This window comes from Parasteatoda tepidariorum, chromosome 4 (assembly GCF_982258835.1).
Source record: "Parasteatoda tepidariorum strain Cologne lab strain chromosome 4, Ptep-v5.0, whole genome shotgun sequence".
Taxonomy (NCBI): domain Eukaryota; kingdom Metazoa; phylum Arthropoda; class Arachnida; order Araneae; family Theridiidae; genus Parasteatoda; species Parasteatoda tepidariorum.
In genome coordinates this window covers 59908047-60196404 of record NC_141758.1, presented here as the reverse complement: position 1 = coordinate 60196404, position 288358 = coordinate 59908047, and the positions used below count along the sequence as shown (strand labels likewise).

Sequence of the window (288358 nt, the reverse complement as noted above, 5' to 3'; positions counted from 1 at the left end):
AACTGAACATTAATAACATTACAATATGTTCATTATCGCAATGAATTATTTTTTTAACCATTAATTTTTTTATCATCCTTGACCGACAATTTGTCATCTTAGTGGATGTTGTGAAATACTTTTCTTATATTTTTAACTTTTAACACGACCCAGATATCAAAGTACCTTGTTATTGAAATAGAGGAGTAAAATCGTACTTTGAAAAACTTTTTGAATGAAAATAATTAGAATTTCCATTACACACAAATGAAAACCAAGAAAACGCTTTACTAGCAAACTAATTGTACGCTAACAGGCTAGCTTGGAATGTTTACTAAAATGTTCTTTATTTTATTTATTTATTTATTTTTTGTAAGTACATAAATTGTGTGTTTTATTTTATTTCAAATATTAGAATTTCAGAATGATATAAAGAATTAAATTTAAAAAACATATTAGTTTTTTTTTTTTTTTTTTTAATTTTACGAATTATAAATCTTTAAAAAAATTTGGAAAAAAAATGTGTCATAAAATTTGCGAATTTCAGATTTTTCTAGCAAAGAGACTGAATGTTATAAATTATTATTAATCATTACAACTTATAAAAATCAAATAAAAAAAAGAACAAATTATGTACAACTGCAATAAACAAGCACCGCAGTTCACTAGAGGGCGTGGATATAGAGTACAAACTAGTTACTAGACCAGTGATGTCAACGTTCACCGTGACGTCCGTATGGTTGCCACTATTTAATTTACAACCCTCGTATAATATGCGTCTCAAAGTCGCGTGGTTCCCTTACTCTCAACACTTACCCCTTTCTGTTATAAAACCATGATTATATTCTGTTCGATGATTATTGGTAGCCTGATTATATTCTGTTCGATGATTGTTGATACCATAATAATTTATTATTCTGTTACAATCCCATGAAACCATGTTATATACAGGGTGTCTCAGTTAAACGTTTCAGAACTCCTAAGAGGGGTAGGGTGTATCCTGACGACTCAAAATCATAAAGCAATGTGGGGTCGGAAATGCTTTCCTGAAGCGGTAATGTGCACAGAAGCACCATAAAGAAAAGAGACCGTAAGTGAAAAATCGTTTTAATAATACATTGAAAAAAGCATAAGGTGCTTGGGTTCAAGTAAGTGTTCGAAGTTTCGCCACCGGCTACAATGCACACCTCCGGCGCATGGACATCCGAACATTCTGCAATACTCCAGGCTTATCTCGAATTTCTCCGGTAGCTACTGCGATTCTTGCAACCAGCTCCTCAGCATTGTCAACAGGGGTGTCATAAACCAGTGTTTTCAGATGACTCCAGAAATAAAAATCAAGACATGATAGGTCGGGTGACCGAGGAGGCCAACGCACCGGAAAGCTCGGAACTTTCGTACAACGCCATCTACCGCGTCTAGAAAGCATTTCCGACCCCGCATTGCTATATGAATCCGAGTCGTCAGGATGCACTCTAACTCTCTTAGGAGTTCTGAAACGTTTAACTGAGGCACCCTGTATATACCATGATTTCTACAAATCTTGTTTTTTTCCAAATTCGTTTTGCAACTTATGGTCGTGTGGAAAAGAAAAATTCGGTTGAAATCGTGGTAACGGAGAGAAGAAAAGTGTAGAGAGTGTGAAAATCACGTTACCTTTTAAGACGCCTCTTCCATTTACAAAGAGCATAGAGGGCTGTAATTTCAACTGCATTTTTATGTCTAACAGAAATTTAGTACAAAAGCGATGCGCCCTAGAGTTTTCATTTTAGTTTGATAAAATTTCATTCTTTTTTACCCTACTTAAAAAAACGTAGTTTTCACAACTCTTATTTCATTTTATTAATTGAAAATCAGAATTTGTAATCACCTTTTTTGGAGCAGCTTTAGTAAACATAAATCCTAGTTATTTAATCTAAGGGTTGTAATCCTCCACTTTTGACTTTAATTCTGATTAGAGTAAAAAGAAATTGAAAATATTCCCATTTAACTGCGTAGGCAGAGAGAAATGTGAAAACTGATACAATAAGACAGATGAATGAACATTTTATTTTCGCTCTTCGAAGAGAATAAAAATAAAGTGGTGAATTTTATCTTCAGAAATTGGTTGGCCACCCTCCTCTGAGGTTGGCTCCCATTTCCGAATGAATAATTCATATTTCCGGCTCTTCATTTTCTTTTATCCACCATTTTGATAACAGCCGCACATCAAGAAAGCGAAGAACTACCTGTTAGATAAGTTTCAAGTTCAGTAAAGGACAAAAGCTGCATCGAACTTATTGGGATTCTGGGGAACTCAAAAATTCGTGAGGATGGAAAAGTGCTTGATTTGTAGAAGAGTTTAATAATATTTAATATCAATAAGAGTTAAGAATAAAATATGAGATGAATATTCATTTTTCTTATTTTAAAAGAATAAACGTCGAGTTTGATTCGTGAAAAAAATCAAGATTGTTTTCAACATAGCTCGTTTGGCATAGAAAATAATGGTCAGCAAAAGTAACAAAATGAAATAAAATATCTGTGCAATTCCAAAGAAAGATAAAATAAGTAAATTGTATTTAGTCCTATGGTGGCTTAAAATGTTACCAAATAGTGAAACATAATGGCTTGTTGGTGGCCGTAATCTGGGAAATATGGTCCCAATAATTTTCAGGAGAGTGGTCCAAAGTTTGGATTACTTGGTGATAATTTTACTTTCTGCGTATTTAAGAGAATTAAAAATATTTGTGCATTATTATAAAATTCGTTTATCCATGATATTATCATGCACAATGGATAATTCCATGATAATTCCTTTTAGTAAATATATATTATTTTTTATTATTTTATTTAACAATAGTAGAAAATTTAGGAATTGTAAAGTGTACAAATTTCGACATCTTTTAAGAATATGGAAAAAAGCAAAATTGGAAAGAATCGATCGTTCTTGAGAAATTAAATTTTAAATATAAATTTAATCATTCTTCTTCTTTAACAGCACTACAGCCCAGTACAGGCCAAGGCTTACTCAGCCTGCCTGTTCCAGACAGTTCAACTAGTAGCTAGATTTCTCCGTCTATTCATTCCCAATACTTTCGGGTACTTCTCCAATCGCAGCCCAATCACCTCGTTACCGGTTTTCCTCTCTATCTTGTACCCTATTCTTTTAAAATGTTAGTTTTTTAGATGGATCAGAGTCTTCACAACGAGAAACATGTCCCAGCCATCTGATCCAGTATGACTTAATGACTCTTACAATGTTTGGTTGTCTATATTTATTATACATTTCATGGTTAGATAAACTTCATTATGCATTATTTTCTTTCATTGCTCCAAAAATTGACTGAAGAATTTTCTTTCAAAAGTGATCTATTTTCTCCTGCTTTAAATCCGATCATTAAATCAGGTTAATCAGGGGAACCCTTTTTTTTTGCGAACTGTACACACCAATGGAACATAATAGGGGAGAGGGGGGCACATGTGAACAAATTTTTTTATTTCTTCATTTTTCAAAAAATATCATCAATTTTTCATAGTAAAGAAGTCCATATGTTTAAATAGTCTTTTCTTTGTCTTATGGAATTTTTTGAGATTTTTCAATAAAATATTTCTTTACTTTATAATATTTTAGAAAAATGACTTCAATTTTTCACATGTGCCCCCATTGGGGGCACATGTGAACATGCCTGGGGCACATATGAACAAGATTAAAAACACAAAGCAATCATCATACTTCAAAGAAAAAAAATCATTATTATTACAGATATAGATACGCATTATACAGAAGGGGTTGTAGCTTACTATGTGAATTTAAATTGTACAACAGTACTGTCAATAAGAAAATAATTTTTCAGCTGTACAATAATTTTTCCGTTATTGGGTTTTTCGCACCTTCATGTTCAAAGGGAGTTGTAATGGGCCTTTTTCTTTCTTCTCTAATACTCTTTCATGCTTTTTTTTTCATTTTTTCTATCTTTTCATTTGTAGCTTTAGCAATTCTATTTTCTCCGGTGTATCAGTTAATATGCGTGATGCGCGATCAACCATTTAATAAAAAAAAAATTTTTTAAAGGAAAAATTAATAAATTAATTATGGAAAATTAAATAATAATAATTTTAAATGCATACATGTTTTTTAAACTTATAATATCATGAGGATAATAATCTTAATACTGTGTAGGGGCACTTGTGAACTGTTCACATCTGCCCCAGATCTTTTGTTCACAAGTGCCCCATCATCCTTCTTAAACCTAACTTGAAAAATAAAGAATTTTTAATTGAGTAAAAAAAAAAAGAAGAATTGTCATAAACTTACCTGAATGTTCATATAATGGTCTGCAATAGTTAATTTCAGTTTATTAGTTGATTTATATTATGCTTTCACTTGAAGAAGTGAGTGATTATAATATATACAACACCAGCTGATACAAAGAAATTGTCAGAATAGAACAACAAAATGTTTCATTGTTCTGAAAGTTTTTCAGAGAGGTAGGACTAGTACTGACATCAATTGAAAATTTTTCGAGATTTTTTATTTCAATTCATATTGGTAAAACATACCATGTTCACATGTGCCCCCTGTTCACATGTGCCCCCCTCTCCCCTACTTTGTTTCTGTTTTCAAATTAATTACATAATAGAGAACAATATATTCTGGGCTGTATAAGGCATAATTGTTAAAGGGAATTCTTTCAAATTTTATCAATTTTATATTATTTTATCAATTTTATATTATTTCAAATTTTATAATTTTATATCAAATTTTATATGCATAATAACCTGAGAAGCATTCTAACGAAAAATACAATCATTTATTTAAATATAAAATTCCAAACTTTTTGATTTATAATCTAATGGTATTTCAAAACTGTAGTGTCTCAATATATCGTACATTCGCCAATATCGAATATACGATAATAATAGACAACGATAGTATCGAAATTATTCTAGAGAACGATAAACATTGAATGGGATAACGATAAATGTACTATTGATTACTATGATGTTGTGAAGATTAATGGAAATTTTAAATATAGAAAACGATAATATCGCGAGTTTTGGTTATAGAGGTAATTATCAAATACATTATAATAGTGAGCTTTGATAATACAGATCAATGTAAAAATAATGAAAATAGATAAATTGAAAAATATCGTGATGTATCGCAAAATTTTGATATATCCTGACGATAAATCGCAATGTTAAAATTTCAATAACATATCAAATATATATGTGTTTCTATTTTTCTTTTCGGCAGTTGTTTTCATGGAAAGCTTGTAATCTTTTTTAATAGACATTTTTTTAATTGTAAATCTGTACATTAAATGACCTGGGAAATACATAAATCAATTATATATCTTTCAAAACTCAGACAGCAAAAAAAAAAAAAAAGAAACACAATAAGTTCCAAGACTTAGTATCACATGCCTTGCATACACATTTAAAAAAGGTTAATTTATAAATATCACACACTATTTTTAGTTAAAGCATTAGTTATAAAAGAAATACGTGATGGAATTTTTAAAAGCAATAAACATTCAAATCGTAAGATTCTGGCCTTTTAGAACCTGTTTCTTTTATGCAATAGTGAATGAAATAGTACATAAAAAATTACCAGACTTATATTTCAAATAGATGATAAATAGCGCCACCGCTGGTTACTGACATGTGGTTACTTTTTTTCTCACCCTTATATAAGAGATCGAATTTTTCACGTTAGTTTGGCTGTGGCATGACATGGCCTCTATTTGAAAGAAGCTTAAAAAGCTTTTATAATAGGAATTTTCTGGAATCGTAGTCTAGGAGTGGTCGTAATAATACTAAATACACCTTAAGAATCATTTTATTTTTTATCAATTTTTTTACTTAGGTAGCAATTCATTTTTTTCAGAAATAAATGTGTCATTTAAGGCTGCGTTCACCTTGATAATTTTATACTATTCTTCAATTCTTACTAAGCAATTCTTTAAATCTTTCGCCCAAACAGTCAACTCTTTTTATGGCAGAACTTTTTGAGAGGGGAAAAAATTTCTGGTTATTTATAAAAAATAACAGTCATTTTTTTTAGCCAAGATAATTCTTTAGGTAGCATGAATTCGTCTGGTAGAACTGAAATAAACCTTTCTTTTCAGACTGAGCTTTAAACTTAAATATATTTTCTAAGTATTTTCTGTCATTCTTCAAATCATTCATCAAAATTTCTGTCCCGCAAACAGTTAATTCTCTATCTATTCCTTTATCTATCTATTCCTTTTCACCTTAGATTTCATTCTTATTTTAGTTCATATTCTAACACATTTTCGGAGAATTTATGACATCTTTCAAATCTTTCATCAGAGCTTATTTCTGTCCCGCAAACAGTTAATCCTTTCACAAAATTGAACTTTTTTGCGAGAGAAAAAAATCTTAGGTTTAGGGGAAAGTAGCAGGCGTTATATATATAACCTTTTTTCTACTTTTTCGAAATTTCTAATTTTTTTCACGCTACATTTCTTTTTTAAATTCATTCGTATTAAATTTTTCAGCCAAGGCATTGATTTACGTTGTATATAACTCAAATAAACCATTCTTTTCAGACTGTGCCTTAAACTTGAACATATTTTCGGAGTATTCGCTGCCATCTTCAAAACTTTAATCCGAATTTTTCTGTCCCGCAAACAGTTAATCCTTTCACAAAATTGAACTTTTTTGAGAGGGAAAAAACATCAAGTTATTTGGGGGTAGTAGCGGGTGTTCTAAATGTAACCTTTTTTCCTTTCCTGAAATTTTTAACTTTATTGTTTTCACGTTACATTAAATCCCTATTACAGTTCATATTTTTTAATCAAATCTTTTAGCGTAAGATTTAATTTATAGCACCATCTTATCAGCTCATTTACATTAAATATCAGTTATGTATGGCGCAGCTTAGTCGACTGCAGTTTTTGTGCCCTTAAAGTCTAAATTCAAATCAACCTTTTGTCCAAAAAGGAATTAGAATTAATCACAACGGAATTTTAATAATTTCACAAAATTGAGAAAGCAATAGAATTCTCTATTATTTTCTCATTTTAACAATTTTAATTTTAATTTTGTTTTATTAAAAAAATTTTATTATGCTGTAAACAGCTTTTTTGTTATTTTAAATTGAAATAAAATAAATTTATAAACTACTATTTACCTTGACCAATCCTCCAAGCTCCACCTATAATTATAAAGATTAGGGCAAAAAGCTTTGCTCCAGTGAAGAGATCTTGTACGCGCATCGCCCAGCGAACGCTACGACAATTGACATAGGAGAGCAAACCTGAAATACAATAAGAATGCATTATAAAAGAAAATATCACTACAACAGAAAATTTAAACTATATTATTTTTATATATTGTTCTGTCGGCTTTGATTTTGACCGCCATCAGTCTCACTCAACGCCTCAGAAATATTTCTTATAAGTACTTCAAATCAAAGTTTAAAATTGACCAAAAATAATCATTCATGTCTTGCAAGAATTTTTTATGGCTTACTAATAACCAATACAGTAAACATTCTCCCAACCTCAAAAACCCTCATTATCTAAAGCTCCCATTCCCAAAAGCTCTCAATCATTTTCAAGGATAATCACTTATTCATAAGAGTAATAACTCTTTCCTAAAAGTAAACAATCTCAAAAGTAATCATTCCTTCTCAAAATCACTCGCTCATTCTCAAGACCACTCACTCATTCTCAAAATTACTTATTCGTTCACAAAGTCACTCGTTTACTTTCAAAATCATTCTCTCACTGTCAAAATCACTCATTCTCAAAATTGCTCACTCATTCTCGATATCACTCATTCATTCACAATATCACTCATTCATTCTCAATACCATTCATTCATTCTCAATACCACTCATTCATTCTCAATACCACTCATTCATTCTCAATACCACTCATTCATTCTCAATACCACTCATTCATTCTTAATATCACTCATTCATTCTTAAGATCACTCATTCCTTCTTAATATCACTCATTCCTTCTTAATATCACTAATTCATTCTTAACATCACTAATTCATTCTTAACATCACTCATTCATTCTTAACATCACTCATTCATTCTTAACATCACTCATTCATTCTTAACATCACTCATTCATTCTAATATCACTCATTCATTCTCAATACTAATCACTCATTTCCAATATCACTCACTCATTCTCAATATTAATCACTCATTTCCAATATCACTCATACTTAATATTATACTCACTCACACTCAATATTACTCACTCATTCTCAATGTCACTCAACTCTAATACATTTATTCCCTCTCTGTCAGGCAAAAAATCATGTATTCGTGGAAAATTCATTCTGTTTGTAAGAATTTTAAGACTCTTAGTTCACATCCTCCAAATTTGATGTAGATAAGAAATATAGCAAAGCAGTGTGAAGATTTTCATACCCTTTAATATGAATTACATGACTGCAATAACAAACAAAAGATGTTGTGCAAACCATTGAATCGATTCTATACCTTCTGTTGCTCATGTGCATGCTTTAAGAAAATGTTTTCATAAAAAAAGAATCTAACGTAAATGGGAAAGAATTAAATCACCACCATCCTCTTCCACAACCACAGACATGGAGATAGTCATAAAATTGCAAGCTTTTCAGTAATCAGTCTGTTATTGATAATATTTCGGGCCATGTGTGCTGTATAACATCGCAAAATTGCTAAGAATTTATTTGAACCAAAACAAAAAAACTAAATACATTAATCAAACGTTTCATAGCAAAAAACTAAAATGCATTTCAATTAGTATAAATAAAAAATTATAAAAAAAAACTTTCAGCGGTTTCTCGTTTATTTTTGTACATTTCATTTCATTATTTATTTTGACCAACTCTTAATTAACGATCACCCTGATTTACCAAGCTATTTATCTCTGAAAAATTCCTTTGAATGAGAAAAAGCTTCCAATTTCAACTTAACACGTTGAATGCCATGGGGGTCACCGGTGACCGGCACTGAACTTGTTTGTAGCGCCATGGAGGTCACCAGTAACGGGTGAAGCCAAGATTATTAGAAACACATAATTCGAGTAAATTTTTAATGCTTTTAATCTTTTTTATATTATTATCGTTACTAAAATGGTTTGAAGAAATTAATACAATACATACTGAGAAAATCATTTTGGTCAGACGGGCAAGCCATGTAAAATTAGCGTGACATTCAACGTGTTAAAAAGTACAAATTAGTTAAATATTTCAACCAATATCAAGGAACTTGAGAACAAGGAAACAGCCGAGAAAGGCTGAATGTATTCCTAATAGCAAGATTCTCTATAATTTCAACAATCTTTTAATTTACTTTTACATTGCAGTTGCAGAACTGGATATCCGAAATTAATTGTTTAATATGAATAGCATAAATTCCATCTTCAGTAATTAATACTGGCTCAACGCGGTTGACAAAAAAGCTTTACCAGCCATTTAAGTTAGCAATTGCAATTTCTACGAATGTCTCAATTAAGCTGTGTTGTTAAGACAATCATTGACATGTTCTCGCTTTAAAAAGTCAAGTAAAGATGTTACTGTGAATGACAGAAACAGATCAAAAAATGATTTTAAAAAATGATTAAAGGGATCAAAAAATGTAATAATCTGAATAAAAATGAATGAAATAATCTGAATAAAATAAAAATCTGATTATTCAGATTAAATGATTATTCTAAGTTAGAAAAAACACCTAATTTTTATTGTTGAAATGAGAGTAATATTTGGATCTAATATAGTAGAAGGGAGAGTAAAGGTTTAATTGAGGAAGGCAAAACCATCAATCAAAATTATCTTACAATGTAACTTTATGTAAAACATGATTAAGGGTGTTTTTTGAGGATTTGTTATCAAAGAAACGGGGAAAGTCGCAGTTTAAGCAAGTTTTTAGTTTTAAATTGAATATTGTTGATGAGCATTTTATCTCGTCCCAGCATAAAATGCGAGTTTAAAAAGAACACTTTAAAATGCTTAATTAATTTCTTAAATGCATATTTTAAGCGGTTTTTATGGACACAGTTTGAGCATTTTCTAGTGAACACACATGAAAATGAGAATTTAGGAAAATGAACATAGTTAAAAATGCGTGTTTAAGATAATGGACACAGATCAAAATGAGTGTTTAAGAAAATGGATATACTCTAAGAAGTGTGTATAAGAAAATGAACATAATAGCTCAAAAAGCGTGTTTAAAAAAATGGACGCATCTCAAAATGCACAGTTTAAATGTTCAAACCAAACTTAACAATAAAACGGAGAATTTCGTATTTTCTTACTTTTTTTTAAATTTTAAAGCATAATGGGTAAAAATCTTAAGGCATAATGGGTTAAAGCATAAAGCACAATGATTAAGGTCCGTAGTCTAGGAGTCGGAGCTGTGGCTTTGTAAATAATTACGAAGAAATTTTTCAGGTGATCTCTTCGTATTCAACACATTAAACAATAAAATCTAAACTACTTCAAAGTAAATTTAATTCCATTATTATAAATAAATTGATTGAACTTTTGACAGACTTGCAAAAACAACTATTAATGTTAAAGTCTAAAAAAGGACTAATTTTTCAAAAACGTATGCAGAGGGATTTATGCAAATGGCGAAGTCATTACGAATTTATTTGGATTATATTATTCTTTAAAAAAAAGACCAAATTTTATAAGAAAAGTTTGAAAAATAGAATAAAATACTATGACCATTTTCTAAAATACATATGTTTATTTTCTTAAATAGCAAAGTTCATTTTCTTAAAAACTCATCTTGAGCCATGCCCATTTTCCCATGTAAGTTTACTTTATGTAAGTTTATTTTACAAATTATCTTCAATGGGTTACTTTGCTTCTTATCCTCAATGGGGCAAAAAATATTTAAGAAATATAATTAATAATTTTTTTAAAAAATTAACTTCAGCCCAATCATAAAAATTAAAAAACCATTTATACTTACCCACATACCCACATTACATTAATATATGGAATAATTTAAAAATTATGATCAAAATAATTATCTGACTTAGTATAAGTTTTTGAAGGATATCTGGAGATAGAAATTATTTCAAATTAATAGTATTTAATTTCTGTTATCTAATATTAATTTGTTTGTAATATTTTATCATGACCATGGTTTTTTGTTTCTTTTATTTTAGATATTTTGTAGATCACTGAAAGGTCTGCGATGCGGGAAAAGAAATGTATTATTGTTTTATGAAGTTGAAAATATTTAAAAATGAAAAAGTATAATGTTCTGCATATGGGACTCCTGATATTAAATGCTTTATTTTTTAAATTGATTCTTGTTTTATATAAAATAGAAAATACATTTACAACAAGTAACATGTAAACATGGGTTTTATATATTGTAATTGTATGTTACAATAAATTTGTTCTAAAATAAGTCCTTTAATTTTTAATAAGAATTTATTATATCAATAGTGAATGCATTAAGTTTTTCAAAGATAAATTGCAAATTTGACAGTGTTCTCCCTAAGTGTTTTCAGATGGGCGGATCGTCCTGTCTGCCCTTTGATACCTATAAATGCGTAAATTATATGAGTATATTGTATAAGTAAAAACTGTACGTTTTATAGATAAAACCTTAATAACTTCTAAAATATTAGTTCTACATTTTTGGGATTGATTTCATTCGATTCAGTGTAAAATAAAATCAGAAAAATACCTCACTTGTCTAGATAGCGGTCATTTAAGTCTATACCCTCTTCCTTCCGCAGTATAATATTTTCAGAGATGGAATATAAAATGTTTCAATATCTTTTATCGTTTTCCAATCATGCGTTAACAATGACAGCATTTTAGTGAATTGTTTAGCATTTTTAATAGCTGTTCAATAAAGTTTAAAAAATGTATAGAATTAATCGAATCAATAACGTCTGCGGTTTTTTTTTTTGTTCCTGTTACAAATGGCGTAGAAACGAAACGAAAAAAAAAAATCAATTTAGTCAACAGTTGAGATAAATAACAAAAAATGGCAACCTATTACGAGAAAACGTTAAGCAACCCTACGAATTGAGCCTGAGATTACGGTTGTCCCTAATTTTCCTACTAGTGATAACTGTATAACGTAAGTTTTATGCGTTTATGTACTGTGATAATAAATCCGTTGTTGTAGAGATTAGTAGAGTTCAATTTGTTTTCTTATAGCTATCATATCTACTGATAAATGATAATTTTTGAAACCTTGAGTTCATAAATTTAATATCACTCCACAAATACTGATTTAATATATTGTATAAAATACGAAACAGCTCATGGATTGATTTCAATGCATCAAAATATATTACTGGAAAGCTTTACACGATTTAAAATTTAACATTCATGTTATTAAGGTAGACACAAAATTTTATCTCTCAACATATGTTTTGTATTAAGGAATTTGGTATATTTAATCAAAATTGTAAGGCATTGTTGAATAAATTATTACTTTGATCACACTTTATTGGTAATAATTAATTGGAAAGTGGTACAGGTGATAAATTGATCTTCTTTTACCGACCTACTTGGTTATTACAAATATTAACCAATTAATTACATTAACAGGGATCTGTTTAGAAGAAATTTGGGTTCGTTTACGGACCCTTCACAAAATATCTTTTCAAAAAACGGACCGTTCACAAAATATTTTAACTTAAAAACAAACCCTTCACAAAATGATTTCTCTTTTAATCGGACCCTTCACAAATTTGTTTATCTTCATTATTGTTTTGCTAATCGAATTATCCCTTCCCAGTGGGGAAAAAAGACTTATTCACATTATTGTTTGCACAAATTCACAAAAGCAGGACCCTGGTTGAAAGAATGTGACTTAACGCTTATTTAATATTCACAAATTACAACTAATTTTTTCACAGTTTTACAAAAACAGGACCTTTCACAAATTGTCTGCACAGACCTCTGATTAATCCTAAAACTGCGTGACAGTGAAATTTATTTTGAACTCATAACTCATTACAACTCCTGGGATGGAGCTCTCGCTTCCCAATGAAGTGACCCAAGTTCGATCCCAGAGTTGGCTGGTCAATTTAAACTCTGCTTCCAGCTCGAACCTACCACCGTGACATAAGATATCCTCAGTGATAGACGGATCGTGGGTTAGAATCCCCTTGTCGTTGGGCTAACCGTGGGAGGTTTACTTAGTGTTCCTCTCCATGTAACGCAAATGCCGGATAGTTTCATCAAAAAGTCCTCCACAAAGGCTAGTTTGTCTTAATACTTGATCCTGGAGTTTCCTTGTCTTTCGGATTGAGTTCAAAATTACAAGGCTGTGGAGTTAAACATTGGTAGTCGTAAACTTAGAATTGGGTCAGCTGTTCAACGTCGGTTATAAAATAAAATAAAATTTCTATTATAAGACTTGCACAACAGCAGTATAACCCCACTGTACGCCATGCTGTTTAAATTTTTAAAAAAATCAAAATTGCTCAAGCATAAAAAAATCTTTATTTGTCAAAAATAGATATTTTTTTACCCACATTTTTAATGATTACATTATCATTTTGAAAATACGGAAAAACTTAAGATATAAATATTAGAAGAAAAAAAACTTCTGCAGCACACGTAATTAAAACTTACGAAAACAATTCTAATAGCAATTATTTGCCAAATTCCCAGAATTTATTAAAATTAAAATTTAAATTGAATAAAATAATTAAAATTTACGGTGCTTAAAATAGAAGGGGAGGAAAATCACGCATTTCGATGGGGAAAAAATATATTAAAATAATTTAAAATATATTTTGATAAAAAAAAAACTACAAAAAATAACAATCCATTTTGCTATTTTTGTGATAGTGGTGAAAATTTTTAAAGGAATACCGTAGATACAGAAATACGAATAATTTTAAAAAGCAACGCAAATTAAAGGATACAGATCCAGAAAAATAAGATTTTCTAGCAATTATTACTTTTATTTACTCTATTTTGTAACAACAGTGTCAAGTAAACTTGATTTCAAATTTACAAAGTTATTTAAGTTTGTTTAATAATCTCACACATGTATTTAAAACAGCAGGAAAAATTCAATCTCGTAAAAATTACAACCTTAGTCTGATTTCCTCTAGCATGGTAGTCGTAAATTATTTGAATAAAATTATCCTTGTTTATTTAAAATATTTCTGTCGCAAAATTATTTCAACATCAGTCTGGATAATGTAAAATTTATGGTTTTAATATTGCTTCATTGGAGCTATTTTAAAACATTTTGTTTTAAAACAGTCCTATTATTCCGTAGGTTTTAGTGCAAGAAATTAAAAATTGTTCTATAGTAAGTGTGCCTTGCGCAAAACAACAAACAGAACATATTAGTTACTTTTGATTGGATTACCGTGTACGAAGATCAAATATCTAAATATGTTTTTCTTTTTTCCGTAGACGAAATATATCCAAAAAAATACAACTTTCTTTGAATAAACATAAAATTTTTGTGACAGATTTAAATTTTTAACCCTCAAAATATGGCCGTTACTGAAATCTTGAAAATATCGTCATCATATTTGAAACAAGAAAACGTTCGGAAATTCTGTAAATTTCTATTTTTGCTTATTTAGCCATATCTCTGAAACTATTAAGGAATCTTAAGAAAGTGTTTGAACACTCGATTAAACAGCTTATTTATTTAAACATAATTTAATTCAAAAAAAAATATTTTTTATAACGATAAAAAAATCATAATTAGGTACAGAATGTTAAATGACAAAAATCTAAATTTTGAACCAAATTTTGAATTGGAATCAGTTAAATACATGGTTAAAAAGGGAAAATTAAAAACACCGACTTTTCTATCAATCAGATTCTATACGCTCAAACTTATTATTATAACATTTCAAATTATGCTGCCTAAAATAGTAAAAATGCGCTGACTAAAATGGGTTGAATCTCAAAACAAAGTTCCTTATTAACGAATCTTGGAACCCAATTTGCAAATTCCTAATTCCCAAATACTAAAAAACCTAAATATAAATTATAAACTCGTCTTGCAAAATAAAAATTTTCCTACCTCAAACTCTTTTAACCCTATTAAATCTACTAAAACTAAATTTTACTACCAATTAAATCTTCTATTAAAAATTTTCTACTACAGAACCTTACAAACAAGAAAGTTCTAACTGTACTGGTTTTAAACATTTTTACGTATCGTTAGTACCGTAGAATATTGACGGTTCATTTTTTTTAGTTTGTTTTCACACTCAGAAAAAATGTAGAAGAATGTATTTAACAAAAAATATTATATAAATCTGCATCTTACTTGAAATATCTTAAAACTAAATGTGAATACATAAAAAATGTGATTCATAATCATGAAGAAGTCTGCGTTAAACTACAAATTCTAAATATCCCTCCAACGTGAAATCTCTGAAAATCGTCTGAGAGAATTACATTTCATTTCATATTTTTCCCCATTTAAAAACGTTTATACGTTTCGGACTCTTGGAAACATAAAGAAGGGAAATGTTGGAAGTTTGTTAATCGCTTCTTAAGGAAAACAAAAGAAAAGTATTTTTCAATAAACAGAAATGAAACTAGAATGACAATACATTAGTATTCAGAACAACACTCCAATCAAGACTAGGTCAGCTTGCTGAAAAAGCGAGAAAAGTAAAATTGCAAGGAAGAAAATGCTACAATTATTTGTTTTTATCTTTTTTTCTTAATGGTAAACCCAACTTACAACCTTAAAAAATTGTTTTGTGAATATGTTTTTATGCCAAATGTTTTAGAATCAAATTTGAGAACATAAAAATAATTTCCTTTATGTTTATCAAAAAACATATATTCATCGTAAAAGTATAAATTGTAATTGTTCCGTCGCGGGAAGTGTAAAGGTTTCTTGTGTCCGAAGAGTTGAGGTAATTTTAAATACATTTTGCGATATGCTGACAATATTTTACGTTATTTATGAGCTAATGATATTTTACCTAATTTATATGCTAACGATATTTTACGTCTTTTATATGCTGACGATATTTTACGTCTTTTATATGCTGACGATATTTTACGTCTTTTATATGCTGACGATATTTTTCTTTTTTTATATGCTGACGATATTTTACGTCTTTTATATGCTGACGATATTTTACGTCTTTTATATAATGACGATATTTTACGTCTTTTATATACTGACGATATTTTACGTCTTTTATATGCTGACGATATTTTACGTCTTTTATATGTTGACGATATTTTACGTCTTTTATATGTTGACGATAGTTTACGTCATTTAACATGCTAGCGAAATTTGGCGTTATGAGTCAAACACAAAAGCATACTTTCGCTGAATACCTTTTTTTCGATGGATTTGAATTGTTGATCCTCAAAATAAGGGAAATAACAGTAATTTGAGAAACATGGTTCAAATAGTTGGGCATGGTCCCAATAGAAAGGAGAGTTGCCAAAACTTTGAAATAGCCATTAGGAGACACAATTTTAACTTTTCTTGCCATATTTCTGACACAATTTAATTTTTCTAATTCTTAATTTAATTTTATAGTTCAGCTTTTTTTTTTTTTTTTTTTGTATTCAAAAATTTCAGAATCAAAATTTTTTACACAAATCCTAAAATTTGTTCAGCCAAAAGCAAGAGAGTTTTAAACAATGCAAATAATAATTTTTAGTGTTTTATTTTTAATAAAATATTTTGAATTGTAAGATATGCAAAGTCTTAAGTTCATTTAAAAGTATTTAAATTTACATGGTCAAATACAAATAATTTACAAATTAAAGACAAATAATTTGTTGAATTATTTAAATTTCAAAATGTCGTATAATTAAAAATTTCATTTCTCAAATAAGATTAGAACAATTCGCTTAAAATTTTGTTATTCGTGATTTGAATGGTATATTTTAAAATTTATATAATTTATTTTACATAATTTAATAGTGGACGAAAAATTTTAAACTTTAACAAATATTTGCATTAGCTTTAAGTGTACAATTTCGACTGATAAAATCAAATATTTGAACGGAATCTGCTACATTTTTCTTGAGAAATAAAAATTTGAAAATTCGACTTCTTTTAAAATTTATTACTTCGTTCGGTTTGTAATTTTAAATTTTATTTAGTTTGGAAGCTACTCTTCAAACTTTTTTTTTCCCATTTTGTTCCCATTTGTTTTTTTTATTTCCCTTTTTGTTGTATTTCCTATTTTGTTTTTGTTTTTATTTCCCATTATAAATATGATGATTAATAACTCAGCCATAAAGCATCATATTTCCCACCACATCGGAAAATTTGCAAAAGAACATACTGTTATAAGGGGCCGTTCAAAAAGTGCGTACACGAAAATGGAGAAATTTTAAACCCCTCCCCCCTTCGTACATTACCGTACATAAGGTCTTACTCCCCCCCCTTAGAGTACGTACATTTTATTAGTCTACCCCCCTTTTTCATAAAAATTAAAATAATTATGTTTGAAATAAAATTAAATATTTACTTAAGGAGGGTGTAGGATAAAGTCAAATTTAAATTTGGTGTATGTTTATAAAGTACGTACTTTGTATAATACCTCCCCCCCCCATCGTACAAAACCGTACATAATAGCAAATCCCCTCCCCCCCTTCGGGATGTACGTACTTTTTGAACGGCCCCTAAGGCTTTTATTTGTATAGTAGCTCTCCCTTAATTGCAAAATAATAATTTAACATTTAAGTCACCATTAATAATATCAATATTTTTAATTTTTATTATTTAAAGAACACATTTTGTGATCATTAAAATTTCAGGTGATCTTCTGTCTTTCAAACGATCAACTACAAACTATAAAACTATCAACTTCACACCAAAGGATTTCAAAATTTTCAAACGATCTTCAATTACTTTAACTTTTATCGGTAGGCTTCAATTCGAACGATCTCAATAATTTCAAACATTCTTTAATTTTTCAAACTTTCTTAACAATTTATTGAAAAAGCTGAAACATTTTTTATGAGCTGTTTCAAAAAGAATGTGATTTTTATTCAGAAGTTACATCCAAAAATTAAAGAGATTGTCTAAAAGTTATAAATGCTAGCGAGAAATTTAAAAAACTACTGAAAAAGAACGGTGGTCCAGACAATTTCAAAAGAATATTATACTAGAGTCCAAAACCTAAGCATAATTCGTAAAATGTGGAAAAACGAGAGATCAAATTGCTCAAAATCAATCTTTGTGAATTATTGTTAGCGAATAGTGTATACGAACAAAATATTTCAGTCGACGTTTTAATGCGTCAAACTTCGGTACAAGTTAAAACGAGTATGAGAACGCTTTTCATGCCTAATAGAAAGCAGGTAGGAGGTTATGTGCAATTGAGTACTTGCAACTCGAGAAGAATACGTGATTAGGAAAACCATGTGATTATAACCATGTGATTGTCACATTTAATTGGATATCTGTAAGCTACGACATGCGTGTGTGTCGAACTTGATTAACTTTTGAATCGAGAAATATCAAAATTTACCAAATATGATGTCACTTGTAGGTATCCAATTGCTGCTCTGAGAATCGAGTTAAACGATCAAAAAGGCCAATAAATGGTACATAAACACCTTCGTTTAAGCTGAAGTTTGAAATATTAGCATTAGAGTTTGTAACAGTAGGAACATTTAATGTTCATTGATGAACTCTAAACACTGATTCTCGTTGGAAAATGCTATTAAGAGGACAAGGAACTAGTTTACACCCAAGGAAGAACACAAAAATAGACACGGAGAGAACACTTCAAATTCATAGAGAGGGGTAAGTATAATACTGTATTACCCTGACCACGCAGACCTCCATCTCTCTGACACTGGGTCTGTTACTGCTAAAAGGTACAGCGGCGAAGTTTTTTAGCCTTACATTACCCTGTTGTGAGGTGCTGTCGATCCTAGACTCATACTTATGAATGATAAATAACGTGTCTTCTCAGTGCTTGCTTTTGGTCGACAACTTTCTTAAAAGTATCCAGCACATGCAAAAGGCTCGCTCACTCCTCTGAATTTAATCCTGTTGAGAATAAGTTCGACATGCTTTGTAGAGAAATTGTAGCCCTTCCGTAGTGATCAAACTCCATTTCAGAATTGAAAAGAACTCGTCGTAAGGCTTGGCACTCTTTGCGGACTCAACTCATCGACACTATCATAGCGCATATGGTAAATCGTTATGCAATATACTACAAGAAGTAGTTGCTAGAGATGAAACAGGCTCAACTCGAGCCAGGGCCCGCCGCAGGTTCGGGCACGTTTATTGAAAAAAGTTTTCAGTCTCGGTCGGGCTCGGATTCGTGATGAAATTTCTTTTAACTTCTTTTAAACAAACGTTTGGTACAATTATTAAGTATAAAAACAATGCAAAATTTATCAATTAATTGTGATAAAACAGTTTTAATAACTTATTTCCATGTTTAGGCAGCAAAGGCCAAATAGCAAGACCGCAAAATTTGGCCTTTATCCAACGTATATCTTGGTCAGACTCGAGCTCTAAGTAATGCTATGTGTCCTATGTGCCTCGGGATGGGATAGAATACGGGATTGGGTTTCCAAAAGCATAACCAAAATCATCTCTACAAGCTACACACCATATTTAACTGCCAAATAACAGTTTTTTTTTTTGTTAAAGTATCTTTTGTAATGTTCACTTATGGTCTAGCCACATTATACTGGCATATCAGGTTTGCTAACAATTTGCTTGAATCTCATTAAATATTCGTATGAAAATCAATTATGCTCAACGTTTGGGCACCAGTGTAAGAAGCAACATGTCGTTTACGCGCAGCCTTTCATTGAAATTTTTATCTTTTATTTCAGTTCTAGAACTTTAATAGTCTTAGAAATTTTAATAGGTCTTTAAAATTCTTTAAACATACAAAAAACTAAAAATATTCGATTTAAGATTCCTACAAAACTGGTTTTTAAAATTCAGCTATTAGATTTAACCTTCATTCAGTAATAATTGAGTTATTATTGCTAGTAAATCAATTTTTAAAAGAAGTAATTATAGTGTTTGTTCGTATACATTTCTTCGTATATAGAAAAAAAAAATTTGAATCAAAATTCGGACTTTTTGTTTTTAAAACAAAAGTAGTTTCATACATTGATTATACATGCAAATATTGTTACATTTAATATTATACACATAGATTTTGTATTTTACTATAAAATAATATAAATTAAATGGCAATGTAAGCGATAATAAAAGATCCCTATTGCTAATAAGCGTTTGTCATTATAATAAATTTTAATTAATCTTATTTTAATATAATAATTTATTATTAATATAATAATTTATTATTAATATAATAATTTATTATTAATATAATAATTTATTATTAACATTATAATTGTGGGGATGCTAGCTGACACAAATAAACGCCTCTACAATCATGATTTATTATTAATATAATATTTTATAAATGAAAAATCAGTATACATTTGCTTAGAAAATAATATAATTCTATATATTTATTTCCTTATTAGTCGCTACGCGAAAGAATAAATAAATAGAAATATGCAGTTTAGTTAACTGGTTAAAATGCTAAACCCTTATAGATGATTATATTTATCAAATTATAATGGAACTGTGGAATGAAACAAATTATAATGGAAATCACTTTTTACAGATAGAAAATATTAAATCTCATTAACTACACTTAAAACAGTTTTCAAACGATATGATGCAATATTTTCGAATTCAATCGCAATCATTACTTGCTATTAAGGTTAGATTTATTTATTTATTTTTTTATGAAAAAAATTACTTGCAATCAACATTACTGATTTTTTGATTTTTTTTCAAAGAAAATAAAAAATTTAATTAGATTGAAATCAGAATTTTTGTCCGATTTTTTTTAATTCTTTCCAGAACTTCAGTTTATAATTACTCAAATTTTAGGAATATAGTTAGAATTAAAATATTATGAAGAATAATTCATAACATTACATTTCAAACTTTACTATTACATTAAAAATTGCTGATCCAATACTTGCTAATGTCAGATTCAAATCTATTGAAAATTGAATAGAACTAGTATTATTAACTACTAAACAGTCTAAAAAAATCACAAAATGAGTTTCACTATTTTTTCGTCAAATTTAAATTTCTCTTAAATAATTGCATTAATCTTTCACTTTGTCCTTAGTTTCTATAAAAAATGTAATAAAAATTATAAGATTTTAAAAATGTCAATTCAAAAGTGCGGTAATTTATTTCACACTAAGCACTTGTGTAATTTTGCTAAATGAAACTTACACTCACAATAAATTTTAAGACTTCAAAAAACATAAGAATAATTAAACTGTCTCATATAAAAATGGTGCTTAAAAATACTATTTCTTTAAAAAATCAGTAGATTCCATTTGATGATTTTTTTTAAAAAATAAATCCCGATTTAAATAAGGTTGATCCAAACCAACGAACCCATTTTTTCCCCATTCCTGCTAACTCATTTCTGCTAAAACGAACTTCCACACTAAAATAGAAATTTATGGTTTGTTATTGTTTCATATGAAGCCTTTCATTTGATAAGGAAGCGGTAAACTTTTAACTCATATTGTAAAAAAAGAAAAATATTTACGCCTCAAGTGAAAGACAACTCAAAACGTGCTACAAAATATAAGAATGTTTATCAAGCCAAGAAGTAAACAAGTAAGAACACTTTTCTTCCGTTCTCCCCTTTGCTTCCACGCTATAAGTTCCGCAGGAAAGCCAACAGGTCGTACATAGCAGGGCTAAAGAGAATACAAGGGCTAGTTCACTCCGCTCTTAGAGCTGAAGCTACGATTTCCCTCCTCATGACGTCACTGTGTCTACAGATCTCGGAGATCGTAAGCAAAGATATGATAACTTTGCATCTTTCTCTTGTGAAAATAAGTTAGACTTTTTCTGGTTATTAGCCTTCAAACTTTGCGTAATTAACACATTATTTCCGTTCATAAACATAGTTAAAAAAAAACTTTCTTGGTTATTATATTAAAAAAATACCATTTTAAACTTATAAAAATGTTTTGCTAGTTGGTGAAAATGACACGATAAATACTTTATTTTAAAAAGTTCAGTTTTAACTTTAAGTATTAAGAAAAATGAAGGCATATATCGACACTTTTTTTATCTACATATTCTTTTATAAAGATAAGTTAAGTTAAATTTAGAATCCCTGATTTTAAAATATGTCGTTAATAGCAATTTGTTCATACTTAATCATTAGGAAACATCAACCTTAAACGCTAATTACTGAAACAAAATAATAATTTAGGTTCATAATGACATCAGAAATTTTACAATTGTTTATAGACATTTAAATTTACGATGATATAATATATAGATATTTAAATTGAAGAGAATATAATTTTTAAAAAAAATCATAAATATTTAGAATAACTACATTAAAAAATATGTTATGAAATTAGGAGAATTTCAACTATATACTATATATTTTATTTATACTTTTTACTTACATTTTAATTTTCTTTGACTTTATCTATTTTTTAATTCTTTTCACCTACCTTTCTTTATGAAGTAGCGAGGCGGTTTCTATTTAGATAATGAATTTTTATAAAAGTTCTTTACGACAGAATAAACGTATTGCGGTTTTATATTAACTGTGTCATTTCGGAATCCATTCTTTACATAGTTGTTCATTTACTTTAGGGAACACGCGAAAAATTATACTTTTTCCTTTTGTTTTAAAACAGAACTTTTGCAAGTTGCAATCGCGCAAACTGGCATTTCGATAATAGTTTTAAATTCTTGTAAATTCACTGCAAAAACTGAGGAAAGTCATTATAGAAAATAACAAATGTCTTAGAATATCTCGCAAGAAGAAATGATCCAATATTAGTTAGAGCTAGTAAGGCCAAACGCTCCGTTCTTGAAGTAAAAGTGCGAGCTTTGCGCCAAAGTGACGTCACTAGAGTGACGTCGGAGGATCGGCGCGGCAAGAGATACTTCAAAGGAGTGAACTAGCCCTTCGTACATAGAGCTTTGTTCGAATTGAGAAATATAGGAGCGGTTCTTAGATATCATTATCATTTATTTGGTCAACTTCTCGATAATCAATTATTTGCTCAATAAACGATAACCACACTTTGGTTATCGTTTAATAACGAAATTTGATTGATCAAATAAATGATGACCACTTTGGTTATCGTTTATTTGGAGAATGGATCACCTTCCTCCTACACAATATCAAACGATATTATTCACAAAAACCCATCCTCTCAATCTAATGAACTTCATTTTACATTTTGCTTAAGCTGAATGCTTTTATTTGAAATTAAATTCATGTAAGTCATTTATCATTAAGCAAATACCTTCAGCATAGCATTTATTTGGTTTATTTAACGATGCTTCGATGACGCTGTTGGTTAAGAATCAGTGGTTGAAGAGCTGGGGTAGCAAATTAGGTCAAGGTGGCTCAGAGAATAGAGCACTCGCATTCTTGGGGTGACCCAGGTTCAAATCCCAACATTAGCTTATTGATAAGAATTCATCTCCCGACTCGCACCGATCTCAGTACAGACGTATAATATTCTCAGTGGGTCAGAATCCCCTTGCCATCGGACTAACCATAGGAGGTTTTAGTGGTTTTCCTCTTCATGTAACGCAAATTCGGGTTAGTTCCATCAAAAAAATGAAGGCAAGTTTGTCTTGATGCTTGATTCAGAAGTTCCCTTTTCTTCTGGAATAGGTTCAAAATTATAAGGCTACGGAGTAGAATATTGAAAGTCGTAAACTTAGAATTACGGTGGCTGTTTAACGTCGATTGAAAAATGTGAAATAAAATAAAATATACGGCGTTTATACACAGTAAGGAGCGCGTTAAATCTGTTGAAGCTGAAAGTCCTGTTGTTGGTTGCGGAATGAAAGTTTAGAAGGAGGAGTACCAGCTCAGGCGCTATCCACTTCACCTGTTCAGGGTCAAAATTATGTGGCATTTCTACCATGACTGTTAAAAAATAGGGCCCTGAAAAGCGTGCTACGGTGCTTGGCCATGGTTGGATGGAGCGTATGTTTGCTCCTTTTCAATAGTTTGATATTTGATGGATACTTACTTGAAAATGATGGATGATTTACTTGAAAAATCAATGTTTTATAAGCATGGATTTTGACTTATATCAACAGTCGAGCACTTTTAACCTCTTAATAATAAATCGCTGAAAATCCATTGCATTATATTTCAGTGGAATTTATAAAATTAAACGTTTTGTTTTAACTATTATATTATTAATAGTATTTCATAGAATAGATTTCTATACTTAATCTTAAATAATTGCCCCATACATACATATAAATGAAATATCACAAATAGCTTCGTTATATTGGTACCTATTATCCGTAGTTATTGTGTTTTAATTTTTATTTTTTGATTCATAAAATTTTAAACGTAAGAACTGACGCTTGGCCACAAACACACAAAGTTCAAAAATTTTTAAATAAATTTTTGTTACTACCCAATTAAATTGCAAACTTTTCATATTGATGTTACAATAAACATCTAATTTATAAAGCAAAATAAATATTACCGGAGAGTTTCGCCCCTACTCTCTTCTGCCCCCGCTCAATCCCCCCGCTCTCTTGCTATCGAAGCTATTGGTTTGCGACAAAATATTTGCCAGACTTTTGAGTATCAGCATTTTTTGTTCAGTGCGACATTTTTTATTCAATTAGGCATTCAAAGAAGTTTTCATGGCAAGCAATAAAGAAGTTTGGAATAACATTAAATGGTAAAATTTTTAATTTACTTAATCTTAAATCTTATTTTTATCTTATCCCTTAAGTTCGTTGCAGTATAGCCTATTCTGGCTTTGGTGCTATTAAAATTTACTCTCTTTGACGCTGCTATTTGGCACTTAATCATATTATATGAAGAAATAAAATTCAGTTTTAGTTCATAGATATTTCAAATATTTTTTTAAAAACAATCGTACATAATACGAATTTAATATTACGATTTAATTTAACATTTTATTTTAAAATTTATCGTTATGCATACACATCTTCAAATCCTGTTGTAAAATTTTAATAGTGATATTATTGATTATTATCAAATTTCCTTTTTCCTTCTAAAATATCTCAAATCATGTTAAATTTATTTTTAATATTAAAACTATATCTTGAAGTTTATTTTATCATTTAATGTGATCAAACTCAGATTTGAGAAACACAATTTAAAAAATTACTGTTTTTCCATTGACTGAAATTTAATATTCAAAAAATGGTTCAAAATATTCAGAAAAAAATTTAATGTTATAAATTGAAAATTCTAATGCTTAATATAAACTGTAAAATAAAGAAATATTGTATTAAAAGATTCAAAACAGTATATTTTCAAATACAACTATAGATAAGCACATGCGAATAAATATTTTAAAACATTTCGTTCATAAATCACATTGTAACAGTATTTTTAATTATGCAAATAAAGATATTTTTCGTCAGAATTTTTGAAAACTTATGCGAATGGAGCTTGAATAGAATATTTCCTCCTAATTATATTCGCAACATATTTACAAATACCAAATATATGATTATTAAATTCGGGTTAATACACCATACGCTTTTCAAATTCATTGATAGTAAACAAAAATGTTTTAAATAATATTTCATCTATTAATTGCACATTTAAAAGAAATGTACGATGTTACATTATCAAATTAAAATAAGTATATTTCAAACTATAACTATCACGCACGTTTAATTATTAAAATTGCTTCTAGAAATAATTTATTCACAACACATGCAAATACTCAATAAAGGTTAGAATGATATATTATATTAAATCTACAGATAACACGATTAAATGCTTAAAAGAATAATCTGAACATATACGGCACTTTAGTAGATTGTTAAAATTATATAATATTCCATTTGTTAATTTCAATAAATATATCTTCGAATTTTAGTGATTCGTTTAAAATATATTCCATTGCTCTTCGTTATATGTGTAAAAAAAACTCGAATGTGAAGTTTTGATGAAAAATATATATCATATTTTATCTTTTACTATTCGTTCCTGACAAATTTTGGTTTTTATCCAAACAATTTTAGAGACGAGATTGATTAAGCCTCTGAGAAAAAAGGAAAAAAATAAGTAAAATTGACTTACACAAACAGATACCAGCCAGTAGCCTCAAAGCCTCATCAGGGGGCTTGCAATTTGGAAAGAATGGATCTAACATGTAATAACCAAATGTAAGAGCCAGTACAGCCTGTACTGCTGGGCGAATGACCAGCAAACCGACCCAAAGATACAAAAAAGCAGTAGCTGGACCAAAAGCCTCCATGAGATAAGCATAATCACCTCCAGATTTTGTTATACAAGTTCCTAATTCGGCAAAACATAAAGCCCCAAACATTGAGAAAATACCACAAGCAGTCCATATTATTAAAGCAACTCCTAAAGAACCAGAATGTTCATACACCCCTTTTGGGGAAATAAAAATCCCCGATCCAATAATTGTTCCCACAATAATTGCCACCCCGTTGGTCAGGGTAATTCTTTTTTTCATTTTCACCTCATCATTTTCAATGCACTCTTCAAGTTCGTTTTTGGAATTGTTGTTCGTCATTTTTAGTTGTTTTCCAGATTTATTGTTCTTCATTTTCCACTAATAAAAAAGCCTCTTTGCTTAACTGATGAAAATAAAAATCAGGAGATCATGTTAATGAAGGAGTAGCGAATAATATCAGGAAGCCATGACTGATTCGGAGATCACACTGAACTGTCAAATCTCTGCAGAGAAATCAGTAGTTTTCAAAACACGCTCCTTACTACGAATTGGAACTAAATCACGGATGCTGGCGGAAGTGATGAGAGAAATTGCGTCAGACTGAGAGATAAAACGCATGCGCAGAACTGTTTGTAGGCGCGGCCTTACGTCATATCCTTTTAATATTAAAATTTCACCTCTTTTTCTACCTCAAATAGAGAAAGTATAACCAGAGAAAGACTTGTTGAATTCACACTCAAAGAAATAATGGTTGATAAGAGAAATATTTAGATTCAATGGAATCGCGTATGGTTAATTTCGCTAATTCTAGTCAAAGCATTAACCTTTAAAGCAGAATTTTTTACCAGTTGAATTAAAATTTAAACGGAAATATAAACGTTTTTATTATTATAGAAAATAAATTTTTTTTCTGGAATAAGTTTGAAATTTATTTACAATTCAGATTGGAAATTTAATATTAATTTACAGAAAATGGCTAGAATACTGTATATAGCTCAAAATATGGAGAGTAAAATCGGAAAAAAATTTTATTTTTTATCCTGCACTAAGAAAACAAGCAATTCTTCAACAACTTCAGTATTATATTTACGAAAAATTAATTCCATTTGCATTAATTTTTTAGAAAGCTTAAATAACAGTGAATATGCTCGAATTTCTGCTGTCACCAAAAACAAGAATCAAAATATATTATTTAGATTAGGTAGACTTAATCTGATTACAGGTTACAAACTTTCGAGTTTTACAAACTGGAATTAGTCTTTCAAATAAGTCATGTATTGAATCATTCTGGCCGGGATAGCCAGATTGACAGGGCGCTGGACTAGAATCCAGCAGGGCGAAGACTCCCCGTGTAGTAAATGGTGACTGGTGCACGTTAAATCTGCCTGGTCATAAAGTCCTCCATTTTTCCATAGCAAATTATACTTCTGGGGGTACTGAATTAGAGATTGATCGTTCTTTGGTTCAGATCAAAATTACGATTTGTGGATGAATGAATGGATGTACTAAAGGATCCGCCTCACAAACGGATGTGATGTATGGGTGTGGCAGAAGTTGAATTCTTGGTCATAGATGGCGCCACTGGAATGCAAAAACAATAGCAACCACTCTTCATTGATGGCCGACGACTACAACATTGAAGCGTTGCATCATTAGAAGTACAGTGCGCAAAAAAAAAAACGAACCGCACTGAATGATTTTTGATCTAATGATCGGATCTAAGCGTTCTAGAACTCAATCTCAAAGGTTCGAGAGGGTGACTTCAAATATGCAAATTAATTAGAACAGACGATATTTCAGGTTACGAAATCAGACACAAAAACGTTCTTTCTCTTCACAAACATACCTTTGACCCCCAAATAACTTAGCCGCAATCTGGGAGCTATGGTCCCTATAGTTCGGTCAGGAGAGCGGCCTAAAGTTTGAACCCCTTAATGTTAATTTCACTTTTGGCATAATCACCCTTTTCTCGAGAACTTCATAGGTGGATTAAAAAAAATTTGTACACAATTGTAAAACTCGGTAATCTAAATTAATTCCCTGTAAAATACAATTTTTAGTAAATATTTAATATTCTTTACTTAATAATAATTTACAGAATTTTAAATTGTAAGGTATACAATTTTTAACATAATTTTAACGAATGCAAATTTAAATGACAAAATACAAAATCAGTTGAATAGTTTCTGATAAATCAAATTTTAAAAAAGTCGTATTTTTAAATTTCAATTTCTCCGAAACTATTGACTAATTTCGCACAAATTTTGTATTTTGACATTTAAAATTGCATTCTTTAAAATGATGCAAGCAATTGTTTACCTTACGACTATTCAACCATTGTTAAATAAATAAGAAAATATTTACTATAATTATTTTGCAAGAAAATATTTTTGGATAACCGATTTTAAATTGTGTGCAGAATTTTTTTTTTTCAACTCGCTTAAAAGTTCTTAAGATATGGTGAAATATGCATTAAGTAAAATTAATATTAAGGGGTTCAAACTTACGATAGCTCTCCTGATAAAACTATAGTGACCATATTCCCCTGATAGTGGCTACCCCCTATATTATTTTTACATCATATGTACCCCCTATATTTTAAAGGTCAGAAATCCAAATCGTTTGAAAAAAAAGTTATGTTTAGTCAGAGAAAGTACATTTTTGTGTCTGATTTCGTAAATTTCAACTTCGTTCGAGCGAATTAATTAGCTTATTTGAAGTTACATTTTCGAACCATCAAGATTGAGTGAACGTGGAAATACGATCATTAGATCCAAAGTTATTAAGGGTGCTCCATTTACTTTTATGCGCACTGTACATTGTTCTTTACAGAACTATTAAAGCCTTCTTTATGCTTCGCTGGAAAAGATTGCAATAAAAAAACTCTTTTTCTTCCAGATTAGCTTTCAAAACTGTTATTGCTTTTTTTGAATTTAAATCAATTAGATCATCCTCTTACTATACTCCTCTTTTTTTGAATACGTAAAACGTCTACTGACGGAACTGAAAAATCAGAGCCAAACACACGAAATACATTTTTTAATTTTTTGTTTTTGATATTTTTTACCGCAAAATTAATTCTGTTAAATTAATTTTGCGGTAAAAGTTCTGATAAAATTGTTAATTCTTTTTGCGATGTATATACATTTCTTTACTAGAATAATGCAATTTTATAACTGTCAAAGATGACCAAACATTTTTTTTACTTAAATGAAGTTTTTAAAAAATCCGAAATTGAATATGAGCTAGTAAAATGTAAATATTATGAATTCTACCTACGTATTTTTATTCGTAAAATACAATATTTTAAAAAGGTAAAAAATATTTTGTTGTCAGAAATGAACTGTGCAGTAAAAATATTTCCTAAAAAGTTAAGGATTGTTTCGAAATTTATAAATAAAAATCCCAATATTAAAAACAATTCCAAACGCAACTTATTTCTTAGGAAAAAAACAATGCGAATTTTTTTTCTTTGTAATTATATTGTTCTAGGAGCATTTTAATTAGCTGTTTTTTACATTTGGTCGACTGTTTTCCGATTCAGACAACTGTTCAATATCTGAAAGGTTAATTGTAATCTGAAAGGTTAATTGGTAGTTTTCCAACACAAATAAAATTTTCTTATCGAACGCACGCAGAATATTTTTGCATTTTAGTTTTTAACGTTTTTTGGAGCAAATAGGAGAAGTGATTTTTTTTTTATTATAAAAGCACTCTTCTACAAAAAAATGTTATCTTAAAACTGTCACGTGCACTCTACATTTTTGACTCCAACAATATTTCTAAGAAATTGAAATACATGTTTTTAAAGCTTTATATGAGCAAGTATTACACAATTTTTATTTATTATACTTACATATTTGAATTTTTAAACACTATATTTAAGTCAGGTTAAAAAAATTCTCAAAAGCCATTATTTATTTCTATTTTATGTTTTTGCTTACATTTCTGAAAAGTTAACGTTTGTTTTCCTCTTTAATTGGGATGGTATAAAAGTATAATTTCAGCCTGTTATTTTCGAAGGAGAAAAAAACATCATAAAATGTTTTCTTTGAGATAACATTCTTCTATGGACATCTAAAAGTAATTATGATCATGAAAAATAAAATAAAAATTTATAATATTTCTCAACAATTATGGCCAGCTTTTATTCTTATTCAGGCCTCTGCGTGAGGGTTGGGTAATAAGACATAACCTCTTTTTTTGCTGCAAATGCATAACTTTTGAGATAGCTAACTTGAATTGTGTTCATAAGCTTATATTAAGAATTTAAATCATAACAAAAACCTATTTTTGAGCCGTGATAACTCAGAGGATAGAGCGTTCGCCTTCCAATGAGGTTAATTGGGTTCGAATCCCAGCGACGAATTCCGCATCCGGCTTGCAGCGATCACAATGCTCACATAAAGTATTTGCAGTGGTAGACAGATCAAGGGTTAGATTCCCTTTGACGTCAGGCTAGCCGTGGGATGTTTTAGTGGTTTTCCTCTCCATGTAATATTTTCCTCTCCATGTTGATGGAACTAATCCACAAATGCGAGTTAGTTCCATCAAAAAGGCCTCCATGAAGGCAAAATTTCTTCCAATTCTTGATCCAGGACTTCCCTTGTCTTCTGGAATGGTCTCAAAATTACCAGGCTACGGAGTTGAACTTAAGTAGTAGTAAACCCTCAATTGGGTCGGCTGTTCAACTGCAATAATAAAAATAAATATTCATTTTCTTTCGATTAAAAGGATTTTCTTTATGTCCACCCTTCAGAAAATGTGTGTTTTCACTAATTTTAGTGTATTAGTAATTTAAATAAATCCCAAATCATCAAGTCTTAAGTATTTTTTTTTTGACTTCAAACTTAAAACTATTCATCTATATTTTTTTTACAGTCTAATTACTCTTATGTATATATATTATTCACTTATTTTTATATCAAATTACATAATTATTTTATATTCTAACTAATTTCTTTTACTGCCAGAGCTATACTAAAGAAAAAGAGCTTATGGCAATGATCTGGAATTCAATCTCAAAGATCATCCGAAAACAACGCTAGCGTATGTGAGCTCTACACAACCACCATTTAGACCAGAGGGCATATGGTAACACTAATCGCCCAAACTCCACATCACGCTCCCTAACCACCCAACCATCCATGCGCATTGCATTACATAAAATTCAGAACCACTACACTTAGAGATTGTTGTGTATCTGAGCTCCAAAAATAGTAGTAACTACTTTACTAGGTTCCGCTGCATATTTACCTGGTTCTACTTCAGCTAGGTTCTACTTTACTTGGTTTATTTGATTTCACTACACCAAAACCCAAACAAAGTTCCTGATACTATGAAACATCTAGAATGCTCTCTTACTGAAAAGTAGCTGCTACCAATCATCATATTTGTTATTTGGTACCACTAAACGCCTGGTTTCTTAGGACAGGACGCCGTCAGCTGGAAATCAGCGCTTACCTCTGATTGGTCCATTTCCGAGTTTGAAAGTATACGTCATCGAACGCTCATCTTGAACTACAATTGCCGTCCAACTCAACTGCAGTTGGATTACAACGTGACGTTAACCACAGAAGCAATGGCGGACAACATCCAACTGCACATTGAAATCAGCCAAGATTTTGATTTTGACATTAAACATAGCTTCTTCATTAAACATAGCACTCTTCATTTAGCTCAGCTATAATGCGTTTTTTCTTGGACAAAGTCATTATTTGTACTCTAAAACACTGGTCGACAATAACAAAATCAATACAAATTCAAAATAAATATTTGTTTACGTTATTAACACATGAGCAATGAGAGATAATGTCTGCGTTGGACCGACTGCTCAGGCTGAGCTAACAAAAAAGTATTTTTTTGGCGTCAGCTCTACGTCAACTTTCCGCTGACGCCCAGATAAGGTGCTAATTCTAAAAAACCAGGTCTTGAGCTAACAAACCAGTATTTTGTTGGCGTCAGCGGGACGTTGACGTCCCGCTGACGCTCAGATAAGGCGCTTGTCCTAAGAAAGCAGACCTTAAAATTCCTAATTACAGTAAGATATGATACACATAAGAATCAGTAAAGTTATTTTCACGAGACAATATTAAAAAAAATTAGTATTTAGGTTGCATACAAAATAACGTAAATTTGTAAATTTAACATATTCGTAGCAAAGAAAATATTAAGACAAATTTGGAACAGAGCAGGTGTTGATCCAAGTTGTACTTATAAAATTATCTAATACAGTTTACAAAGAACAATAACAATTAACAGGGAACAGTCACAATTGAAATATAAATATCTTTATTACACAACTGAAACATACATACATATTTTAACCGGAAAACTTTAGGTTCTGTAGATGAAAAGAAGTTTGTAAATTTAACATATGCGCAACAAAGAAAATATTAAGACAATTTGTAACAGAGCTGGACTTGATAGAAATTATACATTATAAAATTATTTAATACAGTTTACAAAGAACAATAACAATTAACAGAGAACAGTCGCAATTGAAATATAAATATCTTTATTACACAACTAAAACATACATACATATTTTAGTCGGGAAGCTTTAGATACTGTAAATGAAAAGCAGCATTGAAGATAGCCGTAGACGCTTTCCAACTCGTTAGCGATTGTAAAAAATTACAGGCGAAATCAAAACGCTTCAACATTGAAGTTTTCGGAAGCGAAAATATTTAACGTATGGTGTGAAGGCGAGATCTTGGTGTAAACGTTTTGCTTTTTAGTTGCCATGATTTTCATACACTCCTTAAATTGTATACTAAAGCTCAATATGGTGCTAACTTGAAAAAATATGTTTCTTCACACAATTTTTATGGTTGCTTGACATCAAATTCGGAGAGCTATTGCATCATAATTTTTCTAGTTTAAAATTTCGTCAGTGTGTAAAGGGTGAAAGGGTCAATTTCAGCCCCCAATCCTAAAAATCGTTCGATCGTTCAAAAATTTCAAATACCTAGTTCGGGAGAGACATTTGAAAAATTGAATTTTTTCATTGGTAGCTATTGTTTCCATATCAACTAGTCTTTGATAAAAAGTAAACTACAGACAGTTCTGCTTTTTTTCTAAATATTTTAAGGATAACATCAGTGATGTTTTTAAGCCTTTAGCTCTCATTAAAGAAGGAGTTTAATGCACATTCTTTAACATTTAATTACTTCTTATTCGTTACGTCAATGATCAACGTGAATGTGGTAGCAAAGGTGTTTTATGTCAGCAAATAAGTATTTTTAAAATTGTATGGAACCACTTGTTTACTTTGTTTATATTTAAGCTTTAAAAAGGTGTTTTTAAAAATTTAAATTTATGTTTGGAATAATAAAAAATTAAGCACTGAAAAGCAAAATTAGAGAAATGGTACTAATTAGCTTAGGAGAAACGTAAAAAAATATCAGCATACTATAATTGATGCCAATGCTGCTTAATTAATTTTATTAATAGGAGTCAAGTTATATGAAATAAACAAAAAAAATAAGCTATGTACTAAAAAGCAAAATTAACAAAGAAATGGTATACTAATTCGCATAGAAGAAAAGTAAAAAATCGCCATACTATTTTTGATATCAATAATACTCACTTAATTTCGGCAATAGTTATTAATTGAAATTAAAAATAATCTATGTTCTTTATGAAACAAAATTAATGAAGAAATGGTATTTATTCGCTTAGAAGAGACATAAAAAATCGTTTTGCTATTATTGACGCCAATTATGCTTATTTAATTTTGATAATAGGCACTACTGGTATGATGGTAATTGGTGAAGTTTTAATAGGTAATATAAAAAAATACCAATATAAGCACAATGCATTATATAAGTATACTTGATACCTAATAAAACAATATCAATTTAGGGCAGTTTCGGTATGGATACTATGGAAAGAGTTTGAGAAAATCCTTTTTGGTAGTAAATGTTTACTTTCAAGAATGCTTTCATGAGTTTTACTTTCATGTGTTTCACGAGCAACAGCATCATCCCAAATGATACTGAATGCAGTTAATATTTACGGACAATTTCGATGGGAAGAACTACTAAAAACGTATATTCATGAATCTAATAACGTAAAGCTACCGGGAAGTACAAAATATAATAATGAAAAAATATTATAATTTATTCTTTGCTAATTGTGTTGGTTTATGTCTTTCAGTGTTGTATATGATTTTTGTTGAGTTGTTAAATGCTGATTTATTAATTATTTACTTTTTTACCCATACGAAGAACGGATATCTAGCTAGAATTTTTATAAATCGAAGGAAATATATATGTGGAAAAAACTCGATTAAAAATTATTCAGACAGCAATTTAAGTTCCGCAAATATAACAAATAAGAAAAAACGAGATACTGATGTTTTTATTTCCTATGAGCTGCACAATCAGTCTTCCCGATGAGCAGACCTAGTGCGTTCTCCAGAAGTGGTATCTACTCTTTCAAGACCACCACAATGGGTGAGATACCGTTGGCCATGTTAATTTGGACGTCTAGTTTCTGCCACACTAGATGGCAGCACCGAGACTTTATTTGGATGCTAAAGTGCACTAGGAATTTAATTTTGCCGGAAATGTCAAGAGCCAATACGGCACTCCAGTGATCTTTTACATGCCGCATAATCATACGACATGGCCACTGAGGATTTTCTGCATCCCGAAAATCCGGTGTCTGGGCCGGGGATCGAACCCGCAGACCTGGGCTCAGAAGGCCGACGACAAACCAACTGCGCCACCCAGATACTGATGTTAAAGTTTTATTTTATTTTGTTAACACTAAGAAGCTGTATTCTTAAGTTACGTAAAAAAATATTTTTTTAAGCGTTTCCAATTTGATTTTCTAAAAGTATATTAAAAAGACACTACAAAGTATTGAAATTTGCAGCATTTATTATTTTTTTTAAGTGTATTATTTTTTTTTCATTAAATCTGAAATAAATTTTATGATTCTATAAATTATATAAACTTCATATAATTTAATCAGTTATTTTATGGAACAATTGCTGAAAATTTATAAATGACAATTGCTTAATTGGAAAAGCTGGTTCATTAAACGATTAAAAAAAGTTCTTCGTCCATCAACCATTAATAATTTATGCGTCAATCAATTTCGTCAATGCGTCAAGTTATTTGAATTATGTCGCAAACAAAAATCCATTTACAAATAAAAATCTGAATTTTATTAGTGATTGAGAGCTATTTTGAAACTTATTATGTATAAATAATTTCTTATACATCATATGTATAATTTATTTGTCAATCTGTTTTTCTGAAAGTCATGTTTTTTGAAGTATGTCCCACACGAACATTTATTTACAAATAAAATTCTGCATTTTATTGGAGATCTGGTCTGAAGCGCTTTTAATTTCCAATTTGAGAATGAGCTATGTTAAATCTTTTACATAATTGAAAATAATGAACATGAACAAAGTGACTGTAACTAAATTTATTTTCATGTTTATATAAATTACGTTCGTTAGCAGGACGAAAAATTAAAATTTACGCTAATCCAAAAATTAATAACATTGCTATTTCTCATGGCGTAAATCTTTCAAAATAAATTTTTTTAATTTTCCAAAAATGTAACATTGTTGCCATTTATGCTCTTAAAAGAATTTCTTTCTTGGAAATATAACAATTCCGTAGAGTATGAAACATTATTAGATTATTTCCTTATAAATATTGAGTTTGGTTAATTGAAAAATGTTGAAATCTGTGATATAGAGCACAGGTCCCCTAAACTATGGCCAAACTATGGGACCAGATTTGGTCTGACATGTCAGGTATTTGGCACACCCTGGTTTATTTTGATTATATTCTAAAATTTATAATATAAGAAAAGTCTTCAATAATAATTATTGAAGAAACACAGTGACTGCTGTTTATAGTGAAATTAAGCAAAATAACTGCAATTAATGCTGTGAAATTTAAACTTATTAAAAGTAAAACTTACCACAGAAATCAGGAAATTTCGGCTTTAAATTCTAATGAAAATTTCAAATAATGTAATATAAATATTACCTATTATATATATATATTCATTTATTTCAAATGCGCTCAAATTACGTTATTATTGTAATTTATAAACGGAACACTCCCGCACAACATATCTTTCACTTGAATACAACATTTAAAATGAATAGTTATTGAAACAAAGAAAATTTATTAAAACGAAAAATTAATGGAGAAAAGGACAATATTCGCTATGGAAAATCGCAAAAAATTTCCAAACTATCACTGACGCCAATGATGATTAATTAATTTTGATAATTACTACTGCTGGTATTGTGCTAATAAGCCTTGTTTAAATACTTGTTAAATAGGTCTTGTTTAATACAAAATATGCTAACGTAGACATTTATATAGTTGCTGTGGTAATAGGTTTCTTGTGCCCCTCAAAAGAAATTAGTACAAAAAGAAAACTGCGTGCTATTAGGGAAATATGACTATATATATATATATATATATATATATATGTAACATAAAAAGCTTCAATTAATCTTTTTATGTTAGTTTCTCTGCTATAAAACTTCATCCTAATTAATTATTCTAAACGAAATACTTTCTCACACTTTTAAAAGCCACATCCTGTTCTTAAATCTATTTTTGGCTCAACTATGCATTTAATTAAGAGCAGGACATTTTTCCCTTTGCTCTTGTGTGGGAAACGTTCGATCTATTTCATAAACCAATAGCAACTACTAAGATTTCCCTCTTTCCCTAAATTAAGACATTTTACGGATTTTACTTTGCAAGATTTTCCCTAACATATAACCAAGGAGCGCAACTTTTCGTGTGCACTTTTACTCATTCTCATGACTGCTCTTGTCTAATAATTAATAAATAAATTTTGTACCCTCCTTCCCGACCTATGACCTGTTTTAATCCTTCCACTCGGCAACGACGTTATAAGTCGCCAGGATTAAACGGTCGGGAACGGGGTACGGTACATCAACGATATGGAATATCTCTCATTTGAAATTAAATAAATCAACTTCAGGGTACATCAAAAATATGGAATAACTTCAAATCATTTTTTCAAATGGATATTTGGTAAATAAGCAGTCAAATTCTTCTTCAACTTATGGCAATAATTAATTCACCCAGTATCTTCATCAAAAAAATAAACTCTTCAAACTATTTGTTTATTATAAATGATACCTACGCACAGTGGAACAAAACGATCATCCGTTTTCCATGTCTATGCTGCATATTTTGTCTACGTTCCTGAGACTGCTGGAAAGCTGAGCTTCAATTTCCTTCCTTGGACTAAAAAGAATAACTGCATCGAATTCCTGATAATTAAAATGTTTTATTGAAACCCTATCCCTTTGAGAAAGCGTTGATTTTGCCACTCTTAAGTGCTGAGCTGGATCTTATCGTCGATGAATAATTGTTCTCACACCCACGATGGTCTACTTAAATATTCGACATTCAAAAGAAAAATAAGCTTCAATTTCTCCGTCACTATTGGTGTTAATTTACGATTCATCTTAACGAAGAAACAAATTTTTTCCCTAGCAGCTCACGTCTTTGGTTTTGGAATTGTGTTTACGGAATTTCAACGCATTCCCATCTCTGTTGTGGTTTTCAAAATATCTCGGACTAATTCGAACTTTTTCAGGTATCCTTTGAGTTAAAGTTTTTTACATTTCTCATAAATCAATTTCTTAAATGATTATGATTTTAATTTTTTCCCATATTTGATGTTTCAAAGTGAAACTACTTTTTATATATTGATAGTATTTACTGTTGAAATTTTTATTTCTTTAAATTTTTATTTTCAGTTAATTGATTTATTTGATTGAAAAGTGTTTCGAGAAATTATTTTCATATTGTTTTATGTGTTACAGCTTCTATGATTTTTTGAGTAGTAGAAATTATATTTTTGTTTTACAGTGATTAGGATTTAAATGAAAATGCCATTTAAATTTTTTTTTTCTCTTCATAATGCAACTGCAGTAATTATTGAAATTTAATTTAGATATATGAATGCTATTACGGTGTGGCAAAAATTAGATCAAGAAATGTTAAAACTATTACAAATAGTTTGGAAAAATGAATAAAATACTTGTTGTTAGAATTTAAATTGAAGTGCAACCAGACATTAATGCTTTAGTCCAACGTTGGTAATAAGTTGTGGCTCAGACATTTCCATAGACAAACAACATAAAGATAGGAAAATGATCAAACAAAAATTGAAAAGTATTAGTAACCAAATTACCACTTCAAAAACACGTTTAAAATAGAAATGAAAATATTTGAATTCCCTAATAATTGTGACAAATTAAATTATCAATTAAGATCTCTGCACAAAAATTACTTTAAAAAATATCCGAACTAAAATTTTGGAAGAAAAAAAATATTTATGTCCAAGAAAAAAGAAAGAAAGATAGAAATGAAAAAATAAGAAAATAAAAGGTAATTTGCAAATTAACCAAACTTGCACTTCAGATTAAAAATAAGGAAAATAGCTAGGTCAGTCAAATTTTAAAAACTGATTTACCTTAATACCATATTAAATTTGAAAGCTTTGTTTTGGATTTCAATTAGCGATAAATTGCGTTAAACGGGTTGTAATGTAAAATCTGAGAAGACTGATCATCTTTTCTGATTATAAAAGCAATTTGTCTTTACAATTTTTCTGAAATCCTGGTTAATAATTGCAATAAAAATACCAAGAAAGAAAATAAAAGTACAAATAAATAAATATAAAGAAAGTAGAAAGAAAAGAAAGTAGAAAGAAAAATAAGAGAGAAAAGGAAAAGAAAAAATTTTACAGAAGGTAAATTTTGGGCATAAAAAAAAAAAAAAAAAAAAAAATTTCAAATAGCAGAATTGAAAATGATCTTGTGTTTTCTAATATTCTTGAGACTAAATATGATAATGGTGCGTAACATTGTCAAAATCATGTTGACAGAATTGTGCAAACCCAAGAAAATTAATAAATTCCTAACTTCAGGTGATTTTGAAAAAAAAAATTTCAAATATTTTGCTATTAAAGTGACAAAAAATGAAAGGTAAATAAAGTGAAATAAAGACAATATTGAAATCTTGGACTTCAGAATAACAACCACTGTGTCATTTTTGTTTTCAAACAAGGTAAACAAAACTCAAATCTAATTTCAGAATGAAATTTTTCCTGTAAAACTGTTTTTTGCATTTTGTGTTTTACATTTTAAATTACACATTTTTAACTAATGTTTATAAATTTTTGTCATCATGATTGAAGAGTTAACTTAAATAGTGTTATTATGAAGAATAATTCTTATAGTGAAAAAACTGTAATGTGATCTTTAAACAAAATACTTTTGAAATTGAAAAAAAAACTGTTGAAAATGAAAATTTTAAATTTGCTGATGATGCTACTACAGATTTTTGATTGTGTTAAAATTTTTACAATGAGAACATATGTAAATGTTTTAAAATTTATATTACTTTTATATATTGTTACCATTACAAATTTGGTTATTTTATTTGTATTTCTATACCATAGGGAAGATTTTGCAAATGGATAATTTCAAAATTTTCGGATTCTAACTAAACATTATTGGCGAGGGGGGATGTAACATAAAAAGCTTCAATTAATCTTTTTATGTTAGTTTCTCTGCTATAAAACTTCATCCTAATTAATTATTCTAAACGAAATACTTTCTCACACTTTTAAAAGCCACATCCTGTTCTTAAATCTATTTTTGGCTCAACTATGCATTTAATTAAGAGCAGGACATTTTTCCCTTTGCTCTTGTGTGGGAAACGTTCGATCTATTTCATAAACCAATAGCAACTACTAAGATTTCCCTCTTTCCCTAAATTAAGACATTTTACGGATTTTACTTTGCAAGATTTTCCCTAACATATAACCAAGGAGCGCAACTTTTCGTGTGCACTTTTACTCATTCTCATGACTGCTCTTGTCTAATAATTAATAAATAAATTTTGTACCCTCCTTCCCGACCTATGACCTGTTTTAATCCTTCCACTCGGCAACGACGTTATATATATATATATATATATATATATATATATATATATATATATATATATATATATATATATATATATATATATATATATATATATATATATATAATAGATAATAGATGTCGCGAGCTATTAAATATGAGCTTTGTTTACTTTAATAACATATAGCCCTCAGAAAGTGCCGCAATCATTTTGAACTATTTAAAATGTGTTGGTATATGCCCATCAAATTTTGTGCTAGATTTCGTAAAGTTGATCGTAACGATTTATTGATTATTTACATTTTCCCCGTACGAAAAATAGCTTTTGAACTAGTAGAGTAACTAAAATTTTTCTGTGACTTTTTTAAAGAAAAGATTTCATAATATTACCGTTTACTGCACTTTATTCTTAGAACATACACGAATATTTGTGATTCTGAGGTCTTGTGCGTTACGTAGTAAATTTTAAGGAAAGAAAGATGAGTTAAAGTTTCCAGTGTTGAATATTTTTTCTTAATATTTAGCATGCGTGTAGATTTAAAGGCACGTACAGTGCGCAACAAAAAAATTAACGGACCACCCTAAATAATCTGATCTATGCATAGTCGAAAAAAATTTGAATTGTTAGGTATACAATTTTTTATTATTTTAAAGAATGCAATTTAAAAGGGAAAAATACAAAATTTGGGACCAATCGGTCGAATAGTTTCTGAGATATCTGAGATTTATGAATATGACTTTTTAAAAATTTGATTTCTCATGAACTATTCGACCGATTTTGCTCAAGTTTTGCATTTTTCCATCTAAAATTGCATTTTTAAAATCATGTAAAAATATGTAGCTTACAATTCAAATTTTTTTCAACTGTATAAAATTAAATAATAAAAAAAAAATATTTGCTAAAAATTATATTTTACATGGAAATATCTTTGGATAAGCAAATTTTATAATTGTGTGCAAAAATTTTTAAATTTGATTAAAAATTTCTCGAGATATGGCGAAATACGCAAAAAGTAAAATTAATATTAAGGGGTCCTAACTTTGGACCGTTTTCCTGACCCCCTATATTTTTAGGGTCAGAAATCCTCCTCCGTAGAAAAAAGGCATGTTTATTCAGAGAAAGTATGTTTTTGTGTTTGATTTCGTAGCTTAAAATATTGCTTGCACTAATTAATTAGCATATTTGAGATTACGAACCATTAAGATAGAGTCCCAGAACGTGAAGATCCGATGATTAGATCAAAAATTATTCTCTTCATTTAATCCTGTAGCTTCTTGATATTTAGCGTAATCGACAATTACAGCCCAGCCACAGCTTTCTGAAAAGCTTCCAACATCAATGGTTCACCTATCTTATCCAATCTGTGATATTTCTGCATAATAATTATGCATACACGTGCCGTTTTATTAAAGCCCTGAATTTGAACCAAATAAAGAAGAACCAAATAATTCCTGAGTCATAATTGCTTCTGAAGTTAATGGTTTTATAATGGATTCATAGCATTTTTTATACGTAGATTTCGCTTTTTATTAATGATTCCAGGTATAAATCATTAATATATTCAAAGAAAATGACGTATCAAAGTTAAATCAATTAAAACTCTTCGACCTTCATTATAAAATTTTATATCAATCGAGGTTATTTCAATAACTTTATTTCACCTTGTGCAAGTAGATACAAAATTGAATTTTTATTTTGGCATTCACATAGTGGATTAAGGCCAATGGTTGGCGTGTTTAAATTGTTCACAGGTGACAAAACAATTTTGAGGACTGAAGACACTTTCGTCTTTTAATTTTTTTTCTCAATTTTCTGAAAAGAAATACTGGATGATTAGGAATTGTCCCCTTAAAAGTCTTCTTAACTGTCACCTTAAAAATGAGCCTTATATGTTTTTAACATTTTATCTTGTATATCTTACAAGGGAAACTAGGGAAGTGTGACTCGCCAATTTTGAAATAAACTAGTGGTATGTATGCCTTATGAGGAATAATTTTAGGGGGCAACATCCGTTTCGGCCCATAGAAGGTCCTGTGAGAGATAAGAAATAATTCAATATATAGAAAAATCGGTATTTTATTACTTCAATGCAGACTATTACTTATTGTAATTGTCTCATACTCCAATTAATTTTGTGGTACTTTCACGTACTATATAATGCATATTTATTGTTAAAATTGATTTTGAAAATTTTATATATCTGTAGTTTTTCAGATAAACCTGTTAGGTTAATTTAAAAAAAATAATTGACATCAAATTTTTTTAATTTCTTTTCTTCAAAAAACTTGCCAAATTAATTGGAGTATGTAATTGCAATTCAATTAATTAATTAATAATTAATTAATAATTAATTAACAATTAATTAATAATTAATTAATAATTAATTAACAAATAATTAATTTTCTGATTAATTTATAAATTAACAAATTAATTAATTATCAAATTAATTGGATTATGAGACAATTACAATAACTAATAGTCTGCATTGAAGCAATAAAATACCGATTTTTCCACATATTGAATTATTTTTATCTCTCACAGGACCTTCTATGGGCCGAAACGAATGTTAATTAATTTATTAATCAGAAAATTAATTAATTATCCAATTAATTTCAAATTAATTGGATTTTGAGACAATTACAATAACTAATAGTCTGCATTGAAGTAATAGAATACTGTAGGGGAAGTCCTGGTTTATTTGTATTTCTACCAATTCACATAAATAATGAAAGACTAGAAATTATCTAACTCTAAATATTTATTGAAAAGGACAAAACACATAAAAATAAAACAAGGATAAAAAAATACAAGAATTTGGAAGAGGGGGTTTTGGGCTCGAATTAAACATCCGTACTTAACGGCGGTTCCTGGCAGACTGTCTTAGTTCACCGCCAGAGGCGCTGTAGTGGGGGGGAAGAGGAGAGCTTGTTACACTCCCCCTCTGGTTCCGATTAAACGTCTCGTTGAGGGACCAGCACTTTTTCGTTTTTAGCTTCTTCTGAGGGTCATCAAGGTTTTTGGGTAAGGATCAAGAGTCTTTAGTCTGCCTCGTTTACGTAAACCAAAAGGCATTCTTTTGAATCGGAAAGTGCCAAAAGAACAGATGAATGCTGTTTTATCTCTGTCAGCTGGGTTGACTTCTACTTGTTGATAGCTAGCTGTTAAGTCAATGGTTGACATATATTTACATATCTTTGCATCATGCCATAAATCATCCATTCTGGGTAATGGATATGTATCGGGTAAAGTTTTCTCATTTAGTTTTCGATAGTCCACGCAGAGTCTATAACCGTTCGGTTTTGGAACTAAAACTACGGGTGCGGCGTAAGGCGACTCGCACTCTTCAATTATATCTTTCTCTAGCAAATCATCGATTTGTCTCTTCAACTCTTCTTTCTTAGAAGGAGGTAATCTGTACGGGGGAACAGATACAGGAGGATGATCACCAGTATTGATGTAATGTTTTGCGTATGGAGTAGCATCTCCCCCTGGTTCGAAGATTCTTTCATACTGTTTCAACAGGGTGTTGAGTTTGTTTTTTTCTTCACTTGACAGTTGTTGACCTTCTTCCTCTCTCAGTTGAAAAGTATTGGATTCAGCACAGGGCGTATTCTTGATATCACACAAATTGGCTTCCTCAGCAAAATTAAATTTTCGCCGGGGAAAATTGCTGAAGAACCATCTGCGACTTTTTAGATCAAGGACGATACCAGCATCTTGAAGGAAATCTGTACCAAGGAGAGTACGATTTTCTTTAGCATGGGGTAATGCAATTAAGTTTGTTTTAAAGACTCTTCCTTCAAGTCCTATATCTACCAAAGTAGTGAAGGCTTCCACTTGTCGTTTTTCTCCGTCAGCAAGTGTCATAGTGAGTTGGGTCTCTTGAAAGTCTGCACCTTCTTGTTTGAGAATTTGATACAACCGTTCTCCAGCAATACAATGGCTTGCTCCACTATCAGCACATGCAGTACCCAAGAGTCCATTTACTGTTATACTCAATATAGCTAGTTGTGATGATTCGTCTACACATGACTGGAAAAGGACGTTTCCAACACTGGGAGAAGAGTTTGTGCTAGATGGATTGCATTTAGGACAGCGAGATTTGATTATGCCAGGTTCACCACATCCATAGCACCTTCTACCAGTTCTGCTCTCTTCAAATCTGTCATTGTTTACTTTATGATGTTGATCATCATACATAAAATCATTTCTTCGCGGGATTCTTTCATTATTATAAAAGTCCTGCTTGTTATGACTTTGAACTCCAGTATCTCGCCTATTTTCTTGTCTGAAAGAATGCATGTTATATTTCCGGTCATATTGTACCCTGGGACTACGCGAATACTTGTTTTGGTTATAAAGTCTTCGTGATTCTGTTTGTTTCAAATTAAGCTTCTTTTCTGTATTTGTTTTCTGCAAATCATTTTTGTTCATACGAAGATTTTCATATGCATCCATTTTCTCAATTAAATCTTCAGGCGTTTTCCATTCACACCAGACATCTAAGAAGTGCTCTTTAGCTTCTGGAGGAATTCTTTTCTTCATTTGATCGACGATCATCAAGTTTTTTAATTCATCAAAAGTTTTTATGTCTAATTCCATTAACCAATTTTCGAAAAAAGTTTGGAGTTCAAAATGAAAATCTTTCCAAGTTTTCTCAGGTGTTTTTCTGTGAGTGGCATACAACTGTCGAAGCTTTTCTGCACTTAGCTTAAATCTTTTCAGAAGCATTTCTTTGACATAGTCAAAATCTTGGGCTTTATCTTCTGCTTCTCTTGCGATGAGTTGAGCAATATCGTTTGGCAGGACACCAAGTAAATAAGCTACCCAATTCTCTTTGTCTACTTTTAAAAATTTCAATTGGCGTTGAAATAAGTTGAGATATAAAACCATATCGTCCTCTTTCGGATTGAATTCAGGTAGTAATTTCTTTAATTGTAAGTTGACAGGACAAGTACTAGTAAAACCAGATGATGGTTGTATGGATTTTTGGGCTTCAATTTGCAAACGTAATTTTTCTAGCTCAAAATTCTGTTCTTGTTCCTTTTCTTTCAATATTCGATTTTGTTCTTCCTCTTTTTCTCTATTTAATTTTTCGCTTCTTTCTTTTTCGACTCTGTCATCAATTATATTTTGTAACACGTTGAGGCAAAATTCTTCATCGTATGCTTCATTTTCTGTGATCAGTTTCTTAATTTGAATGACTTTAGCATCGGGGGGAACCTTGAGACCCATTTCTTCAGCTAATACACATAAATCGACCTTTTTTCCCTTTCCTAAAAATGTCATTGTAGCAGATTGTGAAAGCACCACTTAATAGATATTGTTTAATACCCCCAATAGTCTTAAAATGTCACTGATAATGAAATGTCACTTATTATTTAATATAAAATGTTTCTAATTATAGATGCCCTATCACACAATATTACTTGAGATAATTTGAACCAGTTAATATAATCTATTCAAACAACCAATGGAAAATAAAAATATACGATGTATTAATTATAGAGAAAGTAGTGGTAATGTAAATTATAACACATCAACAAAATTCCCATATTAAACACCAATATTGTAAATAAATCAATATTTTGAACAATAAACATTATACTGTATAAACACTATACAGACATTTTACTTTTATTTTTCTGGATAAAATTCTATTAAACCAAGATAAAACTTTTTTTTTTTTCAAAATACTCTATTCTTTATTTATCAAAATTATCCACCTTTGTCACTAAAGTGTATTCAATATAGAAACATATATATAAAACACATAGCAATAGAAAAAAAAAATTCTTCCCTTTTCTTTTTTTAAAAAAAAAGTAGTAACAAATAGAAATTGTAATAATAAAACTATTCTATAAGTTACATGAATGAATTAAAAAGAAGCAACATATTCTTAAATTTCTTTTCCTCTTTCTTAGTTTTGAATATTTTTTCTTTTAAATAACAAGTTTTATTACAACCTTAGCTAAATTCAATTTATATCTGTAATTGAGATCAATGAAAATAAAACAAAATGCAATATAACAACAACTAAGACATAAGTTCTTTATAATCATTAGCATAAGTTTCAGTTTCGGTTTACAAACACTCTCATTTTACCATGAAAGAAATTCGTCTGTGGTTTTGGCGCCACAGAAAGCAATAAAGAAAGAATCGTGTCTGATTCACAGACGCGCAAGTATTAATCGAAAGTGATATTCATAAATAATATTCAAATAGATGAATAATTTTAAACACACTTCTTAAATGAGAAAGAAAATCAATGCTTAAATATTTTAGAATGCAGCTTTTTTAACTTTATATATTCATTTTGAAACATAAAAAGATGGCTAACTCTCATGATATATTTCTCTAACAGATTCTTAGTTTATAAAAATTATTTTTAGAATGAATGATTCAAAATATTTATAATATATTTAAACTTCACACACAGAATTACTATACAACATAATACTTTTATCTAAGTTTCAAATCAATCGATAGTAAATATTAATATTTTACTCTAGTAATCGTTACTACTATAAAAATTGTACTTATCAATGTTGAGCGGGAAAGGGTTTTCCCGGTTTTCCTCGTCTAGCTGGGGTAAGCTGGGAAAACGGAAATACTGAATCAAAATTCAGGCAATCGAGGTGCGGGATGACCTCATTATATTCCACAAATTGAACAGGTCGTTCATTCACTTTCTGAAAAAAAAAATTTAGCCAGCAAGGAACCGTTAGTTCGGCCACGAGTTGGGCGTCATTTTTGTAGGGGAAGTCCTGGTTTATTTGTATTTCTACCAATTCACATAAATAATGAAAGACTAGAAATTATCTAACTCTAAATATTTATTGAAAAGGACAAAACACATAAAAATAAAACAAGGATAAAAAAATACAAGAATTTGGAAGAGGGGGTTTTGGGCTCGAATTAAACATCCGTACTTAACGGCGGTTCCTGGCAGACTGTCTTAGTTCACCGCCAGAGGCGCTGTAGTGGGGGGGGAAGAGGAGAGCTTGTTACAATACCAATTTTTCCATATATTGAATTATTTTTTTATCTTTCACAGCCCCCTCCTATGGGTCGAAACGAATGTTAATTAATTTATTAATTATCAAATTAATTAATTATCCAATTAATTACAAATTAATTGAATTTTGAGACAATTACAATAACTAATAGTCTGCATTGAAGTAATAAAATACCAATTTTTCCATATATTGAATTATTTTTTATCTCTCACAGGACCTTCTATGGGCCGAAACGAATGTTTCCCCCTAAAATTATTCCTCATAAGGCATACATACCACTAGTTTATTTCAAAATGGGCGAGTTTCCCTAGTTTCCCTTGTTAGTGATGAGACGGGTCGAAGGTCACGACTCAGTCCGAGCCCGCGTCGTGCCCGTTTACTGAAAAAAGGTTCCGGGTTCATGTTAAAATTTTTATGAACTTTTTTACAAATGTTAAACTCATCTTTGATCCCGTTATTACTTATAAAAATGTAAAATTTCTAAAGTATAATAATTTCAGTGATCTGCTTCTTTTGCTCGATGTTTTGGCTTTGTAAGACTAGCAATAACTGTCAAATGACTTTTATTTAGCCTAGTGTTTTGATTTTCTTTTTTTAGTTTTTGTTTTAGTCACCTTGAAAGTTTCAGTTGGTTCAGTTATTCTCTTCGCTTTATCTTTCTTAGGTTATTGATAGAAAAGTTTTTAATTTACTAATTTCCTTATTTAGATGTCGAAAGCCGAATGACAAGATCTCAAAATTTGGCCCTTATTCAATGTTTTAATTTTTAAAAAAATCAGATACTTAAAATTCGATTTCTCAGGAACTATTCGACCGATTTTACTCAAATTTTGCATTTTGCCATAAAATATTCTTTACATACAATGCATAAAATGATGCAAAAAATTATATGCCTTATAATTCAAATTTTTTTGAATGTTTTTAAATAAAATTATGAAAAATAATAAATTTTTACTAAAAGTCTTTTTTGGACGGAATTATCTTCGGATAAACAAATTTTGTAATTATGTGCAAAATATTTTCAATTTGCTTACAAAGTTCTTGAGATGTAGCGAAATACGCAAAAAGTAAAATTAACATTAAGGGGCCCAAACTTTGGAGTGCTCGCCTGACTAAACTATTGGAACCATATTTCCTAGAATGCAGCTCCCCCCCCCCGGTATGTTGAGGGATTGTCAGAGATCCGAATCCGTCGGAAAAAAATCTATATTTATTTTGAGAAAATACGCTTTTGTGTCTGGTTTAATGCATCGTCTGCACTTATTAATTAGCATATTTGAGGTCATACCCTTGAGCTATTCATACCCTTGAGCTATCAAAAGTTATTCAGGGTGGTCTTTTTTACTTTTATTTATTTGGTCTCGCACTGTACATATATCTTAAATATACATGTAGTTAAACTAAAAAAAAAAAAGATCGGCCCTTTGCATCTATAAATTATTCCTGTTTCTTTTTCCGAATATTTATAAGAATGGAACGCCACTGTAAAATTTCCGAAGCCTGTGAGTTCGGAAAATTTCTTAAGTTTTCTCTACATTCTGTTTTAGTTTTTAGAACATCGTTTGAAATTCAAAATTATTCCTCGTAAAACTCTCGCAAGTTTTAGAGTGTCTTTTTTTCTGCCTACGCTATTTACCTTACCTGGAGTTTACTTCATTTTTTAAGATAAGAAATTATTTTAGTTCTTATTTATTTCAATAAGCTAAAAATAATTGAAATTAAGAATACTTTTTCCGTTAATTTTAATTGTTAAAAGATTTTCAATACACATGAACCCATTACAACATACAAGCATTTCAACACAAAACCAATTTTAAAATGCATGTTTTTTTTTTAAATTTTGCAGATCAATATTGAAGTTTCTGTTTTGAAAAAGTAAGAATGAAAAATTAACAAAATACTTTCAAGCATTCTATAGCCATAAAAGAGATCTATCTGTATATTTTGAAAATATTTCGTTTTTTAAAAAAAAATATTACTAATAATTTTAAGTTTAACAAATGCAGTTAAATTTAAAAGTAACATTGAGCTTCATATTCTCATCCAAAATATATACACTCTTATTTATAAAAATTGTAACACCAAGAAGTAATTATGCAAATTGAACCAAATTTAGATGAAAAGTAAGGTGAGTTCTTACCTTAAAATGCTTAGTGTTAAAAGCCGTTGCGTTGTTGCGAAGTAATACTTAAATTCGTTGAAAAACATTATTAAGTTCAAAAATAACAGGATAGTATGTGACATTAAAAGCATAAAATTCGATTTTAATTCTTAGATGAAATTGAAAAAGATTAAAAATCATTATATGATACATTAGTCATTACACATCAGTAAAAATGAAGACACTTTGCAATCAGATACATTTTAAAGTGGATAGACCTCGATGATAATATTTCAGCTCATGATAATGCTTTTTTTCCATCTTTAAAATAATCATTTGTGGTTCATTTTTGTCTATTTATAATTGTATTTTTTTCCAGAGTATATCAGATCACTCTTTGAAAAATGATTCATAATCAATGTTACTTCTATCTTCATAAATGCAAGCGTATTCTTACAAAATCAAATTTTATTATAAATATGAGACTCTTATTAACTTAGAAGAGTTGTTAAAATAAAATGAAAATCTTCTCAGAGGATTTTACAGTAAGTTATCTAGATTTGTAAAAATATAATATCCTACCTGCGATAGCTTTAATCTGTTTTTCTCACTATTTATTTTATGATATCAAAAGGATTAGAAAAAAGATAAAGAAAATTACATAATAAAGTATGCGCACAATGGATAAAACTGTTTCAAAACACGCTTAATAAACAACATTCTCAGTTACGAAAAAAAATCACAAATAAAAACATAGTCTTAAATATAAACAAGCATCAATTCTAACCTATTATAAAAAATATAAAAAATTGCTCTTTTTTCTCCATTCAATGAAGATCTTTTAAATTACTTACATCTGTGTTATATCGTTTTTGATAACGATTTTGATACGTCGGTGTTATATCATTTGATTGAGTTTGTCAACGAAATGGTTAGAGCTACTTTCTGTTAAATTTAAATTATGTTAATTTTTTTTCTATAAAAAATGAATGAATCCTTGAAATAAGTGCCGTTTAATATAAAAGGTGAAAAAACGTTTTGCGATTGTTGAAAAAGTATATCAATTTTTTTTTCGTAGTTTTGATCATTTAAAGAAATATTCAAAAGGTATAGACACGAAATTTAGGGGAGAGTCGGGTAGCCCCTCCCACTTAAGGAGTATTGCTTATATTTCTGTATAATATGGAGTAATAATTAATATTTTTGTATGTTTCTATTGTTTTATCATCTAATTAAATAATGCAAAAAGAATAAACCAAAAAAAGAATAGTTAAACTTAAAAAATAGAAATTTAAAAAAACATGTTTTTCAGCTCTTTTCAAAATGTGACGGGTAGCTCCGCCCAGTTACAAAAATTATGTTTTTTGACTATTTTTCTGGTGTAAATGAAAATGACCAATGTATTGACAATAGATAAACCTCATTTATCATTTTTATCACAAAATTATTTTATTTATTATATATTTATATACTTTTAGTGAATTCTATCATTTAATAACAACAAATGTCATACTTTTTATTATTATTAATGTAAATTAATATATTATAATATTAATATATATTTATATTAAATATTTAAAGAAAATAATTTAATTTAAGTAACAATAATTAATTACAACAGTTGTTTTTCAATATAAACTTATTTGGTTGATCTCTTCTTATAAACTCGTTTTAATTTGCATTTTTAAATATATAAATTTATGTTTCATATAATATTAAAACATAAATTTGTTGTTAAAAATGCATATAACATTCAAATTTAAAGCAATAAAATAATAATCTTTGCAACCGTACATTTATCGACGAAATTAGATTGGGCGGTGATACCCGACATTCGTGTGAGCGGGGCTACCCGAAATCCATTTTTTTTTTGTAAATTTGTAATTACTCGAACAATTTTCCACATATAAACTTCGTTCTTTGTGCAAATTAAAGTTAAGACTACATACTTTAATGATGTATGCATAGAAAAAATTATTTTTTTAATATTAAAATAAAGTTTAATCGAAACATTCAGCCAATTTTTCTTAATTTCATGACTACTGTATTCAACATATTTTCAAAACTATTGTTTAAAATGTTACCAGCTGCATAAATACTTGAAACTTTGAAAATAATCGTTTTCTAATATAACAATTAATGTCCGATGGTCCCATTGACTTGAAAAAATATTCTATACATATGAAATTGACAGTGGGCGGGGGTACCCGACACACCCCTAATTGTTTATCTCTTTCAATTATTTTTGCTATATGTTAGTGCATTGTAAAGCTTCTTTAACTCGAAGCTTAAAGAAGTAGTTTTATTTTGGAACTACTGTTCTCTTTAAATTGGCCTGATAGTCTATAAGCAATAATTTGTTCTGATTATAATTTTAATCGATTTAAATCCTTGCAATGTATAAAAAAATTCAAATTCTTATTTTATGGTTTTTATAATTTACTTTTCTTTTCTCTGAACGTGAAAAAAAAAGCTTTTCGAATATTTCAAATTAAAAGTAAACTAAACCTACAAAAATACTTATTATATTGCGAATATACCGAATATATATTATGTACTTATTAATATTGCGACATGAATTACCTTTTCTTTTTACAATTTTACAGAATACAGTTTCCTTTTTTCGTAAACTAATGAGCTTCTTATCCTCTGCTTCAATCTTTACTCTCGTACTTTTCTTACATTAAAGGTTTTTTTTAAAAATTTTATGGAAATATCCGAGCAACTATAAATTCAATCCTGTATCTATTAACAATTTAGAACTAAACGACTCATACATCTTGGAATGGTTTTTTCAGTGCAAAAAGCTCGTACAGTTGGCATAAAATTTGGTTTTTAGTTTGTTGGAACACAGTTTAAAAATGAATAAACAAATCAAATGCAAAATATCATTAACAAACTAACTTTTATTCTTTCATTTTAAGTTTGATATTTCTGTAGAAAAAAGGAGGTAAAATATTACATAAATTGAATAATAAAAAGCTCTTCACATTAAATTATTTAAGTAACAGAATAGTGAGTACTTACCATTAATTCTTTTCCATATTTTATGCATTTGATCAGTGACCTTTTGACATAAAAAGTAAATCATTATATCATTTTCTTATAATTCAATTAAAATATACTTTTTTTTAGTTTTTACTTAAATTAACCCTAGAAAGAAAATTTTTAAATCAGTATCAATCTCGCTAATTATTGGACTTGGAGGAGCATCGATTAAAAACATACTTACTTTTATATATCCCTTATTTATGTAACAATATAAAGAGAAATAACATTTTTATTAAAATGCATAAAATTTCGTTACTACAGCAATTCACAATAGCGAGCGGTATTTTCGCTACAGTGGCCAGACGTTAAAAGCAAATACATCTTTGGTAATGCTAAAATAGCAATAATTATAAATTTAACAATAATAGATAACTTTAGAAAGATTAATTTTCTGGCCTAGTCCTCCGATGCTATAACGTTTGCGTTTTTCAAGAATTTATCTGACTTAAAGGAATACAAAATAATAAAATATAAATGAAGGTTCAATAAATTTCTTTAAATAATGTGAATCTGGAAAAGCTGGAAAACATCACTTATGTTATATAAACAGAATCGTCTGTGGGTTAATTTTTATGAATGACTAATTGAATGGCAAACTTTATCTCATTAGAAACAGAAAAACTGTAACCAAATTTGAGTTGAAGAGTTTAAAAAAAAAAAATAGAAATCCTCAAAGTAAGAAAAGTAATAGAAAGTAGAATATTCTCAGTGGTGGACGGATCGTGGGTTTGAATACCTTTGCCGTCGGGCTAACCGTGGGAGGTTTTCGCTGTTTTCTTCTCCATGTAACCCGAATGTGGGTTAGTTCCATCAAAAAGTCTTCCAAGAAGGCTAGTGTGCCCCAATACTTGATCCAGTAGTTCCTTGTCTCCTGGGTTGGGTTTCAGATTATAAGAATACGGAACATTGATAGGCGTAAACTCAGACTTGGGCCAGCTGTTCAACATCGGCTATGAAATAAAATAAAACTCATATAAATAAAAATTAGCATTTTATTACAATGATCTCAAATATGCATACCTCTGGAAAATGTAAAAATCGAGTTTCTGAAAATTCAATGCATGTTTTTCCGCCTACCAGACTGTGTAGGGGTCAGGTAACTAGTCTGTCATTAGAAAGGCTCTGGGTTTGAATCCTGGACAAGGCATGGGTGATCTGTTCTTACTGTGGGAACAAGTGTGGCCCACCTAATATGGTGCCCCTGAAAAAGTGACCAACAAATCTGCCCTAATATGTCTAAATTGACGAAATGTCAACCCAGATGGGTATTAGAAAAAAATTTCTGTTTTTCCTGAAAAATATATAAATTTTTCTGACACAATAATAAATAATATTAATAATGTAGGTTTTTAAAGAATTATTTAATTAAGAGAAATTAGAATTGTTTCCTTGAGTTTATGGATTTTCTTCTAGCAACCGATTCAAAACCTTGAACATTCATGCGTTAAGTAATTTATGCGTATTATGCAAATATCTAAATAGTTACTTTTTTAAGCAATTGAAGTAGAAAAGTTACAGCGAATTTTTAAATTCTTATCACGTCTTATTGGAAACCAACCTCAAAAAGTAGATTTTTAGAACAACTTATTAAATGTAGAAAAATTTATGAATGGAGAAAATTTCTTGAAATTTCATTTTTTAGCGAGAAAAAAATTCTTTAAAGATGTAAAAGCTGGTACGAAATAACAAAACTTGATTAAAAAACTGCCGATAAAGTTATGATATTAAGTTCTTATAAAAAGTATTATCTATTCACTTAAAATAATTAACAATAAAAAGCTCTATCATTATGAATCTATCTGCGATTTTTAATTAATTCTGACTCTATAATTCTCAGGCTACAAAAACAGGAAGTAACAGTTAAATGATTAATAACACATTATCAAAATCATTGTTTAACTACTCACATTTTTTTAAGAAATATTTTAATGAAATTAGCATGAGACATACTAATCCTCGTAATTAGTAGTAAAGTCAGGTTACTGGTAATAAATTACTAAGAAAAATAGGTCGCGTTAGTTGTTAGACTAATATATCATGTAATATACGTCACTTATAATTAATATTGTTAGAGTTAAATGGAAACTAAATTCACGATAGGTTATTAAAATCCCCTGATGTGATTCTAATTATTTATTTATTAATAGCTAAATTACTTCGTTTCATTTGTATTTTATTTCATTTAGTTATTTTATATCCAAAGTTTTTTTTTAAATTTCTATTTCACATTTTTCTTATTTTACTTTTTTTTACTATTTTAGCGAGCACTGGGAAAAAAGGTATGATTAAAACTACCAGGATATGATAAAATTTACCGCATTGGTATATTGGTCTTAGTTAATTTTTACCGAAGCGCTTCGGTAATGATTTTGGTAAAATTAACAATAAAATATGGTTTCATAATGTGTGATACCTTAGCATGGCAAAAAAATCATTTATTTGGTTAAATTTAGTTTTCAGTTTTATATTTTTTACTAAATATGCGTTAGTAAGAAATATAATTTTGAAAAACAAATTTCTGGTAATAAGTTACTTTTAAAAACCAGCGGTAAAAACTTCCTAATGAACGGTTTAAATATTTTAATTCTTTTAGCCAGAATTTTACTTGTTTTTTTAAGATAAATTTAATTACCATACAGTACGGTGTTTTAAACAGAATTTATTTCTGTATGTCTAAGTTCAGACACACTTCTAAGACGAAGTATCTCGTCCAAATCTACAGGAATTTTCGGATATGATACTCTTAAAGGCATCAGATCTAAAAACCAGGAATCAGGTCGGGATCAGAACCTGGAACTGTAGATAAATCTAGTACCTAATCAAAATGGACATGGAATTCAGTGATAATATTTATAATAAAAATTGTGAAATTTAATTTTAGTTAAAAGTGTTTTAAACATCTGAGAAAAGACAAAATCTTTTTTGAATTGAAATACCTGATCTTGCATTAAAATACTGTAACTGTTAATTAAAACCTACATGTAACGAGCCCTCACCCCCAGATGTCATCCCCCCTCAGCCGAGAAAACTATCCCCAGATGGCGCCGCTGGCGCATCAGAAGTAATAACTTTTTATTTTTCAAAAACTTAAAAACAGCAGATGTAATGTAACTAGAGACGCGCCATGCAGCGTTAATACCTAACTCAATGTTTTCATCACTTTATAATCATCATTTACCATTTCATGTAAATTCATCTTCATCTATTTGTAATTAAAACCAATAAAGGTTTATGAATCATCAAATTGGCGGTCTAAAGGTAAGTGGAACATTTTCCACTATTCATATAGAAAGCAAGAATTCATTTAGATTGAACATTAGACCGAACAGGGACCGCCATTAAGAGATTTCTTGTTTATTTTCGATTAGATAGAAAGTATCAGAGATCCTCGATATTTTAAAAACAGAAGTAATTAGCCGAGAAAAAGCCACGGCCTTGAGTTCGTCTATAACACGAGTTTCAGAATGTTCCCCTTTCCCCTCCTCAAAGCGTAGCAGTGAAGTCGAGAATTCGAATAAACAAAATAAGAATCGCATATCAACGGCGTCAGGTTTATTGAATGAATCGAGTAATAAGAAAAATAAATGTATTTCTTGCGGTAACGATAGACATAATTTATGGGATTGTGATGAATTTAAAATTAAAGAAATAAATGAGAAAAGGGATATTTTAAAGAGAAGCGGTTGTTGCTTTATTTGTTTTCGCTTTGGCCATACGGCTAAAAAATGCAGGAGTTTTGTAAAATGCGATATTTGTTTTAGACGTCATTATACATTTATGTGTCCGGAAAAGAAAACAGATAGTCAAGTGGAAAGTACGGTTTTGTCGAATGAAACTTGTAATCCGGAAGTATTAATGCAAACGTTAGCAATTCGCTTAATAAACGGACAAAAAGAAATAGTTATACGCGGATTGATAGACACGGGGTCCCAAAAGTCGTATCTTTTAAAAGAAACAATAAATAAAATAGGTCACAAACCAATAGGGCAGGAAAACTTATATCATAGTCTTTTCGGTGGATTGCAAAGAACTAATCAGCATTATAAATACAGAATTTTTTTGAGCGATTTAAATCGGGATTATTTTTGTAACTTTAAAGTTTATGATCAGGAAAAAATTTGTACAGAAATTCCTAAAATAAGAGACGACTCGTGGATAAAAGAAGCGAATAAGTTAGGAATTAAATTTTGCGATTATAAAAACATGGAAGGGTCGAATTCAGAAACTAAAGAAATTGATTTACTTATCGGAGCCGACGTTTGCGGTAAACTTTTCACAAGTATTATTAAATCGGTTTCAGAAAATTTAATTGCATTCGAAACGCGATTAGGTTGGACACTTATGGGTAAAACTCGTGATCCTGAAAACAGTAATAGTACCAACACAGTCAGGGCCGGCTTATGCATGTCGCGGCCCCTAGGCAATGCTCGTCTCAGCCCCACCCCCTACCGTCTTCTAACTTCCTAATATATTTTTTCGCTAACACAACACTTTATTCATAATTACGCTGTTTTTTACTACATAGGTATATTATCACATTATTCAATAAAAATATTGAATCAAACGAAAAGAATATAAGTAATTAATATATGCATTTAAAAAAATCATACAATAAGCTTAAATATTAACTCTTCTAACTTTTTTTGTTACAAAATCATTCAAGACATCCTGAAAGTTAACCTTTTCCAATACATCATTTTCAATTGCCATTATGGCCAATGAATTTAAACGGTTTTGAGACATAGTTGAACGAAGACAGTTTTTAATTAATTTCACTTTGGAAAAGTTTCGTTTTTCAAGCATGTTGTGTTTAAAAAGCTGCTCTTGCTGTATAGTCATCTGATTAGTCGGCGTTAAAATTACCGCGATAAAATTGCTTGCGATTATATTACTGCGTTATATATGAACTAACTACCATAATATTAATATCTAATTTGGATGCGTTCAGAAATGTACTAAAATAGCGTCGATGTAATGTACAGAGCAAGACAATCGTCATTGAAATTTCGAATTAAATTTTTACTGTTTAAGAAACATTTTATTTTATTTTATAACCGTCGTTGAACAGCCGACCCAATTTCATGGGTTTACGACTACTTACGTTCAACTCCGTAGCCTTGTAATTTTGAACCAATCCAGAAGACAAGGAAACTCCTGGATCAGTACCCCCAGAGGTGTTGATTTGTTGTGGGAACATGGAGGACTTTGAGACTCGACAGATTTAACGTGCATCAGTCACCATTTGCTACACGGGGAATCTTCGGCCGGCGAGGATCGAACCCACGACCTCTTGGATATGGGCCCAGCGCCCTACCGACCAGGCTATCCCGGCCTGTTTAAGAAACATTGTCAATTTTTTTTCTCTGTAGCACAGGGCCCCTGAACGTGGCGGGGCCCCTAGGCAGTTGCCTACAGTGCCTAATGGATAAAACGGCCCTGAACACAGTTTTGTCCCTTCATGTGGCTCAGGCTAAAATTTCGGATCTCTGGAAACGGGATACGTTAGGAATATTAGATCCAGGTGAAAAAGAATCAAGAGAAGAAGTTGCAAAAGCTACCGAAGACCATTTTAATCACAACATAAAGGTACTCGAAGATGGGAGATATGAAGTGAGCCTTCCATGGATCTTAAATCACCCTTTTTTGCCTAATTATAGAAGTGTTGCTGAAAGAAGATTGAAGAACTGCGTTGAGTCCCTAAAGAAATCAGAAATATTAGAAGATTATGAAGCAGTATTTAAAGAATGGCTACGAGAGGGAATTATCGAAGAGGTTAGCCCATACGATACAGCCACCAATGAACATTTTTTGCCACACCGAGCTGTGATAAAAGAAAATTCTACTACCAAGATCAGACCCGTTTTTGATGGTTCGACCAAAATAAAAAATTTCCCCTCTATCGATAATTGTCTTGAAAAAGGACCTAATCTTGTGGAGCTCATTCCTACAGTGATCAACAGATTTAGATTAAAAAAGATTGGAGTCATTGCAGATATTCGAAAAGCTTTCTTACAGATCCAACTGAGTGAAGCTGATAGACTTTTCCTAAGATTTCTATGGTGTGAAAATGGAGACCTTTCGAAGATCAAAATTTACCAACATAGAAGAGTGGTGTTTGGCTTGACTTGTAGTCCGTATTTATTAGGAGCCACTCTACGGTACCATTTGAAGAAAGCGCCAGAATCAATGCTGGAAACGGCAGTTAAATTAGAAGAATCATTTTATGTAGATAATTGCTTAACCAGTGTTGAAGATAGAGAACATTTGCACAAATTTATGACTGAATCGCAGTATGTATTGAAGAGAGCTGAATTCGATCTAAGAGGGTGGGAGCATAGTATCCTGAATTCACAAGAAGTAGCCATCCCTGAAGAAGAAAGAAAAGTACCAGTTTTGGGACTGATTTGGAAGTTAAGTACTGATTCATTGACTTTGGACTTAAAGGAAACATCACAGGCCTCTGAGACTTTAACCAAACGAAAAATCCTGTCTGAGGTTCACAAAGTATTCGACCCCATTGGTTACACGTGTCCAGTAACATTAATACCGAAGATCGTGCTTCAGGAGTGCTGGAAGCTAAAATGCACTTGGGATGCAGAATTACCATCTTCTATTAGAAAAACGTTTGAAAAATGGCAAAAAACAACTAAGTCAATTGAAGGATATAACCATTCCGAGATGTCTCTTGGACAATCCTGAAGGTTCGAGAAATTTAAGTTTACATATTTTTTGTGATGCGAGCAAGGTAGCTTATGCTACATGCATATTCCTGAGAAGCCAAAACGAAGACTCGACATCATGTCAGCTCATTCAAGCTCGATCTCGAGTAGCTCCTCTAAAACCCGTCACAATACCCAGACTTGAACTTTTATCCTGTACAATTGGAGCTAGACTGGCATATGGAGTTAAATCAGACTTAAGACTTGAAAATATTCCAACATTTTTCTGGTCAGATTCAGTAAATGCTCTCTTTTGGATAAAAAGGAATGAAAATTGGACCCCTTTTGTTTACAACAGAGTCCAAGAAATCAGATCTCTCAGTTTGCCAGAAGAATGGAATTATGTTCCCGGAACTCTTAATCCAGCTGATCTTCCCTCACGAGGATGTTCTGCAGAGCATCTTAAGCAATCTAAATGTCGGGAGGGCCCTATGTGGCTGAAAGAGCCACCTCAGCTCTGGCCGAAAGATATTGTCGATCCAGATTTGGACATTATCAACGCTGAAAGAAGAAAAACGGTAGTGACTTCAACAAATTTATTCAAAGGACAAATTCCGTTATATGATACTTTAACATCATATCGAAAAATGATAAGGGTAACTGCTTGGATTTACAGATTTTATAGAAACATCAAGAGTGCTACGAATGAACGAAACTTCGAGAAACAGCTGACTATTGAAGAAATGAAAGACGCTGAAATGGTTATTATGAAGTACGTGCAGAACAGATGCCTAGCAGAAGAAACCAAGCCTTGCTATACTTCTTTACAAACTATAACGGATGATGAAGGCCTTATACGAGTCAGAGCAAGAATAGCCATGAGGCAGGATTTGAGAACATTTAAGTATCCTATTGTTCTACCATCTGACCATAATGTCACTCACTGCCTTATACTTGATAAACACAAAGAACTAAATCATGCCGGAACTCAAATTGTAATGTCAGTTCTAAGAGAACAATATTGGATCCTCAGATGCAGAAAAACTGTTCAACGAGTGATTAAAAAATTTGTCATTTGCTAAAGGTTTAGCGCTCGTCCTACAGAAGTCCTAAGTGGTCCTCTACCTGAAGATCGTGTACGAGAAGCATTGATTTTCGAGGTCATTGGAGTGGATTTGTGCGGACCACTCTTTTTGAAGGATGGAAGCAAGAGTTGGATCGTGCTGTTCACCTGTGCGGTTTTCCGAGCCATTCATGTTGAATTAGTAACTTCACTTTCCACGGATAGCTTTCTGTTGGCATTTAGAAGGTTTATAACACGACGAGGAAGACCCGCAACGTTTTTCTCTGACAACGGCACAAATCTGACTCGAGCGGCTGCAGATCTGAAATCAGTAGACTTCGAAAAACTAAAAGAGTTTGCTACTTCGAAAAAGATTCACTGGAAGTTCAATCCTCCCTCTGCACCCTGGTGGGGTGGATTTTTTGAAAGAATGATTGGAATGCTAAAATCAATTTTACGAAAAGTCTTTGGAAGAGCAAACCTTCTCTATGAAGAGCTATACACAGTCATTTGTGATGTTGAAAGCATCATAAATTCCAGACCACTTACGTACATCTCAGAAGATCTAGAGGACCTGATACCATTAACACCTGCCATGTTTTTGCACGAACTTAAAGAATCTGGAGTACCAGATATTGATCTAATTGATGCCACAAGGATGAAAAAACGATTTGCCTATCGTCAAAAAATTCGAGAGGACTTAAGAAAACGTTTCCGAATTGAATATTTTGGACAACTTAAGGATTTTGCCCGTAAAAAGAAAGACTCTCAAGTTAAAGAAGGAGAAATCGTTCTCATAGGGGACGATAACAACAAACGCATCAATTGACTTTTGGGCAAAATAGAAGCGCTTTACCCCGGCAAAGATGGAAAAACAAGAGTGGTGCGCGTAAAAACTCGGCATGGATCATACTTACGACCATGTCGAAAACTTTATAGACTTGAATTGCCTAATTGAGTTTCGTCATGACATTCGTCGTCCAAAACTCAAGGTGGGAGGATGTAACGAGCCCTCACCCCCAGATGTCATCCCCCCTCAGCCGAGAAAACTATCCCCAGATGGCGCCGCTGGCGCATCAGAAGTAATAACTTTTTATTTTTCAAAAACTTAAAAACAGTAGATGTAATGTAACTAGAGACGCGCCATGCAGCGCTAATACCTAACTCAATGTTTACATCACTTTATAATCATCATTTACCATTTCATGTAAATTCATCTTCATCTATTTGTAATTAAAACCAATAAAGGTTTATGAATCATCAAATTGGCGGTCTAAAGGTAAGTGGAACATTTTCCACTATTCATATAGAAAACAAGAATTCATTTAGATTGAACACTACAAATATGCTTGCATATAAAAATTAAAAGAAAAAATTAAATCATCAGCAAATACTTTTAAATAACAATCAAAAACGAAGTTCGTTTGTCTATGAAAATAGTGACAGATTAAATAGTGACAGATTGATTAGTGAGAAAATAGACTATGAAAATAGTGACAGATTGAAAAAATAATCAAAATTTTCCTATTCTACTAACCTTGTTATGTTACGGCAATTCGGAGACATCCTGAAAATTTTAGTAGCTTTGTAGATTGTTTCAGAAATTTAGAATATGAATTGCCATTATACTTTGCTTCTTCAAATGGCCATAGGAAACTTAGAAACTTGCTCTTTGGGTGCCCCTTCCAATTAAACATTCGTATAAAATTAAAAAACCTCAACTGTGAAGTATTGGCTTTCGAAGACGGCTTATAAAAATTACTCTCGCGGTTGTCAATTTAGCACTTCGTAAGGTCAGTTTTAAACTGTAATTGCAGCTCAAATTACGGTATAATATACCGGCGATTTGGGTGCATCATCTGTAAAATTATTTTTATTTTAAAATATATTTTGACCGCAAAAACAATTCTTACCGTAAAATGCATTTTGAACGTAAAATACATAGTTTTACAGTAATATTTATTTAATTGCAGTTATTCTGTGACTTTACGGTAATTACTGTAAAAATTACGATACATCAGATTTTTGTTTCGTAATATGTTTCGGTAAAAATATGCTTTACAGTAGAAAGTATCGGCACCCTGAGTCCCAGTACTTTTTACCGTATTTTGATCTGGAATTTTTTACAGTGTACTGAAATAAAGCCACCTGGATTGTGAGCAGACGCGAATTGTGAGAAGAATATATACAAATGCATATCTACAATGAGTAACTCACTTAACTTAAATTAAAACCTATTGTATAGAAACTGAAATCATGAGCAATTGTCCGTCTATAAGATACGATGTTGCATAATAATTATTAATCACTTAAGGGCAATATCATCAATGTTTTATCAGGTTCCAATGGTGGTGGTTATAAATTCTACAACAGACTGGGCATGCACAAAAATCAGTTAAACCCCAAGAACTTTGGCAACCACTTTTAAGATTTTAAAAAATTTGGGGGATTCAACCTCAGTAGACCCCCTTGATCTGATCTTGCCCAAAAAAGTGGGTGCTATTTTTAGTTCTTAGAGTATTTTCGACAAGTGGATAAGAAGTCGTAGTACCCCGGAGGCAGTATCTGCTGCCCTCTTCCTGGGCAAGTATATCTGAAACGTGAACCAACTAAATGACGAAGGTGACTAATGTAATTGCTATGATTGTCTGAATGAAGTTGCGTAACTTCATTAAATCAGTTACAAGGCTGAACATTTTCAATTAAAAACAGCTTAATGATGCTTAAAATTCTACAAAAGGATCATATCATTCTTAGATACATTATAATTTTGATGATTTGCTTGCTCCTTCTTTCAACGAGTATATCCTTGGAAATAGTTCGCAGTTTTCATACTAAAAAGTACTCGGTCGTACGTAATTTGAAGAAAATAAGGAACCCGAGCCTAATGATACGTCTTAATTTAAATACCTAACACACTGACCAGTTCTTGTGTTTCTTTAGTTGGATGTGATTTAATTTGCATTAAATATTAATCAAACTTAATGACACAAATTGATTGTTTTATTGACATGATAGTTCAACGATCAAGTTGAAACCGTTTTTAAATGATCGCGCATTGAGTGGTGATTCAATGTCATGTTCGAAAGGATTAATAAAACTAAACTGGGTAATAACACCTCAGCATTTTACGTAGAAATTGGTACTTGTTGATGATTTCAATGCACTAAAATATGCAGCTCTTTAAATAGTTTTTAAAGTCTAGAAACTATACAAGTTTTCCTGAAAAAATTTGTATTTTTTGAAGATTAAAGTTAAAAAGTTGATGATATGAATGATGATGAGCTTCTTTCATAAATATTTCATTGAAAGCAGTGCCGGATTAAGCGTAGGCGGATCCCTAGGCCATTCAAAATTTTGGGGGCCTCAGATTAAGTTTTTTTTCTCGTATATTTTTTATTTATTCAAATATCATATACAAATATCAAATATAGTACAGTCAAACCCCGTTATAGTGAACCTTCAAGGGACCGAAATTTCGGTTCACTATAACCGGGAGTTATGGAAACCATCCCTAAATTGTTCAAAATAGATTCCTTTAAGTTTGAATCTGTAAAAAATTTTACTTATCTAGGATCAGAAATAAACTATCAAAATGACATCAATCCTGAAATCAAAAAAAAAAGAATAATCGCAGCCAATCACTGCTTCTATGGTTTAAGATCATTATTGAAATCTCACTTAATAAAAAGAAAGACTAAGATCTTACTTTATAAGGCATTAATCAAGTCAGTTTTGACTTATGCTTCAGAGACATGGACTTTAACAAAAAGGGAAGAGAAGTTATTAGCAACCTTCGAAAGGAAGGTCCTACGAACCATCTTTGGCCCTATACTCGATAACGACAACTGGAGGAAAAGATATAATTTTGAAATATATAGAATCTTTGATGGCGATGATATCATTAAATCTATTAAATTAAGTAGAATGATATGGGTCGGGCATGTAGTGAGAATGAGCCCAGAACAAACAACATTGAGAGTCCCTAATGCAACCTCCTCCAATAAAAGGCCAAGAGGAAGGCCCAAAAAGAGATGGAAGGACTGTGTGGATGAGGATTTTGCCATCCTAAAAGTGAAGAACTGGAAAACAATTGCTGGGAGAAGGGCAGAATGGGAAATGCTTCTGAGGAAGGCCCAGGCTCACAAAGGGCTGTCGTGCCAATGCTGATGATGATGATAACCGGGAGTTCAATATATCCGTACTGCAAACAATTTTAACTAATTTTTTCCGAACTGCTCCCTTTTATTGCACGTTATTAAGATAAATGACCAATAAAAAGAAATACAAAAATGGTTAAACAATATGTAGTAACAAAAAATGTGTTAACTTTTATTTTTTATTACTCTTCGTCTTGCGTACAAAAAATTTAGGGATGGCCTTTATTTAGGGATAGGAAACTGAGAAGAAGAAAACAAGAGAAAATGCTTGTTGCTACTTTTCACTCAATAGATGGTTCTAAAAATCGGTATGTGTATTTTATGTAGAAATTTCAAAAAATGAAGGAAAAAAATCAGTCGAAGACAGAAAAAAGTTCATAATATCCAACTTTCTCCCTTTTTTTTTTTGGTTCATTATATCCACAAAAAATAACATTATACGTGTTTAGTAAGGCACGGGAGCGAACATTTCGTTCACTATATCCGGGAGTTCACTATAAACCGTGTTCACTATAGCGGGGTTCGACAGTATTTATGTATCTCTTCATTTAAGAAAGCATATTTAAAATTAAAATAAATAATGATAAATTAAATTCTAATAAGTAATAAATAAATATGATTAACATTATATAAAAAAAATTATCATATTTTATTAATATATATTTGAAATTAATTTTTTTTTTAAATCATTGTTTTTCTTAATTTTTTAAAATTTATTTTCAAAAAATCAATTTTAAGGGGGCCCCAGGCCATGGCCTAGTCTGACCTAATAGGTAATCCGGCACTGATTGAAAGTAGCTTTAAAATAAATAACTTAGTGCAGAAGTTTCATATAAATACATTTTTTTACTTTAGTAATATTGAGTGATTATTCTATTGAGTAATTATTGAACGCCATTGCTTCAAAACGTTATTGAAACTACTACTTAATTTTTCGCTGATTAGCACTCGTTAGTGATTACAATTTGGTAAATATATATGGTCGTTAACTAGTTTTTGAAGAACTACAGAAAAAAAAGTTTTCTTTTTAAGAATAAAATTAATGTGATTGATGGTGTACTTCCTTTCTTAAACATTTTATTGAAATTAGCTTATAAATAACTAAGTTCAGAAATTTTAAGTAAATTATTGTGTAGAAAGTTTATTTCTATAAAAATATAATATTTGCATGATCCTATTAAATTATTATTAGTCCAATGAGTAATAATTGAATGTCATTGCCTTGAAATGTTACTGTAACTATTACATAATTTTTCGCTGATTAGCAGTTGTTGAAAATTTCAATTTGCTAAATATATATTATGTGGGCGTTAATTAGTTTCTGAAGAACTACAGATTAAAGCACTTTTTTTTTTTTTAGAATAAAATTAATGTAATAGATGGCGTATTTTCTTTCTTAAACATATATATGAAATTAGCTTATAAATAACTTAGTTCATAGGTTTTAAATAAATTAATAATTTCACAAGTTTATTACATTAAGAATATGATATTTGAATGATTCATCTTAATGATGATTCTATTGAATAATTATTCAATGCCATTTCTTCAGAGTTAATGAAAATACTACATAATTCTTCCAATTTGGAAGTCATTTGTAGTTCACTAAATATACGTTAGGCGTTAATTGGATTAATTGTTGAAGGGCTACAGAATAAAAATATGCTTTTTCTAAGAGTAAAACTAGCGTGATTAATGGTGCTTCTTCTTTCTTAAACATTTCATTGAAGCTAGCTAAAAAATAAATAACTTAATTCAGACGTTTTAAATAAATAAATAATGTCATAAATTTATTGTTTTAAGAATATTATATTTAAATGAATCTAACGAGTAATGAACCAGTTGTGTCATAATTCAATATTATTGCTTGAAATGATTATTGAAACTACTGCGTAATGCTTCATTATTTTACAGTTTTTTTTAAAAGAATTACTGAAACATTTAAGTCATTAATTACTTCATTTTTGAAAAATTACGTAATTTTTAAAATAAATTTTCATCAATGTAAAACTTTTAATCAATAAGATTAATAATTTTGGCCATTTTGCACATTCGCTTTACAGGATTTTAGCTCTAAAATATATACTTAATTCAAAAATTTTGAATAAATAAATAATGCCAAAGACAATTTTTGGATTTGAAGTTATTTAAATGTAATATTTTAAAGCTAAGAGTGGTAGCCAACACACGAGAATGTCAAATTTATCTAAACATAAAGGCTCTACCATTCTTTTCATTAAGTTCCTTTTTTGTCATAAATTTTTGCTTTTTTATCAAGAAAAAGTCAATATTAATAAGACAGTAAGTTTAAGAAATGATAATTCATTTTACTAACTATGGATGACCTTATATTTCTTTCACTAAGATCACAATAATTGTGCTATAGTTTTTTTTTTCCTGTTTTTTTTTTTTTTTTTTTTTTGCATCCTTTTCGATTCTTTATAATGCTTAACTGGCGAATAAATTTCAAAAAAAGAGATTAGTTTTTCAAACCTCTACTGAATAAGTAAAAATCCGCTGTGTAAATGTTAGATATGTATGAAAATGTCTAGACAACAGTCTCAAACTCAACAGAATTATTAATCGAAAAACTGATCTTCAATAAGGTGTAATGTGTGCTCACTTAACCGGTTTTAATGTGAATAAGCACCACGCAGGGCAATACTTTTACTTTCGTTACTTGTAACGAAAGTGAAAGCACAAAATACTTACTTTTACTTGTACTTCGTTACTTTTGTAAACTTAGTAGTACTTTTAGTTGCTTTCTTGTTACTTTTTTTTTGGGGGGGGGGAAGTAATTGTAACGAAAATGTCCGAAGAAATCGTTATTTCTTTCTGATTTTTTTTTTTTTTTTTTTTTTTCAATTTTTCTGACAAAAATATTTTTTTCGAAATTTTAGAAATATTTCTTTTTATTTATAAATTTAAAGCAAAAACTTTCTTTAACTTTTTGAAAAAATCATTTAGTGAAAGATTCAATCTAGTACTACTGAAACAATCATTATCTATTTTCTGAGAATCTGCTGTGATATTCGGCGTGAATACCTACGGTGTTGAAAAGGAAATGTTCAGCTTAAAAAGTTCTAAAGAGAAAATTTGAGAATGGGGAACACGTGCATTTAAATAGATATGCACATATGTGAGTGATGACGTAGATTATAATGTCGATTGTCATCCACTCCCTCTAAGTGTTCCAAACTTTGTATTGAACTGAATCCTTAACAAGGCGTTTCCCATTAACACTAGGTTGCTAGGGGAGGTTTTGACTACTTTTAAACTGCTTCTTCATTTGCAAAGAAAAATGTACAAATATTATTGAATAAATTAATATTTTTTTCCAAGTGAAGTAAGTTTTTTTATTGTTAATATTTACTAATAACTTGTTATATAACTGTTAAAAAAATATTAGAAATTAATTAAACAAATTTCTTTACACATTAGTTATTCTTTCATTATGCAGTCATTTTGACTAATTTTGAGCAATATTGTTATATACTAAGTTTCAGTTTTTCTAGTTTTAAGTGATGTACGTTTCTCGTCAAATTTTTATAACTAAATAGTGCATTCAATTAATATACATTCAATTTATATTTCAATAACAGCTAAATAATCGATTTGAGGCAAAGCATCTTTAATTTAAAAGCAATTAAATTGAAAAATGAAAGATTAGTTATTAGTTTCGGTTTCGAAAAACTGTTTAAATTTTTAGAAAATTGCAATTTCTCATTATTTTATAACTTGAATCAAGGAATTAAAAAAGCAATTAAAAAATAGATATTGCATTTTATCATGAATTAAAATACGTATTTTATTTATCCTGGAATTTATTTAACATTTGAGAAATTTTTTATCATTTTGAAAAAAAGACGTTTTTAAAAAATTATCGTGCGAAGATTTAGAACCTTTTTAAATTACGAATATATAATACTTTACCGAGTAGTCTCAAAGCACTTGAAATCAGTCTTGTATTGATTAAAGTATTTCTTTAACGTGTCGGGTTCAGTTAAAACTTGCACAACTCTTTCTAAAATATTAATTTAACTTTACATTAAAATCTTTACCATTTCCAAAGCTAGAACTAAAAAACTGTACTTACTTTTGTTTTATTATTTTTGTTTAAATTTTTATTATAATTATTATGCAATTAAAAATATAATAATAATCTTCTCTTTTTCTCAAGGAGAATATTATGATATGATAATGCATATTTCTCATATGATAATGCATATTTTTTTAATTGTTTCCAGAAAAACAATTGTTTAAGGAAACAAAACACATTAATTTAATATATTAGCTGAATATCTTAATCCTTCTTTGAAATTCTGATTGTGAAACATTAGAAGTTCTCAAAATAAGACTGTATGAGATTATTTATGCACATGGAATATCCTTTATCCTCAAGACAAGAAAAAGAAAAATTAACATATATTTTAAGAGACACCATCGCAAAATATTGATTATTTAAATAATCCTTAAGATGGAGCTAGACAATTGTTATTCTGCAGACCGGAATGCAGATTCTCACTTTGCAATATCAAAATACATTATCTGGAATACATAATGAGGACAGATAAGCTTTAAAGGAACGATTATTTATTTCCTAACATTTGCTCTTAGACTACACCCAATTACAATAATTTTAACCTCAACGAACTGTAGTCAGACAGGCAGACAAAATACAATTGTTTTACTTTAGTCCACATTCATATACAATAGACGAGAATTTTGTCTACATAAATTATTGTATTTATCATTAGAATGCTCCTTAGACTATTAGGAATTCCTAATAACATTAATGCCTCTTGCAGCCCAGCATTTAAGCATATTGTGCATTATTAAGTAATCAATTTACAAACAGAAACAAAGTACTACGTTCTATTATTATTCTTACAGTGCACAAAATAGAAAACTATCCTCCTGAAATAACTTTTGATTTAATCAGGGGTCTGTTTAGAAGAAATTTGGGTCCGTTAACGGACCCTTCACAAAATATTTTAACTTAAAAACGGACCCTTCACAAAATAAATCTTTTAATCGGACTCTTCACAAATTTGTGTATCTTCATGTGACAAATGTAAAAGACAAATGTAAACGAACTAAATTTTGTCCTCGGCAGCCGCTTCTTCCTTTATTCGTCCGAAAAGAATATTCTGCGTTCAGCAGCATAGGCTAAATATCAAATATTTGTATGTTGCATCGCTAATTTAGTAGCTGCAATTGCTGTTTACTTTTTAAAATTGAATTTTTTTAATTATTATTTTACAGTGTTGAGCATAATCTTGTAAGTCTTTACAATTTAAAAACTCCTTGAAAAAGTTTTTTTGCAATAACGGACCCTATTTGCACAAGATCACAAAAGCGGACCCTGGTTGAAAGAATGCGACTTAACGTTTATTTTATATTCACAAATTGCGAGTAATTTTTTCACAATTTTACAAAAACGGACCTTTCACAAAATGTCTGGACAGATCCCTGATTTAATGATGGAACATGATTCATCACTTTTATTAACTTTATGTTTTCGAGATGATGCTTTTTGTAGATTAAGAATAAATACTAATTATACTGTTACTATTTATAAATGATTTTCCAACTGCATGAAACATGGCATATCTAACCATCTAGCACAGTGTTCCTTAACCCCCGGTCCGTGGATCAAATGATACCGGGCCGCCCATTTCATTGAAACTGAATTTAAATTTCTAGGTTTATACCCCTAATTAAAAATATCTGTGTTCCATAGAAATTTTATTTATTTAAAAAAGGGGGCCCCCGAAGGTAGTGATATATAAATTTTTGAACGTTTGTAATGTATCATTGTCTCCGAATACCGTCTCATTACAAAGAAACAAGCTCAGGGTTCTCATTGATTTAACGTTCTAGTAAGTTAAAACGTTAAATCACTTTATATTTATTTTTTGATGTAACCGTATTTTATTTTGAAGGCATGTTTAAATACAATTAAATTAAAATTAATAAATCAAAATAATCTAAAATATAAGCAATCAATGCACCCCGCCCTCAGCGGGCCGCTGTAAAATTATCAAACGTTGACAGGCCCGCGGTGATAAAAGATTGGGGAACACTGATCTAACACATTGCTTATTTAGCATAATTTAATATCACAAATATTTCGATCATGCAAATGACAAAGATAACGATAAATTGAGAAATATAATACAATAAATAATTTTAAATATAAATAAACCCACGTATAAGAATGCGTTGTTTTTTAATACAATCTAAAAGAAAAACGCGTATAACATTACTATGATTCCGCAGCTACATATGAATAATATCTTTAAGTTGGGAAATTCCATTTACAGTTGATTTATAATCATAGCGTACTCGTTTAGTAAAATGAAAATGCAGAAAATAATGATATATTTTATAGTTGTTATGTCATAAATATTCTATAATAGCGGTTAATTATTCTGTAATAGTTATTATTTGTAATTAAAGAAATTAGAACATAAAAATGTATTCCTTATTTTCCAGTCTAGATGCTTTTTAATAATTTTCTCAGGTAGCAGTTTATCTTTTGTAATTAAATCAGATCATAAAATTGTATTTTTCATTTTCATGTCTAGTAGTGGTTAGGTATTCTCTAATAGTTATTCTCAGATAGAAGTTTCATAATTAAAGGAATCAGAACAAGACATTCTATTATTTATATTTTCCTGTCGTATTTCAGAACATTACATTCATATTTCAAAATTTGTTTATAATTTTTTGCGTTGAATGCTTCTTCGCTGAAGAAAGGGGAAGCCGAAGAAAAAATTGTTAAACAAATGCCAATTATAAAAAATATATATTATGTAAAACAGATGTTGTCACAGAGTGAGTGAAATTTCTTTTCTTTCGTTGGCAACGTAAGGTTGAGAAGAACAGAACGAATAGCTATGGGTATAAATAAAAGGTTAAAATGGAGCAGTTCATATAAATTATCTCTTCTCTGCTTTTCGTTTTGCTTAATAATTTTAATTCATGTGGGTAATATAATAATTTCGAGCTTATTTTAACTTAGATAAAGCTTAATGATTAACGCATGATAAAGATGCGTTTAATCAATGAATCGACCACAAATTGTTGCTCAATGATTCACTCTGATTTTTCTAACTTTGTTACACTTTCATTTTTTCCAAATTTTTTTTCATTCATTTTCAAAAAAAATATTTTTTTTTTTGCTTCTTATACATTTTACGAATTTATGTTAGTATAAAAGACTTAAATCTGTTGTGTCTTCTTGTCACTAAAGCTTATAATTGTGTATAAAGGGAAATTCTCTAAATTATTTTGTCCCAAGTATAATTTTCCAAGTGATATTAAAATGCATAATCGCAATGTATGCATCTATATGAAATGTACATAAATTAAAATCTTGGCAGGGGGCATATGTTGCATGTTTTCAGAAATTCATTTTAAAAATAAAGCATATATATAAAAGTAAACTGCAATACACCATCATATAATGAGCAAAAGAAACGAACCCGAATGGCAAAGTCAAATGATTTATGACTAATTGACAAATGATGGCTAATTGTCAAATGACTTATCACTAATTGATAAATGATGGTAAGTTGTCAAATTACTTTTATTTAGCTGAAGATTTCGATTTCAATTTTTTTTATTTTTTTTTTTATATTTATCTAGGACATTCAGTGGGTCCTAGTGGGCTATTATAGTACACTGGTGGACAAAATTAAGAGATGGAAAGCATTTTCGCACATTCATTCGCACATGCAAGATACCCGCACACTGCTCCATGTGTTTGACAATGGTTCCGTGAATGCCCAGAGGTACAGGCAGGAGGTCCTAGAGCCCTATGTGCGTCTTTTCAGGGGCGCTGTTGGCCCTGAGTTCATTTTTTATGGACGACACATAGGGCTCTCATGGTTGATCAGTATCTGGAAAGCGAGGATATTCAACGAATGGATTGGCCAGCCAAATCCTCTGACCTGAATCCTATTGAACATGCTTGGGATGCTCTTGGGAGAGCTATTGCGATGCGCCAACCTCCCCTTAGAACCTTTCTGGAGTTAAAAATTGCTCTGGTGGAAGAATGGGAGGGTCTTCCGCAAGTCCTCCTTAACTCCCTTATTAACAGCATGCATACTCGTTGTGCATGCTGTCTGTCTGTCAGGGGTGACCATACACCATACTAGAGGCAACACACACTGTACAAGCCTCACTTTTATTGTCATCTTTTATCCTTAAGTTCAGACTACATTGGATTTATTGGCAATAGGTCTTGCCAGTGAATGGCACTTTCATTTTTGTTTTGTATACTTTATTATCATGAAATAGGCTATATCCATACCAAATTTCATTTATTTATATTCAGTATTTTTTGAGATATTTGGGAAAATGTCCTCCATCTCTTAATTTTTTCCACCAGTGTATATTTATCTAGGACCTTCAGTGGGTCCTAGTGGGCTATTATAGTATATTTATCTAGGGCCTTCAGTGGTCCTAGTGGGCTATTATACACGACGTTGGTCGTCGTTCCCTGACTGGCCGATGTGAGCGAAATTCATTCTTACATAATACATTAGATTAGGCGTGTGTGGGACTGATATAAAAATAGAGTAATATAACAACAAATTCTTAACAATTTACAAAGAGGGTTCATTATTGTGAATCTTGGAGATGATAAGAAACTTAAATGTTTACTGTCTCTTCGACATTTCTCTTTTACATTCAATTCTAGATTTTTCTCTTCACTTTTTATTTTACAAATTAGCTCTTTGATGCAGATGGAACACGGTGAATCTTTTATAAATACATTTTCCGACTTTCTAATTTCCTGCAAAAATATGTTTTTGTAGTTTTTAATTATAAAGAGCGGTCTAGTAGTTACTAAAATAAATCTGATAGCTAATTGAAATTATATTTGTACTAAAATATGAAATCCATAAAAAAGTAGTTTGAAAGAAAAAAAACTTTTTGTTCTTTCATATTCAAAATTTTGTCAATAATTGATTTTGTAAACAAAGAAATTTCAATGAAGCATAAATGTTTCACTTAAATCTGAGTAACTGTGAAAATAAGTGCAAATTTGAAGAAGAAAAAAATTGTTCGGATGTGAGCCGTGTTTGGAAGATTTTACCTTTGGCACAGAAAAATACACCACTGCTGTATCTCCTAACCATAAATTATTAAAATGCTAAATATAATATGTTTGAAGTAAATTTATGCAAAACGATGAAAAAAGCATGAAAAATATATTTAATAAAAATTCCGTGTCAAAGGGTTAATGATAAAAATACAATTTAAATTGCTTATTTCCATGTTTAGACATCAAAAGCCCAGTGGCAACAAGCAAAATTTGATCTTTATCAGACGTATTTTTTAGGCCCCTACTTATAAATTATTCCATAAATTTAGTAAGTACAACGAGTAAGAAGGAACACTAGCACTCATTTATTTTCTCAAATAAAGGAATAGCTAAAAACATTTTGTTATAAGAAGAAGAAAAATTCTTCCTCGTTCTATTTATGTGTTCAGAACGCGCCAGTTGTGAAATAACATAATCAAATATAACACATGCGCTATGTCATGGCATGAGAACACTTGTCATTTTATATAAGCTATGAAGGTCAATCTATTTTTATCAGTCTTTGAAAATATGTTATGTGTAACATCAATGTTACTTTTTCTTTTAAAACATCAGTTTTGATTAATAATACAATATTATTTGCAGTTTTTAACTCCTGAGAAATTGAGTTAGCACTTGCCTTACTTACTTTGCCTTTATCGTAAGTTTTTTCGGGAAAAAAAACATATTTTTATCGGATTGTAAGGATTATTAATTGCAATTCAATCAAAGTATACTATTTAGGAACTCCAAAATATAGTTTGTTTATCAATGAGAAAATTAATATTTGTTTTAATTTCTAAATCATTTGATTTGAAGTGTTAGCTGGAAAAAGAATGTAGCAACATTTTTACTATTTGTTATTTTAAAACGCAAGATAGGTATATATGCGTTATATCGTAGGAAATTGTGTTGCTAATTAATGTTGATTCTATCAAAGTATACCAGGAAGTTCAAAATATAGTTTTTTTTTTTGTTTGTCGTTGTTAGTGTCTAAAAAGATAAATTTTTATTTTCTTTCTCAATCACTTAGTTAGTTAAGAGTTAACATTCAAAGTGTTAACTTGAAAAAGAAAGTAGCTAAAAAAGCATTAATATTAAAACAAATTTTAATTTTCTAGAACAATAATGTAGAATATAAAGGAATCATAAAAAAAAATTACATATTGTTACGAACTTGTATATATGGGTATAATTTTGCGAATATTCTTTTGGTATGACGCTAAATATTTCAGATAGACCCTAAATAAACAGTTTAATTTGAAAATTTGTAAGAAAGTCGCGTAATTCTAATGTAATTTGGAGAGAAAAATCAAGCCTAACGCATTTCTGATGGAAGTCACGGTTTGGCTATAATTTTGGCGACTTTTCGATATTCGACGATCATTTTCGAGACAAAATGATAGTTCTAGAAAAATTATGACATAACTCAAGTTTCGAGACAGAAGGACTAATATTTACGGAGTTATATGAGAATTGTCCAGAATCATGTCGAAAGTTCCGGGAGTATCGACTCCAAGTCTATATAAGTGAGAGTGTACTGCCTCACAGAGCAGATAGAGTAGAGATTATTAGTCTGCTTTGGTAGTCTGATTTGCATTAAACCGTCACTGAACTCTGAGGTTTCAAAGCTTTTGTTTCATTCTACGCTATTATTTGGGCTGTATTTGAGTGCTAAAACTAGCTGTATTTTCTGGAAGATTCTGCTATTAAATTTTTGCAGTCGGTACTTTATAATTTGTGGCATTTAGGTCAAATTTAATCTAGATTAGATAAATTTCCGTTCCGTGCCTCACAGAGCAGATAGAGTAGAGATTATTAGTCTGCGTTGGTAGTCTGATTTGCATTAAACCGTCACTGAACTCTGAGGTTTCAATTCTTTGTTTAATTCTACGCTATTATTTGGGCTGTATTTGAGTGCTAAAACTAGCTGTATTTTCTGGAAGATTCTGCTATTAAATTTTTGCAGTCGGTACTTTATAAATTGTGGCATTTAGGTCAAACTTAATCTAGATTAGATAAATTTCCGTTAACAGATATGCATATTTTTAATTTTTAACCGAGCCATTAGGTTGGGCATAATCTTTATTTTCTACTATCTACGCATAAGCTTTTAATGGTGATTCGGGGATAGATTACATATTTTTTTCCTGTAGATTCTAGGCGACCCATTTCATTTATTATACATCCTTATAGATGCATGATATTTCATTCATTTTGGCATGTCTTTCAATTTCACAGATCTCAGTGAATAAAGGTATTAAGCAACAATCTTAAAGTGTTTTTTTTTAGTAGAATAGGGTTCCAAATGCAGTGCGAAGCAACTTAAACTTTATTGATTTTGTCTGTAAATTAAAACGTCAAATGTGAACACACTATGGCGCGAACAGCTGAAGGATGCTTGCGGACTAAAAATAAAGGCAAGAAATAATCTTTATTTCCAGTCGCTAAGGCATAAACTTTGAAATTAATTTATTTTAATTAACTAAAAAGTCACTTAAAACCATCATCCACTCCCCGATTTTATTGTCATAAATCATTTAAAAGGGGAAAAAATTTACAAACGTTGATTTTTTTCGTGCAAAAACTTTCATCCACTTATAACTGAATAATAAAGCCTTCATCCACTCACATCTCCAGTTATCATAAATTATTAAAAACGAGAAAAAAACGCATTGTAAACGTTATTTTTTTCTTCCCAAAACAGAATAATGAAACCTTCATCTACTCATATCTTCAATTATCAAAAATTATTAAAATCGAGAAAAAAACGCATTTCAAAGTTTTTTTCCCCTCATAAAACTGAAGACACATATAAGCGTTATGATTGCAGAATCGAGAATGTTGCTATCCTCATTTACTTTCACCTTTTTATAATGATTTCGATGGAACTACAGAAAATATATAACATAGCGATTAAAAATCGTTTTGTTATTTATACTACATAAATACTAATAAAGATAAAACATTTGGCAAAGAAAGGTTTGTAAAGACTAAATTTTTAAAGTGACTTGTCAAAATGCATAAATAACTGCATCCACTTGATAAAATATGCATGTAACTGAATAATTATTTAAATTTTGAACACCAAATTCTTTTGCATTTTTATAAAATAAAAAAAATTCTCGTCAGTTTTACATATTTGCAGAAAAAATTTTTACTTTAGGCACGTTATTGCAATTAAGTAGGGTTGTTTAATTTTTATTTTAGTTATTGCTATTTATCAAAAACAATTGCATGAAGTTTTTCTTTTCTTTCGTATTTGGCAGAAAGTGTGTGACAAGTGTGTTGCAATTATTTCCTATTGTGTGAACCGATGAAAATAATTAACTTATTTTAAAGAACTTCTATCTTTAATCCTAGACAACTAAAAAAGCCTACCGACCCCTGCTAGTCTTACGAATTCAAGATGTTCGCCTTGCACTGACACAACCTCACTCATAGTACAGTCATAACAGGTAAAATTAGTTTTCCGAAGGTTATAAGCATGGGAGTACATTTATTACTTTTCAAGATTTTATGTAATCGTCCTCTAACAGTCGAAATCAATCAAAAGAAACATTGGAGATTTTTTTCTTAATTACTTAAAAGTTTTCAGAAGACATAAATAAAAGTGGCTCAATACAAACACAGAATTTGTGCAGAATGACATAACGCGCATTCAACTACTGCAACAAGTACTACTATTTGCAACAACTATTCGTGTAGAACAAACTTTTAACTTCTGCCAAGAGTGCAAACGATTATTTATACTACAATTCTAGTTTTTAAATGAAATATTCTAATTCTTTTTTTAAATTAAACTTGTAATTTAAGTTAAGCTAATTTATTTGAAATAAATAAAGGAAATATAAAAATTTACTATTTCTTAATTCATAGTCTATGTGTTACTATTTGCAACAACTATTTGTGTAGAATAAACTTTTAACTTCTGCCAAGAGTGCAAATGATTATTTATATTACATTTCTAGTTCTTAAATGAAATATTCTAATTCTTTTTTTAAATTAAACTTGTAACTTAAGTTACGCTAATTTATTTGAAATAAATAAAGAAAATATAAAAATTTACTGTTTCTTAATTCGATGTCTATTAGTTGAATTATTATAGTTACAGATTAACACTGATTTGTGAGTTCTGTTAACTAGAATTAATCCTTTGACGCAGAATTTCAATTAAACATTTTTTTCTTTTTCTCTCTCTTTATTTTGTATTAATTTAGGTCAAAATAAGTGAAAACTATAAAGTTTAGTATTTTAATAATTTATGGCTAAGAAAAATACGTCATGAAATAATGGTATCTTCTTCTGCTCTTAATATACAATCCTTCAAACATGGCTCACTTTCAAGCAATTTTTTTTTTTTCAAATTTGCATTTATTTACAGTTATTTCGATCAGAGAAGCACAATTATTCATCATTGAAAGTCTATTTTAATTTACAAAATCAATCATAAATAAATTTTTGAAAATGAATGGAGAAAAAAAAATTTTCAAGCTACTTTTTTTAATTTTATACTTCAGTAAAAATTCCAGAAATCCAACAGATTTTTTTAATAACTATTAGACCGTTTTTTATAATTAAAAATTACCAAAATATATTTTTGCTATTATTTAAAACGTTAGGAAAAAAATATGTAAAAGGGTCACGTGCCCCATCTGCTAATCGATTATTTTTAGTTAGATTTGCTCATTTCCAAATAAAAAATAAGGACACGTATGTGAAGCAGTTTTACCCAAAACCGTAAAACCTTTCAAGATTCACTGTAGCCAATAATTGTTTTTCTTAATTTCCATGGAAAGATCGTCTCACTTGCGAGGATGGCTCACAAAATAAATAATCGGTTTATATTTGCTATGAGTTTTTTCTTTAAGTATATAAATATTAAATTTGATTATAAAATTATAAGTTAACTACAATAAATAGAAAGCTATGAAAAATTAATACAAAAATGTATTATGCTAAGAAATTCATGCAAGCGGTTCGTCATGCCAATCTGCGCACAAGCAAATTTTAGAACATTTTTATTTAAACTGATATTTGTTTATTATTCAGAATTTGGTTTTCCTAAACTCACATATTCTCTAAACGAAAAGAAAAAGAACTTTATTTTTTTCAAGTGGGGTGTGTTGCAGGTTCAAACCCCGTGACAATCATCTTTGACAGTGCTTTTTTTTTACTTATATTTTAGTTTTAATGATAAAATTACTGAAATATAGCTTGATGCTGAATGCAACTAGCAATCATGTTTAAAATGTAAATTTTTATATTGATACATTATTTTACTTCATTCTACTTATAAATTATTTTAAATTAAAACCAATGTTTTATAGATTACAAACATTTAATATTACAAAAATTTAATTGCGAGATTTTTAATACTAAGTTCATTGATTTAGAATTTTTTTTAACAAATTTTACCACTTATAAATATAATAAATTATCAGTTCATCATTTTAAGATGAAAATAATAAATTATTTCGGGTAAATAATATTATTCAATCATTATTATTTAAACAATATTCTTCAAATAATAATACTGAAATAATATTATTCAAATAATAATATTATAATAGTACTATTCTTTAAATAATATAGTCTAAATAATATATATTTTGTATTCTTTCTTATTTCATCATTTTATAAATTATCTTTTATTATTTTACATTTAAATCTGTATTATTTTGCTTAGGTTTAATTTGATTGGAAAATATTTATAGTTTACACGCATTAAATGCGTGAAAAAATTATTTTATTACTTAAATTGTTTGTGTTGCACGTATATATATTAGTTATAGAAATGAAGGTAGATATACTAATGTTTGTATAAGCAAAAAAATTCCAAAAATAAGTAAATAAATAAAATAAATAAATCAATAAATTATATTTAATTGATTTAATAATTAATTAATATTATATCGAATCTTATCACCTTTTCTATTGATATTTTCGTTATTATTAATATAATATGCATATTGTTCTAATTTTTACCTGCTGTTAATAATACTCATTGTAAATAACTCTTATGCTGAAAGTTTTGTTTTAAGAAGATGAAATTTAAGTAATTTATTATTGAATTGCAAGTAAATTTTAGACGTGACAAATAGACCACAGAGAAATTCTAAAGATACAAATTGTCTTATTTGAGCGCCAGTAGCTGACACCACAATAGGCCATTATTGCGATAAGTTTTGGGTCCTGTGTTGTTGCAAAGAAATAGGTTTTTCTAATCTCTCTCTTGTTAATGGTGCTGCTATCTATTAGGAAGATATGAAAACACTTTTCCATTTTTCTGAATAGATTTAATCTGTAGTGAGTAAAAGTATCTTTCTTATAGTTTACTAATTATTATTATTTGCTCACATCTTCATTAAATACGATATACATTAAATTGTAGACCTAATATTGAAACGAAAACTACAAATTTATCAGAAATAGCTTTTTATTTTCAGTTTTATTTTTAAATATGCAAATTTTATTTATCCAAGCTTCTTAGTGCAAATATGCATTATCATGTTTCAGATGTCTTTTATTTATATCTTATATTTTCATTCTTAAAATGAATTATAATTTTTTAATAATTTTGTAGTTAATTTATTTCTTATTTTATTCCGTTATTGGGATGTCTCTGTTAATTATTTTATATCCATTCTTATAATTAAATGCAACTTCTGATACTCTCCATTAGCTGCACGTGCCCTTAAGCGTTTCAACGTTGGTATTGATGTGAAAGTGTGTATTGATAGATAAATTCAGGGACCGCTTTAAGCATTCGATATCTCGCCAAATGCGATAAACTCTTAAATTTGACGAATAAAATTGTGCTTTTGCGAATGTATCAATGAATGATTTTTCCACTGGAAAGAAAAATATATATTTCACTCGAGTCTCAAAATTACGTCAAAATGAATTTTTCTAAACAAATCGGATTTTTTTGTTCCATTACAGTAATTTTCGATAGATGCACCGCATAAACAATTAGAATTAGGTCCTAATAATATAAGTCTGAAACAAACTACCGAAAATAGTTTTCTATGGTAAAAAAATCAACCATAAAAAATTTTTAAGATTTGCATTTGGCGAAGACATTCGAAAATTGGCGATTACTTTTGATGTTTGGCTAATTTACTGGCTAATAATTTGAAAACCTATGCTCGGGCCCAGAAATGTAGCAAAAATATCCATACTATGGAAGTAATTATACAATATAATTACAATACAATATTTATAAATTACAAATGCATACAATTAATAAATACAATTACTTGCAAGATAATAATATCAATTAGTAACTTATATTTTAATATAAGAAAATTTGCTTCATATAGTTCAAGGTGGTCACGCAACGGTTCAACGTTCAAACCATTTTTCTGTTAGGGTGTAGACAATAATCTGTCTATAAAAATCTATCTATAAAAACCTCTTTATAAAACATATTTTTCAGTTAAAAAAACACCTCCGTCAAAGAAATGGTACAGTATAAAAATATTTTATATTTGCAGTTAAAAATAGCTTCGATAAGAAATAGGTGGAAATTTTCAAATTTTTACTTAACATATTCTTTTACTAAGATCTCACATTTTTAGAACGTCAATTGTTCCTCTTCCACGAAAAAACCACTGAACGGAGCCCCGAAGTTGAAGACGTTTGCGTAATGTTTCTCAACTTAAAGTGATCAACCAGCTTCCATTTACTAGATTGTTTTATAAATTGTAGCGTCACTGCAATTATAAACTTTACAAAATAAATGAAAATCATTATATGTTCAACACATCATTTAAATTCTAGCATTATTAATTTTAAACTCTTTCGCTCTTGTCTATATTTATAAACCATACTGAACATAAACACCTCTTAAACCAGTTTCTTGACTGAATTCCGGTGAATATATGAAAACAATTTGTATTTTCCCATTTCAAGTAATTGCTAGCCATCTCTCTGAATAAAAGATTTAATATTTTAGTATCCGATTAATTTGATAAAATAGAAAAACTAACCTCATCATTATAAAAATATATTTTTATAGAAGACTTTGACAATTCCAATTGTTCACCGCCATGAACAACTCTAGTGTCGAACTCGAACATAATTTAGTTTTTTGATGTTTTGTTTGCAGGGAAGTCGGGTTTATTTCAAGCTTATTAGATGGAACATTGCCAATAAGATGATTATGACAAAACAATAATGTGAGTAGTTGTTTTGATCATCTGTTTCTGAAACTTAAAAATAAAAATCCGTTATCGAAATACATATCGAAATACAGTTATCTCATTATTTTATCAGTTTGAAAATTTGAGTGATAATATTAGCTCAAACAAAAAAATTTATTATTAGCTCAAACAGATCAATTCAAACAATGTTAATTTATAATTGACTTTTCCTTGAGAATTTTATCTTGAGAAAAATTTACCTTATGTATTCACATTATATGTATCAAATTATATGCAAATTTAATCAAGTAAGTAATCGAAAATTTGGACCCCTTACTGAATTTCACTTCTTATGTATTTCGCCATATGTTTAGAGCTAATGACGGAAATCAAAAAACTTTGTTATGCACTTATACTACACTGATTAATTCAAATATTATTCTACGCAAGAAAAAAAATTATAATTATTTATTATTATTATTATACTAATGATAAAAGTTTGAATAGTAAGATATACTAATTGCTACAGTATTTTGATCTACGTTTTAGTAATGACAAAATTCATATTTTGAAAAAAATTGGTTAAATAGCTCTAGGAAAATAAAAACTTAAAAACACAACATCTTTCAGCTGGCGAAATACCCAAAAAGTGGAATTAACATTAAGGGGTATTAACTTTTGACCCAAGCTACTCCTGAACATATACTTCAATGCCTAAATATCTCTAAAGCGGACCTCTTTTCAGATCCACTTTTTGTTACAGACTTGCTCAGAGTCTCTGGAGTCATGGACTTGGTTTAGCTCCGCTAACCGTGTGGGCCAGCAACAACAACAGCAACAACAACTTTTGACCGTTGCTCTAAACTAACTATTAAGGCCATTATCGTATTGCATTTTTACAGATTTTATTTAAAGTTAGGCGCTAGAATCATTTAGATTGCACCTTTGTACATTAAAATCTATTTTTTGCACACTGGATACTCATCAGAAATTTTTTTTTTCAAGGCAGTTAAATCAGCATTTGGTTTGAAACTGAAATTTTCTAATTAATAAACTTTACTTCAGAAGGTTTCTTTAAAAAAATTATGACTCTTTTAAGAAGAAATCTTACTATAAATTCGAGGTCTAATTATATTTTGTTGCAGATCAATGTATAGTAAATATTGATTGAAAGATATTTTTTCTCTTTTATTACTATTTAAAAAAGTGTAGCAAGTCCAGAATCATTCCTTTTGAAGCTCCAAGCATTTTTCGTACAAAAGGCACATCAATTTTTTAAAAAAATTATTTCTGCTCTACGAAATTCAATGAAAGTTATTGTTAATAAACGGTGCGAAAGTATCAACGTTATGGTTAGAGAATTACGAAAGTTAGATCATGCTTTAGAAGTTAATACAATATTTAGAGAGCATTAAAGTACGAAATTAAAAAAATAACAGTATGCAAGACTACTGTACGTCCCATTCTCCTATCGAATGCTAGACTAGAAACCTTACCAAGATAAGGTTTGAAAAACAATACTACATACCTGCCAACTTTTAATCCCTTCCATTATTATTTTTCTCAGTGGTATTAAGATGGAATTAAAACTTCAATTTTAAGCAAACAAATACGTTTGCATTTGAAAAAACTTAACTTGATAACCATGACAGTACCGCATATTAATATATGTGCTTAATTTTTGAAAGAATAGTGGTGATCAAAGTCACTTAAAAATTAAGTTTATAAAAGAAAAATAGTATATATTTACTACCACTTTAAATATGAAAAAAATTCAGAATAAAAAGTAATATTTTTAAAAATCACGTTTTTGTAGTGGAGAATAATAATTAAAAAAAAATTTTGAAAAACGAAAAACGTGGGGCGCGTGAAATACATAATAGTAATGTTATATTAGTGTGTGTATGCTCTTGAGAATATGTGTATGTATATCTGTAATTGTATCTGAATGTGGATGTGGAATATATTTGTGCATATGCATATGTATGTGGATGTATATGTGGCTGTGCATGTGTATGAGTAAGAAAATGTGTATATGTATGTGTATATGTACTGTTATGTATTTCATGCGCCCCAAGTTTTTCGTTTTTCAATTTTTTTTAATTATTATTCTCCACTAAAAAAACGTGGTTTTAAAAAATATGACTTTTTATTTTGTATTTTTTTTATTTTAAATTATAATTTTTTTTAATTTTCAATTTTTATTTTATATTTTTTTAAAATTATTACTTTTCAATTATTATTCTTCACTACAAAAAGCGTGGTTTTTAGAAATATATACATTTATCTAGATTATTTTTCTTAATCAAGAGTAGTCAAGACTACTACAAGACCACTACTAAAATAATAGAACTGAGGAAAAACTGGATCCTACCACGTGATTTTTCAGCCAATAAAAATACTCCGACAATAAAAATCTTTTCACCTGACACGTAATACTAATTTGAAATAATGGAATTGACAACAAAAGACAATCGCGAAAAAAAAAATTTTTTTTTAAATTTTAATTTTATTTTACTTTGTATGTCTTTTTTTTCTTCATTTTCATGCATTGTCATCCAATTCTGAACTATGTGCCAAGTTTGAAGTTTGTAGCTGGTCGGGAAGTTAGTTTAAAATCGATTACAAAATTCCACCCGGACAGACATACACGAAGGCAAGTTTATATAAACGTGGTAAAATAAAATAAAATCTTCCGGAAAATCCGGAAGAGTTGGCAGGTATGATACTATACTCCGTTGGAAGTTAAGAAAAGACAATTGCGGCATAGGATTCAAGTAATCATCCGCGACAGCAAATAGTTCCGTTTTATTTCGTTATCAAATTATACAAATATGCTTTCAAAACAACATAAAAGCTTTTGAGAGTTAAACAAATCGGACAGATATTTAATTCGCGTTATCTTTTACGATATATATCTTGCAATTATTTAAAAAAAATTTTATAATTTCGTAGCCTTACTAGAATTCTAGACTTGGCGACGTATTTCAATAAATAAGGAGAGCATTTGTTCTTGAAAAGGAAGCAACTATATAACGGTGCCACTATTGGATTTAATTGAACCACTAAAAATGACTCGTCTCATGTTGACATGCTCTTGTCAAATCAAATGCGAGATAAAGAATTTTTACTTTTGTTTCGCTGTAGAAAAAAATCGTCTACAAGAAGCGATATTTATTATTCCTTCATCAGCTTCTTTAAATGCAAACGGAAAGATGTATATTAGTTACTATTTTTAGATATCAATTGTATTAATTCTTATTACTTGTTAATTGATTATTGTTGATAATAACTGTTATTATTATTAAAAAGAAAGCAAACAAAAAGGTGGCTGTGCAACATCATTTCAATAGTTAGCGATATTAATATTCATTCTCGCTGGGAACTTGTCATCCATTTGGCGTACACTTAGATGCAAACAGGCTCCTTCCATAGGGATAATGGTTTTTTATTAACTTACAACAGAGTATAAGAATCTTCTCGCCCAATATTATCCCAAGTAAAATTTTTTTTAACTAATGCTAATATCAAATTTATTCATGAGGAAATCGTAAAACATAGATTTAGATGACTTGGCCATATACTAAAGACAACCAGATTCAATCCTGCAAATGCTGCCAGCCCATGGGCGCGTGACGAAAAAAGAAAGAGTGAAAGCCAAGATGGAAAAGATGTATAAGAAAAGATCTCGGCAAAGACAGGATTGGCAGGATGAGAGAAGTGCGTTGCTTATTCAAAGACAGGAGTTCTTGATGGAAGAGACTTGAGGCCTTATATTTTAGTTCGGCAGGAAGTATATATAGGTAATAATGAGCTGTGTGAAATAGGAATCACTCAAGGATTCAAATAAACTGGAGTTGAAAATAGCTTAATTTGCTATTTCTGCTTCAATTTGCTGGAGCTAAATTTGATCCGAACCCAAGAAACAGAGAACTCTTTAGTCTCTCACTCTTTTTTTAATTCCCTCAGCGAATAATTTTTAACTAACCTACATTTGCATTACGTAAAAAAATATTAACAAGTTTATTAATAAGCAAGGACATCTCATTCATATGATTCTACACAGGATGTCCGAGAGAGTGTAGAATCCATATTATTTTTAAGAGAGCCTTTAAGACCAAAACATAAAGAAATAGTAACTAGTATATTTATAAGTACGGACATCTCATTCATATGATTCTACACAGGATGTCCGGGAGAAAGTAGAATTCATATTATTTTTAAAGAGGACCTTTAAAAACAATACACATAAAAAAAATATTAACTAGTTTATGAATAAGTAAGGACATTGCATTCATATAATTCTTCACAGGATGTCCGGGAGAGTGTAGAATCCATTTTAATTTTAAAGAGAACCTTAAAAAACAATGCATAACGAAATAGTAACTAGTTTATTAATAAGTAAGGATACATCTCATTCATATGATTCTACACAGGATATCCGAGAGAAAGTAGAATCCATATTATTTTTAAAGAGGACCTATAAAAACCTTAAAACGTAGTTGAAGCGACTCTAATTACAGAGGGTTTCTAATAAGCAAGTAACAAACTACCTAGTATCATTTAATAAATTTATTTCATGTATGGTGAATAAGAATAAAGCAAACATCGATGAATTAATACAAAATAGTTTTATTTATGCTCTCAAAGCTCGATCGAGGTCATTGATCAAGTCTTTGACTGATTCCAAGCCAACAGACAATCTTATTAAGTTTTCTGGAATACCCATTTCGGCTCTTTTTTCCTTTGTGACGCAGCCAGCAGTCATCAACGATCTGAATTTAGAAAATTTCTTTTTACAACTTCGAATTTAAGTAAACTTAATAAAAATGAATAAGCTTTAAATGTATCCTCGGTATACAGACAAGTGACTAAAATAATATAATGTATGGTGCGGCTTTGAGGAGAAGTCCTCCAGACTGAAAATCTGAGGCTGTCTGCGGCTATGATAACAAGCGAAAGTTACTCATGACGACCTACGCTAGGATAAAGACAAAACTATTCAATCCACACCCCTATTCGAAGTGATCTTTCCTCGTAACTATAGTACCCGCCGCGAAGCGAGACGGGTGTCTGGAGGAGTTCTCCTCAAAGCCACACTATATGCAAAGTGCTTAATTGCCTGCTATCTTTTTGAGAAAAATGACCCTAGTCAATATTCCTTTTTGAATAAAATAGCTCTAGTCAACAAAAGATAGCTGATTTCCATTTTGGGGGAAAAAAAGTATGAGTCACTATACATTGCTGCTAGGGGAAAAGGAGCCCTTGTCAACATTGATAGCTTTTGACTGAATACCCATACAATATTCATTTTTATTTTTACCTAAAATTGGTCACAGACAATTAAACGACTTACGAACATTATCTCATTTTTCACAATTATTGTGTCACTTTTAGCAGTAACACATATTTAAAGGTAAACTTTAAATATGTGTTACTTGTATAGGTGTATAAGAATTTTTTACAAATACTTTTATAAGAATACGCATTTTTAATAGTAAATTTATTGATATTTGCATTCTTCTTCTTTTATATTAATGGATATTTTGCATTGTTTGAAGTAGTTAAAGAAATAAACTATAAAAACATAATTAATGGCTTGGTCGATAATAGGAAAATTCTGTTTGAAGACACATATAAGATGTTCCATAATCATTGCCCAAAATATATTTTTCAAAATCCTAATTAAAGATGAAGTAAAAAGGGTGCACATTTGGAATCGCAAGTTTATACTTAAACGAGGGTAAAACAAAAAACCCATCTAAATTTGATTAATCTCTATTTTAGAAAAATGAGCAAATGATAAGCAGCTTGATAGTATTTATAAAATATGCTTTTCAACTCATCCCTTTTTCTTCAAAAAGTCAAGAAAGTTTTGATGCTTTTAATCCCATCTTCTGTAATCTTGCTTCGTCAGACATACTTATTTTTTTTATTTTTTGCTTCTTCTCTCTTAAATATTCATTTTTGATGCCTATTTGTACAGATATTTCTTACTTCATTTTTTAAGGGATCCTAAAAATATGTATTGAAGGCAATCATTACAATACAACTTGTTGCCAAAATTAATGAAGTTATGTGTTTTGGATACATTGAAATATCGTGCGTTTTTGCAATTCATTTATGTATATAAAACTAGATAATTGCCGTGCAAGCTATATACTGGAGATTGGATTTTTTTTAATATATTTAACAGGAAATATATAACGCTTTCGCCTATTTTATATTTTTAGAACTTCTGTAAAAATAGCGAAATCAGGATATATTCATCATCAAGATTTACAGTGGAAAAAAATAAATGTTATCAAAATTATTTGCATAAAAAAATAATTATTTTATCAAAATCTGATAAGTCATGATAGTGTAAAGGAGAATCACACCATTGATAGAATTTATATCATCACACGACAAAAAAAAAATTACGTTTCTTATAGAATTAATATTTTAAAAACATAATTCTGGTGATAAAACTAATATGGTATGGTGAACAAATATGTATAAAGCACTCAACTAATGGAACCTACAAATAAATTTGTTCTTATGATCAAAATTTTACTTTTCTCTGTGAATTTTTCAAACTAGGATAAATTATTTTAATTATTTATGAGTCTATTAAATATTAATTTGTGATAAATTTGTAAGGGCTCTAAGCTCTTTATGTTTTGCAACTATTCTAAAATTTCATGTCTTGGAACATTTTTTTTTTGTGAGAAACTAAAAGAAAAAAAACCGCTTACGACACATCCATCAGACTCTCTGATGACCCTAAACTGACAGCAAGTATAAATATCTTGATATTGACTGCCACTTTCCTCGCCTTTTCAATGCCTCCTTTCACACAAAACGACACCATTCCGCCAAATCCTTTACATTGCTTCAGAGCAAGTTCATGCTGGGGATGACTTTTCAGACCTTCAAGAAATATTCACTTAATAAGAGTTCGCAAAGTAGAAGGTATGAAAGCATTATATGAATCATAAAATAATCGTGATTTATAAAAGTTACCAAAATCGAAATGATAGTTTATTGATGCCAAAGCTCTCTGAAATGGAAAATAACTATCACAAATATTTTTATGGAGGTTAATCCTGGAATATTTGTAAAGGTATTGAAGTACTAATTTTTCCAAAAAAAGATTTTTAGAAACTTTTAGGATATTTCGACAAAACCGAAAGCTTCAACGTTTTTTAAGTTGTAGGATTCCAACTAAAATTATTTAAAATCATTTTATTAATCGGGATTTTTTTATTCCAAATCCAGTCATTTGTAAAACAGGTGGCTTAATTTTAGAGTTGTGAATTTTAAGTTATTAAGTTACAATTATTGTGAATTCTAAGTATAGAATAATAATCATTAGAAAACTTCTTGACTGAGATTTTTTTTTTAATCTTTTGAAATGTCTATGTTTTAATACATAGAATTATAAATAAATTACTGTATTTTAATCGGTGTAAAGGTAGACCTAATAACTCAGATTTATTATAATAAAAAAGCGCAAAGCAAGATGATATATATATATATATATATATCACGGGACAAGACAGTCCTAATCCAATGAAACCATATCTGTCCTCCTTGTCCCTGTCTAAAAGGAGGAATGAAGAAATAAAGGGCAAATTTGGATTGGAAAAAAATCAAAACCTATTCATTTGTCGAAGAAAACCGAAAAGGGATTGATTATTCGAAACACTTCCAAGTTTCTTCAAACATAATTACTCTAATAATATAGCAAACCACTGTATTATGGATTCACGTGTGGTAAAATATACATGACTATACTTTTTTTGACTTCACTTTAGAAAAAAAGTGTTTAAAACATAGAAAGGTCTATTATAAAGAATTATGTATTGTATATATGGTCAGATAAATAATAGCTCTTAATAGAAACCTGGATAGAACACTTTCTCTACATTTGGATGTTGTTCCAAGAAATATGCAATTTGAGAAGCATTTTCCATGTGACGTTCCATTCTCAAATGTAATGTTTTAAGCCCTCTCAACACCAGATAACAATCCAAAGGAGAAGGCAAGGATCCTATAACTGGAAAAAAGAAAGAAAGAAATTTGTAATGAAAAAAGAAAGATAAAAAAAAAAGAAATTTTTTAATCCCTGCGTTACTTCTAAACAACACAAATTCCATGGATAATCCTAAATTTGTTTTTGTTTGACAGGAATTTTTTTTAATTTTTCAACTAACATTGCAGCACTGCTTTTCTGTTAACTAACTTTTTCCATTATATTTTCCATGTTAATGAAAAAATATCAGTGAAGAAAAATCGATATTCAAAGGTTGGCTGGTGATATAAAACAATTTAAGCCTTCTTTTCATTTGCATTTGTTGTTGTTTTTTTCTAGTTCTACGGCTTGACGAGTTTTTTTAGTTTATTTACAAAGTTCTACAAAAATAATGATACACCCTTACGTTACTCAAATGATAAAAAAAAATAATATTGCGTTATTGTTTGAAAACAACAACTTTGTATCTGCTAAAGGGAGTTTCAAAAATAAGAATTAGTGCTTAAAAGAAATTGTTTTTTTAAAAAAAATTGTAACAAATAAATACAGAACTAAAAAAAAATCCCATTACAAAATTGATTAAAGGTTGTTCATTTTTAGGACTTTTAAATTATTTCTAAACTGGAAAAGAATAACGTTCTTTTTGATTGGCGCTCTCACTTCACCCTTGTTTACAGGAAGCCATTTTTTCCCTGTCTGAATTTGGGTGCTCTTTGTTTGGCCGCAGAAATAAGCTGGGATGTACGATCGTAAAAGTGTGTTGAATATGAACATTAAAATATGATTGCCTCAATTTTTTTTCTTTTTTTGTTAGTGGACATAACTATTCAAATAAGTTTCATCAAATCGGCATTTCTATCAAAGGTGCTTGGTGAGGCGCAAGCGCATTGTTGAAATTCAAAATAAAGTGAAAGTGAAATAAATGCATTAACTGTGTTGAAACATTACTTCCTTGCTTAATCCATTACTTAATTTTCATTAAGCCAATTTTTTTTTTGAATTTTATTAATGTTAATAATATTTACTATATCCGTCATTACATTCTGATTTGTTGCATAAATATTTCAACATTTAAAAGATTAATGCATTTTGCAAATATTTTATGAACTAGAGCCGGGTTTTTCAAGCATTCATCCCATTCAAGTCACTTTTTAATGACTCCTAAACTACACCACCTATAATTATCAATTTTTTTAATAAAATAGAAAAGAAAATTTACGCTCTGCTGATTCCTTGAGTTTTGCATAATATTCTTCACTGCCTGTAGCTGCAGCGCCCATTAATACATCTCCATGACCTGAATAAATCATTTTATAACTCGTTAAGAACATAAATAGTAGTTAATTATAGTTGTTACAAATAAATATTATCTGTGACAAATTATATTATGTATATATTAAACAAGTATTATATTTATATATAAATATTATTTATTTATTTATTTTTTTGTCATATGCCTGTTTAGGCAGTGGTGGTGCGATTGTTCCTGTTTTTCAGTGGCGCCATTATGGAAAGGAATTCGACTTCTGCCACGCCATTCACACAACCACAACCCGTTAATAGGGCGGGTCACATTCTCACACAAAGGAGAAAGGACATAGAACACAGAGAGAGAGAAAGAAACAACCATGGCTTGCCCGGGATTCGAACCCAGGATCTTTCTGATGCAAGGACAGTTCCATGCCTCCTACACAGGCTGGTCGGCAAATATTATTTATAAATATTATATATAAATATTATATTTATATTTGCATTTATAACTGTCATTGAACCGCCGACCCAATTTTGGGTTTACGACTACTAATGTTCAACTAGCCTTGCAATTTTGAACCCAATCCAGAAGACAAGGGAACACCTGGATCAAGCATCGAGAGATATTTGTCTTCGTGGAGGACTTTTCTGATGGAACTAACCCGTATTTGCGTTAAATGGAGAGGAAATCAGCGAATACTTCCCACGGTTAGCCAGATGGCAAGGGGACTCTAAACCCTGATCCGTCTACCACTAAGGATATTTTACTGTGGTCGGTGCAAGCCGAATGCGGAATTCGTGTCGACCAGCCGTCGCTGGGATTCGAACCTGGTTCACCTCATTGGTGAGGCGAACGCTCTATCCACTGAGCCATTGCGGCTTCTATAAATATTATATGTAAATAAAATAGTTGATTTATATAAATATTTATATTATACTTTCTTAATACTTTACAGATCGAACAAATTGCACCTAGGATATTTTTTTAAAGTTACATCTAACTATTGCCAAATGGGGAATTCACCTGGATCAGTTGGTAAAGTGTTAATAAAAAAGTTTTAATAAAAAATTTTTAATAAAAAAGGTTTAATAAAAAAGTTATAAAAAATAAAGTTTAAAAAAATAGAACATAATAAACTAACAAAACATCAAATACGACAATTATGTTTCAAAAATAGTTTATCGCAGAAAAATATAGCATAGCTTATTCTATTAGAATCAGAATTAATTTTGAACAACGAAAATGTAACATTTTTATATTACAGAAACTTTTTATTGTATTTTAAATGCTTTTATGGCATTTCATAATAAATAAAAGGTTTTAATAGATTTTGCCAAAGAAGAACATCTTTTTTAAGGACTTGATAAAAATACTTCTGAATTGTTTCCGAACTTAGAAATATTTCCGAAATCAAGATTTCTTATGTTTATACAAAGTGTTTGCAAATATAGAAATGATGAGATATCTCGACAAGTAAACACCTAAAATTACTCGAGGAATATATTTTTTGAAGATGCAATCGATGATAACAAACTTGACCCCGAATTTCCCTCTCGGGTAACGTGAAATTCTGTTAGAACCCCTATTTTTTATTGCAGATTACGGTTTTCCAGAAGAAAGTATCCCAATTTGATTCACAGATGGCGCTGTAATCAATTAAAACGATGCACAAATTGTTTACAGCGAATACTCGAAAACGCATGTCAGTTCGAAAAATAAAAATACACGCGTTTGGTATTTTTTGAAAAATTAATCTAAAGAAACCAAACTTCGGCCCCTACTGTCATCCCCTGATTTTAGATTGAATCTCAGAGGGTGGAAGATGAGTTTGGTGTCATTAGATAAGTTTTTAAAAAAGTATCAAACATGCCAAAAAAAAAAAACCTTTCATTCAAATCCGGTTCCTTTTTACTGGAAAATACAAAACTGCAATAAAAAACGGGGATTCTCATTTCATATTTTTTATTACAGTTTGATATCATTAAATACATCACTTCATTATATTTCAAAAGTTTTACACTTCATTCCAGGGAGTATTTTTCACCATATTTAACAATTTATATTTCTCACGATATTTTAATGATTACTTTTATTACACCCTGTATATGCTATCTTCTGCGTTTGATGAAAAAGATCTTTCTTAAACTTACCATTCATGTATTTTGTTAAAGAATGCATAGCAATATCGGCTCCCAGTAGGAGTGGATTCTGCAATGAAAATTGAAATACACACTATATTCAATCTACTATAATAACGTATATAAAAACACCCTGCCGAAATTGAAATAATATTTCTTTTAAAAATATTTATCTATACTGTTTAACAATTAGTAATAATGTAATATAATTTTAAAATAGAACATAAGTTCAATAATAATTATATCAACATTGTTTCATATAGGGGACAGGGAAGTGATTATGAGACTAGAGTGGTCATCTTGAATAACCTTATTTTGATTGGTCAAACTTTCTGTGTGAGATATCATAGATCGGACTCACTGATGTACAGTGCGCGAAAAAAAAGAAGAAAAAAAACGGACCACAGCGAATAACTTCCGATCAAATGATCAGATCTTCACGTTCTGTAACTCAATCTTAATGGCTCAAGGATTTGACTTCAAATATGCTAATTATTAAATGCAGTTGATGTTTAGAAATACGAAATCAGACACAAAAACATACTTTCTCTGAATACCTTTTTTTGACCGATTAAGAATTCTGACCCCCATAATATAGGGGGTAACCGCAGTGTGGGAAATATGATCCTAATTATGTTTGATCAGGTCCTAAGTTTGGAATCCTTAATGTTAATTTTACTTTTAGCTTATTTCGTTATAACTCAAGAATTTTTCAAGCGAATTGAAAAAATTTTGCACATAATTATAAAATTTAATTATCCAAAAATAATTCTATGCAAAAAATAACTTTTATTAGATATTTATTATTTTTTATTATTTTAGTTAATATTAGCTGAAAAATTGCAAAGCATAGAAATTTTTTAATTATTTTAAAGAATATAGTTTTATAAGGCAAAATACGAACTTTGAACGAAATCGGTTAAATAGTTCCTGAGAAATAAAATTTCAAAAAAATTAAAATTCAATTTCTCAGGAACTTTTCTATCGATTTTACTCAAATTTTGCATTTTGCCATAAAATTTCAATTCTTTAAAATGATGTTTAAAAATTTTATTCCTTACAATTCAAAAGTTTTTCGATCATAACTAAATAAATAATAAAAAATAATAAATATTCAATAAAAGTTATTTTTTAATGGAAATGTCTTTGGATAAAGAAATTTTATAATTGTGTGCAAAAATTTTGCAATTTGATTGAAAAGTTCTCCAGATATAACGAAATACGCTAAAAATCAAATTAACATTAAGGGGCCCAAAATAGCTCTCTTGACCAAATTACGGGGACCATATTTCCCAAACTGCGCTACCCCCTATATTTCGGAGATCAGAAATCCGATTACGTCAAAAAAAGTTATGTTTATTCAAAGAAAGTAATTTTTTGTATCTGATTTCGTAACTTAAAATATCAATTGCACTAATTAATTAACAATCATATTTGAGGTCACCCCTTGAATAATTAAGATTGAGTTCTAGAACGTGTAGATCCAATCATTATATCAAAAGTTATTCATGGTGGTCATTTTTTTTTTACTATACGCACTGTTCACTTCTATGTGCAGTTACATATAATTACACTATTAATACTTTGGTAGAAATTTATAAAAGAACTATTTTAGGGTGCAAAAGTAAATTTTAAATTTTCTCTTTATTTTTTTATTAGCACATTTTATTTTGTCAGAATTTAAAAAAAGGTGATTGTATGTTATAAATATAATTGTTTTTTTTTTTTTTTTTTACTTTTTTTAATATTATCCTTTGCTTCGTATAGTTTCAGTTTACCAGCATTAGAGCATAAGCAAGCACACGCCATTGCGTGTTCTACTGTAGACACATGGTGGTGGGGAAAATGTGAACCTGCCCACACTGGCCCATGCAGCACATTCAACATCCAATGGATGAAATATGAATTAGTTACAAATGTAACACATTTGACGATATTTATATTCTAAATTAGAAAATTCTGTAGAATGATGTATCTTAATAAATTGTCGTTTTAACCTCAAGTAAATAACTTAGCACAAAACTTTTATATAAATCCACTTTCTAAAGATTTTGTTAAGAATTCAACGATGTTTTATCAAGTTTGTTAAAAAATCACATTTCAAAATTGATTAGTTAAATTAGACAAAAAAAAATTCATGTGCAGGTGGGTTCAAAAATTTCTGTTAACCCCTTCCTTCTCGCTCCCGTGAAAATGACGGGGTGAAATTTCGCCCGCTATTTCTCGCTCCCGTGATATTGACGGGCTGGAGTGTTCAGTAGTAACGAGCCAATAAGAATAAAACTAATTCATTTCTTTTGCCCGGAAAACATTTTATTTCTAATTTTACACACCTAATGGCAGTACCAGGATATTTTTAAGGTAATTGTAGATAGCTAGTTTGTTTTAAACTAGTTGCAGCATTAATCAAATACGTAATACAAATACAAAAGCCAAAAAAATAGGCACTTTTATGATCGTTTTCTTGAAAATTAACAGATCGTTAAGGGGTTAAAAATGTAAGGCATGTATTGGAAACCTAAATAAGCATATCTCATATAGAAATGTGTTTGAGAAAGTACTTTGTTGTGCCAGTAGAGAGCACTGTTGCTTACTAAAGTGTGATACTCCAGGCGCCATCTTATTTCCCTTCTGTTCAAATATTTCGATTTTCTTAAAAAATCCTCGAGATATGGTGAAATATGCAAAAAGTAAAATTAACATGAAGGAGTCTTATTTTTCGACCTTCGTCCTAAACAAACTATTGAAACCATATTTTCGATATTCAAGGAATTGTAATAACGTTCGATTGGAATGAAGTTATATTTAATCAGAAAAAGTCCGTTTTTATGTTTGATTCCGTAACTTAAAATATTGTCTGCTCTAATAATCTTATTTAACTCTAGCCCCTTCAACCCTTAACATTTAGTCTTAGTGCATAAAAATCCAATCAGAACTTATTCAGGGTGTTCAATTTTACATTTTTGCTCACAATTCAAAATCATATACACATTTTTTATGTTATGAATCACTATTTACATGTTACATTAAACATTTTTTGAAGTTTAAAATAAATACAACCCCACAAACTTTTTCGAATTACTAGGTACTATGCTAAATCGTTCCATCATTTAAATGTTAGTAAATATTATCACAGAGCTGAACATCATTCAGGTTACAGAAAATTTAAAGTGTAATAATCTTTCCCTAATTCCACATAATAGTAATTATTACTCGGTGAAGTGTGATTTTCGAGACAAATTTGACATTTACCTGACAATAGGGGGACATAAATGTATTGTCCACTACCAGAAATGCTTTAGATTGAGTTTTTACTATGTGAGCAACAGCAGCTATATCCACTAGTTTCATTGTTGGATTGCATGGTGTTTCAATCCATACCATCTAGAGAAAAAATATATATTTTAGTACATAAAAATAATTAAATTAATGTTAATTATTTATCTATCGAAACATACATTTTCGAGAATAATTCATAATCTTGAATAAAAACGTAGGATCATTATAAAAAGAATGTTTCGTTTCAATCACGTGGAGGTACTGTTGAAGTTTGTAAAAATAATCATATCAGATGGATACAAAATATGAAGCTTCTTATCGTGTATTTTTTACATTCAAGTACTTTACTTGTTTGACATTTGTACTTTATCCTACATTTTTCTTAGTTTTGATCTATCTACAATTTTTATGGCAGAAATCTAACCCAATCAAATTATCTAAATTTTTGTTTATATCTGTACACGTCTTTCAGATTTTATGAACTTAGTAATTAAATTCAAATATGTTTTCAGAAATGTGCGTATGGCTCATAAATCTAATTTTGGCAAAAATCTTTTTAAACTAAAAAAAAAACAAAAAAAAAAAGTAAAAATAGCCATTTGTCAAATTTTTTACAAACGCAAAATGATACAAGAAAATAATTAAGAAAGAGGCCATTTGACTTGTAATCCTTCAACAGTGTGATTAAAACGAATAAGTATTTATGATAATTAGTCCCTAATAATAAGAGTTAAAATTTTAGTACTTCCATAATAATGCGCAACTATAGAACTTTAAATTATGCTTACTAAAGCATTATGTTATACTTTTTATTAGTTGAAGCAAATTTCCACTTGGATTCATGCAAGTGACGTCATCGTAGGTAAATCATGGCGTTTGTCGATTCATAACCAATCAGGTTCAATACAAACACGTGACGTCATACAGGTATCCAATTAAATCTGGTTAAAATCACGTGGTTAGACATAATGACTTCACTTCTTCTCGAGTTACAAGTACCTGATTTCCCCTTACCTATCGAAACGTACTTAGATAATAAAAAGATCATGGCACCTTTGGTCGCATGGTTTTTTTTGTTTTTTTTTTAAACTAATTCTTTTCAAAAAGTGTTTTAGTTCTTATTCAAAGTTTTATTAGTTCTTATTTAGTTCTTGTTAGTTTTTATTTAGTTCTTATTAAAACAAAGAACAATTATTGAATTTCCATTGTCAAAAGAATAAGAAAAATCTAGCTTTATTTTTTTTTTTTAAATTACAATATAAAATATACAGAATTTGTTTTTATTTTATTATTTAAATTGGTGAAGGTTATTAACAGTACAAATAAATAATTATATATTTATTTGCTTTGAATCCTTAGTCCCAATAAACATTACCTTGGTGTTTTTTCGTAAGTACTTCTTAAGATCATCTGCTTCCCGAAGATCCGCAAATGTCACATCAATTTCTCCAAGTGATTCTCGAATGCTTAGCATAGTTCTTGTACCTGCATTTATTTATTTGTCATTAAATGATAGCTTTCTACAGATTAAATAAATTTTGAATAATTTTTTTAAATAGTAATAATTTTCTAAAATTCGTTAAAATTTGGCCTCCGCTGTTAACATTATATTATATTTCATATCATCAGTGTTTTTATAATACTGTAAAATTTGCACTGTTATGTCGTGATATCAGATAAAATTGCAATAGCCTTGGTATTCTTTAAGTCGATATTTGAGTGCTCATTCGGTTTGTCCTATGTATAACTGTCAAATTGGCAAGAAATTTTGTATATTCCCCAGTTATTAAGGCATTCAATTGGTTGTTTAGGGTCCGAGAAACTGATTTAATTTTATCTGATTAATTTGAAATCAGTTTCTCAAACCCGTAGCAACTAATTGAACACACACATGGGTCACAGAGTCCTCCATGCTCCCATAACAAATTTTACGTCTCGGGGTAATTGAAGATTGATCGTTTTCTGTTTCAGGTCAAAATTGCGATCTGTGGATGAATGAATGCATGTATCAATGGGTTCGCCCTATAAACGGGTGTGGCAGAAGTTGAATTCTTGGCCATAGATGGCGCCACTAGAAAACAAGAACAATCACACTCCTTGCCTTAATGGACTACGACAACAGCAACAATAACTGAAGAATATACAAAATTCCATGCCGATGTAGACTGTCATGCGCGTTGTTGTTGTTACTTATCTCCAAAGGTCTGACGGCGTCAGATCAGATCCATAAATCCGTTGATGAGTAAAAAGTCGGAAACAAGGCGGGGAGAAGCGTAAATTTCTTCCCGAAGAAGTTCCAAGCAGCTTAAAACTGTTCAGCTGAAGCCTGATGTTGGTGGCATTTTGGGCAAAGAGGGTAGGATTTTATACCCTGATAAAAAGTAAGGCATTTTAGATGTCCACTGGCAAGGCGTGAAAGCCAAGTATTGATTTTTCTGTCGCATGGAAGAATCAACGAGCGTCCTGGCTTACTAGCTTTTTTAAAATTGTCATGCTTGAGGCAAACCAAACGAGCACTCAAACATCGGCTCAAAGAACACCAAGGCTAGGTCGTTGACCAAGAACTCAATCGTTCATCCATCGAGAAACATTACTGGACAAAAAGCCATAGGTACGAGTTTTCTGCACTTCATGTCATCCATAAATGTATTTCAGTAGTTGGCCTGGATTTTTGGGAGAGTTACTACATCATCAAAAACTCTATTGCGAATGATCTGGCCTCTGAATCATATTTGTTTACATATGGAAATCAATAATTTTTAAATTTTTGAATTCTCTGAGTGGCAGAAATTTTTTTCTTAAAGGGATCAAATAAACAATCTGGGAGATAATGCCTGTGATGCTTAACTATATGTGGTATTAAATACTACTGCTATTGACGTTATAGATACTTTGGTAATGAGTGCCCATTATACCGATCAAGTAGCCTATTATAGTAATACATTGCTAAAAAGCGGATAAGTACCCCGACATCACCATACTACACAACAAACATACATATATAACCGTTATTTTTAGTAATTTGTTGTTTCGCTGCGACTTCGTGCTAATTTCCATTATTTAAGTTTATAGAGACACGTTTAAAAAAAATATGCGTATCAATATAAGAAGCACGTGGCTTCATGTACCTTTTAAAATACAAAATACGATTTCCGTGACGTCATCACCATACTTCGCGAATTCATTCTGTGGAACAACGAATATTTCTAATGTTAGAATTTCACCGAGTGAATCATAGTGTTGTGAAAACCCAGCGAAGTTTGCCACAAAAATTTAATGCGACTAAAGAAACGGCGAAGAACGCAATTAGTGGTCTATTTCAAAATTTTGCAACTATTTTTAGCAATATGGTGTATTTTTCAAAATTTATTGCTTTTCTAATAACAGTGCCGAAAGAGACACCTTTTTATCTCAAACTAAATGGGTCAGTCATTTAGTGGACATCCTGTATACAAATACACATAAACATTTTGTTTTATTTACATAGATAATGAGACAAAAAATTTTATTTGCTGTGGTCAGTAATATGGTGAAATCATAGTCAAACAGTCAAATGATAGTGATCATTGTCATCAAAAATAAAACTCCAGTTAAAACTTGACAATTTTATCTAGTGAAAAACATCATCGAAGTTTCTATTAACGATAATTTTCACTAAATGATAATCTGTCAATAAAGTTTCATTGTTAGCTGTCAGAAACGAGAATAATCTTGCGATATCATTTAACAAAAAGCTTTAATTAAATTTTGAGTGATATAGCTAGTCTTTAAAATGGTCGGAAACTTTATTGTTGTTAAATTCCTATTAACGACAATATCGTGAGATATTCTGTTTGCATCAGCCAGGAAGCATTAGGAATTTTACATTGTCTTCAGGCCTAAAGCTCTAGTAGACATTTGAGGGTTCTAGCTAATCAGGAAAGTGGTCGAAAATTTGATTGAAATATTCCATTATAACAAATACGAACGCGATTTAATAAAACCGAAGTAAAAAATAGAGAATATAGGCGTCAAGATAGAAAATGTCCTTGCATCAGAAAGGTCCTTGGGTTAGAATCCCGGGCAAGGCATGGATGTTTCTTTCTCTCTCTGTGTATTCTATGTCCTTTCTCCTTTGTGTGTGAATGTGACCCGCCCTATAAACGGGTTGTGGTGGTGTGAATGGCGGTGCAGAAGTCGAATTCCTGGCCATAGATGGCGCCACTGAAAAACAGGAACAATCGCACCCTCACTGCCTAAACAGGCATACGACAAAAAAAAAATGTAGAAAATGTGTTTTATTACCGTGATACACTGAATCAAATAAAACTACATGGTCACCAATTTCCAACAATTGTGATATGGAAGTAACAGCAGCTATCCCAGACGAGAAGCATAACGCTGAAATTGAAAAATGAAATTTAAAAAAAAAACATTAAATGATGTTTGATGTTCCTTACATATTTAAAGACGAAATTAATGTATACTTATGCATTTTAAAAATATACATAATGTATATTTTTAGTTATCGATGGGTTTGTTTATCATTCAATTTCAGTTTTAATCGTATATATTAACTTTTTTTTATTAAAATTAAAAAATAATGAAATAAATCCAAGCTTGCTGCATAGTATTTTTATCTTTATAAAACAAAGAAATTGGGCAATATTATTACGAGCCATAATTTGAAATAATTATTAACGCGTTAAAAAGCTTCCAAAAATAATGATAAAAAGTACATCGAAAAATTTTATGTAAAAGAGAAAATAATTATAAAATAAAAATGGAGGAATATTATGTTTGACAAATTAATAATGTTTTATAAATGCTGTCGGACGACAATAAGGTAATATGAAATATTATTTCCACAAGTGAATTTTATTTTACATAAATAAGTATGCTGTTGTAATATTGTATTATAGTAGTATTTTTAATGATTATTTTTTTTAAATTTGGGTAGTTCCTTGAATGTGTGTAGCTTTAAAGCGCCATCGGATGAATACAATTAAAATCATTTTTTCATTCTCTTCAACATTTTTTTGTATAGTTAATTTTTTTATAACAAAAAATATTTTATATTTGAAAACATTTCTATGAAAAAACATTTCATTTAAAAACAGTTCACTCATGTTTCTGAAATGTTTCGCAAGCATTACGTTAGCTCTTCCAATGGTTTCAAGTATGATGACGTAAAAACTAATAACCAAGCAAACAATAAAAATTTTGAAAATAGGTTGCCCATGTGAGATGAAGCTTAGGGTAGACGTCAGAAAAAAATATGGATATTTGTGGGGTGTTCGGAGAAAGTTGTTGACAAACTATGTATAAAAGTAATATTGAGTACGCATTAATATTTAATTAATTATTCGGGTTTGTTAAATTAAAATATGTTTAAATTGTTATGTTATTAAAATTCCCTGCTCCTTTTTCTAAAGAAAAAGTAACTTCTTATAGATGATAAGAAAATAATGCAATATCCTTTTTATGGGTTTAAACGTTAAAAAACAGCATGATCTTCGCATAGATTTAAAAAATTTAGACTTCTTATCATAGGGCATCACTAAATGGTTGATATATTAACTTTCTAACTAACTTCTAACTTTAACTTCATCAAACAGGTATTTCCTTTGTTTCAAAATATTTCAGCAAAATATCTGACCTTCTCTTCGAATATTTTTCGCACAATATGCCTTTGATTTTCATCAACATATTTTATCCTATTTCCACTTAATACAAATAAAAAGTTCCGACGATTCGATAATAAAATCAAGGAAGAAACCTGTAAAAATAATTAAAATAATTTTTTCTCATCTTAAAGTTTTAAAATATTTACCGTATTTTGCATGTTCCAATGACGCTATGCATTTTTCCAACCTTTGTTTGGAAGGATTACTAATGGCCGAAATCTGCAAAGAAACAATTTTTCATGCCTGAAATTTATAAAAAAATCTGTCTACTTGTTATGAAAAATCTACATGTATTTTTTTTATTTTATAAAGTGCTATTTTCATATTTTTTTGTGTTTTTCATCCCTTTCAAAAATTGTCAGTATTGATCAAAATATCGACACTTATGATTATTGATATTTGCTTTCGAAATGCAAAAAAGATTAACGGCTTTAAACACTGCATTTACAAAATATTCTGAACAAATATAATTCAATATCTTAGAAATGATATATTTTCAGAAGTTTTTAGCGATGTTAATAATAGAATAGACTATAAATGTTGTTCCGTTCCATCACTAATAACTAAAATAGCTTAAAAATAATAATAAACAAGAAAACAAAGTGGTATTTAAAAATAAATTGTAAATTTTTATGAGTCACGTATTAAATAAGTAAAATAATGTTTTAACAAACAGGAAATTTTCATTTCAATAACTAATAACTTTGCGATGTTAAAAACACACTGAAATAAGAAATATTTTATAAACAATGTATTTAAATTGTATTTCTATGTTTAAAATCATAAAAGAAGATTTAAAAAAATATTACCTCATCATAGTGGGTGTGTAATTCAATTGATGGTTTGACTTCCTTTATTTTTTCACCTCCGTGAACAGCACGAGTGTCAAATTCAAGCATGATGTCCGTTATTTCAGATAATAAATATCCACAATGTGCTAAATATCCACAATGTCTCTTAAAACAATAATAAACAACAATAATTTTTTGAAAAATTTGACAAGAAAGCACGAGTAATCTATATGATTTTGAGACAATGTCGTTGGAAGGTTTCCAAAAAAAAAAAAAACAAGATAAAATTTCAATCCTTTTAACCGATTGTTTTCGTTCGTATCTGAGTTAAAAATGAAAAAAAAAAAACATTTATCAAATATATGAATGAAAAAGGATTAATTGTCCTTAGAGTGTCATTATGCAGTTTCTTTCTTAATTTCGAAAATGCATAGCTATTTTTCAATAACAATCTATTGAATGAATTCTGAAAAAGGTGTCCATTTATAAAAGCAAAAAAATTTTATAAACATTTCTCATTGAGATCTCAAATTCAAAACGAAATAACCATATTCAAGAATAACAAATTACTTTTGCCTGATAACTATTCTCAAAGTTTATAACTATTCTTATTTGAAAGCCATAATTGAGTTTATTTTGTTCATTTTCAGCATATGCATACACCAACATCAAAGTCATAACATTAAAAATTTCATTCTTCACGTAAAATATTTTCAAAATGATAATTAGTCTTTTTTTTTCAAGGGCTTATTCACATCTTCTAATAGAACTTTTTCTTTCGGCTAAAGTAAGTCGAACATTTAGGGTTCCATATCTGAATAAAGTTGAGTGCAATTGTTGTAGCCCGTGTGGAAATACAGAGAAACTAAAATGATGTAGAAAGATTGTTGTTTTGTTTATTATTATTGTGGATACGTTCGTTAAGTGTGTTACGTTTAATTTGATGCATCCTCTTTTGTGTTCACCAGACGGAGAAAAAAATTATTTTAAATTACCAACGTACTGTATGGTAATGACATTTCTGATAATTAAAAAACGTAATTGGGTATAATATGAAAACAGCACAACTACTTCCACTTACAAGGAATAACATTTACCTTTTAGTTTAATTAGTAAACTGAGTTTTAAATATGCTTACTAAATTCATAAACTTCGGTAAAATAACAATATAAATTATTTCCAAAGGAACTAGACTAATACAATTCCAACCTGGCGAGTAGCGACTTATAACAAGACACTTCGTTTGATGCTTTTACTTGTTGCTAGAAATCAGGTTCGCAGAAAATGCTGTTTACTAGTTAAATTTAGTAGGAATAACACGATCTGTGACGTAGGCTATAGTATACCCAATTCTGGTTAATAAAACCAATGTACACGGTATTTAAGCCTTTTCATTTGGTAATTTTTCTGCTAATATGGTAACGGTTTACCGAAAATTATAATGGTTCAAAATTGTAGTTTTTACTACCATGCATTTCCTTAAAAATACAAAACTGAAAAGTAAATTTAACTGAATAAACTGTTTTTATGACTCGCTCTAATATATCATGTCTAAGATATCCAAATGGTTGGTATCCTAAATGTTGGTAAGCTATTTTAAAGTATCCTGTTGGATATTTAAGGTATTCAAATTTTATCCAATTTAGTAAATTTTATCACAGGTTATAAAAGTATATTTTATTGTTAATTTTATCAAAAGTATTACCAAAGGGAAGTTACCTATATTTTTGGTATTCCTATAGAGACAGAAGCACGTCACATTTCATTATATTCTGGTAGTTTGGACCATACTTTTTTTTCAATGTCCTGTGTGATTTTTTCATTCTTTTCGTATGCTCGCCTAATTATTTTAAAACACTCTGTACATTAAACATTTACACTATGATTGAATGAAACGCTTAAGTCATAGAGCTAAAATACGTAAATTGTAATAGATACGAAATTTTAATGGAATATCTTATTCGTTTTTTAAGTTTGCCTCTTGCATTCTAGGTTAAAAAGAGAATTTTTGTTTTTGAATTTTTAAAGAAACTTAAAAAAAAAAATGACATTGATAATGCATCCAATTTTCAACCAATGCTCATAGTTAATACCTTATCCATTATAGAAAAATTCTTTGTACCACACGTGACGCCTTAGACTAAACAATAAATACGTCAAAAACATTTTATAATTTTGTAACCTTAAATATCCTAATATCAAATTATCCGTCCACTGTGCAAATCGATAAAATCCATTTCTTAAAATATTTAATGTGTCAAAACTCGTGGATTAGTCACAGATTCATATATTTATAATTAGTTTTTAAAATTATGAAGACTAACACCTGTAAACGACAAAAAATTTATAAAAAGTTTAAATTTTTTAAAAAAATTAAGTAATAATGCACAATTTTTTCATCACATTTTCCACTTTTTGTTTTGTATAGAGCGAATCGTTATGTGCAGGAAATGAGTCAATGTGAATAGTTAAAAATAACTTTATTCATAATAATTTAAAACTTAATTTTTTTCTAATTATTTAAGCATAAATTTATTCATATTCATTAACTACGAAATTATATTTATAGCTGTCCCTCCGATGTAGCGGTACCCTTCTCTTTGACTTGTAAAAACAAATGTTTAATGATTGATAGTTATATAATTTTCTAAATCAAACTGAGAATAAAAGCAATATTCTTTCGCCCTTTTTTACAGTTTTTGAGCATTAAAATGGCTTTATTTTGTTAATTAACAAATCATAACTCCATTTCTACAAATTAGTTTCCCCAATCATTTGTCAGAAATAACAAAACAAAATAGTAACATGCATAAGTTATAACCTTTCATAATTTTTAAAAATACTTTTTTACCATTACTGCAGATTTTATGTTTTTAAGTAAAAACGAAGTATACTTTTTAGTTTTAAATTTTCGTAAGGATTTTGGTCACACGTCCAGTTAAAGAAGGACGTTACTATAAAATTTATTTCGAAGCTATTTTTACATTTTTGTTTAATTCGACAATATTGGATTTTGAGAACATTCTCCCAGTTATATAAGTTAACATTTGTATAAATTATAAAAACTTTAGGGTACGTTTAATTAGAAAACATGCGGGTAATATTAGTTCTCAATCCAAAAGCATTCATAGCTCTTTTTCAAAATTTAGATTGTTTGCATTGTAAATATAAAATCACTTGAACACAAAGTTCTTACGACTTTCTTAGCTTTTGTTAAATAAAATTTTAAACTGTTACTTTTTAATGCATTTGTTTTGAAAAGTTCTGTTTTTTTTCCCTTTAAAAGAGTAAATATGAATTAAAGAAATTCTACGTGCAGAAATTTACAAGCCGTTAAACTTCTGCAATCGTTTAAAAATTTGCGAATCTATTTATTAAATGCGCCGTTTTCAAATGAATATACAGCATTAACTCTTAGTTAACTGTATCAAAGGAAAATCAGGAATATTATGATACACAAATGGAGAAAAGGTATAATTTATGCTTCGTATAAATAAAGCGAAATAACGGGAAAAATAAAGTTACAATTACGCAAATATAAGGATTATCTTACTAATTATAACACAAAAATTGACAGACTAAAGTTTTAGTTTTGTAAACCAGAATATTTCTCAGTGTTTAAACAAAAGAAAAATTATTTTTTGTTGTTGTTGTTTTTTTTTTGTTTTTTTTGACACTGAGGAAGGTTCTTGTTTACAAAAAGTTTTTGGGCTAAAATAAGTAAAAAATTTTGCTGAGTAATGTTTTTTATTAAAAATAAGGCACATTCATACAATTCAAATTGGCAAACTTACAGCATCACTGACAAATTGGAGTACAGAAGAAAACAACATTCATTAAAATTAATTTATTTTTAGGAAAAATAATAACTTTTATCTTTATTTAGCATGAAATATCTATTGAAAATATATAAATCAAAATGAAGTTTAGATAAGTGATATTCCGAAAATGATTAAATAACAAATAAATGCAATTCATTCTTATTGGCTTAAACATAACAAAATTCTCGGTATGGATTATTGTTAATACTTGAAGAAAACAAAGGGAAAAAATGATAAGCTAAAAACAATTTTTTCATGGTTGGTCTTTAAATTCGTGTTTACTAAATGGATGGTGTATACAGAGTATCCAATAAATATCACCAGAAATGTCATCGTACACCTATAGGGGCGCTTCCCCTATTAAGAACTGTTTCTTTATGTACCTTTGAACAAATATTTTTATCTATATTAACTTAATTTTACATTTTCAATTCATGACTGTCGAAAATTGAATTCAAATAGGTACAGTGTTAGCTGATTTATCGTAATTTAGAGATTTAGGGACTAATTTGAGTAACTCACCGAATCATTAAATTACCATAAAATAGCTACTTCCTAGTCTATATAAAGCTATTTTTCGTCAATAATTATTGAAATACACAAGTATCAACATGAAATTAAGATAGTTTAGATAAATATGTGTAATGGTTCAAAGGTACGGGGAGAAAATTTGCATAATAGGAAAGCGCCGCAATGTGCGTACGTCACATTTCTCGTTAGGAGTAACTAAGCAATTCTGTATCCTTTTGATGTACCTGAACTACCTCAAAACCTCCAGAAGAAAGTCTTCACACGGGTTACCATGAGTGAGAAATCCGATCCAAACGTTGTGGCATATTTCGTATATCCCCCCCCCCCCCGCGCAGTTTAGTAATCAAGACCTTGTGACATATTTATTATTTTCTTTCAAATGCACAGTTTATGTTCGTTAAGTCGGACAACTAAATTGATTCGTGCACACTGTGGACCAGAAGACCATGATCTTTGATCAAAAGACAAAAATTAAATTTTGAACTAAAATATGTGTAGGCAGTTTTAATATAGCCCAAATTAAGTATTCATAATCATTCCAAACATTATAGTTTACATTTTGGACCGACGAGAGTACAATGTAATGAAAAATATGTTAAGAAAAAAAATTTTAATGCAACTTTAAAATTTTTATTTCAGAAATATATATAGGAATTTCACCTTACTGTTGGGTACAGCTCTATCCATCCTCGGAAGTTCCTACCTGGGTTTAACCCCATAATTATCTCCCACCACCTTCCTTCGATTAACTACCCTTCTATCAGCTCAAGATCGACTGCCGCATTAAAATTTTAAGCGTGTGCGCCAGAATAGCGAAATAAAGCCAAATCTAGATGGATGAAACTGATGGCCGCCTTCTTATGAATCACTTGTAAAATAGTCGTCTTCAATGATTTGTAGTTACAAAAATTTTGCAGCTAAGAACATGCGAAAAAAATGGAGATGCCGAATAAAAACAAATACCAGTCAAAATATCTGTACATAAATATTTCTTAATGTGTGTGTGTTTTTTTTTTAAATTTAGAACTGCAATGTAAAAATTATTTTGACAATTAAAAATTTTCTTCATACATTTCTAATATGATTAATTATTAATTTTATAGGATGGTCGAATTGTGCTAATTAACTTTGTGAAAGTTTTCATGAATAATTTTTTTGAATTTAAAGAATTAATTTTTAAAAATTTTAATGTTGAAGTTATAAATGCTGTTGATAGAGGATAAAAAAGTAATCCGATCAAAACTATTGTAATTTATCATTTCTTAATAATGTGAATATTTCTCTTTATCAATTGAATATTTTTATTTTCCGTTTAAAAAATGACAATTTCGATATAAATCTAGATAAATTAAACTGCAACAAGATGAGAAAAATACTATACATAAAGCTGCTTAAATTTTATTTATTTTTCCCCATTTTTTACTTTAAAAATTTCCCCCCATTTTATTTTTCACTTTAAAAATTCGAAGCAAATAAAATTTACTGTCAAGAAAATAATATTTAATGTCAAGACAAGCCATTAAAAAGAGTTTTTTGTTTCGGAAAAAAATTTTATGCTTTTTTCCTTGATATGATATTTGCTTTGGAATTTCAATGAAAAAAAAAATCCCGTATCATGATTGTTTAGTCATATATAATTGCATGACGTTGTGAATACATATATTTACATGTCATTCTGATCAGAAGTTTCAATAGGCAAAATATTCCAAATTGAATCTTTTTTTAAATATTGTCATATTTTAGGACCCTGCACACACTAGAGTAACGTAACTTTATTTTTACCTCGACGTTAAAGATATAACTGTGAATATTTTTTTTTAATAGTGATTTTTTTAAAAAGCGAGCACATTTGATGCATAAAGGCCTAAAATTTCATCCAATTTCTATATCACGTGTTGAAAACTTTCGATTTGAAACCAATAAGTTATTTCATTTTTTTTATCAATATATTAACCAGATTCAAGAAGTTTTATAAAATTGACACTTCATGACTTGTTTTATTACTACTTTAAACTTTTTATGATTACTTTATTTATTTAATTTTAAGTTAGATGCTTCCATTGCACACAAGTGATATATGTGCCAGTATTATAAACTTTAAAATCAATATAACAATACAGATATTTACCAAAATTGTCTGAAAAATTAAGTTAAAAAAATAATAGTAATAATTAATAACTTTATGAATTTAATCAGCTCCAAATGTTATTACTTCTTTTTAATCTTGATACATCATTTTATATCATATGTCATATGGTAACCAAATTATATATAGACAGAGCAATATTTTCATCAATGTCTTAATTTTATATTAAATCAATTTTTTAATGTTATAAAACCTACGAAATACAATTTTTAGTGTCTCACTTAATTCCATCATACCTGTCGTTCCATATACCGGATAATAATAATAATCTGAATCAAAATATTTTGGTTTTATTTGATGATCCATATTCTTAATAGCTACTTTTAATTTTTTTTCTTTGAAAGACAATATCAATAGAACTCTTTTGGCTTTAAGATTGTTGTTTTTATTATTTAATTAACTTAAATAACGAATGAGGCATGTTGTTTTATCATCAATTTTCAAATTCATCATATCCAATTTTAAAAGTTCTATAATTAATTTGTTTTTGTTTAGTTTAAGTAAAATGATAAAACTATATTATTTAGTCAATCAAAAATTTATTTAAGTAAATTTTTCAGAATTTTAAAATGTATGTACGAAAAGCAAGTTATTTCTTAAAAATAATTTCTGAAAGCTAAAAATATGCAAAAATGATATTAATCATAAAAGTATACATAAAAAATTATAATTTATTTTAAGATTCTGACTGAAAGAGAAAAAAGAAGTCCCTGGGCAAAGAAGAACAGGCGATATTTTAAATTAGAAATTTTATTACATTATATTAAGAAAGACCAAGCACAAAAATATACTTCCTCTGAATAAGCATTTTTAGTGTTAACGAATTTGGATTTTTAATCCTTAAAATATCACAATATACTACTATCATAATGTTGAAGTGATCGCCATGTCAAAAACATTGTTCCAATTGTTTAGTCAAAGTTCCAGTCCTTTTATTTTCATTTTCTCTTTTTTTTTTTTTTTCATTTTTCAGTGCATCTGGAACTATTTAGGCTGATAAAAAATTCCACTAATTGTAAAACTCTTTCTCCAAAAATTTCATGCAAAACATACTATTATAGATAAGTCATTATTATTTATTATTTAATTTATGCTGGGAGAAGTTTTGTACTGTAAAGTATAAAAAATTTCATGTCATTTTAAATGATGTAATTTCAAGTAAAAAAATTTGAACAAAAGCGTCTGAATTGTTACTGAGGACAGAAATTTCAAAGATATCGGGCTTTGGAAATATTCCCAAACTATTTTGCCAATTTTGCGTAAGTGTTTTTTTTCTTCATTTAATAATATAGTTTAAAATAAGATGAATATTTGCATATTTTACTCTTCTATACATTTGTGACTATTATTAATTAAAATTAAATAATTATATTTATTCGTACAAAGTTATATTTTCTATTAAATTTTCTTTGTATAAACGAGTCTTATAACTGTGTGTAAAATTTTATTCAACATATTACTTTCAAACCATTAAAATTGAAACGTAATGAAATTTCAATTACTAAAATCAAAGTTGTGTAGGGTGTTTCGCTTTGCTTTCATTTTATAAACATAGCATTTATACGAAAAGTATTATATACTCTAGGTTTAGAGCTTTAATTCACAGGAAGTAACGCCTACAAAATTGTTTATTATAGATATGTTATTAAATTAAAAACTAAAGTTAGTTTATTCTCTAGTTTTTATTTATTAATTTTAAGTGAATGAGCGGCAAAGAATAATTTTGCTTAGGCTTGGAAATTAGCTTATATAAATCTTGAACGACTTTTTTCCACTTCAAATAATAGTTTCATAGTTTGAAAAATGACACATTTTGGATTCTCCTAAGATTATTTGTACACTTTATTAGCTTTTAAGTATAACTCTGTAACTACTTGTGCGCACTCAATTATTATAAAACTTGTTCACGAAAAAATTGATGTTATGCACATAAAAAATGTATAATACTTAATTATTTCTCTAATTTAAATGGGAAAACTATGAAACAGATATATTTAATCGTAACAATATATACAACTATACAACTAATTTGAAAATATTAAATCGGACAATCGGGCGGGACTTGGCATCGCCCCCCCCCAGTCAAAAAAAAGTTTTCACGCCACTGATTATTTATCTTGTTCAAATGTATTCTTAATATAAAAAGTAAACAATCTCTCTTTTTTACAGTGGTAATTTATCTTTCCTGAAAATTAAAATTACATCAATATTGTTTTATAATGAAATATTCTACAACAATCATGTTTATTAATTAATTACAATTATATTTTTTTTCTATGCAATTCTGTACACTGATAATGTTTTTAAGACACAATATTTTACTGTCAAATTTAAACAAAGTCATATTGTATAAAATTGAGTAGTTTAAAAAATTAACTAATATTAAAAGTCTAGTAAATTATTGTTCCCAAAAATTTGATTGAGCTTATATTTTTAAAATATTAATCTTATTAACTGTGTTTTATCTCAGTTAATTTTAAAAATAGTATGGTGTATGTAGACTGTTTCAAAAAAAAATGACGTGATCTTTTTTTCTTTGATGGACTACGAGGTGTGAACTGCTTGAAATTTTTTGAATTTATAAAATCAGATCATGTTTTTTTTTAATTCCTTTTTAGCGCATGCGCAGCATAAAAGAACTACTTGGAATACTCATATCTTGCGCGGTTTTTTGCAATTTTTTTAATACATTTGTAATTAATTTTAAATTGCACCAAAAAGTTTGTTTAATTCCATTGAATATTTTTAAAGTTATAACAAAAAACCATAAAACAAATAATTAGCTTTTTTTAATAAAAAAACCATCATATCTCGAGTAATATTTACGCTAGGTTTACGAAATGTTATGCAGTTACTAAAACAACAACTTAAGTAATTGGTACAAGTTCCAAGCTTATTGCTTGATTTTCTGGCATCTGGCATATGGTGTTAAAAAACTTGTAATTTTTCATTACTTATTATAGGTTTCTAAAACCTCTGAAAGGTATAAATTTTATTTTTATTTAATTTAAAATTATATCCATTCTTTTCTTTTTCTCGAAATTTTCATTTTGGACGCGAGTACTAACACTTGATTTCATGTCAAAAGGTACAAAAACTGAAACATTTTAATAAAACAATGATTTGATGCTGTTAAAAGTTAATATTTGTATCGAAACGTTTTAAAATATAAATGGTTCAATTTCACATTTAACAACAAATTTAAACATTTTAACAACAATTTAACAACAAATTTAAACATTTAGTAATTTTAACAGTTATATGATAGAAAGTTATATTTATAAATTTTTAACAAATAAAATTAAATCTTAACAAAATGGGCTGAAAAGAGTAACGAGAATTTTAAAAACAAAATCTTTTTTTTAATCGATTTTTAGGAAGAAACAAAACTAAAATGATTCAGATAGATGTATAGGACTTGTTAAATGAAGTGATAGTGTAATGAACCATCAAGTATAATTAACAAAAAATTGCTGTTTTATGCTCTACCCCCGTTTTCTTTTCTGATACAAGACCAAGCTGTCTTGTTCTTCATTTCCCCATGAAAATAATAGAGGTACTTTTCATGTTTCAGGATTTTTTTTCTCCAAATTTTGAAAAAATATATCCATCTTGATTGCTAAAAATACTATATTGACAACACGTGGTGGTATAATCTTTAGGGGTTGCTAAAGAGATGTTTCATTAGCCAAATGCTTGGCGATGGACATTTGTTAAAATTCAAGAGTCCCCACTTCAAAGATCTATTCATAACAATACATTTTCCCCTTTGACACATTGATGGATCATATCTATTGTTATGATCCTCCACCCCACCTTCAGGTTGGAAAATCCTAGGATGGACAGAGCACAGCCCTTACTGTTACATTTTTATCAGAGTAATTAGTCTGAAATTATAGTACAATTTTTCAATTTGTTAGATTAGTTAATACTCTTGACAAACTTATAATTTATATCTTATCATTTGACATTTTGCAATGTATGAATGACTTTCGAAACTTAGTTCCAAGAAGTTCCACGAGGTAATTAGCTAAACTCTCTTTTGTTGTCTTCTTTGATGTTTCTTCTTTCGAAAAAACCTGCTCCATTTTGCCTGAATTGCAAAGGTAGACTAAATATACTGTTTTTTTTTCATGTTTTCGCATTATTTTGTAATATTACTTCGGAAATATAATTTGCTTTCATCTTTAATATAAAATTACGAAAATTATTATATTTTCATTGCTATATTTAAGCATTTAAGCGTACTATATTATTTTTTTTTGTTGCTCGCATTATTTCAGCCGCCATTTTGTTTTTTGATTATTTCTAGTGTATTTCAAAATTTCAACTATGAATTCAATTTACCTGCACATAAAAACCCCTAAATAAAAAACCCCAAATTTTGAAACAAATTTTATCGAAATACTAATTTCGGCCACGAAACCTTGGATGCTGACCCACTGTGGTGCGGTGACTTTCTTTCTTCTAGGAGACGGTAATTACCTCCGCTTAAAATTTTTATTAATATTTATGGAACTCTCTGTACATTTATTATGGGTTGTAGTTTTGTAATTAATCTGAAGAACTCATGGTTAGTTTAGCGCTTAGTTAGTTTAGTTTTAAAACATAACAAATGAAGCATAATAACAATATAAATATGAATATTAATTTAAAATCGGATTTAAGTCGTCTTCCTCCAATACTCAACAAATTTTCACAATCAAACAAGAACTAAAAACTAGTCTAGGTTTAAGAAAATAAATACTTTGATCAAAATTTAAAACAGATCATAAATAATCGAATTTTAGTGTTTGAGACAACACAAATGTCCTCATTGTCTTTCAAAGAAAGTTCATTTTGTGTGTGCGCAACTTGAAACTCTCACAATTCGCATTTATTAAATAAAATTAAATTATAGTTTGAGGGTTCTTTCATCGGAAAATATCTTAAAAACCATTCACAGTATTGTTGCTTTCATTTTCCGGGCAATATCTTGCAGTAAAACAGCTTGACCAGCTGGTAGCTTAAAGAAAGCATCTTCTGTTATCAATCTCCATCCCATTTGAGGCTGAAACAAACATTTTATTGTAAAAGTTTAATATCTAGTTACAAAAATATTACGAGAATTAAAAGTTGTACTGAAAAAGTAATAAAAACTATTGTTAGTTAAGAGAAATAAATTAAAAAGAATAAAAAAAGTAATGGCATAATAATGTGTAAGTTATTGAGCCTGAAGGAATAATTTTTGCACAACTTTAATTCTATTATGGTTCCAAAAATATCAATTTGTATCTGAATATCAGTCACCAATTCTTTTTAGTTTCGGTGGTAATAGCTGTGTTTTAGAAATGCATACATTTCATATTAAGGATTCATAAAAAAATACGATGTACCTTAAATATTCTTTAATTTATTTCACTAAGAGAATTAAGAATGGAGTGGAATAATGTAAGTTATTAATCCTAAAAGATTTACTTCCATTGCACAACTGATTTTATTATATTTAAAAAAATATCATTAAATTTATATCTAAATATCAGTCATCAACTATTTTTATTTGCGGTGGTGATAGCCGTGTTCAAGAAATGAATTTCTTAGTAAGAATTCATAAAAAAAAATATTATACAACCTTAACGTTCTTTACTTTATTTCGTTTCAAAATCACAAAAATCTTTACAATATAAATTACGCGAAGGAAAACTATTAATATCCATTAATCAGTATTTATATGCCACTTTCTGAAATATAACTATCGTTAACTTACCATACCTGCCATATATTGTAAGACTAAAAATCTAAAAAAAAATATCTAATATACAAAGAGAAATTTTTTTCTTCTTCCCTTGTATATTAAATGCTAAATGTACAGGGAGAAAAATTAATAATATCCATTAATCTGTATCTATGAGCTACTTCTAAACTATAATTATTATAAGCAGATAACTATGTAACTTTCTAAACTATAATTATTACTAAACTATAATTAATACAAGGAGAAAAATTAATAATACCCATTAATCTGTATCTATGAATTACTTTCTAAACTATAATTATCATGTCAGAACATGACTATATCGCATTCATGAATCACGCTATGTAATGAAAAATCGCAAGAGCCACCGACGTTGCTTTGAATGTTCAGCTTAATGTAATGTTTAACTTAATATTTTGTGTCTGCACTATGTTATTCATTTACCAAAACTTAGCAATCTTCAAACTGCAACAGATGGCAATCCAATCGTATTTTTTGTAAATAATGGACATAAACCGCTCTTTCCCTTTGATCTTCAAAAATAAATACGAAGCAGCCACAGCACTAGTGAGCGAATCGAACAGTAAATGGAGCCTTTTAGTCGTGTAAAAACAAATATATTTTACCAATATTTAGAAATTTATAAAATATTTATTGGCGCAAACTATAATGTTAAAATTATAGCGTTGAAAATTACTACAATGTTAAAATTTAAAATTTTATACGGAGATGATTACTACTCTCAGAGAGCTGACATAGCAAAAACAGCCTTACTTTGTCATTCATTCTTCTTAGAACTAATATACTTTTGTCAAGAATAACTAATTATGAAAGACACGTTTGATTAATATTTTGTGTAAATAAAAAACTTATGCATTAAACTGTAGGGAGTTTTTAAATTTCTCCAAAAGTTTGCTGAGAATATTTTAAATTAACAGTTGTTTGACCTAGAAGTCTCCTTTTATCCCACAGTGATGTTAAAGTTACCATATTTCCTCCAAATGAACATCTGAATTACTAATCTGAAATTAATAATGAGCATTAAATATGAAAACTGAATTACCTTCTCACCTAAGAACCTCATAGGAGTATAATGGTGACCCAAAACTGAGATTGTAAAAGAGCCCTTTCGGGTGACAAGCACTTAACTTTCATGTTTTACAAACGATTTTTTGTTTTGTTTAATGTACTGTTATCTAAAAAATTTCTGGTAACTCAATAAATCTTGAAACAATACTAAAACACTTATTCCAGTAAAAATGTTTCACCTTGTAAAATGGGTGACTTAACAATATATTGTTCAAAACCTTTCAATTCTTTAATAACAATGTGAGTTTCTCTTTGTAAACGATTTTAGTTAGTGGTTCTATTATCGTAAATTTAAGAAATAGTAGAGAAACAAATTTTAAACATTGAACAATTTTTTCAAAATTTAAGTAAAAGCGTTTAAAGTAGAAATCAAATAAGAAACAATTAAAACTCACTCGAAATAATTTGAATATTTACAAGAATATTTTTACTGAGAAGTAACAACATTAATAGATACTTCTTTCGAAAAAGCGGATTTGTACCTGTAATTTTTCAGACACATTTTCAGGCATGTCAAAATGAATATGCCATAGTTCAACTTCTTTCCAGGCGTGATCAGTATTGCAAGGATCATCCATGTAGCCTTTGTATACAACCTCGTGTGTGATTTTTAAATTCTCTTCACTATCTGCAATGCTGGGAAAACTTTCATTGGATTCAGCTAACTCCACTTTAGGAGGTGGAGGAATGATACAATCTCTAAAAAACTGGAACATACAATTTGTTTTTTATTCAGCAGGAATGAATAATTCACTCTAAAAATTCCGGATCAATTTGTGGTAAAAAGAACCGGCATTTTGAGTGCCGGTACTTTTTAGTGAAGATCCTTTTATACCGGAATATGTTACGGAGCAAAAAATCCGATATTCCGTAACTTTTATAGTAACACTTACCATAAAATCTCTCTTATTAAATAAATACTGTAAAAATTACGGCATTAATATATTACAGTAAAAATGGATTTTACGGAAGATGCACCCAAAGTGCCGTTATTTATTACTGAATCCGTAATTTTTTACCATGTGGACTAAGGGCAAACTATCAAAGAAATTACATTATTTGAACATGATCGTAATGCATGAAATCATACAGCAATTGAGTGTTTATTCAAAAAAAATGCAATTCGGCTTTTCGTTCACTTGACAAAAAGTTTTTTAAATTAACATAAATATGTTAATAATTAAGTGAGAATCTCGCCATTTTCACACACTTAATTAGATAAGAAACGATTAAAAAATTAAAAGTCTTAGAAACGTATTTGTCAGTTCCATAAACGTAAAAATATGCGTTTTTTCACAAATATTGCATACATTTTTTATTACTTGATTTATTACCTTATTTTTAAAAAATGCGTTATGATTTACTGTTTAAATAAAATTGTATTGCACTCTGATATTTACGTTATTACTTAATTTTCATACACATTTTACTAATAAAAATGATGCAAAGGAATAAAACGTACTCAAGTAACTAATATTCCAACGTTTCCAATTATTAAATATAAAGATTAATATTTAAAAGGTATAATATATAATGTTATTAATAAATGTGAAACAAATGAATACGTTTCTTACTTTAATAACTGCGCTTGATTCCGTCCAGACAATATTTCCAATAAATTGATTTTTAAACATTGATCTGATGACTTCATACCTATGCTCACCTGACACAAAGCCCTAAACAGAAAAATAAATTAACAATTTGCATCGTTAACAAATTTAGATTGTAATTCAACTATGATAATATTTTAGAAAAATATTTTGCATAAAATGAGCGTTTATTTTCCATCAGTATTAAAGATTACTGTTTTCTCCATATTCTTTGTTAAACAAATATAAAAACAGAAATGAAAAAATGCATGCATACATTACTGAACGTTTCATGGCGTCACATTGATGCCCATGCGTCATTATCCTAATTTTAAAATATCTTTTTCACTGTAAAATCAAATCTATGTAAGCGGAAAATATCAAACTGCTCAGTATCGGAAATTTTTCAATTTCTTAACAATATTTCTATTTAAATTTTTCTCTGACTAGAGCTTTTTCATTTCTTTAAAGAGACAAAATACTTAATAACCGTTTAATGAGATAAAGTAATAAGTGTTGATATTATAAGTTGTTACGTCTAAGCTTTTTGTTATATTCTATTTTGTAATAATATTTTGAACAATTTTAAAATTTTGAATTCTAATTCAAACATACTTAAAATTCGTACGCATATACGTATATAGCGTCTGTTGAAACATATATTAATTTGTTCTCCAGAAGAAAAAAAATTTGAAAATAAATTAATTTTGATCGGGACTTCTAATACATGTGGTTTTAAAAGATTTATTAATTAAACAAGTTTAAAACAAGCTGTTGCAAACGATAAGTTACTACGCATGCAAGCACTTGAAAAAAGCTACATTTTTCTTTACAAGTAACAAATAATACAGGTCGCTAAAGATTTTCCATAATATTCGCTTCATTATTTAAGTAAAAATGTCGAGTAAAAATGTCGTTGACTTTTCTTTAAATTAATTATTGCTTTCGGAAAATAATATTTTTCTTATATTCTGCCAAAAAGTTTGATTTCATGACTATTTTTATCGCTTTCAATTTTAGAAAACAATATCTTTTCTTTGTTACTTAAAATAAAATGAATGTCAAACGATTTATAAAAATTCAGAATTTCATGAATGTTATAATTTTTAAATCTGAAAAGACGATGCAGTATAATGTTATTATATCATCTAATATAAATGTAACGTTATTAATTTTATCGTGTACGTGCAAGTTCTTCGCTCATTAGTAACGATGTTATGATATCATGAAGTCTTAATTTATATGAGTAAGTCTTTCTTATTTTAAAATTTAAGTAACTTCATCTATCAAATATTAGCAAAATGCTCGAAAAGGGCAATTAAGCTGTTTTTAACTTTTATGGGTAAAATGATGCTGAAATTTAATTATGTAACTTTAATATTGCATTTAATACACCACTTTAAATTTAAATGAGGATGGAAACTCGTAGCTGTAACTGCTTTTGAATTGAGCTTTTTTTATGCATTCTTCCTTCTTTTAATAAGAAAAGGATTTTGAAAAAAATTACTAAATTGTAAACATTTTTAATTATATTTATATATTATTATTTATTTATTATTATACATTATTATTTATTTACTTATTATTATATATTATTATTTATTTATATATTATTATACATTATTATTTATTTATTTATTATTATATATTATTATTCATTTATTTATTATTCTATATTATTATTTATTTATTTATTATTATTTATATTTTTTATTAACCAATTGCAATGAAATTATTAAAAAATTTAAATTTTAAGAATGAAATTACTAAATTAATTCCAATAATCTTCTAGGAATAACAGCATTCAAAAAATTCAATTGTGCTTAGAGATTTTTTTGCTTGTTTTTTTTCGTTTTTTCTTTCTTTAATATCACATTGATTTTTAACGACAAAATATTTAGCGTCTCAACTCAACAGTCAACTAACACAAAATATTATTATGTACTCCAGCCAAAATTTCATGATCTTACTTGCATGAAATATATGGAATTCGCATAATGAATAGATTAAGGATGTAAAAATATCATTGCTAACAACTTTGTAGTAACTTTTGGTAGTAATTTTTTAAACACATTCAATAGAGTTGCATCCTGCGTTGGCTTGAAATCGGCAGTGGTTATGTTATCATTTTGAAATCTTAATAATTTTTTTGCACTCCTAATTTTAATTTTCTTGAAAAAATACTGAATCTTGACCAAGGCAAGCAAATAATAGTAACAACTGATTGTAATACATCACATAAAAATAGTAAATTTGTCATATCTAAAACTCCTCCATTGTGGCTCTAATTCAGGGGCTCTAGTCGTAACAAATAAATAGCTAATATAGTTACAATTGTTATCAGCAATTGTAATGTCAGCTAAGCAAATCTGTGCATTTTTTCTATATATCTGTACAAGTCATGCTGGAATGGTACTTCCAGGTCAACGCACAGTATAATGATTTTAGTGACATGTGAAAAACGTAAAATGGACATTTGTAGACAAGTATTGGCCTTTAAACCGAAAATTGTCTTTGAAAAGCGGATGAGAACAAATAGTGTAAAAGTTTCAGTGAAGCGTGCGTATTACATCAGTTTCGGGTCTACCAAGAACCAATGCAAGGCAACGCTATGATCTCCAATAAATTAACTTTTGAGATTGATGAAATAATTTGAGATAATCGAAGAGATACGGTTTGTGACATAAGAGCTACGTTTTGTCCGTCAAGGCTAAATGATTGATGAAATCAACCACTGCCTAAACATTGCACTACTTTGCGCTTTTCTGTTCTGGACTCCTCTTTCCTAGTCTGACTTTACAATCAAGTTAAATACCCTCATGTTAACTAGTTAATCACTTATACGCAATCCGTTAAGCACTACTCCTACCTTCCTTTATGACGCTAAATTGGGAACCTGATATTTTTACTGTATTCCAGGCACTATCGCATGTATTTACTTTTCATTTAGGAGACAGTCATATACTTTAAACAGAAATCCTATGATGTTAATTTTACATAAAAATATTTAATCAAAAAATACTGCTTCAAATTTTAATAATAAAAGTAATTAGTATATTTATTTACAAATTAATCTATAAATAAATTCATTTATAAAATTTATTTACGAAAGTAAATTTAATTTTAAACTTTGTAAATTAAGTAAATATAATTATAAAAGTATAAAAATTTTTGAAAAATTTTTTTCATCATTTATTTGTAGCAAACTTCCAAATTTCTAATGTAATCAATTTTGGGTACACCAGGGAGAAAAAAATAATTAGATAGAAAGCAATTTACCCCAGGTATAGAAAGATGATATCTTTTTTCTGTCCATAAAACAACAAATTCCAAGCCTTTAGTGGACAAAAATGCTTCTCGTGCTTTTTGGAACCTACGTAAATGTATTAAGTACTTTACTAAAACATTAAATATAAGAAGTACAGGTCAAGCAATGGAAAACAAATGGTTTTTAAATCTTCTTGTCGAATTTAGAAATTCAAATATGCACATATTCACTATGAGTGACATACATATTCACTATCACATATTCACTACATAGTACTGAGTAATTAGTGCAGATGATACAATTTAGTTCAATACGGAATCCAATAAAATAAAAAAGTACTATTCAGTAAAAAATAAAAATCCTTTTTTTACGAATGTTTTTCCCATAAAATAATAAGGATTACAATCGATAGTGTGAAACCTTCAATCTTCCATCTTTCCTTTTTCTGTAGCTAGTTTTGTGAATAGGAACTTTTTATTTACTTCTATTTGATACGATTATTGTTATCATTTTTTAGCATTGTTATTATTAAATTATTCAAATATATTATTTTTTTTATATTATTTTCATTATATTATTTTTATTGTCATTATGCTACTTCATTATTATTATTTTTGTTACATTATTTATTTATTTTAAAGAAATTCCTTTACCTGGAATTGACATTAAGTAAAAAGTATTAAGATGTTATTTTTTTCATTTGTTCTATTTCTTATATTACTATTTTTTATTATTTAATTTAAAATTCGTATCTTATTATATAATTATTTTTCATCAGCAGATCAAAAATTATTAAATGGTAAGCTATACAATTTTTACTTAATATTAAATTATTAATATTTATATCCAATGATTTTAAATAAAATTATTTGCGGGAAAAATTTGAATGTACGAAATTGAAAAATTGAATAAATTAATTGAATTAAAACACTAATTTTTGTTTGAAAAATATTGAACTTTGTTTTAAAAAGATGAGAAGCATCAAATATGTTTATATAACTACTGGTAATTATTTTGTTGGCTGATTATAACTTTGGTTTTGAACATATATCCCTTCTCTGTAGTTTGATTTGGGCACTTATTTAAAAGGTGTTACGTTTGTAAGTGGCCAATTTATTGTAAATACATACCTAGTTAAAATGATATGAATATAATGATTAGGACCCCATCGTGGTAGCGCACCTCTACCTCGTAAACCAGTTCGACCCATTGGATTTCTGAAAATTTTAAAATTATATATTGCATAAATGGATACAAATGAAAAGTGTTTAGTGTCGAATAGTAAAAAATTTAAAGCTAAAAATTGTTTTAAAATTTTAAAACAAATAGATTCATGGATTTCATAAACTCCTAATAGTAGATAATTCATAGATTTTATAAATAAATTAACGTCAGCAACATTAGTTTTCTCAGTAATTTATAATTAGTAAAAATAAGTAAAAGCTTAGTTCTTTTACATTCATCTTTCATGCTATGTTCTTGTATTGCTGTTGACATATAAAGTATTTTATTGGTTTGGTTGTTAATGATAGTAGCTAGAGATATATGCAACATGATCTGGATATTGCAAAAACATTTTTAAAAAAACTTAAAATTGTTTATCATACGAGGGTTGCTATTTATATTTCTGGCCTAATAATGAAAAAACAAACATGTAGGATCGAAATTGGTTTTATTGTTTTTCAAAATATTCTCCATGATGATCAATACACTTTTGCATGCGTTTGAACCAATTTTCAAAGCACTTTTTCCAGTCCGATTGAGGTAACTCCAAAACATGCATTTTGAATGCATCAACCGCTTCTTCGGGGGTCGAAAATCGTTGTCCACGTAATTTATTTTTGGTGTGTGGGAATAAGAAGAAGTCATTGGGTGCCAAATCAGGGCTGTACGGCGGATGACCCATCAGTTCGATCTTTCGCTCCGTCAGAAATGCTTTTGTTTGAGTCGATGTGTGAGAGCTCGCATTGTCATGATGAAGAATGATTCGCCTGTTCTTCTGCTTTTTTCGAATTTCTCTGATGACTTCTGACAAACAAATGGTCGTGTACCATTCAGAATTGACCGTCCTGCGTTGCTCTAACGCCACTGTTGCCACATGACCGCTAATGCCGAAGAAACAGGCAATCATTTGCTTCGATGTGCTTCTTCCTCGAACAACTTTTGTTGGTTTTGCCTCGTCTTGGAAGACCATACAATTGATTGCTGTTTTGTTTCCGGCTCATATGAATAGATCCATGATTCGTCACCTGTGTAGATGTTATACACAGCCTTTGATGTACCTTGAACGTATTTTTCCAACATTTCCTTGCACCAATCGACACGAGCCTTTTTTTGAGCGTTTGTCAGATTATGCGGGATCCAACGCGAACAAATTTTTTTTTACGCTCAAATGTTCATGCAATATTTTATTGATGCTAGTCATACTAATGTCCACAGACGCCTCTATCTCACGGTATGTCACATGACGATCTTGCTTTATCAGTTCACGCACAGCATCGATCTTTTCTGGCACAACAACGGATTTTGGACGACCTGCACGGGATTCGTCCTGGATCGAACATCGACCACGATTAAATTTGTTATACCAATTTTTTACAGTGCTGTAGGATGGCGCTTTATCGCTGAATAAAGAATTAAGTTCATCGAAGCACTCTTGTCTTGACAATCCACGTCAAAAGTTATGAAAAATAATGGCACGAAAATGTTCATGATTCAATTCCATTTTTTGAAAGAGAAGAACTTTTCAATTTACTGTTAACAGCACAAATGAAGCTATAATGGTAAATCGTCTGCTGAATTTATGTTTAAAAATATCAAACTTTCGATTAAAATCGTCTGCGGTTGCCTAGCAACACTTACTGTTGCCAAGGCCAGAAATATAAATAGCAACCCTCCTAAATGCTCAAGTTCAACAAACGAAAAATTCATATTTCTCATGTAGGCATCGTTTTATTTATCTGCACGGTACATTAGCCAAACCCTAAAAGCATACTAGTGACATGTGTGGTACACTAGTCTGTGAATAAATTTACCTAGTAATAAATTTATTTCCTTTAAATATGCTAACTTTCAATAGGGGCGCTTTAGAGACTTTCACTCTATTCTAGCATTATATTCACGTAACAAATTCTAAAAAGAACTTAAAGTTATAGTTTCTATGAATTCATATAGATTGTGTAATTTTTACACCCTTATGGTTTATATTTTAATTTTACGTTAAATTAACAATATATTTAAAAACTTACTGTGGAACTCCTTCACTATCCAGCTTATAAACTAAAGTAGAACCATCTTTAGCAATAATCCACGACTGTCTGTCCAAACCTATCCCAGCCGGATTAATTGACACGCTGTTCCAAGCAAAAACAGGCAATGCTTGTTGAGGTCCGTTTTTTTCTCGCAACCTACCGAAAAAATATGCAATTACTCAAAATCTATTTAACCAAGTAGTGCATGCAGATAAGAATGCATCACAGAAATATAGTTAAGGGTTTAAAAAAATCAATTCATTCATTACGGGAAAAAAAGATTAAAATTTGCATTTACCTTTACCCTTTTAAAATATTTTTTTACAGCTGGCAGTTTTTATCTCACATTATTTAAAAGAAGTTATTTTCCAAAGTAGCCTCCATAACTAAAGCTTTTAGAAGCGTGATAAATTGTTACAATTGATCAATACAAATTTCATCCATCAATAAAATAAATATTAGGAAAAAAGATTTAAAGCTTAAGAAAAACATAATATTTGCAAGCAAATTTTCTTTGTTTTTCAAAATTTGAGTTTTAATTGTGTCACTCTCTATGTTCAATAAATGCGTTGTGCTGTCGGCTTTCCCGTCTTAATTTAGAATTACACAGCATAACACTATACACCGAAGAGCCATTACATTATGACAACCCTGCTAATAACATGTAGGACCACCTTTAGCCCTCAAAACTGCTAGTACCCCCCGTGTCATTGATTCCACAAGGTGCTGATAGGTAGTCTGAGGTATCTGGTACCAAGTGCTCACCAACTGGTCCTGCCCCCACATTGCCTCACATTGCGAGGAAGTAGCGTGGCAGCACGAATTTGATTTTCCAAGTAGGACCACGAATGCTCTATTGGATTAAGGTCAGATAAATTTTGGGGCCAAGACATGACTTGAAAGTTACTGGAATGTTCCTCGAACCAATCCATGACGATCCGACCCTTATGATATGGTGCATTATCCTGTTGGTAAACACCATCCCCCTCAGGAAAAACTGTTGCCATGAATGGGTGAACTATGTTCAAGTAGCTTACAGACGTCAGGGATTGTTCTATGAGAATTATTGGTCCTAATGAAACATTGTTCCTGGGCGAGAAACCATGAAAACCTGGGTGAGCCCATTGTTATAGATGGAGGGTGGTCATAATGTAATGGCTCATTGGTGTATATAGTACTTACAACAATATATCCTCATCAACGTGTGATTGTAAGAGAACTGGAAAATCTGGACGCTGTTGAGTAAATGCCACAGGATCGTAAGAAATCCACATTACTTCCCAGGGAACATATTTATCTGAGACAGGAAAACGCTGCACTCTCGTGTTCGGATACGGAGAGCGTCTTGATAGGATATTCATCACAGATGGCTGATTACGATTGGTGGCATCAGGTAGAGGATCCCAAGAAGAAACAACTGAAACAATTCGGGTGACATTTATTGTAACTTCAAAATTAAATACAAACTAGTGAATGATAGGTACTTATCCCGTCGACCATTTTCACCAACAGTGAGCCTAAGTCATTTTGGTATCTTCCAAATTTAGTTTTGCGTATTAATTGATCGTAAAAAAATTAGACAAAATGCAAGTCTAACTTATTGCATGTAAAAAATGAGAAAATGTTTAAATTGGAACCACATCTAAATTAATTTTCTGATTTAGCGAGAATGGTTGATGGGATAATATGTGATTACCGAAGATTACATATAATAGCTTGAATTGTAGACATTTTATCGGAAAAAAATTCCGATTTTATTTTTTTTTCTTTACTCTAACTTTAAATTAAATTTTTTTTAGCTGGAAACTGGTTGTAATAAGAAAAAAAAAACTTAATTAATTAATCAGTTGCAAATGGCTCTGTCCTTCTTACTTATTTCACTTTTATTTATATAAAATACGGTCTTGCTGGAACTTAAAAGTCGAAAAATACCTTTTGAAGTATAATGAATTAATTTATCTAGATGGAAGTAAAGGAGAAAATCAAATTACACAAAGTTGGGCCAGATCAGAAAATATCTCTTACAAATTTTGTTCGAACTCTTTATGGACTTAATTGAGAAATAAAACCATACTCACATTATATATAACTTATAAGGGGTAAACCATATTCACATTATATATAACTTATAAGGGGTAAACCCCATTCACATTATATATAACTTATAAGGGATAAACCATACTCACATTATATATAACTTATAAAGGGTAAACCATATTCACATTATATGTAACTTACAAGGGGTAAACCATATTCACATTATATATAACTTACAAGGGGTAAACCATATTCACATTATATATAACTTATAAGGGGTAAACCATACTCACATTATATATAACTTATAAGGGGTATACCATACTCACATTATATATAACTTATAAGGGTTTCGAACTGTAAATCATAACAGTTTAAGTATTTTTAATTCTAAGTTTTATTTTACATTGTCTGGTTATTGGAATAAATTTCATCGAACAATTTTATCACTTTCCATCAAAAAAAGTCATGCGTTTTACGTATTTTCCCAGATTCGTAGCAGATGTAACATTGTAGCAGTAGGAAAAAAATTTGCAATATATTATTGTTTATCATATTCGTTGTCAATGTTGAGAAGAAAAGGAAAAATAATAATTTTTTTAACATCATAACTCACCTGAAGAATCTCTGTTAGCGAGATGGCGAATATTTTCTAAATGAACATGGGAATAATTCATAAGCCTCTCTAATTCTCGTACAGAGCTTTTCAAACTTTGCATCATCTGTTTGTGATAGACAAAATCTTCCATAAGGCTTCGAATCCTGAATAAAAAATAAAAATATTCGTATAATTGTGAATTTTATTATTCAAGGCACTTTTATCTTTTTATAAGCAATGATTAAAATTTAACAAAATGCAACGCATTATAATTTTTCGAGTAACATTCCAGTATTTCTAAAATAAATTATCTTCAGCTAATTATCACAGTCAGCGAAAAAAGTACTAAGACACGCGAAAAGTCACTAATTCTAGAAGTTTAGTTTATGGAATCGCGGGTTAATTTTTGATGTAAAAACTGGAGTAAAATTAAACTATTTCTTGTGTAAACTAATTAAAATTTTAAATTGTTTGTCTGTTTAAATTTAATATTTGATTTTAAAAAAAATGATATTGGAAAAAAGAATAAGGACATTGTTTTTTCTTCTGTAATTATTGAAAATAGAAAATGACAATCAGGTTAAAAGATTAGTTTGTGAAAGAAAAGTCACACTCCTCGACTTTTATCATGGCATTTGAACGATGTCCAAAAGGAACTCATCTTTACAACTTTGAAATAAAGAAGATTGTTCTTTTTCGAGAATGTGGATTAAATGAACGGTTAATTTTAAAAATTAATCAAGGGATCTAAAACTGCTGGATTTTAATTTTCTAAAAATTTCTAGAATGTATGGCATGAAAAAACAAACTGGGAGGCCAGAAATTTATTTGATCTCGTTAACCGAAAAGAGTGATTGTAAGAGAGTTTGCCAGGAAAAAAGACAGTGATTGAAGTTTGACAAAATTTAAATTTGCCATGTTCATCAAGGATTGTTCAAAGTACTTTAAATAAACACCCTTAGTAAAATTTGAGTCACATCCCCCTATTTAAAATCATTATAAGAGAAAAAGAGTTGACTTTACTAAAACAAAAAAAAACATTTCTTTTCGACAAAAATGGACTTTGATAGACCTGATGGTTTTATCGTTAATTTTGGTATGATCTGTGAAAGACCAAATAATTGTGGCTCAGGCATGGCCAACTAGAAGGGTCAACTTCTAATTGGCCACGGCTCAGGTGATGGTTTGGTAAATAAATTCGGACAAATATGTTGTTATGTTAGAATGAGATTAGAATAAGTTAAAATAAGGTTCAACAGAATAATACTTCAACTCAGGTTTCTAAGAACGCAAAACGCAGGTTTGAAGCTAATTCTTTAAATTTACTTGATTAGCCGATGAAGAATTCGATCTTAATCCAATCGGAAACTTATAGGGAATATCTAGCCCGAGAAGTTTATAAAAATGGAGCGCAATATCAATGCAAACAGGTTCCTTCCAATCAAAGACGCTTGGGGAAAAAATTTACCTTTCAAAAATCAATGACGTATCATTCACGCAATCATTGGCGTGGCAGAAAAAAGGGTAGTTTTCTTGGATTATTGAAGAAAATTTTCAGTATTTTCAAACATGTCCTTATAGTTTTTTCCATATTTCCTCTAGTGTTCATTTTTGTAAAATCCACATCTTGAAGCCAAATTATTTTTTTATGCTCTATAAGTGTTATTACAAAATGTAGGGTTCTTTTGATTCGTATATGAAGAAGTGATGGCGATTATAAGAAAAATATATTTATTAAGAAGAAATCAAAGTAAAAATACGTATAATACAATTGAATCATTATAACATAACTAGAGCGTTTACTTATGTCTGCTCATATCCGTATCCCTCAGCTATCTAACTGAGGTTCGGACAATGCGCAGGCGCGCAGAGGAGGGGGTTGCTATAGTTACCCGACACAAACTTTTATAAAAGTCAAACATATGAGAACTTTATTTAGATGAAATTAAGCTAAAGCATATTTTAATGTTGCCCTTATACTTCTTTCACGCACTGTAGTTACGCAAATTAAAGATAGAATTTCTTTTATACATTTCTAGTTCATAGCATGCTTGCGAAAAAGGAAAATTTTCTTATAAATGAATATTTTTTAACATGCTTAAGAAGATTAGTTATTACTAGAAAAATATACAGGGTGTTTATGAAGTCCCGGACCCATTTTGATGTTTAATAACTCATAAAATAATGAAGATAGATTAAAATTAATAACATAAATGGTTAGATAGACTCAAAAAATTTCATGACCCTTGTCAATGAACTTGCATGCGTGCCCTCTTTGTCTCACGGAGAATATCAAGTCGATAGTCAATTTCATGCCAGGTAGCGGCAAGCATGTCGGCATCTACAGAGGCTATTGCGGTTGTAATTCTGGCTTTTAGGTCATCAATGTTCGACACGATCCTCCTGTAAACATTGTCCTTTATAAAACCCCAAAGAAAAATATCCAGCGGCGTTATATCAGGTGATCTGGGTGGCCAAAGAATTGAACTTCCTCGCCCAATCCTTCTTCCTAGAAAATGGTCATTCAAAGAACTACGAACGATGATACCCCAATGAGGTGGTGCACCATCTTGTTGCAAAAAGACATGTGGCTGAAGCTCTTCTAGTTGTGGAAATACGAAGTTTTCCAACATGTCTAAATATACGACTGATGAGACCGTCTTTTCTGTAAGAAAGAAAGGCCCAATGACTCGGTCGTGTATTAGTCCACACCACACATTAACATTTGAGGAATCCCTTTGCGTCTCACGGTATTCATGGGGTTTTTCAGATCCCCATATGAGCACATTATGGCGATTAACAATGCCGGAAACATGAAAAGATGCTTCGTCGGAGAACATTATGCGCTTCAGAAAATCAGCAGCATCTTCTATCCTTCCTACCATATCTGTTGCAAACGCCATCCTCCTAGGCCTATCGTCCGGTTCGAAACCTTGAACAATTTGAACTTCGTATGCATGCAGTCTTAATTGTTTCTTAATAACCTTGCACACCATCGAAATTGGCATATCCAATTCTCTTGCCGCTGATTTCACAGATCTTCTGGGATTGTCCAAAAATGTCTGTCTGACACGCTCAACGTCAAAATCACTTGTGCATGGACGTCCGGAACGTTTCTTATCTGCGATACTTCCAGTTTCTAGAAAATTCTTTTTCCACCGCAAGATGCTGCTTTTGGATGGAGGATCTTTTTGGTAAATTCTTCTGCAATTTCTCTGTGCTTGCACTATCGATTTCGTTTCTATGAACCACCATAAAATATGTGCTTTCTCTTGTAGTGTATGCATTCTCCTTAATATCCGCTCGAATAAAACATCACATAGACAAGTAGTACATAGAACAAACACATCAAAAGTAAACATAACATTGCAATAGTTGCCAAAAACAAAAGAGAGAAAAATGCAATTAATAAGCAGACGATATTTAGAAAAGTACAGATATTGAGACAGGAAAATGAAGTTATCTGAAATTAACCACACGCGCAGACGATATTTACAAATGTAAAGATATTCAAACCAGAAAAGGAAAATATATAAGTTATTCCATCAATAAATGCCATAAGTTTGTTTATATCTTCATTATTTTATGAGTTATTAAACACCAAAATGGGTTCGGGAATTTTTAAACGTCCTGTATAATTGTACTCTATAAGAAAATAAATGCTCGTGATTCTCATTTTTTCATCACTAACGAAACCATTTCCCAAAAAACTTTTCAGCGAATGATTCGAGGAAATTACTATCTTTATTTTAAACAAATATAGATAGTAATTTCCTCAATGTAACGAATCTTTCGCTGAAAATTTTTATGCAAATACAAATTTCGGGAAAAGCATCCAATTTAATGCAGCATATTAAAAAAACTTAAAATAAAAGCTAAGAGTAAAGAGTTGCAAGACCAAAACATATACCTGAAAAAAGGAGATCAATAACCCTTGTACACTGAGAAAAAAATTATGGTTAAAACTATCAAAATATGGTAAAAGTATCATGTTTCTGGCTCTATGGAAACACCAAGAATCTTGGTATTTTTTGCCGCAGCTCTCTGTTAGTGATTTTAGTAAAATTAACAATAAAATATGGTTTGATAATACGTGAGAAAGTTTGGGAAACGTGGAAAATTGTGTTAACTTCATCATGATACCATAGAGCATGACCTTTTGAAAACCAGAATTTCCGATAAACCGTTACCACATGAACTGAAAAATTACCAAATGGATGATTAAAATACCGTACATTTTAGATTTATTAACCAGAATTGTATTTACTAGAAAAAATCATTATCATGCAGTAAAATAATTTTACCAGAATTTTTTCGCCGTGTAACTTTTTGTCACACCGTGCAGACAGATTTAAAATATAAAAATTTTTTTTGAATAACTCTCAGAATGCATATAGAGGAAGCAAAATTGACAAATCAATTCGTCAAGTAATTAAGAGTTTAGAGATTATTAAGATAGTGATATTGCACTGAATACCATCTTATTTCTGGTTATTTGACTGTTTTGTTAGAATATGGTAAAATAACAAATAAATTGTTATTTTACCATGCATCGGAAAAATTTCTAACAACTTATAATGGCATAAGCTACTCACATATCCATTTGCTTCTCTTGTACATCCCTTTCCATTTCTTTCGATTTTTGGATTGAATCGTACTCTTGCGCTAACTGATTCCAGTAAGTGTAATCTTTTATAGAAAAACGTCTTCCTTCAGATTTAACGTTGCCTTGAGACTGTTGCTACAGATAAATATCATATATTACCTTATTTATTGAAATTAATATACAATTCTGTTGATAGAGTAGACACATGAAACTAGTCCAATTAATTTCAAATTTTTATATAATCTGTTCTTTGCCACAGATGGAACACTGCTTATCCTTTTACAAATTTTTTCTGACACTATAATTACAAGTAAAAAATATTTTTTGATATTTCAACTACAAAAAACAGTCTAATAGTAACAATAAAAATTTGTTAGATTTTCAAAATGATATTTTCTTGAAAATAAAAAATCCAAGAAAGTTGCAGGTATTTTTTATTCATATTCGAAAATTTATTAATAAATTAAAGAAATTTCAATGATGAATTACTGTTTCTCAAAAATCAAAATAACTGCAAATTTGAAAAATTATTGTTTGGAAGTAAGCCGTGTATGGAAAATTTCACCTTTATCGCTGAAAAGACCCACTGGTGTCCGATGCTGTATTTCATAACCAATAATTATTAAAATGCTATGCATAGTATTTTTCTCTTATTTTGACTTAAATTAATACAAAATAATATAAAAAACATAAAAAATATGTCCAAAGTAAATTCTGAGTTAAAGGATTAATGTAGGGTGTCTATAAATGTTAAGTTCCGAAGCATTTCAACAGTGAGAAATTAAAAAGTTAAGTAGTCCGGAACTCTTATAAATTAATAGTGTGTTTTAGTAAACGATGTAGAAATATTTGGTTTATATTTAGTTTAGCTTAATTCAGTGATGAACAGTTTCCTCTCAGATTTAGAACGCAAAAGGTATATTTTAATAATATGAAAATTTAACTAAACTAAATAAATATTTCAAAAAATGTTCCTAATTTAAACTAAAAAACAAATGACTGTGCTGTTTATAAACTCACCATCGATTGTTACTTTTAGCGGGAAAATAAAGCACAAATGTTTCATGAATATTAAATCTCCCATGGACGGTTAGTTGCCGCTCACCCCTAATTCATACATCACTATGAACACATACACTGTGAAAAATTCTGGATCAAATTTCGGTAAAAAGTACCTGTACTCAGTACCGTACTTTTACAGTAAAATGCATTTTGCCGGAACATGTTGCGAAACTAAAAATCTAGTGAGCTCCAATTTTTACAGTAATAATCACCGTAAAATCGCTAAATCACTCTAATTAAATAAATATTATTGTAAAAATTAGTACAAAATATTTTACTGTAAAATGGATTTTACGAACTATGCACCCAGAATGCTGGTATTTTTATACCGTAATTTTATCCGGGAATTTTCACAGTGTACTTCGTTAGCATTATATTTCTACAGGTAATATTTCTTTTGAATTGATATGCAGGATTTATTTGAAGACTCAACTTAAACTTACTTCGACACAGCAACAAAGACGGCGCAACAGACTGTGAAAGACCTCGAAGAAGATGATAATGTAACTAAATATATTCAACGGAGCAGGAAGTCTCAAGCGATTCGAGAAATCCACAACAAGGTGATATCTTTGGAATTTCCAGATTGCATCGCTTTCTGCTGACAGCTTGGATGCAGTTGCACTGTACCAGGCATATAAAAATTTTAAATTGTGTAAATAATAATTGAAATAAATTTATATGTAATAAATATACATATACACCGAAGAGCCATTACATTATGACCAACCTGCTAATAACATGTAGGACCACCTTTAGCCCTCAAAACTGCTAGCACCCGCCGTGGCATTGATTCCACAAGGTGCTGATAGGTAGTCTGAGGTATCTGGTACCAAGCGCTCACCAACTGGTCCTGCAATTCCCTCACGTTGCGAGGGGGTAGATGGGACAGCACGAATTTGGTTTTCCAAGTAAGATCACAAATACTCTATTGGATTAAGGTCAGGTGAATTTGGGGGCCAAGACATGACTTGAAAGTCACTGGAATGTTCCTCGACGATTCAACCCTTATGACATGGTGCATTATCCTGTTGGTAAACACCATCCCCCGCAGGAAAAACTGTTGCCATGAATGGTTGAACCTGGTCTGCAACTATGCTCAAGTAGCTTACAGACTTCAGGGATTGTTCTATGAGGATTATGGGTCCTAATGTGCCCCATGAAAACATTGTTCCTGGGCGAGAGACCATGAAAACCTGGGAGAGCCCATTGTTATAGATGGAGGGTTGTCATAATGTAATGGCTCTTCGGTGTAATTTGTATCCAGCAGTTCAGCTACCGGGCAGTTTCTTCACAAAATTTCTGCTACCTCTGCAAAAACGCTCCAATTCAACTGCCTGCTTCCTTAATTGGAACAATTTTTTCCCTTACACTTACTTTTATCTATTAGAATGGCCTAACTACTTCAATTTATCCCTTTACAACCTTAATTTATTTTTCATGGCAAGTCTTTGAACCAAATTAATTTGTTCCCGCAATTAGATGCGAATATCTTAAAAAAGAAGCGTAACGAAAAAGTCCATAAATCGAAACTGAAATCTCTTAGTAATGAAGTAGGTACTGACAAAGTACAATAGAATAATTCCAATCTAACTTCCTCCAGGAACTTATTTCATGGTTAATAAACTATTAAACATGTTCTTCAGATTATTTACTTAACATAACTAACAGTCAGAGCCAGCAAGACAAATAATTCTATTCCCTTATGTTAACCCAAGAAAAACTAAAGCATACATTTAAAAATATCTAAATTCGGAAATATCTGAATATCTGAAAAAAAATGTACCCGAAATCGAAAATTTGGTATCTAGGTTCAATGCATAAAATAATACAAATAAGATTTCAAAATATGAATTATTTCCTTAATAAATAAGAAAACAGCATTCATATACTTCAACTGAAGAAAAATTTGCTCTCTGTATGAAAGAAACGTTGCAAGTTTTGCTCAACTTTAACAATTAAGTAAAAAAAAATCTTAAAGAAAAAGTTTAAACATAAAATATTCAATATTTACGAAGAACGAATTGTGACTATAGTCACAATGCGTAAATATTTGTTTTCGCATCATATTCTAAAGGTGGAAAAAGGTTTTTTTTTAGTTAGACCAAAGTGTTCAAATGCAAAATAGGAAAATATTTTACCTGAAAAGCGCATAAAGCAACGTCATGAGAATGAGTTTTAGCAAGACAAAATACTGAATGTTGAAAACGTACATTGACTATATTTGTTTTCGCATTATATTCCAAACGTGGAAAAAGTTTTTTTTTTAGGTAAACCAAAGTGTTAAAATACAAAATAGGAAAATACTTTACCTGAAAAGCGCATAAAGCAACGTCATGAGAATGAGTTTTAGCAAGACAAAATACTGAATGTTGAAAACATATGACCAGAACCCTACTGTAGGACAATGTTCGTCATTAACTGAAAAAGACAAAAGGATTATAGTTTAAGCATTAGAATAGGCAAAAAATTTACTCCAAATATACTTCATAATTAGAAAAAAGGTGGTAAATAAAATCCAACTTACATCTGTTTGCCTTACAATAGGTTTCATTTGGATTGTGGTATATCTCTTTATTTTCTCTTTGGCAGTCTTCATCTTCCTCTGACAAAGAAAAGCAAATAATAATGGACGATATGTAAATAAACAAAGTGTAAAGGCACAAATGTGTTGTTTTGGGGGGAAAAGATTTTTGTTGCATTTATACAAAGACTTGAGCATGCCTAATTCGTGTATGGGGATTTCAAATCTGAAGCAAGTTTTGCTTCTAAAGCGAAAATATTTTTAAATGGCATTTAAATTAAATTTTTTGTTGAAATATACAAGATTCAAAACGTTACGGATTGCGTGAAGTTTGCGACAAACTTCTGGGGTAGTTAGGGCGCATCATCAGGATTAAATTTGCATAGAAATCCATACGAGGAAAAGTCGTCGTACGTGGCGAGGCTTACTTCCCTATTACGACCTGTTCAAAAGCACACGAAGAAAGAGTTCGTAAGAGGGAAGCTCCCGGGCATGTGCTCCTATGTAACTTAGTTCCTTATGATGTACCCTAACTTCCCTAGAAGTTTGTCGCAGCATTTGTGTGACACCCTGTTATATATAATGTTTCTAAACTTGCACATTTCGACAAAAAATAGACTAAAAATATTATTTTTTACGAAGAACTGAAGGGATTGTAGATTGCACACAGAAACAGATTTCAGATTTGAAATCAGTGACGTGAATATATTCCAGATCAGTTAAAAAATCTCATGCAACAGAATGCAAAACACAAAAAAAAATTGTTCCAGAGATCTAGGGAAGAGAGGGGGGTAATTGGACCCCAAAATGATATTCTGTATTCTCGTTTTCTGCCATTAAAAAAATTTATGCTGAAAAATTTACCGGTACCTGCTTATTAATATTTTTGGAAACTCACCTGTAAAATCCTATTTTCTAATTTTATCTACTTATATAGTTTCATACAATTTAGTTTGTGTAACTAAATTGATTTTTAGAATGAAAGGCTTCCGGTAAAATGAAGCAGATGTGTAAAGTGCTAAGAAATGTACAGTGCGCCAAGTAAAAAACGGACCTCTCTAAATAACTTTTGATCTAATGATCGGATCTTCACGTTTAAAGACTTATTCTTAATGGTTCGAAGGGGTAAACTCAAATATGTTAATTAGCGCACATGATATGCTAATATTAAATAAAATAATAAGAAATATTTACTAAAATTTATTTTTTTCATGGAAATTATCTTACGAATTCGTAAATCGGGATTACGAATTTTATAATTGTGTGTAAAGATTTTTCATATCGATAGTTCTCGAGATATGGCGAAATACGCAAAAAGTAAAATTAAGATTAAGGGGCCCAAGCTTTGGACCGCTCTCCTGAACAAACTACGAGGACCATATTTCCCAGATTGCGACTATCCCCTACATTTTGGGATCCAGAAATCTAAATCCATTGAGAAATTGGCATGTTTATTTAGAGAAGGTACGTTTTTGTGCCTAATTTCGCAACTTAAAATATCGTCCATATTAATTGATTAACATATTTCAGGTTACCCCCTTTAATCAATAAGAATGAGTTCCGGAACCTGAAGATCCGATCATTACATTAAAAGTTATTAAGGATAGCCCGATTTTTCTTCTTTTTTTTTTGTGGCACACACTGTACAATGGCCAATCTGTTTAGATAAAAAAACTTATCTCACTCTTTATTTCCTCTATTTTAAATTCGACTACTTAAAATCAGTTTGGTTCATTGAAATCATCACAGTCCAAACACTTCCTAGCCGCCTACGATGTCATTTTTTAAAAAAATTTATAGTATTAATACCATGCTTTAGTATGAAAAATGCACAATTAATTTAAAGAAACGTAACTAAATGTTTACAAAATTTTGCCTTTAAAAATATTTGTAAACCATTTCTAACCACTGTTAAACCTTTCAAGTTTCTGGAATTCAAAATAAGTGAAATTCAAGAATTACCATCCAAATCACTGACGGGTGTCATAAACAAGGAGAACCATGCTTTGTGAAAGGTTCTTCTAAAAAGTTCTGCACTAAACGGATAGTCTGGATACATAGCTGCGTGAATGACTATCCCTCCACTTATGATCACTAATATTGTCATACGCATGAAATTTATGAAGTCTACCAGCACCTAAAAATATAATATAGATGAAGAAATCCAATAATAAAATTAAATTTGTAAAAACTTGCACTATTTATGAACTCTAAGCACGCGTTTTGGTAAACACGAGTTTTGTGTTCTTAAAGTATCAATTTAACTCGATATAAATGATTTAGATAACAGTGCATTAAAAAAATAACTCAATTTAATTAGAATTCATTTTAAATACTAGAGCAATATCAAGACAATCCGCTTTTTTAAATGGCTCAGAGTATTATTGATGAAATACACCACGATTTCAATATAAATATTAAGATTTTTTTTAATTTGAATTTTTAAATCTAGCAAAGATTTTTAAAACGTGTAAAGTACCTATCAGGAAATAACTTCAAGGAACACTTTGATGCTTAAATATCACCTTTAAAATGTTATTTTGAATTCTGAATTGCAAAGGTATATATGAAAAAATATTTAAAACAAGGTATACATGTATATTTTATTTATTTATTATTATTTATATTTATTATTATATTATATTATTATTTTATTATATTATATTATTTATTATATTATTTATTATAATATTTATTATATTATATTATTATTATTTATTATTTATATTTATTTTGCATCAGTATACTCATAAGGATGAAATCTATCAAGCGAAAATCAAGCTTGTTTTAATGTAGATATCCTTATCTAATCACCCCTACGTTTCCGAAATTTGCTTGGTACATGCATATATCTTAAGGTGAAAAAATCAAAAATGTTTAAAGTTTGGTTTAAAAAAGATAAAAAATGCAAATTATTTAAGTTAAAGAAAAACTAATCAACATTAATTTATTTTACACGTGTGAAATTCTTAATATAATTTTAATAGAGTCACAGTGCCTCAAGGGGTAGAGCAATCGCCTCGCAATGAGGTGGCCTGGTTCGAATCCCAGCAGATTCTAATTACACCTGTCCCCAAACGGAAGAAAATTCAAAATATTGAAATTATACATATAATACTAACAGCGAAAAGTTAGCTAGATAAAGTAGTGCTTCAACTTATTTTAAGCAACTTTTACTAACGTTATTCAGAGAAATAAATGTTTGACATGTTTACTTAGAATAATGCTTACCATTAATTTTACTCTATACAATAATGGTCCTAAGGTAGGCGATATGGGTAAGTATATCGAAATTATTCTATAGTAGAAGTACAATAAGCCAAGACACAATATAACTCTGATGGTGTAGGGATCCATAATGTTAAGAGGTAGTAACCTCCCAATGAGGTAGAGAATGACAAATATGAACATGCCAATGATTTCCATTATTCGAAGAACAAATGTTTTGGCTTTAAATTTCTAAAAGAATAAAATGCAAAATTATACAAATTCGGAAGTAAAATTTTAAAATAAAAGCAAAAATCAATTTTTTCAGCTGTATAAATATATAAATGTAATGTTCGAAAATATAATAAAATATTTGAAAAAAATATAAATGTATATTGTTCCGTAATCACCAGCCTAAATATATATATAACTAGGATTCTAAAAATATATATCTTAGAATACTATCAAAATCTAACGATTTGATGTTAATATTTTAACAGAAAATCTATAAAATTAATATCAATAAAATCAACTAATAGGTTTAATAAAATTTGAAGGTGTCATTAATGAATATCCAGCCCGATGAAAATTATTAAAAACGTCTTTAAATGTCATCCAACAGAAACTCTTGCTTTGAGGTAGTTTTGCTCACTAGAATATTGTTTGCAAAATCTAATACGTATGTTCCTAATGACTTCACTTTGACAAGAACTATATTTTTTTAATCCGCTTTATTTAGTTTCTTCAAATGAACTGATGATGGATATTTACTCTATGTGACTGAATCTTTCTTTAAATGTAAAATGAGAGACTTTCGCCCAATCATATATATAATCCAATCAGATATATAGTGCACAGTATTTTAGATGTTCTATTTATTTATTTATCATTATTTTTGTTGACAAAATACAAAATTAAGCCAATACAATTCTGCGATCAACAGTTTTTGGCAGGTAGTTAAATAGTATATAGTTGGGTGATTTTAGATTTTTAATAAATATCGTTGTTTTTATGCAAATAACGTAATAAGAGGTTTTTAGCGTCATTTAAATCTGTTTTTATCAGTTTAAATTGCAATAAAACTAAATTTTTAAATATCTAAGAACTAAGAAACGTGTAGCTTTAAATTACTATCTCAAAATCACAAATCGTGTCATTTTACTGCGTTAAAGTTGGGTATAATCATTTTATTGCTTTAAAGTTGATGAAGAATTCATAAAACTTCTAAAAACTAACTAGTGCTATTTCTCTTAACCTAAAAAATTACTCCTTTATTTACTAACTTTTTGAAAGGTATTGTGCTTTCTAATAACACTTCACCCCCCCCCCCCAAAAAAAAATTAAATATAAAAGAAATAAAAAAAACAGAAATAAAAAATTTAACCTAAAATCCAAGAGGGCAAGGGTGAGGCCTCTAACTAAAGATTGGTAATTATGGAACAATTTGTTATAGTAAATAGAATTGGTTAATTTCAATTCATAAATTCAATTAGCAAATTTCACATTCTTAACTCAATTAGTAAATTTCACTTTATTAATTCAATTAGTAAATAGAAATTAGTGAATTTCAATTAGGGAATTTTTAGTGAATTTCGATTAGTGAATTCAATAAGTGCATTTAAATTCAGGAATTCTATTTTATTTGAATTCATGAGTTTAGTTAGTAAATTTCAATTCATCAATTTAAATAGTAAATTTTAATTCATATAGTAATTTTAATTAATTAAATCAAAATGGAATTTCATCTCATGAATTCAATTAGTAAATTTCAATTTGGAAATTTCAATTCATAAATTCAATTAGCGAATTTCAATTTATGAATTCAGTTAAATTTCAATTTATAAATTCAGCGAGTAAATTTTAATTCATGCATTCAATTTAATTTGAAGTCAGGAATTTAATTATTAAATTTCAATTCATAGATTTAGTTAGTAAATTTCAATTAATTAATTCAATTCATAAATTTCAATTCATAAATTCAGTCAGCAAATCTTAATTCATTATTCTTTATTGTCTTCTTAAACTTCAAAGAAAATACTAACTTTCCTCATTCTAATTGCAGGATGTACAGACTCAAGGGCAAGCAGAGATGTCCAACAACAAACAATCATGTCCAATGTTGGATTACCACAAGACGGCCATATCACAGCTAAGCTGAAGAACGCCAAGTATACTACATAGAACATCTATATTTAAAAGGTAAGACTTCTATAGAACATAAAACATTTTCTGAAAAATACTACGAAACATAAACATACTTTAATACTTAATTGTATTACATAACCATTAGATTAATTATTTTGAATAGTTAAGAACATTGAAATCACTCTAATTGAAGTTATTGAAATTTATTCTGTCATTTCAAAATCTATATTTTCTTGTAATTTTTAAAACTAATATGCAGTGGAAATATTTCTTAATAAATAAATTTTGTCTAAAGTGAGCAAACGAAACGGACCCCCCTGAATAATTTTTGATCTAATAATCGAGTCTTCCCTTTTTGGGATACAATATTATTGGTTCAAGGGGGTGATCTCAAATATGCTAATTAAAATCAAATTTTAAAAATAATTATGCAAACATAATTATTCAGTCTAGGCGGGAGTGCTTAACTATATATTGTTTCATAGATACAATACTTGTGCTTTGTAAAAAATTACGGTAAAAAGTACCGATACTCAGTACTGGTAAAAGTACTTTTTACTGTAAAATCCATTTTATTGATGAGTTTTATCGAACAAAAAATCTGATATGCTGTAGTTTTTACAATAATATTCTAAAGTCGTAAGTCGCTAAATGACTGTTATTAACCCTTTCCTTCTCGCTCCCGTGAAAATGACGGGGTGAGATTTCGCCCTCTATTTCTCGCTCCCGTGATATTTCCGGGCTAGAGTGTTCAGTAGTAACGCGCCAATAAGAATAAAACTAATTCATTTCTTTTGCCCGGAAAACATTTTATTTCTCATTTTACACAGCCGATGGCAGTACCAGGATATTTTTAGAGTAATTGCAGATAGTTAGTTTATTTTCAACTAGACGTCAGCACTAATCATATAGCACTAATAAAAAAATAGGCACTTTTATGACCATTTTCTTGAAAATTAGCCGATAGTTGGGGTTAAAGAAATATTGCTATGAAAAATTACGGTACTAAATTTTACGGAAAAATGGATTCTACCGCTGCTGCACTCAAGTTATAAGTACTTTTTACTGTAATTTGAAACGAAATTTCTTATAGTGTATACATAAAGTAAAATATTTGTACAAACAATTACTACCTGAAATGTCCAGAATTTTGTGATAGGCGCACTCCACATGAGATAAATCATTTTGTGTAAAGGGGGATGATGAACAACATATCGTCGAAAATTTGATGGACTCCACATCACAGCTTTCAATTTTTCTGAGGCAGACTGCTTATCAGACCTTCTAAATTCCAAAATGTAATAATTTCAGTAAAATTATATGTATGGAGAAAAACTATAAATGTAATTCATAATATTCATAAATTGAAAAGTATCAATTGTAACGTATTAGTACAAAGTAATGAACAGGAGAAATGCAAAAACAATTATCACATAACAGAATATCGAAAATTAGTATAAAATAATAACAATGAATGTTATTCTACATAATTTTTTTAGGTGAAAAATATTTTTATGGCAAACTCCTGTAAAAATTTTTGGTGCAATACTTTGTTGAAATTTGCCTGTGTACAGTGCATAAAAAAAAACGGACCACCTTGAATACCTTTTGATATAATGATCGGATCATCACGTTCTAGGACCTCGAATATGCTAACTAATTTGTCCGACAATATTTTAAGTTATGAAATGAAACATAAAAGCGTACTTTCTCAGAATTAGCATACCTATTTTTAAACGGATTCCGATTTCTGACCTCCCAAACACCATCTCTGGTAGCCATTATCTGGAAATATGGTCCCCATAGTTAGTTCAGGAGAGCGGTCCTAATTTTGGTCCCCTTAATGTTAATTTTACCTTTTGCGTGTTTCGCCATATATCGAGAACTGTATAAGCAAATTGAAAAATTTTTGCGCACAATTATAAAATTCGTTTACCCAAAGATGCTTACACGTAAAAAATAAATTTCAGAAAATGTTTATGATTTTTTCTATTTTATTTAGTAATAACCGAAAACATTTTGAATGTTACGTACATAATTTTTTACATCATTTGAAAGATTCTAATTTTTCATGGCAAAATACAGAATGAGAGAAATCGGTGGAATAGTTTCTGAGAAATTGAATTTTAAATGTACGACTTTTTTAAGAGAGAATCTTAGAATAAAATATCTGGGATTCTATCATTAAGATAGAGTCCTAAAATGCCAAGATCTGATCATTAGATCAAAAATTAATCAGGGTGTTCTGGTTTTATCTTTTTCTTTGGGGGAGGGGAGGGGGGAGATTACTGTAGATTGAAAAAAAAATTATGGTCAATGCTACCAGGAAATAAATATCATTGTTTTACGCTCTATAGAAATACCAAAGGAGCTTGGTAATATTTACCGAAGCGCTTAGGTAATAATTTTGGTTAAATTAAACATAAATTATCGTGTTATAGTATATCTGATAAAATTTTGTAACTTTATCATGATATGTTTCAGAGAAAACAATATAAAAAAAACTGAGTCTACTTGAAAGCCTTACAACGAAGAATATCAGGAATAAAAACAAATACATTTTATTTAGCTATTCAAAATGAAACATATCAAGAAAACTTTAAGCTATTTTATAATATCATAAGGCGCTGGGCCCATGTCCGAGAGTTCGTGGGTTCGAACCCCGGCGACCGAAGACTCCCCGTGTAGTTGGTGCCTGATGCACGTTAAAATTCTGTCGAGTCGCAAAGTCTACCTCTGGGGGTACTGGATTGGAGATCGATCGTTCTCTAATCCAGGTCAAAATTACGATCTGTGGATGAATGAATGGGTGTATGAATGAGTCAGCCTTATAAACAGATGTGACGTATGATGTGGCAGAAGTCGAATTCTTGGCCATAGATGGCGCCACTGAAAAACAAGAATCTCACACTCTGCCTTAAATTTGCTCGGTTTCACCAAGCGGCATTAGAACCAACCAACCAACCATAATATCATGCATGCATAATATCATGCATACATAATATCATGCATACATTATGCATACAAAAAAAATTTAGATTTGTGTTTTTAAAGCTACAGAACGAAAAATAACATAAATACTCACTTTAAAGCTTCATTTGATTTATCAATAAGCGCTTTCTCATCATCAGAATCATAATCTGAAAAATAAGAGAGGCAGTAAGATAAAATGATTAAATAGTGTGTCATACAACATAAAATAAAATATTTAACATAACTGCATAACATATTTAAAAATAAAGGAATTTTTATTACACCATATTAACCTACTATCCATATTATTCTTATTAATTTAGTTTAACCTTCAATTCATTGCATTGTATGAGTGGAAATATATCAGCAACACCTTTTTACCTTTCAATGTCTATTGATAACAATGAAATGTATCAAACAAAAATTTCGAAAAATGAAATTACATATTTGCCCTTACCCACAATATCTTTATCGTTGTCTACGGAACATTCTTTTGACTGGAAGATTGTCCATCCATACATAGGAAAAATTAAGAATGCACACAAAAGCACCTAAAAAATGTAATAGAAATACCTTTAAAAAAGGATTATTTTATAACTTTTTAAAAAATTTGGTTTTATTTCTAAGTTTGAAAAAATTCCTAATATTAATTTTAATTGGTTATTCATGGAGAAAAAATTCTAGTAGAATTACCGTACCCTATAGTAATGACATTTCTGATTAAAAAAACTATTATTCTGGTTAATAAAACCAAAATAAATTGTATTTTAAGAATTCATTTGGTAATTGTTCCATTCACATGGAAACAGTTTACTGGAAGTTCTTATTTTCAAAATTACAGTTATGATTACCACATATTTAGTAAAAAAAACTACAAAGTAAATTGAAATGCATAAATGTTTTTTATGCTGTGCTGTAAGGTATCACGATAAAATTACTAAATTCTACCACATGTACCAAACTTTATTACAAAACCATATTTTATTGTTCTATTTACCAAAATTGCTGAGCTTTTTGGTGTTCTCGTAGAGCCAGAAACTCGGCAAATGTTACCATATTCTGGTAGTTTTGACCATACCGTTTTCTCGGTGTATTAATGAAACAACTTCATTTGCTTATTGAAGGGGAAAAAATTGGAAAAGTTGGAAATTCTTAAAATGGAAAAATTCAACATGTTTTAAGCTCTTAAAGCAATGTGTTCATTTTCAAGGCTCAATAGACGCAAATAACGAAAGCAAAACAAGTTTGAAAATTGAAAAAAAAAGAATACGCAAGATTTTTTCAAATCTGTTTTGTTTTCATCATTCCCTCCTTGTTTCGAGTGCTTCAAACATATCAACTTTTTTTTTCTGCCTTAAGTACTTTTAAAGCGAATAAATTTTTTCCGTTGACAAGCATATTATATCCCTTCACTTTTTCGCAATTATTCATTTCAGTTACATGATTAGTTATATTTATGCAGGAATTTTATTTTAGCACGATTTTGGTATTACTGCATTATATGCATCGATACACCTCTTTCGTATATTTCGTATCTTACCGCTAGCCTTAAGATTCACTGAAACGAAAAGAAAAACTATTAAAAATATTTATCAATATTAAATATTTAAAAAAAAAATCATTGAAACTCTTAATAACCAACATTATACACTGTAAAAAATTCCGGATCATATTATGGTATAAAGCACCGGCAGTTTAAATGCATCATCAGTAAAATTCATTTTCACCATAAAATACTATTACGTAATTTTCACAATAATATTTATTTAATAAGAGGGATTCAGTGATTTGGGAATTATTACAGTAAATATTACGATATATTAGATTTTTGTTCCTTAACAAATTCCATTAAAAATGGATTTGATGGTAAAAAGTACCGGCACCCTGACTGCCGGTACTTTTTACCTTAACTTGTTTAGATACAAACAAATATGAATACCGGAATTTTTTTTAAACAAATAACTTGTTCCATTAAAATGTTACTTCCAAGTTTTTTGGATAAATTTCGGTCCATCAAATATAATAGCATAACATTCTTATTTTTAATAAAATATGCTTTTATATTATTTAGTGTAAGTTATTTCTTAGCGACACCTTCTTAAGTAGACAAAAATTATTATTAGAAATAACAATGTGTTTAGTAAAAACAAAGTAAAATAACAAGTTATTCATTCCCCACAACAAAGCAGTGTCTCTGATTTGATCTGCGGTATATTTCACAAAGTTTAGCATTGCCCTTACCTTTATGCTTGTAGGAACTGTAAATGCACCCCAAGATAAATCTCTAATTTTGATTTTTCCAAAAAACATGCTAGTTAGCCACTTTTGGCAACAAATATGAGAAAGGAACCTTCGGTTGTGTCCCTCTGCAGCTATGTCCACGGCAGTATTGTAGGCCCAACCTGGACTCTCCTCATTGAGCACATCAAAAGCTCTGTCAGGCGTATCAATGTAGCAAGCATCAAGCAATGCTGTTGCTATATCAGCGAATTCACTGAAAAACATAATAACCATTTAATTAAACTTAAAGTATTTCTCGTAAAAAGTATTTGAGGAATATTACAACAGTTTTTACGTTTCAACATTAAATATTATACCGGTATTTTTTTCTATTAGACAATATCTAGTGATTTTTGGATGAACTAATCAAGCAGCTCTCATAAATTCTAAATACGGACAAGGCATGTACCACAAGTGTCCCCTTTTTCATTTTATTTTATCTTATTACCATGGTTGAATAGCCGGCCTAATTTTGAGTTAGCGGCTACCAGCGTTCAACGACGTAGCCTTGTAATTTTGAACTCAATCCAGAAGATAAGGGAAGTCCAGGATCAAGTATTGGGAGAAATTTTGCCTTCGTGGACGACTTTTCGATAGAACAAACCAGCATTTGCGTTACATGGAGAGGAAAATTACCGTAACCTCCTACGGTTAGTCTGACGCCAAGGGGACTCTAACCGATGATCTGTCTACCACTGAGAATACTTTACGTCAGCACTGTGATCGGAGTGAAGTCGGGTGCAGAATTCGTATCGACCAGTCATCGCTGGGATTCGAACCCGGTTCACCTTATTGGAAGGCGAATGCTCTATCCCCTGAGCCATCACAGCTGCCTTTTTTTTTCATTGCAAAATTTTCTAGTAGTAAAAGTATTTTTTACATCATACTAGAGATGCAAAATAGGCTATTGGAGTGGATCTGGAAAATATCGCTGAGGATGATCCGAAGGCATGCCATCAAAATTTATATTTTATTTATTTTGCGAAGAGGATAACTACCTCAGTCTTTGGAAGCTCGATGACCTGCACACGAAGTTGAGCACTTTACGTTGGAAAAGTTTTACGAGGACCGATATCGTACACCCTAGGTGCGTTTTTAGGCAGATCAAAGTGGTCAACCACCCGCTCACTGACCACTGCCAGAGATGCTTGATTACGGTGATCTACTGGGAACCGTCTCTTACGATCAGTCCACTGTGGGATCAAAACTTTCTAACGTATATGATGATTCTGTTTATTTATCCTTAATAATGGAAACATTTGCCATCAAACTTTAGGATTTCTAATTACAAACATGGTCTATTTCTCTTTAAAACGTTTCTTTGGTTATATAAAAGATTATTATGTAAGTACTAAATAGATGCTTTCAAACAAACTTTTCTTGAGAATTGATTGCAAAGTTATGGTTGCATTTGGGTCATGTTCCTTGAACCAAAACCTTTCACCTATTCGAAGCGATAAAATTTCATAGCCGGACCATTACTGACAATTCTATGCTGGAAACTATCTATATTATAAAACTAAAAGAAATTATTCTGTAAAAACCTCCATGTTTAAATTTATGTAATATATGCAACAACAAAAAACAACAAATTACTTTTCACGTATAGATAATTTAAATATTTATGTGCAGTAGAGCCATAATTATCTGAAGTAATTGAGACAGAACTTACTTCGGATGATCTAAATATTAGGATTATAAAGGTAACATTGTTTTTTTAATCTATTTCATTAATAAAAACTGAAAATCATATTTTTTTTAAATGAGTGCTTTACGGTGATTTGTTTTAATATGTCTATTTAACAAATGTCTTTTTTGTCAAAATGTATTTCACTGGATATTTCATTTAGATATTTGACTTGCGTTAATTTCACTGATTTCAAAACTGCTTTCATCAATCAATACATAAAGAAATAAGTAAAATACTTTGAATTCGTTGTAAAAATTATTCTCAATTTTATTCCTAGTTCGATATAAAAGAAAAATAGTATACTTTTCTTGCACTGGTAACATAACGGGCTTCCTTTTAGCAAAAGGGGTCAATCATGTCTGTCAATGATGTCCAAATAGCCATGGTGATCAAACACGCTAGTAATAATGAAAAGATGGGTGGAAAAATGGAAATAACATTTTCAGATTTCTTCAGCAAAACCAAAACATTCAACGACAAGTTTATTTGTTACTCTTGTTACTATTAATACAAAGAGAGATTTTTCCTACTTTGATGGCTTCATGCATAGATTAATTGTCGAAGCACGGCATAATATTGAGAAAAGCTAAAAACTAAGCACACGTGTGAAATTTAAAAACTACAAATAATTGGATTTGACTTAATTACATGCTGGTATTCGGATAAAAAAAGCTCGTATGATCGAGGTTAAAGGCTATTTTTTTCAAGTCACCATTTTTAAAAATATATATTTTAATGCTGAGATAATGAGAGAAGTTTAGACCAATTAACTTTCACGTCTCAACATTTTAGAGTGAAAGTACTTAAGTATTGTTGTTGTTATTTTTGTTACAAATGCAACTTTCCAATACCAGCAAGCCTTGCTTTTGTAAGCGAATTTAATACAGAGGAATGGCTCCTTCGGGGCCACCTCTATGTCCAAGAATAGGACATTGAAGAATTTGTGTACCGAAATTCATTTTGACAATTCATTCAGAATACCTGTTTTGTATAATTCCTGATTCTTATTTTTAAAAAAAATGGAAAACTAACTTGCTATTTTCTTCCATTTCCACTCTAAGTGAGGCATCATTCACAAACACAGATAACCTTTCCGTCATCATAGACAATACCAGAGCTAGGTGTATCGGCTGATCTGCATGCTTCCACAAAGTCTTGGCAAGTACTACTCTATTAATAAAAACAGCCCAAAAACTTAGAAGTACTTTAGCCTTTCGTTCTGCAGCATTGGGATCGGAGCTGTACATGCCCATTGCATTCAGAGATAGTTCTTGAGCACTTATGAAATTTTCCATAGATGTCGTTTTTGTTATCAGCCAATTCAGATCCGTTTCGATAAAGTTCTTGTTAATATTTGACAACTAAATAAAATAAGGACAATAATAATAAATGGCCTAAAATGAAAACGTCTCTCTTAGCACAACAAAATTTATGCTTAACTAAATCAATTAAGGACAATGATAATAAATGGATAAAAATGAAAACATCTCTCTTAACACAACAAAATTTATGCTTAACTAAATAAAATAAGGACAATACTAATAAATGGTCAAAAATGAAAACGTCTCCCGTAACACACCAAAATTTATGCTTCTGATATTCTATAATTAGATGTGTTTATGTTACCCTAAAAGGTCGAAATTTGCTTTCGCGCGCAATTATTAATAAAAATCTAAAATTTCTACAGATATCCCTAATTTTACGTTCCTTCAAGTAGTTTTACAAGCTCGTTCGTGTCTATTCGAGAACGAATGTAATATTGTATGTCTCTCTAAAGTAACTTTCAGTTGGAACTCGTTCTTATAACAAATGCACATAATAAACGCAGGATTACACATAAAATTGAATTCGAGGCGGGCGTATAACAAAAAACAAACAAGAGTTGACTAATAAGCAAATCGATGATTAAATAAGCAAATCAATTAATAACTCAGTGGATAGATAATTAATAACTCAGTGGGACGACAAATAGATGAAAAAAATAAATTAATAAACCAGTGATTCAATGAACAATACAAACTGTTATCAAATCTGTGTATGGCCGGGATAGCCTGGTCGGTAGGGCGCTGAACCCGTGTCCGAGAGTTCGTGGGTTCGAACACCGCCGACCGAAGACTCCCCGTGTAATAAAGTGACTGATGCACGTTAAATCCGTCGAGTCGCAAAAGTCATCCATGTTCCTATAACAAATCAATACCTCTGGGGGTACTGGATTGGAGATCGATCTTTCTCTGATTCAGGTCAAAATTACGATCTGTGGATGTATGAATGGGTCCGCCCTGTAAACGGGTGTGACGTACGGTGTGGCAGAAGTCGAATTCTTTTACATAGATGGCGCCACTGGAAAACAAGAGCAATCGCACCCCCTCTGTCTAAGCAGACACACGTCAACAACAACATCAAATCAGTGGCCGAATCAATAACTCAGAAAACTAATAAGTTAGCAAATAAAAAAAATCGATAAATTAACGGATGAAGTAATATGTGAGTTAAACAAGTACGTTAAGGGATCAATTAACCAGCAAATTAAAAATCATCGCACCAATGAATAAACTAATTAGCTTGTCTACGAATAAGTCAAATAGCAAATCAATGAATGAGTGATTTTGAGTATCTACAAATCAGTAGATAAACGAATTTGTGAATCAGCAAATTAGCAGATCGAAAAATCACTGGTTAGTTGATTCACTTGGCATTGATTTGCTCATTTATTGAGTTTCTCATTCATTGATTAACTCCTTGATTTTTTTCTATAATTCAGTTGCTTAACTTTTATAAGAGTAGTAATAACTTCTAACTGAAAATTTCAGTAAGTAACCAAACTAAAATATTATTCCGAGTCTTTTCTAACCTCTGTAAAATGAGCAAAAAATTACAGGTGCTACTGCACATTCGCCTTTTTATTAGCAACTGCACGTAAAACGGATTTTAGATATTTTCGGTTGCAAATATATAGTCCGTTACCATGGCTATTAACCATTTTATATCTGTTTTAAAGGAGTGTTTTTTGTATGAATGTCAACGAAAAAAACTAAATCTTAAAGAACGTCTACGATACGCTCAAAATATAAGCCTTTAATATTCTGTAACTGAACCTTGCTTACAAAACATCTTTCTTAAAGTATGTATAAATTTAATCATTTGACTTCCGAAACAGAAACTCTTGTAAGCTCTATAATTTTAAGCTATCATAATAATGTGTATGATATCAGCAAAAAGTATATTACGTAACTGTGCAAAAAAAATAATAATAAACGGACCACCCTGAATAGTTTTTGATCTAATGATCGGATCTTCACGTCCTATGACTCAATCTTAACCCCTTAACGATCGGTTAATTTTCAAGAAAACTGTCAAGAAATTTGCCTATTTTTGCAAAATACACGTGTTTGATTGGTGCTGATATCTAGTTTAAAGTAAACTAAATATCTACAATTACCTTAAAAATATCTTGGTACTGCCATCTGGTGTGCAAAATAAGAAATATAATGTTTCTCGGGCAAAAGAAATGAATTAGTCTTATTCTTATTGGCGCGTTACTACTGCCCGGAAATTTCACGGGAGCGAGAAATAGAGGGTGAAACCTCACCCCGTCATTTTCACGGGACGAGAAGGAAGGGGTTAATGGTTCGAAGGAATGACCTCAAATATACTAATTAATTAATGCAACCGATAATTTAAGTTACGAAAACAGACTAAAAAACGTACTTTCTCTAAGTAAAATTTAATTCCCCCCCCCCTTAAAATTAAGCTTAGAAATGACAAAAACGGGAGTAGATACGTACCGGCCCATATCCTAATGCTCCTTCCCAGCAAACAGTTTGAAAAAACTCCTGATATCTCATTCTCTTGAAAAGATATATGAGTCTACGAGGTGTAAGGTACTTATGAACTTGAAAACCTTGATTCAGAAACAAGTCTACGAAACTCTCTCGATTTGGTCTCAAGATGGCCTCTTCGAAGACATCTTTTTCTATCTAAATATTATTCAAAAATTATGTTAGAAACACTCTTTAAACTTTATTATATTCTAAAATAAAATTGTCTGGATAAAGAGAAGTAAGGTTTTTTTTTTCAATCATGGCTTTATGTTACATAATACGCATAACGAGAAATACTATATAATTTTAAAACAAAATTAACTGAAATTCAAATATGACTATTTCTTTCAAATTTCTCCTTGTTTTCTCAAACAAAAAAGTATCTCACACTCTTATAATTAAGTTAATTTTGAAAAGATTAAATACAATTTGAAACATGTCGACTGTTATTTCCAATCTGTATATTTTTGAAGTGGGTGAAGTTTTTTAATCAGGTAAAATATTATCGCTTCAGTTTCTTGAAATTGTTTATTTAAAAACTGCTTTTCAGTTGTATTAAAATTGTAAATATCAAAGGCTATTTGGATTAAATTTTAACATTTTACTATAGTATCTATATTATATAAAACGCTAATACGTATGTATGTATCAATAAAACCGATGATATTTCTTTTCTCGCGCTGGCAACAGTTTTCATTTTTAATTGAAAGGCTTCGGCGTGCAAGAGCACGTAGTGAGCATCATATGGCTAATCCATGTTAGATAAAATGCTAATACGTTTTAATTGATAGGTTTCGGCGCGCAAGAGCACGTAGTGAGCATCATATGTCTAATCGGGTGAATTCTCACCGAATTATCAAAAGAATTCTCGCAAAATTATCTTCATCGAAGCCGATGCTTTACATCCGGCGCTCAGTACTATTTCATATTGTTTTACAATACATGGTTTTAGCCCTCTGCTGTGAAGGACTTTAAAACAAAACTTACAACAGTTACTTTTCTCAACAACTGAAATTTAGAATAGTGTGATTAAGAAAAATATGTGAACTGTTAGCAATTTCAAATTAGTATTGAAATGCACTGGTTTAGAATTTTCTACAGTGAAAAGTTTTCGGAACTTCAGAGTTCAAAAAATATACGAAAGCTAGACGTTAAGAGCGTATCCAATGAGCGAGCAAAGCGAACATCGGATTGCGAAGCAATCCGAAATGAACTGCGAAAGCAGTTCCGGGGGTTGGTGAGCGCCAGCGAGCAGGGGGCGAAGCCTCGTAGTTTATTAAATTTCTTTTATATTTAAAGCAGCAATTTGTAAGCTTTATCACACAAACACTTAAAGGTTACTTTAGCATTTTGGTTTGAAAATAGAAGATGTGTTTAAAAAGTTTGAATAGGTGGATATCTGAAAAGCAATATGAGTTGAAAACTCGACCATGTGTGTATAAAAAAAAACCTATGGAGAGACCAAGCGTACCAAAGAAACCTGATTACAATCTCAGAAAAATCAGTTCAGCGTTGAGTGCGAAACTTTGAGTCAAATTGAAATGGTGCGAACATGAAGTTTTGTTACAAAATGGAAAAACAACGTCAGAAGTTTGTACCGTGTTATCCAAGCATATGGAACAAATGCCAAGAGCAAAAAAATGAGCTTATTTGTAGTTTATACGCTTTGGGAGACTTGGTTGCCCAGTGGTCAGAGAATCGGACTCCGCTAAGACCTACCAAGATATGTCCATGAGATATGCGTGCTCGTGAAGGGTAGAATTGAAAGTGCTGTGGTCGATCACTGAGCTGTACCATGAGTATAGGAATCTAGAGAAAATCCCCTTCAGATCTATGTCAAAGTTGTGGAAGTGGTCTCACAAATGAGTGGTGCTATTATCTATCCGAGAAGTTGTAAGCTAAGTACTTTCACCCTTGCGGTCCTCTCTTGTCAACCAAAAGGCGCGTCTTCCTGACTTAATTCGCAAACGCCAGTGGCTGGCGTGCTTGGCTTTCCCAAATGTCAAACGAAACAAAAGCGACAAATATTTTTGGGAGAGAAAGGAAACCATGAATGATAAACCAAACTCTGCTCAAAAATCAACGAACGTAATGGAATGACTGATATAATCAAGCTATTGTGACAGATGTTGTGGCAGGCACCTAGATGGATATTGAAAGAATTAAGAATTAGCAATGACTGGTAATTGACTAAGATTTGGTTAAGCGTAAAATCTTTGCCCTTTTCTGCCATGTGACATAAGTGCTTCAATTGATCTTATATGAAACCTTTTCAGACTAATTCTTACAACTTTATGGACGATGTCAAAAATGAATAATCGCTAACAGATGTAAACTTTGAGGGTGTATGAAAGTTCCATATCTCATTTCCATTCGTTTTATTCTTCCTAACCACCAAACTTTTAAACGCACCTTGTATAACTTTCAAATCCACACACAGGGAATAAACATGGAATAAATCGTAAAATAAAACTTTAAGAAATAATTCTGAATATTTACCTTAAATTTATTGGAGGGATCTTTCAAAAATACTTCGGACATGGCAACGTGAGGGCTGTTCCAATCCAGTGTCAGATAAAGGTCTTTATGCATTTGAGCATGCCAGTTAGTGTTATCAATCACCTGCGCTGCATTGTCATAAGTAAGTTAATCTTAAGTTTTTCACAAAAAAATAATGCATTTATTTTTAAAACTCTTACTTGAAATCAATTAAAATTCAATAGCTTTAGCATAAAAAAGAAACAAGGCTTCCAATTTTAAGATGTTAACTTTTAATTTTATGTCATAATCTGTTAAATACTGAATGGTAAATAGATGTTTAATTAACATAAAAAAATAACATTAAAGAAAGAATAAAAGTATGTGAGTTAAATTAGTGAAACAATTGGAAACCTTTGTTTACTATTTCATAGTCTTTTATAATAGTACAACCTAGTACCTATAATAGTAGAACTTAGATATATACAAACAAGAGCTATTGGTAATAAGCTTAACTTTGGAAAACATTTATTAAAGTTATTATCGAATATCAAAACATATTTTAAGTGTAATCTAATGACCAATTATTTTGTTATTTACCTATAATAACCTGCAATAACCTATTTCCGTAATTTATTGACTGCACCAAGTAAAAAAAAGTTTAGGAGATAATCTTTTTAAATTTTATAAATTTATGAAAGGGCTGGTTGCAAATTTTTTTTGAAAGTAAAATTAAAATTTATTTCTTGAGTGTGTGCTCTTGTTTGGTAAAATATTATGGCGAATTAATTTCTGGGTCTCTCAATTTTACAGTAATAAACCACGTAAGAAAAAAATATTGAACATTCTTAGTCAAATTGTATCATCCGACCAAATATTTTTCAGGATGATTTATGTTTATTTGTCTCTACGTGGTTTATTTATAATTGCTGAACAATTATAAATTGTGAAATATTACTTACATTTGAATAGAGATCTCAAAAGATGATTCCCTAAATTTTCAAGATTACAGCTATGTTCGTATATGTTCAATACTGTCAAATACACTTGGTCATTCTAGAGTATGAAGAGAATATGTACACAATATGATATTATACATAACATAAAAATTACATTTACACACTATAATGAAAAATCTGTTACACACAGAGGTACATCTATTGTATAAAAATAAAATACTTTCTCTATTTTTTTTTAATTTCACCTCTTCTAAAATGAAGACTTAAGATGAATCACTAACGAATCACTAGAAATAAGATGAATCACTAACTTTATTTACTGCGTTGATTATCAAACTAATTTAAAACAAACGTCTACTTAATAACAGAAATATATAAGGTTATTAAGTAGAAAGAAAAGCTATTTTTAACTAACGAAATATTTTCATTATATGAAAATGATTTCAATGATACGAAAATTAATTTAAATCTATTACCATGGACTTCGAATATACAGTGTGCTTTTGATCAAATGATCGGAATTTCACGTACTAAATGTCAATCTTAAAGGTACAATGCGGTTTACTAATTAATTAGTGAAGATAACATTTTGAATTACGAAATCGGACACAAAAACGCATTTTCTCTAAGTAAACGGATTATGATCCCTAACTACCAAAGTATAGCTCAGTCTGAAAAATATGATTCAAATAGTTTGGTCAAGAGAGAAGACGAAAATTTGAACCCCTTAGTGTTAATTTTACTTTTCGCAAAATTTCGCTATATCTTGATATTTTTTTATCAATTTAGGAAAAATTTGAACACAATTATAAAATTTGTTTATTCAAAAATAATTTTAATGATAATTTTGTAATTTTTATAATTTTATTTAATAACAGTCTAAATTTTTTGAATTTTAATTCTTCAAATTTTTATTAAAATTTAAAGAATGTAATTTTAAATGGCAAAAAACAAAATTTGAGCAAAATCGGTTGAATAGTTGAGAATACCTGAGAAATCGAATTTCAAATATCTGACTTTTTTAAAATTTATCAGGAATTATTCGAGCGAATTATTCAAATTTATCCAAATTTTGTATTTTGACATAAAAAATTACACTCTGTAAAATGGTGCAAAAACTTGTATACTTTACAATTCAATTTTTTTATTGTTATAAATAAAATAATAAATAAATAATAATAATTATTATTATTTGAATGGAATTATCTTTAGATAAATGAATTTCATAATTATGTTTAAAAAAACTTTTTAATTCTCTTAAAAAATTTTCGACTCATTGCGAAATACCCAAAGAGTAAAATTAGCATTAAAGTGTCTGAACTTCCGATCATTCTCCTTGCAAAACTATTGGGACAATATTTTCCAGATTTGGGCTATCCCTATATTTTGGGGGCCAGAAATCCGAATATGTCTAAAAAAAGGTATGTTCATTCAGAAAATATACATTTGTATATCTGATTTCGTTACTAAAATATCGTTTGCTCGAATTAATTAGCATGTTTAAGGTGCGTACCTTCGAATCTTTATGATTGAGCTCAGCAGATTTCTTAACAGGACGCTATACCACGGGAAAAACTTGTCATTGCAAATTCTCTTCTCCATGACTAGTTCAAAATTTACAGTTCAAAATTCTCATTCTCATTTCCATGACTAGTTCAAAATTTACAGTGTAGAACATTAAGTTCAGACAAAAGTCATGTTTAAAATACTGAAAAAAAAATTCAAACTATCTCTTCCAAAAAATTTTTTGCATTTTGATATTTTTAATTTCTTATTTCAACAATTGAAACTTTCTGGCTTAGTTTATGTTTGCCCGAACTCACTTTTTCTATACTTTGAATTTTAAATTACTTATTTTATTTTATTTTATAACCGTCGTTGAACAACCGACCCTAATGTTCAACTACTAATGTTCAACTCCATGGCCTTGTAAATTTGAAATCAATCCAGAAGACAAGGAAACTCCTGGATCAAGTAACGAGAGAAATTTGCCTTCTTGGAGGACTTTTTGATGGAACTAACCTACATTTGCGTTACATGGAGAGGAAGGCCACGAGAGCCTCCCACAGTTAGCCTGACGGCAAAGGGACTCTAACCCATGATCCATCTACCACTGAGGATATTTTATTTCAGCACTGTGGTCAGTGGAAGCCGGATGCAGAATTCGTATCTACCAGCCATCGCTGGGATTCGAACCCGGTTTACCTCATTGGAAGGCGGACGCTCTATCCCCTGAGCAATCGCGGCTCTTTAATTACTTATGGAGATGAAAGAGAATTTGCGATGGAAACTTTCTCCCGCACTATGGCGTCCTCTTCAGAAAAGGTTTTCAGCTGCGATCTCATGAGCCATTCTAATGGCATGCAAAAAATTTGCACACTAATGAGAATTCGATTGATGAACTGTATTAACCTGCGAAAAATTCTTAAAAAAGGTTTATGTGCGAATTTTCTTTTGCATGCAATGTAAGTGGCCCCTTAAGTAACCACGTGGCCATGGTCCCACAGCCACGTCATCTCTCAACGTGAAACTCTCATCCTGATTGGAGTTTTAGACCCCTTTCCATAGTGGTTTGAATATCCAATAATAAACTCAAAGGTCCCTGTTTCAATCCTAGCTGGCGGTGAAGAACCTTCCATATTCCACAAAGACTTTACTTTAAAGACATAGGACTATATTTGGCTTACAAGACATGCTATTAAAACATGCTTTTATGTATGCTGCACTAATCTATAAAGTGTTAAAAAGAAATATTTTTTTATCAAGTTATTCTACTGAAAAATATTAATGAATATCTATGAACTTTAGGAGTTGTGAATATCTAAATAATAAAAATGACGAATTTATAGATTTACTGATAAATTCATCACTATTATATTAATTTGTGCTCTTTGTACTAATTTTTCTACCTAAATGTCAAAATACCTGCTCAGTAAAGAAATTATTTCTAACGACGTCTTTAAATGTTTTTAGTTTATCCATCTGAAAATTGATTCAAAATCAGTTAAAACAATCACATTTTCTAAGCATGTCTTAATTTTCATGTCAAATTCCAAACTTTTTATTCATGTACAAATTAATTATATCTATAAGTAACTCTAATAAACAAAAGTAATTGGAAATCAATTAATTTCTGTTAACAAATTATTTAAACAAAACTTGATATATATAAAAAATAAAATTCTAATTTAGAATTAATTCAATATTTAAATATTTGGTCAGATATTTATGAAAGAATCATCCATCAACAAATTCTAAAAGTAATTTAAGCGAGTCTTTTTAAAATTGATATGTAAAAAAATGTAAAAATATATATGTAAAAAAATATGTTTTCAATATGTAAAAAAAAAGCCATATGAATATTTAAAAAATGTGCATCAAGTATTTAGGTTCAAGCTACAAGACATTCATTTTAATATTCGTGAGTGAGACTATTAGTAAACTTAGTGATGAAACATTGACATTCTGGTGATAAAAGTTTTTTATCTTTATGAATAACCACCAAATATAATGAGGCTTTTATTATTCATTGCGAAGATTAATTTTCCGTATTTCAAACATTTTTAACAGAATTAGATTTTTTTTTTTTTTTTTTTTTTTTTTTAGAAAATTTTTTAAAAACATCTAATATTTTTCCAAAATGTTCTATCTCGAACATTATGCCACACAAATGTTTTAGAACATGCGCTGTGTCCTTAAATTATGAAAAACATTTATGTCTGAAGTTTTTTTTATGCAGGCGTAGACTATTATAGAAATCTTTCAAAGGTATAGTTTTATTTATTTGGAAAATTTCGTGATTTTACGCTAACTCCCGTATGTAAGATTTTTAAGTAATGGCGCATTTTCACTCTTAGTACGCATGCGCAATTCCGGTGAAATGCGCATGCACCCGTGAAAAAATATCAAACTTACGTAAATGACAGTGCGTAACGTAAGTGATACGCAAAAATCCGTAAGTGGAATATCGTTTTAACTTTGACTAAAAAATCAAAACAAAACATTTATAATGGACGTAGATGATCTCTTCGTTAAAGCAATTGTTGTAAAATCACGCATTTCATTTCTAAATTTCATCTATATATTTCTTTAAATTTGCATTCCTTATCCACGTTTTAAGTTCGAAGGTAGGCTTAAACTAAAAACAACATTTAACAGCCATAAACAGCGTACTTGTAGATTTGTCTTTGTAGCGTTAATCACGCCAACATAACATACAGGTACGTTGCATCTAAAGAAAACGCGACCATGTACAGTTGCTTCAAATCTTCAGAGCTAACGTAAAAGTACGAAATCTCCCTAATAGCAGCTTGTTCAGCAACAGTTAAGTTACTGATCTAATTCAGCCATAATAGTTCGTTAAAAGTATTTTGAATTTGAATCTATTATGGGCTTAATCTTAGTATACATTACACGTTGGGTTTGGCGACATTGGCGATGCTTGGGAGGGCGATAAAGTTTGCAATCTGTAGTTATAGATTTGGTGAGTTTCTGTGGACTACTGCTTTTTAGATGTTTTGCATTTGAATTTTGGAATTCGTGGTGTGATTTTGCAGTTTGGCGGCAAGCGATAGCGCGACATTTTTCAGAATCTCAATAAACGTGTAATGTATACTAGGATTTTAGCCCATTATATTTTTATACTTCATCGCGTTGTATAAAGTTGACTTTTCAAATTTAATTATAGCGAAATAACTGCCAGATCTATTGTTAAAAAATTTAAGGTAAATGCTTACTTGCTTAGCGTAACGAATGCAATCCATTATTCTATCACGAAATATATTCCTAGACAAGCTGTTGTCTCTCAGCTTAGGAAATTTGTCTGATATCTTACGAGAAAGTTCTGGCTTAAGATAGTTTTCACAAAACTCAGCATCTGCAACACCCTGAGGCCTGAAAAAAAGGAAAAGAACGTTAATATAAATGGCGATTTAATCCTAAGCATATGAAATTTCTCAATGATAAAACAAGCTTTATAAAGTTAAACATATGAATTAAATCGTCATTTAAGTATGTACTAATTAAGATGCATCAGTTATTAAGGACTTATGTTCCCATATTTAAAAAAAAAAAAAAAACTGATAACTTTATTATTTTATGCTCGGAGGAAACAAGACTTTTGTGTTTACCATAATATATTAATAAAAGAAATAATTTTTATTTTGTTCTGAAATTATGCTACTACGAGACTTTGCAACTGAAGTACTTGTTGTGTAGCTAACACTAGAAAATATTAATATAGTCTAAGTAATATAAATGCCCAATCACTTTTTAGCTGAAGGAACTTTAACATCATTACGAAACGTTGGTATTTTTCAACAATATAGTCCGTAATAGGTTAAAATACTTTTCAGAATCCATTCTAGTGAATTAAATAACAATTTACGAATCAAATAGAAACGGGAAAATATTAGGCTGCTCGCCAATTTTCAAGAAGAATTGGGACGTGGAATTAAATTTTGATATACATTGATTGCATTTGTGCCATTTTTTTCACAACTTTTCTAAATATTTCAGTAATTTCAAAATATTGCCCTTTGAGGAACTCTTCTATTCTTTGGCTGAATAACTGGGTATTTTTATCCCCATCATAGAATAAAAGTTTTAACTAAAGGGGGAGGTTGTCAAAAACCCTCCTGATTTGAAATTTTTGGACGTTTTTAGCCAAATCTTCTCTAAAATTCGTCTAGTTGGGATGAATATTTTTTTCGATTTCTAACTTTTAGAATATGCGCGCATAATTTGCTTTCAATCATTCTGATATAATCAGCCCTGTCCATATACAACCGATCAAAAGTCGATAAAAGCTTTCTGGGTAACCTAGTATTATCCAAATTCACATCTCCGATATGCTCTGTAAGGTGACTCTTAACGAGATATTAAATTACTTGAATCTTTACTTTAAAAAAACGACATTAGAGAATTTAAATTTCTAATCTATTTGAAATTTATTTAACACTTTAGATATTGAGTAATTACCAAATATGATATACTTGACCTTTGAGTTATTTCGCCGTAAGCGAATCCAAGGATGTCGGCTAATCCACCACTTCCTTTCATTACAACTAAAGGCAAATGCTTCTTAAGATGATCTAATGCCAATCTAGCACAATCAGTTCCACCTTGAAAAAGAACAGCTACCACTGGGATCTCCATAATACCCAACGTACAGCGGTTAATTCCTACATGGAAACTAACATTACTAGAAGATATTCTCGAAACAATACGAAAATAACGAAAACTTGCAGCATCAAATAGCAATTTTAAGTGCACGCTCACTTACTGTATGCAGAAGCAGAATTTCTTGGCTGCTCAAGCGCTGTTGCTAGATATTGTTGCAATCTTAATAAAAAATAGTTGATTCCAGTCTTGCTGATTGTCGAGTCCTTAACTATCAGGAAATGAGAATGATCAGGATTCAAATCGAACTTCTGTTCCTCCACTCTGTTACCTTCGTTTTCGATTTCAATTCGTCGACTCTGTTGAATTTATTTTATTATTATTTTATTGAAAAATTTATTGAAAGACACTGATAAGGCGTGTTCCCGATATTTTTTTTTGTATCGACAAATATTTAAAAAAAAATTATGGCAAAATGGGTTCGTTTATGGTCAGTTTCTATTCAAATAAAAATGCAAGATACACTGAAGAGCCAAAAAAACTGGTTTACTCGCCTAATATCGTGTAGGGCCCCCGCGAGCACGCAGAAGTGCCGCAACACAACGTGGCATGGATTTGATCAATGTGTGAAGTAGTGCTGGAGATAATTGACACCATGAGTCCTGCAGGGCTGTCCATAAACCAGTGGGAGTAAGAGGGGGTAGGGATATCTTCTGAACATCACGTTGCAAGGTATCCCAAATATGTTCAATAATGATCTTTTACCGGATTTCCGATACTCACGGTATACTCGTGAAATGGTCGTACCTGAAAATCCAAATTTCATTGCTATCTCGGAGATGCTATGTCCCATCCCGCGTGCGCCGACTATAACACCACGTTCAAACTCACTTAAATCTGTATAACCTGGCATTGCAGCAGCAGTAACCGATCTAAGAACTGTGGTAGACATTCGTTGTCTTATATACGCATTGCCGATTGCAGAGCTGTACTTTGATTGACTCCGTACCCCTTTATTTGCATACTCATGCCTGTACCAGTTTTTTTGGCTCTTCAGTGTAGTTGTGATGAAAATTATAGATAAGTTCGATTTTTTTCTGATAAGGGTTTTTGAAATTAAAAGGATAGAAACACTTCACCAGAAGCTTGCTACAACTTTTTTGATCGACAAGCTTTTCCTTTTGTGCCTTTTCAAAGTCATAAAATAAACCTTCAATTATTTACATTGTTAATTTTTACTTTTGATAGTCTTCCAAGAAAGTTAAAAACATCATAATTATTTTCATTACTTAGGTCTGTTCAAACTTTAAAAGTTAAGACGTTTAGACTTGAAAAGTGTAAAAGTTTAATTTGAAAAGTGTTTAGTTGAATACACAAGGATAATTGGAAAATAATATCAGTAAATATATAAGTCTGGCCATTTAAGCAAGATGCAAATGGACTTAAATTGTAACTGGCCTAAATTGGAAGTTTAAGCCAGTTGACGTAAAAAGATATAAAATGAATGCTACAAATTCTTTCACTGACTAATTTAGTGATCTTTACACTTTGAAATCCCTATTTGAGAATTGTAATATTTAGTTTTGATTAATTAATTTGAAAGCAATGTGTACATTTACTCTATTTTCGTACGGTTTTCTGATTGTGTTAATTAAATCTTGTGAAAATAATTTTATCTAATAAATGTATCAAATATCAATAAATTTTTTAATTTTTGCATTTTTTTTGTAAAACTTTCAAATTAATTAAATTTTTCTGATTAACGAAATTTATATTTGTACCGAAACATATCAAAAAATAGAGAAGAACGTGCAAAGAACACATCTAATAGTCATTTTGATGAGTAGGAGTAGCATCTTCATAATATTTATTTCCACATAAGAAATAAAATTTTTCATTATTTCTCTTTATTCTGATTACCAAAACGTATTCCATCATCTGAGTACTTCAAAAGATATAAATAAATTATTTCTATATTTATACATTTATCCTTATTCTGTGACACCACACTGATGATGGTACTTGTAAATGTACCGGAGCAAGCACCATCATCCGAATATTTATTTCAACAGAATAGTTAGAGAAACAATTTTTTTTTTTATTCTGTGCTCGACAATAATGATTGTCCTTGTAATACCAAAAGAAGATCCATCATCAAACAGAAGAAATAAAGAACGAAATCTTGTATTTCTCTTTATCCCAAGTATTGGCGATGTTGATATTGCTCACTATCTGCCTGTTATAATATCAAAATTAGCATATGATCAGAACATTTATTTCTACAGAAGAATTGAAGAAACAAATTTTTAATCTGAATCCCAACAATAATGATGGAGCTTGCTGTAATACCATACCAGAACAAGCACCATCATCAAACTATGAATTTCAGCGGAAGAATTAAAGAAAAAAAATCTTGTATTTCTCTTTATTCTGTTTTCTCGTTGTAAAGAAATTTTTTGTTTTTATTCTGAATCGCGGCACTGATGATGATTCTTATTTTTATACAGAAACAAGTAATATCATTACAATATTAATTTCAACCGAAGAAATAAAGTAAAAATCTGTTATTTCTGTTTAACCTGTACTTTAGTACCGATAATGGTACTTGTTTTAATACTGAAATGACTGTCGTCTGCTTCTTTAAACTTTTTAAATTGTAGTTTTATGTTTTTTCTAAGTCCTTATATTAATTTATATTGTCTTAATTTTCGAAACTAAATTTGTTTACTTTTATTTATTCCATAATTCCATCTCGAGTATTTAAAAAAATGATAACTTAATATTTTCGGGTTACTGCCTTTCAATTTATGCATTTATTAAACTCTTAAAACATAGTGTTAAAAAAAATTATACATGATGCAATACTTTCAAGAACTAAAACTGATAAACTTTAAACTCGACGATAAATGTTTACCTTCCCATCAAAAGATTCCCCATGATTCAACAAATCTTCTCTCGCTACACCAATCAAAACAATTTTCGAACTTGGGTTTTTCTTAGCACAATGAAGCTTCTGGAAATGACCTTTAGAATTCCTTCTATTGATCTCTTCTTGAACTGCATCTCCGATGATTTTACTTACTCCAACGTTAATGCCATTGGTCAATATCCACATTTCTGTCGTGTTGGTAGCCTTCCAAAGAAAAATAAATAAAACAAAAAGAATATTACTACACTAAGTTGCGAAAATGATATTTTTAACTATCCTTAGCGGTAAGTCTGAAAAATTAAATATCGTTGAGGAAATCATAAAGTTTTTGATGGGGCTGTTCGTCGTCGCGATGAAACTAAACCGTAGTAACTAAAAAGAAAAATCGAAAAATGAGATATTTGGGTCATTTTGTGTAAAAAAATACCCCTTTTAGAGAAACAACGTGTTATCTTCATAGTTCCATAGAATTAATTTAGAGAGCAGATAAATCGTTATCGCATTGGCGCGATTCGCCATCTTGGTTTTAGGGAATAGTGTAGCAGTGTGCCAGTTGCAACAAAACCTTGGAGGAGATAGCGTCGCTTTGAGACTAAACCGTGGTAACTCAAAAAAAGCAAGTTTTTCAGGAGAGCAATTTTTTTCCTACACTTTTGTATGTCAAGATTTGAAATGAAATATGTAATATTCGGGAGGATATTTTGAAGAACATCGTTGTATTTTGAAATAATTCTCCACTTTTAATAAAAGTTTTAGAGAAAAGTGTTGCAACTCAAAGTACCTTAACTTATTTCGAAATTACCACAAAATTGGAAATGCTACAAGAATCAGGCCTGGTTCATTGAAAAATGTAAAGAAACAGGGTTTTTTTAATGTAAACTATTTTGTAATAGTCGCCATAACTTCGAGTCAACCTGCGGTGCAAGTTCCTGAAAAGTTAGAAATCGCTCTACTGAGAAACTTGCTTTTTTGAGTTACCACGGTTTAGTTTCAAAGCGACGACATGATATCACGCTTAGTGCATAAAGAGGGACAAGGCTCGATTAGCAGAAACTGAGACCCCGGACAGAATATTATTTAAGAGGCCCCAACATTTATATTATTTCCATTTTAATAATAATTTTATATAGTTCACCAGGAGCCGTGGTGGCTCTAAAGATAGAGCATTGGCCTTCCAATGAAGAGCACCAGGTTCGTATCCCAGCGATGGCTGGTCGATACGAATTCCGCACCCAACTCACACCGACCACATTGCTGACGTAAAATATCCTCAGAGGTAGATGGATCATGCATTAGAGTCCCTTTGCAGTCCCGCTAATAGAGGAATGTCTCCGTGGTTTTCCTCTCCGTGTAACGCAAATCGGGGTTAGCTCCATTAAAAAGCCCTCCACCAAGGTGAATTTCTCCCCATACCTGATCCAGAAGTTCACCTGTCTTCGGGATTGGGTTCAAATTACAAGGCTCCTGGTTGAACACTAGTAGTCGTAAACCCTAAATTACCTCGGCTGTTCAACTACGGTTATAAAATAAAATAAGCTGCACCAGAAGCCGTGGTGGCTCAGGGGATAGAGAGTTCGCCTTCTAATGAGGTGAACCGAGTTTAAATCCAAGCGATGGCTGGTCAATACGAATTCCGCACCCGGATTGCACAGACAACAGTGCTAACGTAAAATATCCTCCGTGATAGACGGATCATGGGTTAGAGTCCCCTTGCCGTCAGACAAACCGTGGGGGTTTTCGTGGTTTTCCTCTTCATGTAATGCAAATGTGGGTTAATTCCATCAAAAAAATCATCCTCAAACGCAAAATTTCTCCCAATACTTGATCCATAAGTTAATCCATCTTCTGGGTTAAGTTCAAAATTACAAGGTTACGGAGTTGAGCATTGGTAGTCGTAAACTGAAAATTGGATCGATTTTTGAACGATGGTTATAAAATATAAAATAAGTTGTCTCAATGTGCATAGTAAGGCTTGTATCATATGCATCATGCGTCTCGATGCTGCACCAATTAGACGCTTAATTTGTCCAATAAGCCGCAACGACTGAGAATTTGATTTGTAAATTACGTTTAACCACGTGATGTGTATATTACGGACTGTACTTTGCGTATCAAGTAAATGCAGTCCTAAATTTTAAATCAAATAGAGTATTCTAATTACTTTTCACAGAAAAAAATAAAAACTTGAGTAAAAATTAGAATATTGTACAAATTTAATGAATCGCCAAGGCACAATCTTGAGAAAAGTGTACATTTGAATTCGATGAAACCTTAAATTAAAATCTTTTAAATATAAATGTTTAGGAGCCCCCGCAAGTTTAGGGACCTTGGGCAACCCCTAGTTGAATATTTTGTTAACACCAAATTTTTTTAAAAAATAGTTTAAATCCTATATTTTAGTATTACTAATTGGGTATAACCTTATAGTGATTTATATGAACTGAAAAGTTATATTTCATCCTTATCATCATTACAATATTAAAAAAATTCCGAAACAGCCGGTGCGGTAAGTGCCGGTACCTTTTACTGTAAAATCCATTTTTACCAGAACATGTTGCGGATTAAAAAAAACTGATATACCGTAGTTTTTACAGTAATAATTACAGTAAAAATCACTGAATCACTCTAAATATTACAGTAAATATTACGGTATTATATTTTGCGGTAAAAATGGATTCTACAGATGATGCACCAAAAGTGCCGGTACTTTATACCATAATTTGATCTGGAATTTCTTACATTGTTTATTTTTATGTGTTTTTTTAATAAATAAAATTCGAGAAGCTACTGTTCTTTCTCATTTTAATTTTCTCAAATTAAAATAAGAAATTTAATGAGGTACTGTTGAGAAAAAAAATTTCGAAAAAATTTCATAAGTGATTAACTTTCAACATGCTTAGTGGTTGCCTTATAAGCAAATAATCACTGCATCGGTTTTTTTAGAAACATTTAAGTATTTAACTCTATCATTATGAAATGTGTCAATTTTTAACTCGCTTACATTTTTTATATTTTACTTGAACGTAACGATTTCATTATAAAAAATTATAATGAATGTATTTATTTAACAAAATGGGTATAAATAATTCATTTTAAAGTTTAATATTCAATTTTAACTTTTAACATTATTAAATATGGTTGACACTATTGAATTCTAATTACTTTCGTAGAACTACGGAGCGTATCAAAGAGCGAAAAATTCCAATAATAAAATATGGGTCAGTATGAACAGAATAAATTAGCAATCTATTAAGTGAAAAAACACTTACTCTAATGAGTCCTTTCTGGAAATTTTTGATCTGGCGGGTGTTCGTCCAGTTCGTTAATGGGGCGGCATTGGACATAACCACCAGAACAATTCTTGGTGTTTCCAACTTCCATTCCTGAGTCAAAACGTGACCAGTGTCTTCCATGCTTGCATCATGATTGACTTTGAGAAAAGGTCGACCCTACGTCATAAGTTTTTAAAATTATTCAGAATTTTCTATTAAATTAAATAAAGAGTTTAGTTGATTTTGAGGAAAGGTCCCTTCGTCATAAGTTGTAAAAATTATTCAGAATTTTCTATTAAATTAATTAAAGAGTTTGGTTGACTTCGAGGAAAGGTCCCCTCGTCATAAGTTTTTGAAATTATTCAGAATTTTCGATTAAATTAATTAAAGAGTTTAGTTGACTTCGAGGAAAGGTCCCTTCGTCATAAGTTGTAAAAATTATTGAGTTTTCTATTAAATTAAATAAAAAGTTTAGTTGACTTTGAGGAAAGGTCAACCCTACGTGATAAGTTTTTAAAATTATTCAGAATTTTCTATTAAATTAAATAAAAGTTTAGTTGACTTTGAGGAAAGCTCAACGCTACGTCATAAGTTTTACAAATTATTCAGAATTTTCTATTAAATTAAATAACGAATATAACTGATTTTGGAGGAAAAATCGACCCTACGTCATAAGTTTTAAAAATTATTCAGAATTTTCAAATAAATAGTTTAAGTTGAATTTGAGTAAAGGTCGACAAAACGTCATAATTTTTAAAAATTATTCAGAATTTTTGAATATATTAAATAAAAAATTTAATTGATTTTAAGGAATGGTTGACCCTACATCATAAGTTTCGAAAATTATTCTGAATTTTCCAATAAATTAACCCCTTAACGATCGGTTAATTTTCAAGAAAACGGTCATAAAAGTGCCTATTTTTTGACTTTTATATTTGTATTACGTATTTCATTAGTGCTGCAACTAGTTTAAAATAAACTAACTATCTACAATTACCTTGAAAATAACCTGGTACTGCCATCAGGTGAGTAAATACGAACGGTAAAATTACCAAATGAACGGTTTAAATGCTGCATATTTTTGGTTTTATTACCAGAATAACGATATATTTTCCAAAAATGTCATTACCTTACAAGTTCATAAATTTTACCAGAATTATTTTCACCATGTGGCAGTCTTTCAATTTTGTTGATAAAAAGATTTGTCAAGTTCACTAAAAATACCTGTTTTTCAAAATTAAGCGGTCCCAAAAAATTTTTATTACTTTTCTGTTTCATTTGCTTTTAATCAAAATAAAATAGCGCCCTCTGTGTCTATATATATTTTGAAATAGTGTACCTCTTGAATAGCTATGGATCAATAGTTGAATAGCTATGATATTTTGAAATAGTTTACCTCCAGGTCATAGGCGAAGTTCCTCCAGAAATAAATTTCTCCCCTATTGAGAGATAGTCTTTCTTCTTCGGACTTCGTAGACTCTGAAAGACAAATACTGCTATTTCTTGTCATGTTTTTTCCATTTAGTTCGCTGCCTCCATTTTGCTTTGTCGGAGACACTTGGCATTTCTGCCCTGTCAGACCTTTGATGAAATTAGAAATCACTGATTGCTAAAAATATCAAAAATAACAATCTGATTCAAATATATACATACTTTACACTACACTGTGTAAAATTACGGCATAAAGTATCAGTACTTCGGGTGAATCATCCGTTCAATCGTAAAAACCATTTTCACCGTAAAATCCATTTTTAGCGTAAAATATTTCACCATAATTTTTACAGTAGTATTTATTTAATTAGAGTGATTCAGTTATTTTACGGTAATTATTGCTATACGAATTACTGTATATTAGATTTTTGTTCTGTAACATATTCCGATAAAAATTACAGAAGGTGAGTCAGTATTTTTTACCGGAATTTGATCCGGAATTTTTTACAGTGTAGCTTTGATAAACACAAGTAAACTCACTACTTTTAAATTAAAAAATATATAATGATATAAAAATTAACTAAACACACTTTAACAAAAATGTATTTATTTCAAAACCAACAAGTTTACTAAATGAAAGTAAATTAACTTAAAAAATCCTTAACCGAAAAGTAATTTTTAAAATATGAACAAAATTTTAAGAATAGTTTTTTTTTTAACAAAAAAGGAAACTGTCACATTTTAGATTCGACTTCTATAGCTAGATTTGATTGATTTAATTGACAAGTTTCAATGCAAAACACCGTTTTAAAATTTCAAATTGTTTTTCAGATTTAAAGAGTTGATTATATAAATTATGTAGATACTGGATAAATACAGCACATCTGCCCTGTTGTTAGTTTACTAAAGTCAAATCTGTTAACTAACTTTAACTATTTTTCAAATAATAGATAAATATCAATTAAGTAACATTAAAAGTTGTCTAAAAGCATTTACAGAGTTTTTGTATTCTGCACAAGCGAAAACAAAAATAAAAGATAATTTCAATTATTTCTGCTTTATGAAGTCGAAATAGCTAAAATGGCATAATATACATCTCAATTTTTGAATATCTAAAATCAAATCAATATATATTTTTTCCAAAAGAAAATTTCAATTATAAAGATACATTTTATATATTTTATTATTCGTACACTTTTATCATGCATATCCTTGGGAATATAATCAATATATTATGCAGGGGAGAACTGTTTCAAAAATGACCATTTAACTATCATAACTAATCTTAATTATTTACTAATGTCCCATATTGTATGAGAAATAAAATATTACAGAAAATTAACCAAATTTATTTTGCGTACTTTAAAAAAATGCCTAAAACTTTTTTTTTAATGGAACAATTTAAGATAATAATATTTACATGTTCTATATGAAGTAGAATTGAAAAGTAGCTGTAATTATTATTATTATTCCCACCTTTTAAGGCTTGCCAACGCAAAAACTTAATTTACCTCTATGTTTTTTAAGGAGAATTTTTTCCCTAAGTAATCTGTTGTATGTGGGAAAATATAGTATCCCTGGGGGAAAACAAAATAATTTTATGGAACTCATCAGCGGAGAAGAATTTGATAAAATTTATCGTCAGTGGATTATTTAACAATTCCTTATACACAATGAAGAGTGGAGCACTTCACCACGATCCGTCTACCGATTTCTGGAATTAATGATTAGAATGGATTTTTTTTTCAATTTGTCATAAGTATTATTCAAACATTAATGAAAACGTTCTATAAATAAGTATTTTTTGAGGCTAAAATTAAAAATTTACGTAAAATCTCCCCTGATGATTAAGTGCTCAGTTTTTTTCTTGAGCAAAATAATTGAATAAGAGCGATAGATGATAAACAAATGCCCCCATTTTTCTTCAATTAAGGAATAAATAATGAATGATTTGTTGTTTGTGTTAACAACGACTATTTTTTTGAAAGGAAGCAAACATCATTTAAGCATGAATTTTTAGAAGAATCGATTTTAAGAATCTGCAAAAAGCTATTGTGCGCGAAGAAAAGTTTGTGGCTATTAACCAAGAAAAATGCGTGCATTAATTCATCACGAATGTTCCCATATATCCAATTTCCTGGCAGAAAACGCGAGTTCATCGTTCGATTTTGGAGGATCACGCTACATTCATTTTATTAAAAATAAAAATCTTTTGTTCAGTATTCAGATTTATATATCATGCTTAAGGTTACAAGTTTGTCGCGGAAGAAAAAAAAAGCAGAAATTCACGAACAGTTTTAAAAACTTCGCGGAAACACAACCACAAAAAATATACAATATATACACTGAATAATAACCTGGCTCAAATAATAAGATAAAATCATATAAAAGAGCTAAAAAATTATTTCTTCTTGTTGTTTTAATGAAAAGAATTTTAAACGAAATGTTGAACGTTGTTAAATATTTTTACTCTATGTTTTGTCGTTACATTCATTTGTCAGTGTTTTCACGCGTTTTTTCACATTAAAGAATTAAACATTTTATAGGCCAGTACAATGTCTGGTGTTACCTTTCTTTTCCAATTTTTGATTTTTTTTAATTTTTTTTTTTTTCATGACGCAGAAGGTTACCTAAACTTTTTTCTTTCTTTTGTGTTCTTAGTGGACTTTTAAGGCTTTAACGATACACGGTATCCTTATCAAATTATAATTTAAGAGGATGCTATGCAACGAAAGAAACTTTCTGTCACAAATTCTCTTACACCTCCAATACTAATTTAAAAGAAAGAAAAAGTGAACTCAGGGCAAACCTAGAGTAAGACATGAAGTTCCAATTGCTGAAAAAAAAATTTAAATATCGAAATGCAAACAAATTATAGGAAGAGAACTTTTCCATGGCGTAAACCTCAGTAATCTTCTCATAATTTATTTTCATTTTGATGTTTTAAAAAATTACTTTTCACTAGTTGAAACTTCATGGCTTACTCTAGGTTTTTATTTTTATTTTATAACCGTCGTTGAACAGCTGACACCAATTTTCGGTTTGCGACTATTATTGTTCAACTTCGTAGCCTTGAAATTTTGAACCAATGCAGAAGACAGGGAAAATACCCACATGAGATTGGAAATATTTAAAGAAAATTTTTAAGAACATCTTATGTCGTTCGATGCACCGAAAAGTCCGGAACATATATTGCGTTAACATTAGGTTGGATACTTTGTGAATTTTGTGAATTTTTGTGAACTTGTGAATCTTTGTGAATTTTTTATAATTGTTTGCAAGGCGGGATTTGTTTGAAACTCTTTTCATATTGAAATAGGAGCTTCCTATTTTCCGAAAATACCAAAATGTGTGTGAAAATATATACAATGAAAATTTTTTGAAAAATATTACGTCTTCCATCGCCTTTTTTGCGAATTTTTTACAATTTTTTTGAATTATTGAACGATAAATTTTTATGTGATGAACAAAAAATTGTTTTTTTCAAAATTAACACTTTTCTCCAAATCCTGCAGGAAAACTATTTTGATTTTTGTCGTATAAATGGCTTAAAAATCATTTTAATCATCAAAAATAAATTTTAATACAATGACTATGACAAATATTAAACACACAATAAGTTATATTACAGTTACAACAAATGTACTTCATTAATTTGTAGAAAAAAGGTTCAAAGTTATGACTCATATGAAACTTTTGATGCATACTACACATGCTTACAACTATATAACACATGCTTTCATATGTAACTTGGATTATTTATTTCGAAAAGATAGTCTAGACAAAATTATTTTGCAATGATTTCATTACTACAAAAATATTATATATGTTTACGAAAATTGGGAATTGCAAATAACGAATAATCAAAATTATCAAATAAAAACTTTCAATTAACAAGGCTTACAAAACTTGCAATTAACAAGACTTACAAAACTTTCAATTAACAAGACTTACAAAACTTGCAATTAACAAGATATCCAAAACTATAACTGCGAGTAACTAAACATAAAAAATTGCTAATAACTAGATATCAAAACTGAGAATTGAAAATTGCTTAATATCAAAAGTGGTGATTTTGTGATTTGCATATAAATTCTCCAGTATTATGTTAATTGTGCTTTCTCTACTAATTGTTCTACCTAAATATCAAAATACCTGTTCGGAAAGGATATGATTTGTAACAACATCTCTAAACCTGTTTTGGTCATCCATCTGAAATTTGATTCAGAATCGTTAAGCATAATTATTAATAGTTAAATGAAACTTTTTTTGCATGAAATTAAGATTTATGAAGTTTTAAAGCAAATTTGTTTAAGATTCTCCATTTCTTCTAGAAAATCATGGAACATTAGAACTGTTCCCTCAAATCCAAGCAACGTCCTTCGGAATTAACTGATCCTAAAATTCTTTGGAGCAATAGTTTCACTCCTGTGTACATACAAATTTGTTGTATTTTGGGTATATGGAAGTAAATGGAAGTTAAGCCTTTTTTTTTTCTTTGTTGCAACATCAATACTTTATGTACGTTACAAACTTATGGGAATTTTAAAATTCCCCTTTAGCTAAAAAAAATTTATTTTTCAAAAAAATGCCTGATTTGCAAAAGAACGAAGCTGAGTTATTAAAATTGCCTAGTGATTTATCTGATAATATCAGTTTAGAATACCAAAAACTAAATAGAAAGAAAAAATATTTAAAACTGGTTTGGAACAGTTTTACACAAAAATGTCGATTTCGTAGAAAGTTAGCTCCTCTTATACAGAATAGTAAGTTTAAATCGATGAAACCAGTAATCAAATTATTGTAAATTAAAAAACTAAATCGAAATCAAAAGAAAAAACTACAAAATTTAATGAGGTAATAAAATTACAAAACTGGTGCTTTATCTAAGCATATAAATAACTCCTTACCTTTCTGCCTTTCGATGACAGAGGATGAACTTTAGACGACATTGTCGAACAATATTCTACCTGACATTTTCATAATCATAACATTTCTGGAACAATTCCACATTTTGATTATGTTTTGAGAAAACATTCGTTGATTCGGTAACTCTTCAGTAGCATCCTTTTGAAAATACTTGATTAACATGGAATTCGCCTGAAAATTAACGGAATTGAAAATTAACGGAAATCGTGCACTCATTATTATACAATTTTACGAATTTATAAATTGTTCTGCATCCTAAATTTGCAATTGGTTCAATAAATCACAAAAAGCTAATAAGTGAAAATCTGTTTTTGAATAAAATCACATTGCTATGTTTTTTCTGTCTTTTTTGTATATTAAAGAACATAGTTAGTACCTGGTAGTTTTAAATTTTAATGCTGCTTGTGAATTATCAATTCTTTTTTTCCAGATTATAATTTCATTTAAAATTATATCATTACAAAAACATAATTCTGGTAAGTAAAATCAAAATATACAGTTTTAAAACCATTTATTTGGAAGTTTTTCCATTTCTATAGTAACGATAGACCGGTAATTCTGGTTTTCAAAATTATAGCTCATATTACCACACATTTAGTAAAAAATGCAAAACTGAAGAGTAAATTTAACCGAATAAATAGTTTTTATGCCTTGCTCTAAGGTATCATGATGAAATTACTAATTTTTATCACATTTTCCAAATTTTAATACATAATTATAAAACCATATTTTATTGTTAATTTTCTCAAAATCATGATCAAAGCGCTTCTGCAAAATTAAAGTGCTTTTTGGTCTTCCCGTAGTGCCAGAAACACTGTAAATTTTACTATATTCTAGTAATTGTTGCCATACTTATTTCCTAGGTGCCGAAAATGCGATTTTTCTTGTTAATATATAGCTTAAAAGAAAGAATTCATAGATGCGAAAAAAATCATACTAAAAACTAATTTTATTAAATTTAATTATAGTTTTTTAATTATTTTCAATTATTGCATGAAAACTCGTAAATTTTAATGTTTATCTCTTTTTACGTGTTGTAAAATATTTTTGTTATATTATATTACGTACCTCATTCTATTTTTGTTCTTGAAACAAAATCTCGCGAACAAATCAATCGATCTTTAGTTATAAAACAAATCAAGGCAAGACCCAGGTACTAAATTATTTATGTACCATAAGGCTGTCCGAAAGGTTACTTGAATAAAATTTCTCACCTTTTTTATGATTTTTCGTTTTAATTAAAAAATTTAGACGTACGAGGGTAAAACCACCTATATTTTATATAGATATTTGCTTTGAGTGAAAATTGTACAGAATGTTTTTCAAATAAATGGGACGCTGAGTCTCAAGAAGATCCTATATATAACAAACAAGTTATATATTAATTCATTATTAGTTATAATGAATCTCTATCTACAATTATATTCTACCATGAAAAATTTAATCGTCTATGGCAGGGGTGGCGAACCTTTATGCACCATCGTGCCATTTTTTCAAAAAATTGTATAATGAGGTCATAGACGTGCCGTCAAATAATTTTGACTTCGTGATTATTGGGAAAATAATAATACTATCAACTCAAAACTCTTCATTTACTATGAAAAGAAAAACATTTTGCAATGTGTAAGTCATCAGCGTAATTCAACTTAAAGTAACATCAGTGTGACTTCTGTTGTTGCAGATTAGATGACAAATAACTTATATTAGGTAAGATGTTAGTTTAAGCAGACTGCTAATTTTTTTTGCCGGTTATTTATTGTTAGCTTGGTTTTTATGGTCATAAATTGTTTTTTTTGGCGTTAATTGTCAATTTTTTTATTAATAATTGTTTATTTATTTTGTTTGTTTTTTGTGAATTTATTTTAATTGTTAATACGCTTCATAGTGAACTTTGTAAACGGTGGCGTGCCCGGAATAGTGTGTCCCATGCCATAAATGGCACGCGTGCCATTGGTTCGCCATCCCTGGTCTATGGGGTAAGTAGTTATCAACCATGTCAACCGTCATTTATGAAAAGTTACCCCAACATAGAATCGAGTTAACATGTCTTATATACTAGGGAATTGGAATTGTATTTTTGTAGTGGTAGATACACTACAGTACTTCCCCACCAGAATTTTATCTGTGATAGAATTTGATTAATAGGATACCACTAATTGATTCATTGCTGTTTTGTGAGAAGACGGGAGGGCTGTATTAAGATCATCGCACTTTTTGAGTGCCGAGCGTGAGAGCTGTATTAAGATCACGGCCGTGGTAGCTCCTGTGTTGCCATTAGCAGTCGAGTGTATGCAGCTCAACGTTGTGTGCGATCGAGACTGAGAAGCAACAGCGTGAGGAGGTCAATGTCGCAGTCACAAGTAGCAAATCAACTGTTCAATGTGGACCATCCATCGAAGTAGGTGTGTTCAGTTCAAAGAGGGCGTTACTATCAAGATAGGCGTGTTCACATCACGTCCGAAAGTAGCCAATGTGGGGAGAGAAGTTAAAGACAATGTCAACCTTCATCTATGAAAAGGTACTTCACAACTGAATCGAGTTAACATGCCTTATATACTAGGGAATTGGAATTGTATTTTTGTAGTGGTAGATAAACTACATCGTCTATAGTTTGAATGGTTCAGCTGTAGTTTGATCTATCAAATGTACACTGAAAAAAAGTATGGTCCAAATTACCAGAATATAATCAAATTTACCGTGTTTCTGGCTCCATGGCAACACCAAAAAGCTCAGTGATTTTTAAAGAAATTGCTTTGGTAATAATTTTAGTAAAATTAACAGTAAAATATGGTTTTATAACATGTGTCAAAGTTTGGTGAATATGGTAGCAATTAGTAATTTTATCATTGTACCTTAGAGCATGGCATAAAAACCATTTAGTCGGTTACATTTACTTTTCAGTTTTATATTTTTCATTAAATGTGGGGTAGTAGGAACTATAATTTTGAAAACCAGATTTTCTGGTCTTATCCATATGACTTAACTTAATTACCAACTGAATGGTTCAAATATAGTATATCTTGGTTTTTATAACCAGAATTATGGCAGTTTTTTAACCGGAGATGTCATTATCATACACTACGGCAATTTTATCAGAATTTTATTCGTGTAATTATCTATAGTTTGAATGGAATTTCTGTCATTCAAATGAAGTTTATTACCTCGGGATAAAATTAATTTGAATATTACTATTATAATCTCACCAAACCGAGTTTCACTATTCATGACATTATTCACTAAGGTAGAACTTTATATCTATATTTAAAAAAATGTATTTCAAATTTGATTTCCTATTTGCAACGATAATCTGATGTAATCGCAAATTTGAAGAAAATTACTATTGCATTTGAGTTTGCAAAATTAATGTGTACTCCATGTGTACTCATCGGAATATATTAAAATTTTTCACTCTTAAAATTCTTTCATTGTTCTCTTTTCCACGCAATTAATCGAATTTTAGTATTTTTTACTACAATACAGTCAATAAATTCTACATGGAGAAAAACTTTGATAAAATTACCATACCATTCATTTGGTAATGATATTTCTATTACAAAAACATAATTTTGGTTAATGAAACCAAAATATGTAGCCTTTAAACCATTCATTTGGTAATTTTTCCGTTCGTATTGTAATGGTTTGCCAAAAATTCTGGGTATTAAAATAATAGTTCTTATTACCTCACATTTAGTAAAAAATACAAAACTGAGAAGCAAATTTAACAGAATAAATTATTTCTATGTCATTCTCTAAAGTATCATGATAAAACAACGAAATATTAGTAAATTTACCAAATTTTATCACATAGTATGAAACCATATTTTGTTATTAATTTTACCAAAATCATTACCAAAACGATTCGATATAAATTATTTGCTGTTCCCATAGAGCCAGAACCGAGAAAATTTTTACCATTTTCTGGTAGTTTTAATCATACTTTTTTCTCAGTGAAAATGTCTGCACAACATCTTTATATTTATACATTTTTAACTTTATATATTTTATTTAACTTTATTTGTAAACATAAAAATTCATGATTCATACTTTAAATCTTTTTAGTATAACGCCACTGTAATATAGTAGCACATTTGAATAACCCAGATGCAAAACTTAATAAAAGAACAAAAATAGGAAATAAAAAAAATACTATTACAGGACGCATTTCAAAGTATTCTGGCTAAATTTTTATTTCATAAAATAGAAAAAATAAACTTCTGAAAATTGAAATTATGTTTCTAAAAATTAAAATATGACATGATACATATTAAAAGAGTTCAAAAATCTGATACAATGGTGCATTTAATTAAAAAAAACTTGTTAAAATTAAAATGCTTTTAAAATATTTTTATATTTTACCAGTTATGTATAAAATACAATCAATTAATATAATTTTTTCAAACAAAACTGACAATTTTCTACAAAAACAATCGTTCTTCGAATTATACCTCTTTTACTTTTTATAATTATAATTTTGAACACAATATATTGCATAACGCGATTGCGTAAAACATAATTTATAGGAACTATTAAATAAAATTATGAATTTTTCATGTCTTTTTTTTAAAATTATAACAGAGAAATACAAATTTAATCTTACCTTTGAACTATATATTCCTTATTTTTAATCATAAAAGAAACAGCAGTCAGTAACAGACAAAAATTAAAACCACGCTCACTTTGCCAAAAAAAATTTTAATAAAATACCATTAATATTTAAGTACTTTACAATATATCTTTAAAGTTACCATTTTTCTATCGGCTTCTTTATTCTTAAGTATGATTTATGGCTTCAAACGATAACAGTTATGATTCAAAATAAACGGCCTTCATCGGCATACATACCGGCATTACTGAGACCGGCGAAATGACCAATAATAATAACCCGATAATTTACGGCGTTGATCTCTGGTAAAATTTTACTCTAAAATGGATATTATCGATTGGTTTTGTAATCATATTAAAGAAATACGCAGTTGATTTTTGTGCTTAATGTTATTTGATTTTCGAGAAAAAAATTTTGATACATATTCCATAGAACACGAAATGTAAATTGAGTTGAAATAATTTGGTATTTCACTGAGAAAAAAAAGTATGGTCGAACTACCAGAATATGGTAAAATTTACCGTGTTTGCAGCTCTATGGGGAACCCAAAAAAAATTCGGTAATATTTACCAAAGCGATATTGAAATTACTTTGGTAAAATATGTTATAAAATATGGTTTCAGGATATGTGATAAATTTAGTAAGTGTTGTAGCATTTGGTAATTTTATCACGATACCTTTGACAAGAGTATAAAAACGATTTACTTGGTTAAATTTACTTATCAGTTTTGTATTTCTACGAAATGTGTAGTAATAAGAAATATAATTTTGAAAGTAAGAAACATATGAACGGAAAAATTATCGAATGAATGGTTTAAATGTCATATATTTCGGTATTTAAAACCAGAATTATGTTGGGTTTTTTTTTCTAACAGAAATGTCATTACCATACAGTACAGTAATTTTACCAGAGTTTTTCTCTCCGTATACTATTTCTTTATAATATAGAGATTTCTCTTTTGAAAAAATGATATATATATATATATATACCTTTTGAAAAATTTATGATTTCAAAAAGTATGAAATAAATTAAATTCAGATTCTAGTCCTGCAAGTAAAGGCGACTGATGCGTAATACTGACCAGACAGGCGTCACCCTGAAAAGATTACTTAGCATTGGTGCCAATCCTAAGACTCTTCAACTGTAAAACGTATCGTGTTTGGTATCCTCAGTGGTAGACGGATCACGGGTTAAAACACCCTTGCTGACGGGCTGACCATGGGAGGTTTTTTTTATTTGGTTTTTCTCACGATGTGACGACACAAATGCTGGTTAGTTTCACCAAAAAGTCCTTCTCGAAGACTAGCTTGTTTCAATTCTTGATTCAGGATTTCCCTTGTCTTCTGGGTTCAGTTCAAAACCATAAGGCTATGGAGATGAACATTGAAAGTTGCAAACTCAGAATAAAATAAAATAAAATCATTTACGTGATCTGTGGTGGCTCAGGGAATAAAACACTCGAATCCCAATGAGGTGACCCAGGTTTTCCTCCATGAAAAAGTCCTCCATGTAGGCAAATTTCTCGCAATAATTGACCCAGGAGTTACCTTGTCTTCTGGATTGGATTCAAAATTACAAGGCCAAAGAGTTGTACATTAGTAGTCGCAAACCCAAAAAAATGGACCTGCTGTTCAACAACGGTTATAAAAGACTTCGGTGTTGATCATTGATAGTCGTAAAACCAAAAATAGGTCGGTTGTTCAACGACGCTTATGAAACAAAACAAAATCAATTAATGCGATTTACTGGTTAACAATGACAGTTTTATGCACGTCCAGCTTCAAATAGATAGGGAGAGTCTGGTAAATAAAAGCGGCCTATGCGCGATTGCTAAAAACATTACCTTTTGTTTCGAAATGTAAGAGCCTCTACTCCTTTGATCGACAATTAGCAGTTATGATAGTGCTTCATTTTTTACAGCCTGATATAACACGTAAAATTGGTAGGGCAATTTCAAAGTTTTTACCACCTCCTTCTGTATCAAATACTTCATATTTTAAAATTTTAAGGCACTTCTGTGCACATTAAAACATTCGAAGCAAACGGTTTAACATTTTAGACCTCATTTTGTGGGCATTTCTTTCATTATTGCTTGCATTTCTTTCTCAGATCATTATTAAAATTTATTTCAACACGATTGAATTCCAATGTTATTGAAATAAATTCAGTTTATTTTGATAATTCTCATAAATTAAATTGGTTTCTCGGGTTTTTAAAAAATTTAAAGTTCAGGAACCACTTTCCGCATCACTTAAAAGAATCGGGATGCCGTACCAATGTTTTGGCACTAACGCATTGGTACGACATGCCCACAACTCCACTGGATAGTGTTAAAATGGAATAAATAAATTAAAATAAACTGTGCTTTTCAATGCAATTTGTCTTTCTGAAAAAAAAAAAGCAAAGATGACTGCAAGGCAACCATTGGGATTAGAAAAGGAAGCGAGCAGGTGTGGTACCTCATCGTTACTTAAAAAATAAACTCACCAAATTTTGAGACACCTTTGGCAATAGCTGAGAGCAAAATTAATTAACAAATTGCTGAATTCTAGAATAACCTTCAATTATCCGTGAAAACTATTTATTTTGTTTACGACGTTGAAACTCTTAAAACTAAAAAACAAATTCAATATTCTAAAAGCAAACGATTGAACAAAGATAGTTTTTTTTTTAGTAATCGTCTGCGCATAAATTGATTTTGTTGCAGTAGTAATGGTTACGAAAGTGCATTATCGGGAAAATAATCATGATCTGATTCCAAATGTCAAACCTATAAGCAATGCACTTAAAAAATTCTGAATGTGTTCGAAATAGTAAAAATAAGAATGTCTTATGGTATAAAACATTGTGTAAAATAATTTATTGTATGAAACTTTAAGTCAAAATATGAAAAATTATCTCAAAATCATAATTAAACTTTTTTATGTTACTTGCAAAATTGAAAAACACTTATAATATATTTAATAAACAATAGATATTAAAATTACTTTTTATTAAATTTTTTTGTCAGTTATTATTAAGTAATTCGTTAAAAGTAATTTTTAAAACAGCAGCAAACTCAAAAAGAAATAAAGCGTTAATAAAGTAAAGATCTTTACATATTCTAATAGATAATAAATTTTAACGTTACTTTATAAAACTCTCTTACATTTTATCAATTGATAATTTTTTATATACGTGCACATAATGATGGTGATACTGATACAGTATAATCTTAGTATAATCTTGCATTAGAAAATAAATATGGCTGCCGACAGCTCAATATTATTTCACCAAACACAATGTTATTTTAGTGATTAAAATGACTAGGCCAAAGTACCTGCAAGCAGAGATTACTTTGGTCCAATATTTTAAAAGCTCTGTTTTTTCAAAATCTATTGAAACTATATCATTATCTGAATTTTTATGATGTAGCAAAAAACTCATATTTGGGAAAAGTAATAATCTTAAAAGCATATTGCTACACTGAGAAAAAATTTATGGTTAAAACTACCAGAATATGGTAAATATTATCGTGTTTTTGGCTCTATGGGAACATCGAAAAGATCGGAAATTTCTACCGAAGCGCTTTGGTAATGATTTTGGTAAAATTAAATATAATGTTATAATGTGGGATGAAATTTGGTAAATGAGGTAAAATTTAGTAATTTTATCATAATACATAGCATGCAAACTTACTTTTCAGTTTTGTATCTTTTACTAAATGTTTGATAATAAGAATTATAATTTCGAAAACGAGAATTATCGGTTAGCCGTTAACATATGAACGGAAAAATTACTAAAGGAATGGTTTATAAATACCGCATATTTTGGTTTTAGTACCAGTGTCTTTTTTTTACCAGAAATTTCATTACCATGTAGTGCTGTAATTTTACCAGAATTTTTTTCTCCGTGCAATATTTCCCTTTTTAACTGGCTTAAATTTGTTTGAAAATTGATCAAGTTCACAATACATACTTCAAAAGAAAAAAAAAACATGAAAAAATGAAATAGAATATTTACTTTAACATCACTATTTGGAGAAAAAAATGACACTGCCTCTTGTAATTTTCGTCTTTTTAACGGAGAAACGATTATTGCAATTTGATTGATGTTTTATTGATATTGAAGTTTCTTAGAGGTCGGTGACTCTTTTCTTCATGACATTTGGATGAAAGTTTTACCTTTATGTAAAAAAAAAGAAGCTATTTTTAACGCAAAGAAACAAAACCTAGTAAATTTACAGCCTAAATCCTCCTTTTTTAGAAAATAGTCATATTAACGAACTATAGTTAAATTAACGAATTTGAAACTACTTTGAACCGCAATTTAAAATTTAAATAATTGTAAGAAGTGATTCGTAAAACAATTACAATTCAAGCGATTATAAAACAAAAGTTTGAATTGTGAAAATTAAATTTCTTGATTTCACGGTGTCAATTAAGATCACGAATAAAAATTGTTACTAAATGATTTACTTACCCATTAAGGTTTGGCTTATGCTTATGATTTTTTGTGATTAAAAATGATTTTTTAATAATAATAAAAATTTGATGGCTTATGAGAATAGATCACTAATTGTGCATCGTCATAACCAAAATCTTACATCATTAAAATATGGACATTAGGAGTGCCGAGTTATTATTTAAGCGGAAAAAACTAAAATGCTATTAAAATTTGATGAATCACTATTGAAAATAGTAGTGCCGAAAACATCAAAACCTGTTTGATTACTAGAATGAGAATAGATCACTAATTGTGCATCGTCATAACCAAAATCTTACATCATTAAAATATGGACATTAGGAGTGCCGAGTTATTATTTAAGCGGAAAAAACTAAAATGCTATTAAAATTTGATGAATCACTATTGAAAATAGTAGTGCCGAAAACATCAAAACCTGTTTGATTACTAGAATGAGAATAGATCACTAATTGTGCATCGTCATAACCAAAATCTTACATCATTAAAATATGGACATTAGGAGTGCCGAGTTATTATTTAAGCGGAAAAAACTAAAATGCTATTAAAATTTGATGAATCACTATTGAAAATAGTAGTGCCGAAAACATCAAAACCTGTTTGATTACTGGACGAAATAGGAAGGAGTTAAAAGGTGGTTATTAGAAATATTTCTCATTTCCATCAAACAGTGAAACTTGTTTTCATTGATTGATGAAATATGTCACAAACCCGCCCTCCCTACTAGTGAATTTGTGATGTCGTTAATGCTTTTGTTTTTCCTCATTTAAATATTAGTTTGCGGCCCCCTACACTGAGAAAAAAGTGTGGTCAAAACTACCAGAATATAGCAAATACTACCGTGTTTCTGGCTATATGGAGACACCAAACATTCGGTAATTTTTACCGAAGCGCTTAGGTCAGGGATGGCGAACCAATGGCACGCGTGCCATATATGGCACGAGGCACAATATTTTGGGCACGCTACCGATCACAATTGTTATTACACAATGAATTGCTATTGCACAAATGTTATTACACTATGAAGCATATGTAACAATTAAATTAAAATTCACAAAACAAACAAAATAATAAACAATTATTAATAAAAAATTAACAATTAATACTAAAAAAAAAACAAGCCAACAATAAACAACTAGCAAAAAAAAATTAACAGTCCTGCTTAAACTAACATTTTACAACCTAACAAAAGTTATTTGTCATCGAATCTGCAACAACAGAAGTCACACTGATGTTACTTTAAGTTGTTTTAAGACATGTCAAAATGTATTTATTTTCAATGTAAATAAAGAGTTTTGAGTTGATAGTGTTAAGTATTATTATTTTCCCATTAATCACGAAGTCAAAATTATTTGACGGCACGTTTATGACCTCATTAAGCAATTTTTTAGAAAAAATGGCACGTTGGTGTATAAAGGTTCGCCACCCCTGGCTTAGGTAAATTGACAATAAAATATGGTTTTATAATATGCGTTAAAATTTGGTAAAATTTGGTGATTTTATCATGATATCTTAAAGCCTGGAATAAAAACCATTTATTCAGTTAAATTTATTTTCAGTTCTGTATTTTTTACTCAATGTGCGGTAATACGATACGAACTACAATTTTGAGAAACAGAATTTTCTGCAAACCGTTACTGTACGAACGGAAAAATTTCCAAAAGAATATTTTAAATACCTTTTATTTTGTTTTTATTAACCAGAATTATGGGATTTTTTCATTAGTTTGCTAGAATTATGGTATGAAATAATCAAATAGTGAGGTAATTTTGCCAGAATTTTTTTTACTCCGTGTAAGTTGCATAATTTTTTCACTTAATATTTTACAAGGATTCTAAAAATTTATATGAACAAAGGGTTGATTACATAACACTCCGGATACTATAAGCTTCAACATCTTCAAAATTAAAATTTTATAATATCTCTTTTTTCCATTCAGAATAACGTTCATAAATTTGCTGCTTTGATTGTAATTTTTCTGAGATAAGTTTATCCAAAACGAAATATCTTATCATTTATAATGACTTAGAATCATGATAAACCTTCATTGTTTCTAACAAAAGAAAACGTGATGTAGATTGTTACTGTGGGGTTAACTTAATCAAGTGTTAACTTAAAGTATTTATCTTTAAGTTTAGCATTAACTTTAAGTATTAAATGTAATGGCATTATTAAATGTAGTGTTAAATTAGTTGACTTTAATATTAAATATAGTGTTGTTATTAATTGTAGTGTTAAATTAGTTAACTTTAAGCATTACATGTAGCGTTATTAAATGTAATGTCGTTATTAAACGCAGTGATAATTTTTTTAACTTTAAGTATTAAATGTAGTGTTATTATTAAATGTTGTGTTAAATTAATTAAAAATAAGTATTAAATGTAAGCGACTACAAACTATTTTGAAATTGAGTCACTATTTCACTACTTTTAGAAGACGAACTTGGCTAGAGAACTTAATTTGCACCCATATTCAGCTAATATTTAAGACGTATAAATTTTTTTTTCAAATTTCTCATATATTTATACAGTTTTGAAAGTCTTATTGATAGATATCTCAAAAAGTAGTAATAAAATTAAAAATAAACTGAAACAGTTACAAAATTTACTTAAAAACTTCAAATAAGAAATATCTGAATCTCTCAATTTAAAAGTCCCGTGTTCAAACAGTAGAGAATTAATATTAAACAAATTAAAATAAATTTAATATTTATACAATTTTGAAAGTTTTATTGGTAGACATCTCAAAAAAGTAGTAATAAAATTAAAAATAAACTGAAACAGTTACAAAACTTACTTAAAAGCTTCAAATAAAAAATATCTGAACCTCTCAATTTAAAAGTCCCGTGTTCAAACAGTAGAGACTTAATATTAAACAAATTAAAATAAATTAAATATGTATATAATTTTGAAAGTTTTATTGATAGAAATCTCAAAAAAGTAGTAATAAAATTAAAAATAAACTAAAATAGTTTCAAAGCTTACTTGTAAACTTCAAATAAAAAATATCTGAAGTTCTCAATTTAAAAGTCCCGTGTTCAAAGAATAGAGAATTAATATTAAACAAATAAAAATAAATTTAATATTTATATAATTTCTTCATAGTTTTTTATGTAATTTTAAAAACAAACCCACACTTCTTTTTAATAGAACATTAAAATTAGTCAAAAAAACAAAAATATTAAATTAATACGAGTAATAATAACATTTTTCAATAAAACATTAAAATTAGTCAAAAAACAAAAATATTCAATTAATACGAGCAATAATAACTGTTTTTAATAGAACATTAAAATTGGTCAAAAAAACAAAAATATTCAATTAATACGAGTAATAATAGCTTTTTTTAATTGAACATTAAAATTGGTCAAAAAAACAAAAATATTCAATTAATACGAGTAATAATAGCTTTTTTTTTAATAGAACATTAAAATTAGTCAGAAAACAAAAATATTCAATTAATACGAGTAATAATAACTTTTTTTTAATAGAACATTAAAATTAGTCAAAAAACAAAAATATTCAATTAATACGAGTAATAATAACTTTTTTTTAATAGAACATTAAAATTAGTCAAAAAACAAAAATATTCAATTAATACGAGTAATAATAACTTTTTTTAATAGAACATTAAAATTAGTCAAAAAACAAAAATATTCAATTAATCCGAGTAATAATAGCTTTTTTTTAATAGAACATTAAAATTAGTCAAAAAACAAAAATATTCAATTAATACGAGTAATAATAACTTTTTTTTAATAGAACATTAAAATTAGTCAGAAAACAAAAATATTCAATTAATCCGAGTAATAATAGCTTTTTTTAATAGAACATTAAAATTAGTCAAAAAACAAAAATATTCAATTACTACGAGTATTAAAGAGTCAATACAAAATATTACCATATTTTTGTGTTATCCGATGAGTCAACAAACCACGTTTATAAAAACCGGCATGTTATCTATTCACGGCCGGCTAAGTGTAACGAACTACCCGCGAGTCCCATTCCCCTTCAACTCCTACGTGTCCATAGTAACACTAGCCACTGTCCACAAACAATATCTTTAGTTGGTCCTGTTAAGTTAATTTATTTTTTCGGGTAGGAGAAACATTCCTGCTTTAGTCGACTGACTATAGTACCTCGTTCCTTCCTAAACAAAAAAAAACGAATTTGAAAGAGTTACTCGAAAAAAAGTCACGGAACTTGATTTCAGGGCAGTAGAGAAGATTTTTTTTTATGGGAAAAAAAATGAATTAACAATTGATTTTTCTATCCAGACAATTTCGTAATAAATATCGTCGTGATAATCTCCCCTTACCTAAATCGATGAAATAATGATGAATGCTCTTAGATTTATAACGGCTGGTACAAATGAAGGTTCAAAATAGCAGGTGCTATCATGCGCTGTAGGCAGAAGGTTAAAACTATATTACCTGAAACTAACTGAAATTTCCTGAACTTTAAAACTTAATTTAACTTTAGAAACTTTATTCACTCTTTAACCTTTTAATGCAGATAGGACACCGGTGACCCTTTCATACATTTTTCTAGATTAGATCTAGATTAAATATTTCATTTGTGTTTTCTCCATGTTTTTTGCACCAGACAAACTTTTGATGATGTTGTATCATTAGACATCATTGTATCAATGAAGGTAGAAAATAAAAGAGTAACTTTATTAGATTCGAAGAAATCGCACTTAATCCCAGAAAGCATGTAACCTTACGACAACCTCGGTTTTAACTTTATTTTCATTGTCACGAAAAGGTTTGCAGTAAAAACCTTTTTTCAATGACGTAAAAATATTGCAATTTCCTACCTTTCCTCCTTAAAGGAAAAGTAAATGATAGCGCATATATGCGTACATATATTGAACATATATAAATTGTGTATATACGTACAAACGTACGGGCGTACAAATATACCCACATTTACATAGATACATATATATGTTACGGGCAATGTAATTATTTAGGTCAGTATTCATAATGCTTAGTTATTATGAATAATGACCATTAAAATTGGGCAATTTGATAAATTTGAATTACTTTACGATAATTTCTCACATTGCCCGGTCATTATAAATACCGCTATTATTTCTTTGGGCACTTTGATTAATTGACAGCAATGGGACAACCACGTGCGTGTGGTGTGATTCTGGCTGGCCAATGTTCACCGGTGAATGTTGACAATCAAATTAGTCGCTTTGGTGAATGTCCGAAATATTTATTACATCCAATTTGATACTAATTTATTCGTGGATATAATTACATTTATTCGATATTTTAATACTTACTGACGATAGATTAGAACAAACATCAGTGTTTGGAGTATCGGGCAAATATATACCGGGCAATGGCACTTGACTTTAAAAAAATATCCGTGTAGGGTATACCGGGCAGTGGCACTTGACCTTAAAAAAACATCAGTGTAGGGTATACCGGGCAGTGGCACTTGACCTTAAAAAAACATCAGTGTAGGGTATACCGGGCAAATGCATACCGGGCAGTGGCACTGAACCTTAAAAAAACATCAGTGTAGGGTATACCGGGCAAATGTATACCGGGCAGTGGCACTTGACCTTAAAAAAACATCAGTGTAGGATATACCGGGCAATGGCACTTAACCAGACCTAGTGTGACTAGACCTTTGGTAAATGTCCGAAATATATACTAGGTCTAGTGCCACTTTTGCTATAACTTAAATGTTTAAAAAAATTAAACAAAGCGTTTGAATCAATTTTGAACTGATACCGAAATTATTGCTTTAAAATTAAAAAAAAAAAATAAAAACTGCGCCAGATAAGAGTAATTGAAGTAGTTGCTTTATACAGCGCATGTGCGGGAAAAAATTTTAAAAAAATTATGCAGGTGCATCTTAAAGTGGATGAATATCCCAAGACACCCTGTGGCTGTGTGTGACACAAATTGCCCACTTGACTTTTAGCATTATACATAATGACCGGGCAATGTAATAATTGCAACAAAATTTATCATTTTGTCATATCCTTTTGGGCACTTTTTAAATTGCCCGGGCATTATAAACAATGCCCAATCATTTACATTGCCCGTGACATATACATTATATATTCATATAAAGTATGCGTGTATCTGCATATATGTGAATTAACGTACATAAGATTATGCATACTTATATATACTACTTAAAGTATATATATAATAATAAAAATAAATGGACCATTCTATATAAGTTTTCATCTAATGATCGTATCTTCACATTCAAGGACTCAATCTTAAAGGTTCGAGAGGATGACGTATATGCTAATTACTTAGTGCCCACGATATTTAAAGTTACGAAATCAGACACAAAAACATACTTTCTCTGAACAAACATACCTTTTTTATGGTGTTTCTTGGGTTTTTGACTCTCAAATTATAGGGGTGGCCGTAATCTGGAAAAAAATAGTCCCAATAGTTATAGTCAGAAGAGCGGTTCAAGGTTTGTACCCCTTAATGTTAATATTTTTTACGTATGAGACCACATCTTGAAAGACCACACCTTAAATTAATTGAAAATTTTTTTGCACTCAATTAAAAAATTCGTTTGTCCAAAGCTAATTCCATGCAAAATATAAATTTTAGTCAAAATAATTGTTTTTAATTATTTTATTCAATGATTGTCTAAAAAATTTTGAATTTAAGTTAAACAATTTTAAATGGCAAAGCGCAAAATTTGAACGAAATCAATCGAATAGCTCTTAATAATGTGACTTTTTCAAAATTCAATTTTTCAGGAACTATTCGATCCATTCTACTCAAATGTTGTATTTTGCCATTTAAAATTTCCTTCTTTAAAATGTCATAAAAAATTGTGTACTGTAATAATCAAAAATTTTTTGGCTATTATAAAATAAAATTTTAAAAAAGCAAATATTTACTAAAAGTTATATTTTGCAAAGAATTATCTTTGGATAGACGAAATTTATGTTTGTATGCAAAATTATTTTAATTCGTTTTAAAAGTTCTCAAGACATGGTGAAATACTCAAAAAGTCAAATTAATATTAAGGAGTCTAAGCTTTGGACTCAGACCTCACTATTGGGACGATTTATTTCGGATTGCGAATACCCGTTGGACGGCTCGTTTGACCAACCTATTATTAGGACCATATTTCTCAGAGTGCAGCTACGCCCTACATTTTGTGGGTCAGAAATTTGCATCCGTCGAGAAAAGGTATGTTTTTCAGAGAAAGTACGTTTTATTTTTGTCTAATTTAATAACTTAAAATATGGTTTGCATTAATTAATTAACATATTTGAGATCCTTTGAAACCTTAAGATTGAGTTCAAGAACGTAAATATTGGATCACCTCGCAGTAAAGTGAACTTTAAAACACTGTTCCCAGTAGAACACCGAAATCAAGGATCACGGTCAGTGTGTGGATGGGTGATCACTTTGATCAACCTACAAAGGAGCCAAAGGTGTGCGGTATCTATCCTAATTAAACTTTTAAACCATTAAGATCTCGATTTCACTCGCAGGTCGTCAAGCAGGAGATCCATCCCCTCTGCAGAGGATCAAAATTGTGTTGACATGTCTTCATATCATCCTCAGGAATGTTTCCCAACTCTACACCAATAGCCCATTGTTCATCGTTAGTGCGACATAGACCAACAAAAACAACCGATCAAAAAATTTTCAGAGTGGTCTGCTTTCTGCTTTCAACAAATAATTTATTCATTCTACGTTCATATGACATACAATGTACTCACGTGTGCATGTACTAAATGCATGTACTATTTAATAACAATGTTATTCATACAACGATATTTAAAGTGACCACATAAGTATAATTATATACTGCGTGTGTATGCATGTATTTTTACTTATACGTGTGTATGCATGCATTTTTATTTATACGTGTATATGCACCTGTATACATATAATGTATGCATGCGTTCCTGTAGGTATAATATACGTTTGCGTCCATGTACGTACATACAATTCATGTGTATATGCATAAAATTTCATTCAATATACGCAAGTACGCTCACAAAAATTTCCTCTTATTTTTCAGAGAAAGGAGAATATCTGACGAGGAAGTAATTTATTTTAATGAGGATTGTTTCGCTAATTCCTTCATGTTAAATATGTTGTATATTCACTGGTGGTTATTATACCTATAATATCATTTGTTTATGTATTGACGAAATAGTTGATTGTGGTGTATCAGTTTTGTATTATTCACTAATGGTTATATACAAATAATATTTTTATATAACAAAATACCTAATATAATTATGGCATATCTGATTTGTACTAATACACTTGTCATATACTAATTGTTATGATAATCATAATATTTATTTGTTGTTTTGTGTACTGTTAAAAAAAATATGTTTGGAGCTTCTACATTCATTAAACGATTTCTTTTAAAAAAATATTTTGTTATCATTACGTTTCCTACATTTATCATATCATACATATTAAGTAAGAGATAAATAATCATTTGCAATTTATTTATTTTGACAGAAGAAGATATTTCATGTTAATTTTCTTTGATATACAAAAAACTGAAAATTTTTGCACTCATCAAAATTTCTCACACCGCATAAATTTCCGAATAAGAAAGACGAAAATATGCAGACCCTCTTTAAGTATTACATATGTTCTATTTATTTTATGTTTTCATTAATCAAATCGTCAAATAAAAAAAATTTCATATTAAACGATATTTTAACTTGTAAATCTCTAAGTTCTAAAAGCAAAGTAAGTCAGGCTGATAAAAAATGACTGTTTTCCCCAAAATAATCAAGCAAAATAGATGGAAAGGAGAATTTTTCTCGGATTGAGAAGCTATAAGAAGTAAAATATAAAACGAATAATGAAAGGCGCCGTCACACAATCGTGGAAGAGATGACATCACGTTCAGTATGACGTTTTAGCTGACGTACACTAGCAATAGTATTAAATTGCATTGTCAATGAAAATCTCATGACAAGGTAGATTTCAGATGACCATACGAAACGTTGCAAACGGAAACCTTATAATTATGTAGATTTAGGATGATTTTCATCTTAGAACTAGCGTTATTCAAGGTTTTTTTTTTCACTTGAAAACCCTAAAACAACCTCGTTTTAAGGTTGTTAGGCAGAAGGTTGTTTTCCAAGGTTTTGGATTAGGGTAATGTGCGTAGAATAGAGCAGATTGTCGCAGACCTCGTTTTAAGGTTAGAAGGTTTACACGTAAACCGTGTAAAAAACCCTTTTTAGGTTTACATGAAAAGGTTTTTGTTGGGGGGAAAAAAACCTTATATTGCTATCTGGGTAATGATTTTTAGAACTTCTATGAATTTTCCTCGAAACTTCAAAGCAATAAAATGATGCGATTTGTGGTTTTGAATAAGGAATTTAAAACTACACGTTTCTCAGTTTTTACATTTTGTAAAAATCTAATCTTGTTGCGGCTTAAATTGATGAAAAGCAATTTGAACGACGTTAAAAAAACAAAACAAAAAATAGTGCGTGGAGTCCCTCCGCGCGGAAGAAGTTAAGCTTCGCAACCTACGACGTTAATTGTAGAAGAATCAGCAGTGGTAGAAGGAACACTAGTTCTATTCAACGACTCTTTTTCCTGCTCCGCTCACTTCCGTGCTCTGTAATCACGGTAATATTGTGCATTTTTCCCTCGTGGACCTCTTGAACCACTGGAAGTGCTTGTGGTTGCCTCATCGTCTCGCCTTGGAAAATGTATTTGTATTAATAATGTATGTGAATGCGTTATAATGTAATTTCAGAAGAGAAACAATCAATTGATATTCACAAGAGACGTACCTTGACATAACCTTAAATCCGTCGCATTGTCCGTGGGATTGTTGTCCACTAAGTTTGAAAATAAAAAATACTACCCTATTAAATTATATGTGTATTGAGTAAAGTAAAGTGCGGCGTGCTCTCTGCTTTCGCTTATAGCACTGCGTTTCAATAGGTAAGGCTTAATTTAGCCTACCAAGATTTATTTGAGCCCTGAGGCTCTTCTTCAAATTCCCTATTTGTTTACTTGAGGACACTAAAATTTATTTTGATTATTTTTTTTTTATTATTATATGTGTATCAAAACAAACTAAAAAAATATTTATGGAAAAACTTTTATTATTTTTATGCTAGTGAGAACCAAAACAATATTTAAATGAATGAGTGAAAACTGGATCCTACCACGTGATTTCCCGGCCAATAAAAATGTAGCGTTAAACGTTTAACGCAACCTTGTTGGAAGTCGCATAAGAAGTATAACTTCAAAAAATATTTATAGAAAAACAATACTTTTATTAATTTCATGCTAGTGAGAACCAAAACAATATGGAAATGAATGAGGGAAAACTGGATCCTACCACGTGATTTCCCGGCCAATAAAAATTTAACGTTAAACGTTTAACGCAACCTTGTTGGAAGTCGCATAAGAAGTATAACTTCAAAAAATACTGCCCTATTAAATTATATGTGTATCAAAACAAACTAAAAAATTATTTATAGAAAAACAATACTTTTATTATTTTCATGCTAGTGAGAACCAAAACAATATGGAAATGAATGAGGGAAAACTGGATCCTACCACATGATTTCCCGGCCAATAAAAATGTAACGCAACCTTGTTGGAAGTCGCATAAGAAGTATAACTTCAAAAATTTCATAACAAAGATACCTATCAAAAATCTAAAAACTAATGACTATAAAGCTATTTAAATATCTTTCGAAATTTGTTGAGTGTTGAGTGCAGAATTGTATCGGCATAATTTTGTAGGAAAAAATTAATAGATAATCTAAAATACCACAGGCTTTATATCTCAATTTTAGATTGGCGACCTTATATTTCACATGTATCGAAAGATAGTGCCAAGTAGAGTAAATATCCACCATCTGTTTAGCTGTGAAAATAAAATGAAAAGGTTTAAAACGATATTTAGAATTTTCTCTCCTCGTCTCCACGTGTCTGACAAACCTAGAGTAAGCCATGAAGTTTCAAATACGGAAAAGAAAATTTCAAAATATACAAATGAAAATAAATTAGAAGATGATGACTTAGGATCATGCAACGTAGAAGTTCTGTTCTAATAATTCGTTTGCATTTTATTATTTTGAAGCATTTTTTTCAAACAGAGAAGTTCTCTTCGAATAATTTGTTTGCATTTTATTATTTTGAAGTATTCTTCTCAGCTATTGAAATTTGATAACAAACTCTATGTTTTATTTTATTTTATAACCGTCGTGGAACAGCCGACCCAATTTTATGGGTTTGCGGCTACTAATGTTCAACTACGTAGCCTTGTAATTTTGAACTCAATCCAGAAGACAAGAGAACTCCTGGATCGAGTATTAGGAGAAATTTGCCTTCGTGGAGGAATTTTTGATGGAACTAACCCGCATTTGCGTTACATGGAGAGGAAGACCACGAGAACCTCCCACGGTTGGTCTGACGGCAAAGGGACTCAAACCCATGATCCGTCTACCACTGAGGATATTTTACGCCAGGTGAGGATACATTACTATGGTTGATGCAAACCGGATGTGGAATTCGTATCGACTGGGATTCGAACCCGGTTCGCCTCATTGGAAGGTGATAACGCTCTATCCCCTGAGCCATCGTGGCTCAAACTCTAGGTTTGTCTGAACTTAATTTTTCCTTTTTTTAAATTTTAAATTAGTAATGAAGGAGAAAGAGAATTTTTGACGAAAATTTTCTTCCTCGGTATGGCGTCCTCTTAAGGAAAATAAATTAACTAATTTATTATTTATTTTACAATGATACGTAATAAAATACTCATTTGTAAGCATAGGAATACCGCTTACAAATATATCTTTATCTATAAATATATATATATATATATATATATATATATATATATATATATATATATATATATATATATATATATATATATATATATCTTTATCTATAAATTAATTTAATCTTATGTTCTCTTTGAATTACAGTTAAGGATGAATCCAAGATAGTTGCCAATAGCACCTTGGTATACGGATATAGCTTGATATACGAGTAGTAGAAATAATCAAACCTTTTATTTTGAAAATTACATTTGAGTGTTATTAAATTAGCTTCATATTTTATGCAGTCTTGTTAACATTTAATGCTTTTTTTTTTAGGTGAAGTTAATATTCTTAATATTAATTTTTATCGAATAATGGAAAAAAATTTTTAAATAATTTCGTTTTTAATATCTTTCAAAATAATTGATTTTATTTTTCAAGACATTTTTAGAAGGAAATTAGATTCATGTATGTCAAGTTGTATCTCCATCAATTTCAGTACTCATATTTCAGAAAAAATAGAGATTCTAAACAGCAGTTCTCAATTATTTTAGGCTGCGGAACCCCAAACGTATGAATAAAATTCATCAGCAGCTGTGAACGTAATGACTAAAAAACTACCAATTATTTTAATAATATTTATTGTTTAAAATGATTTTCTTTTTGATAATCGTTTTATCAATAAAACTCTTAAAATAGTAGGTTTTTGTGATAAACAGTTGAATTCGCAAGCCTGGGGTGACATTTAGTCTAGTTCTGAATCAGCTGTAAATGAATGAAATGACCGGATATATTCGCTGAAAATGAATAAAATAAGCTAATTTATATTTTCGAAAAAGAATTTTTATAAACGTTAAGAATATAGAAACATTATTCGTAGTTCTTGAATTAGGTCATTTTATTTCAAAAAGTTCGACGAGAAACACTGATGCAATATTTCATAAATTTTGACATATCTTTAAGTGATCTTTCATTTAAATAATATCATAAAAATAACCGAACTACCAAACAAATTATGGTTTACAGTTTTGATATAAATATAATTTTAAGTTTCAAAAATCATTATTGATTTTTAAAAAAATTAAACTTTCGGAGCCCCTGTAACCCTTTTACGAACACCATTTGAAAACTGCTGCTCAAAGATAGCGGTTCCCAATTTTTTCGGCTACGGAACCCTAAATAGTTAACCTTCATTCGGTGGAACCCCGACTTAATAAGCAAAGTTTATTCGGGTAAATGTGAACGTTTTTACCTATAAAAGACTATTTTTAAAATATATAATTAGAAGAATGAAGATTTTTATCGTTTTATCATTAATCTTGAATAAGATTGTATATCCGACAGTTCAATTTGCTGTCCTTGTGCTACAGTTTAGTTATGAATTTGTTTTTGGTGTATATACATAAGCTAAAAATGAATAAAATAAGCTAAATTATGGTTTACTTTAAGACGAAATCTTGAAAATCCACTCGCTCCACAAAAGTAAACTACTTTCAACTTGGCACCTACCACCAGCTCATAACTAGGGTTGCAAGTTTGTCGCGGGAAAAAAAGACATAAATTCGCGGGTGATTCGCGCAAAAGTTTTAAAAATGCGCGAAATTTTCGCGGATAACATATGCACTGATATTTACACCGAAAATCAATTTAAAAATAATAAAAAACATAAAAAAGTTACAAAATTTTATTTTTAAGCAATATTAATGCCGTTACTTAAATGTACAGAATTTTGATACAAAATATTATACATGGTTAGGTTATTCTCGCTAATGCTTCTCCTTTCATCATTCAATACATTTTTGTATTTTGAAAAAGATCGTTCGGCATCCACGCTAGTAGTTGGTACTGACAAACATCGAATTGCCACTTTAGACAGTTTTGGATAGCGTTCCATCTTCGATTTCCAAAACTGAATTAATTGTCTACTTTCAACGTGTAGTTAGTTCATTAACTGTCGCTTTGTAAGCATTAAATTCGTTCTTCAACTCTTCTTCATCCTCAAACATGGGGGTAGAGTTAAAAATAAAAGAACTATCATCTTCTTGGAAAACATCTAAGTATTTGAATTGACTAGGATCAAAAGCTCTGCATGCTTTAAAAAAGCTTGATGCTGGTTGACGAAATCTGTGTGTTGTAATATTGCCTTCAAAAAAGTATGCCTGAATTTTTTCCTGGCATGATTTTAAAGCTTTTTTAGATTTCAAGTGCTGGCAGGTTATAGATTTGCTTTTTAAATCTTCAGCAAGATCAGACATTTCATTAAAAATAACATGCAAACTTATTCTTTATTTTTCATATAAATTTAATAGATTCAAAATTAAAGATGCATATTTTTCAATCTCTCTTGAATCTTCACTCAATTCTGCGTTACAACATTCTTCGGAAATCGTGTTGATCAAAGAACTACTGCTATTTTGTTGCTCTTTATCGAAGAACTCTGCATATTCAGCTAAGTAATTTACGTGAAACAAAGCTGCCTTAAACCAGCTATTCCATCTGGTTTGTACAGGAACCGGTGGTAGAGCGGCGTTTTTACCCTTTTCAACTAAAAAGGCTCGAAATCGACCCTTACGTGAAGGACATGCAGTGAATGCACGCTTTAAATGCACAATAAAAGAATTCACTTTTTCAAATTGATTTTGCCATATTTCTCCTAGGAGATTTAAAAGATGTGCATTGCAAGTCACATGAACAGCATTCAAGAAAACTGCTTTCAAACTTTTTTCCCATGCTTTGTTCATGTAAGACGCATTGTCAGTGACGAAAGATGAAATGGTATTAAATAATAACTTCAAATTGTGAATAATTTTCATTTAAATCGCGCGAATTGAATAACTTTCGTTCAAATCGCGCAATTTTAAAAAATTTGCGAATTTTTGAAAAAAACTTGAAATTTCGCGGAAACGGTCGCGAAATGGACCTGTTGTAGACTTTCCTACACCAGGGGATGAGTAACAGCAACACCTTTATCTCTTTCAAACCCGATGTCTTCTCGGGACACCATTCGAAATCGCAACTTTAAAAGATAAACAATTATGTCTCGAAAAACATTTAAACCACTTCTATTATTTAGATTAACTGTGATGGAAATTTATTAAAAAATTAAAAATATAAGAATGCTTCCTTTTTTTCAACATTGAACAACAATTTTTGGAGTAAAGTATATATATCTTTTTATGTAATCATCCATTTTAGTCTTTATTAAATAGAACAGGTATTTTCATAATAATACAATGTAATGAAATTATCTAATCAAGAATTTTTATATGAGGCATTTTCGTCAGTTCTACTAAGATGTTTTCTTTTCTCACTGTGTTGGATTTCAGATTAAGATCAGATTAATTTTCTTACAAAATATAATTCAACGGCGAACACACTATATTGTACCAAATTTAACTGCTTTTAAAACGCAAATAATGGTTAGTGGGTTTTAAACGCTATGGCGTTAAAAAAAAATAAAAAAAAAAACAGGCTCTCTTTTTTTTTTTTTTCAATCTCTAACTATTAATGAAGCCTTAACTTTACATTCATAAAAGATCACCGAGTATTGAATAAATCAAACGCTATTAAAGATTGTCGCTCATATAAATCTCAATAAACATATGTCATTATAAATCTCAGTAAAACATACAAACTGACTGTTTTTTTACAATCAGCATAATTTTTTTAAAATTTTAAAAAAATTATGCCGTTATTTTGAAAGTTCATTCAAAAAGTCCATTTGGAAAGTGGTATAAGTCAGAGAATTTTAATGTTTGAATGAATTAAAGAATATTCATGAAGTTTAATCCCTTTGGATGATGCTTTTAATACTATAATTTGATGAAACAAAATGCAACAATGATTATTATTAAAATCTAAAAAAAAAAAAAAAAAAAAAACGATTTTATTATCCAGGAAAATAAATAAATGAAAGTGAACCTAGAGTAGATAAAAAAAGAAATTCAGATTCAACCATACAAACAGCCAAAGTAACCGAAAGTAACCGAGTAATAAAATACATTTGCATTTTATTGCGTTTGTATAGAAGAACTTTCGTGTTTGTGATGCTAGAATCCTGTAATTCAGTTTTCAGATAGCCTAAATTTGATGCCAATATAAGTTACATTTTTTTGCGTGCAAAATTTATTATCAGTCGAAGTTTTAAACTCTTTCTGACCTATACAAACATACATTAAACTAAAAATAATGAAATAAAATAACAACAAAAAAAAACGTCTTTAGTAGTATTAATATTTCATTTACGTCGCCATAGAGCTTCAAAATGCTTTGCACCCCGCTTTGATAGATCCAAATGGAGACTTTACAATAAAACAGTTTAAAGAGGACAGACACCACGAATCCTTGATCCCTTCGCAAGCTGATTAAAGTTGCCACCCACCCACTCACTGACCGCAGCCATTCATGTTTGACTTTTGTGATCTACTGGGCTGTCATCGGATTATAAGCAGAGACGTTTCCTAAACCATTGTCAGCTCTCGTGTGGCATAAATAAAGTACTAAATAGGAACTGGCTCATTTGGTTGGATCTGATAAAAATAAGAGAATAATTTCCTTTTTGGTCTACTTAAAGAGCACAGTTTTAAATAATTTGTATTTAACTTTTCTTTTGTGTTTACTCAGTATTTTTGTCTGTTCGGTCAGGTGCTTCAGAGCACTATCTCTTATAACTCTAGAACCCTTTGTGTCAGGGTCCTGAAATTTGGACATCGACTACGAGGAGCAATTTTAACCCCCGATCTTAAAAATTACTTAAAATGTAAATAACAATGAATAATTCTTTACTAATTACGACATCTCCTGAAAAATGATGCAAATTACTCTATCAAATCGTAAGCAAAGAATCAGATTTTCTTCCACTTCAGTAGCGCCATCTAGTGCCCAAACAAAATTGATGTATTATCGATAAAATAATTTATCGATAGAAAGGTTAAATGATTTAGGAAGCAATCGTATCGTATTGCGCGCAATCAATTACTTATCTTTTATACAAGTATCTGAATCTGAATCAACAATCGTTCAAGGTTCTACTTATTTACCTTCGATCGTATCTTACTTGACAGCGGTAACTTCACTCTCATTCTAAAATTTAAGACTTCACTGTCAAAATTATATTGATCTGGAGCTGATTTTCTTTGATTGAACATGGCCTCTCTATTTCTTAATACTACTCGATCTTTTTCCTCTACCTCTGCAAAACTAGCTTTAAAAAATGTTACTGTTATAGGTGGAGGCCTTATGGGTTCTGGTATCGCCCAAGTATGTTATCTTATATTACTGATCATGCTAATTCATTTCCTTAAACCATGACGTCGATTCACGAATATTTACCTTAATATTAACTTGTAAATTGTTTTTAAGCATATTATTCCCCCGTATTATAATAAATAATGTGGAATTTTAAGGAATGTTCTTTTATTATATAATTGATTCACTAAAATTATTCTTTTTTTCCAGATAATGTAAGTGGGTTTATTTAGTTATTTGTTTTATTGCTTATTCTCCAAATATTTTCTCTGAGATATTTGTAATATTTTTATTTAAAGGACTAACTTTTTAAGAAGTTCTCTTGTTATTCGAGTTGGGTGGAAAATAATTAAGGTAATCAGTTTCATTTGCACTATACATTGTAGCTCTTCATAAACTACCAACAGGAATTTTAAAAAAATTTATAGTTCTGAAATTTTATCATAAAATATTGACTATATAAGAAAAACATATAATAGAATGAAATATGTTCCATTGTGAAGTTTAAATAATTGACATAGACTCTTCTATTTCCTTATCCACTGACCTATTTCTTATTAACTAACGCCCCAGTTACAATCACCAAGACACTTAAATGGATTTTAAACTTGTAATTTTAAATCAAACAGAAACATGCATAGGTTTGCCCTTCCAGGTTTCCAACATCTTAGTTTCATCATCACCTATTTTAGTTTCTCATGAACCAGTACTCAATGGTGACAATTTTGAAGTAGGAAATGATATGATTGACTTCCCATTTTTCTAAATATCTACAATTGTTTTTCAATGGTTACTGGATTCAACAACAATATTTAAAATTATTCATAAAATTTTTAGTTCAAAAGTAGGTCTAATAAAATATTTGTAGGAAAAGTTGTTTTTTTTTCACAGCTTAACAGATTTGTAGCACTTTGTAAATAGTGTTAAGTTTACTTGCATACATTAAATTAATCTATTTATATACTTACATAAAATTTCTTATAATATAATCAATAAGTGCAAATTGCATTACAAACATATCGTTTGGAGTAGTTGTTAAAATTTTATGCAGCCCTATTTCAACATTAACTGCTCTCGATAACAGAAAATCAAATTCAAAATTTTTTATCACCTATCCATTTTGCTGGAACTGACTAAAAAGTTACCAATGTAATCCGATTGAATTCAACTTTTTTTTTATTTAAATAAATAAAAACTTGAGCCAGCCGAATGGATATAAGTACCAATGTTTAAAAGTCAGTTACGTATTGAATGTCATATAAAAAAAATTAACATTCATTATTTAACAGAGAAGGGAAGGATGTTCTACGTTAGATAAAAGAACACAAAACATCGATCGAAGTTTGCATCAATGTATTTATGGATTATTATATGTTATATCTTATTTTAAATTAAAAGTTCATTTAATTTTTTAGTAAAAATTTTACTTAAAAGTTTACATTTGACAGGTAGCAGCCCAAACTGGACACAATGTTACTTTGGTAGATGTTTCAGATAAGGTACTACAAAAATCAACCTCAAGCATACAAAAAAGTTTAGAGAGATTGGCTAAAAAAAAATTTCCAGATCCTCAAGTAATTATTTTTAAATAATATTATTTATTTTTATTTGATTTTGTATGTGCTATATTATCTTGGTTCAATGTATAATTTTGTTAAAATTTGAGATTTTTACACTGTACCAATTTGATTAAATATATACATATGCACACACACTCACTATGCTTTAAATAGACTAACTGTCCCCATAAAACCTTATGCAAAATTTGTATCACTAATGTATAAATAAGGAAAATATTAACTTGTTTCTCTTTTTTTTTTTTGTAACATGAAAAGAATGAATATGCAGTGTTTTCACTACAGTGCGAGAACGCGAGAATCTCGCATATTTTTTTCTTTTCTCGCATTAAAAAAATTATTAACGCGAGAAGTTCGCGCACTCTATTAATCAATTTTAAAATGCGAGAATCTCTCAAATTTTGGAAAAAATTTCGTCTTACGCCATTTTGAAAAAGACATGAAAGCAGCTACGGCAAGTGTTGAGAAAAAAAAATGAGTCCTGCCTGTATAATAAGTTGTTTAAAGTTAGCTTTATTTTTAGCTGTGAATGAATTACCAAACTCCATCGACAATTTACAGCAATTTGTAAAAGTCTGCGGAAACTATACTGGAAGACCTAACAAGAAGTATAAACATGGAAATAACTTCAACGAACTTCACTATTCTATAACAGAAATAATTCAAAAGCCTATGCTGGCAGATGTAGAGGATAGGAAAGTGTGTGCACAATGCTACAAATTTAATTAGTGATTCCGAATAGTTCAGCATCTGTTGCAAGGTCATTTAGCTCCCAAAACCGAATTAAAATAAAATATCGCAACAGATTGACTGATGAGAATAGCTGATGAAAAAGTAGATATGGAACTTTTTCCATATGCAATGAAAATATTCAATGGTTTAGAAAGAATTTTTTTTTTCAAGTTTATTCGTGTTTTTTTTTTTTTTTTTTTTTTTTTTTTTTTAGAAATCTCACCCTGTTTTGGAGAAAGGGTGAGAAATTCTCTCCCATTTTTCTTCTGTAATGAAAACACTGATGTGTCTAAAAAAAGGCGATTCGAAATTATATATCCCCACACCAAAAAGGCAGTGGAGGCGAATGTCTCTGTAGGTCTTTGGGCTTCACAGTCCCAGCTCGTATTTTTAATAGTACTTTCACAAATCTAAAAAGAGTTATTACTATAGCAAAACTTCGTAAATAAGTTCAACTGTACTTTTCATTGTTAGAAGTAATCATTCGCAAAAATATTTGTTATCGAGGATGAACGTTTTTTGCTTTATGATAGTATTCCACTTTTTATTTTTATTTTTTTCAATTTAATAAAATTCTGCCTTTACAAAAAGGTATTGAATTCCTAAAAAGATAAATTTTTTACGCTTTTTCTACCCATGTAAACGAGATTTAAAATCACACAGCATGGTTCATATTTGTGAGATTTAAAATCGTACAACGCAATTCGTTTTCATGCAATATAAAATCATAAATTGTGATTCTTATTAAGCAATTTAAAATTACATGTAGTGGTCTGTATTAGCAGGATTTAAAACTGCCCATAACAATACATATTTGAGCGATTTCAAAATCACACACAGAGTTTTGTTTTTACTCTATTTAAAAATATATATATATTAGGTATTTTTCAATTATTTAAAGTGTGCTTTGCTTATGGCATTTGAATTTCTATTTTCAGATTTTTTACCAAACTCATCCTTATACTAAGTATGTTTAATGTCGATTGTTTTTTTTATGTAATTAGGCACAATTATACATATTATTAGTAAATGTATTATTCGATGTTTTAGGGAAAGGTAAGTTTGTGGTTGGAGCATTAAAAAGAAGTGCTTTATTTTTATTACTTCAACAAATAGTACTTTAAAGTATTGTAACAAATGAAACAGTAACAAAATATGTAAGTAACAAAATACTATTTGTTAAAGTACTAATTTGATAAATAAGTTAACTTTTCTTTTCATAGTTAGCAGTAAATATTCAGAATCCTTATCTATTAACAGGGATGAACTTTTTCTGCTTTTCGATCAAATTCCACTTTTTTTTTTTATTTAATAAAATTCGATTTTTTTCAAAAAGAGTCTGGTTTTTTCGAGTTCCTGGAAAAAATATTAATTTTTTACACTTTTTTCTACCTATGTAAATGTGATTGAAAATCACACATCGTAATAGCATTTGCGAGATTTGAAATCATGCATCGCAATTTGTACTCATGCAGTATAAGATCATATATTGTAGTATGTATTACACAGTTTAAAATAGCATGTAATGATCTGTATTCACGCAATTTAAAATTGCACATAACGATACTTATTTTTGTGATTTAGAAGTTGGACAGTCCGTATTCATATTCGTGAGATTTCAAAATCTCACTCAGAGATTTTTTATTCACTCAATTTCAAAAGTCCTGCATTGACATTTTTAATAACACACAAGAATCTGATGTTCACTTTTTGTTACTAAAATTTCAGATATTTTTTCAATTATTTAAAATGTATTTTGCTCATGACATTTTGATTTCTATTTTCAACTTTTTTACCAAACTCATCTCCGTATTAAATATGATTTACATGCCTTGCTTTTTTTTAGTTTAATTTGGCACAATTATAAGATTAATAAATGCATTATTCAATGTTCTAGCAAAAGGAAAAGTTTGTGACTGAAACATTACAGAGAATAAAGACTAATACAGTAGCTGAAGATGCAGTAAAAGATACAGATATTGTAGTGGAAGCCATTATTGAAAATATGGAAATAAAACACAAATTATTTAAGTCACTAGATAAAGCAGCTCCTCCGTACGTTTAAGTATTCAAAGAATTTCTGTATTTCTTAATATTAAGGAAGCTAACTTATATTTAAAGTATTTTTCCTTGTATTATTGAAGATAAGTATGTTATAAAATGTGTGAATTTAAGAATCTAAGTGTTGATCTTGAAATTTATTGTGTTTGTTACTTTCTTTTTTACTAAAGATAATGATTCTTTTATTAAAAACAATTTTCTGAACACTTTAGGAACGATCAAAAATTCGTATGAGATTACTTCTAAAAAGTAAAAATATTATTTGTATATAAAAACTACTAGCAATATGATTAATTCAGAGATTCAACTCTTTTACTGGGAAAATGAAATTTTTGTATTTCTAACTTATAAAATTGCCAGAAACTAAGTTATTATTGTAATTTAACTTTTCTGATTTTTAAAAACTTTTTACATTTTCTACATATTTAGTTCAATATAAAGGATGAGTTAAGAATCTAAACTTTTTGTATTCTATAATTTGTATTAAATATATATATATATATATATATATATATATATATTTTGTCTAAAAAAAAAGACTTGAATTTTTTTTTTTTTTTTTTTTAAATTTAAGAAAATTTGTAGGTTCTTGGTGTATTTGTGCACCTGCAGGTGCATTTACTAACAAATGAGCACCTTTATCACTGTGAAAAGTCAGTTGATTCATCGTTTCCAGGAATGTTTCCTTATTAATCTAACAAAAAAAATTCTCGAATGAAGAAGGTAATTTATAATTATAATTGTTATACTTAGGAATTATGCATAAGTGAGAAAAAACTAAATTCCCATTTACACTTAATAAAAGATTATTAGCACTATATATATATATATAGATAGATAGAAAGAAATCCTTTTTTATATATGTAATTTCTTGTAGTTAGGGTGGGAAAAAATTTTTTTTTGAATATTAAAGTAAATTTTTAACCTCTATGTAACAGCAAATAAGAAAACAGATTTAAGAGCATTGTTTCAGATTTTAGCAATAATTGACATTATGTTGTACTTATTAATAGATATTTTAATATGCTTCTTTTGTAGATCAACTATTTTTGCTAGTAATACCTCCTCATTGTCAATTAGTGAAATTGCAAGTGTTACCGATCGAAAAGATAGATTTGGTGGTTTACATTTTTTTAATCCTGTTCCTATGATGAAACTCTTAGAGGTAAAAAGTTTTTAATTATCATTTGTTATCGTGAAATAGCCATAGTTTGTTAGCTGCACTTTCTATCTGATTACTTTTATAAGCATTGACATTGATTTAATAATGACCACTTTTTTTTTGAAAGAGTTTAATGTGTAGTGATGCCAATTACTAAAGATTTTTTTTCCACCTTCAACAAATTTTAGTTCTGACTTCATAATAACGGAAAATCATTGTAGTAATTTTAAAAGAAAATATTTTCAATTTCATTCACTCATAAGAGTGTTGAGTATTATATTTTATGTGCATGAATTATACAGAACTATAAAATTTTTAAATTGTATGCTATTAGTTACAAAAAAAATATAGAAATTTACAAATACCAGTCTGAAAAAACTTTGTTTTTTTTCCTGTGTATGTTTCTAAGCTCACCTTGTTAATATTGTTTCAAAAATATCTAAAAAAAATTTTATAATTGCTACGAGTTTGCATCTATAACTGTGTATAAATGACATTGTAATATCCATGTTAGCTTATTTGTCAGCTCTAAAATTGTTTCAAAATATAACTTAAAAATGCTTTAGTTTAGTGAGTAAATTAATTATATTTATGTATACTAAATATATTGACTTTTCCAGGTTATTAAAACTTCTGAAACATCTGATGAAACATACAATACAATGATGGAATTTGGTAAAAAATTGGAAAAAACCACCATAACTTGCAAGGTTAGAAATATGTTAAATTTTTCTTTGTTTCATCTTAGCAATTATCAATCTGTGATGATTGAAGTACTATAAATTTATATTCATTAACTTCCAAATGCTACTACTCCTGATGAAATTGTAGAAAATTTTCCCTCGTATTGATTTTCCTTTCAATCCACTGATTCATTAGGCGATTTTTTTTTTTTCATAAAGAAAACCATAAAGTTTAGAGATAGCCAAAACTGTTACTTAGAGAACCATCACTACATTTGCTTTCAGCATTATTTTCTTTTCTGACAACCTTTGAACAGCTGGTGCAGTTTTGGGTTTCTGACTACTAATGTTCAACTTCGTAGCCTTGTAATTTTGAACCCAATCTAGAAGGCAAGGGGGTTCCTGGATCAAATTTTATTAAACATTTGCCTTCCTGAAGGACTTCTTGATGGAAGAATCCCATATTCACATAACATGTAGAGGAACCTAGCCTTAGTAGCCTGACAGCAAAGGGACTCTAACAAATGATCTGTCTACCACTGAGGATATTTTACGTCAACACTGTGGTTGGTGCAAGCTGGGTGCGAAATTCTATCTCTCTGTCATCGCTAGAATTCTAACCTGGCGAACATTCTATCCCCTGAGCCACCAGAGCTCTTTTAGCATTATTGTAAATTATAGGTATATTTTATCTCTTTTTGTAGGACACTCCTGGATTTGTTGTGAATAGACTCTTAGTTCCTTACCAGGGAGAAGCTATCAGAATGTTAGAGCGAGGTATATTTAAATTATTTCTTAATTTATAGATTGACTGATATGTATTTTTCATCAGTTAGGTTTTATCTTTATAATTTTTAAGAAAAATAATCACATAAATGGAAAAATTAAGTTTGATAAAACTAATTCAATACTTAATGTGTGGTAGATTTTGTGAAATAGATAAAAGGCTGTATGAGCGTCATTTTTTAAAATGTAATTTATAAAAAATTCAATTCTGTGAATTAACTACAGATTTTTTTTTTTTAACTTAGCTGCTGGGTTGGCTGGTTTAAACCACTTGTTTAAGCAGAACAATTTTTATGAAAAAGGATATGTTAGATTTTTTTTTCAAGAAAAATTCTTTTAAATAACTTAATTTTTTATTATTTATAAAAATACTTTTAGCTAACATGTAAGCAAATGAAAAAATAGCAAATTTTTTTCTATAAAAATCCTCTTATGTGGAAATCTTTTAATCATTTTATGTGTAAACCAATGTGAGTTTGTATTACTTTAAATAAATATATGTAATTTTTAAATGTTTATGTATTACTCTTAATTAATAAATTATCCATTTGAAAGACTCATGCACATTTAAACTATTTTCCTACATGACTACTCAATTTTTGAAACAATTGAACGTTTTGAATCAATTTGCAACCAAGAAAACTACTATTGTATTGTTTGTTTATTGTTTTACTAGTTAATTCAAAGATTTTTTGATTATTACTTAATATAGTTAGACAAAAAAAAAATTCTTGATAATTAAATTCAATTTTTTTTCTTACTTTCCATTTCAGGTGATGCTACTGCTCAAGATATAGACATTGCTATGAAATTAGGTTCTGGATATCCAATGGGTCCCTTCGAGCTATTAGATTATGTTGGTCTTGATACCGTCAAATTTATTCTTGATGGTAAGTTAAAGACTCTGTATAAGTTATATGTATATATGTTATCCACTACTAGATTGACGCCTTTTACAAATTTTGAATAAAAAAAATTATCAAAGACTATTGCCTTCCAATTCAGTCCTTCAGCTTTTCTGTTTTCAATAGACCACATTGTTGGTGTCGGTATGCAGACTTAGATAAAATTAACATAAATGACATGTTTTACATGATGTCATAACTTTACATGATGTCATTATTCACTCCTTCAGCTTTTCTGTTTTCAAAAGACCACATTGTTTGTGGCGGTATGCAGACTTAGATAAAATTAACGTAAATAGCATGTTTTACATGATGTCATAACTTTACATGATGTCATTATTCTCTCCTTCAGCTTTTCTGTTTTCAATAGACCACATTGTTTGTGGCGGTATGCAGACTTAGATAAAATTAACATAAATGACATGTTTTACATGATGTCATAACTTTACATGATGTCATTATTCACTCCTTCAGCTTTTCTGTTTTCAATAGACCACATTGTTTGTGGCGGTATGCAGACTTAGATAAAATTAACATAAATGACATGTTTTACATGATGTCATAATTTTACTATAACGCTAATAATTGTGCATCGTAAAAGCCTGGCATGAGAAATATTACAATAATTCACCATTCAAACATCTGAACTAAAATGTATTTTGAATGAAATTTAATTAACGAGAAACATGATTTTATTTTTCTTCAATTTAAAAGAAAATAAATGGGCAAAATCCCACATTCTATTATTCCTTATTGTGTACTTAAGATTTTGATGTTAAGATGCAGGTTTAAAAATTGATCTTATGACTATTAAATTTTTGATTGTGTAGAATACAAGTATAGCTCTTATTGTCTTAGAAGAATTAAAGGTGCAAATAGAAAATGAGTATTGCATCTGTAAAAATTATAGGGAGGATTGTATCCTATTGCAGCTGCGTTTAAATTGATCACTAAATATGGGTCTGAAACAAATAGAAGAATTTCAAAAATTATTATATTTGCTTTAGCTTATTCAGTTTTTCTTTTATCAGAAAAAAATCCAAATTTATAATAAAGCATTAGCATTATAATTGATAAGAATTTTTGGTGAATCATTACAAATTTGTGTTATCTATTATTTCAAACTAAAAGTTTTTTGCTGTGATTTTGTCCATAAATAGGATATCAGAAATTTTTTGTTCCACCTATATGAATTGTTTAACTTGTTATAAATGTTATTATTTTATATAACAATGTATGAATTTTATTTTTATTACAAATAATTTTATATTTTAATTAGGATGGCATGAAAAATTCCCTGATAATCCTCTGTTTGCTCCATCTGAACTTTTGAATAAATTAGTATCTGAAGGTAAATTGGGCAGAAAATCTGGCGAGGGAATTTACAAGTATAATTAGATGTCATGAAATTAAGACATACTTAAGTGATGTTTTATACTTAAGTGAAGATATACTTAAATAGAGATATACTAAAGAAATATACGTAATATATAATCACTTACTGAATTGTTACTATCACATGATTTATCAATTCATGTGTAATGAATTGAATGTAAATGCTAAAAACTGTTTAAATGAAGCAATACGAAATTTGAATATCTTTTTAGAAGTTCAAATAATTGTTAATTCATAAATACTTATTTAAATGTTATGTTTCCCAGCATTTGTTAATTTCATAAAAGAATTAATGAATTTATACATTTTTATAATTTGTACAAGTGCCTTTTACTAATAAAATATTTTTATAAACTTTGCTATCAATTTGTTTAAGCATCATTTAATGTGAATGGCGGAAGTGAGATAGAAATTTTTGCATTTTATTATTCGTGTGTCTATTATTTTTATGTCTACATAAAATTTAACTTAATGTGTGTAAAACACCAACAGCAACCAAGTGATAAAGCTCTTGTATTTCAAGAAAATATGTTTTAAATTGTAATGAATACTTTAACCAGACACTTTTCAATTAATGATTTACACAACTTTAGAATAAAATTAGTGCTAAAAAAATCTAGTGTCATAAAGTATAATAGAAATGAACAATTAATTATTTGTACTAAAACACAAGCGTTTTATAAAGACAAAGTACTAATACTTTTAATTGGACATCGAGTTTTTGTTTGCCAATCTATTAAAATGAGTGTGGTTAGATAAAGTCGCTTTTGAGTTTAAAGTATTGACCAAAAATAACAATATTTAGTTTAAATATTACAGTGATTTTCTAGAACTTACATTCTCTCGCTATTTAAAAAATGTGCTAAAACTTGACTAGATTTCACCAGGTACAAGAAATGTGTTATAAAAGTAATCATTTTGTGGATGAAATGTTGTGAACACTCTTTCACAAAGGTAAAAACAGTTATATATTTTATATTATTAATGCAATATTAGTTCTTGAAATCACAACTAGGATTTATAATTTTTATTTTGCGATAATTAACATTGTATCAAATCACGTTGCTTCACGCATTTTATATAAAAATTTGTAGACATGCCATTTAGTTATGCAAAAAAACTTCAAATCGATCTTAATTGGTGTAACCTTGTACTTTTTTTTATAAGCTTCACTGAAGGATAAGAAAAGAAATGAAAGTTTTGGTCATGTCGTACTATAGATATAACAAAGCAATTATATTTCCTTTTAATATACATGCAAAAAAATTATATAGTTAAAATTTTTATCATTATTTGAGTAATACATAATTCTTATCCAAATTCAAAGGTCATGTCTAAGTACACATCTTTTATTGTATCACTATCAATTTTTATATAATTAATAGTTTTTAAAGCATACTCTGGGATCTGTTTTTGAAATAGCATATTTCCTCAATTTAAGATAAACAATTGCAATTTTTTGCAGCACACACTATAAGTTTCAATGACAACTTTTTTTTTTTTTCAGATTATCTTTAAAAAATTTTTAATTTGTTTCAAATAACAATTTCTTAGTTATGTTTTTCCAATGGTCAAAAATAGCCTAAATTTTTGTTCATAATTCTTATTTATTAAAATTCTAAGATTTATTCTGAACTTTAAAGTTATATGGTTTATTCTTTCATGATAATTTTACTATTTTGTAGACTAGAGGGTGTGCAATTTGCGTCTCGCAGGCCACATGCAGCCTAAGAAATGTTGAAGTGTGGCCTGCGGAAGCATACTTTTCATCATTTCATAAACATGTCATCACTTTTTGATACGTTCAATTTGCATTCATAAAGCCTCTTATAATTCACTAAATATTGATACTTTGTACAGTATTGGTTTTATTTTAATTTAAACCTTATAAATTTTCTTTATTTAAAATATTTAATTTGAATTTATTTATAATATTCAATAAAATTATTTGTTTATTCTTTGCTTTACTTTAATTCTTTGAGCATTGCAGTTTTTTTTATTGTAGTCGGTGGAGATAAAGATTCAAACAGAAAGAAAAAGTTTTATTGACATTAAACAGACAAATACATACAAATTTAAAAAGAATGCCATCTGGCGGTATTAAAAAGAAAAAGACTTTATGACAATCCTTCCCTGGGAATGACAACGATTGTTTACATTTATTTATGTGAACTTTTGTATTATGTGATGTGATAAAAAAAATCATGTTGACTAATATTGCTTAGAACACTAATCTTTATATAAAAATTATGTTAATTGCTGTCAATATACTGAAATGTGTGTGCAGCTCTTCGTTGGTCAACATTGTGTGCGAGTAGCCCTTCACTCAAAAGGGTTGTGCACTCCTATTTAGACCAACCTCTCACTGTATGAAAAAAATAGTAGACACAGCATACTTCCAATGAGATTAAAATAAGTTTAGTTAGCGATGTTATTATTTTATACCATAATAACTATCAAATAAAAAATAATGCATGAACTAAATTACATATTAGTTCAGGGCAAGAAATTTCAATTCTAAAGACTAGCTAGTTTTTTAAAAAAATTTCTCACTACTATTTTCACTAAAAATATGAACAATTTTTAAAATGATAGAAGGTGTAGTGTAAAGAACTTTTTGGTAACCAAAACCATAAAAGAACATAGGATCTGAAAAATTGAAACATATTCACTACAAAATAATAATAATATTTACTTAAAATAAAGTTTCCACATGATTTAAATTGTTCCAATTTCATTCACATATCATAAAGCATAAAAATATTAAAACTAATGTATCAAAAATGTTCTTATACTTAACACCATGTTTTATGTTACGAGATTTTGTCATGTGTTTGCTATTACACCAGTTTTTAAATTAAGAATATGTACTGTTTATTTAATCCCTTCTGAAAGTTATGCTATGTTTCAGGCTATTAATACATGTCTTATTCTTAGATATTTTTTTTGGGGTTAAAATAAAATCATTTTGTTTTGCGAGTATAAGTTTTTTTTATCATAAAAAGTATCAAAAGTCATAGAACAAGAAATTGATATGTTGGTGCTATTTATTGAATCCCAGTAGCCAACAATAGTGGTGCTGAGGTTATAATTCAGAAAATTACAAACAGTAAAAAAAGAAGAAATGTATAAAAATTTCACTATGTTGAAATAAAATATATACTCTGTACTATAATTTTTAGTATATTTTTACACATTTAAAAACTAAAAAGCAATGCTGATTTTGAGAATACTTCTTTGAACATTTTGTGATAAAGAAAAAATTAACACAATCTCAAATTATCAGACATCTTAATACCAATATGAATAATGTATCATATTGCAGTTCAAATTAAAATGTCATATGATAACTATAAAACAGGCTTAAAAGTAGATAGCCAGACTTAAAAGTAGTTTTTGGGTTTATGACAATAATATTTATTTTATTAAAATATACTCAAATAATTGAAATAAATTTATTTTAATATTTATTTCAATTATTTGGGTTAATATTGGCTTGCTAAAATTAATATATATATATACATAGAAGAAAAATAATTACTAGATTCAGATGCTATATATGTATAATACCTATACAAATATTCTGCACATAACAGCTGAATGAAAGTGACAATAAACTTGTATTTATTTCAGGTCACATCAAGATCTGACATGAATATTAAATCTTGGTATACATGTTTAGCTCTTTAGCTTTGGTTTTCCACTAAAATACTAACTATTACAAGATCCAACTGAAAAGCTTGGTGAATGGGAGCTTAAGCAAATTAAAGAAATAAAATATATTATCTTTATTTATCTTGAAAATAATCAATTAACCACGTAGACATCATAAATAGAGCTGCTAGTATAAGTCTGTAAAAGCCTCTTTTACAACAAATCGAATTACAGGTGTTGCACATCTTCCAAAAATATAGCCCAAAATCTGTACAGATTTTGCCTTAATTCATGGCAAATTACTAATTTCTATGGTATCGATATCAATCATTTGTTGAGTGTTGTAGTGAATGTGATAAGTCATGTTCAGTGGTTTCCTTTCCTCTTAAATCAACCCTAAATACATCTCATGTTAAGGGCATCTGTACAGTACACCTAAAATATTTATTCAATTTATAACAAATTTTATGTTTATGCATTTCAATGTTACGCTAGTGTTTACAAACATACCATTCAATTGCCCCATCTGCATCCATTTCTTGAACCCTTTAATATCTGCCATTTTACCATAGATTTTTCCTGGCTCTTTAAATTGTGTTGTTTATAAGGTCCAGTCAGTGAACTTTTTTAATACACCTTGTATGTAACGCATTAATAATCTTTTATTATTATTATTAAAAATTGAAACAAAATTAAGTTTGCAACAATTGGTTAAGACGTTTTCGTAGTAAGTCTTTTTTGCTTTTTCTCAGAAAAAGGAAACAAATCTCGAATCTAACTATTGAATAAATTCATAAGATAATTAAAAAATTCTGGATAGTAATTAAAGCAATGCATTTAATATTTTTAAAAAAAAGTTTTAAACTTTACATATTAGTAATAAATGAATTTAGAATATATTACTGAAGGACTACACAAACAAGTTAAAATTTTACATAAAAAAAAATTTCTTACATCAGTTGACTAAGTTTTATGAAAACTGGTAAATAAATTTTGATGATTAAAATGGTGATTAAAATAAAATCTTATGGTGATGCGATAATATTTCAAATCAAGTATATCATCTCAGTAAAAATAATTCTCAAGGTGAAGAAATTACAGAAAAGTCCAAATAGTAAACTGGGTCTTTTTGTGCACACGGTTTAATTAGAAAATCATAGACCCAGAATGACAAGTAATTTTTTAGACAAATATATGCTTAATTTTTTTTTTTTTTAAATATTAACCCTCCAAGCTAGTTGTCTTCCACATTCAAAGTCATGTGTCAAGATATTTTTAATTAATAATTATAAAAATAAAAATGGGAAAGATCTTAGTCATCTCGGACGGTAATAATGATTATATTCAACCTGATACATTAAACAGTCTTGTTATTTGAGAACACATGGTCTTTAACTAAATCACAATCAGACCTGCTTGCTGTTTTTTTTTTTAAAAAAAAAAAGCCTTGAGAAAAATCCTTGGTGCTATAAATGTGGATGGCTTATGAAGGAAATGATTTAATTTTGAGCTGTATAGGCTATTCAAGGAAGCTGATGTAAACAAATACATAAAAAATAAGTCGCTTAAAGCTTGCAGGTGTCATGTCTGTCGATTGGACCCTTTTTACTAGACATTTAAGATCTTCAATTACAAACCAATGGGAGCTAGAATTAGAGGTAGGTCTGAAATCAGATGGCCTGACTGTGTGAAAGAGAATTTTAAAATTCTAAGAATTACTAACTGGAGAACAATCACAAAGAAAAGAGCAGAATGGAGGAAGGTTCTAGGGAAGGCTTTGACCCACAAAGGGCTGTCATGCCAATAAAAGAAGTTATTCGATAACTACTAGGCTAACTCAGCTTAGTAAAACCAGAAAATTTCAGTAAATTCTAGAGATTTTTCTAAATACAGTATATTTTCAAGGAACTTACTCATTTATTAAAAGACCTAACCAATTATACTTGCAACGTTTTGAAATTGCTTTAGTTCTTTATATTTATAAATCATATAAATTTGTTTTTACATCAACTCTCTGTAAATTTTCGAATAAATATAATTTTTATAAATTACTCTGCTTTTAACCCAACAGCTCTACGTAACTGCCTAGTGGGAAAATTGCCACTGTCCAGATACTTAAATTTAATTTCTAAATATGCATGCATCATGCTATATCATTGTCATTGATAAAGAAACCTTTAAATACTTTTTAAAAAATGTAAAAAAATCCAGCATTTGAAAAATTCACAATAATGTTCACCCATAAGAATTTATACAGAGACCAGTCATTGATGACTTAGATTTAAAAAGCAATTATTAACTGTCAAACAAAAGAACTCCTGCCTCAAATTCTAAGACTATCTGCTGCTATGGAAACATAAAAAATCAAATTTCGAAAAGAGGAGCTCTCTCTCCAACGAGAATCAAGCCCTGTCCAAAATTTTTCTCTGCATCATTACTTAAATTATTCAACCTCTTGTTCATAGTTACTGACAGTGCTCTAGACGCCTAGCAAAGGAAAGGAAATCTTTCATTAAGACCAACAGTATAAATAAGAGCTGCATGTTGCGGGAGCCAGAAAATAGTGACCACTAAAGTTATTGAAAGTTTAACATTAATACAGGCTTTACTGTATAAAAAATTAAATATATATTAAGAAAAATGCCACAGAACTTATATCATATTTAAAACAGAAATCATTTAATGTGTATATCAAATAACAACAAATACATATTTTTTTTAAATTTATTTTATAAATTCAACATTATTTCTTTTTTTAAGAGGTAGAGTACCAGGGCTGTAACTAAAAGATTCTTAGAAGGAAAAAAGCAGAAAAATGAAATTTACTTCCTTAAACTACTGTTTAAATCATTTGAGGATATTTCAGTCGAAAAAAAATTTCCCAGCATTAGTAAGTGTTAAAATTGATTTATTCTCACCAGAAACTTATAGGTGCAGTAGGGAACCGATTATCCGGAATGGTCGGGACCATCGCTATTCCGGATAACTGATTTTTCCGGTTTTCTGAATCGCTACAAAAAACCGTTTTTTTTTTATTGTTAAACCCAACTAAAAAAAAAATTAGGAAATAATCTTAAAAATAAGAAAAAACGATGAAGTAATACACTAATGATTATTTCCAAAATGATGGAAAGGTAAACATCTTTAAAAAAAAGAAAGAAAAATCGTAAAATCTTACGAGGAAAAAAAATTTTTTTTAAAAAAATGGCGAGAAAATTTATCGAATTTTGTTCCGGTTTTTGGGTTTTCTGATTTCCGGATAACGGGTTCTGTACTGTAATACCTTTTTCTAACATTACCAATAAATCACAACCCTAGTTTCAACAAAGAATAGCGAGTCATCATATATCTAGCAACAGTGAGGTAAATTCTCAGTATACTTATCAATTGGCAGGTTACTGGACCAAAATGGTTTCAAAGTGTTTTCAAGTATTAAAAAGAATTATAGTTATAATATAATTAATTATTGTGAAACTGTTAGTGATAATTTTTAAAGAGCATTAAGATTTTTTCATTATTATTCCTTATATTTGTGTGAAATTAATGTAATAAAATAAAAGTCCACTAAGATCTAACTGATGCATTTATGATAAAACTTGTTAATTTTCGTCAACCTTCTTTTAATACACCACTAACAGATAAGTACAGTTTGTTTATCTAAAAAACTCCCCCTGCCAGAGACTGAGGCTGTTATGGAAACAAGGAAGAGCACGTTTAAGAGCTTTTGATATTGCACTCACAGACCCCCATCAAAACTTGTCTCAAATGTTTACCCCACGCCTCTACTCGAAATAATTCAACCTTGTAACCATAGTCACCGACAGTGCTACTGACAACTGGGGAGTTCTCTAGATAGACAGGCTAAATTGGATTCTCATATGAAAAGTGGAAGTCAAAGTTTTTGGAGGGTGTTTCCATATCTGTGCCTGCTCATACCAACTTAAATCCCCATGAGATGATTCTAGTGCTTTATGTTAATTGAAAAATACAAAGAGTGAGAAGCTTGCCTCATTCTGTGATTTAGTGTTTTTTTATTTTAAGTTTCCTTCATGCCTCTGTCCCGCTGTTGACAAAACTTGGTAACTATTTTGACCCATATGGATACAATTAACTCATTTCATTTTCAGTAAAAATTGACTGTAACTCACAAAATTTGAAAAAATTAACAAGCATTCTACTTGAAATGTACAGCATAATGCTTCTTCAGATTTCCTCGCTCCGTAAAACTCTTGTTGCATATGTCACAATAATGACGACGTTCATTGGTGTGCATACGATAGAAATGAGCTCTATAACTGCATCTTTGTGCAAACCTTTTGTCACATACTTCACAAACAAAGGGTTTTTCACGAGTATGAGTTAGTAAATGTCTTTTTAAGTGACTAGTTGATTGAAATTTTTTGTCACAAAATTCACATGGGTGTGGCCTTCCAGTGTGACAGTAATAATGCAGTCTTAGAGTACGACGTTTAGCAAACCGTTCTTGACATACATCACATACGTGGGGTTTTAATTCAGTGTGAGTAAACAAGTGAGATTTAAGAGTTGATTTATCAGCATATCGCTGATTACAAACTTCACACATAAATGGTTTTTCTTGGGTATGAACTAAGTGATGTCTAGTTAACTGGCCTTTAACACGAAATTTCTTATCACATAATTCACAGGCAAAGGGTTTCACATTATTATGAACCGTGCAATGGGCAATTAGATTGCCTTTTTTACGAAATGTCATTCCACAACAGTCACAGACAAAAGGTTTAATTGGGGAATGATTTTTAACATGCCTTGTAAGGTTATCTTTTTTAGGAAATCGTTTGCCACACGTTTCGCAGAGAAAAGGCAATTTACTTATATCTGGCTGAATTAAATTCAAATTCATTTCAATAATAAAATTATTTAAAAGCTTATTTAAGTAGGTTAGAATTGTTTTAGATTTTTACATTAAATAAATCTTTCGGAACAATTTCAGTTTTTATGCGATCAAGAAATAAACATATCTCAAAGGACATTTTTCAGAACAATATTTATTATTTACAAAAGCAATTGATTGATTGATCTTCACTGAAAAGTGCGGAAAGTACATCTGCAAAATCAATTAACAATCAATTAATACTCTAAAGTGAGCTGTAAGCGTATGTGTTGACGATCATAAAACTTCGAAATTGTGACAATTACCCGAATCCGATTGTTAACAGATTCTCTAAATTTTGAACGTTAAAAATTAAATTAATGTAAAACTAAAAAACATTTGAAAAGCACTATAATTGTGACAAGAACATTCAATTTATCAAGGTTTAATGAAAATGTCTCTATGTGATTAAATGGTTTGTTCGCGTGAAGCGCAAAAGTTTGTGCTTTTCTTATAACGAATTATGTGTTCCCCCAAAAAAAAAATATATTAATAATTTTCAAAAACTTATAAATATTTATTTTAATTCTTAATGTATTTCATTTTTACTAATGCAGTTTGGTGAAAAACTTTTTGCTAATTTGAAATAGTGAATTAACAAGTAGCGAATTTTCACCATTTCGTTAACCTGTTCTTTTATTAATAATACTATTATAGTATTGTTTCCTGTTGCTTTTGCAATTCAGTATTAAACTAAAAATCATTTTTTATCTTTGTAAGCAGTCTATTTGATTGTTTTTATGCATGCTAATGTAAATAAATATATATATCTAACATATTTCAATTTCTAGCGCATCGTTTATAAAGCATTATTGTTAAATGTTAGTTTGACTTCCATGATTTATGTGTATTTTTTGGTTAGCCGGACGCAAAGGAAAATTGACCCAAAAATTCAGACCAGCTACTTTTTATTTTATTTGTTATGTTATATATATTTTAAACACATAAAAATTAAGTAAAATGAAATGAAAAAATTAAATTTCGTTGTTCTGGACGAACTAAAGGTACTGTATTTTCTGCTTAAAAGCTTTTTAGTATTGTGTTAAATATGGTATTTTTGCTTTAATGAAATAGTGGGTAAAAATTACATTTTAAAATTTATGTGGTTTCATAGTACATTATGTAATGCAATAAGGATACAAATTTGCTTTTATTTTATTTCTAAATATAAGTTTTTTAACTTTTTTTGTTAATGTAAAAGTTTACCAGTCTGTGTAGTTAGTCCTATCGGGGAGTTGATCTCAAATCAGAAAGGTCCTAGGTTAGAATCCCAGACAAGGCATGGATGTTCATTCATTCTCTGTACTATCTGTCCTTACTGTGGGAGCAATGTTATCCTACCTAATATGCTGCCTCTGTAAGAGTGACCAGCAGTTCTACCCTACTGATACCTAAATGACGAATGTCGGGTAGGTATTGGAAAGGAAAAAAAATTGTGGAGAATATTTTACTTTCATACCCGGTAATATTTCATTTACTGTTAATCCTTTTAAACAAATTTTATTTAATTTGATTTAATGTTTTTAAGTAGTTAAACTAGATTTTAACAATTCTGCCTTTTGAAACATTTATTGATATTTTATATTGTGATTAATACTATTTTTATATATTTTCAGAATCTTCGGAAGAATATGAGCACTCTTTCTCAACATTTCAAAAATAAATTATTTCTATTTTTCAGAAGTGTTTACAATAATTTATAATAAAGTTATTGTTATATCTTAAATGTAAACCGTGTTGATTTTTTTGTATGAAATTATCAGTATTAACATTAAATTTTGTATACATTTAATATGGATAATACTGCCAATTTTTTATAATTTTTTTTTCCCTTTAAGATTCTGAAGAAGATATGGATTCTGATGATGATGATATTCCAGCTGACGTGAATAAAATATATGCTTATAAAGGACGTCTTTTCTGTTGCTCATGTAGTTACTCGACTCCTCACATGAGTCGCATTAAAGCCCATTTAGTTGTTCACAGTGGAAAACGTCCTTTTACTTGTGAAGTGTGCATGAAAAGTTTTATTCGTAAAGGGGATTTAAAAGATCATTTTCTGACGCATACAGATGAACGACCTTATTCTTGCCCAATCTGCAAAAAACCTATGCGTTTTCGAAGCAGTTTAAAATACCATATGAATACCCATAAGAAAGATGATAAAAATGACAGCCAAGACAATTGTGATGTGAATGAAAATTAGAAATATTTATTCGGATTTATTTGATCTTAGTTTTGCTTTTACAGTAAAACGCCTTTTTATGTGTTTTAACGGGCTGAGACATAATATGAATTAATGAGGTCCGCGACATGGAGCTTTTGGGGCCTGTTCCAAATTCCTTCAACTTTTGAAGATTAAACAATTGTTGACAGTCGACTTTTCAAACGATCCAGTTCATAGTTTTCACGTGACGCCATTATTTTTTATTTGATAATAATCCATTTTTCAATGTTATAAATAATTTATCAAAACAACAAATTATGGTTAAAAAAATTACAATATTAAAGGAAAATACAATTTGCAATTTTTTGAAACTTATCAAGCATTTTTACTGACTTTGGATTGATCAACCTGCTTCAGATATTCCAATCAGATTCTCAATATTTTAAATAATTTTTAAAAAAATTTTTCATTATTTTAACTAATTTATAAAAACAACAAAGTATAATTAAAAAAATTGCAATATTAAAGGAAAATACAATTTGCAGCCAATAACTTGATTAAAATTTATTGACTACTTTCTAGCTGTATTGTTGCTACATCTTGGTGCAAGCTCCCAAAAAATCCAAGTCAGAGAACTGACCCATTATCATATACTTAAAACACACTTTAATCATGAAAATCTTGCTTCCTAGCAAGCTAATATAACTTTTGATGTATATCTTATTCTTTATGTAAATTGTGTGTCGATTTAATCTATGCATATATATCATAATTTAACACAAGTGCTTTTTAACAAAAAATAATCTATGCATTATTTTTTTTTTCTATTTTGTTTTACAAGCAGCATAATCATTTTTTTTTTTTAGCTAGTGAAACTTATTTTTGAATTGTATCACATTTAATCCAGATAAATGCTGTAAAGACAAATAATGTATTTAAAATAAGTCCCTTTAAATTACTGTATTGTTTTTGTGAATTTTTTCTTTTCATTCCTTTAACTCTAATTTATCCTTCCAATTTATTTTAGTGATCTGCATCTTCAAAATTTTCCATAATAAAAGCAAAAATTTAAATAGTTTTAATTAAGAAAGACAAGGAAAATAAGTTTTGTAATAGATGGCTAAGAATAGAATATGAATGTTAAAAAATATAAACTGAAAGCATATAAATAGTGTGTAACTGTATTTCATAAGAAAGCAATGTGAAAATTAATGTTACAAACAATTTTTTTGTTAGAATTTTCCAGATATTTATGTGCTTACAATAATGCTTATGTCTGTTATGTTTTATAGCCTTAAAGTCATGTAATTATTAACAGCATTCCACTTTAAATTTAGAATTGTTAGTTTTTTCTTTAAAAAAAAGGAGGAAAAAGAACAGTTGTTTATTTGAACTCATATGATGCAATGTATCCCAGATCCCCCCCCACCCCAATCCTCTTCATGAAACTTTTAAATTCTAGAGACATTTTCCCCTCTCTCCTATAGGTTTGCTTTTATTTTAGCAGTCTAAAATTATTTTTGATGCTTTATTATTAATACTGTAGGATTATATGATGGAGAAAAAAATAACTTATTAAAAAGAAGAAGAAAAAATATGATATAAAAAATCTTTACTGCATTTCCTTACATTTTTTTTATTTATTTAAATTTGTTTTAAAATGACAACTCTTAAAAAGCTCTCAATGTATTTTAAAATTACTTCTTAATTGTATTTTATAAATGTCAATAATCTTCATTATTCCTTAGTAATTTACTTGGCAATTGTATTAAAAATGATAAATTAGTAATCAGTTTTTATTTCATTAGTCTATTTTGAATCATTCTAATTGTAATATTATTGCTAGATATCATCCAATTCTTTTTTTAAATATATATGAAGGCATATATGATATTTTAATAAAGATTTTCACATGAATTATTTTGTATTAAAATATCCTTATCTTATACTTGCATAAAGTATATTTATGAAATCTTGTTGCTTTATTTGGTATTTTATTATTTTCATATTACAAATATTTTTACAAATATTATTTTCATATTACTAATAGTTTTTAGTTCTTAAAGTTATAAATGTATATTCCATGTTGTTATTATTAATTAATCCCTATATTGATTGTTAAAATAACATGTACATAGTTAATTGTTTAGCTTAGAAATCTTAAATTATTAAGAAACAAAAATTTAGTATAGTTTATTTGAAATTGTTTAGTTTAGAAATCTTAAATTATTAAAAAGCAAACGAAAATTCATATTAATAACTATAAATGCCCCACAAGACAAATTTTTCATTGCATTTACCTAAACAAAAGATAATAATTATTTACTATAAACTGGGCTGTATATAAGTATTTTATTATTAGTTGTTTTATAATATTTTCTGTACAGCTTAATTTTGTGTGAAACATTTATGTGAATGAAATATATAGCTGAGGTAATGATAAAAAAAATTATTATTAATCATCCGATTCTGGAAAAATATAAACATTTTGTTATATTGCAGAAGCTTAAAATGCTTTTCTAATAGTGTGTGTCAGCTTGCTGTTTTCTTAATTGTATGTAAATGTAACTTGAATAAAATATAAAATAATTCTACTTTATTATTAAGGTTAACATAGTTTTATCTTCTTTATTTTTGTGTTACTTTTTGAAAAGAACTCTGAATATAAATCTGTCGTTTAAAAAGAAATATGCATTGCGAAAAGGAAATATTAATTTTCCCTTTTCTGTTTAATCAACCCATTAGTTACAATAGACTGTTAATAAATTATATATTAAAGTAAATCATTAATGTAATTTATCGATACTTGTAAATAAGTATGTTTGCAATGAAGTTTCCAGTTCTATCAATATTCCCAGTTCTATCAACCCATTTCCCAGTTCTATCAATATTAAAAGGCTTTAAAAAATTAGACATTTTCCTTCCTAATCATTAAGTTGAAAATTGTGTTCTAAAATTTTATTTGTATATCTAGTTATACATATTGATTCTTTATTAAAAAAATATATATAATATTATTTTATATGTCTGTTTTAAAGGAAATCATAGTTAATATTTTAGGAAAATGCATCAAGTTCACACATTTAAGTGTTCAAAATTTAAAATTATAGAAATTAATGAACTTTTCTCTATATTATATTTTTAAAATAAAAATGCAGGCTGTGTTTATGCATGTACATCCCATTTTAATTAAATTCTAGTAAACCTTTTCCAAAAAATTTAAATAGGGATATTTCAAACCAAATCATAATATCTTATAAAATAATGTATTAAAAAATATTGATCAAGCATATCATTTTCTTATTAGAAATTGAAGCATCATAGTTTTGAAAATTGTGTTTTATTTTATCAGCTTTATTTGTGCAACAAATATTTCAAATAAGATCTCGTCTTCAGAAAGTTAAAGATAAAGGCTATGTACATTTCTATATTAACTCCATTGGAACAGTATTTTTACTTTGTGTAAAAAGCCTGAAAAAGCTTTTTAGATTTTATATAGTTTGTGACTAAGCCAACATAAAAAAATAGTGTTATATTTATGAATAGAGAATTAGATCTGTTCATTTTTGAATAACAGCTATTTTCAAAATAAATATTTCATTGAAAAATTGGCAGCTTTATTACATGTGTTTCTTAATAAATATTGTAAGTTAATGTTGTACTGTTTAGAAAATACTCATATTAACTTTAGAATATGCAAATTTCTGAGGGGGGGGGGAGAGAATATTGTTAATTTTTTTTTACTCTGAAAAAAGGAAGAAAAATTTAACTTTTTTGTCTAACCATACTTTATAAAAAGTTTTTATAAAATGTATTTAAGAAAAAACAGAAAAGGCCAGAGCTTTTAATTTTACCAAAAAAAAAAGAACAATATTTCTCATAACTTTGAACATGATCTTTAAAAATAAATTTAATAGTTGTAACTCATAAATTTTCAAATACTGCTATATCGAAAGAAAATATTGTTGCTCGTAAGTTAACATGTTGCTTCTGTGCTAGCTTTAATTTTTCTTTTTTTATTAACCCATATATATCAATGTTATGAATCTAAATTTGAATGTCTGCTTTTAATTTTAACTTAAATGTATCTTTAATTTGTCATTGAATGTCTTTACTGTCTAGTGTCATTGCTAGGGCCTTGTACCTATGATATTTGTAAAAAAGTTTCTTAATATAATTTTTCTTTATTTTTAATATTGATGCTTGCAAACCTTGTTTTCTATTTCATCATATAGAAGAAATTAAAAAGAACGCAGTAGTCTCAACATTTCTAGAAGCCATTTAAAAAAAAAAAAAAAACTTCATTGACGAGTTAGCGTTAATTTTTAAATATTTAGTAGAGCTCTTAAATGCAACATTTTTCACTTTTAAGTGCCACTATTGTGTTTATTAAACATAAAAGTGTAAGAACAGTGTAAAATATAAAAAAGAAAAAATACATTGCTCTTTTTTAGAAAACAATTCCAATTAAATAGAATAAGCAGGATAATAATTAGGAGTTCTAAATTATTCATGTACTTTAGAAAACCGTAGAAATAGAACGTTTTAAGGCCCCTCAAAGTCTGATGAGGGCTCTGCAAAAAGTATTACTTTGTTTAAACTTTTGAAGAGTTTTTTCTACATACTGCTTTATTTGTTCAATATATTTTATAAATGCTTGAAATTTTAATTCAAATACTCAAAAAATTTTACAGGTTTGGATGGAAACATTCCAGGATCTCAAGAATGCATGTTGTATAGCTGCCATATGTGTACATACTATACACTGTTTGAAAGAGAACTTCAAAAACATGTAGAAAGCCATGATATTCAGAGACCGTTTAAATGTGATAGATGTGAAAAAGCATTCACTCAGAAACATCGTTTGATATCTCATCAACGTAGTCACACTGGTGAAAAACCATTCGCTTGTGAATTCTGTTTTAAGCGGTTTTCTCGCAAAGATTCAATGCAAACTCATCTAAAGCTTCATAATTAGTTCTATGTAATGACATCTTGAATAGCTTTATGCTTGTGAATGTTTTTTAATTTCTATTCTCTTTTCAGTAGATGTTTTCCTAACTTTAAAGTGGATGAAACATTTTCAGTTCAAAGAAAAGTTTATAAATATAAACAGGGTGTTGCATAATCATTGCTTAATATATGTTTTAGAATCTTTAGCAAAAGATAAAATTCAAAAATCTGTGATTAGGATATGCAAAATTAATATTTAAACTAGAAAAAAGTACTATCAAAATCTGATGAACTATTGTGGAAGGGGAATTAAATATATATATATATATCAATTGGAATTAAGAAAGTTAAAAAGATATTATTAGAAACACCTTCAAGTCTGATCTGCAACCAAACAGGTTTTGACGATTTTAAGTCGGATTTTGATAGTGATTTTTCGCATTTTGATATCTTTTTTCCTTGCTTAAATATTAATTTGTGATCTGTCTGTAGTTTGTGCACTTCATTAAAAACATATAAAATATATATTAAGAGCAGTGATTATGGAAAACCATACATGTTTGTTTCATTACAATATTGCCTATGATTGGGTATGCTCAAATGGTTGTTCATCAGCTGAGCTATAAATGATCATATGTATCTTTAAGCTAATGTACTTATTCTGGGGTTTAGTGTAGTGTTATTACATAATTTCTTTTCATTCCTTTGGGTGTACAAAATGGGCATGAAATGGATAGTTAAAAAAAAGTTTTGTTATGAACTTATTTTTTACAGAATAACTTTCACAAATCAGCTCTTTTTTTCATCTTTTTTTGTCATAAATTTGTTGAAAAAAACTATTCTGTCAAAAGAATTAAGAATTATATTTTTTAAAATACCTTTTTCGTGGTGTGTAGTCATATTGTGTTCTAATTGAAAAAAAAAGAAATTATGGTTTAATAATACTTTTGATTGAGAAAGGACTATGTATTATGTACAAAAATTGAGAAAAATAATTGCTTTTAAGATTAATTATGGAAATCTCTAAGACTTTTTTGTTTCTTCAAAATTTTTTACATGTCACTAGTCATAATATATCCTGCCTCAGTTTAAATGAAATGAAATTTAAATTAAGAATTATTTTATATTTAAGTTATTCTGTAAAGTTGTCATTTGACTGAATTATTAGTTATAAATTAGATATTAGGAAATGGAACCAAATTAAAACACATATTTGACAGTAATCAAATATTTAATAAGAAAATTCCACTATTTGTCTTTCTTAAAATTGAACTGGAAAAAAAAATAATTAGCTTAAAGTTTAGAGTTAACATTAAAATGTGAGTAAGAAAAAATTTAAATAAAGTAACAAAACTTGTATTACTATCAAAAACACTTAACATAAATCGAAAAGATTTTGCAATTTAAAATCTTTTATTTATATCTATATATTTATTTAAAGAGTTCTCTTTGTTAAAAAAAAAGTATCTTGTATGTATGATATAAAATTGTATTTCAAATGTGAATAAAACATAAATAGAAGATCGCAATTACTTAGTTTGAGTTTTTGTATATTTTAAATCGATATTAGATACATACTATTCAATAACTTGGTAATTTTGAACAAAAAGCATAAAATCTGGCTGAATTTCTTATTGTTACTTAGAGAAAATTTTGTTTTATAACTGAACAAAGTTATGTTGAAGAGCTATATTTGTTTTCCCTGACTTCATATTTACTCTTGCTATTTTGACCTTCTTTAATATTCGTCTAGTTATTCATTATACGGTGATTTTACTTTTTGTGAGTGTTTTATCTATGTTGTTTAATTTTCTCCTTATTTTTTTCCATATTTGGTTTTTAAAGAATTCAATTATTGTTACAGTGGGATTTTTTACCAGTTCTTTTGAAGCCATATTTATTTTATCAGACCCAAAGGTTAACTTAAAAATATATTTTGCATTTTTTCTTTTTTACTAACATTTTGACTTCAACAATTCTTACTTTATAATTTTTTCCTGTTTAAATTTTTTGTATTTATCGACTTTTAATAATTTGAAAGTTATTCAAATATTGTTCAAAACAGGCAAAATTATGAAATAAATATATTTATTGTGTTACCTGATTGTCTATGAAAACATGAAGTTTTTATACTACTGTAGTGTTCCTCTGTTTTTAAATGAAATTAAACTAGTTAAACCATTTTTGACTGGTCTGAAAAATCTTCTCAGATTTTGGTTTGTAGTATTTTAAATATTTTGTTTGTTGTATCTTTATATTGTGGAAAATGCAGATATTAGAAATGATTGCAAGTTTCATTTTGCTTTAGAGTTTAAATTACCCCCCCCCCCTCTTTTTTTGCCTTAAAATATATTTTTCTTTAAAAATTAGCACATCTGAGGGATATTTGAGAAAGAAATACTCATTTAGGATTGAGGTTATAACTATGATATAAACCAAACCACATAACTGCCTTGAGCTTTGATGGCTCAATGGTTTTCACTGAGCTATCATTGTGAACAATTAGGGTTCGATCCTTTGTGGCAGCTTGAAGCCCACCCAGCTTCTGTTCGATGGGTACTCTCTAGTTTGGGAAGTAAAGGCGGCTTGTGCGCAGTGCTGACCATATTTTCACAATTATGTCATTGGTCTCAAAATTGTGGATCCTTAACCTTCATGATTCCCTTGACCCTCAATGGGCTTTTGTGAAAATGCTTTGCTTTACAAAATTGCCATTTTCTCTTTTTCTGCAGCATTTAAATCTATATCCATCAACTGTAATGTTGACTAAGCTGGATTATATTGTTTTATTAAGAATAAAATATTAATGTCTGCAATCAGTTTTCTAAATTTTTTCTGCATATTTTTCAAAATATATTACTTTGCAATTGCTTTTTTTAACTTCCATTAAAATTTTTCTATTAGTGTGACATACTCAAAGATTCTGAGTTTATTATATTAATATATATTACTCATTTTAAATTAATGAATGTTAAACAGTGTTATTAAGTTTCAATAAATTTATCCTCAAGCTTGAAGGAGCATAGTCTTTTTTAAGTATTTATCTTTTTTCATTATTAATAGATTTATAAAAAAATTGAATTAATTTTTATATTAATTTAATTGTTGTAAATTATTAACATCTTGGATGTTTAAATAAATCTTTCAACACATTTCTTTTGATAACGTGTTTTGTTACTGAAAATTTTCTATAAAATAAGTGTGATAACTCAAAGAGTTTTAAATTTTATAACAGCTTGAATTAGTATCTCTACATTATTTAAAGTCCAATTTCTAAATTTCTTTGTAGCTTATTGAAATTTACATTATAAACAATTAAAAATGTTTCTTTTGCTAGTTAAATAAGTTTCCCAACTAATTTTTTATTGACATGGGCCATACATTACTGCTCAACGTGCCACATTTTACCTTGGAGCTGCAGATTGTACAGTGAACAAAAAAATCACCCTGAATAACTTTTGATCTAATGATAGAATTTTCATGTACTGGGACTCAATGGTTTAAGCAGTTGTCCTCAGATAGGCTAATTAATTTGTACAAACGATATATTATGTTAGAAAATCATGCACAAAAACATGCTTTTTCAAATAAACGTACCTTTTCTTTAATGAATTTTTATTCCTTACCCTTGAAATATAGGAGTAGCTTCAAACTGGGAAATATAGTTTAAATAGTTTGTTCAGGAAAGTTTGAACCTCTTTATGTTAATTTTACTTTTTGCTTATTTGGCCATTTCTTTCGTCAACTTTTTAAGCTACTTGGAAAACTTTTGCACTCAGTTATATTCAGTTATCCAAAGATAATTCCATACAAAAAATAATTTATAATTATTAATGAATTTTTTATTTAATTATAGGCAAAAAAAATTTAAATTTTAACATGGAAATTTTAAGATAATTTTAAAGATATTATTTTTAATTGACAAAATAAAAAATTTGTGTGTAATCAAATGAATAGTTTCAGAGTAAACAAATTCTAAAATTTTATAATTTTAAAATTCGATTTCGCAAGAACTATTTGACCCATTTAGCTTGAAATTTTGTACTTTGCCATTTATAACTAGTTTCTTTAAAGTTATGTAAAAATTTATATACCTCACAATTCAAAATATTTCCAACTATTATTAAATACATCATTAAAAAATTGTTAAAAATTATTTTTTATATGGAATTAACTTTGGATAAGGGAATTTTATAATTGTGTGCAAAAGAATTTTGCTTCGCTTATGAAGTTCAGGAGATATGACGATAACAAATAAATAAAATGAACATTATGGATCCAAAGTTTTGGACCACTCTCCTGACCAAACTATTTTGATCATATTTCCCAGATTGCAGCTACCCTCTATAATGTAATGGTAAGGAACCCAAGTCCATCGAAAAAATATATATATTTATTCAGCAATTATATTTAAGTTATAATGTGAATACTTTCAAATTTAATTACGTTGTAGACATCTTTTATGAAATTGTGAATGTAAAATTTGAATTTCGGTGGAACTTTGCACCGAATTTCAGTGTTCAAGACCAAAGTTGTCAAGTTTTGGACCACTCTCCTGACCAAACTATTTTGATCATATTTCCCAGATTACAACTACCCTTTATAATTTAATGGTAAGGAACCCAAGTCCATCGAAAAAATATATATATTTATTCAGCGAAAGTACATTTTTGTGTCTGATTTTGTAACAAAAAATGTCATCTGCACAAATTAATTAGCATATTTGAGGTCATCTTGACTCATTAAGATTGGGTCCTAGTACATGAAAATCGGATCATTGGATCAAAAGTTATTTAGAATTTTTTTTCACATAATATATCATTTTCTTTTATCATTCTTTAACTATAAGAATTATCCAAGATTCAAATGCTTTCATTTTCTGTGATTTAGCAATGTTATATTGCTTTATGTATATCTCCCCCACATGAACTGAAAAATGTTTGACCTTTTTATGCTCATAAATAATTTCTCAGTTAATATAATATTATATTAATAATTTTACAATAAATTTATAATATTCTACTTTTAGCTCATAGTAACATTCAAGATTCGGACAATCTTATTATCTGTGCTTCAGAAATGTTCTATTGCTCCATGTGTGATTTTTCTTCAAAACGTAGAGGAGATGTTTCCCTTCATTTAAAAAGCCACAAGCCTTTCTCTTGTAAATTATGTGGAAAGGGATTTGCATATAAACATGTCCTAAAAACTCATATGCTGACTCATTCAGAAGTTTTGCCTCATTCGTGTCCTATTTGTTCTAAGAGATTTCGTTACAAGCAAAGCCTAGATTATCATCAGCATCTGCATTTTATGAAAAAAATATGAATTTGGCAAATTTTAAAATGATATACTTAAAAGGAAGGATGTAAAACGTTTACAATTCTTTAATTATTTTTTGTGTGTTTAATGTTAATATTAATTAAGATTCTCTTTGAAATGTTTGGTTTGTCCAAATGTATAAGAGACAGGTGATAGCGTCAGACATACAGTAGCGATGCCATTCACTACTATAAATTAAGAGTGGTTTGCAGGTTGCATATAACCGATAAGCTAGTTTGCTTTAGATCACTTAAAGTGAATGCAAAGTTTTACTAAGATATATTCAGAAAATGATTGTACAATTGAATGGTCACTGTTTATGGTGAACTCTGTTTAGGACAAAGAGCTGTGGAAAAATGGTGTGAAATTTGTAAAGGGTGTACATGAACAGCAGATCTGCGGAAGAATCTGTACAAGTAAACATGTTCTCCATTGAACCCATTGTTGCTTCTGTTTCTGAAGCAATTTGAGGCTCTATAGCCTTGGCTTTAAAAACCGTGTATGAAGACGATGTTACTTTTCATTTGGGCCACGTTATTGCTAACTCAAACTTAAGTATGTAAGTCAGTAATTTTTTATAGATAGTGCTCTTACATTAAGATAATTTTGTATTACATGCTTTGTGTTTATTTATAATCTCTTTCTGTTTAATATGCTTAACTATAGCTCTGTAAATAAATGAAAAATATCTTCAATTATCATTTGGGTTAACTTTTAGTAATATATTCTCATCGGTGAATATTTATATCCATTATTTGCAATAAGTCAACATTATTCCTCAATGAACTAATTGCAATGTATGCTTTTCCAAAAGTTAAAAGACAGAGTACATGTATGATTAATATTTTTTAGTTTAAGAAGCATTAGATATTTTGCATGCTTTGTTTTGTTTTAAAAAATTAATTTGAAACGGGTTTTCAATTTTCTTATTGGTAAAATTAGTTTTATTGTTTAATGTACAAATTTATATATTGTTTATGGACTATTAACCTCACTAATGGTTAAATAAATCCTTGGACTACATTTGTTCTGTTCATGTTTTTGTTAAAATAAATTTTCATTAAAGAAATTGAAATTTCAAAAGATTTTAAATTATGTTATTCTTAAATTAGAACTTCTTTATTTTTAAATTTCAGTGTTTTATCAAAGTATATTGAAATTAATTTGATAAACAGATGAAAAATGTTATAATCTTTTTCCTATTCCTTTTCGATAGGAAGCTAGTTGTCGCATATTAACCCTTATAAAGGGCCAGATTTTGCTCTGGGGCTGCAGGTTTTTTCCCCCCTAATCTACCTTTAACTTTTACCATTATCCTTTCATCAATGTTATATTGCTTTAGGTTCTCTTTTTCATGAACTAGAAAGTTTTTACTTTAATATCCTCATTTATAATTTCTTATTTTGAGTTAATAATTTAAAATTATGCTATTAATGTTACTATAAATTAATAATATTCTATTTTTAGCTCATATTAACATTCAAGATTCAGAGGATCTAATTATTTGTACTTCAGAAATGTACCGTTGCTCAATATGTGGTTTTTCTTCAAAACGTAGAAAAGATGTTACCGTGCATTTAAAAAGCCACAAACCTTTCTCTTGTAAAATGTGTGGAAAACGATTTGCATATAAACATGTCTTAAAAACTCATATGCTGACTCATTCAGAAGTTTTGCCTCATTCGTGTCCAATTTGTTTTAAGGGATTCCGTCACAAGCAAAGCCTGGATTATCATCAGCATCTGCATTTTGAAAAAAAAATATGAATTCTCGAAATTATTATTGGTGTGTTTGAAAAAGGATGAAATACTTTTATAATTCTTTCATCATATTTTATGTGTTTTCTGTAGATATAAATTTAGATTCTTTGTGAACTCTTTGAAATCTAATTTAAAATGTTTGGGTCATCTAAATAAAAAGTATGCAATTGAGAGTGTCAGATATACAATAGCGATACCATTCATAGTAAATTTTAGGAATTTGTAAAAGGTTGCATATAACTGATGAAACAGTTTGCATTCAAGCATTTAAAATTGGTATAAAGTTGTGTTGAGATAGATTCGTCCAGAGCAGAATTACGGCAGGGTGCTACCTCTCAGAAAAGGACACTTTAAGTTTTAGAAGGGCACTCACTTACCACCATCATCAAAATTTATCAAAATGTGTAATATTATGTTATAACTGAATTTGATCCTCAATTTTTAAATTATCCTCATATTATTTTATGTGTATATTTCACGACGTAATTCTCACTCATTATTAAAATAACAGGAAAATTTGAAGCTTTTGAAAAATAATTAAACGCAAACTAAAAGACAATCTCTGTGCATAAATTTTTATTTTAATAAAAAGATTCTATATTGATATATAACTTGATGGCTTTTTTGATATTTCAAACTGAAAATTAAGAGAAAATAAAAACTTTAAGTTCATTTTTAAATAAAATTTATTTATTTAACGGTAAAATTTAGGGACAATGGTAAAATTTAATGTAAAATTTAAAGACAGAGCAAACCACCCTTTTAAAAACGCTTAAGATAAACCTCAAACGATGTTTATAGGCTGAAGGTAAGCATAGTGCATACATTTATCATGGAATGTTCACAATTTATTGCAAACATTGTGTAAGACGAACAGTTGTGAACAAATGGTGTAAAAAGATTTCTGAGGTATGTGGGTCAATATCAGATCTGCAAAGGTCCAAAGCGAAGTAAATATGTCCCATTGCTTCTATGTATAATTATTTGGGGCTGTCAAAAGTTTTGTTCTTGATAACTGTGCAGCTCCCCTATCTGGGTGAATTTTGGAGGTTTACATTCTGCCACTAAAATTAGAACTACTTTGTATTGTTCAATTTTGGATACTTCTTTCGTAGCAGCACATCTTTACTTTAACTTTAAATGTTCTCCTGTAGACTGGTGAATCAGTTATATGCAGTCTACGATGCACTGCTCTCCTTTATAACCCTGAAAAAGCCTTCTGCTGTCCCTTGTGTTCACTTTTCTTTTATATTGCTAACTCAAATAAAGTCAATTTTTTTTACCTGATATTGCTTTTAGAAAAAGATCATTTTGTATTACATGCTCTATATTTGTGCTCTCTTTATTTTTAATATTCTTAATAATTGTTTTTTTATAGAATTTGTTGTTTTTGTATCATTCCACAGTACTTGTCTTGTAATGTCCCATACATAACAAAACTTTAATTAATTTTTACAAAATGAAAGCTAAAAGAAACTCAAAATTGTGCAACTGAAACTATACAGAATGCATTAGAAATTTTTGTACAGCCCTTTTATGGTACAACAAGCTTAAATGTATTAGGGTTTTAACATGTTCTTTTACTACTATGCTTAGTATTATGGTGTATATTAAAACACATGAAAAAAACTTACTAACGAAATAGGTATGAACTTAAAGATGCAAATGTACTAACCCTCTATATCTATTAAAAATAAAACCATCAAAGATTTATTCTATGTTTTTTTTTTTTCAAGATGCTAAGGATATTAAACTTTTCATTACATAGTATCAATAAAATGTTACTTTTAATTATATGCTCCTGAATTTACTCTCTTAACATTTATTTTGATTAGAGTTCACGTATCTAATGTAGTTTAGGATGAGTATTTATATATGTATATTAAAGAGTACTTGTATGTTGCAATTTGCAACATACAGATAACAATCTGTGATTGGCTGTGAACTACAATTTAGTAGCAAAGTTATTGTGGAGTGCATCCACAAAATATTGTAATATCTCAGTAAAATCTGGAAATTATAAATATGTAGTTTTCCTTTCTTTTGAAACTTATCTTAACTAGTATTATATGTCCATATGCTTTACAAAATAATTCCTTTTTTATAAGTATGACAGCCATATTTTTCGCTTATCGAGTTCTATCTATTTTAGCAAAAAAAAAGATAGTCAATTTTCAGATAAACTGTTGGTTTTCTTGGAGAGAAATAATTCCTAACATAATATTTTGCAAATATGCTAAAAATGAAGTTATATTTAAACAGCTTAATTAATTAATTATTAAGTTATGCAACTTAGTCATTAGTCCTTTAGCTGAACCTATCTCAATACAATATAGCTAACATGATTTTAATGCAAAAAAGAAAGCTCAATTTCAGGTAATTTTTGCCAAGGGGGGCAACTAATTTCACTATTATTCTCTTTTTACAGTCATATTCTGGAAAATTTAGAAGTAACTTCGGATAACACACTTTAGTTTTAGGAACTCTAGCTTAAAATAAAAATTACTTTCAATGTATTTTTTCATTTTTAAATATGAAAGAACATTTTAAATATTTAAAAAGTTTTTTATATTTGTGTGTTAATATAGCAAAAGATTCCTTTTTATAAATAAACAATATTATTAAGTCATTTCTGTCCTGGTTTATATAAGGTAATTATTAAAGCATTTTATTCATTGCCTTTCTTGAACAAAACAAAAGCTATCTGTCAGATTATATTTTTTCTATAAAACTAAACTTTTATTTTTTTATTAGGCGTAACATTAAATTTTCACCGTCAAAAATTCTACATCATTAAGTTAGCCATGATGGCTCAGGGGATAGAGCGTTCTCCTTCCTATGAGATTAACCGGTTCGTATCCCATTGCTGGCTGATCTATACGAATTCTGCATCTGGCTTGCACCGACCACAGTGCAGACGTAAAATATCCTCAGTGGTAGACGGATCATGGGTTAGAGTCCCCTTGCCGCCAAGCTAATCATAGGAGGTTTTCGTGGTTTTTCTTTCCATGCGGGTTAGTTTCATTAAAAAAAGTCCTCCATGAAGGCAAATTTCTCCCTAATCTTGATCCAGGAGTTCCCTTGTCTTCTGGATTGGGTTAAAAATTACAAAGCTATGGAGTTGAACATTAGTAGTCGTAAACCAAAAAAAATTGGATCAGCTGTTCAACCGCTGTTATAAAACAAAATATGTCATCGAGTTAAAATTGTTAAGAGTTATAACAAATAAGATTTTCACACTTATGTTAATATTTAAACTATTTCAATGTAAAAATAATTTACATTTAGTTTACTTGTTTTATTTTGTTTGGTGGTAAATAAAATTTTTCATGCACCTTGCTATGTTTACAATAAATACAGTGGAAGATCTGTATTATGCAAACCTTTAAATTTAAAGCTTTGCGTTTCATAAATTATTTCACATTTTATTATACTTACCTACAGAACGCTGCGCTAATGCTTTATGAAATTTTTTAATAAAAGTAATTTAAAAGACAAAAATATGCACTTAAGTGTATATTATTCAAAGAAGAAATTAAATCTTCAGGAATATTAGGAATAAAATACAACTAATTTATCATTTTTGATTTGCTTTAGAAAACTGTAAAATTAATATCCAGTATATTAATACATTATATAAATTAATATCCCAAGTGCTCAGCCGATTAAACATTGACTTATTTTTTAAATATTTTAGTTTTACATTAATTGCATGTTATTTTCTACTTATGTAGACACTGATTTATGTATGTAGAGTCTGATTTGCATATGTAGAGACTGATTTGTTTTCTTTTATAGGTTTCTATGAAGAGTTATCTTCATTCAAGTTACATCTTACCCAACAAAATTATTCAGTCCAAATTAATACTAAAGGAAAGTTACAAAAGTCTGTCTTACCTAATGAAAGGCCATGTTTTACGTGTCATGTATGCGGGAAAGATTTTACTCGAAAAGAAAATCTGAAAGCTCATTCTAGCATTCATACTGGCATCAAGCCATTTAAATGTGAAATATGTAACAAAACGTTCCGTACAAAATATATTCTGCAAGTACATTCTTTTACTCATATTTCGAAAGATAATATATATTGAATTGTTCAAAAGATAGTTTGTATACAAATCAAATTTAAATCATTCTCTTACTAAAATTTATAAGTGAGTTTGTAAATTGCAAAGCTTTTTTGCATAAAAATTTTGCTGGTATTGTTTCTTTTTTATCTCATTTTGAAAAATTATTTAAAAAAAGTCTTTTACTTGTATATTCTCTTATTAATGTTTTAAAAGCTAATTGTATTAAATTTCAAAATGTTCTTGCATATTTAATATCTAGAATTTACGTTAGTAAGATATATAATTCACTCTCTGATTATCATTTAAATATGTAACTTTTCAATGAACAATTTTTTACATATTTATTTATTATTATTATGAACAATTTATTGTATATCTTACTTAACTGAGTTAAAAATGCTTTAAAAACTGTAAAAATATCCAATAATATAATATAACTTGCTTTAAAATGTGTGCATATTTCTTTAGTATGTTACTGTTTAAAGTGACATTCTATATTCAAACTAAATCTGTAACATTGATAATAATTTTTTAAAAGCCTAATCTTTTTTTTTCCTTTTGTTTACTAAATTATATTCCACTCATGCTAATTTAACAGAAATTCGAGAAAAAAATCAAAATTAGATTAAAGATTTTGTCACCATTGACAGTAAGTTCCTTGTTTAACATCTAGATTCATATTTCACACTTCTATATTGATGTGCTGTTACTATATCTTTGATATTTTATTTTTCTATATCAGTTATATGCACTATATCTTTGATATTTTAACTTTTCAAGTAAATATTTTGTGCCAACCTACTTTGCTACTTTTTTATAGCCTATATATTTTCATTATTATTTATGATTTTGTTGTAAAGGAATATCTTTTAAAAGAGTACAACTTCAATTATCCATGACTTTTTTTTATCGAAATACTTCTGTTAACTTGTGTTTTTTATTTATTTTTTTTTTTCGAATTTTGTTTAATCCACTTTAAAAATGATGCAAATTAATTTTAGAATATCTATACAAATAGCACTAACAGAATAATTAGAAAATCAGAAAATAATAATTAAGATAGCTTTCACATTTTACAGAGATAATGATCCTAACCCAGTAAAGAAAAATACATTCCAAAAAAAATAAGACGAAAGGAGGAAGACCTCATACTAAATAGAAAAATGATATTGAAAATATTTTTAATATCATTAGATTTTAAATGCTAGAGAAACGAGAAACATTTTGTCTGATATATACCGATGGAAAAAACTGAGCGAGGCAGCCTTGGTCTATAGCAAGCTGTATTGCTCTAAAAAAAACACTATTATAATAAAAATGAAAAAAAAAATTTGAAGTTAGTCAGGGGTGATTGTGCTCTGGAAAAAATCCGGATTTTTCACTAACCGCGATCCGAAAGTTTCCGGAAATCCAAAGTCCAGAAGTTTCATGAAATCATCGATCGCATTTATATACAAAAATTCTTGTATATTTTATTTAAAAATATTAGAACTAGAATTTATACTTGGCATCGCTTTCATTTGTAAATATTTTTTCTGATAGAATAATAAATGTGCTGCATGTAATTCATTTAGAATATCATGTTTTGAAAATTTCTATGATTTAAATTTATAAAGATATTAATTTTTTGAATGATTTTACTCAAGAAATTTTCAGGATTTTTGAGTTGGACCCACAATCACCCCTGTTTAGTTGATAAGAAATTAAAAAATGATGCGATTTCTATGGTCATAATATTTCGATTTTCATGTTATGTAGCACCAATTACTTTAGATAATCAATGTCTTACTGTTCTATATATTACCCTACCTCGAACAACCAATCCAATTTTTATGCAGTACATGTATTTATTTATATCTCTTAACTATGTAAAATACTATCCAATCTTTATAGGTTTATCAGAATTGCAATTTTTTAACTGGCAGCCACCCCAAGAAGAATATCCTTCCAAATTGTCTAGTTCTGTAATTGAAGATGTTGCTACTGTTAAAAGGAAACTACTTTTTACTTGTGACTTATGCGGCAAAGGTTTTACAGTGAAGAGTAGCTTGAATTCACATTTAAGTATCCATACAGGATGCAAACCGTTTGTTTGTGCAATATGTCAAAAAGCTTTCCGACGAAAAGATTACTTGAATACTCATTATTTAGCTTTTCATAAAAGTTAATTTAAATATTACTATGATACACTGAACCTTAATTATATTTTGTTATTGTTTTATCGGATCCTTTTTAGGTTTATTGGAATTGCGATCATTTAAATGGCAGCCACTACGGGATGAATATCTTTTATTTTATTTTTAAAGAAGCTGTTACTGAAAAAAAGATCGTCACTTTTTACCTGTGATTAATGTAACAAAGATTTTACAATAAAGAATATCTTGAATTGACATTTTAACATTCAAATTTTATAAATACCATTTATTTGTTTAAAAAGCTTTACAGTGAGAGGAATTGCTTGCATATTCATCATTTAGTTGTTTATGAATTATGAATCTCAATTAATTCATTTTAGCTATTTTCTTTCAACAAAAACTTCATACTGAATTGATGAGCTTTATGCTAATACAGTAAACTCTCGCTACTACGATATCTAATACAACAATAACTCCCTCTATTACAATAATGTTTTGTGGTCCAGATGAACTTGCATATGAATTAATGTTAACCTCCTCTCAATATTGCGATATTCTTTGAAGCAATAAACCCTCTATAAAAAAAATTTTCTTTCAATTTCACTTTTCTTTTCTCCATTTATTATTGGTTTTCAAATAATGTAAAAAATCTTATTCTATCATCTTTTGGCATTTTTTTTTCTGACAAGAGAAGACTCACTGCTGATTACAGTGTATTTATCTTATTTCGTTTCACCACAGTGAATGGCTTTTGTATTTAGATTTCAATACCCCATAATTGATGTACATAAGCCACCCCACGAGCTTCCATTCTTAGAATTGCCTCCCTTATCTCTTAAGAAGTTGCAGATGTAACATTCCTATCTGATTTCATATTTAACCATAATTATCAGTCTGCAAATTAAATTTTTATCTAATATATAAATAGATTTATAGTTTATAGATAGCATTAAAATTTTAAAAAAAATTAATGTCTTCCTAAAGCATGCAGGCCCTCGATATAACAACACATTCTTCTACAACAATATATTTATTTGATCCCCAAAATATTGTTGTAATGAGGTTTTACTGTATGAAGTAATTTTGAGGTTATAATGTAAGCAATTTTAAGCTTATGGTAACAGACTGATATTACACACCTTATCACTAGAAACTTTTTTTTTAATAAACAACTACAACTTTTATTTTTGTTTGATTTTGCAAAAGTAAAAAATGCACTGTATGCTAAAAAACTTTAATTAAACAATGCAAAATAACCCTAATTTAAAAGAAGAAAAAAATGCTGTCAGTCAAGTATTGATAAATTAAAAGTACATTAAAAGCTTCTTGCTAAATAGTTCTTTTTTTTTTATAATTCAAAAATACTAAGCAATTTTTTTACCTTTACTGTTTTACGTATTTGTTGTGTAGTTAGCAAAAATTTGAATTAATAGATAATTTTATAATCCATGTTGTCAACGTTTGTAAAAAATAGTCTATATTCTGATTTTTAAAAGGGAAAGAAAAAATCTTTAATTCAAGTAATAAAAAATTTTCACTGCAAATTCATTAGGCAAAAGTAGAAGAATATTAAACCAGAATAGTTTATTTTTCTACCTTACTTAGATGGTCTATTATGTACTTTAAGTGAAAACGTTTTATCTATTATGTGCAAATATTTGAATTAATCTATTATACAGGGTTCTCACGGTCTTTGAAAAATTTTAGTAGTGGTATAAATTTAAGTTAATGCAAGAAGATATTTGATATTTTACGATACCACTTTATCGTTAAGTGGTTTAGAAGCTGGAATTTTCATGCATTTATATTTCTTTGGAAAACAATTCATAGTGGGGGTTACACAGAAATTAAAATATTGGATTTTTTTTATTTTCGTTACCGCTTTTTAAAATTTTCGAGGTTCGCGGGAACCTTGATTTTAGCAAAAAAACTTATTTTTTAACTTAATAAGATTTTCTAAGTTTTAAAAATTATTTAGATTATTTGCTACTCTACTTACAATCTTATGAGATAAATTCTAAATATTTAATGATCTAGGAGATTTTGTCTTTCCTTAAAAAAATTAATAAGTAAAGTTTGAAACTTTGGTCTTAAAAAAATTTTGTAATAGCTTTCACTAATTATTCACAAAAAAAATTACTAACTGTTAATTCCAACTTGAGGAGTAAGAAATGTTTAAGGAATTTTTTTACCACTTTTAACCTAATAGGGAAATATTTCTATCACAAAAGTGTTAGTCACTCTGGATTAAAATAAGTTGTAAAGCAAAATAAAAAACATTTAACTGTAATTAATATCACATGATTGATGTCTCTTAAGATTATACTTTAAACCTCATTTTCAGTAATTCACAGTTTATTGTGTTATTTATGTTAATGTAAATGATAAAAATCTTTTCAATTAAATGGTATTTTAAAAATAAGTTAGACTTATTAAAGTCCAACGTATTATGTTTCATTACCTTAGGTGATATTTTTCTTCTATTAATAATGGGTTTTGACTAAACCTATTTATATTCAAAGATATATATATTCTAATGCCCAATTATTCTGTTTATTAACTGTGCAAGCATTCAATAAATAGTCACATTTGTATATAATTTTCATTTCTTCATTATTGAAAGTTTGATGCCTAAAAAATATTGTTTAATTAATAAATAAAATATCTTGAGAATAACCACTAATATGCTTATTTAGAATCACTCCATTTTTTTAATTAAATTATAAATTGCATGACTTAGCCCTGATCTTCTGTTCATGTCAAATTTCAAGGTTTTTGCTTTTTTAATAAATTAATTAGTTTATGTTTAAAGCTTATTTATAAGTTAAAAATTCTTAAATTTGACATAACGTTCATGCTTTACTTAGTTTAACACTAATGTTTTTGACCTCATTTAACTCTAATCATTAGTTTGTTTGTTTTTCATGGACCTAGAGTTTATTTGAATACAATATCCCATAATGTAATTTGCAAATAATTAATTGAATGCTCGAGTTACAATTCTATTCAAGTACACACAAAGTTACTTTATGTATCTACATTTTAATTTTATTTATCTGCTTTTTTCTTTAGTTATATTTCATTTAGATGTTTGTACCAAGTTAATTTTTTTTAACCTCTTTTTCTTTTCTTTAACCTAGACATTGAGCCAAATTGCACAGAAGTTTCCCTACCAAGTAGAGATTAACTTATTGAATAACATGTTAAAAAACTGGACTTTCATGCAGAAAAGCAAACAGCTTTAACCTTGAACTGAATTGAAGGTGGATAATTAACAAGTTATTTTTTAATGTTCCTTAGAAATGTTGTGAAAAGTATTTTGCGTGACGTCTGAATTGTCTTATCCTTATTAGATAATATCCAGGTTACAGACAATATTATTTGAAGGAGGTAGTTTGATGGCAATAAAATCTTATCTTACTGTATATTTTAAATTTTTTTTAACATTACCTAATTTCTGTGGGGTATAAATTTTAACAATAATTTTTTTACAGTATATTTAACCATAAATTATTTTATTTTTAGATTTGATGAAAGGATTATCTGTAATATGCCATAACAATGAATTTATTTGTCCAATTTGTGGATATTCATCTAATCGGAAGGACAGTGTGAAACGTCATGTGAAGACGCATACTGGAGAAAGAGCTCATGCTTGCAATTTTTGCAGCAAAAGATTTGTACACAAGCACCACGTAAAGGAACACATCACGAGAGTGCATTCTCTGTATATGAAAACAATAACAATATTGGAGTCGACAAATGTGTCTGACAAACTACCATGAGTAACCACTTCTCTAATTTCAACTTGTGTAAATCCTCTAATGCTGACTATATCAAAATTATAAAGTTTACAGAGATAACATGATGTGGATATCGAGAATCAATCTATTTTGATATTGTCGATCTTTTGAGTGAAGAAATGTATTATGATTGATATATATGAATCATATTTAAACTTTTTGCAACATGTTTTCACATATAACACTATTTACATATAAAAGATAACCAACCTATAGAACCTAAAGATAACCTATGGAAAATCTAGAACTTTGTGGGAAATTTGCAATCAACTTTAGAAATTCATATAGAACCAGTAGTTGACAAATACAAGTGGCATAAAACAAATTATCACTCAAAAATTTACCACAATTGTGTTTAAATCACTTAATCAAACAATGAAACTGTTATCAATCATGTCTTATAAAAAATTATCCAGGAGTACTATCATTTATTTTTTGAACTAATAGCTCTTTTAATTAATAATTTAGTTCTAGTTAATAAATAGTTATAGTCAAAAGTTCTATGATTATGATTTTCTTAACATTTTGTTTTATAAAATTGTCTAATCAGTTTTAAGGCTGTAGAAAGGATAGTAAGGAATTTATCGAACCAAACATATTATAACAAAAATTGTTGAATGATTTGAAATAATATGTAATTTATCTTTCTTTATACTTATAAAATTAAGTGAATTTTTAAACAAAAAACTCATATTTCCTATGGTTTTAATTTGGAACTTTGATTTGGTTTAATCTGGAGAGTGGCCACCCTCGAATTCGCAAAATAAATTAATAAGTAAAAAACATTTAGTAATTCCATTGAGTAAATGCAATGACACCTTTCTGGTAAGGGCTGAAAAAATCACAGCTAAAATTATTATTTTCATCATAAACAGTTCTTTAAATGTTTAGGTGCAGCTTGTATCCTGTGTCTGATTTGAAAATGAATGAACATAAAAAGAAAACATTTTGTGGAAATTTGCACAAAATAGTTCTTTTGATTGCCTTGTTCAAATTTACGTTAACTCAAGCACACAAAAAAAAATTGATCTAAAATGTGTTCTCTTGTGAATTCAGGTATGGATATTCTCTGTTTTTCATTAAAATTTAATTGGTTCCTACTTATCTCCCAAAATGTTGACAAAAAGTTCCCAGAACACTTTTCAATATTGAAAAAGGCAACAGTGCCTATTTTAAAGACGTGATAGTTCGTATAGTCATCCTAAATGAGATCTTCTAAGACTTTTGCTTCCTCAATGTCCGATTTTTTATATATTAAATTACCAACAGATCAACTATAGAAAATGTTAAAATTGCTACTTAAATGACAATGAATAAATTATAACAATTGATTTTTAAAATTTCAAAAATTACAGAAAAAAATTTAACACATGATTTTTTTTAATAGTCTAAGGAATTTCTTTTTTCCGGTTGTATTTCCCTCCTCCTGAGAAAATTTCTGTAGGTGCCATTGACAAAATAAAATAAAATGATAAATGCAAAAAAATTTTTACTTTTTTTTCAATGACTTTTGAAGTAAATAAAAATTTTTTTTTATTAATGTTGCTTTATTTTTACCAATAACATACATTGAAGTATGAATTATTTTAAAAATTTCCTTGCTGGTTTGGTCCCAGAGGAAGTAAAAACATATAAGACTTTAAATTAAAAGTTTTTAGAAAAATAACTTTTAATAGTTTTCCTAAAAAAATTCTTATTTTTTATTATTTACTTCTAAAATATTTTATTTAATTATTATTAGATGAGATACAAACAATTTTAATCCCCTTTCAGTTTTATTTTAACTTTTTCCTCCGCCTGATTACCCAAAAATAAAATTAATTTTTTCTAATTCTAAAATTTCAATAAAGTAAAAACAAAAGTACATATGGTTAACATTGAGAAGATAAAGCAGAGCGAAACAAAAAGGATGTTTAAAGGAGAGAGAAAGTATTCATCGAAAGTAATAACCAGTACACGATTAATCTTCAAGAGTAAAATCCTTTCATTCCAAAGAATAAAAATGGAGTAACCTAAAAGACATTTCATAAACAGTTTAATTCAGTATAATGATTAATACCTTCAAAGAAGCTTAATCAAGAGCAATCTTGTAAAATTAAAATATTACAGTAGGGAACCAATTATCCGGAACAATCAGGACCATCGCTTTTCCGGATAACTGATTTTTCCGGTTTTCTGAATCTCTACAAAAAGCCGTTTTTTTATTGTTAAACCCAACTAAAAAAAAATTTTTTTTTGGAAATAATTTTAAAAAGAAGAAAAAACGATGAAGTAATACACTAATGATTATTTCCAAAATGATGGTAAGGTGAACATCTTTCAAAAAAGAAAGAAAAATCTAAAGGGGGAAAAAAATATTTTTTTTTTTTTAAAAAAATGGCGGGAAAATTTATCGAATTTCGTTCGGGTTTTCTGATTTCCGGATAACGGATTCTTTACTGCACTAAGCACTGAAAAATGGTCTTTGTAACAAAATAATAAAGTTTCAGACAGTTCACAATTTTTTTTCTTTCTTTTTGGTCATCATGTTTGATAACTGAACCAAACGTTTGTTTAAAAATAATAAAAAATTTTATAAAGATATTTTTATGAATCTGAGCCTAAAACCTTTTTTCAATAAACTTGTCTCTCATCTCTGGTAGACACACATTCCTTATTAAAACCCATATTTGTACTATTTTCTCTAAGACTTGACTTTTTTCCTGAATTGACTTTTTTTGTTGTTGTTGCTAATGATATTCGTATTTTAATTTATGTAAATTTATATGTGAAAATCAAAAAAAAAACTGTTTAATGCCCATTTTTTTCAAAATTTCTTGTTTCAATGTTGATTTATTTTAAAATTAGGCAGAAATCATAACTTTTGAAGGACACTATAGTTTTAGTTTATTAGAATGTCTATTCATACTTTTACTGAATAATGAATCATAAAACTATAATACAATTCAATTGGTTATCAATTGAACTTCTGCTTTTTTCAATATGAATAACTTGTAAACAATCATGGCAATATGCTTAACTTCACAAAATGTGTATATTACTTGATTATTTTTTCATTAAGTTTGATTGGTGTGCTGTTTTTTATATATATAATTGTGTTTTTATGTAGAACTTAACAATTTATGTATTTCGCTTGATTATTTTGTTATTAAATATGATTAATGTACATTTTTATGTCTGATTTTTCTTTAAATGACCATGATTTACTTCTTCTGTTATTCATTATTTAATTTAACAATAACTAAAAATTTTTGAAAATGTTTCATATGCAAATTTTTGCATCTACTTCAAACTGCATAATTATAAGTAGCAAGAGAAGCACTGTATAAGTTGAATAGTTAAAATTGTTAGTAATTAAATTAAATTAACTCTAGAAAAGAAAATTGGAAAATCCTACTTTTTTGAAGTTTTATTTTTATGATTTAATTGAAATGTTGAATTTGATCATTATTAATTTAAATCACTTTGAAAATTAAGATTACAGAAATCACACTTTCGACCAATCTTCTGGCAAACTAGAATGTGATTAACCCTTATTTTTTGAGGGATAGAAAGCTAGGTATGTCTTATTCAGATAAATTATTTTTTAATATGGTTTTTTATCTTAAAATATTGTCTGTATTTATTAAAATTATCATATTTAAGGCCTACACTTCATACCAATAAGATTGATCAAAAGTGATTTAGTTTTTTTCTGAGCATTTGTGCATGTTAATTTTGTTTTTTACAAGTTCTTTCGTTCTAGGTGTAGACATTCTTTCTTTTTAACAAATTAAAATATAAAACAAATGTAAACATTCTATTATTTCAATCCATGCCTTCGTGAATATCTTTATATCATTATTTTATAAATTTTCATATTAGTGATTGAACTTCATTAACAATTTTTAAAAAGTTATCTTTGGTGTATTATAAAAGGTATTTGTGATGACGACAAATGCAATCCTTGTCAAAAATGTAATATACAAAATACACACATTAAAGGTTACAAAAAAAAGAGAGAGAAAAGCAAAAATATTATTAATGTCTTTTGAATCATTAATGAGATACACAGAAAAAAATCAAACCTATGTGACTACTTGCTGAAAGTTGGAGTGTTTTTTAAAAATTGCTTCTACATATTCAATAATATAATATTTCGATAATAGTATATTCAATAATGTAGTATACTTATTCAATAATATAGCCGTTCAGTAATATAAAATTTATCTTTCAGTTTCCTCCAGCAATCAAAGACATTTTTATGTCTTTTTCCCTGGTTTCCTCTGTAGTGATTCAATAGGTTTCAGTAATAGTTTTGTTCTTCCTGGCTGAAAGATGAATTTCTGATTTTTTAAATTCCTTTCTGACAAGGAATCTAAAAATATATATTAACTGTCCTTACAGACTACCGTATATCGAAAAATACATAAAAAATAGAAATTTTCATTGAAATTTTTTTTCATTTCATTATTTATTTTTCTTTCATTTAATTATTTCAATTGTGATTTTACTTATTTTATTTATTTATGCAAATTAATAATCATGAATATTGGAAAAAAGTTGTGTATATTATTTAATTGACCTTTAATTATTTATTTCTAGGTTCAGTAAAAGGATTATCTATAATATACCACAATGAAGCATATTGGTGCCCAGTTTGTGATTACAAATCCGACCGAAAAGGGAATGTGAAAATTCACTTGGTACAGCACATTGGAGGAAGACCTTACATTTGCAGCTTTTGTAATAAAAGTTTCCCTCGTAAGCATCACTTGAAAGACCACTTATATTTACACCAAGAAAACCCTTCATTTTCTTGTTTGAAATGCTTAAAAAAGTTTCAAACTAGAAGGAAACTACGCCTTCATCTACAAAGCTTCCATACATAAATATATTCATTCAAGTTTTAGCTCTTCTAAAATGTTGTTTTGAATACATCAAAAGGCAACTTTATATGAAGTGTGCTTGCACATAATTATTGAAAAACCAGTCTTCTTTCATAATTGGTACCTATTTACCATTTGTCCCAAAAATGTTAGACGATTTGAAAAATCCTTTAAAAGAAAAAACGGAGAGAAAAATGACATTTTGCTGCATTCTGGTAAGGAAAACAAGAAACCTTTCTCACTAAGCTTCAAAATTAATTACAAGAGATGACTATTGACTACAAAAATATTAAGGAAAATGTTTTGTTTGGTTTGTCAGAATGGAAAAGAATACTGGCGAAAACATTGTTTTAATAATTTTACTCAGTTAGCAAAAAAAAAAAAAAAAAACTGTTAAAAACTCAAACTAATTTTGAAAATTAGCTAGAATAAATTTGTTCTCTGTGCAGAATGGTACAAATCGTATATTTCAATTTCCTTCTTCATTTTTGTGGATTTTTAAAATCACTGGTCGGTTTTGTACTCAAACTAAAGAGTTTTTACAAAATACCTTTTTAGAACTTACTAGTAACCTAGTATTTAGCCTGAATGAATAAAGCAAGAATATTAATTATTAGGTTTGTCATAAAGAAACATTTCAATTTGATTAAAAAGTTGTGTTTTGTGAAAAGTGAAATGATTGTGATATTATGAAACTACTGCTTATTACCTAATAAAATTTCTTTTGAACTTCTACATTTTTTGACCAAATTAATCAAAATTACTTCCATTTAAAAAAAAAATAGTTCAATGAATGTGTCTTTCCTAAGGATTTTTTTTCTTCTCTCAATTAAAAAGTCTATAATTTTTAATCTTCTGATTGCATAATCTTTTTAGTTTTTGAATCAAATATTACGGTGGTGCATAAATGTTTATCTCATCTATTTTCCAAGAAGTTACGCTGTAGTTTTGATTTATAAAATGTTGTGGGAATAATTTTCGATGTAATAAATATGCTTAAAATGCTGGCAAATGTTTTATATAATTTTTTAACGTGCTTAGTGTTTTAGAAGAATACACAAATTTAGTGTACCTTAGAGTTAAAAATCAGTAAAAAGTAAGCTTAAGAATACTTTACTCAAGCCTAACATAAAAGTAACAAATAAAACTAACATTCAAGTAACATTTTAAATCAAAACCCTAATAATGCAATAGTTCGAAAACTTAGTGAGAACTAATGGGTAAATCACTGTTCTAGACCAGTTGTCAATTTTAAAGTATTGTACTTTAAAGGTGATGAATTAATAAGAAAAATATACAAATGATTGGTTTCTAAATCCATAGTCTGCAGTGCAGTTTTATCAATCTTTGAAATATGTAAAAATATGTAGATTATAAGATTTAAAGGTGATGTATAAGGATGCAAAGAATACGAATTATTTCTAGATTCTTAGCTTTCAGTACTCTCAACAAAATAAATGAAGTGATAATTTCATATTATGAAGAATATAGGTGTTGAAATTACCCGAAAAGAATAAGAATGGTTTCTAGATTCTTAGCTTGCAGTTCTCTCCACAGAATATATTAAGTAACAATTTCATACTATGAAGAATAAAGGTGGTGAATTACATGAAAAGAATAAGTATTATTTCTATGTTCTTAGTTTGCAGTTCTCTCGACAGAACATGTAAAGTGACAATTTTATATTAGGAAGAATAAAGATGGTGAAATAACTTGAAAAGAATAATAATGGTTTCTAGATACTTAGCTTGCAGTTTTTTCTATCTTTAATAAATAAATATTCAATTTGAGAGGATCCGTTTTAAAAGTGTAAGTAATGACGCTATAAACATTTTTTAAAAAAAATAAGGACAGTATTTAAATTCAAATTATGCTACTGTGCAGTTCTCTCAATTTTTTCTGGATAGACAAAGTGTGGAATTAGAGTAAGTTTCGATCGTCTTTGTGAAACATTCATAGGAAGAAGAAAAAATTATTTTAATATTTATATTCTTTTGTGTATATATGAGACAGTTTTCGTTAAGCAAGCTCAAAAGTAAGTTTTTCAAAAAAAAATTAAAAAATGTTGTACAATTGCACAACATTTTTTTTTTTTAGCGATGTTCTGGTTAACAGGCTATCTAGTTGAAATTTCATTACCTAGAGACCCAGCCAAAAGAGTGTATTGAACTTGTTATGAAGCTTGGTTTGATAATGTTAATGTGTGATTGATTTAATCATTCCAATAATTATATTTTTTAATTATGAAATTATGCTTAAAAGTTGTAAGATATCAGAAGATATAGATGTCAATTGCTTAGAAATATTGTTAATTTACTGAAGAAGGGTTTAAGTCTGTTCTTCTCTTAATGATTAATTTAAGGTTAATATATTTGCGCATTCCTATAATATTCGACCCTGACGAGTGACTAGAAAGTAATGTGTTAAGACCAGGTGGCCGAGTGGTTAGCGTGCCTGACTGCGGAGCCATTGACCGCGGGTTCCAATCCTGCTCAGGGCCTGGATGTTTCTTACTCTCTATGTTCAATTTGCCCAAGAGCTTGGGGGGGGGGGGTAGGGGCCTCCGCACTGATCAGTACCATGGGTACAGGAATCTGGAAAAAATTTCCTTCCCTTTCAGATATACGTCGAAATTGAGGACGTAAATGGAAGGATCAAAATCGTGAGGGCATGTCTTCGTATCATTCTCAGGAATGTTTCCCAGTAATCAATTGTGCAGCTCTAGTACGACGTAAATAAAGCACCTACCTACCCAATACAAACAAACCAGTTTAATCTGAAATTGAGACTTAAAGGCATCGATTAGATCACCTTCAGGAAAAAAAAACTCCCTTTTATAAAAATAAAATTTTCAAATATTACAAAGGTGAATAGGTAAATGCAGTTCTGTTAGCATTATATATGAAGTTGAAAAAAGAAATTATCAATTTAATTATATACTGAAGAAACTTATCTTACTTTTTGCATACATAAAAATTTTCCACCATTGAAAATCAGCGTAAACAATATGAATGGTAAACTTCTAGAAGTACTTTTATCTCTGTATTTAAAAAAAAATTTCCATAGTCTCCTCTGTTTCAGAAAGTTACCACCACCCATATTCTCCCTGTTATAACTCAAGTCAAATAAAACAATATGATCTTTGCTTTTGTATATTTCTGGAAAAATGTTATTATTGCTGTTAATTTTTTTAGTAATTTTATGTCAAAGTTGAAGATTTCTTTTTTTACATACGTCATTCAGTTTAGCGAAAACTTATTATTTTGTAGTTATAACGTTTGTTGCAAGAAACGTTATAACATTGCGCTTTACTTTCTTTAAATTTCTAATTTATTTGGAGACGTGAAGTTTTAAATCTCTAAAGATTGGTGAGCAATAAAAAACAGAGGAGTTAGACTTTAGTATAACTAAAATGAACTATAAAAAATATCAAGGTAAAACGTAAAAATTAAAATAGGATTATTTTATTTAATTTTAGGATAAAAGAGCTGCGTCAATCTCAACGCTTTCAAGAGACGGCGATCAGCAGAGGGTGGAGCTCTCTGTTGATTATAAAAGAGAGCATAATTAACTTTCCGCCGATAGATATGTGTTAATTAAATTGGTGGGTGACTTTCAAATCTTTTCTACGCTATAGCGCTACGCTTTTCTACGTATATATGTTACAAGGACTGTCTTACAAGCTGAGTCTGAAGTTGCTATACACCATAAAACTAGCATTTTATAACACTTAAAATAAGATAAATATTAGACAAACATATTTTTATGCATTGAAAATGAATTGAAGCAATTTGTCTTCAATGTATTTTTTAAAATTAATTCTCCTTAGCACTCTGTTTTGTCAATACTTGGGATAAACGCGGTAGTTGGTATGATTTTCTTTTCTTGAATAAAAATATTAATTTGTTTTCTTAAAATATCATTGCACTTTTAAGAATTAAAAAGTATAAATGTATTCGTGGAAACATTTGAAACTCTTTTTTTTTTTTTAAATGTTAAGTATTCTTAAACTAATGATCCCATCATTTTTATCCGCCTTTCTCGGCACTAATAAGTACTTTTTCACGCTAATATTCTTAAGATTGGGAAATAAAAACTCAGTGAAACATAAACAGGTTTCTTTCGTAAAATTAATAACATAAACCTTGTTGTTGTTAATTTACAAGTTGATTATACTGGAGCTGCACAATGGGCTATTGGCGACGGTCTGGGAAACATCACGGAGGATGATCCGAAGACATGCCATCACAATTTTGATCCTGTGCGGAGGGGATGGCACCCCCGCTTCGGTAGCCTGACGACCGCGACCTTGAGAAAGTCGAAACCATTTAAATAGATTTAATAAACCAATTAAATTAGATTTAAAATGATTATAATTTGATTAAAATTGTCACAATTAAAATATGAAGACACGGTTCCCAGGAGATCACCGAGGTCAAGCATCACTGGCTACGGTCAGTGTGCGGGTGGGTGACCACTTGGAACAGTCTGCGTAGGGATCGAGGTGTGCGGCATTGGTCCTCGTTAAACTGTTCTACCGTTAAGTGCTCGACTTCGCGTGCAGGTTGTCGGGCTACCGAAGCGGGGGTGCCATCCCCTCAGTGGAGGATCAAAATTGCGATGGCATGTCTTCGGATCATCCTCCGGGATGTTTCCCAGACCGTCGCCAATAGCCCAATGTGCAGCTCTAGTGCGGCGTAAATTAACAACAACAACAACGAACTTTAAGAAATACATGAAATGACTTTGTTTGTTTGTAACGATAGTCTCGTAGTGGACTGATCGTTAAGACACGGTTCCCTGCAGATCACCGAAGTCAAACATCACTGCCTGCGGTCAGTGTGCGGGTGGGTGACCACTTGGATCAGTCTGCGTAGGGACCGAGGGTGTGCGGTATTGGTCCTCGTTAAACTGTTCTACCGTAAAGTGCTCGACTTCACGTGCAGGTCGTCGGGCTACCGAAGCGGGGGTGCCATCCCCTCTGCGGAGGATCAAAATTGTGATGGCATGTCGTCGGATCATCCTCAGGGATGTTTCCCAGACCGTCGCCAATAGCCCATTGTGCAGCTCTAGTGCGACGTAAATGAACAAATCAATCAATTAAAAACATGAAATGACATTTCGAACATGAGCAAATCGTAGTGCGATAGGAGAATTTTTGGTGTGATTGAGGTAGTTTGGACTACCGACGATTAAAAGCAAAATACTACAAACCACCAACTGCTGTAACTGTGACTGTTTGCCGTGTTTGTTTGATTTGTCATTTTTGGTGTTGATATTGAATTTATAAATATTATTATTTGTTGTTGTGAATTATAAATTAAATGTTCTCTTTTTTCTTGATTTCATAAATGAAGTTGTTTGTCCTATGAATAGTTAAAACCTGGTTTTGTTATTTTTAGTTTTGAAAGTAATCGTAGAAGGTTTTTTTTCGGCACAAGTGAAATGTAGCGTAAACAAATAGTTCTTACGTTCTGAAATTTTATTCAGAGTTGATGATTGTAATGTTTTTATTAACTAGTGACATTAGCATTTATTTAATTTTTAGACTCTAAACCTATTAAGTTTAGCCGTGAATGAGTAAAAATACAACGTTGAAATATAAACTGGATGAGCAAAGCAGATATTGACTGTTTAAAAAATTCCTCAAATTATGTGTCTGTTATATCGTATGAAGAAAATCTCCACATCGGTACCTACGCTACAATAATCACCAATAAGTGTGATAATAATAAATTAATAATGTGACAATAATTAATAAAAAAAATATCAGAAGGGGACCAACTGGAAAGGTGTAACCTGCAAGCAAACGTCAAAATATTAATTTTTGAAAGTAAAATACCTGTAACCCCTTTGGCGACTGTAGTTGGCGCGAACAGATACTGGTTTGAAACATATCCTCTCATTTAAAATTAGGTGTAATTAAAAGTAAAAACAAAATTATTTGCTTAAATATGAGGCATCAAAATTATGCATTGTAGTATTGTATATTCACATGACAGCCTTCCTGGTGGCTTGGATATCTCTAATCTCTTATCTTATTGTAAAGGGTAAAATTTATAATGGTTTATTTATTTCTCATATTAGATAATTAGACAGTTAAAAAGATAATATTTAATTTAATTGGACTGTAAGTAATGTATCATATCACCTGAAATAAAGATGATATAAAAGTTTCTAGCTCTTTGAAACTATTTAATAAAAGTTTATATCGAAGATACAATTTTATTTGATATATAATCAGAAAATGAATCCAATTTACAAAAACAAAAGAGACAAAGAAGTAAGTTAACAATTAAAACATTAAATCAAAATGGAAAAGAATCACCTGACAAAGTGCTGTTTTACAAACACGCATCTTTTATTTTATTACTTTTTCCTGCTTTAATGTTTGTCTGAATATCTAAATTTTATCTGATATTCGTCCCGCAGTGGACTGATTGTTAAGCAGATCACCGAAGTCAAGCATCACTGGCTACGGTCATTGTGCGGCTGGGTGACCACTTGGATCAGTCTGAGTAGGGACCGAGGGTGTGCGGTATTGGTCCTCGTTAAACTGTGCTACTGTAAAGTGCTCGACTTCGTGCACAGGTCGTTGGGCTACCGAAGGGGGGGGGGGGTGCCATCCCCTCCGCAGAGGATGAAAAATTCTGATGGCATGTCTTCGGATCATCCTCCGGGATGTTTCCCAGACCGTTGCCAATAGCTCATTGTGCAGCTCTAGTGTGACGTAAATTAACAACAAACAATTATCTGATATTCATTCTAAATTGGGGAAGCTGATTTTTCTATTCCTTTTTGACACTTCATTTATTTTCAGGTAACTTCAAAATAATAAATAATTAAAAAATATTTTAAATTCAAATTAGTTTGTTATTTTTAGGTATTAATGAAGACTTAAAAACACAGCGAAATCAAGGGTTGGCTTTACATTTCTGCAGTACTTGTGACTATTCAACATGGAATAAAGCCCATTTAAAACGGCATATGGCTGTTCATACTGGGGAAAAGCCATTTGCCTGTCCTGTATGTGGAAGAAGGTTTAGTTTGAAATGGAATATGAAATCTCATATGGTTGTTCACCAAAAAATATTTTGAGACATTTTAAAACGTACCATGCTTCTTACTTGTTGTAAATATTAATTTATTCCTTGCATTTTCCTCCAGATAATTTTTAGACTCAAGATTTTCATTAATTTGTGGAAGGAGTTATAGAATTTATTACAATTTGTTATTGCTTTTTATCATCAACTGTTTATTAATTGTTATAATTTCAATTAATTCTAATAATATTAAAGTTTTATTAGATTGAATTATAATTATAACAAAGAATAATTAATTTTAAAATAATTGTTTTTCTCATTAATTTATTATTTGTTACAATTATTATTTGATTTAATAATAAATTACAGATACCTAACAGGTAATAATCTGATTAGAGATAATGGGGGCCATTTTAAATTTGTGAATAATATTTCATTTGTATTCACAGTTGTAATTTGTAAGTAATCAAATAATATTTTATTATTATTTGATTTAATAATAAATTACAGTGTTTTCATCACAGAAAAAAAATGGGTGAGAATTTCTCACCCTTTCTCAAAAACAGGGTGAGATTTCAAAAAGTTAAGTGAGATTTCTAAAAACTAAAAAAACACAAAAACTCTTGAAAAAAAATCATTTCTTTAATTATAATACATTTTTAACGTCTTCTATTTTTTAAGGCATTGAATATTTTTGGTGCATCATCATAGAAGATTTTGCCTTCACAAGGTATTTGTCCATCTTACATAAGTGCATAAAAAGTTTGAACGTCTTACATGAAGAAACCTTACCTATGGTAAACAGAGAAATGTGTTCTGAAAGGGGTTCCGTGGCTGTGTTCTGTTCGAAAAGTTTCTGAACAATACTGGTAAATAGGGAGGCTAGATAATGGGGCAGATGTTGAAAATAATGAAAGATCCAGGAAGAAAAGTGAAACGGATTTTATTCTAAATGGCGTAATTCGAAGCTTTTTCCAAAATGCAAGAAATTGGCAAATTTTGAAATTGATTTATAGAATGCGCGAATTTCTCGCGGTAATAATTTTTTAATGCGAGAAAAGAAAAAAAATATGTGAGATTCTCGCGTTCTCGCACTGTAGTGAAAACACTGAATTACAAATACCTAACAGGTAATAGACTGATTAGAGATAATAAAACCTGTTGTCGGGAGACTGCTTTCCATATTGGAAAAAAAACAAAACGTAGTTGTACATCAAATTAACTTATATGATTTTAAAAGAAATTATTACATTAAAATTCTAAAATGTTGAGGTACTAGTTTTAGTGTCACAAAATTTAATTTGAATATTTTTTTAACCGAAACATGTTTAATACTTTGGGTATTTTTATTTTAAAAATTAAAATTTCAGTAGTTAATATGTAGGAAAAAGTTCTGTGGAATAAAAAAATAAAAACTCCATTAGGAAAAGTTAAAAACTTGCTATAATTTAAGATGAACTCTTGGAATATGTAGAGAAGGCATTCTGTGCATAATCTAAAATTTTTTTTCAAAAATATTTTATTTATAGTTCGCTATGTTTTGTCTTTTAGTATTTAAGATAAATTTATATTGAAGGAATTATTAAGTTATTGTTATTATCATTAAGACTGAGTTATGTTCCTCCAAAGTTAAATTATTTTATCCTGTAGCCCTTCAAAAAATGTGCACCCCTATATTAAACACGTTGGTTTTATTTTAAGGAAAAATTTCTTTTTGAGTCTTTCTTAATGTGATTCTTTTATATTACAAAAAATATTTTAAATAACTGTTATTAAACAACAATACAAATTCTAAAAACTATGTAATTTATATTAACAAATAATCTCAAATGAAAAAGATAACTGCCATTACTTTTTAATATTCAATTCAATACAAAAAATATGCATTATTAATTGGAAGCGTTTTATTTGAAAACTGCTTTTTATTATTGTTTCTCTTATTGTTAAATATCAAATTGCTTCTATGTAAATGTTAGATATTTATGATGTTTGGTAGAGGTAGAGACTACCTAAAATATTTTGGGATTGTTATTCGTTTTATCTTCTAATTGTTATGTTAATAATTTTTGACTAAATTGTTGATTTTTTTTTTAACTTTTAAAATATTTTGTCTAATTTATATTTTGACATATCTCTATCTCTTGATATTTTATTATTACAATATTTATTTTGGAATTATAAATGGTCAAGTCTGATGTAAAGTTGATTTGTAAAATGACATTTAATAAAAAGAACCAAAAAAAAAAAAAAAAAGAATTAAAGAACTATCAGCATGAAGAACTGAAAAATGTTAATAACATGGAAAATTTCTAGTAATAATGAAAATATGTAAAGAAACTCACGAGAATAAAAATTATAAAAAATAATTCAGGAACTTGAAATTTCATTTATTGCTAATACTTATACAAGTAAAGAAGTATATATATATATATATATATATATATATATATATATATATATTAAAAAATTTCTTTTAGGTGTTATTGTCTGTTTAAGCTAGTCTAATTTTAATTTTATCGATCTTGGTATTGTAAAAGATAATGTTTAATTTACAATTAATTGTGATTTTTAATTTACATAATAAAAATGTAAGATTTGGTTGTTTGTACAAAAAAATTTCAGATTTTTATCATTGTAACATGAAGTGAAAAATGCTTACATTGATAAAAGAGTCTGTGCTAAGTGTGGTAGTAATGCAAAATTATGTATGATGTTTCATATGACATTTATTGCCTGATTGAGTTAAGTATGATAAGAATCATTTGTACATTTAAATTATTCAATTTTTCAAGCCTAATGATATTTTCCCCCCTCATTTATTCAAGCAAATCAAAAATACAAGTACGAAATTGAAATTCTAAACAATTTGTATCTTTCCTTTATATTTTAATGAGTAATTTTTTATCATTGATTCATTGAATAGTTCATTGATAAGGGGAAGGTATTCTGTAAATGGAATACGTACCTGCATTTATATCTTCATTTAATTTCCTATCATTGCAGCAATGCTTATTAATAATTATTTTTTTTTGTTCTAGGTCACAACAGTGTATTGAAATATGTTTATAATATTGAAGCAGATACTGATATGCAAGCCAATAGATTCAAAAATGCAAAACTTCATTTCTGTGCTTATTGTAATTATACTACTCTTTACACTACACATTTAAAAAAACATGTCAGGATTCACACTGGTGAACGCCCATTTAAATGTATGAACTGTGAAAAAACCTTTGCCCAAAAACATCATTTACAGGGACATCTGTTAACTCATCTATCAAATAAAAAATAAGATTTCTTTTTTAACGAATGAGCTTGAATTTTTTTATTTCTTTCCTGTGATTTGTTCTCATATTTTTTTTTTTTTTTAACTATTTACTATTTTGTAAACTGTACAATGAAAAAAGTAGCTTCTTACTATTTTGACTAACAAAACATTTCTTTAAAATAACTAAGTTTCTTTTTAATTTTGAATGTCATGTAATATCAGCTATTTTTATCAAAATTTCTTTTATTTTAGGTGTAAACAGTATATTAAAATCTTTCAGGATTATTGAAGCTCAAAATAATTTGCAAGGTGTTAAAGTGTGTGATTCTATGAGAGCAAAATTTCACTTTTGTTCTTATTGTGATTATTCTACTTGCTATTCCTCCCACTTAAAAGGACATTTGAGAATTCATACTGGTGAACGCCCATTTAAATGTTTAAAGTGCAACAAAGCTTTTACTCACAAACACCATTTACAGAGTCACCTCTTTACTCATCAATCTAAAAAAATTTAATTTTTTTATTGTAATGAATAAGTTATATAATTACTTTTTTCCTTTGCTGTGATACTGTATTTTGATTAATATTTGTTTTTATTTTGTTTCTATTTTATAAGCTTTAAATTTTAAAATTTCAATTTCTCACCTCTAGAAATTGTAATATCTATACTAAGGATATTTGCATGGATGTTATCTATGACTATTAAATTATCTATCTATGGCCATGTTATCTATTACTATGTTATCTATGATCATTGACACAATGTTTTTTCCTCACAAATATCATTTAATAATTCATCAGTCTTATAAAAAAAAATTCAACTTTTTTAAGGAATGAGTTTATCACTTTTTGTTTGCTATGATGTTAAATTTTGATTAATTTCTTCACTTTTATGAAAATTTTTTGTCACATGGAGCACATTTTAGAATTAATTATATTCAACAAAGTTTCTTTGCTTAATTTTAAATGGTATATACAACTGCAGCCAAATTTATGAAAATTTCTCTTATTTTATGTGTAAAAAGTGTTTTAAAATTTTATCCTGCAGTGAACTTATCGTAAAGACAGTAGAATACTGAAGTCAAGCATTCCTAACTCGAGGTTTTATTGTTAATTTTTTTTCATAATGGCTTGCACTGAACAAGGTTTTGTGATAGATATGTTGCTAACTGCTGGTTTCAATTGTTAACGAACTAAAACTATTATTAAGAAATAAATAAGAAAGAAACACTTGCAATGTAGCTCTCTTATATAAAGGAATAATTTAATATGCACCATCTTATTATCACATAGAATTTATAAGCAGTTATCCACATTTGAATGTGCATTCAGTTGTGATGTGTTTCAGTACTTAACTTTTATATTCATGATACATTGGTAATAGTTTGGGATCCTAAAATATGTTGTGTTGTAACGAATTCTAATGTTGTGTATGCATTTCAAATTATTATTAGTCATAATTTTTTCATGCTAATCATTCTTTGGGAATTTTTTTTGTTTTTTTTTTAACATTCTGTAAAAAAAGTGCAGATTGGTATCATTCATGATTCAATTGTTAACGAATTTTGAAATACATTAAATTGAAGAAGAGAAGAAATTTTTCTCAAAATCTTGTAATGAAAATTTAAATATCAATTTGATGTATAGGTTAAAAGTGTTCTATTTAAGAAATAAAGTATTGTTACAAATTTTTTTTAGTTATATTTCAGTTTGTTTTTTTACCAGAACATGTTATTGTGATTTGATGAATTAATTTGATTATTAAGAGCTTTATTGAATTAAAAATGTTATAAGCATATATATCAATTAACATTTGGCTGTGATGGCTCAGTTGTTAAGGCACTGAACTGTCATTGTGAAGAATCGGGGGTTTGATACCCAGTGGTGGTTTGAAGCCCGTCCAGCTTCAAATCGAGGGCTTATTTGGGAAGTAAAAGTGGCTTGTGGGCAATACTGACCATTGTCAAACTGTCACTGCCTTTTTTATACAATTGGGAAATTGTGAAAGATTTACCTTTTTGTGTTTCCTCTGGTTAAAAAGTTTTTGTCCCTTCATAGTTTCTGAGTTTGTAAGGAGTAAAACTGCTTACTCCCTTTTTTTAAATTATTAATTTGGGCCCATAAATTTTTTTTCTCTTTTTGCAAATTGTGTCTGTTTACAAATTAAAATACTTTCATCCGCCTCTTTTCATGCTTATTCCAAGTCCCTCTTTTTGAAAAGTCATTCCCATAAAACTTGCTAGATGCAGCAACAAACCTTGTAGCATGGAGTTTTATAGTTTCACAATTATTGGTTAATCACATCTAATTTTAAAAATCATCGATTTCAATCAGCAATATAGTAATCATGTCGTAGAAGTTTTAATGGTGAATTGTGGTTTCGTCCAAATAATTACTTTTGTGCAAAAATGTTAAATGAATTGTTCAAGCTGAAAATTTGGAATTTTTCCATATTAGCTATATTTATGATAAGATTCTGCTTCATAAAGAAGATCAGATATTGGATAGTCTTAATTTAGTTTTGATTGAGTTCTTCTTGAAATTGTTTAGTCTTAACTTAGTTTTGATTGAGTTCTTTCATAAATTGTTTTATCCTGAGTTCGTTTTGATTGAGTTTTTCCAGCTTAGCTCTGATTGAGTTCTTTCAGAAATTTTTTAGAGCAAAAAGAAAAAAAAACTTATCTGGTTTTATTTAATCTGTTTAAAACAAATTCATTAGTTCCTGCCTTATTACTCACTTAACAACTTACTTTTGAGAAGCTCTTAACTTCTACTTTATGAGTGACCAGGTAAATATTTGTCTTTTTTGCATTAATTTTCCTATTTTTATGTTCTTTTAGTTTGTCTATAATCTCTTTTTATATAATCTATAATCTTTGCAAATCTTCAAAATATCTATATTTGTTTTCATAACTTTAAGGTACTAATTCACAGACGAAGATCATCTGCAAAATCGGAATTGAAAGGTGCTAAATTCTACCTTATACCCTTTTTATTTGATATTTTATTCCTTATGAAATTACTAATATTTAAGAAGATAAAAGACAAAATTATACATCCAGAATTCCAGAATTTACCTTAAAAGGTTTGTGATTGCTGGTCCGTACAAACAACTATAATATGTTAGTGTTTAAATACTTAAAAAGAAAAAAAAAATAGTTAGAAATAGTTAGCAATTTTTTCCTTGAAATACAATTGTCTTTCTAGTGTTGAACCATTCCAGTAGGGTTTTTTTCTTTATCACATGACAGTAGTTTATTTTTAAGATAATCTATTTCATTTTGCATTTATCTCAATTGCATTTGTGTGATTTAAAATCACAAAGACTGTAGTGTATGCAATCTTATTTGATGCCACTTATTTTCTTGAAAATTCAATCTTTTTTTGTTACATTTAAGAGACAAGCAAATAAGTACACTTTTTGAAACAGTATAGTTGTTTATTTATTTATTTTTTTAAAAAAAAGGTGAGTGACATAGACTAACAATTTTTAGATTTTATGAGTGAAATGAAAAAAAAAAAAAAAAAAGATAATAATAAAAGAGCAAGGCTAAAAAATGACATCCTTGCAAGGTTCGAAACTGGTACTATCATTTGAAGTACCAACCACATCATTTAAAAGTGTCAAAATTGTATAGAAATTTGTGCCAACTATTATCGTCGATAAATAATGTTAGTCATGGATGAATGTTGTTGGCTGTGCATGTAAGGATTTAGAAAGACAAATTGTTCCTTATTCTTGTTAATTGATACAAAGACTCCTCATAATCCCTTTTCTCTGTAAAGAATTGCTCGTTATATTTGTGTAAATTTTGTAATACACACAGATTTTATAAACTTATAAATTTTTTACTATTGTCAAAGCAACTGTTTGGGGATCAGTTAGCTTTTGAAATAGGTAAACTTTTAATGTTGTGTTCATCATGATTTTATTTTTAACTTAAAATAGTTACAGCAATCTCCCTTACTGTATGCTACTTCTCCTGTATCTGTGTATTATTATGGTTAATATTTCTAATATTCATATAGTTCCTATATTCTAATAACATTTCTTTATCAATATTTATGTCATCACAATTATTTTATTTATAGGCGAAGATTATGTATTAAGTTCTTTTATGAATCAATCTGAAAACTTAATTCAAGTTAGGAGAGGTAGACCATCAAAAGGTCAGAGAAAAGTGAATTTTTGTTCCTATTGTAATTATTCTACCGATCACTCATCACATATGAAGGCACATATGAGGATTCATACTGGTGAGCGTCCATTTAAATGTGAAAACTGTGCTAAAGCTTTCACACGCAAACACCATTTACAGACTCATTTATTGATTCATCAGCAAGCCAATCGAGAATAAAATTATTTTTATTTTCAATATTACTTCAGAACTAAGCTGAATAAAAGAGTAAGTTAAGTATGGATAGTGCATATCTGATAGCATGGAGGTCCGCATGCAGTTATATTCTTCAACTTGTGAACAAATTAGCTTTCATACTTTAAGTAATTGTTTGTAGGTATTCGACATTCGACAGACCAACTTGTTAGGAACTGTTTGTGTTTATCTGGCAGCATGAAGATATGCATGTGAAATTATATCCTTTAACTTGCAAATGAATTAACTTTCATACCTTAACATTTGAAGTAACTGTTTGTGGGTAATCATATTTTAAAGAATCAATAGACCAGCTGGTTAAGAACTATTAGTGTGTATCTGACAACACAAAGGTCCACATTTACAGCTATATACTTCAACTCGAGAATGAATTAGCCTTTATACCTTAATATTAAGTACTTGTTTGTGGGTAATCTTATTTCAAACAATCTAAGGACCAGTATATTGTATTTTAACATTTTTCAATCTTTTACAAGTTATATATATATTTTTAAAATTCACTTATAAACTTCCAATTTAATGATGTTTTTTTTAAAATTCTTTTGTGATATGCTAGTTTACAATATTTTTATCTGTAGTATGTTAATATTGATGATAGTATTTTAACATTGCTTGATTTGCTACAGGTTCTAAATCTTTTTTTTAAAACTTTCTGATCTTCTAATCTTAGTACTTCCATTTGTTTACAGGCTTTAAAGTTTTTTCTTTACTTTTTTCAAATTTCTAATCAATAGATTTCTGTAGTCTTTACTGATGTTATAAATAGTTCGCAATATTTTTGTGTTATAACAATATTGAATAACTGTGTTTTAATATTGCTAAATCTGTTGCAAAAGTTCTAAAACTTATTTTATTTTATTTTTAACCTTCAAATCTTAAAATATAGTGCTTTTAATCTCATCTAATGCAATAAATTTTTTGCAATTTGACTATGGTTCAACAATATTGTATTTTAGCATAAATGTTAGAAGTTCTAAAGCTTTTTTTTTCTCCCAACCTTCTAATGTTCTAAAGTAAAAATAATTCTTTCTTATCTCCATTGTTATAGATCATTTGTTTTTACAAGTCTAAAAATTTCCCTTCAATCCCTTTTTTTTTTATTATTTTCAATTTTTAGATGCTATGTGAGAAAATTAGTTAAAATAATTTTGTTATAAATAATTATCATTATCTATTTTAAAAAAATAAGATTTTCTTAAATGTTTTTTTAAAAATAATGATTTTGATTACTTATGCAGTTTTTATAGCTAATTTTTTTTCCTTTTATCATTTTAAAAAGACGGCAGATAATTGTAAATGAAGTTATTTTATTTATGCTTTTTTTTTTGCTCTTTTTAAATATATTATAAAAATGTTGTTAATTATTTTTAATCCTAATTACTTTTTACCCCTTAATCAATTTTTCATTACTTATGGTGAACAAAAAACTTTGTTGCATACCTGCCAACTCTTCCGGTTTTCCCGGAAGATTTTTTTTCGTACTTAAAGTGCTAGCAAAATTCATGTTATTTCCCTAAACGTTTTGAATTATATTAATAATTATAAATGAGTTTGACTACCACTACATATAAATAATTACAACGAATATATAAAAAGCATATTAGTCCTCACAGTAGCGAATTTCAACCTGGTTAAAATATAAATATCTTTTTGAGTAAAACTGTTTTTCGGTAATTGTTTTACTACCACTTGGAAACTCCATTCTCGAAAAGAATGAATGTTGGCAAGTATGTTGTTGTTTTTCTTAATATTTGTTTTTAACACAATTCTTATAATTCTTACAAGTGCTAAAAGTTTTTTTTTTAATAGATCGGCAAGGTTAAGTATTACTTTTGGTATAAATAATTTTAAGCCATGACCTGATCCATTTATTAGAAAATTACACAATATATGCATTTTAAAATTTGAATAAATTGTACATTGCTAAAACAGAGAATCATTCAGTTACAAGTTTTGTAAAATTTGCATTAGCATGTGTAGTAGAAAAAAAAAATCATAGGATTACAATTTTAAGCAATTTCAATGTTAAGTTTTATGAAAATAATATAAAAAAGATAAGTTAATAAAATTTGAAGTTTAATCGCAATCAGGAAAGTGAAGTTAAAAATTTTCTCTCCCCTCAATTTAATCAAGATGTGTATGTACCTGTTTTCTTCTTACATATTTTAAAAAGCTTTTTCTTTTTTTTTACTTGTTAAGCATCAAAAAAGATCTCTATAATTTGTTTAGTTTTTTGTTTTACTCCTATTTATATATTTGTATTTCATATTAATGTTCGTTTAATTTTGATAAATATTCAAAATTCTTCTGAATGTTTCTTAATATATTATTAGCTTACATAATATTACTTAGCATTTTCTGGTTTAATTATTTTTCCAGCCTTAAGAAATAAGTTTATAATATTTCCAAAACTTTATTGGAGTTAGTTAAATTGTACAATTGTTAACTCTCTAACTTTTCACAATAATGACATTTTCATTAATATTGTTTCTAATGACATTAAACTATTTATTAATATTGATAAGGAAATCTTTGGATATATTTTTCTATTGCAAACACGTTTTTATTATTGAAAAGTTGCTTTTAAAGTTGTTTTTTTTGTGTTAATTGTAGAAAATTAATAGAATTTTAGTAAATTTGATTTTTTATCTTGTGCTTGAAAGACATTTTAATGTATTTTTGTGTAAGTCAAGATGTATAGAGGATTTTAATAAAAAGCTTGTTTTGGTTAGAATATTTCTTTCAAAACCCTATTTATAATATTAAATCATGACATACTAGCTTTATTGTTCCAGGTACACTTGTTGATATACTACAATTACTAAATTGTGTAGCATATTGACGGCCATCCAATTTTGCATTAATATTTTCTTAATGTTGAATTCATTTTCAGTAATTAAGTGAAATACCGTAGTCCCACTTTTATCAATTAGGTGTTCCTACTTTCTGTACTTAGTGTTCAGTGTTGTTTGTTGATGAAATAAGTTAAAAATTTTCTCATCTTTATTTGTGAAGTTTGGAGCTATATTACTAAGGTGAAAGCAATTTTATTTTTAAAATATGTATATTTATTTTAGCCATATACTACTTTTTTTTTCTCATTTTAGTTTCAAGGAAATTTGTGCAATAACTAGGTGTTTACATTGGTGTTATAAGGATTTTAGCGCACTCTTAATTAATTGAAGAAAGTGTTGATTGCTATATTTTTTCTAAAGCAGTTAATAGGGAAAAATATAGCTTTCTTTTTGTACTGTTATTTTCAGGTTTATTTACCTCAAATTTATTTTTGTTTGTAAAAAAATATTCTCTGTAAAATTAGTTTTAGTATTTAAAATAATGCATATTTTATCAGTATTTTGTTGTAATTTTTCAAAATTATGTATTTTTATTTGTATTTTGTTATTTTTCAAAATTACATATTTTAATGCATATTAATTTTTTTTAAAAACTTTTTAAAAATATTTCCATAGCATGCTTAGTTTACTTTCAAAGATACATAATCGTTTTATATGCAACTTGAAGTACTGAATGCTTTTTCCTATGCATTTAAAATTTGGAATAAAACTGATTTAAGAAGGTATATTTCATTTGCTATTAAGTTAATGTTAACATTTATACAAGAAGAAAAGAAAAAAAATGTGCTAAAAAAATTATTTTTTCCTATAAACTAGCTTTTATATTTGGAAAAAACATGTTGTAATGTAAAAATGTAATTTTTTGAAGTCATGAAATTATTTGAAACACAAGTAATTTCTCTTGTAATATTCAATTATTTTAAAAGATATTTTTACTTATAAATTATTTTTAATTTTTACCTATTTGAAAGATTATCTCAAATAATTAACTTTTCAAACGTATTTTGTAGGCACAGATGTGAAAACAGCAAAATATTCTACTTATACCAAGCGTCGCTTAACTTTAAGGACTTGTTCAGATTGTAGTTATTCAACTCATGATGGTAGTAACTTTCGAAAACATGTCCGTATTCATACTGGTAACCGTCCATATATGTGCACAGTTTGTAATAAATCCTTTACTTTGAAGCATCATTTAAAGAACCATATGATTACCTATAATCATGGATTAACAGAACAATAATTTTAGTTCCTTTTTTTTCCTTCTATCCTCAAAAATTTTGATACTCATTCTTAAATGTAGCATATAGTGTGCAACAAGTAATAATTATGATAGCACTTTGAATTAAAATGAAAATTCATATCATTGCATAAAGACATAAAATAGCAAAACAGTATTTTTAGGTTTTTTTTCCCTTATATACTTATATATTTTGATAATCATTATTACATGTGACCTAAGTGTGTATCATGTAAAAGCTTTAATAGCATTTTGAATTTAAAAAAAGTTCTTTATTTTTTAATGTTGTTTTATTAGAATTTTATTTTTTTGGAAGTTTTTCTTTTGAGAATTGTTTTAAATGCATTTAACTATAATGCATGGATTTATTGTGACTTACTGTTTATAGAAAAGAATAAAAAATAAATTCTTAAACATGTATTAATTTGTTTTGCATTTTAATTTTTGTTAAATTCTTAACTTGTCACTTCAGATATCAAGAAAGATAAGGTGATTATTAAGAAATTAATGAATTTAATTGTAGATAAAAGAATATTGCATGATATCCCAACTTACCCATGACTCAACCTTGGGTTATGGGTCGTGACCCAATCTTGAGTTATGGGCCGTGACCCAAACTTGAGTTATGAGTTTACTGGAGTGGGTTGCTATAGCTTTTAAAAAGAACAAAAATTATTAATTTTCTTATTATTTTAAATTGATGTGCAGTAAAACAAATGCATATTTAATTTTATCAGTTCTATTTTTATTTAATTTCTGGGATTCTGTTATAAATATAGCCTGCCTAATTATTATTTTGTTTGTTTGATAGTCAGTACTTAATTTTTTTGTTAGTTTTATGTTATGATGAATGTTTGAAAAAATCTATAGTCAGTGCTCTCTATTCTTATTCTGAAAATAGCATAAAATGTCAATATGGTGAAAAAACCCAGTTTTGTAAAAATGAAAAACGTTTGTGGTCTAAATTTTTAATATTTAAAAACTTACTCCAATGCTGTATTATCTGGGTTAATAAAAATTTTTAAAAACTGAGAATAAGGCAGTGATTTTAATAATTTTCATTTATGTTTAAAAATTTTGCCAAATTGGCAATTTTTAAAAAGGTAAATAACTTTTCAAATATTTATTTTATTCGTTCTAAGGCCCAGATAATTCTTTACGACATAAATTTATAATGAATACTAATTTAAAAGGAAAATAGTTCCGAATTACTTAAAATCTTTTTAAACATGTGAAATTTTTTACATTGTTTAAATAGTTTATCTTTCGTCTTTGTACATATGAAATTTTCTGTTACATTTTAAATTTACATAAAAAAATATTGTAAATAACAACTTAGATGTACAGTGAATTTTCATGTTTTTTTTTTCCTATTAAAGTAAAGGGGAAACTATAAGAATTCTTAAGTGAGTAATCTAAAAATTTATAATAGATAGTAATTTAAAAGGGGGAAAAAACAGTTCTAAATTATTTACAGTTTTAAATAATTTAAAAAATTTTTAAGCATTTCAAACTAATTTTTAACATTTTCCAATAATCTAGTTTTTTTTAAATATTTTATTGAAAATGTTTATTCAATTTTATATTTTTCATTTTCAGCCTAATATTTTTTTAGTTATCAAATTTATTAAGTTTTTAAAATAAACACGATTAATTTTTAATGTATGTATGACAAACAAGTATTGGAATAGTGTACTTTTTTAATCCTGTTATTTCTGAAATTCTTATACAGAAAAAGGGCTAAAATGTTTTGTTTGTTGCAGCAGGTTAGCGATTCAATACAATATACTCTGCTTTACATTGTTATTTGTTTATTTTTTAAAAAAATTCTACATGCAAACTAAAATATATTTGTAATTATTTTAACATGTAGCTAAAACTCAGCTTGAACTTGCAGTTTTTTGTCGAAGAATTTACTTTTATAATTTAAAATATAGTAGGACCTGTATTTTATAAGTCATTGGAGAAATATTTTGAATCTTGTCAATCCAAATTCAAAGTTAGTAAAGAAAAAAGTTGCTTTCAGATGACCGTTATTGAGAGAAAATATTTTTTACCATGTCAAAAATATTATTTACCATTTATAATATTGAGTTCTCTCAGTAATGGTCAAAAATATTATTGACCATTATTGAGTGAAAATATTTTTTTTTTTAATCTTACGCCCAGCCTTGGCCGAACGGCTGTGTGTTATCTTGCTGTCCTATAGAGATGCAGAAAACCAGAATGGAAAGTATTCACACTATAAATATCTTTAAATTTTGTACACTCAAAGAGGTGTTGTCCATTCATGCCCATACAAAGGGCATGAGGCAGAGGTTGCTATGCCGATACTATCAGATACTGTGGAAGGTAATCTTGACCTGTCAATAATTCAAAATGGGCAACACCTATCTTCCTTGGTGAATTAGGGGGAATTCTGTTTATATTTTGTTTAAGACACTTGCAACATTTGTGTATTGCTGATTGTTAACCTTTCTTAAAATTTGTTTAATTTAATTTTTGTTGTAAGACACTTAGTATTTCATTCTTAGGCACTACAGCCGGTTACCAGCTAATGCCAACTTAGTCAGTTTACCCCATCTAAATCTATTCGCCCTCTCAATTGTTTCTCTTTCTTATTTCTCATCCATATCTTCTCCCATTATTAACTCCCAAGGCCTTTTTCCCCCCCCCCTCTACTCTATTTAACCATCTTGTTCTAGGTCTTCCTCTCTTTCTTTTCCCCTCTGGTGTTTGGAAGGTTATATTTTATAACAGGATTTTTATCGCTATATCTAAATACATGTCCTAGCCACCTATTTGAGAAAGCTTCTTCATTTTTACTATGTTAGGTTCTTTTTTTTTTTTTAATTGTACGTTATGGTTGTTACGAATTTTCTAGGTTGCGTGTTCTCTTACAGCTCCAAAAATTTTTATTAAATGTTTCAACGTCTGTAATTTCTTTAACTTCAATAAATTGTTAAAGATTTTTTTAAAGACTCCATAGCAGTAATATGTGTTGTTATTTTTAGTAAAATTTAATTAGTTCCAGCTATAGACCAGTGTTTTAAATATTATTTGAGTAGATAGTGTAAAAGTTTTAAAGATTTGATTGCTTTTCTTTTGATTTATTTACGTTATTATTTTATGCTTAAAAAATTATTTTCCTCATTAAATTCAAGAACAAGTAAGAAAATTGTATGCTAAAGGAGTGCTCTCTAATATACGAGGTATATCCACAAAGTAAGTTCCGTTTGCTTATATAAAAAAAACGTGTACAGATACAGAAATAATATTTATTGCACAAAAATCTACAACTGTGAAACTAATTTTCTACATAGCTTCCGAAATTTTGTAGGCACTTGTCATAGCGTGGCACAAGTTTTTGTATGCCTTCTTCATAGAAGGTTGCCGCCTGTGTTTTCAACCACGTAGTAACATGCTCTTTCAGCTCGTCGTCATCGTTGAAGTGTTGACCACCAAGGAAAGATTTTAAGTGTAAAAAGAAATGAAAGTCGCCAGGAGCGAGGTCAGGGCTGTACGGAGGATGGTCAAACACGTCCCAGTCAAATTCCTGTAGGAGTTCTTTTGTCACGTTCGCAGTGTGAGGTCGGGCATTATCGTGTAAAAAAAACAACACCTTCAGACAGTAATCCTCGGCGCTTGTTCTGTATTGCGCGGGGCAATTTCTTAATGGTCTCGCAGTAAACACGTGCATTGATTGTTTGGCCTCGTGGTAAGAAATCAATCAGCAAAATGCCTTTTTTGTCCCTAAAAACGGTGCACATGAATTTTCGAGGCGTCAAGATTTGCTTAGGCTTAACCTTCGTTGGGGACGAAGTGTGCCTCCATTCCATTGATTGCCGTTTAGTTTCAGGGGTCTCGTAAGATACCCAAGTTTCATCCCCCGTGACTATCCGAGAAAGAAAATCATCACCATCTTCATTGTAGCGTGTCAAAAACTGAAGCGCACTGCCCATCCGTTGTTTTTTGTGTTGTTCAGTAAGAATTTCGGGTACCCAACGTGAGCAAAGTTTTCGAAATTTCAGTTTTTCAGTAACAATTTCATGAATTAGTGATCGTGAGATTTGCGGAAATTCCGTAACGAGAGCACTAATTGTAAACTTACGGTTTTCCTTAAGCTTCTCTTCAACTGCGTGAACCTGTTCATCAGTAACCAAAGACGGGCGTCCACATCATTCTTCATAGTGGACTTGATCACGTCCTTCAATGGACTGTCTGACCCATCTTCTAACCATTGAATCACTCATAGCAGTTTGTCCGTAAACCTCGCAGATTTGCCGATGAATTTCACATGGTTTAACTTTCTTTGCATTTAGAAAACGAATCACAGATCTGATTTCACAAGCGGCGGTATTTTCAATTAAGGCTGACATCATAAAGAAGCACTACAAGGAACACATCGGCAGCAGGGATCTGAAAATGGCGCACATTTCTTCTGCTTGAGTCAGAGTAACTGGCGCGCATGCTCGGAACTGCGATCGCAGCTCTGCCGCGGATAGAAATAGAAACGGAACTTACTTTGTGGATATACCTCGTATTTGTATCAACTTTCATACTAAATATTCCATTTACTGCATTAAATTCTGAATTTCATTAAATGTGGGCATGATATGAGTGGTATTAACATAATTATTTATTGATTCATTAATTAAATTTTTTTTTAATCTATTGTTTTGAATAGAAATACTTAAAGCCCACATAATTGAAATTTAAATATGATGGATATGGTTTATTTTTTAGGTCACCGAACCATTTTCACTGTCAAAATTCCACCTGGAATAAAATATTGTTCACAGTGTGCTTATTCAACTACAGATGCTAGAAATTATAGGAGACATGTGTTATTGCATACTGGCATGCGTCCTTACCAGTGTGGTGTGTGCGGTAAACGGTTTACTTTAAAACAACATGTGAAATCTCATATGGTAACTCATGTTTCTAAAAAGAATTAGGGCTCTTTTTAATTGAGCTGTTTTATTCATAAATCTGGATTTTAAATGACTCATATTGGAATTTACAAATTCATGGTATATATTGACATTTTACCTAAAAATTTGAACATTTCTTTTCTTTTAAGAATTACTTAAATGAATGTTAGTTGAATAGTAAATTTTGTTGTATGTTAATTTCTTTATAGATACAAAATTAATTTTATTTAATTGTTATTTTATATTTTTCGTAAAATGTTTGTGTAAATGTTATGTGTATGTTAATTTAATGAAATTAAAATAAATATGCATTTACTTTCTGTAGAAGATATCTTATTTATTTAAATTTTCTTCTAACTTTTCTGATTTTGCTTGAATGGGTAATGTTAGTTAAACAATCTTCCTTTTTATCATTTAACATAACATTTTACTGATATTCCCCATTAACATTACATTTAACATAATATTTAATGATATGCTATTAAATATATGAAGACATTTTGTTTGTGTATGTAGTAGTCAGGGAAACTACAGTGTACAACACTTTAGGCTTTGTTAATATATATATATATATATATATATATATATATATATATATATATATATATATATATATACAAATCATTGTTTTAAGTATTAGAACCATTTCACTGGGATCAGTATAAAATATAGAATATTGTTTTGAAAATTAATAGTATCTTAGATACGAAATTACTGTGGATACGGAATGAGTATTACTAGGTACCGTTGATTTGTTTGTTTTCTGCTTTTCATAAAATGTGATATAAATGCTTTGTATGCAAGTTAGTTTAAATTTTGATAGAAATAAAATATTTTACAGAAAGCTTAATTTACTGGATATTCCTTATTTTGTTTAACTAAACGATAAAAAATATATCTTTAATTGCTTTTTACTGTTTTTTAAACAAATATATTCTTAAACCATTTTGTATATATCTCTGAGAGATTAAAAAAAAAATAAAAAATACAGTGCACAAAAGGGCTCTAATAGAGCTGTTTTATTATTAAAAACTGCTACTTTCAATTAATCTAAGTTTAACAGACCATTGTTCTTAAGCATTTAAAATTGATTTTCAAAATTCAAAAATTTATTTTTTTAGAAATCACTTAGTTGAATTTAAGTCCATTTAAAATGTAAACTTAAAAAGTATCTGTTAAATCTAAATTTTAAAATTCTTTTCATTCAAACTTTACACTTTTTTTTTATATAAAATACTGTGGCATAGTTATAAGCATGTTTTTTTTAATCATGTCATTTCAAAAAAATAATAAAGTTTTAACTGTCACTACATGAATTAATGCCATGAAATCGGTTTCTTGTAGTGAAGATAACCGCAATTGCAATGAGACTTAATTAGCAGAACCTCACAATAAGTTACAATATATTTATTTATCAAAAGCGATTCCCTTGATTTTACATGGTACCACATTTATCTTTAAAAATATTTTGAAATAAATTATATTGTATTTTTTTTATGAATATTGTAATACATGCAGTAAATATTAGGAATAATGAATGTCAATTAATATTTCTAAATAATGTTAAAATGATACTATTTTTTAAAAAATATTCTTGTTAAAGAAAGTTAGATTTTTGATCTTAAGCCATGTGAAAAGTACACACTTCGACCTATTTTTTTGAGATTGCTGATTTACTTCCAACATATCTTTTAGAACACTAATACCATTAATCATATCCATGTCTGAGGAGTTCAAAAAGAACCTTGAATTTAAAACAATTCAAAAACTTTGGAAAAGCAAATTATCTCTATTCTCAAAATGGCCCTGACAAAATGGTGGCTCAGTTCAGACTCGCAATTGGCCATGACTGTCTCCCGAAACACTTGCAATGGTTTCTGCATAGTTTCATGTCCTATCTGCAGTTGTGATGGGTCATAAATGGTGACCATCGAATCTTTTGCCAAATTTTAACCAAACATTTTTTTGGGGACTTAACTGGGTGGCCTTTTGGATTCATAGACTTGCTCTTTATATATATATTTCTTTTTGTTCTATTTTTTTCAAACTCAATTTTAAAAATTGAGATCCTTCCCCTCTTTTAATTGTGCAAATTTTAAAATAATTTTTTTTAATCATAAGGCTATTAATTTTAAAAGTTTTATTTTAGTGTTGATCTAAATGAGTTTATTATTAGCATTATTTTTGAGGTTGTTGTAGCAAAAGGTTTACACTAAGCGAAATCATTTGTCTTTAGAAGGAACCCCTCTTATCCCATTTTTAAGATGGGAAAAAAAATCTGACTCTGCTTAATTAAAAGACATGATGTTATTGTTTGCTTTATTTTTATTATGACAAATTTTTTTTTGTTGTTTTAAGATATTTCAAATTTGATGTTTATAAATTTTGATACATTTTGTTTTGGCTATTTTTTTTAATTTGGTTCTTTATGATGAATATAATAGGATTGACTTTTAAAATAAATTTATATGTAACTAAAATTACCAATACCGTAAATAAAAAGTACGGTATCTTTTGCCAAGTTTTAACCCAACATTTTTTTGGGGACTTAACTGGGTGGCCTTTTGGATTCATAGACTTGCTCTTTATATATATATTTCTTTTTGTTCTATTTTTTTCAAACTCCATTTTAAAAAATTGAGATCCTTCCCCTCTTTTAATTGTGCAAATTTTAAAATAATCTTTTTTAATCATAAGGCTATTAATTTTAATAGTTTTATTTTAGTGTTGATCTAAATGAGTTTATTATTAGCATTATTTTTGAGGTTGTTGTAGCAAAAGGTTTACACTAAGCGAAATCATTTGTCTTTAGAAAGAACCCCTCTTATCCCATTTTTAAGATGGGAAAAAATTCTGACTCTCATTAATTAAAAGGCATGATGTTAATGTTTGCTTTATTTTTATTATGACAAAATTTTTTTTGTTGTTTTAAGATATTTCAAATTTGATGTTTATAAATTTTGATACATTTTGTTTTGGCTATTTTTTTAAATTTTGTTCTTTATGATGAATATAATGGGATTGACTTTTAAAATAAATTTATATGTAACTAAAATTACCAATACCGTAAATAAAAAGTAACCAATTTTATTCTGATAAGTTTCTCCTAAACTTCACATTATTTAAAAATTTGTACAAATCATAATTTTTTTTAATGGGCTCGATTTTTGTCAGCTATTGTAATTTTTGAATGTGCGGACAATATGTAAGACTATTTGATATTATTTAGTCTCATTTTCCTTACTTATAATCATTGAATTATTTTCAGCAAATGAAAGGATTAAGTTATTTGTTCCATTTGAAGTTAAAATTTAATGTCTGCCTCGTTCCATATAGTGTACCAGTCCCATTTTAGTGAATGAAAATTGATTTTGCTCAGCATAAATTACTTACATAAATTATGTTAAGAAAAATGTTTTATTATTTGAAAAAAGAAAACTTTGTTTTTAGTATTAGTATGTTGTGATTCATGTTTTTTTCTCGTTGACTTTTATTCAATTTGTAAAATACTTAAATGTATGGAAAAAAACGATTATTCGTTGAAATTAGATAATAGGAAATTCTTTTTGTTTATTCTTGACTTGTGGTAAAAGTATGACATTACAAAACTGTTTTTAATTTTTTTTCAATTATTTTTAGAATTTTAGTATTTACTTTTATATTGCTAGATTATTGTATGAGTGGTTTTTTTTAAGGAAGTTTATTAACTTATATTTAACATTTAATTTTCTGTCTAAGGTGCTAAAGTATTAACACATCTACCTGGAACTGGAAGACAGAAGCCTCTTACAGTATATATTTGTCCTCAATGTGATTATTCTACATATTATCCTTCTCTTTTGAAAAACCACACATTAACTCATAGCGGGGAACGTCCTCATAAGTGTTCGGTATGTAGAAAATCTTTCAGCTTAAAGGGCAATTTAAAGAAGCACATGTTGATTCACTTCAAACTTCCTAATAATGAACATTTGAGTGCTTAAGAAACTTTTGATGAACTGTTCCGGACAATAAGATAAAAAGTATGTTTCTTTTTATAATATCTTTTTAAGAAGTGAACTAGTTTTTAAAAATATAACATATTTCTTCAAAATAATATTAATAACAAAAGTAAAGGAAAACAATAAAAATTGGTGAAGGTAAGCTGAACTAAATCAAGATTTTGTTTGAGTGATCATTTGACTTTCTCTTTTATGATGCAATTTTGCATTTTCTGTTTTCTTTTCTTTTTTAAAGTATTTTTTGAATATGCCATTAAGAAAAACATGTGCTCTAAAGGAATATGTCATTCATGTCTTATTTTTATTTATTTCTAGTCTCGATAAAAATTTTAAAAATGTGTTGTTTTTGTGCAAGTATTTTTGTAATTCGTATGTTTTCTGGCTGAAAGATGTTAATTAACAAGGAAGATACTGGAAATGTCACTCGCCAATCAGGCTGATTTTTTTACATATATATATTTGAAAATTATTTTTTAGATTTTTTCTTTTTAGTTGGAAATCATTTTAAAAACTTTAAGGTTTAGTTTTCAAATTACAAAAAAGTGATATGCTTTTTAGTTATAAATTCCAAAGTAACTGTGCAATTCGATTTGAGTTGTAGTTTTTAAAATGATAATTTACTTGTTATATTATAGCCCTAAAATAAAAATTACTTGATTATTTATTTACTTTTTTAAGTATTCTGAACATGATTTTTCAAAGTATATACAGTAGGGAACCGATTATCCGGAACGATCGGGACCATCGCTATTCCGGATAACTGATTTTACCGGTTTTCTGAATCGCTGCAAAAAGCAGTTTTTTTTTTATTGCTAACCCAACTAAAAAAAAAATTATTTGAAAATAATCTTAAAACGAAGAAAAACGATGAAGTAATACACTAATGATTATTTCCAAAATGATGGTAAGGTAAACATCGTTCAAAAAAGAAGGAAAAATTCTAAAATCTTATGAGGAAAAAAAAATTTTTAATTTTTAAATGGCGGGAAAATGTACCGAATTTCGTTCCGGTTTTTTGGTTTTCCGGTTTTCTGATTTCCGGATAACGGGTTCTATACTGTATTTATATAATGTATCTAGTAAAAAAGTGATTTAGACTATTTTCTCTGACATTTACTTTTTTTAAATTTTTTTTTCTGGTTTCCTGTACTAGTTATTCTTTGAAACCGTACATGTCTGAAAACATTTATTCTTTTTGCCCCAATTTAAGAAATATTTAACTATCGTTATCTGCAACACTGTTTTTTTTTTTCACTCATGCTTTACATTTTGCACTGTTTCTCTAACCAATAATGGAATTCTTGTAATCTAATAGTATGTATATTGTTGCAAGTTTATGTTAGCATGTTGAAGTTCGTTTATTTCTGTTAATGAAAGAATATACAGATGAACTATATTTATATTGATTAATATAAAGAGAAATGTTATAGGGCTTAATTGCTTAATGAAATGGGGAAATGTTATAGGGAGAAATGCTTAAATTAACATATTTTTTTAATTATTTAAAATAATGTAACATAGATGTAATGCTCTTACTAATGAGTAAGAATTAAAAATTGTTTTTTATACTTTAAGATCAAGAAATGATAATAACATCTGAAATTTTCTATCTCCTTGCTAATTTTTTACTATCACATTTTTAACGAAAACTGAATTAAAATGTCTTCATTCATTATCTCTCAAAACAGGTATTTTTCAATTTACAGAATGTAAAGTATGCATAGTTTAATTCACAAGAAAAATTAAAATATTTTCTCTAGATGACGCTGTCATTCTGTCCAGGCTCTGTTTTATCTTATTATTCACTACTAAGAAAGCTGAATGTAATTCAACTTATTTAAAGCACGGAAAATCAAAACGATTGATCTTCAACTAGTTCTATAGTTTTCCTTTTGAAACTTTATTGTACACGTTCTGTCCATCGCAAATCACTATTTGGTGTGATCAAAAGGGAAAGATATTTCTAGGTTTGAAAGATTATAAATGTTGTTTTGCTGGCAGAATTTCATGTATTTCATCCACTTAGCATTGTATTTATGTTGTTTCCCACGTGTTAAAGTTGTTTTCGAAGGTTCTGTGATCCTGTGTCCTAATAGGTGAGCTGTGCTTAATTTTATGTGACTTATCATTTTTATATTTTAATTAAAATTTTTTTATAACAAGTGAAGCATACTTCAATATAGAATATGTAAGGAAAAATCTGAGTTGTTTATAATTGATTTATTGTTACAAGACCTTTTATTTTAAGTTCCTAGAACAGACTTTTATTTCTTTGATAGTTTAACATTTAATTCAATGTTCATTTTAATTTAATATTTCACTCATAGAAATTCGACATTTTTATTATAAATGTGAAAATTCCCCCAAAATATTTAAAATTTGCATTACTGTTTAAAATTTATAATACTGTATGTAATTTATTATATAATATTGTATAAAAATTCATTATGTGTTGATACTGTTTTGAAACATGTAATAATTTTATTTATTTACCTTCATTTTTCATTTATAAAGTGTATTAAAATTGTTCTGATATGTATATAATGAAATATTTTTTTAAGCAATAGTAGTTCTACAATTTGGAAATGTTCCTCAATATTTTGAGTTATTCAACGTTAAAAGCCATTGTAAGATTCTTATCTACTGGAAGAATGTACAATAACAGTAATGTTCCAAACATTGACCTACCATACAAAAATGACTAAACAGGTATTATATCCCAGAAACCATGCCTAATTATCCTTGAGTTCAATTGTAAAGATGTGATGGCTTCTGATAAATTTATGCATTGTAAGCATCAATGATAACTCTGTTGATAGATGTGCAAAATATAGTAGACCCTCCCCCAAATCCAAACTACAGTAATCTGAAATTCTGGATAATCCAAACTATAAATAAAATTAATAAATAATTTAACAGTAAATTAAAGAGGTGGTAGTGAAAAAACAGTTTCTACTCCTGATAAAAACGTATTGACAGTGAGAGGTTATCCGTATGACAGTGAGAAGCTAGGAGGTTTTTAGACACTGATCATGATAAATTTTTACAAAAAAATGTCTAAAAAATCTAGTTAGTTTTTCAATTGATAAAAACAACCTAAAAAACATGAGATAATTGACAAGACAGTGAAGATGCAGCTATTGCTGATAACTCTGAAAAGACCCCTTTAACTTTTTTAGAAGCATTAGACGGTGTTTGCAATTTATTATGTTATATGTCTGACTTGATATTCCTGAGATAGTTATGGATCTCTATGTTTGTATTGAAAAAAAGTCAAAGCGACAGCGCCATAAGGTATTATAAGGCAAGAAATATGTTTATAAGGTGTAACAAAATAAATTTTAGAACAATGAAAAAATTTCTATTATGTTTTATAATTGCATACATTTTGGAGTTTTATAGATGGGTATTTTAGATGGATTTATTTAGATATTTTTAGAAAATATCTATAATAAAAACATCACATGCATTATTGACAAAAAAAGGATTTTTAAGTTAATAAGTTTAATGTTAAATTTGCTTAATAAAGTGAAATTTATTCTGGTAATATTCATTGAGGTATTTGCTAAATGAAATTTTAATGTTGTACTATTTTATTTGTTTATACTATTTTTATTGAGGATACAATTGAAATAAAAGTACAGTAGAAGATCTATATAATGCAACACTCCATAAACTTTCAGGTGTAAGCAGTAATGAAATTTGTGTAACTAAGCAAAAATTATTAAGTTTTTACATAATTTGTTTAATTATTTGTTACCAGGTTACAATTTAAAAGCTAAACAAAAACAAAGTGATAAATTTGTTTATTAGCTCTAATGCTTCGGAAAATGTAATTTTTTCTTGTAAATGTTAAAGAACATATTTTTGGGCTTTTAATTATTTGTATCTAAAAATTATTTTAAAGCATTTTAAAATTCATTTGTTCCAGACTAATATTGTCACTTTTAATAGGTAAGTTAAAAGATTTGTGAAATGATCTACATAATGCAAAAATCTGTAAAATGCAAAGCCTTGCATTTCAAGGTTTGTGTTATAAAGATCTGCTGTAACATGATATCAGAAATGATAAAAGAAAATGGTTCATCTCGTTTTAGAAGTTGACCACTGAAGCAATGCTCCATAAGTGATCAACTTACACAGCTTTCATTGTAAAAATATTTTTAAGAAATTTAATTTTTACAATCCATTTTTCATTTAAATTATTTTAACTTTTTTCCTATTTTGATAGGTTTTTTTTTAATTTGAAGTAATTTTTCTAATGTATTTTGCAGGCACAGAATTGAAACCTGCAATATATTCAACTTTTACCGTTACCAAGCGCCACAAAACTGTTAACATTTGCTCAGAATGTGACTATTCAACACATGACAGTAGTAACTTTCGAAAACATGTTCGTATTCATTCTGGTAAACGTCCACATGTGTGCAACGTTTGTAATAAATCCTTTACTTTGAAACATCACCTAAAGGGGCATATGATTACTCATGGTTTAATAGAACAATATTTTTAGGTTGTTCTTCCTTGCATTTTCATTTTTCATCATAATTATTTCATATAACATCTAGCGTGTAGTATGTAAAAACATTTATTGAAATTTGAATTTAAAAAAATAAAGTGTTCTCTCTTTTATAGAATGTTTTTTTCCCTGAATTTGTAACCATTATTTAACTTTTCCATTTGTAACCATTATTAACTTTGTAACCATTTTTAACTTTCCCCCATGTAACCATTATTTAACTTTTTTTTATTTTGTAATTCATTCTTGTTGAATGTAATATTTTACTGTAACCTTATGTTTATGGCAAAAATAAGATGCGTAAGGAAACATATTATTTGTTTCGAGTTTTATTTCTCATTATTTATCAATGTATTACTTTCTGGAAACTTATTGTTCCATCACGTTATACTGAATCTGGTAAATATTAAGCTTTGATCTGCAATTTTTAATATATAAACAACTTTGCATACCTTTTAAAAACATTTTTGTAAAAAGGGATTTATAAAATTTTTTTTTGAAAAAATAAAGATCATATATTAAAATTACTTTAAATTAAAATGTATACAGATATATTTTTTTTAATGTTAAAGCTACTTCATATTGAATTTTTATTACTAATTAAAAATAAAACAGTTAAATATGGAACTATAAATTTTCTGTTTAATTTATTTAGTATTTTCTGTTAATTGTTTGATTATTAATAATTCGCATTGACAAACTAAACTCAAAAATTTATCTATAAATATTTAATAATTTTTTACCAAATATTAGCCAGGATATTTTACCTTTCTTCTATAGTAAAAAGGTCTATTTTTTAAAAAATAAAATTAAAGCAAATGATTCCTACTTGCTAATAATTTATTAATAAATTATACTGTAAAATAAATTAAGCAGCTCAGTTATTTAAAAATATTAAACATGTATCCTATGCATAAGTTAAAAGATTAAAAGTGTTTTTTTTTTCATTATGAACTCAATGAATTATTATATTTTGTGATGCTTGTGAGCTGTTTGAGGAAGAGGTTGGCTCTATATTAATTTATGCATATCAATTTTAGGTTTTGAAATGTTATCAACACATGTTCTGTTTGATCTAGGAAACAAGCGAAAACAATTCAAAGTGCATTATTGTTCCCAATGTAACTATTCATCTCGTTATTCAACACATCTAAAAGAGCACATGATGACTCACACTGGAGAACGTCCATTTGAATGTCACATTTGTGGGAAAGGATTTTCCCAAAAGCGGCAAATGATTAGACACTGTTTATTGCATAGCTTAAAGTCCTAGTTGTTAAAATTCATTGTTGTCCCCAGTGTCACTATTTTGTTAATTAATATATCTAAAGGAACATTTTATAACTTGCACTAGAGAACGTTTATCTAATATGTGCACTAAAGAACGTTCATTTAAATATCTAATATGTAGAAAATCATTTTGTGTAAGTGTCATATGATCTGGAATGGTTTGATACCTTGTTTAAATTCCTAGTCAGAATGGTTCATTGTTGTTCAAAGTGTCACTTTTTTGTTATGTAATATATCTAAAGGAATATTTGATGATTTGTGCTAAAGAACATGGTAAGTGGAAAAGGATTTACTGTAAGTGCAAATGATCAGGAACAGTTTAATTCCTGGTTTAAAGTCCTAATCACTATTGGTCATTGTTGTCCCCAGTGCCACTTTTTTCTTATATAGTACATCTAAAGAAACATTTAATGACTTGCACTGGAGGCATTAATTTAAATATCTAATATGTGGAAAAAGATTTACTGTTAGTACAAATAATAAAGAATGATTTAATTCCTGGATTAAAGTCCTAGTTACTATTGGTCATTGTTGTCCCCAGTGTCACTATTTTGTTGTTTAATATTCTAAAGGAACATATGATGATTCACATTATTTGTGAAAAAGAATTTTCTAAAAAGTTGGTAAATGATCAATCACATATGGAAAGAGTGTTTCACATTGTGTTTATTAATCTAATGAAGCTAGACTGCCATAATTTATTGTTGTCAATTTTTATTATTAGCTGTAGTTTTTTTCCCCATGTTTGAATGTTAAAAGAATGTATATACATTGAAATAAAAATATTAAAATATTTTTTTAAGATAGACATGATATTTATATTTCAATTGTTGGGGTTTTCATGCAGTTTATCATCATTTAAAACCCTGAAATATGTTCCTGAATTAAAACCAAAAAAATAAAAGAAAAATAGGTTAATTTTTGTTGATGAAAAAAGTAAGGAATTTTTTTTGTATTTTTTACAGTTTTTCTAGCTTAATTTTTAAATATGTTATTTATTCCAATCTTAAATGAACAAAAAGTGCATTTTTTTCATATATTCATAAATGTTTTACTGGGAAAATATTTCTAACAACAGTTACTGATGCCATGTAAACTCCTGAGGATAATTTTCTCGAACTGAGTTGTGTTTTTATGGTCTTGAACTGGCAGGCCATTTATGGTTTCAAATGCTGTTTGTACTTCTTACTTGATTTCTTGTTGCCACATGTAAGATAAATGCCAAATTTTCTATCTGTTTGTTTGGATAAACTATGAAAAAGGAAAGTGATTGGATATGCATAAATACTGTTAGTGTCCATCATTCCTATTTGTTACTTGCTATGTTTACACAGTGAATTCAATATATGTTCCAAATTAATTGAATAAAACTTTTAATAAATCTAAATTTTAACCTTTTTTTAAAATTTCTACGTATTTAATTTATTTTTTGATATGCAAGCATATATAATGTGATTCAATGTTAAAGGAACTATCTTCTAGGAGAGTTGAAGCCATGAGGATCTAATTTTTGAGGAGGACAGGATTAAAATACGCTTTTAAAGTTGTTTTTAAAGTTTCTTTTTTAAAAAAAATTGATAAAAGTTTCTTCTATTTGTGAAATATTTGTAGGAAGATTATTATTTTTTAATACAATATTTAGCTTGTTTTGAATTTAACTGAACACATCAAGGATTATTAGTGATTTGTTTTCTAAAATATTTGGGAGGATTAATTAAGGTTTCTAATTATTGAGGAGGACTTATACCCAACGTTCCCTCTCATGAATAACTCCATTGAGATGGAGTACACAAACGCAGGGTTGGAAACGCAATCTTAACGTAGTAGGAAGTATAGAGCCGTCACATATGTATCAGATCAAAAAATATGAATTTGTGATCCTAAATTAGCATTGAAAGACCATAAAATAATCTTACTTGATAACCATTCTTTTTAATTTCTTCAAAACTTTATAATGTCTCTAAAAAAATAAGTGCTGTTATTTGTTTTGAAGTAGTGCATTTACAGTATATTACGAAACATTCAGATTTCATGCAGGTCTCATACAACCTTGATGGGTACTCATTTTCTCTCCTAACACCTGTGTGACAGCCCCTAATTGCACCCCATATATCCTTTAGATTGCATTTCCAGCCATATATTGCTATGTGTTTCTAAATTATCGATATGTATCCCATCTTACATTGCTATGCAATTCAAGGATTTTTAGATTTATCCTAAGTTGTCTAGGTATGTCTGTTCCTCTATTCTCAAATCACCTGGTATGGAGGCAAATTTTAGCATGATCTCTTACAATTATTATATATTTTTTGCAGGGAGAAAAGCTCAGTTTTTTCAAGCAAGGGAAGACCCTCAGTTCAATGTTCTGCGTGTGCAACATGACTGTCCAGTGTGTGACTATTCTACTAGAAACAAAACTCACTTTAAAAATCATATGCGAACTCATTCTGGAGAAAGACCATATAATTGCCAAATATGTGGCAAATGTTTCGTACAGAAAGTCCACTTACGCAAGCACATGTTTATCCATTTAAAAGAAAAACCTTTTTTTGAAACTTCATTTGCAAAATTATAAAATTTTATAAATGTTTCGTATATCTCTTATTTTACACAAAGTCATCTTGGTTTTAAAGATATTTTTATGTCTAGAAAAATCTTCAATAATTAAAAGATTTTAGATTTTTTATAAGCATTTTAAATAAAATGTTGAACATTAGCAGTGTATTTTTCACTCATATATTGTTCCCTCCCTCATCAAAAATATTGTATCTCGAATTTTTTTTTAAAGCTTTCTGTTATAAAATGCACCATTTTTAATTCTTAGAATCCTTAAAAGTAAGATCCTGTCAAGAAGACTTGGATAAATTCATTTTGAGTTAATATGCATGAATTGTTTAAATGATACTTTAACATAATTTTATCCCACAATTATAATTTTTAAGAAATTTTTATTTATTTGTTATTTTTTTGAATTGTTATTGTATTAATTGCTAATATTATGATTAATTGCAAAAAATCTGGAAAAAAAAACTTTCTTTTAATGTGAAAACAAATAAATGATTCCTTCTATGAAATTAATTCCTTATTTTAATGCTTAAATAAAATATATATTTTGAAATCATTTGCTTTATTTATGCAGTATTTTTTATTTCAAAACTATGTGATTACTCTAATTAAAACAAACAAAATAATTTATCACTATTTTCGAAATATGTTGAAATTTCAGCATGACTGAAGGCAATGTTCCAAAATTCAAAACTTAAGAGTTAGCTTAAAATTTTGATTCACTGAAATATGTTTTATATTAACAGGGTGGTTAGCGTTTTTAAAAAGTGTTAAAGGTGCTTATATTTGATTTACGTTTTTTAAAAGCCCTTAAAGGGGCTTTTATTATTCGGGGTTTGTAAAAAGTGCTCAATTTTCTATCTTTTAAAAAGAGATTTTTTTCTTTCCCGTATCGATTGTTGTTTTAAATTATAAAAAAATGCATGATTTTCACAGTTTTCCCTACAATATTTATCAAAAACTAGTTATTTTATTTATTTTCAAATTGTAATGGTTTTATGTTTATAAATTAAGAATTTTAAACAATAGAATTTTTTTTATTTATTACTGCACAGATCCTAATTATGAATTTTTTTGAAAAGGGATTAAAAATATTTTATGAGTGCTTGAATAGTACTTAAAAGGTGCTTATTTTTTGTTGAAAATTCTGGTTATGCACCCTGATTAAGCTTTGCAATAAATTATGTATTGTATAGCCCGCAAAAGGTTAAAAAAATTTTTTTTTAAAAATTATCATTTGCTTATTTTTATTGTTTTTAGGTTGTGATATGGTATCGACAAATGTATGTGTTCAAGGAACCAGGCAGCTGCAAATGAAAATTCATTTTTGTACTCAATGTAACTATTCAACTTCTTATAAAAGTCACATGAGAGAGCATATGACGACTCATACTGGTGAACGTCCTTTTGAATGTAATCTTTGTGGGAAACGTTTCAGCCGAAAGCGATTTTTGATCAGGCACTGTTCAGTTCATGTCAGTTAGCAATAAGCAAAGTTATAGTGAATTATTGATTAAATGAGTAAAGATTTTTGATCAGACACTGTTCAGTTCATGTCAGTTAGCAATAAGCAAAGTTATAGTGAATTATTGATTACTTATTAAATGAGTAAAGTAATTTTAATTAATTGATAACTAATTGAATTATTAGCGATCTATTTTCTTTAAAAATTTTGTTTCTACAAATTTAAATTATTTTAAGAGATATAATAGTTACTGATAAACATACCATTAATATTACCTTATATAGCCAATTATCAATATTGTATTCCCTCAAACTTGTTATAAAATTATATGAGAGAACATAAGATTACTCATACTGATGAACGCTCTGTTGAATGTGATATTTGTGGGAACGTTTCAGCCAAAGGCGATTTTTGATCAGGCATTATTCAATTCATATATCAGTAACTAAATGAATAAAGTAATGGTGATTTATTTATTACTAATTAAATGAGTGAAGTAATTTTTTTATTAATTACTAATTATTATTATTTTTAATATTTTTGTTTCTGCAGATTTAAATTTTTTTAAGTGATTTAAAAGTTTCTAACCAGCATACCATTAATGCATCTTATATGGCCAATAAGAAAATGTCTATTTTTACTTATTTTTGTTTAATATATATATATATATATATATATATTTATGTACTCAACGTAATTATATATCTTAGAGTCATATGGGAGAGAAATTGAAGACTCCTACTACCAAATGTCTTTCTGAATGTCATATTTGTGGGAAACGTTTTCACTAAAGACAATTTTTGATCTGGCATTATTAAATTCATTTGTTTGTTCAAAAATTTTTTTATTGATAACTAAGTGAATCATTTGGGATTTATTAATTTTTTTAAATTTTGTTTCTGCTAATTTAAATTATTTTAAGTGATTGAATAGTTATTGATTAACATACCATTAATACATTTTTTTATATTTTATGGACTTGTACATTTTTGTATATTTACAATGTCTTCCAGTTAATACAACTGTAATATTAATCACTATAGTTATTACTTTTTTAATTTCTGTCACTAATCTTTATAAAAAGTTACTGGTATTTATTTGAACTCACAAAAATAAAACAAGTGTTACATTATTATTTTTTTCAATTTATCTGTTTTTTCACAAATACATTATGTACATTAGAACATATTCTGAAACTCATGGATTAAGGTGTTTACAAAATGTTTTATAAATATTTCTTCTGCTGAACTATTCTGTTTGTTTATTTTATTTAGTTTTTTTTTTTTTTTTTTTTTTGCATGTTCATGTTAAGTTCTGTGATGAACACATTGTTCTATATTGACTCAGTGTGGCTCTGAGAACTTCAGATTAATATTAAAATAATTTAGACAATGTATGATAATGTCATTTCGCCTCATGTTTATGCTTTGTAACTTATGTTGAAATTGAAGGGTTTTTTCTTGTGTATGCTTTGCTCACTAACCCCCATGAATGCTTCACAATCATTATTGTTTTTTGACAGAAAGCAAAATGTGACATTTAAGCTAAAATTATTCCATTAAAAATTTAAACAGATTACTAATGTTTTTTTTTTTTTTTTTTTTTTTAAATTTTATTTACGCGAATTTAGTAACCAATTCTATTAGGCTAAAATTAGTACCAAATGACAATGAAATTAAATGACAAAATAAAACGACAATTATTTGTTTATGATGTATAGAGACATAGCTGGATTTTTTTTTAATCGTCATTGTTTCTTAAAATACCCAAGTGAAATTTACCCTAAATAAGAATATTTTGTATCGCTCTTAATTTGATCATTGATAGAAATATTCTTAATTCTTTTAACTCTGAGATTCTTATCATAGTTTAAAATTATAATTTTATGAGGCATAAAACCTCTATAAATTTGATAAGTTGATTTGAAAAATGTGCATTTTTATTTTTTCACTTTAAAAAAATAAAATCAATATTATTTTGTTGTAATATTTGATTTTTTCTCCTTCAATTGTACTTAGTGTAAAGCTTAGTAATTCTTTTAACCAGGTGTGACGTCTCACTCATTCCTCAATGCAACTTGTATTTTTCAACTTGTTTCTCAAACTTTTTGGAATTCTCAACTTGTATTGAAATTGAGTATAAATAAGATAAAATAAATGAACCATATAAATTGAATCTTTTTAATAATTGAGGTGATCTTTTTACCTATAATTAGGTAGTTATGTAGTTTCAGTTTTCGTTAACTCATAAGAATGGTTTATTTATGTTATGTTTTTTGCCAGAATGACTTGGATCTAAAATTATTTTGTCTAATCTTGAAGTACTTAATTTCAAAATTAAATATTTCTAATAAAGCTACCAATATAAAGATGAAATAAATGGTATATTGATAATAAACTGAATCGATGAGTTCGAAAATATCTCCTCTACTTAGAATCTTCTTTGGAAATCTATTTTTTGTACTCATTGCCTTAATATTGTACTTAATTTTTAAAACTTAGTTACAGAATATCGCTACAGATTAAATTAGTTACAAAAATGACTGTAGTTGCAATACTTGATCCCTATAAAAAGTGTTCCAAATCCCAGAAAGACCAGTTATGATGTGATAGGCGAAAAGAGGTTATGTACTAAAAAAAGTCATGTATTTCATGCAATAAAGTGCCTATAGTGAACACATCAAATCCCAGCTTTCGAACCAAATTAATCATTGTTTATTTTAGTAGCTGTCTGTTGGCACTTTCTGTAACTAATGTAAAAAATTATGTATGATATGAAATTGTCACTACTTTCCTATCAATATATTTTTTTCATATTTTATCGTTAATTGTTAAATTAATATTTAAGTTGAAAGTTTATTTTTTTTGTTTGAAACCCTGTCCTTAAATATGTTTAAGTTCATAAAAAATAATAAAACCAAATAATTTTAAGAGCTATTGTGTGAATATTACAACATGAAATTGCTTTGCTGATTATGTGAATTACAACTTTATAATATATATTTATTTCAGCTATACATTTATATTGAAATTGATTGCTAATAGTTTAATTTCTAAAAAAATATTTTAATTGAGTAAAAGTGCCTTGTAAAATCTGATATACTTTAACTAGTGCATTCCATGTTTCTAAAAATATTTCTAAAAATGTTTCTAAAAATTTTTTTAATAAAAATACTAATTACAAAAAATTATTATTTGAAAAAAAAGTTCCATTATTGTTTGCTTAGCCCACTGAAGTTTTAGCAAATGTGCAAAATCGGGAGAATGTTCCTCCCCAGTCTATTATTTCCCTATCTAATAACATGGAAAAACCAATTTTGCTATGCGGAGAAGATTGCAGGTTTGAAAAAGGCTTATGTGCAGAACCGCCAGTGGGTTAAGAGAAGAAAATTACCTTTTTTCAATTATACTACTTAAATCAAATGGATCATAGCTTTGAATGTGTTCTTGAACATATTTGGCTGATTTAATGCATATTGTCTTAAAGTACTCATAGCAGATATTACTTTTTTTTGGATATCTTTTAGTAAATTGAAGATTTCTTCCCTATCCTTCTCCTCTGATGAATCTTTAGGCTTTATTTTGCTGAATAATATCGCTATTCCTCCCACTAAATCTCATGCTGCAACTGGATTATCAACAGCATCATTAAATTCCATATCACCAACTTGTATGTGCTCCATTAGGTGATTTTAGTTACTTTCTGTTCGATTGTCAGTAAGCTCAATGTTATTAAATAATGGGGAACTTTCATGGTCTTTTACAAAAACAGCCTTTTTAAATCCATTAATTATGGTAGAAAAGACACATTACCTCAAGCTTTGTTAGCCATTCTCATAGCTTGTAGGATATTTACACCAGATAGTGAGACGCCTTCATTTCTGACAACATTGAGGAAGGAGCTAAAAAAAGAAATAATTAAAATAAACAAGTAATAATAAGTAATTGCCAAATCATGGTTTTTATAACATTGACTGTGTAAGAAATTTGAAAGGAATTTTTAGTTTTTTGAATTATCGAAAAAGTCATGAAACCAATACTCGAGTTAACGAGGGTTGACTGTCTGTATTACACATCCATATACTAACTAACTTCTAAAGCTACCACTGTATACTTTATAGTTTCAATTATTCATCAATTTTTTAATTTATTAAGAATCTGTTTTATTTTTATTGCTATAGTATATTGCATTATAATCATTAAGGATATCACTTGAGTCCTGACTGTTGACTTCTTAAACTTATTCAAGTATATAGCTTTATTTTTTTTTGTTCATTGATGTCAAAATGTGCATATTAATGCGTGTAAATGTAATAAAATTGTTAAGTCAAATAAATATATTATACACTCTCTAATTCATGTGTTATAGAATTTTTTTAGCTTTTATTTTTTCACTTGATAGATATCTTTTTAGGTTACTGTTTTGCTTCTTGTTGCATTCTTCATCACTTTATATCAAAAGCAAATGTTATGTTTTTGATATTTATATTTTAAAAATTACACAAATTTTATTGTTTATTAAAATATGCTCAATTTTTCTAAACAATCTGTGTAAAACAGATATGCACAAATTTTATTATTTATGAAAATGCATTTGTTGCCATCTGACAAAAGTTTAAACACATATTCTTGATAATTTTTCATCTACTTGATGAAAATAGCCATATAAATTTTTTTTAATTGTAAT

The 288358-nt window shown here is 28.9% G+C and overlaps 9 protein-coding genes across 28 annotated transcripts in view; 5 read left to right on the top strand and 4 right to left on the bottom strand.

Annotated features, from left to right (window-relative positions):
- LOC107443310 (cystine/glutamate transporter) overlaps positions 1–26736 on the bottom strand; it is a 56396-nt gene extending 29660 nt beyond the window's left edge. The window contains exons 1-2 of the mRNA XM_016057133.5: positions 26040–26736; positions 7121–7246 (exon numbers count right to left, since the gene is read on the bottom strand). Of these exons, the coding sequence (XP_015912619.1) occupies positions 7121–7246; positions 26040–26535 (622 nt within the window). The 5' untranslated portion in view covers positions 26536–26736. The remainder of the gene's footprint in view (positions 1–7120; positions 7247–26039) is intronic.
- A 30983-nt stretch (positions 26737–57719) lies between these two features.
- LOC147810992 (uncharacterized) lies at positions 57720–132836 on the top strand. Its single transcript, XM_087162185.1, has 4 exons — positions 57720–58832; positions 58897–59957; positions 60042–61299; positions 132713–132836. Exons 1-3 carry the CDS (start codon positions 57720–57722, stop codon positions 60847–60849), a joined length of 2982 nt encoding a protein of 993 aa, XP_087018311.1. The 3' UTR covers positions 60850–61299; positions 132713–132836.
- Positions 86037–102884, bottom strand: LOC107443281 (cystathionine gamma-lyase). The gene is made up of 10 exons (XM_016057097.3): positions 102586–102884; positions 101923–101995; positions 100395–100490; positions 97486–97595; positions 96084–96215; positions 92844–92901; positions 90661–90738; positions 89313–89465; positions 88162–88336; positions 86037–86199 (listed from the first exon to the last, which is right to left on the bottom strand). The coding sequence occupies exons 1-10, from the start codon at positions 102673–102675 to the stop codon at positions 86061–86063; spliced, it is 1104 nt and encodes a 367-aa protein (XP_015912583.1). The 5' UTR covers positions 102676–102884; the 3' UTR covers positions 86037–86060.
- Positions 112542–186156, bottom strand: LOC107443287 (transient receptor potential cation channel subfamily M member 8). The gene is made up of 31 exons (XM_087162184.1): positions 186023–186156; positions 173039–173228; positions 168094–168306; positions 166695–166874; positions 163411–163629; positions 160660–160855; positions 160375–160558; positions 159113–159269; positions 154380–154473; positions 153439–153566; positions 150904–151095; positions 148151–148479; positions 145390–145642; positions 143606–143699; positions 143261–143315; positions 141309–141459; positions 140073–140216; positions 138055–138282; positions 136786–136960; positions 134827–134904; positions 134612–134720; positions 132743–132923; positions 131227–131372; positions 126650–126795; positions 125179–125413; positions 123994–124152; positions 121876–121962; positions 120757–120850; positions 117463–117564; positions 116371–116595; positions 112542–114115 (listed from the first exon to the last, which is right to left on the bottom strand). The coding sequence occupies exons 2-31, from the start codon at positions 173078–173080 to the stop codon at positions 114005–114007; spliced, it is 4707 nt and encodes a 1568-aa protein (XP_087018310.1). The 5' UTR covers positions 173081–173228; positions 186023–186156; the 3' UTR covers positions 112542–114004.
- A 12667-nt stretch (positions 186157–198823) lies between these two features.
- LOC107445456 (hydroxyacyl-coenzyme A dehydrogenase, mitochondrial) lies at positions 198824–208820 on the top strand. The gene is made up of 8 exons (XM_043045527.2): positions 198824–199165; positions 200602–200727; positions 203360–203517; positions 204562–204688; positions 205306–205395; positions 206073–206145; positions 206928–207044; positions 208339–208820. The coding sequence occupies exons 1-8, from the start codon at positions 199052–199054 to the stop codon at positions 208455–208457; spliced, it is 924 nt and encodes a 307-aa protein (XP_042901461.1). The 5' UTR covers positions 198824–199051; the 3' UTR covers positions 208458–208820.
- A 5998-nt stretch (positions 208821–214818) lies between these two features.
- LOC107443288 (uncharacterized) lies at positions 214819–217165 on the bottom strand. The gene has a single exon (XM_087161202.1). It carries the CDS (start codon positions 216988–216990, stop codon positions 216283–216285), a length of 708 nt encoding a protein of 235 aa, XP_087017328.1. The 5' UTR covers positions 216991–217165; the 3' UTR covers positions 214819–216282.
- An 85-nt stretch (positions 217166–217250) lies between these two features.
- On the top strand, positions 217251–245983 carry LOC107443289 (uncharacterized). Of its 7 annotated transcripts, none has more exons than XR_015433084.1 (5): positions 217251–217458; positions 218859–224171; positions 229170–230017; positions 230930–240690; positions 240953–245983. XR_015433084.1 is itself a non-coding variant. In XM_087161201.1 (2 exons), exon 2 carries the CDS (start codon positions 218873–218875, stop codon positions 219224–219226), a length of 354 nt encoding a protein of 117 aa, XP_087017327.1. In that variant the 5' UTR covers positions 217278–217458; positions 218859–218872; the 3' UTR covers positions 219227–227157. The 7 variants fall into 7 exon arrangements, 1 of the variants encoding a protein (XP_087017327.1); XR_011637019.2 differs by having other exon boundaries at positions 230930–240817; XR_015433082.1 differs by having other exon boundaries at positions 217268–217403; positions 230930–245983.
- Positions 245984–251246: 5263 nt separating this feature from the next.
- Positions 251247–282232, top strand: LOC122269970 (zinc finger and BTB domain-containing protein 8A.2). 14 transcript variants are annotated; one of them, XM_087161194.1, is made up of 8 exons: positions 251247–251344; positions 252982–253172; positions 256180–256278; positions 264669–264797; positions 269645–269931; positions 273571–273854; positions 278108–278346; positions 279393–282232. In XM_087161194.1, exons 2-5 carry the CDS (start codon positions 253151–253153, stop codon positions 269854–269856), a joined length of 462 nt encoding a protein of 153 aa, XP_087017320.1. In that variant the 5' UTR covers positions 251247–251344; positions 252982–253150; the 3' UTR covers positions 269857–269931; positions 273571–273854; positions 278108–278346; positions 279393–282232. The 14 variants fall into 14 exon arrangements, with proteins under 14 accessions (XP_087017320.1, XP_087017319.1, XP_087017323.1 ...); XM_087161193.1 differs by having other exon boundaries at positions 251295–251367; XM_087161197.1 differs by having other exon boundaries at positions 251333–251790; positions 252982–253230.
- On the top strand, positions 279894–287051 carry LOC110282106 (zinc finger protein 131). The gene is made up of 4 exons (XM_087162183.1): positions 279894–279915; positions 281958–282122; positions 283468–283682; positions 286899–287051. Exons 1-4 carry the CDS (start codon positions 279894–279896, stop codon positions 287049–287051), a joined length of 555 nt encoding a protein of 184 aa, XP_087018309.1.
- Positions 287052–288358: the final 1307 nt, after the last annotated feature.

Excerpts from the sequence above, each read along its gene's own strand:
- LOC107443281 (XM_016057097.3), bottom strand. The coding sequence starts at position 102,675 with ATGCTTGAATTTGACACTCGTGCTGTTCACGGAGGTGAAAAAATAAAG. Across the intron at positions 101,996-102,585 it reads TACACACCCACTATGATGAG|ATTTCGGCCATTAGTAATCC; the intron begins GTAATATTTTTT and ends GTTTCTTTGCAG. Across the intron at positions 86,200-88,161 it reads GAGAGTCTGATGGATGTGTC|ATCGTTGATGACTGCTGGCT; the intron begins GTAAGCGGTTTT and ends TTCTAAATTCAG.
- LOC107443288 (XM_087161202.1), bottom strand. The coding sequence starts at position 216,990 with ATGAATTTGAATTTAATTCAGCCAGATATAAGTAAATTGCCTTTTCTC.
- LOC107443287 (XM_087162184.1), bottom strand. The coding sequence starts at position 173,080 with ATGTCGTCTAAAGTTCATCCTCTGTCATCGAAAGGCAGAAAG. Across the intron at positions 160,559-160,659 it reads AAATTCTGCTTCTGCATACA|GAATTAACCGCTGTACGTTG; the intron begins GTAAGTGAGCGT and ends GTTTCCATGTAG. Across the intron at positions 125,414-126,649 it reads CGCTAACAGAGATTCTTCAG|TTGTTTCTTCTTGGGATCCT; the intron begins GTGAGTTATGAT and ends GAATTGTTTCAG.
- LOC122269970 (XM_087161194.1), top strand. The coding sequence starts at position 253,151 with ATGGAATATGAAATCTCATATG. Across the intron at positions 253,173-256,179 it reads GGAATATGAAATCTCATATG|GTCACAACAGTGTATTGAAA; the intron begins GTTGTTCACCAA and ends TTTTTGTTCTAG. Across the intron at positions 264,798-269,644 it reads ACATGTCCGTATTCATACTG|GTCACCGAACCATTTTCACT; the intron begins GTAACCGTCCAT and ends TTTATTTTTTAG.
- LOC147810992 (XM_087162185.1), top strand. The coding sequence starts at position 57,720 with ATGGATAAAACGGCCCTGAACACAGTTTTGTCCCTTCATGTGGCTCAG. Across the intron at positions 58,833-58,896 it reads CCATTGGTTACACGTGTCCA|AATTACCATCTTCTATTAGA; the intron begins GTAACATTAATA and ends CTTGGGATGCAG. Across the intron at positions 59,958-60,041 it reads GCCGGAACTCAAATTGTAAT|GTTTAGCGCTCGTCCTACAG; the intron begins GTCAGTTCTAAG and ends CATTTGCTAAAG.
- LOC107445456 (XM_043045527.2), top strand. The coding sequence starts at position 199,052 with ATGGCCTCTCTATTTCTTAATACTACTCGATCTTTTTCCTCTACCTCT. Across the intron at positions 200,728-203,359 it reads AAAAATTTCCAGATCCTCAA|CAAAAGGAAAAGTTTGTGAC; the intron begins GTAATTATTTTT and ends TCAATGTTCTAG. Across the intron at positions 203,518-204,561 it reads CTAGATAAAGCAGCTCCTCC|ATCAACTATTTTTGCTAGTA; the intron begins GTACGTTTAAGT and ends CTTCTTTTGTAG.
- LOC107443289 (XM_087161201.1), top strand. The coding sequence starts at position 218,873 with ATGGATTCTGATGATGATGATATTCCAGCTGACGTGAATAAAATATAT.
- LOC110282106 (XM_087162183.1), top strand. The coding sequence starts at position 279,894 with ATGATTTGTGCTAAAGAACATG. Across the intron at positions 279,916-281,957 it reads GATTTGTGCTAAAGAACATG|GGAGAAAAGCTCAGTTTTTT; the intron begins GTAAGTGGAAAA and ends TATTTTTTGCAG. Across the intron at positions 283,683-286,898 it reads TCAGGCACTGTTCAGTTCAT|CCCACTGAAGTTTTAGCAAA; the intron begins GTCAGTTAGCAA and ends TTGTTTGCTTAG.